We start from the raw sequence: 285,195 nt of genomic DNA, 5'->3' as shown, positions 1-285,195 counted from the left end.
CAAGACACATATTAATCAAATTAACAAAGAACAGATATTAAAAGCAGCAAGGGAAAAACAACAAATAACACACAAGGGGATTCCCATAAGGATAACAGCTGATCTTTCAATAGAAATTCTTCAGGCCAGGAGGGAATGGCAAGACATACTTAAAGTGATGACAGAAAATAACCTACAGCCCAGATTACTGTACCCAGCAAGGATCTCATTCAAATATGAAGGAGAAATCAAAAGCTTTACAGACAAGCAAAAGCTGAGAAAATTCAGCACCACCAAACCAGCTCTCCAACAAATGCTAAAGGATCTTCTCTAGACAGGAAACACAAGAAGGGTGCATAAACTCGAACCCAAAACAGTGAAGTGAATGGCAACAGGATCATACTTATCAATAATTACCTTAAATGTAAATGGGTTGAATGCCCCAACCAAAAGACAAAGAAGACTAGCTGAATGGATACAAAAACAAGACCCCTATATATGTTGTCTACAAGAGACCCATCTCAAAACAGGGGACACATACAGACTGAAAGTAAAGAGCTGGAAAAAGATATTCCACACAAATAGAGACCAAAAGAAAGCAGGAGTAGCAATACTCATATCAGATAAAATAGACTTTAAAACAAAGGCTGTGAAAAGAGACAAAGAAGGACACTACATAATGATCAAAGGATCAATCCAAGAAGAAGAAAAACAATTATAAATATACATGCACCCAACATAGGAGCACCACAATATGTAAGACAAATGCTAACAAGTATGAAAGGGGAAATTAACAATAACACAATAATAGTGGGAGACTTTAATACCCCACTCACACCTATGAATAGATCAACGAAACAGAAAATTAACAAGGAAACACAAACTTTAAATGATACAATAGACCAGTTAGACCTAGTTGACATCTATAGGACATTTCACCCCAAAACAATAAATTTCATCTTTTTCTCAAGCGCACATGGAACCTTCTCCAGGATAGATCACATCCTGGGCCATAAATCTAGCCTTGGTAAATTAAAAAAAAAAAAAAAAGCTGAAATCATTCCAAGCATCTTTTCTGACCACAATTCAGTAAGATTAGATCTCAATTACAGGAGGAAAACTATTAAAAATTCCAACATATGGAGGCTGAACAATAAGCTGCTGAATAACCAACAAATCACCAAAGAAATCTAAAAAGAAATCAAAATATGCATAGAAATGAATGAAAATGAAAACACAATGAACCAAAACCTGTGGGACACTGTAAAAGCAGTGCTAAGAGGAAGGGTCATAGCAATACAGGCATAGCTCAAGAAACAAGAAAACAGTCAAATAAATAGCCTAACTCTACACCTAAAGCAACTAGAAAAGAAAGAAATTAAGAACCCCAGGGTTAGTCGAAGGAAAGAAATCTTAAAAATTAGGGCAGAAATAAATGCAAAAGACACCATAGCAAAAATCGACAAAGCCAAAAGCTGGTTCTTTGAGAGGATAAATAAAATTGACAAACCATTAGCCAGACTCATCAAGAAACAAAGGGAGAAAAATCAAATCAATAAAATTAGAAATGAAAATGGAGAGATCACAACAGACAACACAGAAATACAAAGGATCATAAGAGACTACTATCAACAATTATATACCAATAAAATGGACAACTTGGAAGAAATGAACAAATTCTTAGAAAAGTACAACTTTCCAATACTGAACCAGGAAGAAATAGAAAATCTTAGCAGACCCATTACAAGCAAGGAAATTGAAAATGTAATCAGAAATCTTCCAGCAAACAAAAGCCCAGGTCTAGACGACTTCACAGCTGAATTCTACCAAAAATTTAGAAGAGAGCTAACACCTATCCTACTCAAAGTCTTTCAGAAAATTTCAGAGGAAGGTAAACTTCCAAACTCATTCTATGAGGCCACCATCACCCTAATACCAAAACCTGGCAAAGATGCCATAAAAAAAGCAAACTACAGGCCAGTATCACTGATGAACATAAATGCAAAAATCCTTAACAAAATTCTAGCAAACAGAATCCAACAATACATTAAAAAGATTATATATCATGACCAAGTTGGCTTTATCCCATGGGTGCAAGGATTCTTCAATATCTGCAAATCAGTCAATGTCATACACCACATTAATAAATTGAAAAATAAAAGCCATATGATTATCTCAATAGATACAGAGAAAGCCTTTGACAAAATTCAACATCCAATTATGATAAAAACCCTCCAGAAAGGAGGTATAGAAGGAACATACCTCAACATAATAAAAACTATATATAACAAACCCACAGCAAACATTATCCTCAATGGTGAAAAATTGAAAGCGTTTCCCCTAAAGTCAGGAACAAGACAAGGGTGCCCACTCTCACCACTACTATTCAACATAGTTTTGGAAGTTTGGGCCACAGCAATCAGAGCAGAAAAAGAAATAAAAGGAATCCAAATTGGAAAAGAAGAAGTAAAACTCTCACTATTTGCAGATGACATGATCCTCTACATAGAAAACCCTAAAGACTCCACCAGAAAATTACTAGAGTTAATCAATGATTATAGTAAAGTTGCAGGATATAAAATCAACACACAGAAATCCCTTGCATTCCTACACACTAACAATGAGAAAACAGAAAAAGAAATTAAGGAAACAATTCCATTCACCATTGCAATGAAAGAATGAAATACTTAGGAATATATCTACCTAAAGAAACTAAAGACCTATATATAGAAAACTATAAAACACTGGTGAAAGAAATCAAAGAGGACACTAATAGACGGAGAAATATCCGTGTTCATGGATCGGAAGAATCAATATAGTGAAAATGAGTATACTTCCCAAAGCAATTTATAGATTCAATGCAATCCCTATCAAGCTACCAATGGTATTTTTCACAGAGCTAGAACAAATAATTTCACAGTTTGTATGGAAATACAAAAAAATCTCGAATAGCCAAAGCAATCTTGAGAAAGAAGAATGGAACTGGAGGAATCAACCTGCCTGACTTCAGGCTCTACTACAAAGCCACAGTCATCAAGACAGTATGGTACTGGCACAAAGACAGAAATATAGATCAATGGAACAAAATAGAAACTCCAGAGATAAATCCACACACCTATGGATACATTATCTCTGACAAAGGAGGCAAGAATATACAATGGAAAAAAGACAATCTTTTTAACAAGTGGTGCTGGGAAAACTGGTCAACCACCTGTAAAAGAATGAAACTAGAACACTTTCTAACACCATGCTGCTGCTACGGCTGCTAAGTCGCTTCAATCGTGTCCGACTCTGTGCGACCCCATGATGGCAGCCCATCAGGCTCCCCGGTCCCTGGGATTCTCCAGGCAAGAACATTGGAGTGTGTTGCCATTTCCTTCTCCAGTGCATGAAAGTGAAAAGTGAAAGTGAAGTCACTCTGTCATGTCTGACTCTTAGCGACCCCATGGACTGCAGCCTACCAGGCTCCTCCATCCATGGGATTTTCCAAGCAAGAGCACTGGAGTAAGATGCCATTGCCTTCTAACACCATACACAAAAATAAACTCAAAATGGATTAAAGATCTAAACATAAGACCAGAAACTATAAAACTCCTAGAGGAGAACATAGGCAAAACACTCTCTGACATAAATCGCAGCAGGATCCTCTATGACCCACCTTCCAGAATATTGGAAATAAAAGCAAAAATAAACAAATTCAGACTTAATTAAACTTAAAAGCTTTTGCACAACAAAGGAAACTATAAGCAAGGTGAAAAGACAGCCTTCAGAACGGGAGAAATAATAACAAATGAAGCAACGGACAAAGAATTAATCTAAAAAACATACAAGCAACTCCTGCAGCTCAATTCCAGAAAAATAAACGACCCAATCAAAAAATGGGCCAAAGAACTAAACAGACATTTCTCCAAAGAAGACATACAGATGGCTAACAAACACATGAAAAGATCACTCATTATCAGAGAAATGCAAATCAAAACCACAATGAGGTACCACTTCACACCAGTCAGAATGGCAGCTATCCAAAAGTCTACAAGCAATAAATACTGGAGAGGGTGTGGAGAAAAGGGAACCCTTTTACACTGTTGGTGGGAACGCAAACTAGTACAGCCACTATGGAGAACAGTGTAGAGATTCCTTAAAAAAATGGAAATAGAACTGCCATACGAACCAGCAATCCCACTGCTGGGCATACACACCGAGGAAACCAGAATTGAAAGAGACATGTGTACCCCAATGTTCATCGCAGCACTGTTTACAACAGTCAGGACATGGAAGCAACCTATCCATCAGCACATGAATGGATAAGAAAGCTGTGGTACAAATACACAATGGAGTATTACTCAGCCATTAAAAAGAATACATTTGAATCAGTTCTAATGAGGTGGATAAAACTAGAGCCTATTATACAGAGTGAAGTAAGACAGAAAGAAAAACACCAATACAGTATACTAATGCATATATATGGAATTTAGAAAGATAGTAACGATAACCCTGTGTGCGAGACAGCAAAAGTGACACAGATGTATAAAACAGTCTTTTGGACTCTATGGGAGAGGGCAAGGTTGGGATGATTTGGGAGAATGGCATTGAAACATGTATATTATCATATGTGAAACGAATCGCCAGTCCAAGTTCAATGCATGATACAGGGTGCTCAGGGCTGGTACACTGGGATGACCCAGAAGGATGGTATGGGGAGGGAGGTGGGAGGGAGGTTCAGGATGGCGAACACATGTACCCCCGTGGCAGATTCATGTCAATGTATGGCAAAACCAATACAATATTGTAAAGTAAAAAAAAAAAAAAGAAAGAAAGAAAGAAAAGAAATAGGCTTATTGATTGAATTATTGGCCATAGGTGATTGATGTCAATCTCAGTGCCATTCTCTCTCCTCAGAGGTGCAATAACCACAAACCTTTATTCTCCTTTTTGAGTATTTGTGTTGGGAATTCCTGTACTGTGTGTTTTTCATGTTGTCTTATGAAAATCATCTTCTCATCTGTGAAAGGGAGTAAATTACAAAAGTTTCAGGAGGCCTGGTCTATGAAACCGGGAAAGGATCAAACATGGATAAGAAAATAACAGTCAAAAAAAGACAAGGGAAAGGGCTTGGAGACTCTCGTAATGTTGTCTCAGTCTTCGTCCCACAGCCTACCACAAGAGGGCTGTGTTTCTTGCTCTCCCTGCAATTGCTCTTCTCCACGGTTCCACATCTTTCAGTTAGTTTTAATAACAGATGAATAATCACTATTTGATAAATATTTTCACTTGGTAAAGCAAGCTAGTAGAGAAAATTTTTTTTCAGATTCATATATTGTGGTGGAAAATGGACAAATCTGGCTGTGACATGTGAATAAGTTGTTTATATTTCTGGCTCATCGTCTGTTCAAAGAACTCATGGAACATGTTTCCCTTAATCTGAAGAGGAAATTGCAGATGACTTGCCCCAGCACATAAGCATGTGGATGGCCTGGTCAGGACAAGATACTGTCAGGTCACAACCCATTTGATATACTATTGATTTGCTAGGAACTTGAAAATACAGGGTTTCTGGGTCCAGGGTCCTACTATCCAATTCACCTCTCCCCAAGCCTCACCTGAGCCTCCAAATTACAGGGGAGGGGGAGTCTCAGTTTTTTCCTAATATGAAACACATGGCTTCTCCACCAACACCATCCACTTCCATGACATTGACATTGACAGTGAAGTCCCTCAGTCGTGTCTGACTCTTTGCGACCCCATGGACTGTAGCCTACCAGGCTCCTCCATCCATGGAATTTTCCAGGCAAGAGTACTGGAGTGGGTTGCCATTTCCTTCTCCAGGAGATCTTCCCAACCCAGGGATCGAACCCGGGTCTCCCGCATTGTAGGCAGACACTTTACCGTCTGAGCCACCAGGGAAGTCCTACACATGTAATATATTTACTCATGACATTCATAATATCAGTGGAGCTCAATACTTGCAACTTCAGACTTCCTTGGGGTGCAGTAGTTAAGTAGTTAAGTCTGCCATTGCAGCGTTGAAGAGTTTGAACCCTGATTTGGGAAGACTCCACGTGCCGTGGCACAACTAGGCAGGTGAACTGCAACTGGTGAGCCCAGATGCCTAGAGCCCCTGCTTTGCAACATGAGAAGCCACCCCAACCAGAAGCTCACATACCACAACCAGAGAGTAGACCCCAGAGCCAGAGAATGCCCTCATCTATCGAGGAAGACCAATGCAGCCAACACCAAAATAACACAAATCCTGCCCCACATGACAGGAGAAATCCAGAGAGGGTTGGCAGCACGACCTCTCACCTTCCCCCCACCCCTCATCACTTTGATGGCCTCCCATCATTCCCTGAAACCTGTAGAGGAGAGGTGAGTCCAGACATACCTTGGTCCTGATTATTGTTTCTAAACGCTGGGGTGCTGTCCACCAGACTTACCAGGAAGACCAGAAGGGCTGCAGAGAGGCAGAGCCAGCTCATCTTCGTGGCCTTGCAGGAGGGCTCCTGAGGATGCTGGGGACGGACCGAGTTTTTAACACCCTGGCTAGGGGGTGACCTCAGGTGATGAGGAGGAGAGTGGGGAAGGGGAGGAGTTGTGTAAGTCCTTTTTATTGCCCAATCTCCTTACCTAAGCATGTCTCCCGCTTTTCTCTGCAGGAGCCTAAGTTCCATTAACAGCAGTTTTTAGACTTGACTATGCCTGTGGGTGTCTGTAAACACAGATTGTGATTCCAATATGTCACTCAGGGAAAGTCCCAGCACCTAGAACAGTGATGGCATGTGATGAATGGTCATGAGTGGATGCAAGCCGATCAACGGGCAGATAAGTGATCAGCAGTGTGTTAGCATACGTCCTCCTTTAAGCCTCCTGCACGTGTCATCTCACCTGGACCTCAATGCCTTGACCCCCCTCACCTAGCTCAGATGACAGGTGTGACACAGGCCACCTTCCTGCAACAACTGTCACAGCTTTTACACTAGATGGATGCGTGCTCTTTACCAGACACTGGTCCAGGCAGGAATTTGGTTGGAGAATCTGATGTCCTCCTGGGCTGTGACCCTCCAGCATGTTCACTCTGGTCACAGCATGAGCACTGGAATCATGGAATGTCGAGGTTATATTGATACTGTGACTATAAAGAACTATTAATTTGGTCTTCTTCCTATTCCTGACACAGAGCTCCTAACACTGCTAAAGTTTCCTGAGAGATGACAGCAACAAGGAGTCTTTTATCATGTGAGGGAGGTGACTAGTAAACACTCAGCCTGAAAAACCACTACAATATTGTAAAATAATTAGCCTCCAGTTAAAATAAATTAATTATTTTTTTTAATTAAAGAGAACACACTCAGCCTAAACCAAGGATGGAGTGTGTTGTCAGGGTAGCCAACACTTGATTAGGGGAGTGGGAATTTTCATTTCCATCTCTCCTCTTTCCCTGCCCCCGCACCTCAAGGAGGGAAGAGGGGTGGAGAGTGAACCCATCACAAATGCCTTAAGATTGAATGATTCGTGATATGTGAGGAAGCCTCCAGAGAAACCTCAACAGAGCAAGTCATTCATGTTCTTCTAAAGCACTGTGATCTACCCAAGGAGCAAAACAGGTACACACTGCACCATGGCTCACTGGACCACAGCAGCAGCCTGCCCAGGGGCCTCAGTCTCTGCCCTTGTTTCCTAGAGGCCACTCTCCACTTTGCAGCCTCAGGGTTCCTGTTTCAACTTGAGTCCTATCACATGGTTTCCATGACCAGTTCCTCAGTGACTCCCCAGCTCTCTCAGAGTCAAATTCAGATTCTTACAAAGTCCTACAAGGCTCCTCATGACCTGCCCCTGTGGCCTCTCTGCCTCATCCCCTTCGACTCCCCTCCCCTCACCCACTCAGTTCCAGCCACCCTGGTTCTGGCTGCTGCTCAGATACACCAGGCTCATTTTTGGCAGCCTCTGCTCAAGGTCTCCTTATTCCAGGGTGTTTCCCTGACCCTCTTCAGCCTCTTGAATCCCCATCACTCTTTCCTGACAACACTCATCATGACCTTGCATAGGATTTCCCCCATCTTCATTGTCTGTCGTCCTCTTAGATAGCATATTATTTTACTATATTTTGTTTAGAACTGTTTTTCTACACCAAGAAATATACCTTCTTGGACAAAAAGGATAAATATTTGATAAATATTTGTCAAGTAAATGAATCTCCATGTCACACTCATGCCAAGTGTACAGTTATTGGAGAGTCTGGATATATTAAAATTCATGCTAGTCTATTTGATAATGAGGGCTGTGTATGTTTATAGATAGATAGATATGGCTTCCCTCGTGTCTCAATGGTAAAGAATTCCTTCAATGCAGGAGATCTGGGTTTGATCACTGGGATAAGATGATCCCCGGAGAAGGGAAGGGCTACCCACTCCAGTGTTTTCGTCTGGCAAATTCCATGCATAGAAGAGCCTGGAGGGGCTACAGTTCATGGGGTCACAGAGTCAGATCCGACTGAGCAATTAATGCTTTCACTTTCTTTCACTTGTCTATATAATAATGTGTCTCTCTAACATCATATATGCTGATATGAAAACAAAATAATAGTCTGACAGGACAACAAACTGAGGTGCATTGAGATTTAACTTACATTGTATCAGCCTGGAAATAACAGTCTTTGTACCTTGAGCAAACTCTCAGAAGTACTGCATTTCCAGCTCTTCCTGCAGTTGTCTCCGAAGGTAAGAAATCCAGTTGTCACTCAACATTCTGATTAATTTCATAACAGAGAAATGATCATGATTTGACAGATGAAATATTTTTAGAGGGATAGTGAAGAAATGTAGGTAGACAAGTCTTTTGGAGTAAAATATTTTGGTGGAAAGTGAACCATCACGGACCACGAATGTTCAAATTCTTTATATCCATGACTGGTAATCCTTTCAAAAAAACTCATGTAACATGGTCCCTCTGTTCAGGAGAGGAAACTGCAGGTGGCTTGCCACAGAACAGAAAGCCTGTGAGTATTAAGATCAGGATAAGTCACATCCATTTAGTCAAGTACATGATTCTGCCAGGAATTCTGAAAATTCAGAGAACTGGGAAGGGGCTCTGAGTGCTCTCCCCAGATAACGTAGTTCCAGGGACCTGAACCTCTTACCAGACACAAATGATAGGAAAGAGTGAGTCTGGGTGTTGTCCCAGTCTCTGAACATGGGGTTCCCTACCAACAGCAATCAGTTCCCCAACACCCATGGGCATCCAGGAGTCAATGCACTTCTGACACTAAGTCTGCAGAGGTGACAAAGACCCCACAGGGTGAGGGCTTGGTCCCTGAAGACTGTCCATACTTCAAGTGTTGATCACGAGTCCTATGGTCACTTAACACGTGTGACCCGCTGGCTACAAAATTAGAGGTTCCATGACCCACCTCCAAGTTCAATAACTTATTTGAACCACTCACAGAACTGAGGAAAGCCCTTTACTTACTGTCTTCAGTTATTATAAAGCATGAAACTCAGGGACAGTGAATTGGAGAAGCGTAGGGGAAATGGGGAAGTAAGGCTGCCAAGCCTCCAGACCCTCTCAGGACTCTCCCCTTTACAAACCCTTGATGTTATCACCTCCTCTGAAGCTCTCTGAACCCAATCTGCATTTGTTTTAATTGAGGGTTGGAGGTAGGTGATTTGATTGAATCTTCAGCTATTGGTGACTGAACTCAGTATCAGTACCCTCTTGTCCCCAGAGGGACTAGGGTTGATAGTTCTAACCTTCTAATCACCTGATGGAATGTTCTGAAGTCCAGTCCCATCCAGATACTATCTCAGGTCCCATCCTTCACGCATCCCATGACTTACAGAAAGACGCTAAATTCCACAAGTTTCAGGAAGCTTGGGCATGAATGGGAACAAGGAATAAACAAACAAAATAAGGATTTTGTTATTTTACTACATTGACTTTTAGGGACAAGATAGTGACCAGGAATGGAGAAGGAAACGGCAACTCACTCCAGTATTCTTGCCTGGTGAATCCCAGGGACAGAGGAGCCTGGCGGGCTGCAGTCTATGAGGTCACAAAGAGTCAGACACGACTGAGGGACTGAGCACAAAAATACATAGTGTTACCTTTTGAGAGTCAAGGAAGCAACCTAGATGTCCATCAGCAGACGAATGGATAAAAAAGCTTTGGTACATACACACAACGGAATATTACTCAGCTATTAAGAAGAATGCATTTGAATCAGTTCTAATGAGGTGGATGAAACGGGAGCCTATTACACAGAGCGAAGTAAGTCAGAAAGAAAAACACCAATACAGTATAATATGGAATTTAGAAAGATGGTAACAATGGCTCTATATGCAAGACAGCAAAAAAGACACAGATATAAAGAACAGACTTTTGGAGTCTGTGGGAGAAGGTGAGAGTGGGATGATTTGAGAGAATAGCATTGAAATATGTATATTATCATATGTGAAACAGATCACCAGCTCAGATTCGATGCATGAGACAGGGTGCTCAGGGCTGGTGCACTGGGATGACCCTTGAGGGATGGGATGGGGAGGCAGGTAGGAGGAAGGGTCAGGATGGGGAACACGTGTACACCCATGGCTGATTTATGTGAATGTATGGCAAAAACCACCACAATATTGTAAAGTAATTAGCCTCCAACTAAAATAAATTTTAAAAAAAATAAAAGAAAGAAATGTCCCTGAGGTGAAAACTGCCCAATATCCCAGAAGAAATCAAGAGAAACTGGGCAGCCTCCATCCCACCCCTGCTCCCTAGCACCTTCCATGGACTCTCTTCATCCTACCTTATCCTGTAGAGGAGAGGTGAGCTGAAACTTACCCTGGGCCTGGTTGCTGGTTTCACCCACTAGGGTGCCAGCCACCACAGTGCCCAGGAGGACAAGAAGGGCTACAGAGAGACAGAAGGCCTTCCAGGAGGGCTCCTGAGGTAAGCTGAGAGTGACTGAGCTTCTCACACCCCAGCTGCACGGTGGGACAGGCCACAAAGAGGGGAGTAAGGAATGGGAGGAGTGGGGGTCAGGCTTGTCCAGTGCGAAATCTCCCACAGAGCCAGACTTCCTGCTTCTGCCTGCTGGGGCCAGATGCCTGGTAACACTGCTTCTCCAGCTTTACTTTGCCTGTGGATCCTGTGAAAACACAGTCTGTGATTCCACAGATGCAATTTTTGTTTGATGCTCACGGAGCATCCCAGCACCTAGAGCAGTGCATGGCAAGCGATGGACACTGAGTGAGTGGACGAGAACAAATCAATGGGCAGAAAAGTGCATAGCCGAGTTTAGCTCAGGTTCTCCTTTTCAGCCTTCCATGGTATCATCGCATCCTGATAGCAATGTCCTTCCTCCTCACCTAGCTCAGAAGACAGGTGTGACACAGGGTGCTTTCCTGCAACTATTGTCATCAGTTCTCCACTGGATGGACGCCTGCTGGCTACTGCCACTGGTTCAGGCAAGAACTATGGTGATGAGGAAAGTGATGTCCTGCTGGAGCAGCAACACTGTTTTCTGGGTAGAAAAGCCGGTAAGGGGAGTGGGCAGAGGAGAAGCGGGGAGTTGATACACATCTCTACAACCTGGCCACCTGCTGTCCCTCACCTGGCTTCACCAACAGGAGTGTGCCTTGCTTGAGTGGACCTCAGGGGGCCTTGAAGACTGGCTGCAGCTGCCCCTTCCTCCTCCTCTCCCTCAGTGGTGATGGGGCCACAGGACCTTGGTTTGGGTACCAGCTCTACCTTTTCCTGACTTTGTTCCTGAGGATGTAAATCTCCCAGAGCTCCGTGCCTTCAGGTGTCAGATGAGATCCATGCTGCCCACATCACGGGGTTGCTGTGGAAGCAACGGCTGCAACAGAAATATATTCCTTCTCCCTGAGAAGTCAAAGTCCTTTGTAGTATCAATAATAATACTACTTTGTAGTATCAATAATAATACTACTTTGAATATTTATAGATGATAATATATAGACTCTTCTACGTGTTATATGTGTTATGGTCTTGACATATATTAACTCATTTTATTCACAAAAATCCTAAAAGAGGGTGTGAGGGACTATTGATATTTCCTCACACTACAAAGAAGGAAATTGAGGTAAAAAGCAATAAAGTAATCTTCCTAAAGTCACAGAGTGGAGAGAGAGGATTTGACCCTAGGAATCTGGTCTGAGTCTGTGCACACACTCTCTTTGCATTGTTGGCTGTAAACTATGGTACACACATGAGGGTGATACACCCATAATCCCCTCCCTCACACACATTTATTCACCCCCAGTTACAACCATGTAGCACAAGACCCCCACCCATTCACTCGTCCACACATTGACAAGCATTTCCCAACCACACACACACACACACACTTTGCCCCACTCCAGGGTCAAGGAGGAGGGAGCTGGGCTCAATGCCCAGAAGCCCCAGGAGCAAGTCCAGCCAAACATCAAGCAGGCAGAGAGCTGGGTGATGAGCTGCAGAGGACATGGGGCGGGGGGCGGGGTGGGGGGGGGGCGCTGCCTTCCTGCACAGACACCCTTTCCCTGGAGAAGGGCAGGAGCTGTCAATACTGAGCTGCCCCAGGACAGAAGGGCATCAGGAGCCCGTGACTCACCAAACAAGCCATGGTGAGAGGAAGGTCTGCTCTCTTCTGAGACATTCCACATGCATTTCATTTAGCCTCACATCCATCCTGCAGCATCTGGGTTCTCATCCCATTGTGTCAAGGAGAAAGTACGGGCTCATAGAGGTAAAACCACTTGTTCAGGACCCACAAACAACAGATGACACAACGAGGATTTCAGTTGAGGAGCCTTCTGGCCCTGCGCCTCTTCCTGCCTCGGTTTGTCCATCTGAGACCAGGAGCAGCAGAGCCTCCTCCTAACAACAGAGACCACTGTTCTCCCCCATCCTCTCTCATCTGTCTGTCTTTCTCCCTCATGTCCTCCTTTCCTGGTTCTCCTCACTCTGATCCAGACTAGGGGCCCCCAGAGGAGAAGCCCCCTGATGAAACAGTCCTCCCCCACCTCTCCCCTGCCTACTCTTGACTGTGTCTTGTCTCTAATTAGGAATCTTGTAGGCCGTCCCAGGCCTTTTCAGAGAAATTACAGGTCAGGAGCCTCATATTGTTCATATTCTGGATAAGGACCAGTTACAATGACAACCTGGGACCACAGTTCATATCTCTGCTTCTATTCTGCATTTTTTCCCTCTGGAAAATGAGATCTTGGATTCCATGCTATCTAAGGCTGTATCCTGATATGGACGGAATGCACCCAGGGCAGACAGACGTTTAGATATTTGAGATGCTATGCCTTCTGAGTTGTTGTCGTTCAGTCATTCAGTCATGTCCGATTCTTTGTGACCCCAGGAACTGCAGCACACCAGGCTTCCCTGTCCTTCACCATGTCCCAGAGTTTGCTCAAACTCATGTCCATTGAATGAGCAATGTCATCCAACCATCTCATCCTCTATCGCCCATTTCTCCTCTTGCCCTCAGCCTTTCCCAGCATCAGGGTCTTTTCCAATGAGTCAGCTCCATGCATCAGGTAGCCCAAGTGTTGAAGCTTCTGAGAAGTACATTCATATCCGAGTAAAGGAGACCACTTTCTTGCTACATGATAAAACAGCACCTCAATTTTTGGACCACATAGTACGATTTTAAAGATTATTTTCAGGATTAAAAGGAAGAGAATAAACCAGAGGCTGCAAACCTGTCTAGAATGTATGTATTGTTAGCCCACAGAGTTCTTTTACTATTTTAAAGCATTTACAAGATTTCACAGTGGGAGATTTCATATAAAAATTTCTATCAACGCTGGAAAAGGAAAACAAACTAGCATCATAGTCCTACAATTTAATAAGGGCAGTGAGACTCACACTTGAGTGAGCATCAGAATCCCTTAGCCATTTGGTCATACACAGGTTTGAGAACTTCAGCCCAGAGTTTTTGATTCAGTAGCAAAGGTGGGATCTGAGTATCTGCATCAACAAGTTTCCCGAAGCACTGAGGGTGCAGTTCAAGGGACCACATTTTGAAAACCATGAACTAAGCTATGGAGTGCAGCTCTCTCCTCAGGAGGAGAGCATTCTCTCCGGTTTGGAGCATTCATTCCTTATTGTTCCCATGCCTCCATCCCTAACCCCACATACTTCCAACCTTAGGGATTACTCACCTGGTAAGATGGCATTTAAAACTGTGACCTGTGGGATGGGCTCACAGTAAGTTCAAAAAATGTAGCTTGCTCTTCTATAACAATTTATCAGCTAAGTATTATTATTCCTTTTTTAGCAATGAAGATAGTGAACTTCAGCTATGGAAAAGTGACTTCCTGGAAGAGAAACAGCGGAAATCAGAAGGAAGACACTTGCCTGTTAGTTGAGTGTCCTCAGTTATTCAATGTCACTAATACACAATCATACAAACACCATCCAGGCAAATTTATTTGATATTAATGTACATGATGCATCGAAGATTTTGGACATGACTTCATGAGTGTAAAATCATGTTTACAAGAATCAGAGTTGCATCCCAGCAATTCTCACAGCATCCACACAGTTCAGGTTCCAAAAGCTCTAGAAAAGATGGTGGGGTGGCAGATGAAAATGTAGTGAAGAAGAAGATTAGGACAAAATTCTGGATTCAATCCCAGGCTCTACAGTCACTCCAATCATGAGGAGCTTTTCTCCAGCATTCTTTCCTCCCTTCCTCCAATGTTCATGGACTGTATCCTTTGTGCCAGGAGCTGTGCAAAGTTCTAAGGATAAAGAGAATACTTGCTCTCAGGGTGCTAGAGCTGACTGGATGAGACAGAAGTAAAGCAAGTAGACCCATGGGGGGAAGGAAAGAAGCAGATTTCTGCTGAGGAAGGTAGGGTTGAGAAGTAAGAGGGAAAGGACTGCTGCTCCTTGGACTTCAGCTTCTCAGAGCCCAGTGTTCATGGCCTCTGCAAAAGAAGAGGAACTTGTTGATTGACATCTCTGAAGCCCCAGACCTGGACAAAGTATACCTGGACAGGTCCTAGACCATCCTAGAAATGAGCAGCCACAGTCCTCTCAGGACCATGACGACCACCAGAATACTCAAAGGAAGTGAATTTTCCAAGCCAAGGTGGAGCACTGAGTACTATGGGCCTGCTCTCTAGGGTGGCTGACTTAGTGATCCCCTCTGACAAAGGAGAACGTGGCAGTGAGCTCTGGTTATCAAGCTGGTGCCTGTATAGCTGGCCTTTTGCCTAGCTGGCCCATGGAGGACATGCTCAGTCCATCGTTTCAAGGACTCTGCAGCCACTTCTCCTGGGAGGCAGTGAGGGGAAAAACGTCACTGTGGGCTGTTTTGAGGAGTATGTGCCCTCCTGAACTCCAACTCTTTCCCCAGCCCTTCCCCACCATGCCCTGCTCCCTGTCTTACCCAGGATAGGATAGCACCACCAAGAGTCTTAACACAGCCCCAACCACCCACAAAGACCCACCCATCTTTGTTCTTAACATTTTAGCCATCATATAGAAAGGTCTCCCAGAACCTGGACTTGGCATTATAGAAATGTCTGATTATTTTCACCTTGCAGGGACCCATGTATGGAGGCTCCAGGCAGATGTCAGGCTGCAGGGCTATAGGGATGGGAGGATCTCTGTGAAATAGGAGGATGGTCGTCACAGCTAGGTCTAAAAGGTAAAAAACAGAAATTGCCAGTATGTTTGCAATAGAGAGTGGAAGGAGTGCAGAGGTGTGAATGTGAAAAGGCCTTAGATATCTTGCCTTTTAGGGCATTATTATTCATATTTTTAGGTTTCACAATGACAGGGTAATATTGTAAATAATTACATGTTGTTACTGAATATTTCTAGATGAATTGGCATGACACATTGATTAACTGCAAATAGAACAAGAATAAAGGATATATACTAAGAATATTCTCCATATGTTGATCAAGATTGGAGCTGGACAATGGTTCATGACTTTATACTATTTTCTGTACATGTGTGCGGTTGAAAGCCTCTACAAAAAAAACAGACAGAAAGTGTGAAGGCATCATGATTTAATGGAAAAAGGCATGAAGAAAGCCCACTAATGTGTTTACTCTGGTTATATCATGAGCACCGTGTTGGGGTCCTTTAATGGACTGGAACCAACTGGAGTTGACGATAAGAAAGTGAAAGAGAGAGCCGGAGGGAAGGAGAGAGAGAGAGAGAAAGAAAGACACGGGGACCCAAGCTCTGATGGAGCAAAGGTATTTTATTACCAGAAATGCAGGCTTATATATCTTTAGTAAGATGATTACTCAGCTATTACACAGGATGAAATTTTATCAATAGCCACAATATGGATAGTCTAATACATACAAGGTCGCTGATGCCAAAAAGAGTCACTGAAGGGAGTTACTGAAAGGAATCCAAGCAGATACCATTTCTCATGATCTCAGTCCTGAGAGCTGCGTGCAGCTCTACTCGTACTTGGAATAAGAGCTGATAAGGAACAGAATTTATGAGAAACAGCATGTAGGAATCCTTCTGTTAAACATTCCCTGACAATTCCCCCTTATTTATTTATAATATTTGTAAAAATGAATTTGTTTAGTTTTAACAATTTTTGCATGAAGGTAATGGTAAACGATAAATATAATTGTCAAGACAATCACCAAAATTACAGTTCTAGACCCGATGCTGTGAGTAATGCTTTGAAACCATCCGCGTGGGTCTAGCCCAGATAATTGATCAGCTAGTTGTTCAGCTAAAGTTTTCAAATTAGTAGAAGAGGACATATTTTTAGAAAAGGCTTTAAAGATTTCTTTTTGTAATAATTGTACACTCAGAGAAGCATTATCATGTATGTTTTATAAATTAAATTTGATTTGTTCCCAGTTGTAGGCACTATTATTGAATTGAACAGGAGCTCAAACTACTGCACAATTGCACTCATCTCACACGCTAGTAAAGTAATGCTCAAAATTCTCCAAGCTAGGCTTCAGCAATATGTGAACCGTGAACTTCCAGACGTTCAAGCTGGTTTTAGAAAAGGCAGAGGAACCAGAGATCAAATTGCCAACATCCACTGGATCATTGAAAAAGAAAAAGAGTTCCAGAAAAACATCTATTTCTGCTTTATTGACTATGCCAAAGCCTTTGACTGTGTGGATCACAATAAACTGTGGAAAATTCTTCAAGAGATGGGAATACCAGACCACCTGACCTGCCTCTTGAGAAACCTATATGCAGGTCAGGAAGCAACAGTTGGAACTGTATATGGAACAACAGACTGGTTACAAATAGGAAAAAGAGTACGTCAAGGCTGTATATTGTCACCCTGCTTATTTAACTTACATGCAGAGTACATCATGAGAAATGCTGGGCTGGAGGAAGCACAAGCTGGAATCAAGATTGCAGGGAGAAATATCAATAACCTCAGATATGCAGATGACACCACCCTTATAGCAGAAAGTGAAGAGGAACTAAAAAGCCTCTTGATGAAAGTGAAAGAGGAGAGTGAAAAGTTGGCTTAAAGCGCAACATTCAGAAAACAAAGATCATGGCATCTGGTCCCATCACTTCATGGCAAATAGATGGGGAAACAGTGGAAACAGTGTCAGACTTTATTTTGGGGGGCTCCAAAATCACTGCAGATGGTGACTGCAGCCATGAAATTAAAAGACGCTTACTCCTTGGAAGGAAAGTTATGGCCAACCTAGATAGCATATTGAAAAGCAGAGACATTACTTTGCCAACAAAGGTCTGTCTAGTCAAGGCTATGGTTTTTCCTGTGGTCATGTATGGATGTGAGAGTTGGACTGTGAAGAAAGCTGAGTGCTAAAGAATTGATGCTTTTGAACTGTGGTGTTGGAGAAGACTCTTGAGAGTCCCTTGGACTGCAAGGAGATCCAACCAGTCCATTCTGAAGAAGATCAGCCCTGGGATTTCTTTGGAAGGAATGATGCTAAAGCTGAAACTCCAGTACTTTGGCCACCTCATGTGAAGAGTTGACTCATTGGAAAAGACTCTGATGCTGGGAGGGATTGGGGTCAGGAGGAGAAGGGGACGACAGAGGATGAGATGGCTGGATGGCATCACTGACTCAATGGACGTGAGTCTGAGTGAACTCCGGGAGTTGGTGATGGACAGGGATGCCTGGCGTGCTGTGATTCATGGGGTCGCAGTGAGTCAGACACGACTGAGCGACTGAACTGAACTGAACACAAAATTGAGTAGAATTTCAATCACATTTTAGCATCACCTGTTTTTGTACATCTGTTAATTGATCTCTAACCCATTTGATGCTGTTTTTAGTTCCTGTATTTCATCTTGAATATCTTCATCTATCTGAGCCTGAGTGGCCCACATAGTATAAGCATCTTTAGTCCAATTTTGGATAAAATTATGTGTTTAAATTGAGGTTTGTAAAGCAATGCCAGTGATGGCAGCAGTGGTGCAAATAGCTATTAATGCCAAAATGCCAAAAATCAGCCCTCCAATGAATCGTTTAGATCACCAGAGCAACTTAGTAAGTAACTGGGAAGCACGTCTAGCGATGGGACCTTCTTCCCAGGCCTGCTGGAGATTTATTGGTAACCACAGACTACGTCGAGATCGAAGAATCAAAAGGGATTCATTTCTTAAGGAAACAGAAGAGTTAAGACAAGCATATAATCTGCAGTTTATACAAGTTACAGAACGTAAAGTCTTATTTAATTGTAAACTTTCTATAGCTAGAACAAAAGGAAGGGGAACACAAGCTTGTATGAAATATGATTGATTATAATGAAAGAAATAGTTTCTATGACTATGATTGGTCCCTGTGAAATGTCCAGTCCAAATCCCAAGTTCTTTGGTGCTCGCAGCAAGTTTCCAGATGTCCCATTGTTCAGGCCCAATCTGTTTATCAAGGACAATTCGAGGACGAGGAGGTGTCATTCCGCAGTCAAGCCAGCCAAGGAGTCCTTTTCGTGGAAGTGTTTCACTGAATTATTGGTAATCTTCTATGCTACTTGAGTAGCATAATCACACTTAGTGCTGTTAATATCATCTGAGCAGTTAGATACCCACATATCATGGGGTCCCCAATCAACAATGGTGTAATTGGCCATAAACATTAATTTCCCTGATTTAGCTTGACATTTATCTCAGTAAACAGGAGTATATTTAAAGTCTTTATAAGTAAACCCCTTACATTTTAACTTTTGTCTTTTTCCTGGAGTTTTGGTAGTATCAACATGGTTTTTATAAAAGGACAGGGCAGTAAACAGTCCAAGCAATGTGTGGAAGTTCCTTTTTGGAGGCAGGACAAAAGCCCACGTTTGTCGACGAACATTAATACATAATTTTGTTGGGCCCATGCATAAAGGAAGGATTTCATAGCCTAGAGAAATGTTACTTAGTCTTCCTTCTTCCTCAGGATGAGAGGGCCCCTCCAAGCTCCAAGGAGGGGGCATATGTGTTGAATCATTAGTGGATACGATTGGTCCTATATTTGTCCATTCTATAACCTACAATAAAAGGGGTGAGGGGTTAGGTATATAAGCCCAATAAGTGTGATCAATAAAGTCAGCCTGAAGAGGGGAAGCAAAAGCAAGCAAAGCAAGCATAGCGACAAAATTATTTTCAGGATTCCGAGGCATTCCCTGTTGAGAAATCAGATTTTCAGCTTGATTAGTAAGGATTTTTATCTGTCCCCAGGTAGGGAGATCATAGGGTCGATGATGTCGAGTGTGGTGTTTTTTGGAAATTTTTAAAGCCTCCATGGCTTGTACTGGAATTTCTTCCTCCTGGGGTTTTTGTTATTTCGTCACTAGTTTGAATGTTGGGGGCCCCCTTAGGTCGAATCTTCTGAAGAGGAAGCCATGTGAGTTCGTTGGATCCATCTGGAGAAACAGAAGCATGCTCCTTTCCTTATAAGATTGGTTTCCTAGATTTCCATTGATTAGTTAACCGATCTTGATACCAAATGGGCAAAGGGAGGGAGGTGTCCTTCAATGTCTCGAAACGTTTTTCTGCTTTTGTCAAAATATCTCCTCACAGTAAGTTTAAAAAATTTAAAACAAAGCTGTATTAACAATAGTTATAGGCTTAAAGAATATATTGTGTTAGAATATAGTAAAGTCTGCTCTAGATAAGGAAGATAAAAATGCTCCTGTGTATTCCCCCTTATTTAATTTTTTATTTGTAAATTCAGTGTGTGATGTGTTTGTTTAATTATGTTTTGTGTTTGTGAATTATAAGGAATGTCTGTAATCTATTTAATAGAGAATGAATGTAAAAACTGTTTGAATTGCTTCGAAATATAGGCAGGACCATTGTCTGTTTTTATAGAATTAGGTGTTCTCATTATTGCAAAGTAAGTTAACAGGTGGGTTATAATATGTCGTGTAGTTTCACCTCAGAGAGGTGTGGCCCATATAAAAGAAAAAGAATTTGTATTGATTGAGACATGTAAGAAGGAAGAGGAAGAAAGTTCAGGGCAATGAGTTATATCCATTTGTCATAAAATTCTCTTCTATTTGTCATAAACCTTTTTTACATTTTTGTATTCATTTTATTTGTTATTTCTTATACCTTTTTATTAAAAATATACATCTTATTTTTCTTTAGTAACCATGAAGTGTCTTGTATATTAGCATTTTATAGATTGGTGAATATATTTATTATATTATATATTATAATATATTATATATATTTATATATTTATTAATAGTCTAAAATCTCTTTAGTTTTTCTGTAAGAAAAAATTTTTGTAAGAGAAAGTTAGTGTCAGTAATTAATGTTTTAAAATCTTATTTTATTTGGAAATGACCTAGCTATTTAATAAACTTTTATTATTTAGTTTAGTACAACTTTAGAAATTTAAGTTACCCCAATCCTAAGAGGGGTATAATTATTTTATTAAAAATATAATTATTTTTAATAGAGTTTATCTAAAAGTTTTCATCTCATTTATATACTTATATATATATATATTTATATATATATATAAAGTTACCTTTTTGTTGACAAATTTAGTTACTTCAAACCTAAGCATAATAAAAGTATTATACAATGTTGATGACTTAAGACATGTCTTAATTAGATTAGCAAACAATTATATTTAAATTATATTTATATTTAAACAAACATTATATTTAATATTGAATATTTTTCAGTTCACGTGAACTTGAATTTAAATAGAGCTCATTAACTTCATATTATCCAAAAACAAAGACATACATTGAGACATAGATAATTTTAGATAGACAGATATAGTTTTCCAATTTAAAATATCTTTTTTTTTTTTTAGTTCCACCAATTTGTTTATGGCTAGAGTCCCAGATAGAGTGGGCTGTGTATCCCACGTACATGATAAGAGTTAACTTTAGGTTTTTTCTTAGGTCTGTTTTTGTTTCCCAGACAGAATTGGAGCTCTAAAAAAAAGTATTTTAACAGGTTAACCTTTTCCTAACTGCACGTGTAAGAAGAACCGGTTTTGCAATTTTAAAAAAGATTTTATTTTAATCAGTTTTTTCTGGAGTCTAAAGAATATCATGGCCATTCAGTGTCAAAATATCATTTCTCCTTTTTATAGTTACAGTATATTATTAATGATATATGCATGAGGAAATTGCTGTCACATTGGATTAAAGTCCTGGCTACAAAATTTTGACAAATAGTAGGACTGTTAAGCATATCTTGAGGTAACACAGCCTATTGAAATCTTTTATGAGGCCCGATATGATTAGGATAAGGGAGAGAGAAAGTGAATCTCTCCTGGTCTAAAGGATGTAAAGATATATTAAAAAGCAATCTTGTAAATCAGTAATAATAATGTGTCAATTTTGAGGAATAGTAGTAGGTGATGGGGAAAAGGCAATGGCACCCCACTGCAGTACTCTTGCTTGGAAAATCCCATGGGCAGAGGAGCCTGGTGGGCTGCAGTCTATGGGGTCGCTAAGAGCTGGACACGACTGAGCGACTTCACTTTCACTTTTCACTTTCATGCATTGGAGAAGGAAATGGCAACCCACTCCAGTGTTCTTGCCTGGAGAATCCCAGGGACGGGGGAGCCTGGTGGGCTGCCGTCTGTGGGGTCGCACAGAGTCAGACACAACTGAAGCGACTTAGCAGCAGCAGCAGCAGCAGTAGGTGATGGGATCCCTGGTTGTAATGCACCCATAGGTTTCATAGTTGCATTAACTTTTCTAAGGTCTGTTAAGAGATGCCATTTGTTAGATTTTATATATATATATAACAAAAATAGGAGAGTTCCAAGGAGAACAAGATTCCTCAACATGTTTTAATTCTAATTGTGTAGTATGTTCTTTAGTAGCCTGTAATTTTTCTTTTGTTAGGGGCCATTGCTCTGTCCAAATAGGCTCATCATTCTTCCAAGTTATTTTAATAATTGCTTTGTTTGTTAAATGAGCAATGGCCCTTAGGAAAAATGTGGAATGTATATCTGAGTTTGCCATTGCATAAGTCCCTTCCTATTAGATTAAAGGGTGCATATATCATATAAGGTCTTAATGTTGTAGGCTGGCTTAATGTTTGGTCCTTCACATGGGTAGATTTGAACATTTTGATAAATTTCTTGTACTTTGGTTTGAGAAATTCCTGCAATTTGGCAAGAGATTTTTTGTACAGGCCAGGATTTGGGCTATAAGTGTTTGGAAATAATAGTAATATTAATATTAGATCCAGTGTCAAGGAGACTAGAAAATCTTTTACCATTATTTTTGATATTTATATTTGGTTGGGCATATTCAGATACCAATGATGTCCATAGGGATTGTTTTTGATCTGTACGGTTGAATATTCCTGTCCATACATCATTAGAGGAGTTAATAGAAATGTAAGGCAAAAGAAGTAATTGAGCAATGTTGTCCCCTTTTCTGAATTGCCATAGAATCTGAGATGACATCATGATTTGAATTTTTCCTTTATAATCTGAATTAATTACTTCAGGGTGAACAGCGATTTCTTTAAAAGTCAAATTAGATCGGCCAAGTAAAAGACTGAAGTTTTGTGGGGGCAGGGGTCCAAAAAGTCCAGTAGGTACTCTAGAAGGGACTGCTTGAGGGTAGAGGAAAAAATTATTTAGGGCTGGTATATCGACAGCAGCACTGCCAGATGTTGAGGGTTTGAGGGAAAAGATAGAATTTTCCCCTGGTTTTTGTTGAAGGGGACCTGGCGGGGGGCGGGGGGGTCCCCTGCTTAGAGTTTCTTGGAATAGGTTTTCCTTCAATATTAAATTTAGATTTACAGTCTTTGGCCCAATGCATTCCTCTACAGCAGCGAGGGCAGATTTTTGTAGTTTTTTTATTAGCCTTCTTAGGGCAGTCCCTTTTTAAATGGTTTTTATCTCCGCATGTAAAGTATCCTTCATTTCCCTTTCTAAAGGCAGTAGCCATTGTCTTAGCTAGCATTTGCATCTTTTGAGTTTCTGATCCTAGATTGCAACGAGCCTTCAAATAATCAATAATAGTCCCAGTCTTACGAATTGGAGCGATGGCTTTTTTACATTCCTGATTTGCATTTTCATAAGCAAGTAATTTCTCTAGCTGTTTTTTTGGTTTCTTCTCCGATTACAGTATGGGAAATAGCAGTTTCTAATCTAGCTAAAAAATCAGCATAACTTTCATTAGGTCCTTGTAATATTTTAGTGTAGCTACCTGTAGGCTCTTCTTGAGGAGTAATTCGATCCCAAGCTTCAAGGGCCACTGTTTTTAATTGTTCATGCAATAAGGGAGGGCATTGTATTTGAGCTTCTATGGTATCAAATTGTCTGGCGCCAGTTAACATTTCAAAAGTAATTTGGTTTGGGGGAGTGCCAGCTCGAGCATTCCTGTTAGCATGAACTCTGGCTATATCATGAAACCACATTGTCCATTGAAGATATTCTCCTGGTTTAAGGAGAGCTTTTATTAAAACTCGCCAATTATAGAGAATAAAGTTTCCAGTAGAAGATGCCACAGCATTTAGAAGCTCTTTAGTAAAAGACGATGTGGGCCATACATAGTCATAGCTTTTTTCATTTGTAGCATATAAAAAAGATTAATACCTTCATATTGAGGTATTATGTGCCCTTGAGCATCAGGATTTCTTAAAACTGGAAAGATAGAGAAAGCATTGGCGTCAGAAACTTGTGATTGCAAAGCCAGTAATTCAGAGAGTCTCTGTCATGGAGGAGAGCAAGTAAGTGCCCATTTTTTGCAAATATGAGTCTGTGCTAAGGACTTATCATTATTATCTAAAAAAGTATTGCCAGTTTTGGTGTCAAAAGGCGTCTTAGGAGAGTTGTTATCAGAATTATTAGGTTCTAGCAAAGGAGAGACCTTTGGAGTTGCGCTTGTTGGCAGAGGAGGAACATTTGGCATGGCCGGGATAGGATTAGTAGGAAAATTTTGAAATATTTTATGTTGTTTAAATTGGGCCTTTTGTAAAGTTTTATCATTTAATTTATATTCATGTAATAAGTGTTCTGTTGTCGAATATTGGGAGGGCTAGAATTTACCTTGAAATGGCAGAATTACAGCTTTAATGAGAGCCCCATAGGGGCTAGAAATCAACTGGAATATTTTCTCCCTGCCTGGCGGCTCATTCAACATTGTCTTTGATCCGATGCCAAATTTCGAAATCAAAACTGCCTTTATCAGGGAACCAAGGATTACATTTAACTACTGTTTGAAAGCAAGCCTCTATTCATTGGTGTGAAACCAAAAGTCCCTGAGCTTTAAACAAATGGTGAAGTAAAGTAGAGAAATAACAGGGCTTTCCACCCGCTTGACCTGTGTCTTAGTACTTACCGACCTCAATAGGTCCCGAACTCAATAGGCCTCTTGAGTCACTCTATCCAAAATGCCACGCATACCAGAGTTCCTGTTCTGGGCACCACTTGTTGAGGTCCTTTAATGGACCAGAACCTGGTGGTCCAGAGTTGACGATAAGAAAGTGAAAGAGAGAGCCGGAGGGAGGCAGAGAGAGAGAGAGAAGGAAAGAAAGAAAGACACGGGGACCAAGCTCTGATGGAGCAAAGGTATTTTATTAGCAGAAATGCAGGCTTATATATCTTTAGTAAGATGATTACTCAGCTATTACGCAGGATGAAATTTTATCAACAGCCACAGTATGGATAGTCTAATACATACAAGGTCGCTGACACTGAAAAGAGTCACTGAAGGGAATTAATGAAAGGAATCCAAGCAGATACCGTTTCTCATGATCTCAGTCCTGAGAGCTGCATGCAGCTCTACTCGTACTCAGAATAAGAACTGATAAGGAACAGAGAATTTATGAGAAACAGCATGTAGGAATCCTCCTGTTAAACATTCCCTCACAGCACTGGAATAATGAAATACTGAGGGAATATTGATACTATGACTTACATGAGAATAATTAATTTGGTCTTCTTCCAACTCCTGAAACAGAGCTCCTAAAACCACTGTATTTCCTAAGAGATATGAGCACTACAAGAGTCTTTTATCATGTGAGGGAGGTGACTAATAAAGGCTAAATTTAACCTTAGAATGGATGTTGCTTGCCTGGGTAACCAACTCCTGATTAAGGGGTGGAGTTTTAATTTCCACTTTCTGCTTTTCCCTGCCACCACACCTCAAGGAAAGGAGAAAGTTTGAAGAGTGAATCCATCACAAATGGCTAAAGATTTAATGAATCATGATTTTTTATGAAGCCTCTACAGAAACCTCAACAGAGCAAGTTATTCATGTAATTCTAATGAACTGTGATCCATCCAGGCAACAATATGTGTACACATTCCAGGGTCACCAGGACTAATGCAGCCGCCTCCCCAGGGGCCTCAGTCTCTGCCCTTCACCCCCTAGAGGTCACTCTCCACACTGCAGCCACAAAAACCCTATTTCACAGTGAATTCTATCCCATGGCTCCCTTGTCCAGTGCCTCTCTGACTCCCCAGCTTTCTGAGAGTCAGATTCTGATTCTTACAGTTCTACAAACCTCACATGAGCTTTTACAAGGCTCTTTAAGACCTGCCCCCATGGCCTCTCTGCCTCATCCCCTTCCACTCCAGTCCCCTCAACTCACTCAGGTCCAGCCATCCTGCTCCTGTCTGCTGCTCAAACACAATAGGCATGATTCTGGCAGGCTCTGCTCAACACCTCATTATCACAGAGGGTTTGCCTGACCCTGGACAGTCTCCTTTATCCCCATCACTCTCTTTCTTCACGACACTAATCACCACCTGGCATAGGATTTTCCCCTCTTTATTCTGTGTCTTTCTCCTATAAGGGTGTTATTTTACTATATTTTGTTTACAGCTGTTTACCAACTCCAAGAACCATGTTTGTTTTCTGAAACCAAAAGGATAAATTTTGATAAATATTTCTCCAGTAAATGACTCTTCTATTTCATACTCATGCCAAGTACACCATCATTGAAGAGAGTGGCTAGAGTAAAATTCCTGTTAGTCTCTATGATGATGAGGCCTGTCTATATAATTATGATTGTAACTTTCATCTATATAATTATAGGAAATTAAAATATAGTCTGATAGGGGAGCAAGAGGAAGGACATTGAGTCTTGACTGATATCATACCAGCCTGGAAAAAGCAGTCTTGGGCCCACAAGCAAACCCAAGAAAGTACTGCATTTCTTGCTCTGCCTGCAGCTGCCTCTGGAGGGAAGATGCTCAGCTGCCACTCAACTCTCTCATTAATTTCATCACAGAGAAATGGTCATTATTTGACACATATGGGTTTTTGTTTTGTTTTGTTTTGTTTTTGATTCATCATGAAGAAATGGAGGTAGGTCATCAAGTCTTTCAGACTAAAAGCTTTTGGTGGAAAATGGACAATATTGACCACAAACGTGTAAATTCTTTGTACTCGTGACTGGTAATCCTTTCAAAAACCTCAAGTAATATGGTTCCCCTGCTCTCACTGAAAAAACCTCACATGGAACTTGCCAAAGGACACACAGCATGTAGGTAGTAGCATGAGGACAAGACATGATCTGTGACAATCCGTTTAATCAAGTACCTGATTCTGCCAGGAATTCTGAAAATGTTGAGAAGTGGAGAGGGGTTCTGAGTGCTCTGCTCAACATAATATGGTCCCCTGTCTCTGAGCCTCACACCAGACACAAATGTTAGAAAAAAGTGTGTCTGAGATTTGTCCCTGATTCCATACATGTGGGGTCTCTGCCAACAGCAGCAAATTCCCCCACACCCACTGGACATCCAGGAGTACATTCACTTGTGACACTAAACCCACAGAGGTGACTCAGACCCCACAAGATGAGGACTGCGTCCCTGAGGATGGCTCACACTTCAAGTGTTGATCATGAGCCCTGGGGTCACTTACACTTGTGAACAACTGGCTATAAATTCAGAGATCCCATGACCCATCTCCCATGTTGAATAGGTTATCAGAACCACTCACTGAACTCAGGAAAGCCCTTTACTTACTATCCCCAGTTATTATAAAGAATAAAACTCAGGGATAGCAAAACTCAGGGGCAGGGAGGAGAACCATAAGACAAAGAGGGAGTAGGAAATACTGAGCCTCTAAGCCCTCTCAGGACCCTACCCCCTTCACAATCCCTTGATGTTATCACCTCAGCTGAAGCTCTCTGAACCAGTATTCATGTGTTTTAATTGAGGGTTGGATGGAGGCAATTTGATGGAATCTTTGGCCATTGCTAATGGAACTAAGTATCAATACAATCTCCTCTCCCCAGAGGGACTGGGAACTGATCGTTTTAACCCTCTAATCATCTGATGGCATGTTCTGGAGTCCAGGTCCACATAGACATTATCTAAGATCTCATTCTTCACTTATCTCATGATTTATTGAAAGGTATTAAATTCCAAGAGTTTCAGAAGGCTTGGGGCAGGAACCAGCACATGGATCAACTATGGATATTTCTATTATACTAAAGTGGGGTTTAGGGACAAGATAGAGACCAGGATTAGAGAGTCTAGAGATGAAGTCCCTAATTCTATAAAGTGAGGTAGGGTCGTTTTTAAAAAAAATCTGAACACATAGTTTTTTTGAGAGTCAAGAAATGTCCCTAGAGTTCTATTGCTCACTTCCAGAAGAAATCCAGAGAGGTCTGGCAGAACCCAACACACCCTTTGTTCCCAACCTATTCCATGGACTCACCTCCTTCCCCTCAAGTCTGTAGAGGAGACGTGAGTTGTGACTTATCCTGGGCCTGGTTACTGGTTTCACCCTGTGTGATATGGGCCACTAGGTGCCCAAGAGTTCGAGAAAGGATACAGAAAGGCAGACTCTGAGAGAGCTGGAGAGTCACTGAGGGATTCATCATGCGAGCATTTTGATAAAACTCAAGTTTTAAGAGGATCCCTGAGTTGAGCTATTTAAAATCCTGAAAGATGATGCTGTGAAAGTGCTGCACTCAATATGCCAGCAAATTTGGAAAACTCAGCAGTGGCCACAGGACTGGAAAAGGTCAGTTTTCATTCCAATCCCAAAGAAAGGCAATGCCAAAGAATGCTCAAACTACCACATAATTGCACTCATCTCACACGCTAGTAAAGTAATGTTCAAAATTCTCCAAGCTAGGCTTCAGCAATACATGAACCATGAACTTCCTGATGTTCAAGCTGGTTTTAGAAGAGCAGAGGAACCAGAGATCAAATTACCAACATCCACTGGATCATGGAAAAAGCGAGAGAGTTCCAGGAAAAAACATCTATTTCTGCTTTATTGACTATGCCAAAGCCTTTGACTGTGTGGATCACAATAAACTGTGGAAAATTCTTCAAGAGATGGGAATACCAGACCACCTGATCTGCCTCTTGAGAAACCTATACGCAGGTCAGGAAGCAACAGTTAGAACTGGACATGGAACAACAGACTGGCTCCAAATAGGAAAAGGAGTACGTCAAGGTTGTATATTGTCACCCTGCTTATTTAACTTATATGCATAGTACATCATGAGAAATGCTGGGCTGGAAGAAGCACAAGCTGGAATCAAGATTGCTGGGAGAAATATCAATAACCTCAGATATGCAGATGACACCATTCTTATGGCAGAAAGTGAAGAGGAACTAAAAAGCCTCTTGATGAAAGTGAAAGAGAAAAGTGAAAAAGTTGACTTAAAGCTAAACATTCAGAAAACTAAGATCATGGCATCTGGTCCCATCACTTCATGGGAAATAGATGGGGAAACAGTGGAAATAGTGTCAGACTTTATTTTGGGGGGCTCCAAAATCACAGCAGATGGTGACTGCAGCCATGAAATTAAAAGACTCTTACTCCTTGGAAGGAAAGTTATGACCAACCTAGATAGCATATTCAAAAGCAGAGATATTACTTTGCCAACAAAGGTCCGCCTAGTCAAGGCTATGGTTTTTCCAGTGGTCATGTATGGATGTGAGAGTTGGACTGTGAAGAAAGCTGAGCGCCAAAGAATTGATGCTTTTGAACTGTGGTGTTGGAGAAGACTCTTGAGAGTCCCTTGGACTGCAAGGAGATCCAACCAGTCCATTCTGAAGAAGATGGGTCCTGGGTGTTCTTTGGAAGGAATGATGCTAAAGCTGAAACTCCAGTACTTTGGCCACCTCATGCGAAGAGTTGACTCATCGGAAAAGACTCTGATGCTGGGAGGGATTGGGGGCAGGAGGAGAAGGGGACGACAGAGGATGAGATGGCTGGATGGCATCACTGACTCGATGGACGTGAGTCTGAGTGAACTCGGGGAGTTGGTCATGGACAGGGAGGCCTGGCGTGCTGCAATTCATGGGGTCGCAAAGAGTCGGACTGAGTGACTGGACTGAACTGAACTGAGGCTGCAGAGTGGAGAGTGGCCTCTAGGGGGCGAAGGGCAGAGACAGAGGCCCCAGGCTGCTGAGTGGTCCAGGGGGCCATGATGGAGTGAGTCTCTGTGCTGTTCCTTGGGTAGATGACACTTCTTTAGAATAACCTGAATGACTTGTTCTGTTGAGGTTTCTGTGGCGCCTTCATCACAAATCATAATTCATTAAATCTTTAGCCATCTATGATGGATTCACCCTCCACCCCTCAGTAAGGGGTAGAAATTGCCTTGGAAAATAATATGATGTCTCATTAAGAGAATGTTAGAAAGAACTTCTAGGATGTGGCTGTGTTAAATGATTTGGGGGAGGGTTTCAGGATGATTGGTATTATGAAGTGGGGTAGTTCTCTGAATTGGTATCTGAATCTTAACTCTAAGAAGGGAAGACTAGATAGAGGTTAGAGCTGTACTTGATCAGGAAGTAGCAGTCTCTCAAGATAGGGGGATGTGTGGTCATTTTGGTAGTTTGTATAATGTAACTTCTTGTGTCTGTTCAGACATAATTACCAAATGACCTATTTTTGTTTTAACCTTTCACAGACACCGTAGGAACTTGTCTGATCTTTAAGTTCTGTGTAATGTTTATGTTGAACAAGAGAACAGAAGCCCCACTGTGGTGCCAGGTCAGACCTTGCAACTCAGAGGTTGCTTTTTGCTTCATCTATCAATCTCATAATATTGTGATCAGAAGAAAAAAGATATGATATATGTTAAATCCTTTGTATAAGTATTGACAGCAGTAACATTTTGATAAATGTCAGATCTGATGGCACTTCCCTGGTGGCTCAGATGGTAAAGTGTCTGTCTACAGTGCAGGAGACCCGGGTTCGATCCCTGGGTCAGGAAGATTACCTGGAGAAGGAAATGGCAACCCACTCCAGTACTCTTGCCTGGAAAATCCCATGGATGGAGGAGCTTGGTAGGCTGCAGTTCATGGGGTTGCTACGAGTCAGACATGACTGAGCAACTTCACTTCACTTCAGATCTGATGGCAATGATAGTGATACTACTAATATGTAAAGAATTTGATTTTTACTAAAATTATTAATTTATAACAGTGTAATGGGAAATGACTTGGTGTTAAAGGAAAGAAACTGACTTCCATAACTCACTATACTGCTGTGTGGTCTTGAACAAGTCGTTTCATCTCCCTGAGACACAGATTCCTTTTTAGAAAAAGAGGATGATGTTGTCTGCATTAAGAAAACCCCAGACTTGAGTCCTTTTGAGAACCATTGCTGATTATGCTGTTAACATGCTTTGAACACCACAGAACAAGGCAAATTATAAAGAAGCACAGAGTGTTAGTTTCCTCAGCTCCTGACTCCTCTTTAAATGTACTGTTGATTGTAGTAAAGAAAAAAAGTAGCATTGATTGTTGTAGTGTCCTCTTCTAGAAGTTCACTGTGAGGAAGTTCCCCCAGTGCCAGAGTCGAGTCAAAATCTGTCCTCCAAATAGGTCCCCTTCTTCCTCAGAGGTAACTGAAAACCCTCTTGCTTCAGTGATTGACCTCACCCAGGTCCAGCCCTTTTCCCACCTCACTTTGCCATTATTTGACCCTCTGGCCAAAGGAGTTAACATAATTATTCATCATTACTATTATTTTAAAAGAATTAGACTTGGCAGGGAGTAGGATATATGTCCATGGCCTTCATTGCTTTCAGAACAACTCGACAATGTCAGCAGCTTGAGCTGCTATGTAACTGGGTATGTATGTCACTACGCTATGTAACATGTAAAGAGGAGGGAAATTTCTGGCCCCAGGGCACAAAGTCAGGAAAAGGCAGAACCAGGATGCAAACTGAGGCCTCTATTCCCCAAACCACAGGTTGAAAGATCAGAGTTGTGTGGTGTTACAGGCGATCTGCCAAGGTGCCCTAAGGCAGGCAGATTTCCTGTTGGTGAAACCAGGTGAGGGGCAGTGGGGGATCAACCTGTGGAGATATGTTTGTCTCTCTGCTCCCCTTTGGCCCACTGCCCTTACTCTTTTTTTTTTTCTATCCAAAATATCAAGTCTGTGTGCCAGATGGACACGCTCTTCCTCCCCGCTCACCATCTGCCTGGACCACTGCCAGGTAAAGAGCTGGTGTCTGTCCAGTAGAGATGCTGCCACAATAATTGCGGGAAGCCTGACATGTCACACCTACCTTGAGAAAAAGGTGGGGCTAAAGTCGGGGGGGTGGGGGGGAAGTGCTGTAAAGACACCTACAGGAAGCTGCAAAGGAGGACCTGAGCTAACACACTGCTGATCACCTACAGCTCTAGGTGCTGGGATGCTCCTTGAGGGACCATATTGGACAAAATTCCACCTGCAGAATCACAATCTATGTTTCCACCAGGCCCACAGGCATAGTCAAGTCTAAGAAATGTTACTGGGCACTTGGCCCCAGCAGGCAGAGACAGGAAGTCTGGTTAGATGGGGAGGTCAAGCATGAATAGGAATAGCCCAGTCCTCCCCTTCTTCTTTGCTCTCCTCATCCTCCATACAGTTGGGAGGTGAGAAGTTCAGTTAGCCGCCAGCTTTCCTCAGAAGTCCTCCAGCAAGGCCACGAAGATGAGCCAGAATCTGCCTCTCTGTAGACTTTCTCATCCTCCAGAGCACCCCCAGGGGGTAAAACCTGCATCTGGGCCCAGGTTAAGTCCCCAATCACCTCCTCTTTACAGGCTGGGGGAGGGGGGTTGAGGGGAGTCCATGGAAGGGACTGGGGAGCAGGGGTGGAGGAGGTACACCAAACCCTCTCTGGATTTCTCCTGATAAACTGGGCAGTTTTCACTCCAGGAACTTCTCTTGACTCTCAAAAGGTATCATTATATGTTCAGCTTTGGGAAAAAAAAAAAAAAGCATTCCACCTGACTCTACCAGATCGTGGACCTTATCTCTGAGACTCTATTCCTGGTCACTATCTAGTCCCTGACTGCACTGTAGTGTCATAACAAGATCTGTAATTGATCCTTTTCTCCATTTATGCCCCCAGGCCTCCTAAAACTCTTAGAACTTACTGTATCTCTATAAGTCACAAGATGAGTGGACTTGAGATAGTGTCTGGATGGGACTAGACTCCAGAACATGGCAGGAGGTGATTAGAGGGTTAGAACTATCAACCCCAGTCCCTCTGGGGAGAGGAGAGGGTACTGACATGGAGTTCAGGAATCAGTGGTCAAAGATTCAATCAAATTGCCTGCACCCAACTCTCAATTAAAACCCAAATAAACATTGGGTTCAAAGAGCTTCAGGGGAGATGAACACACAAAGGGCTAGAGGAGGGGAGAGTCCTGAGAGGGTCTGGAGTCTCGGCATCCTCTACTCCCCATTTACCTAAGCTTTTCCACTTCCCTGTCCCCGAGTTTTATGCTTTACACCCCTAACTCCCCATTTACCCTATGCTTCTCCTCCATTGGGCTTCCTTGGTGGCACAGATGGTAAAGTATCTGCCTGCAATGCAGGAGACCCAAGTTCCATCCTTGAGTTGGGGAGATTCCCTGGAGAAGGGAATGGCTACCCACTCCAGTATTCTTGCCTGGAGAATTACATGGACGGAGGAGCACGGAGGGCTACAGTCCATGGGGTTGCAAAGAATCAGACATGACTGAGCAACTAACACCTTTTCTCCTCCATTTTGCTGTCCCTGATTTTATGCTTTATAATAACTGGGGACCATAAATAAAGGGCTTTTCTGAGTTCTGGGAGTAGTTCTAATATGTTATTGAACATGTGAGGTGCATCATGGAACCTCTGAATTTATAGCCAGTTGGTCACATATGTAAGTAACCACAGGACTTGTGATCAATACTTAAAAGTATGGGCAGTCCTCAAGGACCAAGCTCTCCCTTGTGAGATCTGGGTCACCTCTGTGGATTTAGTGTCCGAAGTAAGTTGATTCCTGAATGCCCAGTGGGCTTGGGGGAACTCGGTGCTATTGGCAGAGATCCCGCATGTTTGGAATCAGGGACAAATCTCAAACTGACTCTTCTCTACCATTTGTGTCTGCCATGAGGATCAGGACACTGGGACTAAGCACTCAGAACCCCTTCCCAGTTCTCTGCTTTTCAGAATTACTGGGAGAATCACATACTTGATTAAATGGATTGTGACTTATCCTGACCCTAACACTCAAATGTTTCGTGTCCTGGAGCAAGTCACCTGAAGTTTCCTCACCTGAACATGGGAACCAGGTTACAAGTGTTTTTTGAAAGGATTGCCAGTCATGAGTATCAAGAGTTTACATATTTGTGGTCAATGATGTCCACTTTCCACCAAAATTTTTTACTCCAAAAGACTTGTATACCTACATTTCCTCACCTCTCTAAAAAAATTTAATCTGTCAAATCATGATCTGTTATGCAATTCATCACAACGTTGAGTGACAGCTGAGCTTTTGCCCTCCAGATGAAAGTAGATGGAGAACAGGAAATTTCTCATATAATTCACAATGTCAATATTCCATTATTCCAGCACCCATGATGTAACCAAAGTGAACACACTGGTGGCTCTTCTTTCATGCATTTCTCTAGTACAGCATAATGCCTCCCCACTCTCTTTTAACTCTTTATTTTGTATTGAAGTATAGACTTTCAGTTCAGTCCAGTCACTCAGTCACATCCAACTCTTTGCAACCCCATGGACTGCAGCACGCCAGGCCTCCCTGTCTATCACCAACTCCCAGAGTTTACTCAAACTCATGTCCATTGAGTCGGTGATGCCATCCAACCATCTCATCCTCTGTTGGCCCCTTCTCCTCCTGCCTTCAATCTTTCCCAGCATCAGAGTCTTTTCAAATAAGTCAGTTCTTCGCATTAGGTAGCCAAAGTATTGGAGTTTCAGCTTCAACATCAGTCCTTTCAATGAACACCCAGGACTGATTTCCTTTAGGATTGACTGGTTGGATCTCCTTGCAGTCCAAGGGACTCTCAAGAGTCTTCTCCAACACCACAGTTCAAAAGCATCAATTCTTCAGTGCTCAGCTTTCTTCACAGTCCAACTCTCACATCCATACATGACTACTGGGAAAACCAAAGCCTTGACTAGATAGACCTTTGTTGGCAAAGTAATGTCTCTGCTTTTTAATATGCTGTCTAGGTTGGTCATAACTTTCCTTCCAAGGAGTGAGTGTCTTTTAATTTCATGGTTGTAGTCACCATCTGCCATGATTTTGGAGCCCAAAAAAATTAAGTCAGCCACTGTTTCCACTGTTTCCCCATCTATTTGCCATGAAGTGATGGGACCAGATGTCATGATCTTAGTTTTGTGAATGTTGAAGTGAACTGATAGTCAATTAACAATATTGTGATGGTTTCAGGTGGACAGCAAAGGGACTCAGCCTTGCATATACATGAATTCATCTCTCCCAAATTCTCCTCTCATCTAGGCTTCCACTTAACACTGAGCAGCATTACATGTGCTATACAGTAGGTCCTTGTTGGTTATCCAGCTTCACGCTTTCTTTATTAATGGTGAGAAGTTTCAATCACACACATATCCAGAAAATAGTATTATAAACCCACAGACCATTGTACAGCTCCAATCATTATCAGCATAAGGAGACTATTCTTAATACGTGTCCTCCTTTTTTGTTCTTTTGGAGCTAGTCAGTGGCATTATGCCAATTAAAGATATTCAGGGGCGGTCCTAAGATGGCAGAGGAATAGGACGGGGAGACCACTTTCTCCCCCACAAATTCGTCAAAAGAACATTTAAGCGCTGAGTAAATTCCACAAAACAACTTCTGAATGCCAGCAGAGGACATCAGGCACCCAGAAAAGCAGCCCATTGTCTTCGAAAGGAGGTAGGAAAAAATATAAAAGACAAAAAAAAGAGACAAAAGAGGTAGGGATGGAGCTCCATCCTGGGAAGGGAGTCTTAAAAAGAGAGAAGTTTCCAAAGTTTCCAAACACCAGGAAACACTCTCACTGCCGAGTCTGTGGAGAGCCTTGGAAGCACAGAGGGCAACATAACAGGGAGGAAAAATAAATAAATAATTAAAACCCACAGACTACGAGCCCAACGGTAACTCCCCCAGCGGAGAAGCAGCGCAGATGCCTGCACATGCCACTAGCAAGCAGGGGCTGGGCACGGAGGCGGCGGCTGCATTGCTTAGAGTAAGGACCAGGCCTGAATGTCCTGAGGGCAATCTGAGTGAACTAACTTGGGCTAGCAAACCAGACTGTGGGATAGCTACCACGCAAAAAGCCCTAACCTAAGACACCGCCAGGCCTGGGCACAGAACAAAGGACTGAACAGAACTAGCCGGCTGCAGACCATCCCCCTCTGGTGACAGGCAGCTAGAGCCAGAATGGGGCAATCGCAGCCCCAGAGAGACATTATCTACCAAACTGCAAGCAGGCTTCTTTGCTAACTAAGATTTCTTGGGGTTCTGGACAGTCAACATCCACCTGAGAAGGTGCGCGGGTTGTACACCCAGAAAACTGAGCAGCAGGGACGGGGGAAGCGATAAGTCACAGCGACCGCGCTCACCAAACACCTGGTCACCTGAGCTGCTCGGATCTGGGAAGGGCACAAAACGCAGGCCCAACTGAGAGTCTGCACCTCTGAGGACTACCTGAGTGCCTGAACCTGAGCAGCTTAGACCTGGGAGGGACATGCAGCCCAGGTCCGGCCTCGGACGGTACCCAGCAGAGCAACCTAGAGACTGAGCAATGTGGGCAGGGAGGGCACACACGCCGTGAGTGGGGGCAGGCCCAGTGTGGCCGAGACACTGCGAGCACATGCCAGTGTTATTTGTTTGCAGCCTCCCTCCCTCCCCACAGCGGGAATGAACAAGTGAGCCTAAAAAACTGGCCACCACCGCCCCCTTGTGTCAGGGTGGAAATCAGACACTGAAGAGACCAGCAAACAGAAGAAGCTAAAACAGAGGGAACGGCCTTGGAAGTGACAGGTGCAATAGATTAAAACCCTGTAGTTAGTACTGACTACATAGGAAGGGTCCTATAGATCTTGAGAAATATGAGCCTGACCAAGGAACTATCCGAAAATGAACTGACCGCACACTGCCCACACAACACCAGAGAAAGTCCTAGATATATTTTTACTATTTTTATGATCATTTTTTAAATTTTTTTTAATTTTTAAGTCCTCTATTACTCCTTTAATTTTCATTTTTATAACCTACTATTACTCTGGGGAAAAAAAGACCCTATTTTTTAAAGCAAACTTCATATATATATTTTTGTTTTTATAATTTTTGTGACTTTGTTTTTTTTTCTTCTTTTCTTTAATACTGTATTTTTGAAAATCAAACCTCTACTCTAGATTTTTAATCTTTGCTTTTTGGTATTTGTTATCAATTTTGTACCTTTAAGAACCCAATCTTCAGTACCCATTTTTACTTGGGAGCAAGATTACTGGCTTGACTGCTCTCTCCCACTTTGGACTCTCCTTTTTCTCCACCAGGTCACCTCTGTCTCCTCCCTCCCCCTTATCTTCTCTACCCAACTCTGTACATCTCTTTGTGTGTTCCAGATGGTGGAGAACGCTTAGGGAACTGATAACTGGCTGGATCTGTCTCTCTCCTATTGATTCCCCCCTTTATCCTCCTGGCCACCTCTGTCTCCTTCCTCCCTCTTCTCTTCTCTGTATAACTCCGTGAACATCTCTGAGTGGTCCAGACTGTGGAGTGCACATAAGGAAGTGATTACTGGCTAGGTTGCTCTCTCCTCTTTTGATTCCACCTCATCTCATTCGGGTCACCTCTAACTCTCTCCTCCCTCCTCTCTTCTCCATGTAACTCTGTGAACCTCTCTGGGTGTCCCTCACTGTGGAGAAACTTTTCATCTTTAACCTAGATGCTTTATCAACAGTGCTGTATAGAAGGAGAAGCCTTGAGACTACTGTAAAAATAAGACTGAAAACCAAAAGCAGGAGGCTTAAGTCCAAATCCTGAGAACACCAGAGAACTCCTGACTTCAGGGAACATTAATCGACAGGAGCTCATCAAACACCTCCATACCTACACTGAAACCAAGTACCACCCAAGGGCCAACAAGTTCCAGAGCAAGACATACCATGCAAATTCTCCAGCAACACAGGAATACAGCCCTGAGCTTCAATATACAGGCTGCCCAAAGTTACTCCAAACCCATTGACATCTCATAACTCATTACTGGACACTTTACTGCACTCCAGACAGAAGAAATCCAGCTCCACCCACCAGAACACCGACACAAGCTTCCCTAACCAAGAAACCTTGACAAGCCACCCATACAACCCCACCCACAGCGAGGAAACTCCACAATAAAGAGAACTCCACAAACTGCCAGAATACAGAAAGGCCATCCCAAACTCAGCAATATAAACAAGATGAAGACACAGAGGAATACCCAGGAAGTAAAGAAACAGGATAAATGCCCACCAAACCAAAGAGGAAGAGATAGGGAATCTACCTGATAAAGAATTCTGAATAATGCTAGTGAAAATGACCCAAAATCTTGAAATCAAAATGGAATCACAGATAAATAGGCTGGATACAAGGGTTGAGAAGATGCAAGAAAGGTTTAACAAGGACCTGGAGGAGCCTGGTAGGCTGCAGTCCATGGGGTCACCAAGAGTCAGACACGACTGAGCGACTTCCTTTTCACTTTTCAATTTCATGCATTGGAGAAGGAAATGGCAACCCACTCCAGTGTTCTTGCCTGGAGAATCCCAGGGACGCGGGAGCCTGGTGGGCTGCCATTTCTGGGGTTGCACAGAGTCGGACACGACTGAAGTGACTTAGCAGCAGCAGAAGAAGAAATAAAAAAGAGTCAATATATAATGAATAATGCAATAAATGAGATGAAAAACACTCTGGAGGCAACAAATAGTAGAATAATGGAGTCAGAAGATAGGATTAGTGAAGTAGAAGATAGAATGGTAGAAATAAATGAATCAGAGAGGAAAAAAGAAAAACGAATTAAAAGAAATGAGGACAATCTCAGAGACCTCTGGGACAATGTTAAACGCTCCAACATTCGAATCATGAGAAAATACTTGAGGAGATAATAGTTGAAAACTTCCCTAAAATGGGGAAGGAAATAATCACCCAAGTCCAAGAAACCCAGAGAGTCCCAAACAGGATAAACCCAAGGCAAAACACCCCAAGACACATATTAATCAAATTAACAAAGATCAAACACAAAGAACAAATATTAAAAGCAGCAAGAGAAAAACAACAAATAACACACAAGGGGATTCCCATAAGGATAACAGCTGATCTTTCAATAGAAACTCTTCAGGCCAGGAGGGAATGGCAAGACATACTTAAAGTGATGAAAGAAAATAACCTACAGCCCAGATTACTGTACCCAGCAAGGATCTCATTCAAATATGAAGGAGAAATCAAAAGCTTTACAGACAAGCAAAAGCTGAAAGAATTCAGCACCACCAAACCAGCTCTCCAACAAATGCTAAACGATCTTCTCTAGACAGGAAACACAAAAAGGGTGTATAAACTCGAACCCAAAACAATAAAGTAAATGGCAACAGGATCATACTTATCAATAACTACCTTAAACGTAAATGGGTTGAATGCCCCAACCAAAAGACAAAGACTGGCTGAATAGATACAAAAACAAGACCCCTATATATATTGTCTACAAGAGACCCACCTCAAAACAGGGGACACATACAGACTGAAAGTGAAGGGCTGGAAAAAGATATTCTATGCAAATAGAGACCAAAAGAAAGCAGGAATAGCAATACTCATATCAGATAAAATAGACTTTAAAACAAAGGCTGTGAAAAGAGACAAAGAAGGACACTACATAATGATCAAAGGATCAATCCAAGAAGAAGATATAACAATTATAAATATATATGCACCCAACACGGGAGCGCCGCAATATGTAAGACAAATGCTAACAAGTATGAAAGGGGAAATTAACAATAACACAATAATAGTGTTAATACCCCACTCATACCTATGGATAGATCAACTAAACAGAAAACTTATAAGGAAACACAAACTTTAAATGATACAATAGACCAGTTAGACCTAATTGATATCTATAGGACATTTCACCCCAAAACAATGAATTTCACCTTTTTCTCAAGCACACATGGAACCTTCTCCAGGATAGATCACATCCTGAGCCATAAATCTAGCTTTGGTAAATTCAAAAAAACTGAAATCATTCCAAGCATCTTTTCTGACCACAATTCAGTAAGATTAGATCTCAATTACAGGAGAAAAATTATTAAAAACTCCAACATATGGAGGCTGAACAACACGCTCTGAATAACCAACAAATCACAGAAGAAATCAAAAAAAAATCAAATATGCATAGAAATGAATGAAAATGAAAACACAACAACCCAAAACCTGTGGGACACTATAAAAACAGTGCTAAGGGGAAAGTTCATTGCAATACAGAATACCTCAAGAAACAAGGAAAAAGTCAAATAAATAACCTAACTCTACACCTAAAGCAACTAGAAAAGAAAGAAATTAAGAACCCCAGGGTTAGTAGAAGGAAAGAAATCTTAAAAATTAGGGCAGAAATAAATGCAAAAGACACCATAGCAAAAATCAACAAAGCCAAAAGCTGGTTCTTTGAGAGGATAAATAAAATTGACAAACCATTAGCCAGACTCATCAAGAAACAAAGGGAGAAAAATCAAATCAATAAAATTAGAAATGAAAATGGAGAGATCACAACAGACAACACAGAAATACAAAGGATCATAAGAGACTACTATCAACAATTATATGCCAATAAAATGGACAACATGGAAGAAATGGACAAATTCTTAGAAAAGTATAACTTTCCAAAACTGAACCAGGAAGAAATAGAAAATCTTAACAGACCCATCACAAGCATAGAAATTGAAACTGTAATCCAAAATATTCCAGCAAACAAAAGCCCAGGTCCAGACGGCTTCACAGCTGAATTTGAACAAAAATTTAGAGAAGAGCTAACACCTGTCTTACTCAAACTCTCTTCCAGAAAATTGCAGAGGAAGGTAAACGTCCAAACTCATTCTATGAAGCCACCATTACCCTAATACCAAAACCTGACAAAGATGCCACAAAAAAAAAGAAAACTACAGGCCAATATCACTGATGAACATAGATGCAAAAATCCTTAACAAAATTCTAGCAATCAGAATCCAACAGCACATTAAAAAGATCATACACCATGACCAAGTGGCCTTTATCCCAGGGATGCAAGGATTCTTCAATATCCGCAAATCAATCAATGTAATATACCACATTAACAAATTGAAAATAAAAGCCATATGATTATCTCAATAGATGCAGAGAAAGCCTTTGACAAAATTGAACATTCATTTATGATAAAAAAAAAACCTCTCCAGAAAGCAGGAATAGAAGGAACATCAGTTCAGTTCAGTTCAGTCACTCAGTCATGTTCGACTCTTTGCGACCCCATGAATAGCAGCACGCCAGGCCTCTCTGTCCATCACCAACTCCCGGAGTTCACTCAGACTCACGTCCATCGAGTCAGTGATGCCATCTAGCCATCTCATCCTCTGTTGTCCCTTTCTCCTCCTGACCCCAATCCCTCCCAGCATCAGAGTCTTTTCCGATGAGTCAACTCTTCGCATGAGGTGGCCAAAGTACTGGAGTTTCAGCTTTAGCATCATTCCTTCCAAATAACACCCAGGGCCGATCTCCTTTAGAATGGACTGGTTGGATCTCCTTGCAGTCCAAGGGACTCTCAGGAGTCTTCTCCAACACCACAGTTCAAAAGCATCAATTCTTCAGTGCTCAGCTTTCTTCACAGTCCAAATCTCACATCCATATGTGACCACAGGAAAAACCATAGCCTTGACTAGACAGACCTTGTTGGCAAAGTAATATCTCTGCTTTTGAATATGCTATCTAGGTTGGTCATAACTTTCCTTCCAAGGAGTAAGAGTCTTTTAATTTCATGGCTGCAGTCACCATCTGCTGTGATTTTGGAGTCCCCAAAAATAAAGTCTGACACTGTTTCCACTGTTTCCCCATCTATTTCCCATGAAGTGATGGGACCGGATGCCATGATCTTTGTTTTCTGAATGTTGAGCTTTAAGCCAACTTTTTCACTCTCCACTTTCAATAAAAGCTATATATGACAAACCCACAGCAAACATCATCCTCAATGGTGAAAAGTTGAAAGCATTTCCCCTAAAGTCAGGACAAGACAAGGGTGCCCACTCTCACCACTACTATTCAACATAGTTTTGGAAGTTTTGGCCACAGCAATCAGAGCAGAAAAGGAAATAAAAGGAATCCAAATTGGAAAAGAAGAAGTAAAACTCTCACTGTTTGCAGATGACATGATCCTCTACATAGAAAACCCTAAAGACTCCACCAGAAAATTACTTGAGCTAATCAATGAACATAGTAAAGTTTCAGGATATAAAATCAACACACGGAAATCCCTTGCATTCCTATACACTAATAATGAGAAAATAGAGAAATTAAGGAAACAATTCCATTCACCATTGCAACGGAAAGAATAAAATACTTAGGAATATATCTACCCTAAAGAAACTAAAGACCTATATACAGAAAACTATAAAACCCTGGTGAAAGAAATCAAAGAGGACACTAATAGATGGAGAAATATACTGTGTTCATGGATTGGAAGAATCAATATAGTGAAAATGAGTATACTTCCCAAAGCAATTTATAGATTCAATGCAATCCCTATCAAGCTACCAACGGTATTTTTCACAGAGCTAGAACAAATAATTTCACACTTTGTATGGAAATACAAAAAACCTCGAATAGCCAAAGCAATCTTGAGAAAGACGAATGGAACTGGAGGAATCAACCTGCCTGACTCAGGCTCCACTACAAAGCCACAGTCATCAAGACAGTATGGTACTGGCACAAAGACAGAAATATAGATCAATGGAACAAAATAGAAACCCCAGAGATAAATCCATGCACCTTGTGGACACCTTATCTTTGACAAAGGAGGCAAGAATATACAATGGATTAAAGACAATCTCTTTAACAAGTGGTGCTGGGAAAACTGGTCAACCACTTGTAAAAGAATGAAACTAGAACACTTTCTAACACCATACACAATAATAAACTCAAAATGGATTAAAGATCTCAATGTAAGACCAGAAGCTATAAAACTCCTAGAGGAGAACATAGGCAAAACACTCTGACATAAATCGCAGCAGGATCCTCTATGACCCACCTCCCAGAATATTGGAAATAAAAGTAAACAAATGGGACCTAATTAAAATTAAAAGCTTCTGCACAACATAAGAAACTATAAGCAAGGTGAAAAGGCAGCCTTCAGAATGGGAGAAAATAATAGCAAATGAAGCAACTGACAAAGAACTAATCTCAAAAATATACAAGCAACTCCTGCAGCTCAATTCCAGAAAAATAAACGACCAATCAAAAAATGGGCCAAAGAACTAAACAGATATTTCTCCAAAGAAGACATACAGATGGCTAACAAACACATGAAAAGATGCTCAACATCACTCATTATCAGAGAAATGCAAATCAAAACCACAATGAAGTACTATTTCATGCCAGTCAGAATGGCTGCTATCCAAAAGTCTACAAGCAATAAATGCTGGAGAGGGTGTGGAGAAAAGGGAACCCTCTTACACTGTTGGTGGGAATGCAAACTAGTACAGCCACTATGGAGAACAGTGTGGAGATTCCTTTAAAAAATGGAAATAGAACTGCCTATGACCCAGCAATGCCACTGTTGGGCATACACACCGAGGAAACCAGAATTGAAAGAGACACGTGTACCCCAATGTTCATCACAGCACTGTTTATAATAGCCAGGACATGGAATCAACCTAGATGTCCATCAGCAGATGAATGGATAAGAAAGCTGTGGTACATATACACAATGGAGTATTACTCAGCCATTAAGAAGAATACATTTGAATCAGTTCTAATGAGGTGGATGAAACTGGAGCCTCTTCTACAGAGTGAAGTAAGACAGAAAGAAAAACACCAATACAGTATACTAATGCATATATATGAAATTTAGAAAGATTGTAACAATAACCCTGTATGCGAGACAGCAAAAGAGACACAGATGTATAGAACAGTCTTTTGGACTCTGTGGGAGAGGGCAAGGGTGGGATGATTTGGGAGAATGGCATTGAAACATGTATAATATCATATAAGAAATGAATCGCCAGTCTAGGTTCGATGCAGGATACAGGAAGCTTGGGGCTGGTGCACTGGGATGACCCAGAGGGATGGTGCGGGGAGGGAGGTGGAGGGGGTTTCAGGATGGGGAACATGTGTACACCCATGGCAGATTCATGTTGATGTGTGGCAAAACCAATACAATATTGTAAAGTAAAAACAGTAAAAAATAAAAATAAAGATATTCAGTAACAATATGTAATTATTTACAGTATTACCCTGTCACTGTGATGCCTAACAACACTGGTAATAATGCCCTGGACAGAAGGATATCAAAGGGCCTTTTCACATTCGCACCCCTAGACCCCGACCATCTCTATTGCAAACAAACTGGTGGGTTTCAGTTGCTCACCTTGTAGACCAAACAGTGATGACCATCCTCTATTTGACTGAGATCCTCCCATCTCTGCAGCCCTGGGGCCTGATTTCTGCCTGCAGTCTGCACACACGGGTCCCTGTAAGGCCAAAGTAATCAGATACATCTACAACACCAAGTCTGGGATCTTCAAGTCCTTTGCTGCAAAGCAAAGAAGAACAATGTCAAGATGGGGAAGGACTGTTGCAGACCCACAGTGGTGCTATCAGGCCCTGGGCTAAGACAGGTAGAGGATGGGCTGAGATGCGGAGCTCAAGAGAGCACACAATCCTCACCAACCCACAGTGTATTTTTCCTCAGGGCATCCCAGGGGAAGTGGCTGCAGTGTCCTTTGAAACCATGGACTGAGCATGTCCTCCACGGGCCAACGTAGCATAGGTCACACCTAGAAGCCACATCATGACAATCTGAGACTACTCCCATGTTCTCCTTTCTCAGATGGGAGCATTAAGTCAGTCACCCTACACAAAGTCACCTCTCACCCTACAGAGCCATCTATATTGCTCCTGAGTGCCCCACCTTGGCTTAGAGAATTCGCTGCCTTCTTGGTGGCCATCCTGGTCTTGGGAGGACAGTGGTTTGCTCTTTCCTGGGATGGTCTAGGACCTGTCCAGTTATGCAGTATCCAGGTCTGGGTCTTCAGAAGTATTAATTAGCAAGTTCCTTTCCTTTTGCTTCCCTGGTGGCTCAGACGGTAGAAGCATCTGCTTGCAATGCGGGAGGCCCAGGTTCGATCCCTGGGTTGGGAAGATCCCCTGGAGAAAGAAATGGCAACCCACTCCAGTATTCTTGCCTGGAAAATTCCATGGATGGAGGAACCTCGTAGGCTACAGTCCATGGGGTCGCAAAGAGTCGGATATGACTGAGCGACTTCACTTTCACTTTTCCTTTCACAGAGGACCTGTGAACTGTGCCCCCTTGAGATGCTGAAGGACAAGGAGGATCCACCCATGGCTGGACTCTGTCTGCTTCTGAAAATGTTCCACATTCTCTTGCTTCTCAACTCTGTCCTCATCAGCAGAAATCTGCCTCTTTCATTTCCCCCGTGGGGCTACTTGGTTTAGTTCTGTCTCATCCAGTTGGCCCTAAACACCATGAGAGCAAGTCTTCTCTTTATCCCTAGACCTTCTCACAGCTCCTGGCATAAAGGCTACAGTCAGTCCATAAATATTGGGGGAAGGAAGGAAGGAGAAAAGTTCCACATGACTGGAATGACTGTGGACCCCGGAATTAAATCCAGGATCTTGTCCTAATCTTCTTCCTCACTGCATCCTCACCTTCATCCTCCACCCCACCGTCACCTCCAGAACCTTCCGGAACCTGAGTGCCTGGACCCTGCCCCTCCTCCCACAGCCTCGACTGCTGGGACCCACCTCCTTTTCTTGATAAATATGATTTGACACTCATAAAGTCATGTTCAATATCTTCAATGCATCATTATGCTAATAACAGACTAGTTCACCTGAGTGTTGTTTGTGTATTAGTAACATTAAAAGAAATGGGACACACAACTAACCCTTTTCATACATGTCTTCCTTCTGATTTTCAGCTTTCTTTCTTTCAACAAGAAACTCTTCCTTAGGTGAACTTTGTTTCTTCGTGTCTAAAATAAGAATGTGTGTGCATGCTCAGTCGCTAGGTTGTGTCTGACTGTACCTAATCCACAGACTTTAGCCTGCCAGGCTCCTCCGCCCACGGGATTCTCCAGGCAAGAATACTGGAGTGGGTTGCCATTTCCTTCTCCCAGTGATCTTCCAAACCCAGGGATCAAACCTGTGTCTCTTGCATTGCAGGTAGATTATTTACCACTGAGCTACCAGGAAAGAGGGCTTCCCTGGTGGCTCAGAGGGTAAAGCACCTGCCTGCAATGCAGGAGACCCCGATTCGATCCCTGGGTCGGGAAGATCCCCTGGAGAAGGAAATGGGAACCCACTCCAGTATTCTTGCCTGGAGAATTCCATGGATGGAGGAGCCTGGTAGGTTACAGTCCACAGAGTCGCAAAGAGTCGGACAAGACTAAGCAACTTCACTTTCTTTCTTTCTTACCAGGAAAGCCCCAAAATCAGAATGATAATATTTAACTCATAAGACTGTGAAATAACAAGTTACCTTTTGGTGAGGGCTTCCCTGGTGGCTCAGTGGTAAGGAACCTGCCTTCCAGTGCAGGAGATGTGGGCTTGATCCCTGGGAGGGGAGGCTCCCTGGGAGAAGGAAATGCAACCCACTCGAGTATTCTTGCCTGGAGAATCCTGTGGACAGAGGAGCCTGACGAGTTACAGTCAGGAGTCAGACATGACATAGCAGCTAAAAAGAAACTAACACGTTTTCCTGAACACTTACTGTGAGCCCATCCCATAGGTCACAATGTTAAATGCCCCTGGACCAGCCAAATATGACTGGACATATTTGGAGCGGGGGTGGAGGCTGGAGGGACAAAAAGGAATGGCGGGGATTATGGAAACTGGAGAGAACACTCCCCTCCTGAGAAGAAAGCATCTCTCCTTAGCTTAGTTCATGACTTTCAGAACGTGGTCCCTTGAGCAACATCCTCAGTCCCAGAAACCTGGTAGATGCAGATACTCAGGTCCCAACCATGTCTTACCAAATCAAACCTCAGAAAGTGGAGGTCTCAGATCTGTGTTTCAACAAATGTTTAATGAATTCTAAAGCTCACTCATAGTTGAGACCCACTGCTCCCTGGTGGCTCAGATGGTAAAGGTGGCTTCTCAATGCAGGAAATGTGGGTTTGATCCCTGGATTGGGAAGATCACCTGGAGAAGGAAATGTTTACCCACTCCAGTATTCTTGCCTGGAGAATCCCATGTAACAGAAGAGGGCTCTTGTTAAATGTCAAGACTGTGTTGCCAGATCGCTTATTTTTCCAACAATGTGAGTTCATTTTCGATAAAATCTCCCACTGTTAAATCCCAGAAATGTTTCATAATTGCAGAAAGTACTATGTGGGTTAATAATACTTGTATGCTAGCCGGATTTGCAATCTCTGGTTTCTGCTTTTCCTTTCAATCCTGAAAATTATCCTAACAAAAACAGTATTCACAACATCATTCTAAGAATGCAAACTACTTATTTCCAAAAATCCAGATGCTGTTTTATCATGTAGCCTGAAATTGACCACCCATGACTCAGATGTGAATGATGGTCACAGGACAAAGCCTCAGAAAAATCTAAACATCTTCTGCATACCCAGTGTACATTCCATCCTTTCAGGATGTGGCCTTAAGTATCATGGAATTCAAATTTCTCCCTTTTTTTTTGAGGGAAAAACTGAGGATTAAGGGGCAGAGATATGACCTGATATCAGAGTTTTGGGTTCTGTGGTCTTTATCCAGATACAAACCCTGTGATTTTCCCGTCTTGTGATTTCTCTGAAGATGCCCTCAGGAACTGGCGAGGTTTCTAATCAGAGATCTCAATCACTCATGAGTAGGGAGGAGGGAGGAGGAGGGGGGACCAGCTCATCAGGGGACCTCTGATCCAGGGGTGGGGGTTGGGGCTCTAACCTGGGTCAAACTGAGGAGGACCAGGACAGGAGGACACTGGGAGAGAAAGACAGACAGATGAGAGAGGAGGGGGGAGAAGAGAGGAGTTTGTGCTCTTAGGGGGAGTCTCTGCTGCTCCCTGGTCTCAGGTAGACAAATTGAGGCAGGAGGAAGGAAAGGCCAGAGGGCCTCCTAAACTGAAGTCCTATTTGTGCTATTTGCAAATTGTGAGTAATGAGGAAGTCTCTTTACCTCTCTGAGCCTCTGCTTTCTCCTTGACACAATGGGATGAGAATCCAGATGCCATAAGATTGACATGAAGCTAAATGAAATGGTACATATGAGATGCCGCAGGAGAGAGGAGACCCTCCACTCACAGTGGCTGGTTTTGTGAGTCACTGGCTATTAAGGCCATTCTATCTTAGGTTAACTCAGGACTGAGCTCCTTTCCTTCTCAATGGTGTTACATGGTTGTGTGCTGTGCTAAGTCGTTTGAGTCACATCTGACTCTTTGCGACCCTATGGACTGTAGCCCACCACCCTCCTCTCCCCATGGGGGATTCTCTGGGCAAGAGTACTGGAGTGGGTTGCCATGCCCTTCTCCAGAGGATCTTCCCAACCCAGGGAGTAAACCTCCATCTCCTGTGTCTCCTGCATCAGCAGGCGGGTTCTTTACCTCTAGCACCACCTGGGAAGTTACATGGCTGTAACTGCAAGTACATATACAAGAAGGGATGGTGGGTGTGTCGAACAGTAGCATATTTTATTCTCTTGGGTTCCAAAACCACTGCAGGCGGTGACTGCAGCCATGAAATTAAAAGATGCTTGCTCCTTGGAAGAAAAGGTATGGCAAACCTAGACAGCATATTAAGAAGAGACCTAACATTGCTGACAGAAGTCCATATAGTCAAAGCTATGGTTTTTCCAGTAGTCATGTATGGATATGAGAGTTGGACCAAAAAGAAGGCTGAGCACCAAAGAATTTATGCTTTTGAACTGTAGTCACGGAGAAGACTCTTGAGAGTCTCTTAGACAGCAAGGACATCAAACCAATCAATCCTAAAGAAATCAACTCTGAATATTCACTGGAAGGACTGATGCTGAAGCTGAAGCTCCAATACTTTGGCCACCTGATGCGAAGAGACATCAGGTGGAAAAAAAGACCCTGATGTTGTGAAAGATTGAGGAGAGGAGGAGAAGCAGGTGATGGAGGATGAGATGGTTGGATGGCATCACCGATTCAATGAACACGAGTTTGAACAAACTCTGAGAGATAGTGAAGGACAGGGAAGCCTGGTGTGCTGCAGTCCATGGGGTGACAAAGAGTCAGACACAACTGAGTGACCGAACAACAACACACCTGATGTGTGCACTCTAGTTTACAGCTTGCAATGCAGCAGAGCACATGTGCACAGACTCTGAAGTCAGATCCCTGGGTCCCAATCCCCTCTCTACAAGCTATGACCTAAGCAAATTACTTTATTTCCTGTTATCTCAGGTACCTCTTCAGTCACATGAGGAAATAGCAACAGTTTCTCCATCTTTCTTTAAAGATTTTTGAGGATTAGATGAATTATATGTGTCAGGTGCTTAGGATAATGCCTGCCACAATGAAGAATTTAAGTTTTACCTGGTGTAACTACTCATTACTGTTATTATTAATACTACAAAGGCCTTAGACTTCTCAGGGAGAAGGAATACATGCCTGTTGCCTCCATTGCTTCCACGGCAACCACATGATGTGGGCAGCACGGATCTCATCTGATACCTGAGGACACAGGACTCTGGGAGATTTAAATCCTCAGGAACAAAGTTTGGAAAACACAGAGCTGGTGCCCAAACCAAGGTCCTATGGCCCCATCGCCACTGAGGGAGAGCAGGAAGAAGGAGGTGGTTACCAGTGTTCTTCCGAGGTCCCCTGGAGTCCATTCAGGCAGACAGCTCTCCTGTTGGTGAAACCAGATGAGGGGTGAGGGGTGATCATGTTCTGGAGACATGTCTGTCTCTGCTTCCCTTCTGACCACTCCCTTACTCTTTTTTCTACCCAAAATATCAGAGTTTGTGCCCCTGATACAGACGCTGTTTCCCTGACTCACCGTCTGTCTAGACCAATGCCAGGTGAAGAGCTTGTGTGGGTCCAGTAAAGATGCTGCCAGAATGGTTGCAGGAAGCTTCCCTGGGTCACACCTGTCTTCTTAAGTAGGTACAGTTGAGGCAGGTGGGCATAGAAGCCCAGATGTGAAGACACCTGCAGGAGGCTGCAAAGGGGACATGAGCTAACACAGTATTGCTCCATTATCCACCTTTGATATGCTTCCATCCACAGAATGACCATCCATCACTTGCTATGCACTTCTCTAAGAGCTGTGATGTTCCCTGAATGACCATATTGAACAAAATCCCACGTTTAGTATCACATCCTGTGTTTCTACGAAACTGACAGGCATAGTCAAGTTTGAGAATCAAAGTTACTGAGCATTTGGCCCCAGTAGGCAGAAGCAGGACCATGAGAGGTGGGGAGATTACACATTGTACAAGACTGACCCCTGATCATTCCTTTCCTCCTTCCTCTCCTTGTTGGCTGTTCTGACCCCTCAGCTGGAGTGCAAAAAGCTCAGTCTTCCACCAGCTTTCCTTAGAAACCCTTCTACAAGGCCACAAAGATGAGCCAGCTCTGCCTCTCTACAGCCCTTCTTGTGTTTCTGGGCACCTGGTGGGTGAAACCAGGAACCAGTGCCAGGGTAAGTCCTGGCTCACCTCTCCTCTACAGCCTGGGGACAGGTGATAAGCGGGGTCCATGGAAGGCGCTGAGGTGGGTGCAGCAAAACTTCTCTGCATTTCTTCCAGTAAATTGAGCAGTTTTCACTTCAGGGAAATTCCTTGCCTCTCAAGAGGTATCATTATGTGTTCTGCTTTGTAAAAAGGCATATCCCACCTGATTCTGCCAGATCAGGGACTTCATAACTGAGACCCTATTTCTGGTCCCTGCCTTGACCCTGATCCTACTGCAGTGTCATAACAAAATCCAAATTTGACCCCTGTCTCCGTCCATGCCCCAGGCCCCCTGAAACACTTGGAATTTTCTGTATATTCTCAATCATGAGATGAGTGAAGGATGGGACCTGAGATAGTGTCAGGATAGGACTGGACTGCAGAACATGCCATCAGGTGATTAGAGAGTTAGAACTATCAAGCCCAGTCCATCTGGGGACAGGAGAAGATACTGATACTGATTTCAGTCACCAATGGCCAAAGATTCAATAAAATTGTCTGTGTCCAGCCCTCAATTAACATTGGGTTCAAAGAGCTTCAGAGAAGGTGATACCATCAAGGGAATGTGAGGGGGGGAAGTCCTGAGAGGGCTTGGAGTCTCGGCATCCTCTATTCCCTATTTATCATAAGCTTTTCCACTTCCCTGTCCCTGAGTTTTATGCTTTACATCAACTGGGCACAGCAAGTAAAGGGCATTCCTGAGTTGTGTGAGTGGTTCTAATAAGTTATTGAACCTTAGAGATGAGTCTTCAAAGCTCTCAGTTTATTGCCAGTTGGTCACACGTGTAAGTGACCCCAGGACTTGTGATCGACACTTGAAGTGTGGACTGTCCTCAGGGAGGGAGTCCTCACCCTGTGGGGTCTGGGTCCCCTCTGCAGATTTAGTGTCAGAAGTGGATTGACTCCTGGGTGCCCAGTGGGTGTTGGGGAACCAGTTGCTGTTGATAGAGACCCAGCATGTTTGGGGTCAGGGGCAACACCCAGACTCACACTTCCCTATCATTTGTGTCTGGTATGAGGGTCAGGACCCTGAGACTATATTATGTGGGGCAGAGCACTCAGAACCCCCTCCCAGTTCTCTGCATTTTCAAAATTCCTGGCAGAATCATGTACTTGATTAAATGTACTGTGACTTGTCCTGATCCCACCACTGACATGTTTTCTGTCCTAGGGAAGTCATCTGCACTTTCCTCTCCTGAACAGGGGGACCAGGTTACTTGAGTTTTTTGAAAAGATAACCAGTCAATGAGTATTCAGAGCTTGACATTCATGGTCAATGATGTCTAGTTTCCCCCACAATGTTTTAGTCCAAAAGAATTATCTGCATATATTTCCTCACCAGCCCTTCAAAAAAAATTTGTCTGTCAAATAATGAGCACTTCTTTGTGATGAAATTAATCAGAACATTGAGTGACAACCGGGCTTCTTACCTTTGGAGACCATTGTGGGAAGAGAAGGCAATGCAGTACTTTCGGATGTTTGCTCAAGGCGCAAAAACTGTTCTTTCCCAACTGGTAAAATATAAGTCAAAACTCAAGGCAACTCATTTTGCTGGTCCTGTCAGATGATTATTTCATTTTCCTATTGGGATATATGATGTTAGAGGAGACTCATAATTATATGGACAGGTGAAAGAAAGTGTTAATGGCTCAGTCGTGTCTGACTCTTTGTGACCCCATGGGCTATAGGTTGCCAAGGTCTTCTGTCCAGGAAATTCTCCAGGCAAAAATACTGGAGTAGGTAGCCATTCCCTTCTCCAGGGGATCTTCCTGACCCAGGGATCTAATCCAGGTCTCCTACATTTCAGACAATTTTTACTGTTGAGCGATGAGTGTAGCTATATATATATATGTGTGTGTGTGTGTGTGTGTGTGTGTGTGTATGTATATACATATATACATATACACACACATAGGTATGCATAGAGAGACAGGTTTCATCATATTTGTATATACATAAATACAGGTATATATATATAGAGACAGGTTTCATTATCTAATAGAATATAAGGAATATTACTATATCCAGAGTTTTCAACGATTGTGCACTTGAAATAAGGATGACATGGGAGATTCATATACGTGACAAATATTTATCAAATACATAGGATTTTTGTCCCAGAAGGCACATTTCTTGGTGTAGGAAAACAGCTGTAAACAAAATATAGTAAAATAATATGCCTTCTGAGAGGCCGACAGACAATGAAGACAGGGAAAATCCTATGGCAGATAGTGATGAGTGTTGTGAAGAAAGAGAGTGATGGGAATTCAGGAGACTGTAGAGAGTCAGAGAAACACTCTGGAATAAGGAGACCTTGAGCAGAGGCTGCCAAAAATGAGACTGATGTGTTTGAGCAGCAGCCAGGACCAGGGTGGCTGCAGCTGAGCGGGTAAAGGGAGGGGAGTGGAAGGGGATGAGGCAGAGAGGCCACGGGGGTAGGTCATGAGGAGCTTTGTAGGACTTTATAAGAATCCAAATTTGACTCTGAGAGAGCTGAGGAGTCACTGAGAGATTGGTCATGGGAGCCATGCAATAGGATTCAAGTTTTAAGAGGATCCCTGAGTCTGCAGAGTGGAGAGTGGCTCCTCGGAAATAAGAACAGAGACAGAGGCCCCTGGGCAGGCTGCTGCAGTGGTCCAGTGAGCCATGGTGGAGTGTGTACCTGTGTTGTTCCTTGAGTAGATCTCAGTTTTTTAGATCATAAATGACTTGCTTTGTTGAGGTTTCTGTGGAGACTTCATCACAAATCATTCAATCTTTAGGCATTTGTGATGGATTCGCCCTCCACCTCTCACCCCTCCCTGAGGTGTGGGGGCAGGGAAAGAGGAAAGGTGGAAATGAGAATTCCCACTCCCCCAATCAAGTGTTGATTACCCTGATAACACACTCCATCCTTGGTTTAGACTGAGTGTTTACTAGCCCCTTCCCTCACATGACAAAAGTCTCCTTGTTTCTCTCATCTCTCAGGAAACTCCAGCAGTGTTAGGAGCTCTGTGCCAAGAATAGGAATTGATATTTCTTTATAGTGACAGCATCAGTATTCCCTCAATATTCCATGATTCCAGTGCTCATGCTGTAACCAGAGTGAACACACTGGAGGGTCACAGCCCAGGAGGACATCAGCTTCCCCAGCTAAGTTCCTGCCTGGATCAGTGTCTGATAGACAGCAAGTGTCCATCCAGTGCAGAAGCTGTGACAGTGGTTGCAGGAAGGTGGCCTGTGTCACACCTGTCATCTGTGCTAGGTGAGGGGGTCAGGGCATTGAGGTCCAGGTGAGATGACACCTGCAGGAGGCTGAAAGAAGGACCTGAGCTCACACACTGCTGTTCACTTATAGGTCCTGTGATTTGTCTCATCCACTCACTATCTATCACATGCCATGCACTGCTCTAGGTCCTGGGATGCTCCCTGAGTCAACATATTAGAATCACTATCTGTGTTTACAGGAGACCCACAGGTAGAGTCAAATCTGAGAAGTACTTTTACTGGACTTTAGGCCCCTGTAGAGAGAAGCCAGAGGCATAGTTTTGTAGGGAGATTACGCAATAAACAGGACTGACCCAGCTCCTCCCCTTGCCCACTCCCTTCCTCATCACCTGATCCCACCCCTCGCCAGGATATTAAAGCTCAGTGCATCCCCAGCATCCTCAGGAGCCCTCCTGCAAGGCCACGAAGATGAACCGGCTCTGCCTCTCCGCAGCCCTTCTCTTCCTCCTGGTTATCCTGGTGGACAGCACCCTGGTGAACATACACCATATCCAGGATGAAGGTAGGTCCAGCCTCACCTGTCTTCTACAGACTGGAGGGAAATGATGGAAGTCTATGGAAGGGGGCAGGGCAGGTGTGGGGTGAGTACTGCCAACCCTTTCTGGATTTCTCCTGTCATGTTGGGCAGGATTTTTGTTTGGGTTTGCTGTGTTGGACTTACTGGCTATGCGATGACATTGTCTAGTAACCAGGGCTACTCTGGTTGCAGTGTATGGGCTTCTCATTGTGGCTTCTCTCATTGCAAAGCAGGGGCTTGAGGTATCTGGGCTCAGTAATTGTGGTTCACCTGCTTAGTTCCAATGAGGCACGTGGAATCTTCCCAAACCAGGGATCAATCCTTGTTCCCTGCATTGGCAGGTGGATTCTTAACTACTGGACCACCAGAGAAGGCTGAAGTTGTAAGCTTTCAACTCCACTGACATTATGACTCTCATGAGGAAATATATTAAATATATATATATATATATATATGTATATATGTGTGTATATATGCATATATGGGATATATATATCCCACCTAAATCTACCAGATTAGGAACCCCGTTTGTGAGACTCTCTATTCCTGGTCCCTGCCTTGTCCCTGAACCTCACTATAGTTTAGTAATAAAAAGATCCATATTTGATCCTTCTCATGACATGGCCAAGGCCTCCTAAAACTCTTGGAATTTGCTGACTTTACAGGTTATGAGATGAGTCACTAAAGGTGACTCAAGGCACCTTCAAGATTGGGCTGGTCTCCAAGAAACCTCAAACACCCATTTAAAGGGTATAGTTTTCACCACCTCTCACTCCAGCACCTCTTGAGGACAGGGGAGGGAACTGAGAGCGAGATCAATTACCAAAGGCAGATGATCCAACCAATATGCCTGTTTAGTGAGCCCTGGAAAGAAGTACTTAACTACTGGGCTCAGAGAGCTTGCAGGATGGTGGACACAGGGAGGTGCTGTGAGAGTGCTGTGCTCACTAGAGCATGGGGGCTGGGCACACGCCCACCCCCCTTCGCCCTGCACATCGCCTCCCTTGTGCTGCCTTGAGTTTTATTTCGTATATTAATCCGGGTATAGCAAGCAAGGGTTTTCCTAGGGTCAGCTGCCAGCTCTATTCAGTAGTTGAATTTGAAGGTGGTGTCATAGGGGCCCTGATTTTAGCCATTTGGTCACAAGCATGAGTGAGTGACTCAGGACCTCATGGCTGGCATCTGAACTGAGGAGAGTCTTGAGCACTCAACCTGAAGAATCTGCAGTAATTCCATGGATTTGAAACAGAAGTGAATTTCTTGGTGGGCACCCAGTGGCTGTTTGGGAATTGGTTGCTGTTGGTAGAGGCACCACATATTTGGTGTCAGGGAAACCTAGACTCACTCTCCTCTATGATTTCGGGGCTCAAGCGATGCTCCAAAAGTGGGGAGTAACGAAAGTACACGTGGCACCCAGAAACTGTTCTCAGTTATCTTTATTTTCAGAGTTCCTGGCAGAATCAGGCAGTGTATCCAATGCGTTGTACATGATAGTATCTAGTCCTGGCCCTGCCGCCCACGTGCCATGTTTCCTGGGCAACTCATCTGCAATTTTCTCATCTGAACAGGGAACACAGGTTACATGGGTTTTTGAACAGATTTGTTGTTTTCCTTCAGTTGCTCAGTCATGTCCAACTCTTTGCAACCCCATGGACACCAGGTTTCCCTGTGCTTCACCATCTCCCGGAGCTTGCTCAAACTCATGTCCACTGAGTCAGTGATGCCATCCAACCATCTCATCTTCTGTCATCCCCTTCTCCTCCTGCCTTCAATCAATCTTTCCCAGCATCAGGGTCTTTTCCTGTGAATCAGTTCTTTGTATCAGGTGGCCACAGTATTGGAGCTTCAGCTTCAGCATTAGCCTTTCCTATGAATATTTAGGGTTGATTTCCTTTAGGATTGACTAGTTTGAACAGATTACCAGTCATGAATATAAAGAGGTGAAACACATTTCAACTCTTTGCAAGTAGTGAACTTTGTGCATTTTTAACCAAGATATGTTAATTAATCTGAAAATAACTTGTCTACCTACTGGTCCTGGGCAAGAAAGAATATTTGGGTGTCAAATAATGAGTATTCCTTTATTTATGAAAAATAACCAGAAAGACCTGGGATGAATGAGCAGAGCCACTGCAGAGAAAACAAGAAACACAGCCCTGTGTGGTTGCCTTCTGGGACCAAGGCTGATACAGTATTAGTAAAGTCTCCAGGCCCTTTCCCTTGTCCCCTTTTGACTATTATTTTATTTTACATATTTGCTTCCTGCCTTGTCCACTGTTGACTATTCTTTTATTCTCCATATTTGATCCTTGCCTTGGTTCATGGCCCAGGTCTCCTGAAACTCTCTGAATTTACTGTCTTTCATAGGTCTGGAGACAAGTCATAGACGGGGACCTAAGAAGCATTCAACAAAAGATATGATTAAAAATATCATCCGTGGTGTGGCTACAGGTGTGAACTTTCTGCAACTCCGGGGAGAGGAGAGGGCACTGAGATTGAGAACAGATGCCACTGGCCAATGATTCAATCAATACGCCTGTTTAGTGAAACCTCAATAAGAGTCCATGAATGTGGGCATTCAGAGAGTGTTTGGGGTGGTAACACACGGCGGTGATGTGAGGGTCCCCACACCTCCACTTCCACTTTTCCCTGCACCTCTCACTCACATTGCTGTGCCAAGATTTATCCTTTATGATAACATGAGATCTCTATGAGAGTGGTCTTCCTGAGTCTGGTCGTCAGATCTATTGCATTATTGAACACCAAGGTGGGGTAAGGGAACTTCCCAGTTTTAGACCCTTTGTCAAATCATGAGTGAATCGGGACAACACGCCTATCATCTGAGCTGAGAACAGTTTGAGCCCTCAACATGCAGAATCTGTACTAACTCCCCTCATTTCTTATCAGAATTAAATTGCCCTGTTGGACACCCAGTGGGTGTTTGGAGGAATTGCATGTTGTTTCTAGAGATCACAGATGTGGTCTCAGGGAAACCCAGACTCAGTCTCCCTGTGCTTTGGGAGCTCGGGTGAGTCCTGGGGACAGGGGAGTAATGAAAGTAGGGCACTGCACCCAGAAGCTGTTACCAGTTATCGGTACTCTCAGAGCTTCTGGGAGAATAGGATAGTACGTCAGATGGATTGTGACAGGGCAGTATCTTGTCCTGACCCTGCCACCCACATGCCATGTGTCCTGGGGGAAATCATCTGAACAGCAGACACCTGTCACATGGGTTCTTTGAACATATTACCAGTCATAAATACAAAGAGTTTATTCACACTTCGTGGCCAATTTTGCTCATTTTCCACCAGGATATGTTCATTTGAAAAGATATTTCTACCTACTGCTTTGGGGTGAGAAAGAATATTTATGTGTCAAATAATGATTATCCCTCTACTATAATAATAAATCACAAAGACCTGGGACCACTGAGCAGAGCAATTGCAGGGAAAGCATGAAACACAGCCCTTGTGTGGCTGGCTCCTGGGACAAGGCTGATATAACATTAGCAAAGTCTCCAGGCCTTTTCCCTTGTCCACTTTGGACTATCATTTTATTATCTATATTTGAACCTTGTCCCGGCTCATGGTCTCAGACTCCTGAAAACTGTGGAATTTTTGTCTTTCCTAGGTGCCAAGATTGCCAACGCGGGATCCGGTTTCATACGTGAAGTGGTTAAAGCAATACGTAAAGGGAATAAAGGTTTGAACTTTCTGCTCCTGTGGGGAAAGGGGAGGGCACTGAGATTGAGGTCAGTCACCACTGGCCAATGATTCGATCAGTGTGCCTATTTAGTGAAACCTCATTAAAAATCCAGAATACTGGCATTCAGAGAGCGTTTGGGACGGTGACAAAAGGAGGTTATATGAGGGTGCTCATCTAACCAGGGCATGGAGGCTTTGCACATCTCCACTCCCCTTCGCCCTACAGATCTCCTGCATTTCATTCTTTCTGAGTTTTACCCTGTACATTGATTGAGAACAGTAAGAGTGTTCCCGGGATCAGTACAGATCTCCTGCATTTCGTTCTTTCTGAGTTTTGTCCTGTACATCGATTGAGAACAGTAAGAGTGTTCCCGAGATCAGTACAGATCTCCTGCATTTCATTCTTTCTGAGTTTTACCCTGTACATCGATTGAGAACAGTAAGAGTGTTCCCGGGATCAGTACAGATCTCCTGCATTTCATTCTTTCTGAGTTTTACCCTGTACATCGATTGAGAACAGTAAGAGTGTTCCCGGGATCAGTACAGATCTCCTGCATTTCATTCTTTCTGAGTTTTACCCTGTACATCGATTGAGAACAGTAAGAGTGTTCCCGGGATCAGTACAGATCTCCTGCATTTCATTCTTTCTGAGTTTTACCCTGTACATTGATTGAGAACAGTAAGAGTGTTCCCGAGATCAGTCACCAGTTCCCCTGATTATTGTGCGTGGAGGTGGGGTCACGGAAACTCTCATTTTTAGTCATTTGGTCAGAAGCATGAGTGACTTGAGACCACATGACTGGCTTCTGAAGAGAGGACAATCTAGATCCCTCAACCTGTGGCATCAGCCCAAACGCCACAGATTTTGTGTCAGAAGTCAATTAACTGGTTCTCCCATTAGGTGTTGGGAACCGGATGGTGTTAGTGCAGAAACCACGTATTTCGCTTCAGGAAAAAACACGGACTCACCTTCCCTTGTGATTTGAGGGCTCACATGAGGCTTGGGGAGAGGTGAGTAGGGAAAGTAGGACCCTGCTCCCAGAAACACTCACCAGTTATCGGTATTTTCAAGCTCCTAGCAGGATCAGGTAGTGTATCAGATGGGTTGCGACCTCACGGTATCTTTTCCTGACCCTACTACCCACATGATTGTGTCCTGGGGCAAGCCATCTGCAGTTTCCTCATCTGAACAGGGGAAACACGTTACATGAGTTCTTTGAACAGATGACAAATCATGTAAATAAATAGTTTATTCACATTTCATGGCCAGATTTGTCCATTTTCCACTATGGTGTATTAAATCTGAAAAAAAAATTCTCTGCCTACTTGCTTTGGACAAGTAAAAATATTTCTTTATCAAATAATGGTTATTCCTCTATTATTAAAACTAATCAAAAGATGTGGAACCACAGAGGAGAGCAAAGGCAGGGAGAGCAAGTAACCGCCCTTTTGTGGTAGGCTGTGGGACCAACGCTGATATGGTTGTTAAAGTCTCCAGGCCCTTTCCCTTGTCTTTTTTTTTTGACTGTTATTATCTTATCCATGTTTGATCCTTATCCTGTTTCATGGACCAGGCCTCCTGAAACTCTTGAAATTTACTTTCCTTCATAGGTCATGTGAAGACTTCCGGAGCACAACTCAAGAACCACACAGTAGAGGAGTCCCCAACATTCAATACTCAGCAATTAATACTCAGTGAGAAGAATAAAGGTTTGTACTTTCTGTGCCTCTGGGGAAAGGAAAGGGCACTGAGACTGAGATCAGTCACCACCGGCCAATGGCCAGTGGCCAATGATTCAATCAATAAGCCTACTTCTTGAAACCTCAAAAAAATGTAAAAATATTAAAGTTCAGAGAGTTTCCTGGGTGGTGAACACAAGTACGTGATGTGAGGGTGCTGTGTTCACTGAGACATGGAGGCTCCACACATCTCCACTCCCCCTTTGCTCTACACGTCCCCTCCATTTCACTATTTGTGAACTTTTCATGTATATTCATCTGAGAACAGTAAGGGTTTTCCTAAGTTTTATCATCAGCTCCATTCAGTTGTTAAACTTGGAAGTGATGTCATGGAACCTCCACATTTTAACCGTTTGGTCACAAGTGTAAGTAACAAGGGAACACGTGACTGGCTCTATAAAGTGAGGACAGTCTTGAGCCCTCGTCCCGTGAGATCTGCATTAACTGCACAGATTTCACATCAGGCGTCAGTTGACTGGGGGATGCCCAGCAGGTATCTGGGGAATTGGTTGATGTTGGTAGAGACGCCACATATTCACTGTCAGGGTTTAACCCAAGCTCACTCTGCCCTGTGAGGTGGGGGCTTAGATGAAGCTTGGGATGGGGAAGTAATAAAAGTAGGACACTGCATCCAGAAACTCTTACAAGTAAGCTGTATTTTCCGAACTCCTGGTGGAATCAGGTATTGTAATCGATGGGTTGTGACATCATAAGTTACCTGTCCTGACCCTACCACCCACATGCTTGTGTCCTGGGGCAAGTCATCTGCAGTTTCCTCATCTGAACAGGGGAAAATGTTACATGAGTTCTCTGAACAGTTTACCAGTCGTGAATATAAAGAATCTGTTCACATTTCATGACCAATTTTGCCCATTTTCCACCAACGCGTTAATCTGAAGAAGTTTATCCTTGCAAGAAAACATATTGAGGGCTCAAATAATGATTATACCTCTATTATTAAAAATAAGCAGAAAGACGTGGGACCACTGAGCAGATCAACTTCAAGAGCGCAAAAACACAGCCCTTGTGTAGTTTGTCTCGTGGGACCTAGGCTGAGAAAATATGAGTAAAGTCTCCAGGCCCTTTGATTTGTCCTCTTTTGACTATTATTTTATTGTTCATATATTTGATCTATATTTGATCCTTGTCCTGGTTCATGGTCCAGGCATCCTGAAACTCTTGGAACTTACTTTCTTTGATAGACCATGAGACCACTCAGGGAAAGCAACCCAGGAAACTTCAGGTTCTGGGTTGTCTGCCAAAAAACTCAAACACCCATTCAGAGGTTGGAAATTTCACCAATTTCTTGCCAGCCCCTCTGGGGAGAGGGGCAGGCTCTGAGATCGAGATCAATGAGCAATGGCCACTAATTTAATCAAAGAGGCTCTCTATTGAAAACCTCCTTAAAAATCCATAAATATCTGGGTTCAGAGGCTTCAGGGTTAACGATTACCAGGACAGACTCTTTTATTATCCTCTCAGGAGACTGAATGTTAGAGGGAGATTGACCTTTGTGTTGATGTGCCCCATTATCAAGGTGATTTTGTACTAAAAGGAAATCAATTATACCCATTCTATTTGATGACCTTGCACTTGTGGAGAGAATGAAAATGGGAGTTAGTAAGTCCCTTTAAAGCACTGTTCTTGGGGATGGGGACACAGCTATCAAAAAAACATGGCAAAGTAATTTGCCTTCTTGGAGGATGACATAAAAATAGCAAAGGGGAGAAATCCTATGGTAGGTTATCAGTTTCTTGAAGATAGAGAGCAAGGCAGAGAAACAATGCTGTCCTTTTTCTCTACAGGGTCAAGGAAACCCTCTGTGATAAGGAGGCACTGAGCAGAGCTGCAGAAATAACGTGCCTGGTTGTGTCTGAGCAACAGAAGGGACCAGGGTAGCTGGATATGAGAGGGTTTATATGAGGGGAAATGAGTGGAAGGGGATGAGGCATCGAGGCCATGGGAGCAGGTAGAGAGAACGCTTGTAGGACGTTTTAAGAATCAGAATTTGACTCTCAGAGAAAAAGGGACTCACTGAGGGATTGGTCGTGATGGAGCCATGCGGAAGGACAGAATAATAACAGAATCCTTCAGGCTGCAGTTCAGAGAGTGGCCTCGAGGGGGTAAAGAGCAGAGACAAAGCCCCAGTGAGCAGTGTTATTCCCTGGGTGGATCCCAGGTCTCTTGAATAACATGAATGTCTTGCTCTGTTGAAGTTTCTATGGAGGCGTCATTACCTAGTCATGATGCATTAAATCATTAGCCATTGGAGGTCGTTCAACAGACAGCTCCATTACCCTCCCTGAGGTTGAGCGAAGGAGAGGAGCAGTGGATAGAAGACCAGGGGAAGGGTGGAATGAAAGTGCCCACCCCCCGGTAGGCAGACCTTTCCTGTGCAATCAGAGCCCATTCTGGGCTCATTAGAGTCTTTCCAAACTCAACCACTTCACATATCAAAGGACACTGTTATTGCTCTCATCACAAAAGAAATACCAAGATTTTTAGGATCAGCATCAGGAAAACAATGAAAAAACAAATATGTATATTTCTCCTTATATACACAATATATAGTATCAATATTCATTCATAGAATCCCCATGAAATAACTGAAGCAAACACAGTGTTATGTTTTCTTCATGCCTTTTTCCATTATAGCACGATTCCTTCACAATTTTTATTAATGATGGAAAGCTTTTACCACACACATAACACAGAGGATATTAATAGTATTATAAAACTCAGGTATCCAGACCCAGTAATTATTGACATATAGGGAATATTTTTTACTTTTGTCCTGTTGTTGTTGTACACTTGTGGAGGTTTTTGTTTTTTTGTTTTTCTTTTTTGAGCATTTATGTATTTATTTGGGTGGGCTGGTTATTAGTTGCGGGTCCCAGGCTCAGTAGTTATAGTCTGTCGACTTAGTGTCTACAGCATTTGGGACTTTAGTTCCCTGACAAGGGATTGAACCTTGGCCTCAGGCATTGCACGGTAGAGTCTTAACCACGGGATCACCAGGGAAGTCCTACAGAAGTTTTAAGGCTTTTCAAAGGCATTATGCCAGATTTTCTTAAAAGGCTTCATGAAGAGACATATGTTTGCACATGATTACTACATCATGTCACCCCCAGCAACATTCATAATTCATCCAAAAAAGGAGGTTTTCAAATAGGCTTTTCAATTTGACCTCCACAACCCTAATATTCTCTATTCCAAACAAACTGGTGGTTCTAGTTGTTGGCCTTGTACGGAGCAGTGATGACCGTCCACGTAACTGACAACTGCCCTCTCATTCCAGCAGATTCTAGGCCTGCCTTCTGCCTGGAGCCCAAAGTGGTAGGTCACGGCACTACTAAGATGCCCAGGTACTTCTACGATGCCAAGACCGGTCACTGTGAGCCGTTCACATATGGCAGCCTCGGAGGGAACAAAAACAACTTCCTAACATTAGAGGACTGCATGGAGACCTGCGGTCAAGGGGCTGGTTCCCTGTGGTAAGACAGGGGCCAGGGCACAGGGGGAGGGAAGGGCTGGGGAAAGGGGCGGAGCTCAGGGGGCCACACACCATTCACCCTGCACAGTGTCTTCCTCCTCGCTGCTGCCAGGAGGAGAGGCTGCAGTGTCCTGTGAAACCACACTGAGCGAGTTCTCCAGGGAGAGGATGGCAGGAGGTCAACCCCGGAGGCCTCTTTGTGGTCATCTCAGCCTGATCACATGCTCTTCTTTCTTAGATGGGAACACTGCTTCAGCCACCCTCCAGGGCAGGTCTGCAGTGCTCCTGAGTGCCCCACCTAGGCTTGGAAAGTTCACTTCTTTCTTGTAGGCCATTTGGGTCATGAGGACTCTGCTTCTGTATTTTTGGAAAATCTAGGATCTGTCAAGATGACCAGTGTCCAGGTCTGGGGCTGCAAATGATGGCACTTAGCAAGTTCCTTTCTTTTTGCAGAGGACACGCGAAGAGTGTCTCCCAGAAAATGTGAAGTCCGAGGAGGACCCCTGCAGAGCTAGGCCATGGCTGCTTCTAAACCATTAGGTCTCCTCGCAGTTCTTCTCTCCCCTACCCTCCACAGCAGAGCCAGCCTATTTCCTCTCTTCCACGGTCTACATGCCTTTTCTGTCTCATCCAGTTAGCTCTCAGCACCATGAGAACATGTCCTCCCTTTATCCCAAACACTTAGCACAGTTCCTGACACCAAAGAGACAGTTCTACTTGAGGAAGGAAGGAAGGGATGTAGGAGCACACTCCCCATGACCAGAGTGACTGCAGAGCCTGCGCTTTATCACAGGATTTTCATTTTCACCCCCATCCTCACGGCATCCTCACCTTCATCCCCCTGCCCACCATCACTGCTCTCCTCGTGGGTGGCCAAGGTGGTATTTCCAGCATCCAGTTCTCAGCATCCATACTGAGAGAAGAGTTTGGGATAAAGAAGCCCCTAAACCCCAGAATGATGCTGCATTTTCCTTTCTGTAACTTCAAACACTGTGGGTTATATTTAAATAAATGCATATTAAAATTAAACTGACTGGAGTGGAGCCTGTTGTTTGCAACTATAAACCTTAACCAGTAAGGTCCATGGAAATAGTGGTCCTCCTCACTGTTCTGCAGAGCAGTGGACACCTCCAAATTCCCTGTCCAGAGACTGTGCCCTACCAGGTACAAGAAGCAAACCTGTTATAGCCTTCCTGACCTCTTAGTAGCCACACCAAGCTACACAGAAGCGTGCTAGACACACACCTCAACATGACAGCTTTTATTTCATGCTTCTAAGTTCAGTCAAGTTTGGGAGCAGGTTGTCCTCCTGAACTCGCAGAAGGAGAATGGGCATGAGACTCAGTTGTCCACTTTTCTAAGAAATCCGATTCCCTGATGTCACATGTGGGGAGGGGGCTTCTTAGTTCAGTTACAGAAAGACAACTACCTTTTAGTGCCTCAGGCTCTGTGTTAGCATTTTCCCTGCATTTTTCTATAATCTTCCTAAGAATCCTTCAAGGGAGGAAATGGAGGCATGGAGATGACACTTGGCTGCTGCATTCATTTCCTAACACAGCAACTTCCCAGCCTCCCAAGTAGATCCACTTTGACGATGTTTTCCAGCTCTGCCTCTAAGATGTAGAATGGAGGCACCTTGGGAAAACAGAGTATCTGTTTCACGATGGATCAGTAAAGTGAGGCATGGGGACCACAGCAAGCACCGTAATGAAATAAATGAGAACACAGATGGTGCTGGTGCTGTTACTCACTTCCTCAGAGTCTTGGACAAATTTCTCAGCATCTCTGAGTTTTCCTTTATTCAGTTATAAAATAAGGATAACAATCTTACTTGTTAATACTTCTAGCCAGAGACCAGTAGAAACACCCCTGTTCCTAGATGAACTTCCATTCCTAGTTGAACTCATTGGGTTTATTGCTCACTAGAGCAAGGAATGGGAATCATCTTGGAAAACAATATGCTGTCTTATTAAGAAAATGTTAGAAAGAATTTATAGGATGTGGGTGGTATTAGGTGATTTGGTGGAGGGTTTCAGGAAGCTGTCTTTGCTCTGGATGAAGGCTGTGAAGAAGTGGGGTAGTTCTCTGACTGAGTATCATAATCTTAAATCTAAGAAGGGAAGGCTTGATCGAGGCTCTGAGAGCAGTACTTGGTCAAGAAGTAGCAGTCATTCAAGATAGGAAGGTGCTTTGATCATATTGGTGCTTTCTGTAATTTAGCTCCTTTTGTCAATGCTCAAATATGATTATCCAGTGTACTATTTTTTTCTAGATCTTTCACAAACACAGAATGGCCTCATTTGATGTTGAAGTTCTGTAAAATGTTTATGTTGAGCAGAAAAACAGAAGGACCATTGTGTACCAGCTCAGGTCTTGGAACTCAGAAGTTGCTTTTCTTTTTCTCTATCAATCTCATAGAGTCATGATGAGAATAAAAGAGTTGTATTTGTTAAATGCTTGGTCTGTCCAAGTACTGACAGAGTAACCTTTTAATGAATGTTAGATAGATAAGAGTAATAGTAATACTGCAAATATAAAAGTTCTTTAACTTTTATCAATAATTATTAATTTATGGCAGTATTAAGTTAGAGATACCAAGGAAATATTTCATGCAACGATGGGTACAATAAAGGACAGAAATGGTATGGACCTAACACAAGCAGAAGATATTAAGAAGAGGTGGCAAGAATACACAGAAGAACTATACAAAAAAAGATATTAATGACCAGATAATCATGATAGTGTGATCACTCACCTAGAGCCAGACATCCTGGAGCGTGAAGTCAGTACTGGCCCTTAGGAAGCATCACTACGAACAAAGCTAGTGGAGGTAATGGAATTCCAGGTGAGCTTTTTCAAATCCTAAAAGATGATGCTGTTAAAGTGTTGCACTCAATATGTTCCACAAATTTGGAAAATTCCAAATTTCAGCAGTGGCCATAGGACTGGAAAAGGTCAGTTTTCATTCCAGTCCCAAAGAAGGGCAATACCAAAGAACATTCAAACTTTGCGGCCAACTTCATTCATTTCACATACTAGCAAGCTGATGCTCAAAATCCTTCAAGCCAGGCTTCAACAGTACATGAACCGAGAACTTCCAGATGTTCAAGCTGGATTTAGAAAGGCAGAGAAACCAGGGATCACTGGATCATAGAAAAAGTAAGAGAATTCCAGAGAAACATTTACTTCTGCTCCATTGACTACGCTAAACCCTTTGACTATGTGGATGACAACAAACTGTGGAAAATTCTTAAAGAGATGGGAATGCCAGACCACCTGACCTGCCTCCTGCGAAACCTATATGGAGGTCAGGAAGCAACAGTTAGAACCAGACATGGAACAACAGACTGGTTCTGAATTGGGAAAGGAATACGTCAAGGCTGTATATTGTCACCCTGCTTATTTAACTTATATGCAGAGTTCATCATGAGAAATGCTGGGCTGGATGGAGCTCAAGCTGGAATCAAGATTGTTGGAAGAAATATCAATACCTCAGATATGCAGATGACACCACACTTATGGCAGAAAGTGAAGAGGAACTAAGGAGCCTCTTGATAAAAGTGAAAGAGGAGAGTGAAAAAGTTGGTTTAAAACTCAACATTCAGAAAACGAAGATCATCGCATCCAGTCCCATCACTTCATGGCAAATAGATGGGGAAACAATGGAAACAGTGACAGACTTTATTTTCTTGGGCTTCAAAATCACTGCAGATGATGACTGCAGCCATGAAATTAAAAAACACTTGCTCCTTGGAAGAAAAACTACAACAAACCTAGACAGCACATTAAAAAGCAGAGACATTACTTTGCCAACAAAGGTCCGGCTAGTGAAAGCTATGGTTTTTCCAGTAGTCATGTATGGATGTGAGAGTTGGACCGTAAAGAAGGCTGGGTGCCAACAAATTGACGCTTTCATACTGTGGTGTTGGAGAGGATTCTTGAGAGGCCCTTGGACAGCAAGGAGATCAAACCAGTCAATCCTAAAGGAAATCAACCCTGAATATTCATTGAAGGACTGATGCTAAAGCTGAAGTTCCAATACTTTGGCCATCTGATGCAAAGAGCCAACTCACTGGAAAAGACCCTGATGCTGGGAAAGACTGAAGGCAGGAGGAAAAGAGGACGACAGAGGAAGAGATGGTTGGATGACATCACCGACTCTATGGATATGAGTTTGAGCAAGCTCCGGGAGCTGGTGATGGACAGGGAAACCTGGCGAGCTGCACTCCATGGGGTCGCAAAGAGTCCGACACGACTGAGCGACTCAACAACAGCAACCCAGCTGCCAACTGAACCTTCAGCCTCGTGCACTGCAGTTCACAGCTTTCTTCTGGCACACAGACAGCCCCCAAGCCAGAAGCTAGCAACAACAACTACAAACTTTAAAGACAGCTACCAAAAGACTTCAATGCTCCGGCCGAACACAACAACAACTACAAACTTTAAAGACAGCTACCAAAAGACTTCAATGCTCCGGCCGAACAGGGAGGAAGTGTGCGCAGCTTCAGGCGGAGATCGCACTTCCTCAGGCGGCCACCAGAGGGCCGTATAGAGCGGTTTCTGACGGCTGAGGAACAGGTTGGGGTGTTCGTGTTCAGTCGTGTCGGACTCTGCCACCCCTATAGACTATAGCCCTCCAGGCTCCTCTGTCCATGGGATTCTCTAGGCAAGAATACTGGAGTGGGTTGTCATTTTCTTCTCCAGGGGATCTTCCCGACCCAGGAATTGACCCTAATCTCCTGCATCTCGTGCATTGGCACACGGATTCATTACAACTGAGCCACCTTGAAAGCCCCAAGGAACAGGCGACTTGATCCCAAAGAGAACCAAGAGAAATCCCCAAACCCACCTACATTTTTGAGACACCAGCAGATCAAATAAAGAGCAGCGTGGAGTGGGCAAGGGACTCAAACTGAGTGAGGCCTGTCACGGAAGGAAAGGTGCTTTAGGTTACCTCTGAGGAAGAAAGGGACCATTTCAGGAAATAGTGACACTTTGGATCGCGGGGAACTTTCTGAAGGGGATATGAAACATGACATCCCCCCAAAAATGCTTATTTGTCCCTTTTTAAAATGCATTGGACCACACATTTAAAAAACTGGGAACGAAGGAAACTAATACTCCATGTTCTTTTAAAAGTGTGTTGGTCTGAGGAGTTCGAAGAACTTTACACCAAAATCAATGTAACTCTCAAAAGAGCAGAGTCCTTGTTTTTCTTAAAACAGATACCAGCACCTTATTTTGCAAAAAAAGAAACTTTGGCTCAGAGAGGTGAAAGGACTTGCCCAAGATCACACAGCAACATCCAAACCTACTGAAAGCCAAACTCTTCTAATTAGTAATGAATCTGTAACATTGAACTGTTATAAATAATAGTTAATATTTTAATTATTACATATTATTATTAATTAAACAAATTATTAGTAATAATTTGTACTTTATTTGCTCCGATTAATGTTATCCGTGGAGAAGGCAATGGCACCCCACTCCAGTACTCTTGCCTGAGAAATCCCATGGACGGAGGAGCCTGGTAGGCTACAGTCCATGGGGTCGCTAAGAGTTGGACACGTCTGAGCGACTTCACTTTCACTTTCATGCACTGGAGAAGAAAATGGCAACCCACTCCAGTATTGTTGCCTGGAGAATCCCAGGGACAGGAGCCTGGTGGGCTGCCGTCTATGGGATCACACAGAGTCGGACACGACTGAAGTGACTTAGCAGCAATGTTATCAGACCAGTCATTCATTGAGGGCTTAGTTTCAACACTTGTGCAAAGCATTTTACAAATATCATCATATCCTCTTACTTCTCATCATAATGCTCTGAGTTTTGCAGAGAAAGAGAAACGCAACCTCTGATTCCAGGAGCAGCCCTGGCACCACCGCTGGCCTTTAGTTCTCCTGCTGAGTGTAAATATTTCACAAAACATCAACATCAAATAAGGGTATTCTGTGATCATGATATGTCGTGACAAAAATAGGGTACTCTACACTCATGTTTAAACACAAATGGCTAAATTATAAAAGCCACCAAAAATGACCAAAAGTCCCCCTCTCCTGCTCCATGTGAATGACAGATGCTGACTTACCAAGTACAACTCTAAACTCCATCTAGTCTTCCCTTCTTAAGATACCCAATTAGAGAACTGCCCTGTTCCTAACACCATCCATCCAGAGCAGAGCTAGCTTCCGGGAACTCTCCCCAAAATCACCTAACACAAGCCCACATCCTGTAAGTTCTAACATTCTCTTAATGAGAGATCATATTGCTTTCCAAGATGACTTCCAAGATGACTTCCTGTTCCTTCCTGCTGTGAATAATAAACCCAACTAATTCAACTAGGAATAGAAGTGGTTCTAGTGGTCTCTGGCTAGAAACATTAACAAGCAGAAGCATTGTCCTTACTTCATAACTAAAGAAATTAATGCTCTGAGATGTTGAGAAATTTGCCCAAGTCTACAAGGAAGTGAGTACCAGTACTGGCATCATCAGTGCTCTTGTTTATTGAAATATGTGCTTGCTGTGGTCCCCATGCCTCACTTTACTCATCTGTCATGAAACAGATACTCTCTGACCTCCAAAGTTGTCTCCATCCTACATCTTCCCAGAGGCAGGAGCAGAAAAGCATCATCAAAGTCCCTCTGCTTGGGGCAGTGGAGACTTCCAATGTTAGGAAGCAAATACAGCAGCTAAGAGCCATCTCCCTGCCTCCATTTCCTCCTTTGAAGGATTCCTAGGATGATGAAAACAATGATGCAGGCAAAATGCTAGGGCAGAGCCTGGGACACAAAAAAGGTACTTACCTTTCTTTACCTGAAGTAAGAATCCCCATCCCCAGGCATGCCCTAAGGAGAGGGAGTCCTCAGAAAAGTGGACAACTGAGCCTCATGTCTTTACTCCTTCTGAGAGTCCAGGAGAACACCTTGCACCCAAATGTGACCTAGCCCAAGAAGTGAAGAATGAAAGCCTTCATGTAGATTTGTCTATCTCCCCAGTTTTTGTGTAGTGTGCATGGTGCTATGATGGATTGCCTTTCTGTACCTGGTAGGGTCTCGCCTGAGGACAAGAAAACGGGGGAGGTGCGCGCTGCTCTGCAGAACAGTGAGAAGGACCACCATTTCCATGGAACCTGTTGGTTACGGTTTGTGGTTGCAAACAACCAGACTCCACTCCAGTTAGTTTAATTTGCATATGAATTTATTAAAATATGTTAGTTTGAAAATACAGAAAAGAAAATGCAACATCATTGTGGGGGATGGTGGCTTCTTTTCTGAAAAGGTCTATCCCAACACTTACGCCAAGAACCAGATACCAGAGATTCTACCCTGGCCATCCACAGGGAGAGAAGTGACGGTGGGAGGGGGATGAGGTGAGGATGGAGTGAGAATGGGAGTAAAGACAAAAATCCTGGCAAAAACCGTAGGCTCTACAGTTCTCAGGTTTGAATGATGTGTTCCTGCATTCATCCCTTCCTTCCTCAAATAATTATGAACAGTCTTCTTTGTGCCAGGAACTGTGCTAAGGGCTAGGATAAAGTGAAGACTTGCTCTCATGGAGCTTGGAGCAAAGTGAATGAGAAAGAACCAAGGTATATAGTCCCACAGGTGGAAGGAAAGAGGCAAAGTTCTGCTGAGGAGTGTAGCCTTGAGTTCGTTCGACTTGGAGGAGACTGACTGTTTCAGAAGCAGCCACAGTCCAGCTCTGCATGGATCCTTGTCGGAGAGAGCACAGATCACACGTCCTCTGCCAAAAGAATGGAACTTGTTGATGGACACCACTGAAGCCCCAGACCTGGACACCCGTCATCGTGACCGATCCTAAACTTTCCCGGAAATGTGCATATGCAGTCTTCCTGGGGCCGGGATGACCAACAAGAAGGAAGTGAGTTTTCCAAGCCTAGGTTGGGTGCACAGAAGCACTACAGACAGGCTTCCTAGAGTAGCTGACTCAGTGTTCCCATCTTAGAAAGGGGGAGCATGTGAGAAGGCTCCAGTTATCATGATGGACAGTCCAGCGGATAACCTTCTGCCAGGCTGGCCCCTGAAGGACACGCTCAGTGTGTGGTTTCACAGGACAATTCAGCCACTTCTCCTGGGACACAGCAAGGAGGAAAGACACCATGTAGGTGTGAATGGTGTGTGGTGCCCTGAGCTCCACCTGCTTCCCCAGCCCTTCCCCTCAAACTGCCCTATCGTTTCCCTCACCTCTGGGACCCGGACACATGTCAGCGGGACTTCACACAGTCCTGTGATGTGTGGAAGTTGTTCTGATTCCCCAAACATCCACCATATATAAAGGTCTCCAGTGTCCGGTCTTGGCATTGCAGAAATACCCAATCTTCCAGTCCTTGCAGGGACTCGTGACAGAAGACCACCCGAGAAGCCTCTGGAATGGCAGAGGCAGTGGGTCAGATACGAGGATGGTCATCACAGCTCGGTCTACAAGGTCATCTGAAACCACCAGTTGGTTTGCAGTAGAGAATGTTAGGGTGGTGGGGCTGGTCAAATTAAAAAGCCACTTGACAATCTGCCTCCTGGGACCTTATTTTCATATTGCTAGTTGTGACCATGATATGGCAATCGTGTACAAATTTACATCTCCTTCACGAAGTATTTTAAGATTAATTGGTATGATTCCTTTGATTAGTTTCAAAACACTCTGCCTAAAAACACACAATACGACACAGGTAAAAAACATTCACCACGTGTCAGTAGTTATTCAGCTGGGTACACTATATTGATACTGTGATTTATAATAAGAAATACTGTATTTGTTTTTCATCCTTTTCCTGGAAGAGTTCCTAAACCTTGGTACTTCTTTCATATACATATTTTTTTTCTGGTAAAATCCCAATAGTGAGATATTTAAAAAATAAAAGTACACAGCACAATAAAATTTTCATCTTGCTAATGAAACCTTTTGACTCTGTAGATTGAACAATCACCAATAGCTAATGATTGAATGCATCGTTAGTGGGTAAAGACACTTCCATAAAAACCTCAAAGAGAAGACATTCATGTCTCCAAAGAACTGACATCGATCCAGAAAACAACATAGGGTCAGGCTCCATCACGACTCAGCTGGACCACAGCAGCCTGCTCACTGGACGTCTGTCTCTCTCCTTCGCCCTCTAGAGGGCAGTCTCTGAACTCCAGTCTCGAAGATCCCAGTTGTATCCCATGGCTCCCTTTACCAAATCCTCATGAATCCCCATCGTTCTGAGTCAAATTCTGACTCATAAAGTCTCACAAGCATAACTTATTACCATGGCCTCTCTGCCTCATTCCCTTCCACTCCCCTCCATTCCACTCACTCAGCTTCAACAGCCATGATCCTGGCTGCTATTCAAACACACCAGGCACTTGGACCAAAGCCTCTACTCAAACCTCTCCTTATCACAAAGAGTTTCTTTGACCCTTACAGAAAGAGCACAACATCCTTTCTCCCCATCACTCTCTACCTTAAAAAAACTCATAACTTACCATAGGGTTTCCGCCCTTCTTTACTATTATCTGTCTCCCTCAAAGAAGGCGAGATTTTTGCCATATTTTGGCTACTGAGAACACTGTTTTGCAGGGATTTAATAAATGCAAATAGATTAAGGGATTAAATAAACACAATAAATGCAAATAGCTTCAAGGGATTAGATCTGATAGAGTACCTGAAGAAATATGGACAGAGGTTTGTGATATTATACAGGAGGCAGTGATCAAGACCATCCCCAAGAAAAAGAAATGCAAAAAGGCAAAATGTTTGTCTGAGGAGACCTTACAAATAGCTGAGAAAAGAAGAGAAGCTAAAGGCAAAGGAGAAAAGGAAAGCTATAATCATTTGAATGCAGGGTTTCAAAGAATAGCAAGGAGAGATAAGAAAGCCTTCCTCAGTGATCAATGCAAAGAAATAGAGGAAAACAATAGAATGGGAAAGACTAGAGGTCTCTTCAAGAAAATTAGAGATACCAAGGGAACATTTCATGCAAAGATGGGCACAATAAAGGACAGAAATGGTATTGACCCGACAGAAGCAGAAGATATTAAGAAGAGGTGGCAAGAATATACAGAAGAACTGTACAAAAAAGATCTTCATGACCCAGATTACAATAATGGGGTGATCACTCACCTAGAGCCAGACATTCTGGAGTGTGAAGTCAAGTGGGCCTTAGGAAGCATCACTATGGACAAAGCTAGTGGAGGTGATGGAATTCTAGTTGAGCTCTTTCAAATCCTAAATGGTGATGCTGTTAAAGTGCTGCACTCAATATGCCAGCAAATTTGGAAAACTCAGCAGTGGCCGCAGGACTGGAAAAGGTCAGTTTTCATTCCAATACAAAAGAAAGGTAATACAAAAGAATGTTCAAACTACCACACAATTGCACTCATCTCACATGCTAGCAAAGTAATGCTCAAAATCATAGACTTCAACAGTACATGAACTGTGAACTTCCAGATGTTCAAGTTGGATTTTAAAAAGGCAGAGAAACCAGAGATCAAATTGCTAACATCTGTTGGATCATCAAAAAATCAAGAGAGCTCCAGAAAAACATCTATTTCTGCTTTATTGACTATGCCAAATCCTTTGACTGTGTGGATCACAACAGACTGGAAAATTCTGAAAGAGATGGGAATACCAGAGCACCTCACCTGCCTCTTTAGAAATCTGTATGCAGGTCAAGAAGCAACAGTTAGAACTGGACATGGAACAACAGACTGGTTCCAAATTGGGAAAGGAATAAGTCAAGGCTATATATTGTCACCCTGCTTATTTAACTTATATGCAGAGTACATCATGTGAAATGCTGGGCTGGATGAAGTACAAACTGGAATCAAGATTGCCGGGAAAAATATCAATAACCTCAGATACGCAGATCACACCACCCTTATGGCAGAAAGTGAAGAACTAAAGAACCTCTTGATGAAAGTGAAAGAGGAGAGTGAAAAACTGGCTTAAAGCTCAACATTCAGAAAATGAAGATCATGGCATCTGGTCCCATCACTTCATGGCAAATAGATATGGAAACAATGACAGACTTTATTTTGGGGGCCTCCAAAATCACTGCAGATGATGACTGCAGCCATGAAGTTAAGAGACATTTGCTCCTTGAAAGAAAAGCTATGACCAACCTAGACAGCATATTAAAATAGTAAAAAATAGTCAAAGTAATAGAGACATTACTTTGCCAACAAAGGTCCATTTAGTGAAAGCTATGATTTTTCAAGTAGTCACATATGAATGTGAGAGTTGGACTATAAAGAAAGCTGAGCGCCAAAGAAGTGATGCTTTTGAACTGTGGTGTTGGAGAAGACTCTTGAGAATCCCTTGGACAGCAAGGAGATCTAACCAGTTCATCCTAAAGGAAATCAGTCCTGGATATTCATTGGAAGGACTGATGCTGAAGCTGAAACTCCAATACTTTGGCCACCTAATGTGAAGAACTGACTCATTGGAAAAGACCTTGATGCTGGGAGGGATTGGGGGCAGGAGAAGAAGGGGATGACAGAGGAAGAGATGGTTGGATGGCATCACCAACTCAATGGACATGAGTTTGAGTAAATTCCAGGAGTTGGTGATGTACAGGGAAGCCTGGCATGCTGCAGTCTTATGGATAGCAGAGTCAGACACAACTGAGCAACTGAACTGAAAATTCCCAAAAGTATCCCAACACCCACAAGAAGGAAAGTTATGGTGGGGAGGAGGGTGAAGGTAACGATGCAGTGAGGATGAGGGGTAGGAGTAGACACTTGCTTCTATCTCATCAGCATTTCTCTTTCGTGCCTCAGATATTGATGGACTGCCTGCTTCGTGCCAGGAACTATGCTAAGTGCTAGGCACACAATGAAGACTAGCTCTCCTGGTCCTTAGAGCTGCTGGAGGAGACAGAACCAAAGCAAGTAGAGCTATGGGAGGAAGCAAAGAGATGGATTTCTGCTGAGGAGGGCAGGGTTGAGAAGGAAGAGGAGAAGGCCGAATTGCTTCAGAAGCAGCCAGAACCCAGCCCTGTGTGGGTCCTCCTTGGACGTCAGCATCTCAGCAGAGCACAGTTCACAGGTTCTCTGCAAAAAAGAAAGGAACTTGCTGATTGACAATTCTGAAGCCCCAGACCTGGACACCGTTCATCCCGACATGTCCTCGACCACCACAGAGATGAGCAATCCCTAGGACCGGGGTGACCAACAAGAAGAAAGTGAGTTTTCCAAGCCTAGCTGGAAAAGCCTAGCACTGCAGACCTGCTCCATGAGGTGCTGACTCAGTGTTCCTATCTGAGAAAGGGGAGCATGTGAGTAGGCTCAGATTATCATGATGGGGTTTGTAGCAGTGACCCTCTGCCAAGCTGGCCCCTGGAAGTCGTGCTCAGTATACGGTTTCACCAGACACTGCAGCCACTTCTCCTGGGTGGCGGCGAGGGAAAAAGTCACTGTGAGGTTCTGTGTGCGCCACCGAGCCCTTACCCCAGCCCTTCCCTCCCCCTGCCTGCCCCTGTCTTACCTCAGTGGCCAAGAGAGCCACCGCAGGTCCTCCTGAGGTCCGCTGCCCTCAGGAGGTTGTTCTCTTTGGCGTCACACCCACCATATACAAAGGGCTCCCAGAACGTGGAGCTGGCGTTGAAGAAGTACCTGACATTCACACCCTTGCAGGGACCCCTGTATGGAGGCTCCAGGCCGAAGTGAGGCTGCAGGACTGCAAGGATGGCACGGGCCCCGGGTCCATTATGCAGATACTCATTATAGCTTGAATACAAGGTCAACTGCAACAATCAGCTTGTCTGCAGTACAGTGGTGGGGCGTGGGTGGTAAAGAATTAAAAGGTCATTCACGTTACTGTTAATGTTGTGTCGTGACCGTGATATGGTAATCTGTAAAAAATTATATCTCCTTCATGAAGTATATATGGATCGATGGGCATGATGCCTCAGATTAGCTTCAAAACAATTCATGAAAAATAAGAGGACCTACATCAATAATATTCTCCTCATGTCAGTAACTGTTTAAGCTGAATGATGAATAAATGGATTTTATAATACTATTCTCTGTACTTAAGTGAAAGGTTGAAAGTTGCCACTGTTAAAAAAAAAAATGTGTGAAGGGGCTTCCCTGATGGCCCCCTGGTTAGGGGGGCACAGGTTCAATCCCTGATTGGGGAACTAAAATCACACACATACACACACACACTCACAAAAGCATGTATGTGTCATGTATTTGTACTTGTACATCTCTGTGTGTGCAGCCAAAAAAGAAGGTGTGAAGGCACCAGTCAGAATGGCCATCATCAAAAAGTCTACAAACAATAAATGCTGGAGGAGATGTGGAGAAAAGGGAATGCTCTTGCACTATTGGTGAGGATGTAAATTGATATAGCCACTACAGAAGACAATATCCAGATTCCTTAAAAAACTAAGAATAAAACCACCATACGACCCAGCAATCCCACTCCTAGGCATATACTCTGAGAAAACCAAAACTGGAAAAGATGCATGTATCCCATTGCTCATTGCAGCACTATTTACAGTAGCTAGAACATGGAAGCAACCTAGACGTCCATTGACAGACGCGTGGATGAAGAAGTTGTGGTACATATACACAATGGAATATTACTCAGCCATAAAAAGGAATGCATTTGAGTCTGTTCTAATGAGGGAGATGAACCTAGAGCCTATTATACAGAGTGAAGTAAGTCAAAAAGAGAAAGATAAATATCATGTACTGACACATATATATGGAATCTATAAAAATGGTACTGAAGAATTTATTTGCAGGGCAGCAGTGGAGAGACATAGAGACTAGACTTATGGACACGGGGAGAGGGGAGGAGAGGGTGAGATGTACGGAAAGAGTAACATGGAAACTTACATTACCATATGTAAAATAGATAGCCAACGGGAATTTGCTCTATGGCTCAGGAAACTCAAACAGGGGCTCTGATTCAACCCAGAGGGGTGGGATGGGGAGGAAAATGGGATGGAGGTTCAAGAGGGAGGGGATATTTGTATCCCTATGGCTGATTCATGTTGAGGTTTGACAGAAAACAACAAAATTATGCACAGCAATTATCCTTCAACTAAAAAATAAATAATTTAAAAAGAAAAAATAAATGGAAAGAAACAATGCAGAAGTAACCAAAAAAAGAAGAAGGTGTGAAGGAATCATGCTGCGAAATCATGGAAGAAAATAAACCAGTGTATTAACAGGGATCACCTCCTAGAGACTGGAATAATGGAATATTGACATTGCAGTTTATGATAAAGAAATATTTGTTCTTTGTGCCATTCCTGGCAAAGAGCTCCTAAAACCCTGAAATTCTAAAGCTGTCTTTTGTTATGGGAAGGGGAGTAACTACTGGAGAACCCCTAGGTGACCCAGGATTGGGTACTGCCTGACCAAAGAGAGGGTTGAACTTTCATTGCTCCCCTCCTCCTTGACCTCCCCCGGCCCAGCTTAGGGAGGGGAGAGGAGCTGTCTGTTGAACAATCTCCAATGGCTAATGATTCAATGCATCATGACTAGGTAATGAAGCCTCCATCAAACCCTCAACAGAGCAAGTCATTCATGTCCTTCGAGAGAACTGAGATGGACCCAGCAAACAATACAGGTACCTGCTCCATCACTGCTCACCTGGGCCACTACAGCATCTTGCTCCCCAGACCTCTGTCTCTGCCCTTCATCTCCTAGAGGCACTCTCTGCTCTGCAGCCTCAGGGATCCTCTTAAAACTTGAGTCCTATTGCATGGCTCCCATGACCAATCCCTCAGTGACTCCTCAGCTCTCTCAGAGTCAAATTTGGATTCTTATAAAGTCCTACAAGGCTCCTCACGACCTGCCCCTGTGGCCTCTCTGCCTCATCCCCTTCCACTCCCCTCCCCTCACCCCCCAGCTCCAGTCACCCTGGTCCTGGCTGCTGCGCAAACACACCAAGCTCATTTTTGGCAGCCTCTGCCTCCTTATAACAGAGGGTTTCCCTGACCCTCTATAGAATTAGTACAGCCTCCTTTATCCCCTTCACTCTTTTTCTTCACATCACTCATTGCCACCTGGCAGAGGACTTTTCCCTTTCTCTATGATCTGTCTCCCTCCAAGGAGGCAAGTTGGGCTTCCCTTGTGGCTTAGCTGGTAAAGAATCTGCCTGCAATGCAGGAGACCTGGGTTGGGAAGATGCCCTGGAGAAGGGAAAAGGTACCCACTCCAGTATTCTGGCCTGGAGAATTCCATGGACTGTATAGTCCATGGGGTTACAAATAGTCTGACGTGACTGAGCAACTTTCACTTTCAAGAAGGGAAGTTATTTTGCTATTTTGTGTACAGCTGTTTCCCTACATCAAGAACAATGCTTTTAGGGACTTAAGAGGTATTTGTTAAAGGAATCAACTTCCCACTCCATGTTCAAGCCAAGAACACAGCTGTTGAATAGAATGGATATCATTCAATCGCTGTTTGATGATGAGGCAAGTCAACATAACTATGAATCCAGCACTACCATTCTATATCTTGAGAAGATAATAAAATAATAGACATAGGGGACAAAAGGAAGGGCCTTGAGTTTTGACTAACATTGCTCCAGTCTGGAAAAAATAGCCTTGGCCCCACGAGAGAACCTGGCTCTCCCTGCAGTTGTCTCAGGCAGAGCAGAAACTCAGCTGCCTGCCTCTACCCCTGCCTTTCTAATTAATTTTAATGATATAGAAATAATCATTATTTGATACCAAGATATTTGGAGCAGGGAAGGGAAAGGTAGGCAGAGTAAGTCTTCCAGATCTTCCAGATGAAGACATGTTGATGGAAAATGTACCTCACTGGTTATGAAATGTAATTGTGCGTGCTAAGTCGCTTCAGTCATGTCTGACTCTTGACAAACCCATGGACTGTAGCCTGGCAGGCTCCTCTGTCCATAGGTCTCTCCAGACAAGAATACTGGAGTGGGTTGCTGTACCCTCCTCCAAGGGATCTTCCTAACCCAGGGATCAAACCCACATCTCTAATGTTTCCTGGATTGGCAGGTGGGTTCTTTACCACTCACACTACTTGGAAAGCCCATGAAATGTGATTAAACTCTCAATATTCATGACTGGTCATCCCTTAAAAGAACCTGTGTAACAGGTAATCCCACCCCTCATTCAAGTGAGGAAACCGGAGATGACTTGCCCCGGGACACACAGCATGTAACTACTAAAGTCACTACAATATAATCATGTCACATCCCATTTGATAGAGGACCTGATTCTGCTGAGGAATTCTTATAAAGTAGATAATTGATAATCACTGCTGGGAGCACAGACCCACACTAATTACACCCCTGGCTCCTGAGCCACAATCATCCAATCACAGGGAAGAGCAAGTCTGGCTTATGTCCCTGACAGCAAATACTTGCTGTCCCTACCTATACCAACCAGTTCTGAAATGCCCACCGGGCATCCCACAAGTCAGTTCACTTGAATTGCGGTGTTAGGCAATTGTACTGAGGCTTCAATAGGTAGGCAAATTGATTGAATCATTGATCATTGGTGATTGAACTCAGTCTCAGTACCTCCCTTCCCCTCTCCCCAGAAGTACTAGGGGCTTAGAGTTCTAATTCTCTGGTCACCTGATGAGATTTTTTTGGAGACAAGCCCCATCCTGAAACTACTCTGGGTCCCTTTCTTTGACTCATCACATTACCTTATAAAAGACGGTCAATCCCAAACAGGATGTCTGCACCAGGAACCAGAACAAGGATCAAGTACTGATCTTTTCATTACACTACAGTGAGATTCGAGGACAAGGCAGAGACTAGGAACAGAGAGTCTCAGAGATCAGGTCCCTGATGTCATATAGTTGGGCAGGAAACTTTTTTTATGCTGGAAACATGATTTCTTTCTTTCTAAGAGTCAGCAAACATCCCTGGAGTTAAAACTGCCCAATTTCTCAGGAGAAATCCGGAGAGGGTTGGCAGTGTCCACCCCACCCCTGTTCCCCAGCCCCTTTCATGGACTCCCCTCATCATCCCACTCCCAATCTGTAGAGGAGAGGTGAGCCAGGACTTACCATTGTCCTTGCAGCTGGTGTCACCACTGGGATGCTGGTCATCAGGGTGCCCAGGAGAAGGAGAAGGGCTGCAGAGAGGCAGAGCCGGCTCATCTTCGTGGCCTTCAGGAGGGCTCCTGAGGATGCTGGGGATGGACTGGGCTTTCTATATCCTGGCTGAGGGGTGGGATCAGGTGATGAGGAAGGGAAGTGGGCAAGGGGAGGAGTTGGGTCAGTCCTGTTTATTGCTTAATCTCCCCACCTAACCAGGGTTCCCATTTCTGCGTGCAGGGGCCAAATGCCCAACAACAGCACTTCTCAGACATGATGATACCTGTGGGTCTCATGGAAACAAGGATTGTGATCAGACAGGTGGAACTGTGTCCAATATGGTCACTCAAGAAGCACCCCAGCACCTAGAGCAGTGCCTGGCATTGATGGATGTCTGTGAGTGGATGAGAGCCAATCAAAGGACAGATAAGCGATCAGCAGTGTGTGAGCTCCAGTCCTCCATTTCAGCCTGCTGCAGGTGTTATCTCATCTGGGCATCAATGCCCTTCCCCCGCCCTCCCACCTCACCTACCTCAGGAGGCAGCTGTGACAAAGGCACCTTCCTGCAACCATTGTGGTAACATCTCAAGCAGATGGAAATTGCAGTTTACCTGCAGAGGCCCAGGCAGTAGCTGAGCTGGGGGAAGGCAATGTTCTCCTAGGGGGCCTGGCGCGGGGGCAAAGATCCTCATTTTCTGGGGACAGAAAGGAGTAAGGGGAGGGGGCAGAGGGGAAGCAGGGAGCCGAACATGTCTCTGCAGCATGATCACCTGCCATCCCTCACCTGGTTTTAGCCACAGGAAATCTGTCTGTCTGAGTGGACCTCAGGACAGGCTGGAGTGGATTTGTTGGGGGCTTGGAAGACTGCCTGCAGCCATCTCTTCTCTCTACTCTCTCCTCAGTGGTTTTGCAATCAGAGCACCTCAGTCTGAATCCTGGCTCTGCCTCCTTCTTACTTTGTGACCTGGGGCCAGAAATCTCCCAGAGCCCCGTGTCTTCAGGTGTCAGAAGAGTCATGCCCTCATCATGAGGTTGCTGTGGAAGCAATGGAGGCAACAGACAGACATTCCTTCTCCCAGAAAAGTCAAAGTCCTTTGTAATAATAACTATAATGAGTAATGACAGCAGTTAACATTTAGCTCCTTCTGTGTGCAGTCATTATTCTAAGCATTTGATGTACATTATCTCATCTAATCCTCAGGATAATCCTAAGAGAGAGGGTGAGGAAATCTTCATATTTTCTAACAATACAGATGAGAAATTTGAGGCAATAAGAAATTCGTCATTTGACTAAGGTCATACTGGGTAGACAGGATTTGAACCCAAGAAACTGGCTGCATCCAGTCTGTGTGCCATGCACTCTGCTGCTTTGTAAGGAATGAAGTGTGGTACACAGGTGAGGGTTTACACACCCTCCCCCTTCACTCCTCCCATCTATTCATTCCCCATTATAGCTGTGTGCAACAAGGCTCTCCCATACACGCTTACTCATCCACACACAGACAAGCATCTTCCCACTGACACACACATACACACTAACAGCAACCAGTGCCAAGATGTTACACAATTCCCTTTGTGGAAAACTTTATCCCCTTTAATGCTCACATCAAATCTCTCCTCTCTAGGGGATATTTCCACCTTGCCACCTATCACGGAGGCAGAAAAAATGAAGCACAGAGAGGTGAAGGCATCACCCAACACCAAACTGCTGATCAGCAGTAAAAACAAGACCACAGTAAAAATAAAACAAAGATAGAGCCCAATCTTCTAGGCAATTACACACACACACACACACTCACACACCATGCTCCACTTTCAGGGTCAAGGAGAAGGAAGCCAGGCTCACTGTCTAGAAGCTCCAAGAACATGCCCAGACAAATGTCAGGCGGGCTCAGAGCAGGGAGATGAGCTGAGAGGACAGGGAGGGTTGGTGGCCGGCCTTTGAAGTGGGGCAGTCTTGTGGGACCTCATCTTCCACCTGTGAGGTCTGCTCTAACTCTGGAGATTTTGTCAGAATGGAACTGACTGGGAGATGGCCAGTTGGTGTCGGAGAATTGGCTGGTGTTGGTAGGAACACCAAGAATTTGGTGTCTGGGAAAAACCCAGGGCCACTCACCTCTGGGCTTCAGTGGCTGAGATGAGGCTTAGGAACAGGAGAGTGATGAGTGTGGGGCCGTGCGTCCAGAAACTATTACCCAATATCTGCATTTAAACGGTTCTTGCAGATGTCAGGCACTCTATCCAGTGGATTTTGACAGAATAATATCTTGACTTGAACTTACCACTCACTACTAAGTGACTGAGGGCCACTCACTAATCTGCAATTTTCCCGTGTGGAAACAGGTGATGTCTACCATGCAGGTTCCGGGAAGGGATTACCTATCATCATAGAAAGAGTTTATTTACACATTTTATGGCCAAGATATCCATTTCTACCAAGATATTGTTACCAAGTCTGCTGCTGCTGCTGCTGTCACTTCAGTCTTGTTCGACTCTATGCGACCCCATAGATGGCAGCCCACCAGGCTCCCATGTCCCCGGGATTCTCCAGGCAAGAACACTGGAGTGGGTTGCCATTTCCTTCTCCAATGCATGAAAGTGAAAAGTGAAAGTGAAGTCGCTCAGTTGTGTCCGAACTCTTCATGACCCCATAGACTGCAGCCTACCAGGCTCCTCCGCCCATGGGATTTTCCAGGCAAGAGTACTGCAGTGGGCTGCCATTGCCATCGTTGTTACCAAGTCTAAGCTCGCTCTATTCGCTGCACAACAGGTCAATAAATCAGAAGATGAGGTGTGGAGAAATCGGGCAGACCAAGAAGAAGACGGCAGGCTATTGTCTCAAATTAACCATCTTATGGCATCTGGATGCCAGGATCTTTATTACAAAAGAGAATGGGAGGTGGTAAGGAAGTAAAGTAAAAAGACCGTAAGTCTTACAAGTATCTCCTGGAATGACCAGCCTCAGGGAGGGAATGTGTTCATTACTTTTTTCTTGAGGCTATTCATAGGTGGACAGGGTCAGGTGTTCAGTGCCCCAGACAAAGGCACTTTGGTTTAACGTTCAGACAGAGGGGCAGGGTTCCCCAAGGCAGGCCATTATGTACAGACAGTATCCTTTTAGTGAACAGAAGCAATGAGAAACAAGGGTGAAAGTAAAAGAAACAGACCCAGCATGTAGTCAGGGGTTCTATTCTACCCTGTAACAATCATTCTCCTAGTAAAAATATTTGTCTGTCAAAGACTGATGTTATTTCTACATCATTAATCAGAAAGTCCTGGAACAGCTGAGCAGAGCTTCTGCTCTGCCTAACGGAGCTACAGCCAGAGACCAAGACATGCACAGACAGCTTCATGGGAGAAGGGCGGAAAAGCAAGTCCCAGGGAAGGGAGGATGAGTTCAGTTTGGTCAAAGTTGAGTCCAAGGTGCCTGGAGAGCATTTATGGGAAGATGTTGAGGAGACATTGATTCATCCATTCACACGTTTAGGAAACGCTGATCACAGATAGAATGAGGGCTTCCCTAGTAGCTCAGACTGTAAAGAATCCCCCTGCCAATGCAAGAGACCTGGATTCAAAGCCTGGATTGGGAAGATCCCCTGGAGAAGGAAATGGCAATCTACTCCAGTATTCTTGCCTAGAGAACTCCATGGACAGACCAAGGGGTCTCAAAGAGTGAGACACAGCTGAGCGACTAACAATGGAGGAGATGTGTAGAGTGAGGGGCTTTTCGGGGTACAGAGTACCATCCCCTCTCAGGAAATGCCACCCTTACAGCACCTCAATGTGTTCACTTCCCCGGAAGCTCTCCAAAACCCCAGTATTTAGGGGCTTTTATTGGCGATGGCACCCCACTCCAGTACTCTTGCCTGGAAAATCCCATGGACGGAGGAGCCTGGAGGGCTGCAGTCCATGGGGTCGCTAAGAGTCAGACACTACTGAGCGACTTCACTTTCACTTTCATTCATTGGAGAAGGAAATGGCAACCCACTCCAGTGTTCTTGCCTGGAGAATCCCAGGGATGGGGGAGCCTGGTGGGCTGCCGTCTATGAGGTCGCATAGAGTTGGACACGACTGAAGCGACTTAGCAGCAGCAGCAGCAGCATTGAGGTTTCACTGGGTCCTGAAATTGAATTATCAGTCATTGGTGACTGAATTCCATCTCAGCACCTTTCCCTCTCCCCAGAGGTCGGCAGAGTTGAATATTCTAAACTTATAATCAACTGATTTCAGTGTGATCCTGAAGCTATGTACAGACTTCTCTTATAGTCATCTCATTGCCATGTAAAAGTAAATTTCAAGAGCTTCCAGAAGCTGTTCCATGAATCAGGACAACAGTCAAAAACTGATCTTTTGATTCCACTATAGTGCAGTTCAGGAATAAGGCAGTGACCAAGAACAGTCTCAAAAACGGGATCCCTGGTCTGGTAGAATGAGATGGGATTTTTTTTTAATATAAATTTATTTATTTTAATTGGAGACTAATTACAATATTGTATTGGCTAAACACATAATGACCCACTCCAGTGTTCTTGCCTGGAGAATCCCATGGACAGAGAAGCCTGGTAGGCTGCAGTCCATGGGGTCGCACAGAGTCGGACATGACTGAAGCGACTTGGCAGGCAGGCAGCAAACATATAATGATTCCTTTTGAAAGTTAAGAAACATCCCTGAGTTAAAACTGCCCAACTATCCAAAAAATCCAGAGATGGTTAGCAGCACCCAACCCATCCCTACTCCCCAGTCCCTTCCATGATGAGAAATGGAATCAATTCAGTCTCTCAGTTGTGTCTGACTCTTTGTGACCCCATGGGCTGCAGCATGCCAGGATTCCCTGTCTATCACCAATTCCCAGAGTTTACTCAAACGCATGTCCATCAAGTCAGTGATGCCATCCAACCATCTCATCCTCTGTCTCCCCTGTCTCCTCCTGCCTTCACTCTTTCCCAGTATCATGGACTATTTCCAGCCAGATCAGTAAACAAAGGGTATCGCAGTCATCAGCAATTGGAGCCATCAGGTAATGTGAGCTGGTGAGCCCTGAGCAAACTCAGAACGTGAAAATGGCCCAGACAGCTGAGGTGCATACCACAGGAATGATTTCAATGAGCCCAGACTCTTCCATCTCCCCATAAATAGAAAAGTGCTAAATTCTTTAATTTGGGATATCTGGTTTTCTTCAATTTTCAATAATCTTTTGACATTCAGATTACCTGCCATTTGTTGCCAAACTTCTGTATAACCTGGCTCCCTCTCCCCAACCCACTTGCCTCCTGAGAGCAGTTCTCTCAGGGTTAACTGAGATGGTGTCTCCCAGGCTTGAAGTCCTAAAAATTTCCGCCAAATGAAACAATTCTCAACTTCGAGGTTGCATCTTTTTTTCCCCAGCAGACAACTGATCCCTTCATTTCCCCCACCCACCAACCCCCCCCCCCCGCCCCCGCCTGTAGAGGAGAGGTGAACTGGGACTTATCCTGGGCCTGGTTGCTGGTTGCACTCCCTTGGGTGTGGGCCACTGGGGTACCCATGATGACAACGAGAAGGGCTGCAGAAAGGCAGAGCTGGTTCATCCCTGTGGTCGCGGGAGGCCTTCTGCAGATGCGGGGGGCTGACAGAGCTTCTCACACCCCTACTGAGAGGTGGGTACAGGTGACAGGGATGGGAGTAAGGAAGGGGAGGATCTGGGGTCAGGCTTGTCCAGTGGGAAATCTTCCCACACAACCAGAATTCCTGCTTATGTCCGCTGGGGAAAATGCCCAGTAACAGCGCTTCTCAAATTTGACTCCGCCTGTCGGTCTTGTGGAAATAAAAACACATTCTGACTCCCCAGGTCTGGGTGAGGCCTGAGAAGCAACATTCCTAACAGACTCCCTGTTACAGGTGTGTCCCAGTCCATTTCCTCTCCTATTAAATGATCCATAAAACCATGCTTTGAAAGCAAGCCTGGAGGAGCCCTCACTGGGCTGGAGGAGAAACCGTCATCTGTAATCACTTTTAATGTGGGTATTGCCTCTTCACCTCTGGGGTCTAAGGCAGAGAAAAGCTGCCTCCCCCACACACCTTGGGAAAGTGAAAGAGGAGCCAAGATCAGGAAGAGCTGACTCAGGAAACCCCACATTCTCTCCCACTAACTTGCACCTCTTCCTAATTCTCCACCTTTACCTTACTTCTTTGGAATGGTCACATGCTATATGATAAGTGCATATCACAAGTACAAGTCACTGAACTTCCTTTGCAAAAATAAAGGGTCTTCTTCCATCCCTCAAGGATGAAATGACTGATGAGACCCCCATTCTCTTCTCCTTCACTCAGGATGGCATATAAGCCTCAGTTGCCAGACAGTTTCCAGGTCTCATGTCTTTGGTGACGCTGTACAGATGAAACTTGTTTTTCTCCTGTTTATCTGTCTTATGTTGATTTTATTACCAAATCAGCCAAGGAATCTAGAAGGGAAATAGGGAAATATTTCCTCCCCTACAACAGTAGGAGGACCTGGGTTTGCAAATTACTTAGTGTTCCGGGGCCTCAGTGCCTTCATCTGTAAAGTGAGACTGTTTATAAAAATCAACCTCATTTATTCAGGATGCTGTGAACACATGTGACCAATGAAGAGAGAATGCTCAGCTCTGTGCCCCTGGGTGGTAAATGCTCCAAGATTTCAGGGCTCCTCTTAAAATCATCAGTGTGACACCCAACTCCCAGTAAGAATGTCTGGATCAGATCCCAGGCCTGTGTTGAAATACATATCCAGACCCAAGATGTCTGGGGGGCTGTGTTAGCAACCTTAAACTTTATTCTGTGTTCTTATAAATGGTCCACAGTCCTTTGGAGCCTTGGGGGTGGACACTGCCCACTTCATGGAGTGTTAAGTAAAGTTTGTGTCCCCTAAATTGTCATCTTTAGTCATTTTTAATGTGGGTATTGCCTCTTTACCTCTGGGGTCTAAGGCATCTCTAACTGAGGTCAGCAGTGCAGAAAGTATATGCCCACGTGCCTGACCACAGTAAAAACCCAAGACTCCCAGACAGGGGTGAGCTTCCCTAGTTGGCAACACCCTGGACATGTTGGGTTGAGGGAACCAAGCAGAGGCTTGTGCCTGTGTTTCTCCAGCTTGACCACATGCATTTTCTCCCTCTGTTGGTTCTACTCTGCATGTATTTGCTATAAACTTAAGTATAACTTTGTGTCCCATGAGTCCTTTTATGAATTAAACCTGAATGTTGAGTAATGGAATATTTTCTGCCATATCAGTTAAAAACAGATAGGACAGTCACAATTGCAGCCACCATGGAATGTAAGCTGGTGAGCCCTGAGGGAACTCAGATAGGAAAGAACACCTGTTATCTAGCAGCCATCAGACTGCAGCCACTCCCCACGATGAGCCCCGAGGGAACTCAGGTGTGAAAATACAGGACACTGGTCCCAGACAGCTGAGGTGCGTATCGTAGGAATGATTTCAGCAAGCTGCTGACTTAAAAACAACACACAATGTGAGCGCTGCCAGTTAAGTTTTACTGGGGGCAAAATGAGGATCACAGCCCAGAAGATGCATCTCACATAACTCTGAGGAACTCCTCCAAAGACATAGGGCAGGACAGTATATATGTGATTTTGGTAAAGGGAGAGCACATGCAATCAAGCACATATTTTTTGTAGAAAGTTTCTTCTAGTCTCATGAAGCTTCTGCTAGTCTTGAGAAACAGTTGTCACCATGAAGGTTTTAATGCTTTTCTAGATATGAGGAGATACAGAATTGGACTCATAAAATCAGCTCCTGAAATATTTAACCTGGATACCTGCTCTGCCACCTTTTTCCTGAGCACAGAGTGCCTCATTTCTGCTCTCCATTCACTGAACATTCAATGAACTCCTTCAGGGAATGTTGAACGTCAGCAGCTACCACAGCACATGATTTAATCCTTATAGAGGTAGTTCGCAAGCCCCCATGGCAACTGCCAATTTGTAGCTGACAACGCCCCCTCACGGTCATACTGTTCAGTGGTTAAGTGACATCTGACTCTGTGACCCTGTGGACTGCAGCACACCAGGCTTCCCTGTCCTTCCCCGTCTCCTGGAGTTGGCTCAAACTCATGTCCATTGAGTCAGTGATGCCATCCAACCATCTCATCCTCTGTTGCCCCCTTCTCTTCCTGCCCTCAATCTTTCCCAGCGTCAGGGTCTTTCCCAATGAGTCAGCTCTTCGCATCAGGTGGCCAAAATGTTGGAGCTTCAGCTTCAGCATCAGTCCTTCCAATGGACATTCAGGACTGATTTTCTTTGGGATTGACTGGTTTGAACTCCTTGCAGTCCAAGGGACTCTCGAGAGTCTTCTCAAGCACCACAATCCAAAATCATCAGTTCTTCAGCATTCAGCTTTTTTTATGGTCCAACTCTCACATCCAAACCAGACTACTGGAAAAACCATAGCTTTGACTATATCGACCTTTGTCGGCAAAGTGATATCTCTGCTTTTTAATATTTTGTTGGGGCTTCCCCTATAGCTCAGTCTGTAAAGAATCTGCCTGCAGTGCAGGAAACCAGGGTTTGATCCCTGGATCAGGAAGATCCCCTGGAAAAGGAAATGGCAACCCACTCCAGTATCCTTGCCTGGAAAATCTCATGGACAGAGGAGCCTGGTGGGCTGCAGTCCATGGGGTTGCAAAGAGCTGGGCAAGACTGTGCAACTAACACTTACACTAGGTTTGTCATAGCTTTTCTTCCAAGGAGCAAGCATCTTTTAATTTCATCTCATGATGATCATAAGTTCAGCCATAATTTGGGAGCCATTTCATGACCATTTTGTCCCACATTGCTAGAAAGGCTCATTCCTAGTTCTCGTGAAGATTTCTGATAGGCCACTCAGTGTGCTATTACTGGACTAGGTCTTATCAACATTGAAAGGGCTCTGGACTAACCTGTCTTACTTAAATTATTATAGTCCAGGAAAAATTCCCTCTTGTTGTATCTTCCCATATCTAGAGTTGTACTATTATAATCATTGACCACAAAGAGAATTATATATTTGCTCAACTGATTCAAGTCCCCTAATCATCATTTTCATTGGAGATTCAGTCACACATTTGGTAATGCAATAAACAGCAATCTTGTAAAACAAAGTACCAATAACATAACTAGTAGCATTATTAAAGTCATAAGTAAGAATTAAGCCAAGAACTTCTGTTAGGTATAGCCCTGTATATTCTTAGGCTGTCTGACTTAGTCTATTCTATACCAATCTTTATTGTTGGGGTGGGAGAAAAATTATATATTGGCACTGCCGTAAAGGCTCCCAGCCCAATTTCCTAGTGTTACTAGGCTGGTTATCCTTAGTATAACTTAATTGTTCCCAAGATAAAGGGGGGCCTTAAATCTTAAATGACCATAGTCTGGTGTTAACCATATAACCCATAATCCATGTGAGAGGTCTTATTGCTTGGTTGAATTTTTGCTTGTTGCTCTGATTGAGCTTGAGTAGTTTAGAGGAAAATTCATATTATGGCCACGGTCGGAGGTATTATTAATTGGTCAGGTGAGAAGATTCCACCTAGTAATGTCAAGTGTAACCTGGACAGGACTGAACTTTCTTTCTTCTAAAATAAAACTATTTAAAGATCACCCAATTAGAGCCTTGAAGTAGAGAAATCCACCAAGGCAATCTAGAAGTACTTGACACAGATAATTACCACAACCCAACTGGATTGATTTTTTAAACTAGCATAGGTTCGTGTCCATGATAGAAAAACAATTGATTTAATTGCAAAGGTCTAATAAGCCAAGAAAACATTGTAAGTGGTCATATGAATCAGGTCCAGCATCTTGGATACGCTGTCTACTTATATCATCTTCTTCTCATCCTGGTGGGGTGTAGTTTCCTCTGTTTGATCATCATTTCAAGGTGAGTTTGAGGTCAGCAGTCTTCTCTATAGACCAGTCCAGCAGAGGGGCCTTTAGAAGTGGGAATTAATCCAAGAGCTAATTTTCCTTCACTGTGCATGAGCTAATTAAGAGTACCTGATAAAAAGTCCTTCCATCCAGACTGGAGATAGCCCTTTAAACTATGTCTTTTCCAATACACATAATACCATTTGCAGGTCATGGGGCATCTGATCTTCATCCAAAGATTACTGAGATAAGCTTCAGAAACAAAACTTAGAATGTTCTTTTAATAATTCAATTAACTTTAATATAGCGTAACAGCAAGGAACTATCTGGGAAGTGAGTCATGGAGAATTCCATGGAGAGAGGAGCCTGGCGGGCTACAGTCCATGGGTTCACAAAGAGTCGGACACAACTGAGCGACTAACACGGTAAATATAGACCTCCATTAACATAACTGTGAATCAACATAATCTTTTTCTCTCCAAAATTTCCCTCATTTCTACCAAATGTATCCAAATTAAGACTAATTTGTTGAAAAATATGTCTGGTCTCAAAAAAACCCTGGTCTGGTAATTTATATAACAATAATTGATCATATAGGCTTTTGCTTTTCTGAAATTTTTTATAAGAAGTCTCAGACTGAACGTTAAAAAAAAGAAAAGAAAAACTCTCAGGATTAGAAAGGTCATGCCAAGGGCTTATCACATGTTTCACTTACAGATCTAGGTGAATTTCTCCCTTTACAAAGTCCCCAAAATACCTTGAAATTTCTGTATCTGCTGGTGAGGTTGCTTTCCTAATGTATCTGATAAAGCTTCTGAAAACCTAAGAGTTCACAATCTCTCAAGGAAGATTTATACAAAAGTATCATTTACCAAATTACTGTAAATCATAATTAGATTGAGAATCTGTGTTTTACACCTGTAAAACATAGATCCAACCCAGTAACTTTTCAGACAGAATCCATAAAAATTATAACCATTTTCACCAGTTTACTCAGTCTTTTTGTTAATTAACTCCTTTGTTAACAGTTTATGAAGCCATCAGTTTTCTCACTGTGTGCTTGCTCAGTTGCTTCAGTCGTGTCCAACTCTTTGTGACCCCATGGACTGGAGCCTATTAGGCTCCTCTGTCCATGGATTCTCCAGGCAAGAATATTGCAGTGGGTTGCCATGCCCTCCTCCAGGGGATCTTCCTGACCCAGGGATCGAATCCACAAGTCCTGCATCCCCTCCCTGCATTACAGGTGGATTCTTTGCCACTGATCCACCGGGAAAGCCCCTAGGTTTCTCATTAGGATTCTTTCATTTCTTACCCAGCTTAGCATTAATGACCTGAAAGTCAGAAACATATTTATACAAAAGTTCTTTCTGTTAATCTTTTTGAAGAGGAAGCATTTTTGCAAAGTCATCAGAAGAAAACCATAACTGTTTATAATGACAAAAGAAGTCACATTTAAAATCTGATAATCCAATTGATAAAGTAACTTGGCTATGCTGTGACATACAATACTTGCAGATAATAACTATAATTACGACTGACAACATTTGACTGGGACATGTCAGAATTTTAGGAACTCCATATAAATTTTAGAATGTCTATATTAGTAATAATTATCATATAGTATAACCTAAAAGATTAATTACTCATTTGACAATACTTCCCATGTACTTTAACATACAAAATGAACCTAATTAGTTTAATATTAATGATGTTTCAGGGGCCCTTTGAAGCATCCCAAATAGATAAAGGTCAAAAGGACTTCCTTAGAATTTCATTTAGGAAGTTTTGTCAAAGAACATCAAAAGGGTTTAGAACACTCAGACAGGACCATAGATCACTGTGAAACAATAGTTATTCACTTAACCAAAATAACCATAAAAGAATTCAAAAGGGAGGGGATATATGCATATCTATGGCTGACTCATGTTAAGGTTTGACAGAAAACAACAAAAGTCTGTAAAGCAATTATCCTTCAATTGAAAAATAAATAATTTGGGGGAAAATAAAAGATTTCAAAGGCAAATACAGAGCAGATCACTTAAAAGTAAAGAACTCAAAATCTGTTATCAAAGGCAGTTCAACATTTTAAAAAAACTTGTACAATGCACAGAATTCTTTCCTCAAGGCCTGTTTCCCACAAAGCTTTCTGTAGCCATCACTTCATTTGCCCATCCAAAAAGAGTTACCTGTAAGTCAAGACCTACTTTTTCTTTTTTTTTATTATTTATATTTGTTTATTTATTTTTTGTTCTGCTGGGTCTTCACTGCTGCGCCAGCTTTTCTCTAGTTGTGGCGGCGGCGGCGGCGGCTCTCCAGCTGCGGTGCACAGGGTTCTCACTGTGGCGGCTTCTCTTGTGGAGCACGGCCGTAGGGCACGCAAGCCTCAGTAGGTGCGGTTTCTGGGCTCTAGAGCACAGGCTGAATGGTTGTGGCCCGTGAGCTTAGCCGCTCCTCAGCAAGTGGGATCTTCCCAGATCAGGGATAGAACCCATGTCTCCTGCACTGGAAGGTGGATTCTTTACCACTGAGCCACCAAAGAAGCCCCGCTTTTTGTTAATAAGTTCAATTCCATTCCTCATGCTTTCTTTACTGAATACACACACCCTACTTTCCTTAAGCAACCATGAATCGACTTTTATATTAGCAATCCGTAGATTGGTGAGCATAAATACCAGGGATAATTTCTAAAAACATTTCCTTTCTCACAGAGAACATCTCAGGATGGCACCAAACATACTCATTAGTAGTCCAAAATATCGTGAGTTTCTCTTTAAGAGGAAGCCAGTGTTCCATAATTAATGTTTCAGTGTTTGATTTTATTTGAGAGTGACCTAGCTAGCTGTTCAATAAACTTAAATCATTTAATTTAGCACCACCCTAGAAATTCAATTCACCAAAATCTAGAGAGACTAAATTAGACATTTCTAAAGCACAATCATTCTTAAAAGAGTTTATCTAAAGTTCTTATTTAAATTTTCTCTCCTTAAAAGTTTCTTCACATTCTTTCCTTGCTGAAAAATCCGCAACAGATATAATAAGGTCTTAAAATTCTGAAAGAGACGGGAATACCAGACCACCTGACCTGCCTCTTGAGAAACATGCAGGTCAGGAAGCAACAGTTAGAACTGGACATGGAACAAGAGACTGGTTCCAAATAGGAAAAGGAGTATGTCAAGGCTGTATATTGTCACCCTGCTTATTTAACTTACATGCAGAGTACATCATGAGAAACGCTGGGCTAGAAGAAGCATAAGCTGGAATCAAGATTGCTGGAAGAAATGTCAATAACCTCAGATATGCAGATGACACCACCCTTATGGCAGAAAGTGAAGAGGAACTAAAAAGCCTCTTAATGAAAGTGAAAGAGGAGAGTGAAAAAGTTGGCTTAAAGCTCAACATTCAGAAAACAAAGATCATGGCATCTGGTCCCATCACTTCATGGCAAATAGATGGGGAAACAGTGGAAAGAGTGTCAGATTTTATTTTTTGGGGCTCCTAAATTACTGCAGATAGTGATTGCAGCCATGAAATTAAAAGACTCTTACTCCTTGGAAGGAAAGTTATGACCAACCTAGATAGCATATTAAAAAGCAGAGATATTACCTTGCCAACAAAGGTCCGTCTAGTCAAGGCTATGGTTTTTCCTGTGGTCATGTATGGATGTGAGAGTTGGACTGTGAAGAAAGCTGAGCGCTGAAGAATTGATGCTTTTGAACTGTGGTGTTGGAGAAAACTCTTGAGAGTCCCTTGGACTGCAAGGAGATCCAACCAATCCATCCTAAAGGAGATGGGTCCTGGGTGTTCTTTGGAAGGACTGATGCTAAAGCTGAAGCTCCAATACTTTGGCCACCTCATGTGAAGAGTTGACTTATTGGACAAGACCCTGATGCTGGGAGGGATTGGGAGCAGGAGGAGAAGGGGACAACAGAGGATAAGATGGCTGGATGGCATCACCAACTCGATGGACATGAGTTTGAGTGAACTCTGGGAGTTGGTGATGGACAGGGAGGCCTGGCATGATGCACAATTCATGGGGTTGCAAAGAGTCGGACACGACTGAGCGACTAAACTGAACTGAAACCTAGGCACAAAGAAAGCATTATACTGATTGTTCTACTGATGACTCTAAGACATATCTATATTAATTAGATCGACAAATTTAAACATTAATACCAGGTACTAATTTAATATTGAATATTTCCCAATTCATATGAACTTGAAATCCATCTAGTTTAGTGTCTCATATTTGGAGTTGTTTGGTTTGTAAGTGCTTGCTTTTGTTTGCTGCTAAGTCACTTCAGTCGTGTCCGACTCTGTGTGACCCCATAGACGGCAGCCCACCAGGCTCCCCCATCCCTGGGATTCTCCAGGCAAGAACACTGGAGTGGGTTGCCATTTCCTTCTCCAATGCATGAAAGTGAAAAGTGAAAGTGAAGTCGCTCAGTCGTGTCGACTCTTAGCGACCCCATGGACTGAAGCCCACCAGGCTCCTCCGTCCATGGGATTTTCCAGGCAAGAGTACTGGAGTGGGGTGCCACTGCCTTCTCCATTGCTTTTGTTTAGGCCAATTAAATTAGAGCTCATTTATAAGCTAACCTCAGCAATACTATCCAAAGACAGAGAAAGACACAAACTGAGACGTACATATACTCAGACATGACAAGAGATCTAGCTTCATTTTCTAAACGTAGTCATGAATTAGATATCTCAATATAAAACTCACTATTTGATATGAAAGATGTCAAAAGGTTTCAGAACCCAAACTTTGCATCTTCTCATACATAGAAAAGTACTCAAGTCTTTAACTTGGAATATCTGGCTTTCTTTTTTTTTTAATTCATAAAACCTTTATATTTTAAGAAATATCTTTTTTTTCTATGTACTGCTTGAAACAATAATTGAATAACTCCTCACCATGATCCTGAGATGCTCATAAAAAATTAGGGGTGGTATAACCATTTTATAATACATACCTATGTCAAATCATTATGTACACCTTAAACTAATACAATGTTGACAGCAACTGTATCTCAATAAAAGTGGATAAAAATGAGGGTAGAGTGATTAGTTGCTTGACCCTCTTTCTCTGTCAACTTCAGAGAATGACAGGCCCACCACTAAACCAGAATTTTTGAACATGCTCCTCTAAGGGATCATTCGGAGAAGGCAATGGCACCCCACTCCAGCACTCTTGCCTGGAAAATCCCATGGACGGAGGAGCCTGGTAGGCTGCAGTCCATGGGGTCGCTAGGAGTCGGACACAACTGAGAGACTTCACTTTCACTTTTCACTTTCATGCATTGGAGAAGGAAATGGCAACCCACTCCAGTGTTCTTGCCTGGAGAATCCCAGGGATGGGGGAGCCTGGTGTGCTGCTGTCTCTGGGGTCGCACAGAGTCAGACATGACTGAAGCGACTTAGCAGCAGCAGCAGCAGCAAGAGATCATTGTCATGGGCCTCTTGAATGTTTCTATTTTTTTAATTTTTAATTGGAGGATGATTGCTTTACAATATTGTGTTGATTTTTATCATATATTAACATGAATCCACCATATCTGACTTTCTTTAATTAACAATAATCTTTTGACATTCAGACTGCATGCATGTATGCACGCATGCTCAGTTGCTTCAGTCGTGTCCATCTCTTTGCAACCCTATGGACTATATAGCCCACCAGGCTCTTCTGTTCAAGGGATTCTCCAGGCAAAAATCCTGGAGTGGGTTGCCATGCCCTACTCCAGGGGATCTTCTCAACCCAAGGATCAAACCCAGGTCTCCTGCACTGCAGGCAGATTCTTTACCACTGAGCCACCAGGGAAGCCCAACGTTCATACTACCTGCCCTTTGTTGCAGGAAAATTATACTTCTATATAACCTGGCTGCGCCCTCGCCTCCTCGCAGCAGTTATCTCAGGGTTACTTGAGAGGCTGCCTTGGGGTTGAGTCCTTAAAATTCCCACTGAAGAACTTAACTCTCAACTCTTAGACTGTGAACATTTTTTAAGCCTACAGTGTGGCCTTCAGGACTCCAAACACAAGTAGCTGTGCTGCAGCAGAAACTAATCGACGTCCCCGCATTGTGTTAGCCCCTATTCAGTCGTTACTCCTTCCACTCATTCAACAGGGCTCCTACAGATGGCTTTTACCTCCCGCCCTCTCTTTCTTGCTTAATTGCATGCTGAAAATGATTGCCTTCTAGCTAAGGTTATACTAGGCACCTGATGTTTACTTCTCCAGGACAACACCCCCTAGCACTCCTCCCCTTTGTGAGCATTCTCCATCCAGAAAGAAGGTCTCAGAGTGATAACCTTGAGCACAACCAGAACCTGTTTCAGAACCACCTGACGCCAGCCTTAACAATCTCCACGTCTCCAGGAGGGAGGAAGAATGCAAGACTACCTCAGCTCCATCCTTATCTACAGCCCCATTTTCTAGCCTGAAACTGTATGACCCCTTCCTAACTTCCAGGAAGTGAGGCACAATCTTGCAAGCGTTAACCTACTGTGGTACCCTTTGCCTGGCAAGGTAATAAAGCCACTCCTTTCTACTCTTGCAAAGCTCTGCATTTTCTGTTTGGTACAGGTGAACAGAAGCCGGGTTTTCAGCAACAGTATCTATATTATTATCCCCAAGTAGAAAGTACATCCACAGAAGGTAGATAACTTGTCTGAGGTCACACAGATAGGGAATAGCAAAAGGAAAGTGAAGTCACTCAGTCGTGTCCAACTCTGCAACCCCATGGACTGTAGCATACAAGGCTCCTCCATCCATGGGATTTTCCAGGCAAGCGTACAGGAGTGGGTTGCCATTTCCTTCTCCAGTAAGCTGGAATTTAAATTCCTCTATCTCCAGTGATGAGGCTTTTAACAACTACTGAAGCACAAGTAAAGATAATCTAACACCACTGATGTCTCCCACAGAAAACTCAACAAATGGAAAAGAAAATTTATTTCATCATAATATTGGATTGGCCAGAAAGTTCATTCGGGTTTTTCCACATTATGTTATGGAGAAAGCCGAACAAACTTTCAGGCCAATCCACTTCAAGAAAATTTCCCTTTAAAAATATGTAAATTAAAAAGCATTCCATGTTCCATCTAAAGGATAAACAAAGAGGTCTTGAGGCCTTCAGGTAGGAAGTAAAGTCATCTCTAAGGCAGGAAAACATTCAGGACACTTAACGGGGACACTCCATGGCAGAATTCCGTGGAACCAGCTCTACAGTTGTTCTTGGGAGAGAAAGTCTGATCCAGAGTTTTTTATCCCATGAAATTGTCCTTGAAGTTAAAGGCAAGAACTCCAGGCAAATAAAACGTGTAAGCCCCTTATTTTTGTAGAATTATCTATCCAACAAAATGTTTATGAGGATACCTTGTAAAGACATTTACTGCACATGGTGGAATTTCAGTGTCCACTACGCTAGCCATCAGCCACGTCCGACTACCGAGCACAGGAAGTACGACTCTGCCTTAAGTGAGATCCCAAAGACAGTAAGAAGAAAAGTAAACTATCATATTACTCTTTACTACCTGTTGATTATATGTTGAAATTATACTAGTTTGGATCTATTGAGTTAAATAAACTATTAATAAAACTAGTTTTACTTCTTTCTTTTTCCTCTTTAAAAAATGCTGCTACTAAAAAAAAAAATCCTGGGAATTTCCTGGCAGTCCAATGATTAAGACTCTTGGTGCTTTCACTGCTAGGAGGGACCCAGTTTACATCACTGGATGAGGAACTAAGATTTCATGTGCCCCATAGCAAAAAAAAAAAAAAATGCAATTACTAGAAAATTTTTAAAGTCTCTTTGTGGTTTGCATTATATTTCTACTTCATAACACTAGGGTAGAATTTGGGGGAAGTGATTTTGCCTTTTGTTTATGCTATTAACTATAGCTTGATCTTTAAAAAGAAATATGATTTATATGAAACAATAAACTCATTATCCCAAAATTCAATAAAAGAGCTAATGAACAAAGAGCTGTGTTCTCTCTCCTGGAATGCTGAGACACTAGCTGGGAGGCTCTGGATGGGAACCAATAATAATAGAATGGAGAAGAGCTGTGCTGGGCTTTCAGGGACCACATGGTCCAGCCCACCTGTTTTACAGATAGGGAAATGGAGGTCCCCAGAGGTTCCTTCTCAGTCCAAGGTCACAGGAACTCAAGTCTGCAGTAGTTGGGGCTGAGACTACAATCCAGACGCTAGAGAAGCACCATCTTAGGGGACTTGCCCGAAGGCCTTGAAGAACTCATCCAAGGCCAACTGGCAGGGCCTCCAGTTCTTGCAGCCCACACCCCTGGCCCAAGGTGCTTCCTATTCCAAGTAACGAGAATCAAGATACTTCCTTCAGCCCTGGGGAATAGGACCCCTTCTCCCTCAGGTGCAGCTGTAAGTTCCAGCCTCCCGACCTCAGCTCAGAACTCACAGCTCCTCACACCATGAAGCTCAGCTGCCTACTTGCCCTCTGCCTCACCCCCTGCCTGGTGGGCTTAGCGAGCTCAGGAGAGACCTCAGGTGAGCTGAGGGGCTGGGAACAGGGGCCCTGAGATCATCACCTATGGGGAGGGGGGATGATGGATCCAACACGCCATCTGGTCACTTCCACCTCAGGAGGAAACAAGGACCTAGGCACAGGAAGAGGTTCCCTGTGGTCAGCATCCAGGCTCAGGAAAATCTGGGGCCAGAACTCCCAAGTGTCTCTTTGATATCGTCATCAAATTTTAATTTTTCTTAAAAAGCAATACATATATTTGTTTTAAAAAGACAAACTATATGTAAACATGTGAAGTTTAAAAAACTGGCCCCCTATTTCACACAGCCCCAATAATCCTGCTCTCCAGATTCCTACTGCCTAGAATTCTTAAGCAAGAAAAGAAACGTTGACAGTACTTTGAACAGGAAGCCAGATTTTCAGACTTGGCTGCACACGGAATTCCCGAGGTCACTCTGGTTCTCACACTCAGAAATTCTGATTTAATGGATCTGGGACGAAGCCTGGGCATCGGGACTTTTTTTTTTCCTTTCTAAGTTCCCCAAGAGGTTCTAATATTCTAACCAAGATTGAGAATTTGCTGCCCAAATAGAAGGTCTCAAATTTCTTCCTAGAATGGCCTCTTTCCTATTCTCGGTTTAAGCTTCTCCCAGTAAATCCAACAGTCAAGGTCACACACATTGAGGATTTACATAAGGGTTCCATGGAGCTGAGTTGACTCATGTGCTTATTTGTTTGAGGGATGCTGTCCTTATTAGGGAAAGTGTCATTCTCAAAGTGCTGCTGCTGCTGCTAAGTCGCTTCAGTCGTGTCCGGCTCTGTGCGACCCCTGAGACGGCAGGCCACCAGGCTCCCCCGTCCCTGGGATTCTCCAGGCAAGAACAATGGAGTAGGTCTCAAAGTGCTACATCCCATAAAAACAGACACTGAGGTCCTGAATGTCCGAGGCAAACGGCTGAGGGAGGGTGTGTGTGTGTGAGTGTGTGCGTGTGTGCATGTTTGATAAATTATTTTGTGTGATATTCAGAGCCAGATGCGAAAGGAGGTAAAATAACAAGTGTTTCAGTAGAAGAGGCCAGTTTCTTTATTTGCTGATTACCCATGGATATTAAACATTACTCAATGTAAATATCTAAATATCTTTTTCCTAGATATAAAAAAATATGATACTTGTTCATTGGCACTCAAATACTAAAAAGGATTTTCAGGAAAAAAAATCACCTGAAATCCCACCACCCAGACATACCTGCTCAAACATATGGAAGAATAACCTTCATGCCATCATTCTATGGGCTTATATGTACATATAATATCCACAGAATCACACCAGACCTATTTTGTAATTTCATTTTATATTCAGCACAAGTTATGAGCCTCTCTTCATGTTGATATATATCATCAACACTCTGCTGTGGTGTTGGCCCACTGACCCCCTGCTGATGAACGTTTACATTTTTTCCAAATTATACTTTTTTGCCTTCATAAACAAAGCTCCAGCCAACATCTTCATGTCAAGTTATGAGAGGTTGTAAGATTCAGCATTTGGGATTTGAAATTGGATTTGGGTTTAAATCCCAAGCCTCTCTCAACTTACAGGCTTTATGATTTTGAGAAAATTAGCACTCTTCTCCAAGCCTCAGTTTCTCCATCTGTGAAGTGGGCACAGTTACACTCTTCCCATTTGATTGATTTAAGCAACGGCAAGAACAGTGAACACCTAGGAGGGCGCTTGGTGTAGAGTAGGTGCTGGGAAAAAATCAGTTCATTAAGAGGACACATCAGTGACCATTCTGTTCTTTCTCCCTTTGCAGACAATCTCAAACAAGAGGCTTCCCAGGACTTGTTCCAAACGCCCCCTGACCTGTGCCAGCTCCCCCAAGCAAGGGGCCCCTGCAAAGCTGCTTTGCTCCGATACTTCTATAACTCTACATCCAATGCTTGTGAGCCCTTTACCTATGGTGGTTGTCAGGGCAATGACAACAATTTTGAAACCACAGAGATGTGTTTGAGGATCTGCCAACCCCCTGGTGAGTCCTCTGATAGACCCAGGAAGAGGAACGGAGGTGATAGGATGCTGGGTGTGAAGGGACAGGGTGTTGGTGAGGATGCTGGCGGTGATGCAGGTGACGATGTTAATATGGAAGTTAGTGATGATGAGAATAAGGGGAATGAGATACCTGGTCACTGATGCCTGGGAGGGGCGGCAATGAGGGCACTGGCAGTGTAGACAGCAAGGCAGCGGTGGATGGTGGCACTGATAATAAAGATGAAAGGTGGGCTGATCACTGTAGCAAGCCCTTTTAAAATACCTGATGGCTGCAGGGGGCGAGGTGTCTTCCCTGGTGGTCCAGTGGCTAAGATTCCACCCTCCCAATTCAGGGGCCTGGAGTGTGATCCCTGGTCAGGGAACTAGATCCCACATGCCACAAGTGAAAGCTCTCCTGGGGCACACCTAAGATCCAGTGCCATCAAATAAATAAATAAAGCACACGGTAGCGCTGGCAGAGGTGAAGACAGCACTGTGACCTTGCAGGGTGATCCTGCTGACAGAGCTGAGGAACGCAGTTGTGGCAGTGATCTTGGTGGGAGGTGGTAGATATGAGGAGGTCCCCGGGCTGGTGGATGCTGAAGGGGTTGGGTAAGGAGTCCAGTTTGATGGCTCTGGCTCTAGGGTGCCAAAGGGCCAGCCAAGGAGGGAGCTGACCGTCATCTCCATCACAGAGACCGAGGACAAGAGCTGACGGCGACACCTGCACGTTCCCAGGCTCTGACCAAAAGCTGCCTTGGCTGCCCTTCCCGCTTGGAGGCCCTGTTCTGAGCCCATCCTGCATCCCTCCAGGACTGGGTCAATAAAGTGTTCAAAGTTGACGTGGCCTGAAGCCTTCCTACAAGGGCCCTGGGCTTGTCCTCAAAAATTGCTCACAGTCACAGGAGTGATCAAACCTGCATCGCCCCACGCCCAGCCCTCCTGGCCCTCACTGTCCTGTGTTCCCAGAATGAAGACAGGACAAAGGACAAAAGTTCCCCTTTCACCAGGGAGTCCTCAAGGAAGCCAGACTGAATGGAAATTTGGGGACCTTGGATGTCCGTCCCTGGATCCTGGCCTGCTGCTCTTTCTTACCCAGGGCTGCATGATGAGCCAGAATGTTCTTCCTGTCCAGCAGGAACCATGGCCTGGAGGAGTATGAAGGGGGTAGAAATTCGGGGAATCTTGGCCAGCTAGGGTGACTGCCCTCTCTGTCCACCAGGAGGAATACTGGAAAAAGATTTTTACAAATTTTTTTAATTGTGGTAAAACATATACAACATGCAATTTACCATTTTAACCATTTCTAAATGTGCTATTTAGTGGTATTACATATACATACGTTGTTGTATGTATATATACAGCATGATCACCTCCCACCTCCTGAACTTTTCCATCTTCCCAAACTGAAACTTTGTACCATTAAAAATTAACTCCTTTTTCTCCCTGCCCTGGGCACCACTACTCTAACTTCTGTCTCTAAGAATTTAACTACTTCAGGAACCTCGTAAGAGTAGAATCATACACTATTTTTCCTTTCATAACTGGTTTGTTTCACTTAGTGCCACGTCCTCAAGGTTTATCCATGTTGTAGCCTGTATCAAAATTTCCGTCCGTTTTGTTTGTTTGTTTTGGCTGCTCTGGGATCTTAGTTCCCTGACCAGGGATCAAACCTGTGCCCCCTTGCAAAGGAAGCTCGGGGTCCTAGCCACTGGACCACCAGGGAAGTCCCAAAATCTCCTTCCTTTTAAAGACTAAATAATACACCTGCCTGCCACTCCCAATAACTCTCTCCTCATGTCCTGCATCTGATCTAACCACTTCCTCTTGCTGGAAGGGAAACTGCTGGCCCAAAGTCAAGCAGCAATACTAGAAGCCAGAACCTGGGGTTCCCAGACCAGGTCCCTGTCCTGGCGATGTCATGGGGACAATGGTGTGCCCTTCCCACCCCACCCCTTTCACATGTCCTATTGCCTGGGAGCCAACCTAGGCCATGTGATATCACATCAGCAAGGACACACTGGGAAGCCAGCCTGGCCTGAGGCTCCAGGTGGGGACCCAAAGCCGAATGGACCCTTGGGCTTTATCCAAGGCCAAAAATGCTTATCATACATGAATAAGTATGTGTTTGAGAGAAAGAGCATTTTTTTCTTTTTTTTTTTTGGCCCACCGCATGGCATGGAATGGAACCTGCGCCCCCTGCAGGGGAATCACAGAGTCTTAACCACACAGCGGGGAAGTCTCTACTCCCTTTCGTGTTCTGAACAGCTACTCGGAGACTGAGCTCTGGAAGACAGTGAGGGTCGCCTTAACCGGGCACTGTTCCAGACACTGCAGCTACAAAATTCTGGTCCATATGGATCTTAATTATTAATGAGCAGGATATGGAAGCTACACAGTACATTACATGGTGGTGAGGGCTACCGAGAAAAACAAGGCAGGCAAGTGGTGAGCTGGAAGCTGGAGAAGCAATTTATAACCAGGGTAGCCAGGGAGACCTCTTGATAACTTGATGGTGAAGGTGGTGAAGAAGAGTTGGATTCTTCAGTTAGGTTGAAGGTAGAACAAACAGCTTTTCTGACAGGACATACTGGAGAATAAGGAGAAGGATCAAAAATGAGTCCAAGGTTTTGGGCCTGGGCAGCTGGGGAGATGAGAGCCGTCATTTGCAGAGATGAGCTGACGATGGGTGAGTATGTTTAGGGTCAGGGTGGAGATGATCAGAAGTCTGGGAGATAACTGAATTTGAGATGCCTTTAACATCCAAGTGGAGATGGCAAGTATGCAGCTGGGTAAATGACTATGGAATTCAGGGAGGAGGAAACCTAAGATATGGGGTGTCATCTTTATATAAATTATACAAGACATGGCCGTAGACGGCATTCTAGGTGCTGACTTGGCTGCAGGTATAAACTCTACTGTTCTGACTTGGCAAACACCCCACTACATGCAGGCTGCCAGGACCACTTAGCTTCAGATAAGCTACCCACCTTTTTTTAATATTTATTTTTATTTATTTGACTGCACAAGGCCTTAGGTGCAGTACATGGGATCGTCATTCTTCACTGCAGCCTGCAGGACCGCTGGTTCCAGCATGCGGGGTCTAGTTGCCTAACCAGGGATCGTATCTGAGCCCCCTGCATTGAGAGCCTGGAGTCTTAGCCACTGGACCACCAGGGAAATCCCATACTCAGCTGCACTCTTATGTCACACCCGGTGTGTTTACTGCTTGAAGTAAACTTGAGTAAAAGCATCTTGACCCAGTTGCTTTTGCCCATGGTCTGGACTAGCTCATTCACGCCACCTCTTGTCCTACACACGCAGACACATTGCTTATACATTCTAGAAGCTCTGGGAAAACCTTCAGAGGGAACCTAAACAGCCCCGTCTCTGTTAGCTGTACACCTGTCACATGTACTATATTAAAGACCCTGCACTCACACTGGTGGGGTTTCTAGAGAGCCCCTCACCTTACCCATCCCTACCTCTAGCCTCCAGACCCCAAGCCACAGTAGCCCACACCCATTCATACAATCACGTTTGTCGACTGAGCACTGACAACTTGTCCTGAGTGCAGACGCATTCAAGTGGAGGACAGCCCTGTGCCTCTAAGCTCCTAGTCTACTGGAAGTTAAAGGACAGTAACAACCAGGGAGATAAGGAATATGAAAGCTGTCCAGGGAGGGCACCCACAGCAGCTCAGTGTGTCAGGGAAGACTTCCTGGAGGAAACAACATCTCACCTGGTTTTGTCAGAGTGAACCTGGCAATTGAGGGGGACACAGTGGTTAGCAGAGCAGGGTATTCTGTTTGACGGGCAATCGACCAAAAGACGGATGGGAGAACTGGGAGAGGGAGGGGCAGACCAGTAATGTATACACTTGACAAATGCGTCAGAGGAAGAGAATGAAGGTGGGGGCAGGGCAAACACTTGCCAGAGGACTTGTTTCACAGGAATCTGGGGTTACACAGCCAGGATGTGGGCAGGGGCAGGCTTCAACCCAAGGGCTTCAAAGCCTGTGGGTGGTCTGAGGACCACCCAGAACACAAACTCCTGAGGAGCCAGATAAAAACTGAAAGGCTGGGCTCCACCCAAACTGACTGAATTCATGGGTCTGGATCCCAGGAACCTGCATTATTTCACAAGAGCCCCAAGTGGCTGCAACGCACAGTCTGGTTGGAAAATGGGCACCCAAAGCTCTTCTGTGTCTCCAGCGGCTCTCCAGCGCGGGCTCCTAAAAGGCACAGGATGATTCACTTTCATGGCTGTGGAGATGCTGACATAAACACTCCCCGTCAAACCCAGGGAGTTCTGGGAACCAGTAAGAAGAGGATGCCAGGGGCGGAGGGAAGCAGGAGATGAGAAGGAATTTCTGGCAGGGGTGGGAGGAGGCAGGGGCCTTTGGTTGGTTGGTTGGTTGGTTGTTTTTTTGGCTGGGGAGGGGATCGGACAGGAGATCCAGTTCCGGTACCTGCCAAACACTCTCTGGCCCCAGCTCTCCCCAGGCCTCAAGGACAGGAGATAACCAACCAAGGAACCAGACACTTTTTATTCCACAACCAGTAATCTCCACCTACCACACAGTGGTACGAATATTTGAGCACATCCTATTATCCAGGCGGGCACCGTCCAACAGAACTTTCTGCAGTGGCGGGAACATTTGTCCCCATGATGTCCAGTACAGCAGCCACTAATCACCTCTGGTTACTGAGCACTTGAAATGCACTCAGTATGGATAAGGAAATGCATTTTCAATTTAAATTAAATTCAAAAGCCACATTTGACTCATGGCTACTGTCCTAAACATTGAAGCTCTAGGCCCTGGCCCAATCCAAGAGACAGTTTGGTTCAAAAGCCTCCTCGGGGGAGGGCAAGTGGCAGGAAGAGCCTTGGGGGCGTGTGGGGGACGGGGGTCAGCCACCACACCCCTCTCAAGAGAAATTGCAGCCCAACTGTGAGCACGACTCGCCTCAGAGTGGGGGGACACCTCGGGCACGCCGGATGAGGTTGGCCAGCCGCTTCACCAGGCCGCCCTTCCTGGGCTCCTCGATCTGGAAGGTGCGGGTGAGGAGGTTGTAGAAGGAGCCGTAGCACACAGCCACCACGGTGCACGTGAGGCAGACGACGTTGTAGGGCATACTGAAGTCCGGCGTGGGGAGGCTCACCAGCAGTGGCTCCGTGTAGAGCCGCACAAAGTAGCTAGAGCTGTCAGAGACTGGGAAGCTGGGGGTTGGGAGCGAACAGTGAGGCAGGACTGGCTGCTTCCCCACATCTCACCTCACCCAACCCATCCCCTCTCTCTGGCCACTTGGGCCAACGTCAGTGGGAAGCATTTTCAAAGCTTTCTTAGCCTCATAGCCTTTTAAAGCTCAATACAGATTATCTGATCAAAGGAGAGCTACGATGAGGGAGAGGAAAGGGACCCTGCCTTCACTGGGCTGCCTCTTCCTGAGCCATCTGGTCTCGGCCTACAGGTCATCTCCCCCAGGCAGCCTTCCTGGATTACCCAACACATTACTCCCCAGCAGTTCCTCTCTAGACTGTGCCCATGAGCAGGGAGGGGCAAGTCCATTTTGTCCAGTGCTGTCCACGTGGAGCTCTCTGAAGTACCCAGCATCTGATAAGTGCTCAGTTCCATATTTGTAAGAGAACCGATGAGTAAACGTCCTGCACTTCTCACCTTCTGATCTCCTAGCAGCTCTCTAGGATCATTTCATAAAGACTATACTAACAGTACAGACCACTGGGGTTTGAATTAGGACAGGGCCAATCTACTTATTACTTTGCAAACACAACCTCTAGCCCCAGGCCAGCCCGCAGGAGCCTGAACCCTGTGCAGGTGCCACCTGGACGCCAGCGGCCGGGCTCACACTTACAGGCTGTTGAAGAGGGGGCTCTCTTCCCAGTCCCCGGGTTTGGCTGCCACCACACTGGGCACGAGGGCGCTGAGGACAGATGGGCTGCAGAGAAGCAGACAGATACTCCGTGAGCTGTGTTCCTCACACTCCTCCACCAGGGAGAGTGGTGGAAAGGGTGGGCCAGGAGGGCGGGGGCGGCAGGTGAGGGGAGCCCACCTGACATAGAAGCCATGGTTGGGGTCCGGGGTGTACTCGGTCCACTTAAGCAGTGCCCGCTCAAACTGGATGGAGACCTTGGTGATGGAGCTGGCCGGCAGCTGAATCAGCATCTCCAGGAGGTGGGGCTGCATCCGGTCCTGGGCAGGCTGGTAGTGGATGTAACCTGGGGACCGACAGGGCACCCAGAGCTCTCTCCAGGGCTCAGCCCGCCTGCACCACTTGTCCCTACCTGTCCAGGCCTTGGGGCTGGGACTGGGGAGCCGAGGAGGGGGAATCTGGATCACGAAGTCAGCCAGGCCCCCGGAAGGGAGGAGGAGGGCAGGGAAGGGAAAAGGTGTTTCCAGGGCAGCTGTTCCAGGATATGCTCAACCTCTTCCATCTTCACATCATGAAAACTGGGCCACCAGACATCCAGTGCCTCCCATGATGCAACAGGGAGTCCACAGAACCACCTGGGAAGGTTTCTTGCCAAAAATATGAGACCTGAATCTAATCAAGTTTCTAAAACTAACCACTGATACTCAAGAATACACAGAGGATCGAGGAACATGTTAAACATGGGCCAACCAGAATGTAGAACATCCTATCCAACAAATGACCCACTTTTGCCAACAAGTCAATTTTTAAAAAACCACTGGGAACTGTTTTACAGATTAAAAGAGATGTAAGAGGACCACACCAATCAAGGCGGGAATAACGGGAAATGGGGGTGAAGGGAAGTGTATATGGGAACCCCGTACTTTCTGCTCAACTTTTCTGTAAACTTAAAACTGCTCTTTAAAAAGTAAGTCTATTAATCTAAAAAGAGAGAGAGAGAAACTTAGGAGCTTATCAAGCAAATATAATGTGAGCACCTTATTTTTACCCAATTCAAATCAATTATAAAGTTATTTTCAAGACCACTGGGGGAAATAGGAGTGATAACAATAGGTTACACATATTTTTAAGCCCCTTACCTGTTAGAGATGTTTAAAGGTGAATCGATATGATATGTAGGATTTGTTTTAAGATACTCCAGCAAAAAAAGTAACCAAACCAAATAAATAAAGGGAAAGATGAAACAAAAATGATGGGAAGCTGTGGAATAGAACAGAGCCTAGAAATGAACCCACACTTATATGGGCAATTAATCTATATCAAAGGAGACAAGAATACACAATGAGGAAAAGAGAGCCCTTTCAATAAATGGTGTTACAAGACAGCTATATGCAAAAGAATCAAATTGGATTATTTTCTTATACCAAATACAAAAATAAACTCAAAACGGATTAAAGACTTAAATGTAAAACCTGAAATGATGAAACTTCCAGGAGAAAATACAGGCAGTGTGCCTTTTGACCTAGCAATGTTTTGTTGCATATGTCTCCTCAGGCAAGAAAAACAAAAGTAAAAATAAACAAATGGGGTTACATCAAACTAAAAAGCTTTTGCACAGTGAAAGAAACGACCAGAAAAATGAAAAGACAGACTACTGAAAGGGAGAAGGTACTTGCAAATGATATCAATAAGGGGTTAATACGCAAAATATACAAAATATTTATACAATTCAATGTCAAAAAAGAAAGAATTGTTTAAAAAAATGGGCAGAGGATCTGAATAGACATTTTTCTAGAGAAGACATACAGATTGGCCAACAGGCAGATGAAAAAATAGTTCAACATCACTAATCGTCACAAAGGCAAATCAAAACCACAATAAGGTATCACCTCACACGTCTCAGGATCATCAAAAAGACAACAAATAACAAGTGTTGGTGAGTACGCGGAGAGAAGGGAGCCCTTGTGCACTGCGTTGGAAATGTAAATTGGCGCAGCCACTATCAACACCTGCAGGGAGATTCCTCAGAATTTAAAAGCAGAACTACCATTCAATCCAGCAATTCCACTCCTGGGTATTTATTCAAAGAAAACAAAAACATTAATTTGAAAAGATACTGGCACCCCAATGTTCACTGAAGCATTGTTTACAACAGCTAAGAAAACGACCTAAGCGCCCATTGATGGATGAGCAGATAAAGAAGACGTGGAATATCACTCAGCTACAAAAAAGAAGGAAATTTTGACATCTGCAACAACATGGATGAGCTAGAAAATATTAGGCTAACTGAGATAAGTCAAAGACAAATACTGTATGATATCACTTATACTGGGAATCAAAAAAAAAAAAAAAAAGAATAAACATAACCAAACAGAAGTAGTCATAGACATAAAGAATAAGCAGGTGACTGCCCGAGGAGAGAGGGGTGGAAGGAGGAGAGAAATAGATGAGGGAGGGCAAAAGGAACAAACTTTCAGTTGCAAAATAAATGAGTCACAGGTACGAAATGTACAGTGTGGGGAATACAGTCAACAGCTATGCCTTATATTTGCACGGTGACAGATGGTAACTAGACTTATCATGATGATCATTTTGGAAAGTACAGAAACACTGAATCACTTTGCTATTACCAGGAACTAGCATAGTGTTACAGGTCAATTATACTTCAAAAATAAACAAACCCTTAGAAAAAGAGATCACATTTGTTGTTACTAGAGGTAAGGGGTAGGGGAAAGGGAATTGGATGAAGGCAGTCAAAAGGTACAATCTTCCAGTTCTAAGACAAGATTCGGAAATGTAATGTAGAACATGATAAATATGTTAATGTTGTACATTACACATGAAAGCTGTTGAGAGTAAATCCTTAAGAGTTCTCATCACAAGGGAAAAAACTTTTTACTATTTCTTTAACTTTGTATCTGTATGAGATGATGGATGTTCATTAAACTTACTGCAGTCATTTCATGATAGATATAAGTCAAATGAGCATGCTGAACACCTTGAACTTATCTTGTGCTGTATGTCAATTGTATCTCAACGAAACTAGAAAAAAAATCAACAACAAAAAACGGAACATGAAGCTGGAGACTGCTGAGGCTGGGTAATGCATACACGGGAGTTCATTACTCTGTTCCATTTGGGTATGTATTTCAAATCTGCCAAAGCAAAGATAAAACAAAACAGGAACTTCCCTGGTGGTCCAGTGGTTAAGAATCCACCTGGCAATATAGGGGACACAGGTTCAATCTGGCCTGGGAAGATCCCACATGCTACAGAACAACTAAGCCTGTGTGCCAGAACTACTTAGCCTGAGCGCTCGAGAGCCCATGCCCCACAGCTGCTGAAGCCCACACGCTGGAACCACTGAGCCCTCGCGCCTAGGGCTTGTGCTCTGCGCCAGGGAAGCCACAACACAGAGCCCGAGCACCTCAAGATGAGCCCCCGTTCACCACACTAAAGAAAGCCTGTGCTCAGCAACGATGACTCAGTGCAGCCAAAAATAAAAATAAATAAAAAACAAAACAAAAACACCATGAAATATACAGGTGGGAGGTATGAAATAGAGATTTTCAAGGGGGTACAGATAGTGGGCTGAAAATAAGTAAAACTAGTAACCATGGGCTAGAAAATATGGGAAACCACAAAGAGGTTTAGAGAAGATTGTAAGTCTACCTGTTGGGGTTGTGCTGTAACGTCTTCCTAAGGAGTCTCCTGTGTTCCTTAGTCTCCCTCCACTCCGAAGGAAAACAAGTGCTTTTGTGCTATGCCTGGCATCTCATAGAAAGCACTCAGAAAATATTAACTCCTCCTCAGAAAAATAACAGAAAAAACAAACAAATTTTTAAAACTGCACCTCTTTACCCCACCTAAGGAAGCAAAAACACCTACTCCAGCACCTTCTTTGTATCCAATACTCTGTTTTTCTGGCTAGCCCTTTCTCCACCTGAGTCTATGAATCATCCGAAACAAAATAGAGCTCCAGGAAAGAGGAGGAAGCAAGTGAGAAAGATAAGGAAACTCCTGCCTTGATCACGTCCTAGGAAGAGTCACCAGGATTATGTGGTTTAACTGCTTTGACTTTATAAACACTTGCAGATCTGGCATTGTTGAGGTCACTCTATGTCTCAAACTACTCCTGATGCCTGTGCAGACTGCAAGGTATTTCTGGAATTATCCTGAGAACTGAGGGGTTAGAGGACGTGGAGGGAGAGGGGGAGGGGTGGGGGGAGGGGCTGGCTGGGGACTCGGCGCTCACTTGGTTTGTTCTCCTTGCCCTTGGACGTGATGGTGAGCGTGTGCACGTACAGCCGCAGGTACCAGGGCACGGTGTCCAGCAGCAGCACAGGGAAGGCCCGGTATGGGTGGGTGTTGTACAGCAGCGTGCTCAGCTGCCCGCTCTGAAGCCCGTAGCCGCTCACATACCGCTGGGCATACAGGAAGGGCACCGGGGGGGCCTCTGCTGAGAAAAGCCAACAGTTAACCACTCCTTTAAAGAAAAACAAAAAGGGGGGAGGGGTCACTCCCCAAATCCACTCCCTGGGCCAGGTTCAGAGTCTCAAAGCCAGAAGGGGATGTGGAGATGCTTTGCCAGAACTGGGAAACCTGCATTCTGGAACCATCCCTGTCTTCCCCAACTCACAGCAATGACAACAGAACTACTGTTATTTAGTGAGTACTAACAAGGCCTGAGCTTTCTGCCAGTTCCAACCCAAACCAAGTGCTCTCACAATATTTCACACTTTTCCTTGGTAACACTGAACATGATTGTAACTAATTGTTTGAGGCCTGCTTCAACTACTGTATGTTAATGTTTCTCGAAATCGGGGTATTTGTGTCTTCAAAAAAAAATTTTTGTTAATTAAATGAACAAATGCACGAATGACTTCCATGTTTTCTGTTAATTATCTCATCTAACCTGTTAGGTGTACTATCCCTGTTTTCAGCATGAGACAGTGAAGTTAGGAACGTTCAAGGTCATAGAGCTTAGAAGAGATGGTGTTAGAACCAGGACGTCTGACTCCAGTTATCTGGATCTAAACACAAGCCTGTTGTCTCCTGAAGAGATGGGGCTGTGAGTCTTCCCTACAAGATGAACCTGCTGTAGCCCGTGGTGGCCGTCACAGCCCACCCTCCACCCACCATTCTCTGGGGGCCTCTTCCACTTCAGCTGGATGTTGAGGCTGCGTGAGTTGCTGACCACAGCTGCATCCAGCAGGTCGTAGACCGCATAGGTCTTCCGGGTGCCCAGGATGACGTCTTGGTATGTGGTAAGGGGGGGCGGGTACACCTCCAATGTCTCGTTGTCCTGGGGACACAAGGACAGGGCTGAGAAGCGAGCAGAGGGGCAGGCTGGCCTTGGAGGGAAGGGGCTGACATGTGTGGCTGGAGACCTCAGTACCTGGCCGTAGCTGGTAACGTCCACATAGACTCGGCTCTCCGAAGCCAAGGGGCAGGGCTCGGTGAGAGTTCGGGAGAACATCCGGAAGAGGGACCAGTCTGGGGAGGAGAGGGTGGGGATGAGCTGGGGCAGGACTAGGCCTGCTCCACACAGATGGGGCGGGGCTGGCGATGGGTGGGTGGAGATGCCAGAGCAAGGGAGCTTACCCTTCTTCCCCTGTCCAGTGACGAAGGCATCAAATACAACAGAAAGGGTCTGCCTCAGCTCCCAGGAGACGCTGGTACAGCGTGCATTCTACAAGGGCCAGACAGCAGCAGTGACGACCTACCTCCCCGCCAACCTCACAGCTCCAGGGACTGCAACCTGGACGCAATCCCTCCTCTATTCCGTATCTCCCCGTCCATCAATTTGCTACCACTCCATACTGAGCACTTGACCCTGTGCCAGCAGCATCCTGCGCATCAGTGGGATGAACCGTTGCCAACAACTGGATGAACTGATACTACAATTATTCTCATTTAACGGATGAGAAAACCAGGGAGATAAAGTGACCCACTCAAGGTCAAATCAGCTAGAAAGTGGCTGAGCTAGCAAATGTACCCACACAGCTATGGCTCATAACCACCAGGCTCCACGACAAAGATTAAGTGACGGCTTGACAGGCAACCACTAGGTTTCCTTGGTGTGTGACCAAATCCCTGGACTGTCATCATCACATCTCCCACTGACCACTGGCTCAGCCCTCGACAGACACTGGGCGATGTGCTTTACCTGCACCTTCTCTCACAGCCCCGGGATGGCCCCTGTCTCCCGTTCCCCAAGACTTACTCTGCAAACAGGGCGGATATGCACTGCCTGGGAGTGGTAGCTTGTGTGGAACAGGCGATCAGCCTTCAGCAGCACCGAGAGGCCTGCCTGGAAGAGGTGGCGTGAGAGGAAAGGTCAGTGCCCTGCACAGTGATGCGCCTGGGTGTGGGGCCGAGGTTATCTGTCGAGCAGGGAGGGGGCATCAGCCCACGCCATTCACTCTCTGGGGCTCCCACCCACATTCAGGTCCCTTGGGCCTCACCTTGGAGCTGCAGGGCAAGAGCTTCTTCCATGGGGTGAGGTTCTCGGTGCAGACGACCTCTCGTGGCAGCACCGCGTAGCGCAGGAAGGAGTGGTCCGTGCCTGAGGGAGACAGGAGCCTGGCTGGGGGGAGCCTTGGGGCCCTGCTCCTCAGGACCCGCACACACTCGCCAGCACCACCGCTCTCACAGTCTATGCTGGGGGAGGAGTGTGGAACAGCCTCGTCCCTTCGTCCCTTATCCCTTCGGGAGAAAGCAACGCAGAGACGTCTTCCTGGGGGGTGGGGGGAGGGCCTGCCCACCCTGGAGATTTATGACCTGGCCCCGCAGAGGGAGGAGCAAGCAGAGAGGAAAGGAGGCAAAGGAGTGAGAGGGCACAGGAAGAAGGAGGGGGCCGTGGGGCAGTCTCACCATTGGCCAGCCCCAGGGGTTTGAAGGAGGCGGTGGGCGTGACCGTGTTGGTGGAGTCGATGAAGTTGAGAGAGGCGCAGAAGATCCCCGAGAGGACGTTACTGAGCTCCTTCCAGGACTCATCCACACTGGATGGAGACACAAACCCGCTCACTGTCCCGGGGCTGCGCCTGCCCCCTCGCTCAGAGCCTGCAGCTGGCTGCCAAGCCGTGAGGCCGGCCAGCTGCTGGAGCCGCAACCACCCCCGCTGGGCCTGCAGCCCAGGTCTCCCCTATCAGCCCCTTCCTCCTCCCTCTCTTCTGAACATCCCTGCATCCCCGCCGGCCCCTGCTTAGGTGGCTCCTCTTCGCACCTCGTAGTGCCTTATGCTCCCCTTCCAGGGTGTTCCCTCCTCCAGGCAGCGTTCCCGCCCTCCTCAACCACAGCTTCCTGCCGCACTGTTGCCATTCTGACCGTCCCTGCCTTTCACGGGCCCTTCTGGGAAATGGCTGGGTGGCAACAGAACCTTGTCGTAAGCATCTTTTCTCCTCGACTAGGCTGAGAGCAACCTGAGGGCAGGGAGCAAGGCTGGGTCACCCACGTACACCCCACGCTATACAAAGTGCCCCACACCCCGGGGGCCGAGATGAGCTCACTGATCCACACTGAGTTGTGCTCCACTGGGCAAAACAACCTACTTCCCTGTGAACACCCTGGTGAGTCCTGGTTCTACCCTCAGGATGGGAAGTCTTACATCTACAAAGGCTCATGGAACAAGAGAAAATAAGCATCCTAGGACCCCAGAGAAACATCGAATTAAATTAGGTGTTTTTTTTCCTTTAAAGAAACAGCAAAACAGATTTGCTCTTTATAGAAATAATAGAATAAAAGTAGATTTGTGAACATCACCTCCACACTACAGGCAATTATGAGGGGAGACAGTGACAGCAGAGCAGTTGGGATAAAAGGCAAGGAAGCCTGAGTTCAGGCAAGAGAGGAAGCCCTGGCCAGTGTAGGGGTTTGCTCTTCATTTGATACCACTGTAGAGCTAGCTGGGGTTTTTCAACAGTCCTGGATTCAGAGCTTTCCAACTGCTCCAATACTTATGCCTCAAATAAAGACTGCAAACTGGAAGCCTGAAAATGCTATGCAAACCATAGCCATGTTCCATTTGCTGTGCACAACATTAACCCATAGGCATTTCTTAAATTTTTAAGTCACTTGCTGATACTTAAGCTTACCAATTTTCACATTAAAATCCAGATTTCTGGAAAAAATGAGAGTATTTGACAACAGTAAGTCTCTGTTCCCACATGACAACAATCCATCGAGGCTGAGTGGCAGCTGTCCTCCCAAGCTCTCCAGCCTGCCACAGTCCCCACCACTCTCAGGTAAGGCCCTAAATTTTTTTTTAAAGTTTTTTTTTTTTTTTAATATGGACCACTTTTAAAGTCTTTATTGAATTTGTTACAGTATTGCTTCTCTTTTATGTTTTGGTTTTTTTTAGCCATGAGGCATGTGGGTTCTTAGCTCCCCGACTAGGGATGGAACCCATACCCCTTGCATTGGAAGATGAAGTCTTACCCACTGGACCACCAGGGAAGTCCCCCCAAAATTTTTTAAATTATACATACGTGCTGATTTCCCATAGTGAGATTAAGAGAATTTGGGCTTCCCAGGTGGGGCAATGGTAAAGAATCCACCTGCCAATTCAGGAGATGCAAGAGATGCAGGTTCCATCCCTGGGTCAGGAAGATCTCCTGCAGTAGGAAACGACAACCCATTCCAGTATTCTTGCCTGGAAAATCCCTTGGGCAGAGGAGCCTGGCAGGCTACAGTCCATGGGGTTGCAAAGAGTCCGATACAACTGAGTGACTGAGCACACAGGCACCTGGTCCAGTCACAGTACCTAACCCGTCCATCCCCTGCTGCTGCTGCTGCTGCTGCTAAGTCACTTCAGTCGTGTCCGACTCTGTGTGACCCCATAGACGGCAGCCCACCAGGCTCCCTGTCCCTGGGATTCTCCAGGCAAGAACACTGGAGTGGGTTGCCATTTCCTTCTCCAATGCATGAAAGTGAAAAGTGAAAGTGAAGTCGCTCAGTCATGTCCAACTCTTCGAGACCCCATGGACTGCAGCCTACCAGGCTCCTCCGTCCATGGGATTTTTCAGGCAAGAGTACTGGAGTGGGGTGCCATTGCCTTCTCCTAAAAAACAGTAATTTCTCGAATACAGAGATATGATGTCTTACAGGCCAATTCTAGCCCACATATATTTTATTTGGCTCTTGTGGCATTTTATCATTATGTGAATGAATGTCTTTAAAAGGTTGTCTGGTTTGCCACAGCTTTCTAGTGCCTTACATCCAAGTAGGCTGCAGATAACTGTTATCTATCTCGGCAGATACATGCAACCACAGGTCTGGATGTATCAGGGGAAGGAAACATATTAAGCAAAGTCAAGAATGCCACTAGGCCATAATACTTCTTACTTCCAGTGCAGCTTTACCCCCATGGAACTGCTTCCCCCAAAGGGCAGTGGTAAGATGACAACACTTGCCATGCCACGTTCCCGCCACAGCCTGCCACAGGCCTCAAGGTGGGCACTCACTCGGTGACAGTGTCTTGGAACCAAGCCCACAGCTCTGCCCCTGATGGGGCCTGCAAGAAGGGTGTCCCCCAGTATCGAGTCCTCCAGAAGCCTTGGGTTAAGGACAGGTGTAGTTCCCGGAGAGAATACTTGGAGATCAACTGCCCCAAGGCTTTGGGGAAGAGCCTATAGTGAGACACTGGAGAAGAGACAGCAGGTGAGTGATGATCCTGGAGGGAGGGCTCTCAGCCACCCCAAAGAAACAATAAATACACCCCAGCTCTGGGGTCAGAGGAATCTAAATTCCTGACCAGTCAGTCACTGACTAAGCAATGTGATCTTGGACCGGTGCCTTTATCTCTCTATATCTCCAATTTCTTCCCTGTAACCGTTCACTCAACTCAGCACCATGCCCAGCACGCAGGATAAACGGTAATTGTCAACAGCATCCTTATCAATGCTATCCACGGAAGGTGCTAACTAAAGGTTTAGAGCGGTAGCATGGCGCTGCGGAGAGACCACCGCAAAGTCAGCCCTCCCGGGGCCCCAGTTTCATCACTGGTACAATGTGATTCCTCAAAAACTGCCCCACCCTTCCACCAAGGACCCACGCCCCGGGATCAGAACTTCACCGTGGGGTCAGTGCCTGGCCCCAAGGCTGGCCTCCACCCCACTCCCAGCAGGTGCCACAGGGTTCTACCGTCAGTATCCTCTCCTCACCTCCTTCCCGCTGCAGCTCCGAATCCCAGCGCGTGCGGAACTGGAATGTGGCGGCTACGTCCCCTGAAGGCAGCGGGGTGATGACTAGCTCCTCTCGCAGGCTGTCGCGTGGGGGCTCCGCCCGGCCCCAGCCGCCCGGTCCCAGAAGCAGCAGCACCAGCAGGAAAATCCTCACGGGCGCCGCCATGCCTGCGGCTGCTTCCACCTCCCAGTGGCCCCACCCCTGCGAAAGGGCGGCCTCCAATAGGAAGAGCGGAAGATAAGTGACTTCCGGTGCTATCCCGGAAGTCGGGGTGCAGCTATCACAACGACAACCTGGATACGCCCTTCAAGACAGTGTGTGTGTAAAGCGGAGCTGACGGGGCACAACCGATTGGGGTCTGGATTGTGGACCCCTTTCCCTACGATAAAGTGCTTAGCCACGGCTGCTATTGTGCCTCCGTGAGAGTTGAAGAAGCAGACTGAAAATGGTTATTTCTTCTGCGAGGTCCCACAGCCGGGCCCCTGCCTCCAGTAGCTTCTTGTGTCTATTTGCTCGGTCCTAAGCCTAGCCAGCCCTTATGGTGCAAAACTTCCCCGCAAAACCCTCAAATAACCCTCCCGTTTATTATGAAAAATTTCAAACACACAACAAAGATGAAAGGATGAATACCTGTTAACAATGAACACCTGTTTCCCCATCACCTAGAAGCCACCATTATCATTTTACTATACTTCTCTTATTATCAGTCTAACTCCCACAATTCATCCTATGTTTTGATGCATTTCAAAGAGATTTCAGACATAAGGACACTTCTCTTTAAATAGTTTAGCGTGCACATGATTAACTAGAGTTCAATACCTGTTAACATTTTTCTTTTGATGTAAAATTTACAAACACGAATGTTCAACTCCGAAGTGCACATCCATTGAATCCAATGGATACACATATCCTATCCAGATATGCTCGTAAAACCCCTGAAAGTTGGCTAATGCCCCTTGCTAGTCGACCCCTGTGCCCCTGACTTCCAGGTGCAACCACTGTTTTGATTTTTCTCCACAAAATGGATTAATCTGTTCTAGAGCTCTGTATAAATGAAATCATCATATACTATGTACAGTTTTTTGTAAAAGACTTCTTTCATGGGAATAATGTTCTGTCGAATCATTCATAGTCTTGCATGTATCAGCAGTTTGTTTCTTTCATTGCTGTATATCATTCATACATTGACTGAATATACCATAGTTTATCTGTTCTGTCCATGTACACCTGAGCTCTTTCAAGTTTTTAGTTCTTATGAGCTAGGCTGCTATACACGTTACTTTGTAGGAATAAGCTTAACATTTCTTTTGGATAAATATTTACGAATGGTGAAAGAGAACATATGTTTAATTTTATAAGAAACTGCTAGATCTTTCTCCAGAAGGTATCATTTCATACTTGTATCAACAATGTATGAGAATTCCTATTGCTCCACATCCCAGTGAACATTTAACTTGGGGGTCTTTTTAGTTTTTACCACGAAGGTGTGTATGTAGTGGTATCTCACTGTGGTTTTAATTTGCATTTCCTTAGTGCCTAGTAATGTTGAACATCTTTTCATGTATTTGTTGGTCATTCGTATATTTTCTTTTGCAAAGGATCTGTTAAAATCTTTTTCTACCTCTCCCCTTCTGTACTGGCTTGAGTTGGAGGAGTTCCAAACAATTCTTGCTTTGGTTTTTCCACCTGCCTAATCAGGTGCACATTCATGATGGGCTTTGTAGTCTCTTGGTAAAACTCACAACCATTTTGGCTCTGAAGAGCCAAATTTGGTGTCCACCAGGTCTAGATATACCCTTGAGCAACCAGAGAGGAAGAGTCAAAAAGATGTCTTCATCTCAGTATACCCTCATTCTACCTACATCCAGTGCTCCTGACCCACTAGACATGGAACAGAAGGAAGACTTGAGCTTAGATGTGGTACAGACATGGGTTCAAATCCCCACCCCCAGCCTTTAGTCCATATGAGCATGAGCAATCTGAGTGCCACACTTCCTGCTCTGTAAATGGATGAACCTACTTTCAGGGTTATTGTAAGGATCAGAAATTAGGTGCATGTAGAATCTGGAATGGAGTAAGTGCTTAGTAACTTCTGCAAACCTTTACTCAAAGAAACTCTATGAGGTGCATACCTCTGAGTGCGTGCTAAGTCACTTCAGTCATGTCTGACTCTTTGCAACCCTATGGACTATAACCTGCCAGGCTCCTCTGTCCATGGGATTCTCCAGGCAAAAACACTGGAGTGGGTTGCCATGCCCTCCTCCAGGGGATCTTCCTGACGCAGGGACTGAACCTGCATCTCCTGCAGTTCCTGCATTGTAGGCAGATTCTCTACCCCTGAGCTACCGAGGAAGCCCACTCTATGAAGAAGGTACTATTATCTCCATGTTACAGATGAGTAAACTGAGGTACATAAACCAAGATAACTGCCTAAGATTACAATGAATCAGAACTTGAGTCCACACCACCAACTTCAAAGAAAATGTTAAGGTAATTGCAATTATGATAATGATTACTTTGTACTTCTATGCTTTGTTTTCTTTTGAAATTGCCTGTCCCAATCACTCAAGATCCAGCCACCCCCAGAGAAGACTTACCTTCTCCCTCTGGTGCTACAGCCCACTTTATATTTCCATTATCTGTGACATTGTCCCTTCCTGGAAGAACTCTTGGCCACTTTAGTATTTCTGTTGCCTAAGCAAGGAAGCTAGCACAGAGTGGGGGCTCAGTAATGTCCAGATTAACAAACAAACTTGACAACATCATAACATCATTCCACGTTGTCCCCATATTGCTGTGCTGTTCACAGTATCAAGTCTTGTGCACTCCTGGGGACTGCTGCAGTGTGAGCCGTCCAGGGAATCTTCCACTGAGATGTGGCCCCTCCACAGCACAGGATTCTATAGGGGGAGGCTGTCTTCTTCCCTCTGCTTCAGGGTCTATGACAAGCCTGTGCCACAGACAGAAGATGCCACACTGTGGTTTAGAGGCTGAAAGCTGGGCTGCTTGCCTCGGAGTTGGCACCAAGTCATCACCCCCATCTCTAAGGGCCTTCTGTGGCCACAAAAAAACAGTCGGCTGGAGATGCTGGCTCTGAGGGCCAGCCAAGGCCCTGTGGTTTGGCAGAAGAAGAGATCATTGTCCAAACAGGAAGTGGTCCTGGGGTCTCAGCTGACCCTAGATTTTCCCAGGCAGGGCTGGGGCTCATAGCAGCTGAACCGAAGGCTCCCCGTAGGCTCACTAACAATTCCACCTCTCCAGAATGCTGTAGCTCTCTCTCCCCAGCCAGGCTCCCTGCCCCCATTAGCACCGTATGCCCAGGGTTGTTGACATGTTGACAGCAAACAGGCCAGGCTAGCTTCCCACCATTCACCCTGGATGGGGAGTTGGGGGATCCCAGGAACTGAAAACCCTGCAGAGCTGAGCTGCAGATATCATGCAGTACAGCCCAGGAGAAGGCTCAGCCGCTGAAGTCAGGAGGTTGAGAAGACCGTGTCTTCTGTGTACAGTGAAGTCATTGGCAACACAGAAAAACCACAAAATTTAACATGAGGCTCGGCCCTGGCCCAGCTTAGTGGATGATCTCAACTTGGACACAGACTTTTAGACAAAAGAGGCACAGAACTCCCACCAGTTTTTCAGCACTGCTAGGAAAAGCACTTAAGAACTGTCACTTACAACGGCCCCCTGCAGGGATGGAAGCAAAATGGAGCTATTGGGAAGCCTGCAGCCCTGTCACTCAGCCTGAACTGCACAGACAGCTTTGAGATTTAGGCTGAAGGTCACTGATCCCATGGGTGGTTTGATGTATGAAGGGAGGTGGGATGATTTATTTTTCCTAATATGAAAAATGACTTAATGTTCCTTAAGGCTAGGTCCTATAACCCTCCTTTCATCCATCTTTCCCTGGGTAAGTTCCCTGGCGCCCATAGCATGCTCATCACCTATACACTGATAACTCATGTACTGATCTTCCAATCTAATCGTTTCTTCTAAATCCCACACTCACAGGTCCAAATGCTTACTCAAAATGTCCTCTTGGTCTCCAAAGCACCTCAAACTCAACATGTCCAAAACCCAATTTATGACCAACTTCCCAAATCTGGCCCTCTCCTAAATTCTCCATGTGGATGAAGAACCCTCCGAAGCATCCTGCTGCACAAGGCAGAAGCAATGGTGACGCCTTTCAGCCAGTCTTCTCTCACACCCGCCTATCTATAAATATTTTGAATTTTGCCTCCCCAACATCTCTTCATTCCTTCCACTTTTCTACATCCCCCACCTCCACCCTATCCCATTTTTATCTGGATAGTTGCAACCATCTCCTGGTTTCCAGACATCCACTCCAGTCCCCTCCAATCAGTGCATCTCTACAAGGAGTCCTTCCAGCCATTCTTCCCCTAAACTACTCCTACTCCGCCTTCAGATCTCAGCTCAGAACCACTTCCTCCAGGCAAATACCTTGTGACCTTTCTTAACAGGATATTAACTCCTTCCTCAAGTGCTAGTTACAGTCTTACCTTTGGGCCCCAGGAGAGCCCGAACTCCCTAAGAGCAAGACTGGGTCTTTTGTGTGTGTGTCTGTGTGTGCTACTACCGCACCCCCAAGACCAAACTCTGTGTCTTACACATGTTAAACGCTGACATTTAATACTTATTGAATGAATGTCATTTGTTTATACTCAGCCTCAACCCAGTGAAACTAATCATTACCACTATCTTTTGGGCCACTGTTATCGCTTGCATGGATTATTGTGTTATGTCTGTCTGTCTGTCTGGAGCACACCCTCTTCCAGTGTGTTTTCTACACTGCAGCCAGAATTATCTTTTTAACAGGAAATTTCAATCATTTGTAATCCTTCATTACTCCCAGTAAAGTTCAAATTTGTAACGTGTAAACTACTAGTTATCCCCAATGACTGTAGTCCTCTTGTTTCTTAGTAACATAACCCTGATTTTATGAAGACAGCAGAGGGCCCTACTAAAGGGGGCTTCTGAGAGGTTTGACAGGAAGGACAGAAATCAGACACATTGGTAATTAAAACTTGAAGGGTTATTATCTTTCCAAAGGCCAGGATTTCCTTTCTTCTAATGCTGTGTCCCTATAAAATACCTGTAAATGAAATATTACTCATGTTACCAAGTTCTGCCAATGAGATGAAAATGGACACTACTGGTTAGAACTTCCAAAAAAGGTTCTCAAAGTGGGAACAGACAGCGACCCATGCCTCTTTTGCCCATTCCTAATTCCTTCTCCTGCTCTCCACCAGTTTCAAGGACCAGAGACTCAACAGCCATTCTAGACAGGAGGTATCAGTGAGAATTCCAGCCGTGCGCCTTAGATGGCTGAGTAAAAAGAGCCAAAAAGGATCTTGGTGTCCAATAACTGTAGAACTTTGGACTTCTTTTATGTGAGGAAACAAAATTTATATCTTAAGTCACTGATATTTTACTAGCAATTAAACTGAAGCTTGATACAGGCTTTAAAGTATTTCCTCATCGGACCTTTGTCGATCTTAATCCTCCCTAATCTCCTGCTCAAATTCAACAATTCAGCTATGCTGAATGGTTTTCAGTTCCTCAAGACTATTTCTCTCCATTTAAAGTTCTTCCAAGCTGCTCTTTCTGCCTGGAGTACAACGCCGCCCCCGCCCCGCCCCGCACCACACACCCCCCCCTCCAGCTAACTCCTTCTTATCCTTTGGATCCCAGCCTGAAAACCAGCTCTCCAGTGACCACATGAGCTAGACTAAGATGCTCCTCTTTTCTGGTAACAGAAGAGCTCCTCATCATGCTACTCATTACGCTCAGAACTGTGGTATTTTCTTGATTTTCTCCTCCCTGAAGGCAGGAAGCCTATCGTGTTCGAAACTGTATTCCAAATGTCCAGCTAATTCCAAATAACTCCTGGAATAAACAAAGCAAGTGAATGATGGGAATATGGGCTTCCCTGGTGGCTCAGTCGGTAAAGAATCTGCCTGCCAGTGCAGGGGACCCAGTTCAATCCCTGGGTGGGGAAGGTCCTCTGGAGAAGGGAATGGCAACCCACTCCTGTATTCTGGCCTGGAAAGTCCCATGGACAGGGGAGCCTGGTGGGCTACAGTCCATGGGGTCACAAAGAGTCAGACAAGACTTAGCGACTACACCACTACCAGAGAGCTAAAGAAATATATTGGTTTGGTATCTGTCCGATGTGAAAGATGAATGGGAATGATTGGTATGTCGTTATCTGTTTATTATTCACGCCGTGCCCTGTTCCAGAAAGGACGGAAGGAAGCAGGATGGCTGCAGGGCCATCTCCCTGGGAGGGTTAAGGAGTTTAGGAGACTCAGGAAGTCTGGAGGAGGGAAGCGCGCTAAGAAAAGCAGTGGCGTCTCGTCCTAGCTCATCTTCCATCTCCTCACTCGTGGGCCCCACTTCAGCAGTAAGCCAAAACCATGGTATTTTCTTGATTTTTTCTCCCCCTTGAAAGCAGGGCACCTATCTTGTTCAAAACTATATTCCAAATGCCCAGCTAATTCCAAATATTCTAACGAATAGCAGAAGGATGCAGCAGGGGAAGGTTAGCAGTAAAGCAGGAGCAGGTTAATTCCCAGGAAGGCACACCATCCCACCCTCCTTTCCTCCCCTTGGTGCCTACTGCACTAAAGAGTCTGGTCTTCTCCAAAGGGCTCTGGCCAGGCCTGGGGTCTCCAGTGGAGACGAGGCAGCTCACACAGTCTGTAGGTGGGGGCCCGCTGCTAGCTGCAGGCTCCGGGCTCTGCCCCGCCATCATGGCCTCCATCCTCCTCCTCGTCAGACTGTGCCAGGGGCGTGTCTGCTCCGCCGTCACTGGCATCGGCGCTGTGTGGGTTGGTGGAGGAGTTGGAGGACAAGGAGGAAGTACGAGACGTCGTCCTGTCTGGCGTGGGCACTGGCAGGCTCTGCTCCTCGGGACGCTCGTCCACCCCTGCCCAGAGAGAAGAGCCGGTCATGGCCACACACAGGGGTTCAGAGGACTCTTGGAGAGGATGTGGCTGGGAGACACTGAGGCCCAGGGACTTGGCCAGTCACCCTGCCAGTCTCCTGGCTCCCAGTACCCCTCACTTCACTAAGCTCTAGAGTCGAATCAATCAAGTTGCAAGTTCAAGTTCTAGCTACGTCACTTCACTTCCTTGCTACTGAGGAGCTTTGGGCAAGTCACCTCCCCTCTCAAGGACTCTGCTCCTCTTCTGTAAAAAGGGGGTACTGACATTCCAGAGGGGTTCTCAAGACAAAATCTGAGAATGTTTATAAAATGTCTGGCACATAATATGCCATCAATAATAGCAGCACTTTTAAAGTAAGATAGTATCCATTAATCGGAGAAGGCAATGGCACCCCACTCCAGTACTCTTGCCTGGAAAATCCCATGGACCGAGGAGCCTGGTGGGCTGCAGTCCATGGGGTCACCAGGAGTCGGACATGACTGAGCGACTTCACTTTCACTTCTCACTTTCATGCATTGGAGAAGGAAATGGCAACCCACTCCAGTGTTCTTGCCTGGAGAATCCCAGGGACGGGGGAGCCTGATGGGCTGCCGTCTATGGGGTCGCACACAGTCAGACACAACTGAAGCGACTTAGCAGCAGCAGTATCCATTAATATCTTATAGGTTAAGCATGTGGACTTTGGAGTCAAGACAGCCATGGTTTGAATTCAGCTTTTCCACTTTTCGTCTCTGTGACTATATATATATATATGTATATATATAGTATGACATGTGAGATCTTAGTTCCCCAACCAGGGTTCAAACCCATTCCCCCTGCAGTGGAACACACAGAATCTTAACCACTGGATCACCAGGGAAGTCCCTCTAATGTCTTTCCTTATAAGGTGGGAATAACCCCACCTGCCCTAATAGGACATAGTAAGGATTGAGATAATTCATGTAGAATTCTTAAGCATGGTATTAGAAACCTAATAAAGTGCTAAATAAATATTAAATGACTAAAACTGCTTCAGTTGTCTAATCTAAAGATCATATTTTTACATTATTTATTATGTTAACTAATTACATTGATTTCAAAAATAAAAAATTGAAGAAGACTAAGGCAGTTGGGCCTTCTGAGAGGTTTGGATTAGGAATCCGTAACCCAGCTTCCCCCAAGGTCAACTTCCCTAAAATCAGGACAAGCAGGTGCTTCGTGGGTGGAAAAGCTCATGCCCAGCCCCTCCGTGCAGACTTCCCCAGCCCAGCTTTGACATCCAGCTCTGACCGACCAGTGCCCATGGGCCCAAAGCAGAGGGACATACCAGACGTCTGGGGAGTTGGTGGAGGGTCTTCACAAGGCAAGAACACATCCGCTCCATCTTGATCCCCCAGGTCGATAAGCTCCACTTGCTCAAGTGTGTCCACATTCACCTCCATGGATGAGATACTACCTATGGGGGCTGCATATCAAGAAGGGGGCAAGTCGGGAGGAGCCAGGCCAGCACTGATTGGATGGTCAGAGACATCTGTCAGGTAAGGAGATAGATGTTTAAAGGGCCAAGAAAACCAGCGGGGAGGGACCAAGGTCCAGGACTATGGGACTCCCTCCCTGCCCTGCCCCAGTGCCTCTTCCCAGGACTCAGAACTCACGTCTGTGCGACTCAGGATGCAGGTGGGACAGGGGGAAGACAAACTCCGTCTCAGGCTGTAAAATGTCCTCGAAGAATTTCTGCCGCTCCCGAAGCCGGAGCTGCTGGCGCTCCAAGGCTGCCCGAGGATTTGGGTCCATGTCAGCTCCTGGAAGAGCAAGGAGAGCTGTGAATTGGAGAGGGGACTCTGTTGGGGGCCTGGTCTTGGGGAGCCCCCCTGCAGCCAGGATCCCAGCAGTGGGGCCTCTGGCTGCAGCCTGGACACTCCTGGACTCGACTCCCTCTTTCCCTTCCCTGAAACAAAGTCCCACTACCACAAAGTTCAAGTCTCACGCAGAGGCAGGGCTGACCCTAGCTCCACAAAGGGGATGTTAGTTCCAGGCACAGCAAGAGAGGCTCCTCTGTATTCAGGGAACACAGCCAATGGCCACATCTCAGGATCATGCCCTTCAGAGAGGGGCTGGAGGGGCTGGCTCAGCTCAAATGGGGGAGGTATTTTTTCCACTTAATGAACCCAGCCTCTCCTCCAAAGGCGGGGGAAGAGGACAGAATAGAGATCTCAGAAAGGAAGGTCCCTTCCTCCACTGCTGCAACTCCGGTCCCCGCCCCGGCCACCCTTTAAAACCCAGACAAAAGCTAAAGCACCCGCCTCCTACTCTCTCTCTATACACACACACACTATCACCGGCATCCCCTCCAAACCCTGCTCTTAAGTCACAGACTTGACTTCTAGACTTGGCTCTGTCCCTAAGGAAGACATCTTTCTAGCCTCAGTCTCCGCATCTGAAAATGGCATCGTCTTCCTACCTGCCTCTAAACACAAGGCACAGCTCCTGAGGGTGTTCTGTAAAAAAGGAAGGCTGCGGTCCCCGAGCTATTTAGAGGACATCATCTCTTCTCTGCCTCCCACAGCTCTTTATTTGAGCTCCTCTCCTTTGACACATCTCACTGGCCGATCTCCCCACTAGTCAGCAAGTAGCAACTGGAAGCGTGCGATTCAGCCCAGGCCCTCTGGCCCCCCGTGCTGAGAGCTTTCCAGAACCCCCTTCACTCCGATTCGCTCCGCATCCCTTCCTGAGCCCATCACCGGAGGCAAGGCAGTATCTAGCTGGAGGACCAGTTCGTCATCCTCCGCAGATTGCCTTCCCCGCCTCATCTGGACTCGGCATATCCGAGACCCTGGCCAGTCCACCGGGCGCTGAGGGTGGGCCACGAGCGATCCTAATCCCCAGAGGAGCCAGGCAGGGCCAAGGAAGTGTGGGGAGACCATGTGGCCAGAGGGGGCAGCGGAGGAGGGAGACGCTGACGTTGATTCCTGGGAAAGGCTCTTAGTGCTGCCGCCCAGGTCACAGCGCTAAAAATACCCAGGGCCCCTGGGGCTGTCTGCTCCCGCGAGGTGGGGGGTGGGGGGCGGCGGGGGCGGGGAAGGGCCAGCAAGAGGGTTGGGGAGCTGGAGGGGACCACAGGCTCCGGGGCGCCCCCTCTGTTTCCCCCTAGCCCCCTCAATGTCCGGAGACTGGCGGGGGCTGCCCTCCCGGGGCGCAGCGGAGCTAAGCGCCGGAGTAGGGAAGGGGGTTGTTTACGTAACTGAAGGTGCAGGGAAGAGGGGTGGAGGGAGCTGAAAAGGTTTGGGCTGGGGGGGGGGGGGGGTCGGAGGCGGCCAGGGGCCCGGCCCGTGGTGCAGAGAGCTCCCTCTCGGTCCTGCCCCACCCGCAGTGGAGTCAGTGCGAGCGAAAGAATTCCCTAAAAGGGGACACGCCGCGACCCTGGAGCAAGCGGGGAAGACGGAGGGGGGCTCCGGGGGCTGCACTCGCGCTCGCCTCCCTCTACCCGGACCCCCGGCCTCTCGCGGCACCTGCGCCCGCCCCGCGGAGCCCCTACCTGCCGCGCCCGGCGCCCCCGCTGACTCAGGCTGTCCGCTCCGGCGCGGCGGCGGGGGCGTGGGAGCGGGCCGCGCCGACCGGGGTGGGGCTGCGCCGCCGGGTCTCCCCCGGGACGGACGGGCCCCGGGAGCCGGGAACGAGGAAGCGCCGGCGGGCGGAAGTGGGGGAAGGGCGGCGGCGGGCACACGCGCTCCTTGCTGGGCGCCGGGCGGCCGCCGGGAACCCCCGCGGGCGCGGGCGCTTGTAGTTCCAGCGCGGACAAAAAGTTCCCGGCACGCGTCCCGCCGCCCCGCCACCCGCCGGACCCCCTGGATGCTCCGCCCGACTCCGCGCGATCCAGGACACTTGCTGCGCCCCGCCGGTCCGCGGGGACACGGCCCCCCACAACCCCTGCTCCCCGACTCCCCCGGGAGTCCCCGACGCAACCTCCGCGCGCGGCACCCGGACTGACTCCCCGGCACCCTCGGCCACGCTCCGCACTTTGAGGCGCGCACCCCTCGAGAAGGCGCTCGCGCGGGAAAAGGGTCTGGCGACCCGCGGCCGCGCATCAAGGCAGGTGCACAGCGGCGGGGGCTCCCTGCCCCTGGGACTCACCCCTGCAGCCCACGGTTCCTGGCTCCGGGACGATCAGAGCCGCCGCCCAGCTTTCCAGAGCACTGGGCGGGGTGGGCGCCGGGACAGGGCGGGTCGGGGGTGGAGGGGTGGGCCGCTGCGCCGCGCCCCCAGACGCCGGCGGGGAGCCAAGTCCTCCAGAGTGCCGAGAGGGGCGCTGCGCGTCCCGCCCGGCGCGGGTGGAGGAGTGAGGCGGAAACCGTGGGCCCAGAAGGGAAAGGCTTGCCCCTCTCGCGGTGCCTCCTGGCTCACACCAGGGCCAGAAGCTCCTCCTGGACCGAGGCTCTGTGCTCATTCTCATTCTCCTCCTCCCTTCCACCCGGCGCCGGCATGTAGATCCAGAAACCTCCCGGTTCGGGGCGGGGTGGGGGGCGTCGGTCAGAGATGCTTCTGCCGTGGGGTTACTCGATCCTTCATTCAACAAACATCCACGAGCAGACCAGAAACTAGGAGTCATCCCTGCCTTCTCCCTGTCCTTCGCTGCCCACATTAAAATACATCTCCATTAACTGTTGATTCTCTCTCCCAAATAATCTTTGCAATCCACCGTTCGTCTCCGTTTCCACCACCGACCCTCGCTCGGCTCCATTCTCTCTGGTTTTCTGGTCCTCTGGTCCTGCTACGCTCCATCCCCCACACCAGTCAGTCATCACTGTAGAGTCCAGAGCGCTAATCAATGACCCACATGGTCATTTCAACATGCAGGTCTGAGAGAGGTGGAATGGGGAGGGAAGAGGGAGGGGGGAGTCAAGCGGGAGGGGATACATGTATACCTATGGCTGATCATGTTAAAGTGTTTGACGGAAACCAACACAATATTGTAAAGCAATTATCCTTCAATTTAAAATAAATAAATGTTTAAGAAACACACAGGTCTGCTGTGCCACCCTTTGTTAGAATGAAATCCCGGTGCTGATATCTAAGCTTAAATCCCTCCTTTGTTAGAACGAAATGCAGGTGCTGGTATCTGAGCTGAGTCTTAAATGAGTTCAACAGGCGGAGAAGAGGGGGAAGGGCATACAGGAGGCAGAAGCGGGGCGGTGGGGGTGGTGGGGGTTGTGAAGAGTTGTGACCCATTCAGGCTTCTCTGTCAGGGGACCAGCACTCTGTACAAATACCTAAAGTTCTGCCTCTCCTATTGTACTGAGATATCCAAACCATCCTGAGAAATAAGTACAGCAAGCAACTTTCCCATTATTTTACAAGCAAGGAAACTAGTTTCTGGCCAGCAACAAGTGCAGTAGCTAGGAGCACAGGCCTGGGAACCAGGCCCTCTTGGGTTGTAAACCTAGCTCTGGTGTCTAGCCAGCTGTGTAAACAATTTCTCTGATCCTTGCTTTCTTTGCCTATTAGGTAGGAATAATTAATCCCTACCTCCTGTGAGATAATACATAAAAAATGCTAAGTGCAGGGCTCGGGCACTCTGGAGATGCTCAGCAAACATTAGCTGTTTAGATTGCAATTGCTCCTGAGAAACAGAGGCAACTGCTTTCTTCCACAAATTTCTAAAATTATAGAAGTACGCTCTAATCTTCCATAGAGCTTATTATGTGCCTGTCACTGTTCTAAGTGCTTTGCATGTATTAACTCTTTTAATCCTCGAAATAATCCTGTGAAGAAATGCTGTTTTCACATCCATTTTACAGGTACAGAAACTGAGACATAGAAAGGTGAAGGGACTTGTCCAACTAAGTGATGGAGCAAGAATTTAAAGCCAGGGTGGCTCAGCAGTAAAGAATCCGTCTGCAGTGAAGGAGACCCAAGAGACATGAGTTCTAAATCCCTGGGGGAAGATCCCATGGAGCAGGAAATGGTCACCTGCTCCAGTATCCTTGCCTGGGAAATCCCATGGACAGAGGAGCCTGGTGGGCTACAGTACAAGGGGTCGCAACGAGTCAGACACGACTGAGCACAGCACAGGGCTCCATAGCCTGTGCTTAAAACCACAACTCCCAGTCTGTTCCCCTTTTATCCTGTTGCAGTTTTCATCTTCCTAGAAATATTTTGGTCAGTTTCATTCTTATTCCTCATTAATGGATGGAGTAGATACTTGGTCCCAGTTTCGAGCACAGAGGAATGAGGCCAATCTGAAGTACAGTGGCTAAGAGATCAGCTCCCCCTTTTCAGGCCTATCCTTGGGAACAGGAATGCACGGATTATTTTGAGCTGTCCGAAGCATGGTAACAGATCAGGAACCTCTCTTGTCACTTCTCTTTGTCAGGTATCTGCCACATAAAAGGGTGGGGGGGAGGGTGGGAACATCCAGGTTAGAAATAATTCAGGAGCTAAGCTGGAACGGCCTTTGCCAACAAAGGTCCGTCAGGTCCGACTAGTCAAAGCTATGGTTTTACCAGTAGTCATGTATGGATGTGAGAGTTGGACTATAAAGAAAGCTGAGCACCGAAGAATTGATGCTTTTGAACTGTGGTGTTAGAGAAGACTCTTGAGAGTCCCTTGGACTGCAAGGAGATCCAACCAGTCCATCCCAAAGGAAATCAGTCCTGAATATTCATTGGAAGGACTGATGCTGAAGCTGAAACTCCAATACTTTGGCCACCTGATGTGAAGAATTGACTCATTTGAAAAGACCCTGATGCTGGGAAAGATTGAAGGCGGGAGGAGAAGGGGACAACAGAGGATGAGATGGTTGGATGGCATCACCAGCTCAATGGACATGAGTTTGAGTAAACTCTGGGAGTTGGTGATGGACAAAGAGGCCTGGCATGCTGCAGTTCATGGGGTTGCAAAGAGTCAGACACGACTGAGCAACTGAACTGAAGCTGGAAGGGTTTCAGCCGAGAGGAAGGCCCAGGCAGCAGACCTAAGGGTGGACAGCAGGAGTTGAAAGGAGCAGTGAGAGAGTAGATGGCTTAGACTTCTGGCTTCCATCTAGGATGCTGAAAGCTGGGAAGAGCATCCTACCACACTAAAAACAAATTTTTTAACTGTTAAGTAATTTGTAAAATTGTTGATTTTGTTGACCCCATCAGTGAGCTGAGGTTGCCCAGCAACTGATTAACCTGCATTCCAAAGAAGGGCAGTCGCCTCCAAGAAGCAGGATATAGGCACTGGCACACGCATGAAGGTGGAGAAAGGCAATGTCTCCATGCAAACAGGTAAGAGGAGTTCAGCTACAAGTTTTATTGCTAAAGGCCCGGTGCGGCTATGAGAGGATATGAGAGGATAGAATCCGTGGGAGTCACAAACACTAAAAGTAATCAGAAACAAAACAAACCAAAACCAAAGTTTGTTCAACTCCTGACAAGATTGACTCAATTCTCTACACTAACAGCCTAAGAAGAAGAGAGATAGATTTCCAAGCAAAAATATTACTGAGCTCAGTCTTTACTGTTCTACACATTATGTCCAGAAATTTAAAAAGTTACAACACACACATAAAAAGGAACATAATAAAAACAAAAAAAAACCTATTTGTCAAGAGACAAAGCAATCAACAGAACCAGACTCCAGACTTGATAACTCTCTGGAGTTATCTGCCAGAACATTTAAAACAACCATAACAGTATGTGAAAGACTGTGTTGAAAAATATGGACAGCGTACAAAAAACAGAAAGGGACTGTTAGCAGAGAGAAGAGGACTATAAAAAGGAGTCATATGGAAAAGTCTAGAAATTTTTAAAACATGTAACAGAGACGAAGAATGCCTTGGCAGCCTTATCAGTAAAATCAACACAGCTGAGGAAAGAATCAGTACACTTTACGATCGGTCAAGGGAGACTACCCAAACGGAAACAGAAAAAAGTGAAACCAAACAAAGAAACCCAAGAGGGACGTCCCATGTGGCCCAGTGGCTAAGGCCCTGCACTCCCAATGTAGGGGGCCTGGATTCAGTGCCTGGTCTGGGAACTAGACCCCACTTGCTGCAACTAAGAGTTTGAATGCTGCAACTAAAGATCTCGAGTGCCACAGTGAAGATCAAAGATCCTGAGTGCCACAAGTAAGACTGGTGCAGGCAAATAAACATTTTTAAAAGCCTAAAAGATCCAAAGCTAACATCTGCATAATTTGACTCCGAGATAGAGATACACACACACACACACACACACACACTATTAGTAGAAATAATGGTCAATAATTTTCCAAAAATAATGAAAGGACCACAGAGCCAAGAAATGTACAGAATCCAAAAAAATATTAAATACCAGTGGCTAGGACTTCCCTGGTGGTGCAGTGGGTAGGAATCCACCTGCTAATGCAGGGGACACTAAAAGTGTCGATCCCTGGTCTGGGAAGATTGCGCATGCTGCAGAGCACCTAAGTCCATGTGCCAGAACTGCTGAGCCACGTGTTGCAACTACTGAAGCCCACGTGCCTAGAGCCTGTGCTCCGAAGCAAGAGAAACCGCTGCAATGAGAAGCCTGCACACTGCAACTAGAAAAAGCCCGCTTGCAGCAACTAAAACCCAGCACAGCCCAAAATAGTACATAAATAAATAACAATTCTTAAAAGTAGACTTCAAAAGAAGGATTGTCACCAGGGATGAAGAGGAACATTTCCTAATGATAAAAGGTTGTTCATTTCAGCAAGAAGACTTGGCAATCATAAATGTGTATGTGTACATCTAGTAACAGAGCTTCAAAAACATGAGCTAAAAATAGACCTAAAATAAAAAAGGCAAATCCATAATACTGTTAGAGGATTCAAAGCTTCTCTCTCAGTAATCAATGAAACAAGTAGACAGAAAGAAAAAGTAAGAATACAGAAATCCAGAACCCTATTAACTAGCTGTTCTGATTGACATTTTTATAGCACTTTACCAGCAGAGTAAACATTCTTTTCAACTGCGCAAAAACATTCACCAAGATACATCATCTTCTGGGCCATAAAACAAACCTCAATTTAAAAGAATTTAAATCATAAAAAACATATTTTGTGACTATAAAAGAATGAAAATATAAATAACAACAGAAAGAGATCTGGGAAACACCCCAATACTTGAAATAAAACACAAGACTTCCAAATAACCCACGAGTCAAAGATAAAGTCCAAAAGGAAATTAGAAAAATATCTTGACTGAATAAAATTGAAATGTTGCAACCAGCCACCAAAAAAGCTCCCACTGTTCCTTGCCTTCTGTTATTCATACTTTCGTATAGTTTTCTTCTGCACTCTATCAAAGTTATTCTGTGTGACCAATAAAACATGGCAGATGGTACATCATGTCCATAAAAATTTTAAAAGACCACAACTTCCATCACGGGTGTGTATTCTCCCTGTTGTTTGGATCACTCACTCTGGGGGAAGCCAACTATTATGTTTTCAACAGCCCTATAGAGAGGCCCACATGGCAAGGAACTGAAGTTCCAGCCAACAGCCAATGAACAACAGAGGCCAGCCAGCAATCCCATGAGTGATCATGGAAACTGACTTACTGGCCCCAGTAGAGCCTTAAGATGACTGGAACCTTGGCCAGTAGCTTGGCTGCAGCTTCAGCAGTGACTGAGGCAGAACCACCCAGCTGGAACAGTCCTGGATTCCTGATGCCAGAACCTTTGAGATGGTAAACATTTCTCGTTTTAAACTGCTAAATTAGCACGTGTAGGGGTTTGAGTGTTGGGTAGGCTGCAGTGTAACAGCACTCTGAAGTGTGGGAGTGGCAGTGGACTGACCTAGACTGGGAAGTGTACCAGAAGCTCAAAATGCTTTGAAAAAGCTGTGAATAGAAGCCTCGAACCTGGGCCTCCTGCACTGGGAGGGCGAAGTCTTACCCACTGGACCATCAGGGAAGTCCCTGCCCAGCATTTTTTTTAATTAATTTATTTTAATTGGAGGCTAATTACTTTACAATATTGTCGTGGTTTTTGCCATATGTTGACGTGAGTCAGCCATGGGTGTACATGTGTCCCCCATCCTGAACCCCCCTCCCACCTCCCTCCCCACCCCATCCCTCAGGGTCATCCCAGTGCACCAGCCTTGATCACCCTGTCTCATGCATCAAACCTGGACTGGCGATCTGTTTCAGATATGATAATACACGTTTCAATGCTATTCTGTCAAATCATCCCACCCTCGCCTTCTCCCACAGAGTCCAAAAGACTGTTGTTTACATCTGTGTCTCTTTTGCTGTCTCACATATAGCCTGCCCAGCATTTTAAACTGCATTTAGTAAGAGAGGTGGGGCTTCCCTAGTGGCTCAGTAGTAAAGAATCCACCTGCCAATGCAGGAGACCTGGGTTCCATCCCTGGGTCAGGAAGATCCCCTGGAGTAGGAAATGGCAACCCCCTCCTGGATGCTTGCCTGGAGAATCCAAGGACACAGGAGCCTGGCAGGCTACAGTCCATGGGGTTTCACGACAGCATGCGCACACTCAATGAGGGGGTGGGGTAGAGAGGAATGCATCTACTCCATCTTGTTCAGAACCAGAAATCCTTATTTTATGTTCTCTTTAACCCTGTGAGTCCAAGTGGGAATACTTCTGGATATAGAATCCTTTTAAGATCTTGTGGGTCACTCTGTGTCTTATTCAGGTCCACGCTATTAGACAAAAGCTATTGCTGGGAGAAATATCAATAACCTCGGATATGCAGATGACACCACCCTTATGGCAGAAAGTGAAGAGGAACTAAAGAGCCTCTTGATGAAAGTGAAAGAGAAGAGTGAAAAAGTTGGCTTAAAGCTCAACATTCAGAAAACGAAGATCATGGCATCTGGTCCCATCACTTCATGAGAAATAGATGGGGAAACAGTGGAAACAGTGTCAGACTTTATTTTGGGGGGCTCCAAAATCACTGCAGATGGTGACTGCAGCCATGAAATTAAAAGATGCTTACTCCTCGGAAGGAAAGTTATGACCAACCTAGATAGCATATTCAAAAGCAGAGACATTACTTTGCCAACAAAGGTCCGTCTAGTCAAGGCTATGGTTTTTCCAGTAGTCATGTATGGATGTGAGAGTTGGACTGTGAAGAAAGCTGAGCACCAAAGAATTGATGCTTTTGAACTGTGGTGTTGGAGAAGACTCTTGAGAGTCCCTTGGACTGCAAGGAGATCCAACCAGTCCATTCTAAAGGAGATGGGTCCTGGGTGTTCTTTGGAAGGACTGATGCTAAAGCTGAAACTCCAATACTTTGGCCACCTCATGTGAAGAGTTGACTCACTGACCCTGATTCTGGGAGGGATTGGGGGCAGGAGGAGAAGGGGACAACAGAGGATGAGATGGCATCACCGACTGGATGGACATGAGTTTGAGTGAACTCCCGGGAGTTGGTGATGGACAGGGAGGCCTGGCGTGCAATTCATGGGGTCGCAAAGAGTCAGACACGACTGAGCGACTGAACTGAACTGAACTGAAGCCTTTCTCTTAGGCTTCTGCTGAATTGGCTAACAGTCAACACCCTTGAGCTTTCTGGGATTCCTCTTGCTTGATTCAGAGGATCTGTGAGGCACACCCATCATTTCTTTTGAGGTCTTTTATCTGACTGAAGACTACTCTGCTGCATTGTCTGAAATCTTCCTGAGATGCACACAAAAGATTTGATAGTTACATTCTCACTTTCCTTTGGACCATGTTTTTCTGGTGCTGCTCTAGATTTGAGCTTTGCTGGGAAACCACTCTTTAACTTTACTATCATTTGCCAGGTAGAGGGGCTGAGAATTTTCAACCACAAAGTCCTGGCTCCTTCATATTTAACAGTTCTCCCTTTTAGCTCAGGATTTCTCAACCTCAGCACTATTGACATCTCAAGCAGGATAATTCTTTTTATTTATTTATTGGTTGCATGGGGTCTTCATTGCTTCATGCAGGCTTTCTCTAATTGCAGTGAGTAGGGGATACTCTCTAGTTACAGAGCACGAGCTTCTCCTTGCCATGGCTTCTCTTGTTTTGGAGCAGGAACTCTAGACGTGTGGGCTTCGGTAGCTGCAGCACACTGGCTCAGTAGCTGCGGCTCCCTGGCTCTAGAACTCGGGCTCAGGAGTTGTGGTCCATGGGCTTGGTTGCTTCATGCAGAATCTTCCCAGACCAGGGATGGAACTCATGTCCCCTGCATTGGTGGTGCAGTCTTGTCCCTTGTACCACCAGGGAAGTCCCAGGAGGGAGGAGGTGGTGTTGAGAGGGGTTTTTCCATTACAGAACATTCAGCAGCCTCCCCAGCCCCTACTAACTAGATCCCAGTGGCAACCTCTCCAGGTCTGACAACCAGAAATGTCTCCAGACATTGGCAAAGGTCTCTCCAGGAGGCAACATCATGTGCTCACTTGAGAACTGCTGCCATTTCCCTACCACCTCGTGTGTTTAAACAGCAAGAAGACACCGAGTTGCACCTTTAACACATGATTTGGAAATATCCTTAGCCAGATCCCAGCTCATTAAGCACATTTTCTGCCTTCCACTTTACCCTGCATGCGGCCAATAAAAGACCCCCTGTGCCTCAATGGAGAGCCAGCACAGTCAAATAAATACAAGAAAGCAGATCAATCTTAAGAGTTCTCATCACAAGGGGAAAAAAGGTTTTTGTTTTTTTTTTTAAGGTAAACAGATGTGGGAAGAAAATATCTGCAAATCACACATCTTACAAAGGGACTCATCTAGTCTGTATAAGAATGCTCAAAACTCAACAGTGAAAAAACAAACAATCCAGTTGAAAATGAGCAGATGTGAACATACATTTCACCACAGAGCATACAGAGATGGCAAATAAACACATTAAAGTATGCTCCTCATCAATAGCCAGTAGGGAAATGTAAGTTAAAAGCACCGTGCATCCATTTTATGCCAGCTAATTAAAAGTTAGTGACCATACTAGAAGCAGGTCAGGATGCAGAGAAGCTAGACCCTTCAAACCTTGCTGATGGGAATGTAAAATGATACAGTCCCTCTGGAAAATAGATTGGCGGTTCCTTAGAAAAACTAAACATGTACTTACCATATGATCTAGCAATCATCCTCCTTGACATTTATTACAGAGACATTAAACTATGTCCCTGTAAAACCTGTACATGAGTGCTCCTGCCAGCCTTATTTGTAACAGCCCTACATGAGAAACAACCCAAATGTTCTTCAGTGGGTGAATGGTTAAACAAATCACGGCACATCCATACCATGGAATAATACTCAGCCAAAAAGGAACAAATTATTGATACCCACAACAACTGGATGGGTATCAAAGCATTCTTTTGAGTGAGTGGGGGGAAGCACCAGGTTTGAAATGGTACATATTGTATGATTCCATTTATACAGTATAACACTGTTGAAATAACAAAAATATATAAATGGAGATGGGTTGCCAGGGGTTAGGGGTCAGAGGAAAGAGGGTGTGGGCATGGCTATAAACAGCATTCGCGAGCCTGGGATGATGGAACACTTCTGTATCTTGATCGTGGTTACATGGATCTACAAGTGGTTCTGACATTGGAATATAGTTATGCAAGATGTTACCCTTCGGGGGCGGGGACTGAGAGAACGAGATACAGGACCTCTATTACATTTTTTTGGAATTTTCTGTGAATCTGTAATGATTTTTAATTTATAAAAGGAACTGTTACCCCTGCAACAACTTGGATGGATCTCCACAGCATTATCCTGAATGAAAAAAAGTCCATCTCAAAAGGTTACATACTGTGGGGTCCTTACTCACATAACATTCTTGAAACAATAAAATTGCAGAAGTGGAGAATGATCTGTGATTTTCTAGGGATTAGGGATGGGACTGTGGGGAGAGGGGCAGATAACATAAGAGAGATGATCACGGTAATGGAACACACAAACACAAATGAGTGCAGGAAGAGCTGAGCAAGCCTGGGTTAGGTCTGTCTACTGCATTTACATCAATTTCCTGGCTGTGATAGTGCACTGATATACCCAACATGTGTCAATCGCAAATGCATTGTGTTAAGTGAATGAATTCTATTCAAAAGTCTATAAGCTATAGGACTCCATTTATATAACGTTCTGGAAAAGGTAAAGCTATAGGGACTGAAAATACATCCGCTGCTTCCAGGGTTGTGGGTGGGACAAGGAGTTAACTACAAATAGATTACACGAGAGAACTTAGGGAGGTTATGAAACCATTCTACACGTTGACTGTGGTGTTTGTACAATAACATGCACTTACCATAGAACTGCACACTAAAAAGGGTGCATTTCACCATATATAGGTACTTCCCTGGTGTCTCAGACAGTAAAGAATCTGCCTGCAATGCAGGAGATCTGGGTGGGGAAGATTCCCTGGAGAAGGGAATGGCTACCCACTCCAGTATTCTTGCCTGGAGGATTCCATGGACAGAGGAGCCTGGCAGGTTACAGTCCGTGAGGTCGCAAAGAGTGGGATACAACTGAGTGACTCACACACATTGTGAAACAAAACCACCACAAAAGAGAGGAGACCCACAACCACTGGTACGGCTATTGTAGAAAGAAAGGAGGAGAGAAGGAAAGAGAGGGAGGGAGGGAGGGAGGAAGAAAAGGAAGGAAGAATGAAAAATAACAACTGTGGGTGAGGATGTGGTGAGACTGAAATGTCGGTGGGAATGTAAAATAGCGCAGCCACGATAGAAAACGGTATGGTGGGGCCTCAAGAAATTAAAATTAGAATTACCATATGGTCCATCTATTCTACTTGTGAGTTTATACTCGTTCATAGCAGCATTATTCACGGAAGCCGAAAAGGTGGACGCAACCCAAGTGCCCACCAATGGATGAGCAGATAAAATACGGTCGATACTTACAAGAGGACAGTATCCAGCCCTAAAGGAAGGGAATTCTGGCACAAGCTGAACCTTGAGGACATTGTGCTGAATGCAATAAACCATCACAGCAAGACACAGAGTGTGTGATTCCATTCACATGAGGTACCTGGAGCAGTCAAATTCACAGAGACAGAAAGTAGAATGGTGGTTGCTGGGGTTGAGGGGGCTGGGGAATGGGGAGCTGTCGTTTAACGGGTATTGAGTTTCCATTTGGGAGGATGAAAAGAGTTTGGGAGACGGATGGTGGTGATGTTGCATAATAATGTGAAAATACGGGACACTACTGAACTGCCCACTTAAAATGATCAATGGTCAATGTTATGTGTATTTTACCACAACTAAGAGAAAAAAGAGAGTGGTGGTTTCTCACTCAAGTGCCTTGGATGTGATCCAGAAGGCTGACCAGCTGCGTGTCCTTGGGTATCGCTCTGCCCATAAATGGTTTTTACTGTGCTAATGGAAGAGATGAACAAGACTGAATAGGGGGTTGCTGCTTTAGGAGCCATTGTTGGGGTACGACGTCTGGTCACAGAGAAAAACTCCTGCCCCCCTGGGGATGCATCCAAGCTTCTGAAGGGAGGAAAGGGAGTGACGGTGTGAAAAGAACCGGCTGGAACAGAATGCGGAGGCGGCCGGGCCAGCCGCCAGGGCCCACTCAAGCCCCGTCGCCTGGGAACACTCCCAAGGCCCTGACCCTCAGGACCAGCTCCAAGCCTCTCAGCCTGTGATGGAGCCTGTCTGGCTCACTCCCCCGGGTTTGGCCACCGTCACTCTGGGTTCCTACCTTCTATTCCAGCACATACCCCACTTCATAGTTCTCTCCCACACCTGTAATTTGAAAATCCAGGAGCCCCACAGCCTTTTGCCTGGCAACCCTATTCTTCCTTTGTTATCTGTCACCATCTCTACGAAGACTTCCCTGCCCTCCCCACGCTGCTCCTTAGGGTTCCAGCAGTCTGCTCACCATCACCCTTATCATAGAGAACGCTGTTTATTTTCATTTTTTCACAAAATACTTAGTGGGTACCTCTTGTCAGCCAGGCACTCTTCTAAGGCTCTGGGGGGTTAGCAATAGAGAACAGCCCCAAATCCCTACCCTTGAGGAGCCCATGTTCTGGAGGGACCACACCCCGGGCTCAGAGGACAGTGCACAGCAGGGCCCCAGCTGTTGTGCCGAGGTGGCAGGTGCAGATGATCCTGATGCAGCCCAGCAGAGCCCAGCAGAGTCCAGGAAGAGCTGAGATCATGCTGACAGGGAGAGGGAAGCCCGAGCAGGCGGAGGAGCCGGGAGAGGACTGAGGCAGACAGAGGGAGAGGTGGGGTGTTCGCCTTGCCTTCTCTCCAAAGTCACCTCCTTGTGTCTTTTCTGGCCCACAGCATCCTTTTTTGTTTTTACCACCCACTCATCTCCACCCTAATGAGAAAGGGCATGGACATATAAGAAGCTGTGCAGCTTTCAGCTCAGAGGAGGCAAAGGCGCAACTTTCTTCAATCGTCCCAAATCCGGGTTCACCAGCTGCCTTCACCATGCCGCCAACGTTTGACCTCAACGAGATCAAAGTCGTGTACCTTTTGCACTGGTGCACCAGTGGGAAAGTCAGTGCCGTGTCTGCCCTGGCCCCCAAGATTGGCTCCCTGGGTCTGTCTCCAAAAACGGTGATGTCATCACCAAGGCAACTGGTGATTGGAAGGGTCCGAGTATTACAGTGAAACTGACCGTTCAGAACAGACAGGCCCAGATTAAGGTGGTACCTTCTGCTTCTGTCCTGATCATCAAAGCCCTCAAGGAACCACCAAGAGACAGAAAGAAGCAGCAAAACATTAAGCACAGTGGAACCATCACTTTTGATGAGATCGTCAACACTGCCCAGCAGATGCAGCATCAGTCTCTAGCTAGAGAACTCTCTGGAACCATTAAAGAGATCACCCAGCCTGTGGGCTGCAATGTTGATGGCCGCCACCCTCATGACATCATAGATGGCATCAACAGTGGTGCTGTGGAGTGCCCAGCTAGTTAAGAACTGCAAAGAAAAAGAAAAAGAAAAGATTATTTGACAACCAAAAAAAAAAAACAAGAAGCTGTGCAGTAGTCTGGTCTTGATCCACCTCCCCTAAAAGGCAGAGGTGAGCACCCCACATGAATGCACACCCCTCCATCTGGGTGTGGTGTGGATTTGGTTCCCACACTTGCTGGATATCAAACTGGCCGACTAAGTGGGTGGTGAGGGAGAAGCTGTACGTCACAAGCTTTTCCGATTATTCAGACACAGCCAGGTGGGCAGATTACTCAGAGCAGCCTGAGTTGTTCCAATCTCCCACGATCTGGCCCAGCCGCTCACCAGGACTTTCTCTGTCCTCACCTTCTGCCACTACCTCTCCCCACTTCCCTCACCTCCTCCGGGTCTCTCCTCACATCTCATCTTGTCAGTGAAAGGGTCCTATTCCATTCTTCTTTAAAAGGCTTTTTATTTTATATTGCAGTATAGACGATTAACAATGCTGTGATAGTTTCAGGTGGACAGCGAAGGGACTCAGCCATACATACACATGTACCCATTCTCCTCCGAACTTCCTCCCATCCAGGCTGCCACGGAACACTGAGCAGAGTTCCCTGGGCTGTGCAGCACTGTTGGTCATCCATTTCAAATACAGCAGTGTTCATCCTTTCCGTTGCGTTGGGTCTTCGTTGCTGCACCGGCATTTCTCTAGTGGCGGTGAGTTTTCTACTTGCGGTGCGCAAGCTTCTCATTGCAGTGGCTTCTCTTGGGAAGCATGGGCTCCAGGGCACGCAGGCTTCAGTAGTTGTGGCTCACAGGCTCTAGAGCACAAGCAAAGTAGTTGCACTGCATGGGCTTAAATACTCTGAGGCACGTGGGATCTTCCCAGGTCAGGGATCGAACCCGTGTCGCCTGCATTGGCTGGCAGATGCTTCACCACTGAGCCACCAGCGAAGCCCCATCCCTTTTAATACAGCAAACTTTCCACCTTTGTTCTCCATTTCCCGTCCACCTTGTTTACTTCTCTCCACACACTTCTTTCCATCTAACGTTAACAGGAGCAGGCTGTTAACAGAGGCATATGACATTTTTAGGAACTCAACTGGCTGGTCGTTATGCAACATGATCATTAAAACTTAAACCATACCAACTTCATTGAGTTAATGATATTAAAAACAAAGGTGGAAAGTGCTCAAACTCAACACTTCCTAATTTCTTACTACCTTTTGCTACTATCTATGATCTTGGGAATCTTTACAACTGTAGAAATACGGTAGAAATATGTAATATATAACAGAGGTGACTGCCTTTCTGTTCAAATCTGCATTCAGTGACATCATGCTGGCAGGCTGAAGTATTTACACCACAGAAATAAGGAAATGTGACAAGTCAGGCTTTGGTTTATTGTCCTGCTGATTGTCTAGGCCAGGAGATGGTCCTGGACCAAATCCGGCCCACTATTGTTGTAAATAAATTTTACTGCAACACAGTCAGGCCCACTCTTTTCCTTATCTGTGGCTGCTTTCACATTCCAAGAGCAGTTGAGCACTTGCAACTACATGGCCTGCACAATTTAACGTATTCACTATCTTGCTTCTTAAAGAAGAAATTGCCAACCTCTGGTCTAGCCTTAACAACACCATCAAGGAAATGTTCATTGGTGGCATTCAGTCACTAAGTCATGTCCGACTCTTTGCGACCCCATGGACTGCAGCACGCCAGGCTTCCCTGTCCTTCGCTATCTCCCTGAGTTTGCTCAAACTCATGTCCACTGAGTTGGTGATGCCACCCAACCATCTCTTCCTCTGTCACCTCCTTCTCCTCCTGCCTTCAATGTTTTCCCAGCATCAGGGTCATTTCCAATGAGTTGACTTTGTACATCAGGTGGCCAAAGCACATGGAGGAAATGTTAATAATGTAAATGTGTCCTGTCTATAGCTGTTACAGACAGATCTCATGTTATTTCACTTTACTGCACTTCACAGAGAGTGAGGTTTTTACAAACTGAAGGTTTGTGGAAACCCTGTGTTCAGCAAGTCTGTCAGCGCCATTTTTCCAACGGCATTTGCTCACTTCATGTCTCTGTGTCTCATTTTGGTAATTTTTGCAATATTCCAAACCTTTTCACTACCCTACTTGTTATGATGACTTGCGATCTTTGATGTTACTCTTACAACTCACTGAAGGCTCAGATGATGATAAGGGTTTTTTATGAATTAAGTATTTTTAAATTAAGGTATGTACATTTTTTAGACATAATGCTATTATTGCACATTTAATAGACTACAGTATAGTGTAACTTTTATATACACTGGGAAACCAAAAGACTCTGGTAATTCACTTTATTGCAGTGGTCTGGAATTGAACCCTCCATATCTCTGAGGTACGCCTATACATTGTAAATAGCCACACACACCCAAAAAATGCTGAACAAATATACTCCCAGTATTTAAAAACAGTGACAGTAAGTAAGTCGATCAGATCACTGAGAAATGAATTCCAACATCTTTGTTCCTCCACTTTTTCACTTTCTTCTTACTCTTTAATATGAATGAAAACATCAACATTCATGTTGGAATGACACCTGTTCATCAATTACAACCATAGGTTGACTATGGATGCAAGAGTTAGGCAAAATTTGAGAAAAGTATACTGCAAGAGCAAACCGGCCCTACGGGATTCACAACAGAGTATTTGTAGAATTTTATTATTTTAGATTTCTTTCAGTAAAATTCATGATAAACACACATTCACACACACATATACATACTTTGTTTCAGACAGCCCATTACTGAATCTTTACAAGAACACATACTGTCTCTTCTCCACTAGAATGTAAGTTCCTTGATGTCAGAATTTTTTTTTTTTATTCCAGCACTTAGAACACACCAGACACACAGCAGACGCACATGAACAAACATGTATGATGTGAATGAACAGATGAGCACAGTTGGGAACCAGGTTTCATGGGCTGATTGTCAGACCTTATGTTTCCAGCTCTACCATTCTCCAGCTATGTTGGCCTTGAGTAAATTATTTATTTGAACCCTGGTTTTTTCATTAAAAAATGTGTGTGGGGGACTCTTCCTACCTTGCAGGGAAATAGTGACAGTGTAGTCTCTGCCTGGCGCCTCCTAGGCACCTGCACAGCAGGAGTCACCTTCTCACCCTCCACCCCTGCCACACGCACACTCCTTGGAGACCTGCCACTGTCACACATTTCAGTGATGTCACAGCCCCCCTCCCTGGGAGCACCAGCACAAGCATCCTGATGCCCAGCCTGAGTGTGGGGGCGGACAGGGCGCAGGCAGGGCCAGGTACCAGTCTTGCGCCATCTGTCCAATATGTGCCACAGCTCCAGCGTGCGTCCACCGACAAAGAAGAGGCCCAAGAATAAGGTGGTTTCCAAGGTTGGATTTAGGACTGGATCTAGTGGAGGTCTCAACAAAGCATCCAACCAGGCCCAGGGTGGGGGTCTTTCCATCTAGGGGGAGGGAGAGAGGTAAAGGGGGGTCAAGAGAGTTAGAACAGACTCCCCATTTCCACCCCCAAACCAAGGTGACAAAAATCACAGTCTGGGGTTTATCAACCCAAGCCCAGTGGAGAGGCATTACCGGGTGTTCAGGGGGCTCATCCTGTGTTAGCATTTCCCCCCACCCTGCTCCTTCCCTCTCTCTGTCAGATGCAAGCTAAGGAACCAGAGGACAAGATACATCAGCCTGTCAGCAAAGTAATCGCGCGGAACCGACTTAAAATGGTGAGATGCCACATTTGGGTGCCCACTAAAGAGAGCCTGAGCCCCCACACTGTGCTGCTCGGGGCTGTCACGGGTGACCCGGAAGGAGTCAACCAGCCTCACCATGAGCTGAGCTGAGCCAAACTCCAGGTGGGGGTTGGGAGGCTATCCCAAGAAAGCTGAAGCTTCCTTTTTTTTTTTTTTCCTGTCTCTTCATCCCTGGCAGGTATTAAAACACTTGTCACTCTTGAAGCTGCTCAAAAGCTCAAACCCTCGGATCCAAGAACTGTATAACCTGGCTAGAAGGTGTTGGAATTCACTGCTCAGGGTTCCAAAGATCCTGGGGATCTCCTCTGGGTGAGCTTGGCCCACCCATGGCCCCCATCATGGGCCCAATAGCTGTCTTTACTAGGAACAGGCGCTGTGCTAAAGAGTTCAGAAACCCGCATTTTGACAAGGCTCTGGGAGAAAGGGAGCCATTTAGTAGCCCTATTTTAGTGATGGAGAGTTGGGGCTCAAGATATGCTGTAACTTGTTCCATTAACTGAACTGCTAAGTGGCGGAGCTAGGATTTGAAGCTGTTCCCAGCTGAAATCAGAGCTGTTGTCATAAGCATGGTCATAATCATCCAGTCATGGGACTAACTACCATCTGGGGCTCTGAGCAAGCGGGCCCCCTTCCCGCCCCTCCCAATTCATCACCACCCACAGATTCACCCACAGACTAGTCATCCTGCTGAGGCCAAGCTCTCTCCCACTTGACAGCGATGCTAAGAAAGCTGACATTTTTAAGGCACCTGCTAAGGGCTCCCCTGATAGCTCAGTTGGTAAAGAATCTGCCTGCAAGCAGGAGACCTGGGTTCAATCCCTGGGTTGGGAAGATCCCCTGGAGAAGGGAAAGGCTACTCACTCCAGTATTCTGGCCTGGAGAATTCCATGGACTGAATAGACCATGGGGTCACAAAGAGTTGGACACGACTGAGCGACTTTCACTTTCACTCTTCAAGGGCCAGGTACCCTGCCGAGCATTTTCCCACCTAATCTTCCCCATAAAAACCCTATTAGGTAGACAGAATTATCTCAGTTTTCAGATGAGGGAACTAAGGCTCTGACAGGACACCTTTCTTGCCCCAAATGACACAGACAGTAAGAGGCAGAAGCAAGCCTGAACTGCAGTGTCTCCCCAAAGCCTGTGTTCTCCAAGCCGCCTTCGGCCTTGCAGGACTGTGCTGAGGGTCCTGGGCCTGACACCTGGTGGCCCCCGGCCAGCGGGAGCCGTGACTATCTTCAGTGTTGTCTAACCCTGAGCGTGAGGCCTCTCCCTCCCCACACGTGCTCAGCTAGGACGGGGTGGCCACGTTGCAGGGGACTTCAGTCTGTGACAGATACCCTTTTGGAAAATCTAACACCTCTGGCAAACTCCACCCCTCTGGTTCCCTCCCTCTAAGTTGACCTCCTCGATACAGGAGATCAGGAAACACTGAGCCCAAAGGGTCAGGACCATCTAGTCCCAGAGTTTTCCAACCCTTTTTAAAGCAGCCAGCCCTAACTGGCCCCAAGCCCCAACTGTGTTGTTGAGAGGAAGCCATGCTGCCCCTTCAGAAGTGAGGTGGGATCGGGGCGGAGGGGGGTCATTGGAGCTACTTTCTAAGATGTCTTGGAACAAGAAAACAATTAAAAAGAAAAAAAAAAAACTGGACCAGTCCACTCTGTCAACTGAAATCCAGAGAGACAGAGCCCTAACCTAGTGGCCGATGCAGGTAATACACGTTTCTAGTGTCCTAACTACTAGCCATTGCCATAACTTTTCTAGCCTCTCACATCCCTTTTGCCAGTGCTTGTCACCGCATCCCCTGCCCCCAGGCGCAAGGTCTCTGAGTGGTGGAGAAGCTTCTTTCCGGGCTCTCTGTGGCTTTCCTGACTGGCCCCCTGGGCCAGTGGCAGCGCAGCTGTCTCGGGACTAGTGGAGGATCAGAGCCTCGGTCCTATGCTGCTGACCACTGTTCGTCTCCCTGCCAGGCACGATAACGTCTGGGATGAAGTGGAACAAAATAACAAAGAGCTCCAGGAGGAGGCTGGGTGTTCCTACCAGAAACTGGACTCCGAGAAATTAAAGCCCACAGGGGAGCCTGAGGAGTGTGAGGAGTCGAGGCCCAGGGCACAGGAGGCTATGCCACAGAAAGAGGAGCAGATGGAGCCTGAGGCCCCGACGACATCGAGGGGTCACGGTCTGACCACCAGTCCCAGAGCCCAAGCACAGGAGCCACCCACTGGGGACCCCCGAGTCGTCTTCCGGAAGACCCACCAGGACAGAACTCCCATGAAGGATGTGAAGCAGCCGGAAAGAGCGAACCAGCGGGTCTGGTTTGAAGGGCTGCCCACACGAGTCCACCTCCCAGGGCCCCGGGTGATGTGCAGATCCTCCGCCTTGCGCTGGGTCAAGCGCTGCTGCACCCGCTTCTGCTCGGCGTCCCTGGAGACGCCGATGGTCCATCTGTACAAGGTGTGACACCACCGCCACCAGGCCAGGGTGAGACGCGGGCCCCGAGCTGGGCCCAGAGCCAGGGGGCGTAGGGTCCAGAGTCTTGGGGGCTATGGCTGGCGGTGCTGGGAGGCCCGACCTTCCGCCCAGAGAGGGAAGCCCAGAGAGGCAGAAGCCATTGACCAAGGCCATGCAGCAGGTCAGTGGACCTCTCAGGACCCAAGTAGGGGCTCTGGGGAATGAGGACACTGGGAAACGTGGTCCTGAGGCAGGGCATCCATTGCCTAGAGGCCTAGGAGGGACCAAACTGCTGCGGTTCAGAATCTCATTGGGAAATGAGTCCTGGGATTTCCAAATGTCGGGGGAAGAGGGGAGAGGTCAAGTAGGGCTCTGCTGAATCCCATCCCCTCTTCGATCTACACTCTATTTTATTTACTCATGCCTTGAGTAAGACTTGGACTTCCCTGGTGGCTCGACAGTAAAGAATCCCCTGCCAATGCAGGAGACCTGGGTTCGATCCCTGGGTCGGAAGGATCCCCTGGAGGAGGAAATGGCAACCCACTCCAGTATTCTTGCCTGGGAAACACACATAGACAGAGGAGCCTGGTGGGCCAAGGTCCATGAGGTCGTAAAGAGTCAGACACCACGTAGGGACTAAACTACCACCAGCACCACCACCAGCCACAAAGAGGATTTACTCTGAACAAAAAGTTCCTTAACAAAAGAAATACTTCAGCCCCTTTGCTGAGTTTCCAAGAAAGGAAGAGGGTGAGGGGCCTGGGGGTCCAGCTGAAACGAGGCTGCCCCATCAGCAAAGCCGGCATCTCCAATGGGCCGGGCGGCACAGCGCCCCGGGTCCCCGAGCCCTCTCCCTGGCCTGCAGCGCCCCCTGGGGGTGGTCTTAACTGCCGACTGATGCTGAGGTCTCCGTTCGCAGGTGTGACCTTGGATGGGAGCCCGAGGTGTGCAGAGAGCGCGAGCGGGAGATGGCATGATCATGGACCGGGAGGGAAGGGTGGGAGAATTCCTAAGTCTACAAATAAAATCTCCCATATGCCACTGGCTCTGCCTGTCTTCCTGGGGCTGGACAGGATGGAGGAAAGAGTCTCTCCGACAAGGTAAGGACTGGGGGTGGGGGCGTGAATCACTACTTCAGGGTCATTTCAGTCTGTCCCCAGGTCCCTGACGTCAGTGTAGAACCCGGAACAAAGAAGCCAGTGGGCTGTTCCCCTCCCCCACTCTGCAAGCTGGCCTCCTGAGAGGGGCACTTCATGAAGTCACAGAAGGGGAACGTTTGTTGTGTGCTTCCTGGCTGCCGGGTGCCTCACAATGGCCCTGTGAGGCTAGGAGAGGAGGAAACCACTGCGGCTCCGAGATGGGATGGTCCTGGGAAGTGGCACAGTAAGAGCTCTAAACCAGGTCTCCTGGCTGTTCCTCATTCCACCTCCCGAAGGGGAAAAGGTGCAATACCGCCTCCAGCCCATCAAACACGTGCACGGCGCCTGATGTCAGTCGATGTCAGCTGGAAATGTGAACCGTGACCCAGGAGGCCGGGAATTGGTTTTTTGTCTCACTGCTCACATGTGACAGACACAGAACGTCCATCCTCCAACCCCACATCCGGTCGGGTCACCCCCGCTGTTGGTAGGAGCCACAGGGCCGTTAGGGAGAGGAAAACCAAGGGGGCCCAGGCTTTCTCTGAACGAAGACTGTCATCCTCTATCTTCCCCTGGATGCAAGCAGGCGCCCTCTGGGAAGCAGCAGGGCCACGGAGGGGCACAGAGCCTCCAACCCCACCCCCAGGGAGTCAGGGCAGTGATGGAGACCCTCAGATTGGGAGGGAGGAGGAAGGACAGGAGAGGCTCCCGCTGAATCCACAGGTTCACATCCCTCCTCCCCACTGGGGCCCAGCACTGTGACTGAGTATCCCTGGGGTGGGCATCAGCGGAAACCAGGCTGCCACAGACAGCCTGGCATGGGACCACTCTGTACCTCACTGTTCCCCACCTGTGGTCACAGGTGCAGAGTTCCCGTCCCGGGCATCCCGCCCCTATCCCTCCACACAACTTCCATTCCTGCAACCCCCACCTCAAGCTATATGCCTGCTCCAGCCTGACTCCTGGGTACTCCCCATTTTGACTCCCTTGCCCAGCATCATCAATCCCATCAACCTCCTACTCAACCTTTCCTCCCAAGTGCCTTCATTCTGTCAAACTTCAAGTAACCTTCTGTCCAGTGAGCTATCAGCGAGCAATCAGTGCAACTCGCTCCCAAATCATACAGCCAACCCCAGGGGCAAGGGGGGATGCACTAATCTTCATTTGAACCCTCCTCTGGGGAGCCCCAAATAGGGGATGAAAAGCCCTGAGCCTAGGGGAGATTGGCAACTTCTGCTTTGCCCAACTGGGAACCAGAGCTGGGCCTGAGCAGCCCATGGGGAGGCCATCGAGTGAGCAGACAGGAGCCTATGTGCCTAGGCTGGTTCGGACCCAGCGTGGCCAGTGTGCTACAGGGGGAGGCAGGATGCAGGGCTCGTGCATGTGAATAACTCCTAGCAGTTCACTCCTTGGAGCCTTATCCCTTCTACCTGCTGGTATTTAGGCTCAGGCAATCCGCCTCCCATGATCCCAGAACCAGGGTCTCTCCACTACCACTCTCCCTTTGTTTAACGACCTCAACCTGAGACTCCTCTTCAGGGTTCAGTTAGATCCTGATTTGGGCAGGATGCTGCAGATGATCTCCAAGATAAAGAAACTGACTATAGGAGAAATGGCCAACCAACAGTTAACTAGGGGAAAATGTTAAGTGTTTGAATTTTTAACAAGTCACATGATCTCTCAGAGCCTATTTCATCTGTTTATAAAAAGAGGGATACTAAGAGCCATTCCAGAGGGCTCTGAGCAAATCAGGCTTGATGTAGCTGAAATTAGCTTGCGGGATGTTGAACGTTTGGCCTTTTTTTCCATGCCTCCTTCCATAATAAAGCCCCAAGGCCAGTACTGGCCCTGTTTCTCACTTATGGGCAGTTGGCTAACTGCCCACCTTTAGGGAACCAGCTGCTTGTTTAAAAAGCCAACCTTATGTTCAAGTTCACAACCTTTTGCTAAAATAGCATCTGGATCCTGGAGGCTGCCCCTCTCCCAGTGTGGGCCATGAACTATTTAAACATAATTGGAATATGAAATGCAGACGAGGTTGCTGAGGCAGACAGGCCTGGCTTCCTATCAGCTGTTTGATGCTGAGGAAAGCTGTTTATTCCTAAACCTCAGTTTCATTGTCTGCATAATGGGGAAAACAATGGTGCCGACGTCACTGGATTAAGTTAGAAACGTGTCACTTTATAGCACGTGGCACATAGGAGCTCAATACTTTGTTGCTGTACTTACGTTATGGGCACAGGCCTGTCCCCCGTCTACAGCCAAGGCTCCAAATAAAGGGGTCTCCTCTGTAAAATGGGGATGGGGTTGTGGTGTCTTAATCCTAACTGCTTAGATTCATGAATCACTTCTTACATATCAGACACAGTGCTTTACATATGACATCTCACTGAACCCTCACAAAAAGCCAGGGAAGTTCAACCCAGGGAAGGTTAAGTAGCTTGTCCAAGGTCTCACAGCTAGCAATGGGACTCCAGGACTTAACCGGGCATCCCATGGCCGCTCTCTAGAGCCTTCTAACATCGGGCCCCCTAGAATTCTCCCTGGCTTGGCCAGGTAGGCAGGATGAGGATTAAAGCTCTCAGCTCTCTATACCCCCTTGTCTCAGTACTGTTTCATCACCCTTTGCTACTTTCCTACAGAAAACCTCAAACAAGACAGCAGCTTTTTTAAAAAACTACATATGTGCTTTTAATTTGGCTGAGCCAGGGCTGTTACAGCATGTGGGATCTAGTTCCTCCACCGAGGACCAAACCTGTGCCCCCTGCCTTTGCAGCATGGAGTCTTAGCCACTGAACCACCAGGGAAGTCCTCCAAGGCAGCAGCGTTTAATTCCCCCTCCACAAGGCCGCTCTCTTTCGGGCCCAAAATTGGCCCCTAAGGCTCTGTGGTCCCTGGTCTAAGTGCTAACTGCCCTCTGGGAATGCCAGGAGGAAGCTACCCTGATCTGGGGAGTCACTGAAGAGAGTGTTAAGACTCACCTTCCAGGGGAAGTTAACCTGCTTTAATTGTCCCTCCCATAAGACTCAAGGGGACCTGGAGCTTCCCACCACCCCCACCCCCGGTGCCATTCTGGCCCCCGTTTGGCTCTGATTTGGACAGGCCCGCCTAGAACTAGGGGTTAGAGGCATTCTCTGAGTTAGACATCCCTTTCTCCCTTACCATCCTCCCTTCAGGTCATAAATTAGTCTGAGTACCAGCTATGTCCTAGTTCCCACTTCTCTCTCCAAATAGCTGGAGTTGAGTAGTGAACGGGAAGAATAGGGTGTCTAGCCATCACACTCCTACAAAGTCAAGAGCTACACCAACTCAGTGCGGGGGTGGAGGTAACTTTCTGATCTCGGTATTCTTCTTTATCCTTTGGAAATAAAATCATTGCAGACATCCTCATGTTCACTTGAAAATCTGTGGCCATGTTTAATGTACTGCCTATTAGTTTTTCTTGGAAAACAAGTAATATTTACAATGCTTTTTACATCCTTAGTATTTACAACAATACAGTAGGATGAGAAAGTACGATTACAAAGTACAGATGGTTTAACCAATAAGAATGTAACCATTCTTGACTATTAATGTCTTCAAAATGAGTTTACTAATTTCATTACTGAAACCCAAATCCTGGCCTGCCAGCTCCTAATGTAACCTTGGGCAAGTTCCTTACAGTTTCCTCACCTGTAAGACACAGATGGTTTTCCTACTTCTTTTTTTCGGTTGCACCAAGCAGCATATGGGACCCTAGTTCCCCAACCAGGGATCAAACCCGTGCCCTCTGCACTGAGACTGTGGAGTCTTAACCACTGGACCACCAGGGAAAGTCCCAATACTTCCTGCTTGTGAAGACTGTCGGGAAGATTAAGTGAGCAAGGAGACGTACAGCACTTAGTCTACTGTTGGACATCTCTTGTACTCAGTGGATGCTATTTCTTCCTCTCTGGAATTTGCCTCTAGACACTGCTTTGTCACTTTAGAATTCACCAACATCTCAGTAAAGTGGCAGCTTAGTCATTATATTATTAAAAAAAAAAAAAAAAAAAACACGTTGGCTCCCCTGACTTTTGGCAGTTTCCAAAAAAGATCCAACTGACACTCTGGGGGCAGAGGCCCGTCATCAGAGAAGACATGCAGCAGGGTGTCACGAGCCCTTGTGGGAAAGTCCCAAAGAGGTGCGCCACCACAGCTGGAGCAACCACCACAGCTGGCCACGTGACGGGAGGGCTCTGAGGCTTTCCTCAAAATAAAGGGAGTCACCTGCCTGTGGTGTCTCTGGTGTCTGGAGGAAACCCACTGACACAGGGGAAGCCATCTCAGCCCGGTCTCACCTCCTGGACTCTGCAGCCAGGATTAGCGGCCCATTAACAACCCGCTCCCTCCCTGCTTGGCCAGGGTGCCCTGTTTCTGAGGCGCCTCACCCGAGCCTTTTCCCAGCTTCTGCCCGGGCACGTTCACTCTTCAGCTTTCATCCTGTCAGCCTCCACTACCTATCCCGCGAGGCTGGGAGCCAGGAGGCTGGAAAGGCTTCCGGGGGAGACGGCACAAGTTCCCATCTGCGTAGCCCTAACTCTGAAAGAGGAACTCCGTCAACTCGCTCAGGGAGGCTGCGGAGGGCCCGAGGGGAGCAGCAGTGGTTTCTATGAGGAAGTGGGTCTAGACCGGTGTGTTTCACTGGGCACAGTCAGAAATCACTGGCAAGTGGGAAAGGCATCCTGAGTCATGGTAGTTTGCCCAAGGCAAAGCGGAGAAGGCTGCAGGTCGGGGTGGGACACAGGAGTTCCCTGCACTCCATGTTTTAACCAACTGGAGGAACACCTGGGCTCAAAAAGGGGAAAAAAAAAAAAAAAGGTGGCCTAATAATTCTTTATAGCCCCTGGCTCTAATGAATGTCTGACTGTGCTGACCCCTCCCAGTCCCAAGCATGGCATTATAAAATAAAGCGCAGGCAGAACCGTGGAAAATACTGTATTTATGTACACAGGAAGGGCAACTGCAAGCCCCCCCACAGAGGACACTCCACCTCAAAGAAAAACCTTGGTAGCAAATTCCTATCTCCTTCGGTACAATCAAGTACACCTCAAGCTGGAAGGCTGGGCTCCTTGGGTCTGGGGCGCTCACAGTTCCCTCCCACTGTGGGATTCCAAATAAGGCAGGAAAAGGGAACTACCACCAGAACGGAGGTCCTGTGGGAGCTGGAGTGCCTGGTCATTCCTAGAGAACAGGTCGTGACTCCAGGTCAAACACGAGATGGGCAGCAATGCTGGGATTCTTCTCTGGGTCCTCTGGCCCGCTATGTGGAAAGCTGGCAGCAGGGTGGGGACCCAGTAGAGAGAACCGGAAGACAGTCACGGGGTTCACGGGGGGTGTGTGCGCATGCGTGCAGCAGAACACAGGTTGTGCGTTTTTTGGGTTTTCTTTTTTTTGCTTGATGCCTCCACCTGCCATTCTCTGCCTGACAGCAGCCTGCTACTTACTGGGCACCTAGATCTCTTTCTGTGGCTTTGGATCCAGACACCAAGGGTTGTTCCAACTGAACAGCCGCAGTCAGGGCAACGTGGAAACGGTATGTAACTGCTGTCCCAGGAGGTAAGACAGATGGCTAGAAGAGTGGTTCACTCCGATCAGGTATCTTTGATTTTTTTTTTTTTTTTCCTTTTTAAAATAACAGGCTGGTGACAGGTATGGTGGCTCAAGAGTGACATGGTTCCGATTCTGCTATGACCCTGAAAGAGGTGCCCACGCCGACCTCCCAGACACCAAGGCTTCCGCGGACAGAGGTGGTTCTTGCAGCTCTGATCCTGCCCCGCTACCCACCTTCTTGACGGGGACCTCACTCTCTCCCCGACACCAACCAAGACTTCACATTTCCCGGGTTCCTCTCAGGCCTGGGCTGGACCTCATCTGGCGGTCCGAGCAGCCCAAGGGGTTGGAGGGGTGGTCAAGTGCCCAGCAGGGTATCCAAAGGACCCAACACTACACACTGGACTTCGGGGCTGAGTTGAGGGGGATCTCCTTGAGCTCCGACCGCATGCATAGGTACTCCCCGATGACAGCCATGAGTGCAATGCACACGGCCTGGACCAGCCACCAGGTCAGCGCCGAGGGGAAACGGGAGCTGTAGAGCCAGCAGCCCAGGAGGTGAAAGAAATGGACAGTGACCGTGAAATCCAGACACTGCTTCCCTCGCCGGATGAAGTACAGCAAGCCCAGGGCACTGTGGGGAGAGGACGGCAGTGAGCTGTCACTGGGTTGTCCTGGCCTTCGATTAGCATATCTGGGGGAGTGTGGGGACACAGGATGACAGCACAGGGGTCAGAAGCAAGCGAGAGAAGTGGGAGGCAGGGGTTACATGTCAGATGCCCAGAGGAGCCCGGCGGGTAGTGCTGAGAGTAAGTCAGGCGGGTAAGGAGGAAAATGTATGAGCATGACGATCAGGGCAGCTGCCACTCAAGGCGCTCCGAGAGACTGGGGAGGACTGTGGCACCACGAAGCAGACATGTTCCATTTAAAGTGGGGCCTAAAGCGAGACAAACCACCAGGCTAGAAGGCTGGCCTGGAATCGGATGATCATCCCATTTTCTTAAGAGACGCCTGAAATCTAGATTTTTAATATAAAATATCCTGATTTTCAATTAAGTGGGAAAAAAAAATCTTAAACCCCCTGCATGGGTTGACAACTGGGTAAGTCAAACAGAACCTATCTGGGAGCCAAATCCAGGTTACAGTCACCCCACCAATGTTCAACCTCCAGTGAAAGGTCAAGAATAGCAACGTGCAAGGCACTGTTCAAAGTACCTCCTGTGAATGAACTCGTGAAACCCTTACCATTATGAGGTGGGTAATATTATTAGCCTCATTTTACTGGTGAAGAAACTGGGGCTTAGACAGATTAACTTGTCCACAGTCACTAGACTAGTGGTAGAGCTGAGAGTCAAAGCCAAGTGAGTCAGCCTCTAGAGCCTAAGCTCTTAATCACTTCACTTAAACTGCCTCTCAGTCCAAGTCCTCAGCGTACAAGTGAGGACCTGACGCCCAGAGAGAAGGGAAGGAACTTGGCTGATGGCACATGGGCCAAGAATAGAATCCAGTTCTCCTGACTCCCAGTCCAATCCTTCCCTCACCTCATTCCACATCAGTGAAGTGATCTGAGAGGGAAGCAGTCCCCGGGCAGCATGCTCAGAGTGACATAAGAGCTTTCCAGCCAAGTCAAAACAGTGGTGGAAGAAATCCTAAGACGGAGCCAGTCCCAGAACTGGTCTCCGCCACCCACATTAGTCCACCTCTACCCAGGAACAAGTGCCAGCCTGTGTCAGGTCCAAATCAGAAAGTTAGTTCCAGCGCTAAGACCCCAAAAGCTGGACAGGAAAACTGGTGATACTCACCAGGTGAGGGCATTGAGGACGAAGGACATCGTGGAGAGCCGGCCTGGAGGGGTGGAAAAGCCCAGGATCTGAGGGGGAAATCACAAATGGAAATACGTTGGAGGAGAAAATTGGCAGAGCCCCTAGGCTCCAGGATCCCCCTCCAAGGAACAAACATCCTGCTGGGACCACAAGAAGCCAATACGCCCCTTCATCTGTATGGCGGCCTATTTCTTAGCCTATTTCTAAGCTGCTTTTACAGACATCCAACACTGTATCTCACCCGACCCCTCAGAGTAGCCAGGAAAGGATCACTATCCTCATTTTACAAAGAAGGAATAAAAACCCAAAGAAGTTAAGTAACTTGCCCAAAGTGATACAGTAAGTAAGCAGCATAAAAATTGGAACGGTATTCAGCAAACTATGGCCCCAGGGGCCAGGCACTTGTTTTTGTAAATAAAGTTTTATTGAAACACAGTCACACCTATTCACTTAGTATTGTCCATGGCTGCTTTTGTGCTATGATGGCAGAATTGAGTAGCTGTGACCTAAAATCTTGCCCTTTACAAAAAGGTCTGTCAACTACTGGTCTAGAATTCAGGTGGTGTGCATGAGATAGCTCTTCAACAAACCCTCAGATTTCCACATGTCCTTCTCAGGAGGACAGAGCCTCCTAAGAGGATACTACTAGGCACCTGGTAGGTATGCAGCTTCCATCACTATTGTTACAGTACTATCAATACTGAACACCTACACTCTTTCAGCATGCAACACTAACATTCATTACTCCATAGTATCCTCACAATAACCTCATAATATTATTTTTAGTGTTGTCGTTACCTTTTTTGGATAATAACTTGCTTACTATTATCTCTTTTGGGATAGTAACTTGCCCAATGGCTACACAGAAGATAAGCAGGAGAAAAGATTCCATCCCAAATCTCCTGGCTCCAAGAACTGTTATTATTATTACATACCACATCTGCCTCTGTGAAGCTAACACTTCTCTGCCCTCCGTTACACTTTTACAAAGCACTTTCTTATTCCCAGGCCCCTCTGGGTCTCATAACATTTGCTGACGATTATTTTATTCCGGAAGAGGAAACAGGCTCAGAAAGATGAAGCAACTTGCCCAAAGTCCCACAGCTGGTATGTTTCAGCCTGGGCTGGACACTAAGCATTCTGAATCCAAAGCCAGGCTCTGTGTACTGCAGTCCACGGCCTCCGTGCTAGCGGTCTCAAGATTTTGCAGACAGGAAAAATGATGGTTCAGAGAGAGGACAACACTTGCCCCAGGTTACACAGCTAGTACGTGTAACTTAAACAGAGGCCTGACTCCAAAGTCTAGGCAGTTCCCACTATACCTCCAAGAACGCTCTTTTACCCATTCCCCCCGCCGCAATTTGGCACCCGACATCCTTGGGCTTAAAGAAGTGAAGTCACTTCCTCAGTGTCAGGTGGTCCAGCCAGGTCTGGAGCCTGGTAGTGTCAGACCACCAGGTGAGGCCGAAACGCCGCCCGCGCCAGCCCGGGATCCTACCTCGGCGTCGAACACCTGGTCCAGCGAGGGGCTGCTGTGCACCAGCCCGTCCACCAGCGCCAGCCACAGGCCCAGCGAGCCGTAATAGACGGTCTGCATCAGGACGATCTGAGACAGGATCAGCAACGGGTCCCACACGTAGCTGCGGAACTGGCCCGCCATGCCGGCGCCTGGGGCCCGGCCGCCGCCCGGGCCCGGGTCAGCGCCGCCGCCGCGCCATGGGCCCGGGGCCGCCCCTGCACCTGCGAGGACACACGCCTGCCCTCAGACAGCCCGCCGTCACCATGACAACGTCGCCCCGCCCGGGAGGAGGGACTGGGATGGAGGCGGCGAGCCCATTCCTGGAGAGGGAGGGAGGACGAGGCGGACAGACCCATTCCCAGCGTGAGGGGAAACCCTGCCCGTTCCAGCTTGCTCGGGCCCCGCTCGTCCTCGAGCTCCTGTGGGGTTCACTCACCGGTTACGGTCTCGAGGATCCGAAGCGTCAGAGCGCGGCCCAGCCGCACCGACTAGCTACCGAAACGGTGCTGACAGTCAGGACCATGGAGGAGAGGCCCTACTGGCCTAGAGAGGCAAAGGTCCACCGGCTGCAGCGGGTGTAGCGGCTGCGTAGGAAGGAAGCGTTTCCGGGGTGGAGGGGGCGGGGCTGAGATTGCGCAGGCGTGGTGCCAAACAAAGTAGGGCAGCCCGGAAATGAGATGTGCACATGCGCACAAGAAAAAATGAAGGCGAACGGAAGTATGGCAACAGAACGTAGAGCTTGCTTGCCCTCTAGAGGAGAATGTTGAGGAAAAAAAAAAAGGGGGGCGGCGAGAGCAGACGGTTGAGGAGTGGCAAAGGGCGAGGGAAAGATGTTTGGGAGTTAACGAAATGATAACGTCCATTCTGTTTTCAGCCTAAACTCCCAACATCTTTCTCCTAGTTATAGGCTAGGATAGCTTGAAATGAACCAGCCAGCAAGTCCACACCTGATTTTGCCACTGTTTCTGGTTTATAGATAATTAAAACTAAGGGCCAGAGAAGGAAAGCAACATCACTGTCTCAAAGATATAGGGTTAGTGACAGAATTCAGGTGGGGATTTCCCTGGTCATCCAGTGGTTAAAACTCCCGGCCTCCAGTGCAGGGGGCAGGAGTTCTATCACTGGTGCAGAAGCTAAGATCCCGTATGCAACATGAAACGGCCAAAATAACAAACAAACAAAAAGCCTGTTTTAAAATTCAGGTGCTTCCAATACCGCAGCACTGATTTTATGCCCTACTGAGTGTCAGGAAGATTTGTACATGTTAAAATGAGACCGTCCTTGTCCTCAGTCACAACTTAGCTATGTTAGAAGACACGGTAGTGGGTCTTTTATAATGTAGATATTCAGTTATAGCTGTATATCCATTTATATTTATAATGGGTGAGGGTAGCGGGGAGGCCCAGGCTCTGAAGTCATACCTGGAAGCAGATCCTGACGCTGTTGGCCGCCATAACTCTTTCCTCTCTAACCTCTTCTGAGTCCAAACAGTGTGGACATTCAGTAAATATTTGCTGAATAAGTCAAGAATAGAGAAAGGGCAACAGCAAGTTGATGAGTCATTTTACTCCTGCCTCAGCCAACCAAACCCCCTTGATTTTCTTGATCGTAAGTTCTCCTCTGGAATGGAAAGAAGGGAAGTAACTGGTTCCAGGAAAAGAATTCAAGTTTTTGACAGCTTGCCATACTAGCTGGGTGACTAGCAAGTCACTTCCTTCTTTAAACCTCAGCTTCCCTGTTTATGAAATGAGGAGTTGGACAAGATTAATGTTTTCCATCATTTAATCTACCCTCTGCTAATTATTTTCACATTAAAAAAAAAACTTTTCAAAGACCCATATAACTTGCCAACCAGAACTTCTGAACAGCATGTGATAACCATGTTATCACCTTGAGTTGATCCAATTCCAGACAAAGGTAAAGAAACTTGAGATTCTATCAAAAGTAGATGTGTGACTTCCCTTATCATTTGGAAATATTGTAAACAGTTCCCTTGGACTCCGGTTTGGAAGTCATTAAGGCTCAAAGATTTCTGAGGTGCTTACCAGCTCAACAGTTCTTTTAAGCACCTTGTTTCAGCTCAACAAATCTCTCTGGTCTATTAATGACTCACATGATCTAGTGCTTCTGAGAAAATATCTTCTGTTTATTAAGTATCTATGTGATCTTGTTTCATCCTCATAATTAGAGAAGATATGGGAATTCCCTGGCAGTCCAATGGTTACGACTCTGCACTTTGACTGCCAAGGGCCTGAGTTCAATCCCAGTTGGGGAACTCAGATCCCACAATGGCTAGAATAATAATAACAATACTAATATAATCAGAGAAGGTAATATTATCCCCCACTTTAAAGGTGAGGAAACTGAGGTTCCAAGATGGGGCATGACTCTACTCAGGTCAGAGCTCATAAGAGGTTGAGCTGGGATTCAAATCCAGGACATCAGACTCTGAATACCAAGATACCATTCCAGACTTTTAAAAAAGAGAAAGAAAAGGGACTTCCTTTTTATTGGCACAGTGGATAAGAACTGCCTGCCAATGCAGGGGACCCGGGTTTGATACCTGGTCAGGGAAGATTCCCCGTCTCTCAGAGCAACTAAGCCTGTGAACCACAAATACTGGCCACGACTAGTGAGCCTGTGAGCCGCAAGACTGAAGCCCGCTAGCCCTAGAGCCTTCACAAGAGAAGCCACCATAAAAAGAAGCTTGCGTGCCTCAACAAAGAGTAACCCACACTCACTGCAAGGAGAGAAAGCCCATGCACAGCACCAAAGACCCAGTGCAAACAAAAATAAAATCAAACAAATGAATAGATAAAAAGAGAGGAAGGAAAGAGACAGTGAAATATGTGATGGGATGGTGGGAAGGAGGAAAAGGAGAAGTGAATCCCTAGGCTTAAGTGGTTCTGGGGGTGTGGGGTTAAGAAGAGATTGAGGCAGAGTTTCCAGAAAAATGCTTGAGAGATTCAACTTGGTTTTGGTAGGCAGCTTCCTCTTTCTTCCGAGTGCTGGATGGTGTGGCTCTTCCTGAGTCTGGCCCCCTCAACTGACAACTGGCCCTTCTCCACTCTGTCTCCTCCCTTGGAGGGAAGGCGTTCCCTCCCCTTTCTCCTGAAATGGAAAATGAAGTTGGTGTCTGAGTCATCTGGATCCTGGAGCTCGCCACTGGGAAACCCCCGTGGACCTGCTGAACAGCCTCTTGCAGTTTTCTTTTCCCTGTAGAATCTCAGCTCTTGAATCCCTCCCTCTCCAAGGCCCCGGAAACGGGCACCATTCCAAGTCATAATTAGGGTATGAGAAGGAAACCAAGTGCTGGGGAAAACCACAGTCATACTCTTGGCCAGGCTTCCTGGCCCATTTTGAGAATTTGACTATAGGTGGCTTGGAAAAGGAGAATGAGCTTTGGGTTCAGACCACAAAGCCGGTGCAAAGGCCCCACTCACTTGCCACGTGACGTTGGGCAAGTCCCATGTTGAGTCTTAGTATCACAAACTGTCCAATCAAAGTGGGGCATTGGACTCCAACTTCCAAACACAGCCAATGGCCCTGTGCCATTTGAGTCACCTGAGGGACACATACAGTCAGATCCCCAAGCCTTGTTGCCAACTGAAGTCTGAATCTCCAGGAGTGTAGAAACTTCTAAGAGCTCCCCAGATGATTCAGAGGTACACCCACATTCGATCATTACACAATGAGATGATCTGTCATTGACCTCAAACTAATTCTCCTGCTAGTAGAAAATTACGCTGTGACCTTGCCTTATCCACGGCTCCCTTTGGGCCTCAGTGGGGGAGGTTTTGTACCCACCTCCCTCCCCTGAGTCTGTAATATGGACTAAAATAGCTCATCTCCAAGGACCTTTCCCACAGTGCCAAGTTTGTAGTTTCCAAACTTATGAATGAAATGTTAAACTTTTAGGTCAGAGGCAGAATGACAAATAGCCATGCTGGAACAAACTGTCCTCTGCGCCCAGAGGAAGAGAGAGCCTCTGGTCACTTGGTCATTGATGTCACTCCCACACTGGGCTCCCACTGTGGGCACCCAAGCACAACTCCTGCTGGGATCCACTTTCCAGCTCCACCTCTGTCAATCCTTTGGGAAATGCCCTCCTAGAGGTCTGTGGACCTTGGAACTCTGGTAGTCTTTGAATACTAGGTCTCCTGCTGTCTAGCTGGGTGGCCTTGGGGAAGTTACTTTATCTCTCTGAGTCTCAGCGTCCTCCTCTGTGAAATGGGAGTCCGAATAGCGCTCACGTGCTGGGCTGTCCTGAGAATCAGATGTGTGCCAGGCAGTGTCCCACTGCCGGATACGTAGTCAGTGTTATGTAAACATCAGCGGTATTAATTATTGTTATTATTTCTTCCCTTGGAATGTGGGAGTGGTAAAAGCTGTTCTCCCAGATTTATGGCAAAGATCTAAGTAGATAACAGACAGAGTGAGCCCTGAGGGAGCCCCAGTGCCTGGTATACAACAGGAGCTCAGTAAATGTGATACCTTCTCTTTCTAATCCCATCCCACCCCAGAGGTCTCCAAGCCCCTCCCTTTCTCCCTTCTTCCTCCCCAAGGTTGCCCTACAGCCCCCCGAGCACGTGATCTTTTTCAGGGAAGATTTGCGGGAAAACACTTCAGGGAGACAAGTGTCTCAGGTTTTGCAACTCTGCGCTTGCATATTTTGGAAACTCCATGTGGGAGGCTAGTGTTTGGCTGTCTGTCCTCTGCCTCGGTGATCAACCTGGACTCTGGCCAGTGAGTCACTCTCTTAGGAGAGAAACCGGAGAGGGCTCGTTCACCACCTGCTTGTTTTTTCTTCTGGATTGAGAACCCCTTGTTACCTCCAGGGTTTTAAGGGCTGTGTGTTCCTCTGTTGCTGGGGAAGGATGTTTGCTGAGCACCTACTGTGTGCCAGACACTTATATTATCTCATTTAATCTTTATTTGATTTCCAAAACTGGCCTGTGAACTGTAGAGACAATGAATAGTCCCGCTTAACAGACGAAGAGCCTGAGGCTGAGAAAAAGGACCCTGTTTACCCAAGACCACACTGCCAGTGACAGTAGAGCACGAACCCCAACCCAGCCAGCCTGACTCCACGCACACCTGTTCCCAGTGTACGATAGAAAGTGCACTGAATGTTGCAGTTTACACCGAGCTTTCATTTTTATTTATGTATTTATGGCCGCACCACACGGCACGTGGGATCTTAGTTCCCTGACCAGGGATCGAACCTGGGCCCCCTGCACTGGAAGTGCGTAGTCTTTACCACTAAAGACCATGAGTCTTAACTACTGGACCAATAGAGCTTTCACTTACTTGATCTCATTATCCCAACAGCCATGGGGAGGTAGGTATACACATTTTCTCCATTTTACAGATGAGGAAACCAAGGCTCGGAGAAGGAAGTGACACAACTGTATACACAGCTGGGAGGTGGTCGGTCTTGTCAGTTGGAATGATCAGAGTAAAGAACCCTCTGGAGTGCTCATCTTTCCTCTCCAGCCTCCCACTTCTGTACTTCAGAGGCAGTCAAGGAGCTGGTTTTCTGTGTTTTGTGCTCCGCGATCAGTGCTTTGTACAGATCACATCTCGGTGAAGGATGGACCATGTCAAGCATTCCAGCTGGGCCTCCAAGCAGAGAAGGTGTTGTTTCTCTTGAATCAAGAACTCTTCTCCAGGGCTTTCCCTGGTGGCTCACTGTTAAAGAATCAGCCTGCCGATGCGGGAGACGTGGTTTCCATCCCTGGTGCAGGAAGATCCCACGCGCCACAGAGCAACTAAGTCCATATGCTGCCATTACTGTGGCCTGGAGCCGTAACAGGAGAAGCTACCACAGTGAGAAGCTAGTGCGTACAGAGAAACTAGAGAGTAGCCCACGCTCACCACAACTAGAGAAAAGCCTGTGCAACAATGAAGACCCAGTACAGCCAAAAATCAATCCATCAATAATTTTTTTTGAAAGAACTCTTTTCCAGGGATTGATTACCCAGGTCAAAGACACCCTGCAGAGAATTGAAATTTTCTGAAACAGTCGCCCCAGCCCTTCAGGTTTTCTGACCCCACCCTGTACTATGCTCCCTGCCCCTCCCTAGAAATTGCTCCTTGCTCTGACCTTGAAGGATTCAGGGCTTTAGGGAGGAAAGATGTTTTTATTCATTAAAATTTCATTCAGCATTTACTATGTGCAAAAAAAAAAAAAAAACCTCTGAGTATACAGATAGAAATGATCAAAATGAGTAAGGAGAAGATCTGGGGGCTTCTGGGTGGCCCAGTGGTAAAGAATTCTCCTCCCAATGCAGGAGACACGGGTTCGATCCCTGATCCGGGAAGATCCCACGTGCTGCGGAGAGACTAAACCCGAGCAGCACCACAGCTACTGAGCCTGTGCTCTAGAGCATGGGAGCCACAGCCATTGAGCCCACATGCTGCAACTCCCGCAGCCCGTGTGCCCTAGAGTCCGTGCTCTACAAAAGAAGCCACCGCAGTGAGAAGCCCTTGCACTGCAATTGAAGAGTAGCTCCCAAGCACCGCAAAAAGCCCACCCAGCAACAAAGTCCCAGCACAGGTGAAAAGAAATAATTAAATTACTCGTTTAAAAAAAGAGAGATCTGTGACCTCCCAGAATTTATTTTCTCATGGAGGAGACAGACAATAAGCAAATCAACCAGCAATATAAAATTTAACATCAAGCGGTGAGAAGCACTTTGTAGAAAAACGGGGGTCAGGGGACAGATAGTCGAGGATGGAGGGTGAGAACAATCACTTCAGAAATGGCCGTCAGCAAAGCCCTCCTGGAAGAGGTGGCATTTATTTTTAAAATAAAAGAAAATTGAATAAGACATCACAATGAGTCAAGAATGGCAGTGAGATGGGGAGGGGAGGAAGAAGGGGGAGGCAGGTCCAGGCGGGTCCTCAAGGCAGACTGGAAACGTCTCTCTCTGGAGGTGCCAGCGGGCTTGGGGCTTCTCTCATTGGCTTTTCCTTCAAACATCATGACAGTCTCATGTTCATAAAGTCTCGGCAAGAGATGGTGTGGCCGACCCTGCCTGTCACCTCTGAGATCATAGTCTTCATTTCCAGGTGGGTCTTGGGGACCCCAAGCTTCCATCCTCTTTAAAGACATCAGATGGTCAGTCTCGCCCTCATTGTTGAGGTCAGGCTCCATGTACTTCTCTTTAAAGGCTGCAAGTTTTTCTGGCAGGTTGTCTTGATCACTGTACTTCTGGTCACAGAGGAACTCCTTTGAACCTGTTGCTGAACTCGACTGGCGTGGTGCGCACCAGGCTCCTGCCAGCTCCAAAGAGGTGCCGTTTAAGCAGAGATCTGATGGAAGCGAAGGAGGAAGCCAACTGGGGAGAATATTCCAGATAGAGGGAACTCAAGCGCAAAGCAGTGAAGCAGGAATGAGACTGGCATATTCACAGGAGAGCAGAGAAACCAGTGTAGCAGGACTGGAGTGGACAAAGGGAAGGACAGAGGTGACACTATCAGCCTCACCCAAGGATTGCCGGCTTACAGTTTATTTTCACTTTACAACCCTCCAGGAGGCAAACAGGTTTGCTTGGTGGAGGTAGGTGGGAAGAAGGGGGACAGGGGGCAGATTCACAAATATTGAGTGCTTGCTATGTTTCAGGCACTGTGCTAGCCTCTGGGTTTTTGTTTTGTTTTTTTTTTTGGCTGTGGCATGTGGGATCTTAGTTCCCCAACCGGGGATTAAACTTGCATCCTTCTGCTGTGGAAGTGCAAATTCTTGACCACTGGACCACCAAGGAAGTCCCAGTATCTAGGTATTTAAAACAGACATAGCTGGGTCTTCCCTGGTGGCCAAGTGGTTAAAATAGACAGTCCCTTTCTTCAGGGAGCTTCTAGCAGGAGAGATACACAATGAAGCAGGAAAATCAAGAAATAATTGAACAGGGCTTTCCTGGTGGCTCGTTGGTAAAGAATCTGCCTGCCAGTGCAGGAGAACAGAGTTCCATCCCTGATCAAGGAAGATCCCACATGCCCGCCGCAGAGCAAACCAAGCCTGTGTGCCACAACTATTGAGTTCTAGAGCCTGGGAGCCACAGCTACTGAAGTCCAAGTGCTCTAGAGCCCATTCTCCGCAACAAGAGAAGCTGCGGCAATAAGAAGCACACGCAGCACAACTAGAGAGTTGGCATCACCGACTCGGTGGACATGAGTCTGAGTAGGCTCCGGGAGTTGGTGATGGACAGGGAGGCCTGGCGTGCTGCAGTCCGTGGGGTCGCAGAGAGTCGGACACGACTGAGCGTCTGAACTGAACTGAACAATCAGAGAGTAGGCCCCCTGCTCTCTGAAACTAGAGAGAAGCCCACACAGCAACCAAGACCCAGCACAGCCATAAATAAAATTATTTTTAAAAAGATATAATTGAATAAATATAAACTGCAGTGAGTGCAATGAAGGAAGCCACTTAAAGAATTTGGACAGGAACATAATTTGGCCTCGGGGGGAATGTCTGTTTGAGGAAGTAGCATGGAAGGAGTGGCCCTGAAAGATGAGTGGTGCCAGCCAGGACAAGGATGCATCAGCACATTTATTACAACCCCGTGTCATCACACGCTCGTTCTCATTCACTGAAGGAGAAAGCAGACCTGAGACATGGGATGTAAAAATCGCCCACGTAATAAATCAAATGGCCAAGCCAGGTTTCAACCGGAGGTTCTTTACCTCACTGCCCTGTTACCTTCTGTCGCACCAACAGCTTTGGCTGTTTGCAAAGAGCAGATTCTGACTGCTGTGGCATCTAGGAAATAATTGTGCTATCTCTGCCTTGACCAGATGTGGCTAGAGGCTGGGGAAAAGGATTGCATGGGAACAAGGAAAGCTGAACAAGCTGAGCTGAATGATAGGTGAAGGGAAGTGATGGGCTAAAGTTTGGAAGTGCCCTGCTCCATTGCACTCCAGCCCTCGGCGCTGTGGGGTGTGAATCACATGGCACTGTGCCGACTACATCTAAGTGCCCAGAGGATGCTCTCTACCAAGGACTCAGAAGCAATAGGGTGTGATGGAAAAGAGCCCAGGGCTAGAAACCAAAGGATCTGGGTTTAGATGAAGCTCTGCAACCTGGGCAACTCATCATCTCTTTGAGTTTTTGTTCTTATTTTAAATGATTGTAATAACACCAGCCATGGGTACCCTCTAGGACTGTTTGGGGTGTACAGATGCTGTCAGTTGTGTGCAACTCTTTGAGACTCCATGGACTGTAGCCCACCAGGCTCCTCTGTCCATGGAGTTTTTCAGGCAAGAATACTAGAGTGTGTTGCCATTTCCTTCTCCAGTAGATCTTCCCCACCCAGGGATTGAACCCGTGTCTCCTGCAACGCAGGCAGATTCTCTACTGTCCAAGCCACCAGGGAAAGCCTATAGATGCATTGTGCTGTCCTGTGCTGTGCTTGCCTGCTCAGCCGTGTCTGACTCTTTTCGACCCCATGGACTATAGCCCACCAGGGTCCTCTGTCCGTGGAATTCTCCAGGCAAGAATACTGGAATGGGTTGCCAGACCCTCCTCTGGGGGATCTTTCCAACCCAGGAATCGAGCGCAGGTCTCCTGCATTGCAGGTGGATTCTTTATCATCTGAGCCACCAAGGAAGCCCAAGAATGCTGAATGGGTAGCCTATCCCTTCTCCAGGAGAAATTCCCAACCAGGGTCTCCTGCATTGTAGGTGAATTCTTTACCAGCTGAGCTACCAGGGAAGCCCATAGATCTCATTGAAGAACTACACAGCTTTCTGTGAATGTTGGAATTGTTAATATTTGTCCTTTTCTTCAGCCGTCAGAGTGGGAAACTGCAAGGAAAGCACAAATTGATTATGCAGGAAGTTCTCAGGGACCAATCTCTCTCCCAGCGTCTTCCCCTCTGCTCCTTTGAGGACAAGATACTTCAAAGATGATTTTATGGGGAGAACAGAAATGAGTGCTGAAAACTCAATGGGACAACACAGTGAGACGGAATCAAAGAAACCTGACCTCAATCCTGTATTAGTTAGCTGTTACTGCATAACAAACAACCACCAAATCTCAGGGGCTATCCACGATACCATGTATTTCTCAATGCTGGATTTGCAGGTCAGCCAGGGCAGCTTTGCTACAGCTTTGTTGTCATTTCTCCTCTCTAGGCCTGTTTTCTGTAAAATAGAAGTAATATTACTTTACAGAGTCAGAGTGAGGATGATGTTCCACCCTCCCTTTTAACTAAACATACCCTTTGCTTAGGATATGATAGACGCTAGATGGTGTTCACCCTCTAGGCCAGTTAGTAATCCAAGAAGTGGTCTGACCTGAAGGAGACAATGAAAGCTACTGGCCAAGCCAATCAGACTGGCTGTCCCCCAAATGCAGCGCAGAAGACAGAGCCAGTAAGTCTGTAAAAGAGACAGCGGCATACCTCCAGGAAGAAGAGATACCCTCAAATAAATACTGGGCAGGTTTCAAGAGCTGGAGATAAGTCTGCCAGCTCTTGGAGTCATCTCAGCTATTGATATCTTCCTTTCGGTTTTAGTCTTTAGCCCACCTATATCCTTCAGACAACCCCCAAGCCCTTTTTTTTCTTAAGGAGTCATAAGTAAAGCATTGCGCTTTGCACTTAGAAGCATTGTGCTAACGTGAAGAAGGTGCATATAAAGTTGCCAGCCTTGAACTTGGCATACAATAGGTTCTTAGCACCTGGTGGCTACTGTCCATTAATCAGGGAGCTGCTTAAGAGCAGGGATGGGATCTCTTGATTTTTCAAAAGGCCTTTCACATAGAAGATGTTTATTGGATAAATGACCAAATGAGTGAATTTCTATGCCTGAGCCCCTACGGAGAAACAGCCAAATGGCATTCATCATTTTATCCACACAGGGGCTCAGGATCTCTCTGTGGACAAGACAACTTCCCTGCTCTCGTGAAGGTTATGTCTGGTGTTGAAGTGGATGACAAACAAGAAAAAGGATCAATGTATGATGTCCGGTAAGGGAAGTGTTATGACAAAAAATAAAGGAAGGCAAGGAGAAAGAGGGACTGAAAGAGGGGAGGGCTGTTTTGAGAAGTCTTTAAAATACCTGTGGAAGCCGACTCACTGTTCCGGCCTTGGTTCACCTGTCTCACAATGGGGATGCTGTTGGATAGAACGGACTGGGAGGGTCCTTCTGAACCCAGTGTTCCCAGTTTCTGTGGTTATGCAAGGCAGTGGCTGGACATTCCATACAGCCTCTGGAAACCCCAGGCCGTCATTATCTGGAGCTAAAGAGAGATTTGCATGGAGCAAAGAGGACCAGGGAAGGTTGGTGCCATTCTGGGTGAGAGAAGGCCCCAGGGCTCACTCTCTCAGATGGTCTGAAAATAGTGACATGACTCCCTGTTATTTACTGTGTGTGAAGAGCTGTTGGGGAGGGAACTTTCCAACTCGAGATTCTCAGAGGGAGACCTCTGTGATCATAACAACAGGTAACATCTCTGTGTAGGGTATGTGCTAAGAACTATACTCTCAACACTCATGATATAAGAACCATAAGGACTCCCAGGTTACAAATGAGGAAACTGGGACACAGAGAGGTAAAAGGCCCCACCCCACACAGCCAGGATTATAGCCCAGATCTTTCTGAGCCTGAAGCCTGGACTCTTAATTTCTAACAATAACATGAGCAAGAAAATGATGACTGCTCAAGGAGAGAGACAGACGTGGTACAAGATGTCTTAGGGGAAAGAGAGATGAGAGCTATAAGGAAAAGAGTGAGGGATCTGAGAAGGCTTCCTGGAGGAGAAGGCATTTGAGGTGGGCCATTAAGGATCAGATTGGTTGTAGTTTCTTGGGCTTGATGTCTCAGTCTAGAGGAGGGAATTGGGAACTTTGGTTCTACAAACTTTAAACTACTGCATTTGGTTTTATAGGAGCCAAGGAAAAAAAAAAAACCTGTTAGAGCTTTTTAAAGGGGCTTAGAGCAAGTTGCTTTTAACTCTTTGAGGGTCAGGACTTCTTTGTGGATCTGAAGAGAAACTCTGAAATTACATGCCCCAGAAAACTTTACACGGAGACACATACTCAACAGAAGTAGGGACCATCCATGAACTTTTAGCCCCAATCCAAGAAACACAAGTTAAAATCCTGTTTTAAAATTCACAAATTACTACATTCACACATGTTGGATGCCTTCAGAGAGATTCTCAGAACTTCGGCAAGCAGAGATTAATTTCTTAATTTCAGAAGGTTAGGATAGATTTATAGAAGAGCTTCTATTAATTGTCTCAACTTAGCATGCCTCAGTCTCTTCTGCTAGTTACTTTCTAATGGAAAAGCTATGTACTTCCTGGCATATTTTTCAGTTGACAGCTAACCTTGTTCATCAAAAGTTTGCATAGTTAAAAGGTTGTAATTTCCAACATGTTGTAAATTCATACCTTAAAAAGAAATGGTTATATCATTCTTAAATGTATGTATCCAGTTAAGTACCCTAGCAATTTGATAGCCACAACTGTCTATTAAAAAATATATATATTTATATATTTTTAATATTATATTTTTTAAAATATATTTTAAAAATATTATATTTTTTTAAAATATACATATGTTTTTATATATATATGTGGGGACTTCCCAGGTGGTCCAGTGGCCAAGACTCCATGCTCCCAATGCAGGGGGTCTTGGTTTGATCCCTGTCAAGGAACTAGATCCCACGTGATGCAACTAAAACTCCTGCATGCCACGACAAAGATCTAAGATCCGGAGTGCCACAACTAAGACACAGCACAGGCAAATTAAAAACAAAATTGAACAAGCTGTTTTAACAGTGCAATTTTACATCATTCCTTTTTCTACTTGAACTCAAATTTCTATTCCATGTTCCCCCACAATATTTTACAACAGTGTATTTTTAATGTTTAAATGACATATGGATAATTTTATCATAACTCTCTGCACATATTTATTTACTTATATGTAAATTGGATCATTATTTACTTTCTGTGACTTTAACACTAGGCACTAATTTTTCTATTATTACAGTTATCATATAAATGTAATTGATCAAAACAATATAATGACTTCACTGGTAGTCCAGTGGTTAACACTTGGTGCTGGGGACATGGGTTTGATCTCTGGATAGGGAACTAAGGGCTTCCCAGGTGGCCCAGAGGGTAAAGAAATCCACCTGCAATGCAGGAGATGCAGCCAGATGTGGGTTTGATCCCTGGGTTGGGAAGATCCCCTGGAGGTGGCATGGCAACCTGCTCCAGTATTCTTGCCTGGAGAATCCCATGGGCAGAGGAGCCTGGTGGGCTCCAATCCATAGGGTCAGATACAACTGAAGTGACTGAGTATACACACACGGGGAACTAAGATCCCACATGCCGCTTGGCACGGCCAAAAAAAAGAAAGAAAAAAGTACACATATTTCCATTTTTAAAACTCAGAGGAGAAAATTTAACCCTTAATTGTGCTATAATTGACATAAAATAAATGACATATTTAAAACATACATTTGGACACATGTATACACTCATGAAACCACTCCTACAAACGTAGACAAATAATTATTTAACAGAAAAAATAAAAAAGGAAGCTTCCCCCACCCCCACCAATGAGTCACATTTTCCTGGATGAATGTTGCTTGCGCTAGAATGAGGTAGATTTTTTGCAATAATTTTATTCCCATGTTTGGTTGTTGTTTTTTTTTTTTTTTGGTCAAAGTGGTGTACTGAAGCCAGCTTGTACTAATTCAGTTTGCGGGAATTTGTGAATAGTTGTTTCACAAAATGACTCCTGAAAACTAAATTATATGAACTTGCAATTAAATTATCTGTGTTAAAGACAAAGGAAATAAGTACTCAGCACACTCATCACTTACTAATTATTTCCCTACATTTTACTGTTATCTACACTCTTGATATTATCTGCCTCTATTGTATTTGTGTGGTGGAAATACTGCTTATCTGTCACCAACTCAGTGATATCACCTTGGTTGCTTGAAATCAGCCCAGGAGTAGTAGTATTTACACCATAGAAATTGGCAAATGGTGCAAGTTAGCACTTCCCACCTTCCCGGACGTATTGTTACACGTTTACCAGCACGGGGCTGGCAGTCAGTGCTGAGAAGCCTTCAACTTAATGAAGATGGTGGGAACAAAAGGAGTCTTGTTAGAGCGATGTGATGACAGGTAACTGAAATTGCATAGTGAAAAAATTATTTTTAATGATCTAGCTACTGACAACTAGATTAGACCTTATCCTTCCATTCTGTGGAAATCAAGAATTGCAAAACCCATCTGACTTGCAAAAGGATTTCTTATTCTGACATAAAAGTCATTTATTTTCCTGGTTTATTTCCAAATCCTAAGGAGGAATATTGAGAAGAGCTGAAAATAATTGCTGGCCTTTAAATATGTAGAGAAAAACATGGTCTCCGTTGGAAGCTTACTTTACTGTCAAGACTCTGCTTCAAAAAGATTTTTCATCCTTTGATAATAATTAAGGGATGGAGAAGGCAATGGCACCCCACTCCAGTACTCTTGCCTGGAAAATCCCATGGATGGAGGAGCCTGGTAGGCTGCAGTCCATGGGGTCGCGAAGACTCGGACACCACTGAGCGACTTCACTTTCATTTTTCACTTTCATGCATTGGAGAAGGAAATGGCAACCCACTCCAGTGTTCTTGCCTGGAGAATCCCAGGGACGGGGGAGCCTGGTGGGTTGCCGTCTATGGGGTCACACAGAGTCAGACACCACTGAAGCAACTTAGCAGCAGCAGCAGCAAGGGATGGAAAAGAGGAAGTTATTCCCAACTCTCCACAAAGTATATCAATTCATTATATGCCAACAGGGGCCAAATACTCTGCTTCTGAAGCCATGCTTCAGTCTTGGAAAGATAGATTTATATGTACGTATATCTTTATGGGATATATATATATATATATATATGTATATATGCCGTAAAGATATAAATATGTGCCATTGGTGTGCGTGCCAAGCTGCTTTAGTCGTGTCCTACTCTTTGCGACCCTGTGGGATTCTCCAGGCAAGAATAATGGAATGGGTTGCCGTGCCCTCCTCCAGGGGCTCTTCCCCACCCAGGGATCCAATCCATGTCTCTTTTGTCTCCTGCACTGGCAGGTAGGTTCTTTACCACTAGCGTCACCTGGGAAGTCCCATATGCCATATATATATATATGTATATATATATATATATGTGTGTGTGTGTGTGTGTGTGTGTGTGTACGTATACAAATATGTATGTATGTATACATCCCCTGGCACTTTGATTGTCATATGATACTTCCCCCTAATAATTCCAATAGTACTTGTACTTGGGACTTCAGAGGATTTTACCAAACCCTTCCTCACACACACACACACACACACACACACACACACACACACACAGAAAGTAAGGAGGACATGCAGAGGGTAATGTGAGCATGAAACTGTCTTATACAAAAGGTGGGATCTGGGAATTAGGATAAACTTGCCAGAGACTTTCCTGGTGGTCCAGTGGCTAAGACTCCAAGCTCCCAATGCAGGGATGCTGGATTTGATCCCTTGTCAGGAACCAGATCCCATACACCTCAATGAAGGCCATAGCAGCCCAAAGAGTCGGACACAACTGAGCAGGTAACACACAAGAGCTCACATGCCACAACTAACGATTCTGCATGCTACAACCAAGACCTTGCACAGCCAAGTGAATAAATATTTTTTTAAAAAGATGAACTTGCCAAACAGCTCTCAAAGAGATCAAACTTTTTAGGAAGTTCAATATCAAGAAAACAAATCCCTTAAAACAGAGGTCAGCCACCCTAAGACCAACAAGCCCACCCCTAGCTTGTTTATGCTCAGCCACTAAGAATGCTTTTACAGGGACCTGCCTGATGGTCCAGCCACTAAGACTCTGAACTCCCAATGCAGGGGGCCTGGGTTCCATCCCTGGTCAGAGAACTAGATCCCACATGGTGCAGGCAAGAGTTTGCTTGCCAGAACTAAAGATCCTGTGAGCTGCAACCAAAACCCAGCGTGTGCAAATAAGTAAATAAAAATGAACCTTTATTTTTTTTTTTTAAGAATGCTTTTACATATTTAAAGGAAAGGAAAAAAAATCGAAAGAATCCTATCTCATGACACGTGAAAATTATATGAAATTCAAATTTCAGAGTCCAGTTTAATCAGGACACAGCCACTCTCTTTCCTTGAAGTATTTAAGGTTGTCTTTGTGCTGCAAAGCTAGAGTTTGAGTAATTGTGACAGAGACCATCCAGGCCTAAAACATTTAGCTCTTTACAGAAAAGTGCCTGCTGACTCCAGTCTGAAAACAGCCTGCGACTGTTGCCCATTTTCGGAGGGGAATGTACCCATCTGGAAGGGCGCTGATCTAAATTCACGGCTCTGGGCAAGTCCTTCCGGTCTATGGGCCTCAGTTTCCCCAACTATAAAATGGGTTTATGCACAGCTTTCTCGGGTCACCTGCTTAGCAGGGGATCGGGGATCGGGGCTGCTGGAGGCCAGAGACTGGATGGACTGAGCGGCCCGCGCCCACGGGACGGGTCCCTCGGGTTTCCAACGGGGCGGGTAGGAGCAGCACCCCGGAGGCTCAGCTTTCGCGGGGGAATTCCGGGCGGGGTGCGGGCAGCGGGGGAGGGCCGGGGCGGGGCCGGGGGCGGGGCCGATCACCGCCTATAAGAAGGGACGCGCGCCAGCCCTGGCCACCCGCCTGCGCGCCCTCTGCGGACCGTGGTACGATGGCCCCCGCCCGCCTGCTCGCGCTGCTGCTGCTCCTCGTGGGCGTCCCCGCCGCCGCCGCCGAGTCGGTAGGTGCTTGAAGATCCCCGAGTGGGGGTCGGGGGGCGGGGTGGCGGACCGGTATCGTCTTTGTTCTGGGATCCTACGGAGGGGTCCAGGGGCGGGCAATCGGGGGAGTGTGCCGTCCCCAACTAGACCAGGGAAACTTTGTTGGAAACTTTGCCCTGGGGTCCCAGGGAGGCTCCGGGGCGAGGAGTGGGGTGACCCCTCCGCGCACGGTGCGCCCCCAGCCTGTTGCGCTTCTCGCCTCCCCCCTGGCCTCAGCCCCGCCGCGGGCTCCAGGCTCGGACGTGACTAAGCTGGTGTCACCTCGCCTCCCCTCACCGTCTCGCCCCTTCCCCGGTGATCCCAGGGCAGGCTCGCGCCCTGATCCCCTCCGCGCCCTCCAGAAGCCGAGATGGCCTCGACATGAAGGGGGGCTGCGTGTACTCGGAAGGGGGAGGGGTGCAGGATTCTGAGGGGCCTTGTTTCACGCACAGGGAGAGAGGACTGAGCCCTGACCTCAGGTTTGGCCTCAGCCCTGCCAGTGGCCTATGACTTAGGGCAAGGCCCTGCCCTCTTCTGAGTCCCAAAGCGTCTGGGGGACTGGGATGGGAGGTGAGCAGTGCTTCCATAGGGTCAGTACAAAGTTGGGACTCTGATCTTTCCGGGGCAGACTGGAGGGACTGTGTAGGCTCAGAACTTCGCCAGAGTTGAGCCTCTGCTTTCTGCCAGAAGAGCGTTTATTTCCACTGATCTGACTGCTGGGAAAACCCAAAGCACTCACCTTTGGGTGGGGTGAAGGGGGACTGGGGGAAGAGAAGGTCTCTGTTAGCCTTGAATAACCTCCTTACTGGTTCTTTACTGGTCTCCCCACTTAACAGGTCCCTGTCATAGTGTCCAAAGCCCTGGGCCCACCAGAAGCTCCATTCATCCCAACGGTCAGTTGGGAAGGAGGGAGGCCATCTCCTCTGGGAAACTGGGCCACAGAAATTTCTGAGAGAGGCTGTCTGACCCTGCCCCCCAACAAGCCTGGTCTCTTTGGTACCCTTAAACCTCTGTTTTGGGAAGAGCAAGTGGCATTTAATCTTAATATCAGTTCTCAGTGGGGCTCCCATTTCTCTGGGATGACTTAGAATAAGTCCTTTCTGCCTGGCAGGCTTCATTTGAGACCCTGAGCTATACTCCCCCTCCCCTCCCCAGGACCCCCTTCCTCGCCAGCCCCCAGGTAACAGTTGCAGCCCTGAGTGATGACAGCAAGCCTTCAGTGCTTATGGAACTGTTCTAATAGCTTTCTGATAGCTGTTGTAATGGCTCTATCAACTAGTTTAGTTCAGCCCTTGTGTTTACTGTTTTAAACTCGTCCTGAGGCTAGAGAGGTTAACCAACCTGCCCAAGGTCACACAGCTGATAAGGGGCTGAGTCAGATGCAAATGAGGCAGCCAGGCCTCCACATCCCTTTTTTAATCTTTTGCTCCTATCCTGATGTGTAGTCTGATGCCACTCTGAGTGGCTGCAGTTGTGTGCCATCCTCAAAACTAGTTTAGAGTAGATAAAGAGTAGATAAAGATTTGGGGCCGGCCAGCCACCGAGAATTCGAGGGAGAAGGAAACCGAGGCCCCAAGTAAGGTGATGACCTCACCAAACTAAGAGGCACAAGCTTGTCAAAAGATGAATGGCTGAATCAGGACTCGAACCCAAGCCTGCTGCTCCCCAATGCAGCGCTCTAAACTAGGCCCTGAAGGATGTGTTGGTGTCACAGTGATGGAGGTTTCCAAAGAAACAGCGTGGCGCGTCCCACCGGCCTGTGTGGACTGGGGAAAAGGGAAAAGACCCTGGAGGTTGAAAGGTCACTGCATGGGCAGTCACATGTCAGTCTTGGCTCAGGGGTTGCCGAGCCTGCAGGTGGGGGGCGGGGGTGGCGTGTGGCGAGAGAGGCAGGCAGCTGTGCCCTGGGGGCCGTCAGAAGGATGTGGTTTGGGGGAGGGCAGGTGGTGACCCCTGAGCTGCAGGAGAAGTGAGCCCTGGGCAGCTGCTTCCTGAGAGAGGTGTCCGTCTCTCCCACCCTGACCTCAGCACTCCCTTCTTGGCTAATGTTACAAGGTCTTCCACCTCGAACTGGGTCACAGGGCTTCCCCTTTTATCTCCCCTCTCAGTGCCTTTCCTCCTAGGGCTGTAGATGGAAAAATCAGACCTAGTCACGGTTGGATTAGACCACAGAGATGATCTGGTGGTCAGCCCTTTCCTTTTTTTGCAGAGAAAACTGAGGGCCAGGGAGAAGGGTGGGGCTGCTAACAGCTGTCATTTATGGAGTGCTCTCCGTAGACCAAGTCCTGGTGTGTTTTAGTCTCATGAAAGGCCTAGCATGTGGGGATTATATCATGCCCACTTTACAAGTGGTAACGTGGTACCATCTTTGGGTAGCAGAGAGCTCCCAGGCCGTCAGAATCTCTGTCCTGTCGTCCCCCTCCAATAGTGCTGTTGGGACCACTTTGCAAATTTTCGGTCTGCCCCCTGCCACCCACCATGTCCCCCTCGGTGCCACAGGTTTTGGGAAGGGAACCCAGCCTGAGCCACAGCCTCTTCTGTGTTTGGCGGGGCTTGCGGGCCTAAACCAGTTCTTCCTGTCCAGCTGGAAGCATTCCCCTGATCTACCTTCCTACCACTCCCTCCTTGGCCAATTAAAGACAGCCTTGTTTTGGGAGCTGCCACGGGACCCCCACCACCCGCCCCCTCCAGCGGTGTTGCTGCCCAGGGGCATAGACATGGCACCTGGCCCAGTCACTTCTGGAAGTGTCCCCCACCACCCCGTGTACTTCAGCTAAGAGACCTTTCTGGTCTTCTTGAAAGGTTTCTCCTTGATTGCACAGAAGTAGGGTTAGGAACGGAAGCCCAGGGGGGTCTAGGACCCTTAAGTGGCCAAAGAGAGCCCTTTGGAATTCTTAGAAGCTCAGAGAGCTGTGATAGGAAAATATTTGAGCTTTACTTTGGAGGGTGTGAGATTGGGTCTCTTTCTCTCTCTGGGTTGACATCCCCCATCTGTAAAATGGAATTTGAACTGAATAGACAGCCCTTTCCAGCTTGGATAGTCTATTAATAATTAAGTACCTATTCTTTGAAAGGGCAGTGGGAACCATAAAGACATCTAAGGCATTCACTCCCTTGAAGAGGCTTATGATTCACAAGGAGCATTAACATCTTCCATCAAATTCTGAGCCCTCATCCCCTACCCTCCTTCCACCCATGCACACAGGAACTCTGCTCTGTGGATTTTCAGTGAAATACCTGGCCCGGAAATGTCTGTATGAATGAACAAATAAATGTGTTCTTGTAACTTCACGCTAAAAGGCGCACTGAGGTTGTTTATTACTGATACAGATGCTTCCCGTGATACTGTGAGGTAGGTATCGTAGGTATTACTAGCTTCACTTTTACAGGAAAGTGATGCTCAGAGGAATGGAGGGGCCTGCCAAGGTCTGAACCAGGTCTGACAGGTCACACAGGCTGTCTGATTTGCAGGTCCTCAGAGAACATTGCACATGAGGAAGTTGGCTGGCTTTGAAGGCAGATGCCTTGGGTCCCTCCTTCTGAATCGCTAGTTGACCTTAAGCACCCATGCCCTCTGGGTCTCAGTGTCCCCAAGTCTAGAAGCCTCCAAAACCCTCTTGTAGGTCCTTTCTAGTGGGGAACAGGGAGCGCTTTCTCAGCCTCCTTGGTAAAGAGCCTACAGGAGAAGCGACATTGGGGAGGTGGGTGGTGGAGACATTCAGCTCCTGCCATCGCCAGCTCCTGGAAACAGAAGGCTTTTCCAAGGACTAGGAGTGCTGACCCGGCCTGAATGAGGGACTGGGGGAGCCAGGCTGGGCTTCGCGCCCCAGTTCCTTCTAGGGAGGAGTTGGCTCCTAGCTCTCCGAGGCCTCCCAGACTGGTGGGTGTGATTTTCAAGTGACTACTTAAAATTGGGGGAAGGGGCTGGACAGGGCTCTGTGAGTCACTGGAGGAGAGCCGTAGCTGGCCTGCCTGAGTCACCCCCATTTCCTTTCAGCCTCCTGGGGATGTTGGAATTGGCACCCCCTTTAGGGGCTGTTAAGGATAGTCAAGCCAGTGTCCAGGGCCTTGAAGAGACACACAGAAAATACGAGCCCTAGGCCCCTGACCCTCACAGGCCCTTGCCCAGCTGTGGACTCTGACAGGGTAGAGTTCAGCCAGTTCTCCAAATTGTCCTCTGCAAGACTTGTGGTTGCCAAGGTGGGAAGAGGGAGTGGGGGAAGGGATGGATTGGGAATTTGGGGTTAGCAGGTGCAAACTATGATACATAGAATGGATAACCAATAAAAGCCTCCTGTATAGCACAGGGAACTATATTCAACATCCTGTGATAAATCATAATGGAAAAGAATATTAAAATATATATATATGTTTAACTGAATCACTTTTCTGTACAGCAGAAATTAATACATTGTAAATCAACTATACTTCAATTTTTTAAAAGTTACTTAAAACAGTATATATAGAGAGAGAGACCTCTGCAGAGAGTGTAGTGCTCTGCCCCTAGCCTTAAAGCAAAACTGAGGTTGCAATTGGTCTGAGTTTATGGAGCATAGTATAGTCCAGACTTGACCTGACCCCAGAATTCTCTGACGCCCTCTTCTTGGGATTGGCTGTTGGCCGGAGGGCTTTGGAACACTGATTTGGAGTTAAGTAGACCTGACTCCAGAGCTGTGAAGGCCCCCTCTTACTAGCTCCATGGCTTGGGACCTCAGCTCTCTGGTCTGTAAGAACGGGATTGTAGAGAGCCTTGTTGGAGATAACAAGGCTGCAACTGAAGCTCTTAGAATCTGGCCTGGTAAACGGGAGGCGTTCTTAGCCACGGTTCCCAGCTTTGCCCAGGCCGCCCTGATGCCAGATGGTCCTTTCCTTTTGAGGATCCCACCCCCAGAGGCCCCTTGGAAAGCTCTCTCCCCTCCTCCCAACAGCTGCAAGGTGGGTGGGGAGGAGTCTAGGGTGGGGCTGGCTGATGGAACCCAAATCTCCTATTTGTTTGTCTTAGAAGTGGGCCCTTTGCTAATTACTGGATGGGTTGATATTTAAACAAGAACCAGTTCCTGACTGCCCCACCCCTCCTGGAGGGATCAGTGGGAACCCCCCTGTTGAGCAATTTTCAGCCAGGAGGGAGAAGGGACAGGGGGCTGGGAACCTCTTGGGACGTGCTCGGTCCTGGCTGAGCGTTGTCCTGTAAGAGGAGGGCTGGAGTTGTTTCCAGTCCGGAGGCCAAGGGAATTGCAAAAAAAAAAAAAACCCAGTGTTTGGGGGGGGAGGGGGTGCGATGGTGGATAGAAAAGATACAGTGTTCTGGAAAGCCAGTTTTCAGATGTTTTCACCTCCTGATGCCTAGGGAGTTTGGGGAAGGCATGTGTCAACAGTTGGAGCCTAATTTAACCCTGAGTTCAATAAACCTGACTTCTTGGTCAGGTTTGTTATTAACTCATGGGTGACCTTTGGGCACATCCCCTCCGGGCCCTGTCCCTGGGAGGCGAGATGACTGGAAAATGGGTACGTTTCACAGTCAGAGAAACCCAGCTCTGCGGCTCAGTCCGGGACACACAAGTTAGTTAATAAGTCACTGGGCCGGTGTGAGCCCCAGCGTCCTTTAGCAAACACGTGTGTCACTCCCGGGCCATCACGGGCGTTTGGCAAACTTCTGAGTAAAGGTCTGGCTTAAGTTTAGTTTATTATTAGCGGCTAGACAAGAGTTCTTAACCTGGGTGGCTTGAGGAGGCAGTGTCTGGGTGCGGGTTGAAAAATAAGAACCAGTGGTTGTGGTTCTTAGGGTTCAGAACTTTTCCGGCCTCTCATAGGGCTCCAGGCGTCCCCAGAAGATCACTCTGCGATCTGATCAGCTCTTTCCAGCTTCAGCCTTCCGTGGGCCCGCCCCGGGTCAGGCCCTGGGAGTCAGCGCCCCCTCCCCGCTGCCTTACTCTGCGCCTCCCCTCCCCCTCCTTCGGGCCCAAGCTCGGCTGCCCCAGTTTTGTCTGGCACAGTGGCAGGGGCTGCTAGTCAGGTGACACCTGGGGTAATGGAAAGGGGAGGCAGGGATCGGCTGGTATGTGTGGAAAGAGTGACTCGGTGGAGCCCGGCCTGTGGGGACTGGCTGTACTAGTCCACCTCGGGGCGTGGGGGCAGGGGTGACCAACGGCTGGGACACTCCTGGCCCTGGGGAAGCCTGGCCAGGAGATGTCTGTGGGACAGGCTGACCCGATCAGGAGCAGTGGCTTCCCTGAGAGGCGGTGGGGAGGCTGGGAAGGGGCAGGAAGCCAGCACCCAGGGTGGACCTAATTGGCCGAGACAGGAGATATCGGCTTGGCTCTAGAGAACACGGGAGGCTTGTTTACGGGCCGCCTCAGATCCAGCGGGGACCTGGGATCCGCTGCTAGATTACAAGCCCGGCTTCAATGCACCTCTGTCTCTTCGGCCCCTGAGGGAGCCAGCCCCCTCCCCGGCCGTCTCCACCGGTAATCGGAACAGTGCCCAGCTTGGTTACCAGGCCTGCAGACAGAGGAAGGCTTGTCTGTTTGAGAACCGTCTTGTATAGGTGGGGAAACCGAGGCCCCGAGAAGGAATCTCCCAAGATCATCAGGCTGTTAGTGACAAGGATGCCACGGCATCAGCCTCTGGCAGGGAGATGTCCAAAGGCTCTAGAAGGTTCCCTGACCCTAACCCTTCCCACCAGCAGCTGGTGTCCCTCCGTCCTGGAGCCCTGGCTCTGGGAATGGGCTGCCCTGGGTTGGGGGAGGGGGGATTGGTGAAAAAGCCACTGGCAGTGCCAGGCCTGGCTTCTCTCCTGAGCGATTGTGTTTGGAGTAACCCAACCTTGGAGTGGGCAGGGCGGACATTTGAACCCCGCCCCACCCCGACTCCCATCCCCAGACCTGGCTTTAACCCTTCCTGGACCAGTACACCAGATCCTGTATTGGTGGTGGGTGGTATCTTCTGGTCTCCCAGATACTTTGTTAATCCTCAAGGCAGGTCAGGAAATACTCTGGGGACTCAGGGGCTCAGTTGAGTTTCAAGTGTCTCTGGTCACTGCCATTTTCTCTTTTGGAAAAGTACAGTGGTTTCTCCTCTGCCTCTCTGCTTAGAACAGGTGCTCCAAGCTGTGGGAGCTTGCACAGATCTCTGCTCATCTCTGGACCTTTCTCTCTTCCAAATTCTCAAGGGGCCTGATTGGCTGTTGATTAAGTCTCTGGTCTCAGAAGCACAAGAAATACGTTTTATAGGGCATGACCCTTCACAGTTTGCAAAGCACCTCCCCGTCCACGCAGCACCCTCTTTCCAGCAATGCAACTACTTGTATGACTTTTCTCAAGTCTCTGACCCTTTGAGCACTAATCCCCTGAGCTGGAAGGAACGCAGATGGGGGTTAATAATAGCTGCTACTCCTTGAGCACCTGCTGTGTACCAGGCCATGTGCCGTGTCCCTTGCATACCCCTAATGCATTTCACTTCATCTCATCCTCCTGCAAGGTGGTACTTACTAGCCTTGGTGACAAAAAGAGGAAACTGAGGCTTCAAGATGTGAAATAAACGCCCAGGCTCGTATCGTGAGGGAGCAGCAGGGCTGTGGTTTGCTATTGGAGCTGCTTTTACAGGTCCCCAGGCTGGTGGTAGATCTTTCCATTTCTGCCAGGATGCTGAGTCCAGATTGAGGCAGCCAGGTTTTGCTCATTCCGGGGGACATCAAACCTTTCTGAAGGACGGTGGGGGAGGACCATCGTGCCTTATCAGTGGCCCCTTCTGGAGATCTCCTGCCAGGACCCCTCTGCTGCGTTCAGCAGTTAGGGCCCAGGGTCCTCAGCATTCCTACTTCTTCCAGAATTTAACTTGCCCAGTTGTCCTTCTCATCTCACCCCCCGCCCCAGAAGAAGCGTGTCCCTGACCCCTGGGGGTCACTTCCTCCTCTGGGGAAGAGACAGGCAGGGGAGACTCCCCTCTCTGCCTCCCACCAGTTCACAGTTAAGCAAGCTCTGACCCTGAACTTCTCCCCAATGCCCCAGCCAAAGTTCCTCTTCTTTCGTTTGAGCAATATCACTTTTACCTCTGTTGACTCCCTGGCCAAGGGAAGGGGTGCCCTGGAGCCCTGGCCTGGCAGCGGGTGCTGTGGATGGTGGCGATGAGGTGGAGAGGGGTAGCGTGGGTGGCAGTGAGAAGTCTGGCTCTGGCGAAGACTCAGTCTCGAGAAAGATCTCAGTTTGAATCCCAGGTCTGTTGCTTTCTAGCTGAGTGACTTCACACAAGTGACTCAAGGGAAAGTCACTTTCCGGCCACACGGGTAGAGCACCTCACCAGGCTGTTGTGCCAATCAAATGAGCTCTGATGGAAGAAACCAAGCATGGTGCCCAGCGTGTCGAGGACCCCAGCCCCTGTTCTTCTTCTGGGTGACTGAAGCTGTAAGACTTTGCAATAGGGTTGGTGACTTTCCTAGCTTCATGCCCATCACCTCAGGACTGGATGGGGGTTACAACTGGAGTGGCCGCAGCTGCCCGTGGATTTGTTGAGACCTCTGCACGCGTGATCAGTCACTTCAGTTGTGTCAGACTCTGCAACCCCATGGACTACAGCCCACCAGGCTCCTCTGTCCATGGGATTCTCCAGGCAAGAATACTGGAGTGGTTTGTCATGCCCTGAAACCTCTACAGGAAAGCATCCAGCCCCAACCCCAGTTGCCCACCAGGGCCTGCTTGTTCAGATGTTGATTTCTGTTGTGTGTCTATGAGTAGGACTTCTAGAGAAGACCTAGAAGTGGGAAAGGAAGACAAGTCTAGCCTAGGAGCCCAGAGACCTAGGTTCTTTTAATGTTGTTGTTTTTAAGAGACCTAGGTTCTAAGTCCAGTTCTGCTTCGGTGACCTTGGCAAGGGTGCTTATCTTTTCATCTGTTTGCTGGGTAATAAAATGAGATGGTTGGGCTAGGGCCTCAGCTACCTTCTGTTGGTAGGCGTTAGTCTCAATAGCACAAAATACACCTACCCTTTTTTTGTTTATTTGGCTGCATCCGCTCTTAGTTGTGGCATGTGGGATCTTCAATCTTTGCTGTGTCCTGCAGGATCTTTAGTTGTGGCATGCCAGCTCTGAGTTGTGACATAAAGTTCCCTGACCAGGGGTTGAACCTGAGCCCCCTGCATTGGGAGCGCGGAGTCTTAGCCACTGGACCACCGGGGAAATCCTACCCTTCCTCTTTTCTATGGAGAGTCTAAGGAAGCGTCCAGGTGCCCGCCAGGGTCTGCTTATTCAGTTCTTGATTTCTGTTGTGTGTGCACGAGTAAGACAAAGATACAGAGAGACCTGAGGGCCCAGAGAGGGTGCCTGTGCGTGCACACATGTGTGGATACCCGCTCCCCAGGTAATGATGGGGTGAGCCAAGAGCAGGGTGGGGTCCCTCTCTGGTCAGGGTGGGGCCTGGCTGCTGGGTGGCCTGGTTCTTCAAAGTCACCCCAGACTGAATGGGCCTAGTCTGAAAAGAGGGTGGAGGAAGGGAGGGCTGTTGGTACATAGCCTCCACCCACACACATGTAAAGGGACGCTTGCCCACAGTCCCAGGGAGCATGGTTTCACCTTGCTGGCGTGGTCTTAGGGCTCCTGCACTCTAGGGAATTTCTCTCTTGTCAGGGGTCTTGGGCAGAGTAGGACCACTTCTGGAGTTGGAGAAGGATTGATTTTATTTATTCGCGAGCCGCGAGGCATGCAGGATCTTTCTTCCTGACCAAGGATCAAACCGCTGCCCCCTGCAATGGAAGCACTGGACCACCAGGGAGGTCCCAAGCCCTGTGCTTTCAGAGCCAGGATGGGTACCCGATGGGATCTAATCCTTGTGTGATGAGATCTGACGGGATCTGAACCATTCTTGGCATGACCTTAAGTAAAGTCATTTATGCTCTCCAGGAACCTGGTATAAAAATGAAGCGTTGTAATTGGGGAGGGGAGGGAGACTCAGAGGGAGGAGATATATGTATAATTATGGCTGATTCGCATTGTTGGATGGCAGAAACCAGCACAACATTGTGAAGTAATTTTCCCCCGATTAAAAAATAGATTTAAAATAATGAAGAGTTAGGGATGACCCGGTGACCGTTAAGGTGGCTGAACTGGGAATCGATCTAGGTTTCAGTCCAAGTTTTGTTCTGACTTGGTCTTTATTTCCTGATGTAAAACAGAGATAGCCACTACCAATCACAGCCAATCAACGTGCTAATCCCAGGGGTGGTTTTCACCCTCAGTACTCAGTACCTCAGTACTTTCACCCACTAAGAGAAAGGCAGGATCCATAAATAAACAGCCGTGGCTCTTGGGGATGCGGAGGTAGGGGAAGGGCCCAGCCTAAAACAGCCCAGTGTCAGGACCCCAGCCCCCGTCTTGAGTACTTGGAGCTCTGACTGGTCTCTAGGCTCCATATGCAAGTGGCCAAACTACCTTCTTTCCCTCCTGGGCTGAGTTTGACCTCCACCTGACAAGGCTCCGTCCTGGCAGAGGTAGGCGGACACTCCGTGTGCCCGTATGTTTATGGGTGTGTTGATATATATGTGGCTAAAAGCTCGGGTGACCTATGCCTGGGTTCTGGTCCAGAGTGGCCACTTTCTGCCTGGGTGATCTTGAGCGAGCGACTTCAATTTTCTGAGCATCCCCTCAACCCTCTCCCTGCCCAGTGTTTCAGCAAATAAGAGCTATGAGGAGGACCTGCTTCAAGCTAAGTGCTTAGTTTGGTAAGCTGCCTAGATCCTGATGTTTCCGATTCTGCCCCCCACCCCTCCCGCCTCCCCTGGGGGAATTTGCAGCAGGAGGTGCGGATGGGAGCCCAGGGACCCCGCCCTAGGTGCAGGCAGCTTGCGCAACCACAGAGGAGCCATTTTCTGGAGCTGCCAAACTAAAGCCACAGGCACGGGGCTGTGTGGGGGCTGGAATTCCAGCGCCAGCAGCTCCCCAGCTCCTGATTCCCGAGTCATGAAGTCATCCCTCACCAGGGCTTAACCCTTTCTCGCTCCCCACCCCCATGTGTACCAGGCGTTCAGCGGAGATTCTCCCTTCCGTGGTGGGAGGGGAGAAATCTCCCTCCCAGCCTGACCTCCCTCCCGGGAATCCAGCTGCCCCACACAGACAGACAGACAAGAGTGGAAGGAGACCCAAAAGTCTGCTTCCACCCACCTCTCCCCGGAAGCCTGGGCCTCTCCCACAGAGGGTAACCTTGTCTTAGGGACGGATGTTCCTTTCCAGGCTGGCTCTGTGTCACTGGTAGGTCTCCGCTGGGTGGAGGACAGCGTGGGGCAGTCAGAAACAGAGCCTGGCCTCTTTTCTCTGAGTGTGTAGCTGACTCACCGTGTGACCTTAGGCAAGTCGCTGTAGGAGGGCTTAGATTCTTTCCCTTTCTGTGAAATGGGAGGGCAGGACCTCCCTGGCCTCCAGCTGGTGTTCCGTGGTTCTGAGCAGACCCCGCCCCCCTCCACACCTCCTGCAATTAGGGGGTTGGGGGGAAGAAGAATGTTTGGGGCAGAGGGTTTGTATTGACCTAATTTGCCACCCTGACTTTTCTGGGAAATGGTAGGCACTTGAATGTTTGAGTTCATTAGTGAAAGAATGAACTTTGCCCTGGGGCTGCTGTTCTTGTGGGCAGACAGAGCCTCAGCCCAGAAGCTAGCTGGGAGGGTGGTGTGAATCCCAAGTATTTTTGACTCTCTAGGAGCTTGGTGGCTGATGTTCTGCAGGTCCTGGGGCCAGCTCTGCCTTCCTGGATCTTTCATACTTTCCTTGTGAAAGCTTCTCAGCGGCGGTGGACCTGAGATTCTAGCTGGGGATGGCTGGGGCCCCCATACGTGGCAGCAGAGGGGTACTTAGGAGTGCTGGAGTGGATAGTTCATGAGAGCAGGGACGGGGCTCCACACCACACGGCTGCAGCATGGCTCCGTGGGAGATGTCTGGAAGGCTGAAGACACGAGTGTGCTCACGTACACGTGACTCACCGGGTTCCGGGCAGCGCCCTGACCCGAGGCTGTCCTGGGACGTGAGTGAGCCAGCCCTGCCTGTCCCAGCCTGGTCTGACTCAGCTGGGAAAGATGTCCGGGTCAGGGCAAAACCAGAGCCAGCAGCCCTCTCCCTGCCGTGGGTGAATCATCAGTGACAGTATCAGAGCACCCCGGAGCGTGGACTGGGAACGCTGGCTCTGAAGTCAGTCTTCACTCCGTCTGCTCCCACGAGTCACCCAAAGAAAATGACTTAATGTCTTCAGGGCCCAGTTTCCTCGGTTGTAAAACAGAGGTGAAGACTGGTCTTTAGAGTTATTAAGAGCAGGTCCTCTTTAGAGTTATTAAGAGCAGGTCCTGGCCTATAGCAAGTGCTCAGTATAGGGTACCTAGCATATTTATATTCTGATGATGCTACCTTCATTATTTTTATTAGCCCAGAATGGGAAAGGGTTTTGTCTAAGGTCACACAGCAAGTTTGGCACTAGCCTGACCCCTTCCAGCACCCCAGCTCCCTTTCTAAACACTCGCTTCACTGCCTTGCAGAGTTCGGGGGCTGCTAAAGAGCATTGGCGGGGGAGCTACCGGTTGATGTGTCTCCTGTTTTCACCCTAGATCCGAGAAACTGAGGTCATCGACCCTCAAGACCTCCTAGAAAGCCGATACTTTTCCGGAGACTTACCAGATGACGAGGACGTCGGGGGGCCCGGGCAGGAATCCGATGACTTTGAGCTGTCTGGCTCTGGAGATCTAGGTACAGAGGAAGTAGGGGGCCGGCCTGGGGCTCAAGGCTGCAGAGAACTTGTCTTTTACAAGGGTGACCCCACTTTGGGGTTTGAATTTTCCTATTGTGTCCCTCCCCGTGAAAAAAAGATGGGGGAAACAAAAGTCACCGGATCAACCCACCCCTGAGACCCTTTCCAGGCAAGCTGATTGTTGCTCCGAGTCCATTTGTAGTGGAAAACCAGCCCAAACCTGTCCGCCTTTGGACAGGATTGGGTGGGAGTGGGCGTTGGGAAGAGAACTGAACTGTGGCCTGTTTTCCTTCCTTTGAAAAGCAAAGGGAGCTCTCAGGAGCCTGGGGGCGGGGTGGGGAGAGCTGTGGGTGGGAACCGAGAACCAACCCCTGCTTCTGCAAGGTTGGGATTGGGAATCGTGAAGGGGCCTTCTGGGGCAGGGCCAGGGGCCCGCGTCTTTCTTGGTCACTTCCTGGCCCTGGCTGCCAGGCTAGACAGAGCTACTGAAAAGCCTCCCTCCTCTGTGTGGGGTGGTGTAACTATCTGAAGTTTGAATTCTGGAGCCACATAATCCTGAGTTCAGACTGCCGCTCTGGGACCTCTGAGCCTCCGTGTCCTAATCTGTAATGTGGGAATAGAAGCGACTGTACGTGTGGTGGTGATTAGACTGAGTTAAAAGCCCTGGGCACTTACGCGTTCTCAGTAAATACATTCATATTGGAATTTCTAACATTTACTGTTGCAATCTAGAGTCTTCTCAAATCAATCTCCTGGGAATCTTGTTAAAATCCAGATTTTGATTTAGTGGCCCCTGAAATTCTACATTTCTAACCCCTCCTGGGTGATGTTCTTGGTTCTGGGATCTATAATGAGCAGGGGTTTAGAGCTGACAGAGCACCTGCCCAGTGACCGGCTCAACATTCACATGAAAGAACCAGGGAGGCAGGTCTCAGGAGCTCCATTTTACAGAGGAGATGACTGAGGCTGGGGTGGGAATGATCACCTGCCGGACATATGCTTGTTACCTGTTGAGCACTTGAGGGCCAATTGTGGATTAGAACTCCCACCAGCCATGGCTGTAGGGGTCATCAACCTGGGGGTGACTGACTTTACATTCACACAGCCTTTCTGACCTTACAGATGACTCAGAGGACATCCGGATCTTCCCAGAAGTGATGCACCCCTTGGTAAGTAGCTCCTCACTTTGGCCTCTCCTTTTCTCAGCACGTGTTGAGACAAGCAGAATAAATTCGAGTCTGACCTCATTCTGTAAAAAGGCTTTTATCTGTGGCCCTGAACTCTTGGGACAGGCACAGCTAAGGGTCACAGGTAGACCTTTTTCTCTGTAGGGATAATCACTAAGTGATAAACACTTGCATGTGTTTCCACTCTCTTTTGCTTTTTTAATTGTTATTTCATTTATTTATCTGACTGTGCTGGATCCCGGTTGTGGCACTTGGGATCACGCGGGATCTTTAGTTGGAGTAGGTAGGATCTAGCTCCCTGACCAGGGATCACACTCGGGGCCCCCTGCCTTGGGAGCTCGGAATCTTAACCACTGGACCCCCAAGGAAGCCCTTCCAGCCTCATTTTTGTGTGCATTTCTAGGTATTTCCCAACATTAATATCAAGTTACACATACCGTTCTATGTACTGCATTTTTCACTTACAGTGATCGTGAGTATTTCCCCATGTAACTCACTGTTTTTCCTATTCATTTTTATAACCTTCATAATCAGAGTTCACCCAGTTGCCCTTACCTATGGGAAAGTGGTTTATGATTTTTTTGACATCCTATAACAACAGTCTAACAAGCATCTTTTACACAAATCTCTGATTAGCTCCTTAGGACAGAGTCCCAGAGGCAAACTGCTGCGTTGAAGGGCAAACTGTTTCTACAGTCTTGCCAAACCACCCTCCGGGATATTACTCTAGAACACCTGCTTCCCTGTGCCCTTGGTCACATTATTCATTCCCCACTGGGGATAGATTTACTGGAAACGTTGGGCTTCCCTGGTGATTCAGATTGTAAAGCATCTGCCTGCAATGCAGGAAACCTAGGTTCAATCCCTGGGTTGGGAAGATCCCCTGGAAAAGGGAATGGCAACCCACTTCAGTGTTCTTGCCTGGAGAATTCCATGGACAGAAGAGCCTGGTGGGCTGCAGTCCATGGAGTCGCAAACAGTCGGACACAACTGAGCAACTAACACACATAAGAAAAGTTGAGGGTAAGGATTTGACAGCGTGATTGTTGAGGGATGGTTGCTCACGTCTGCTCTGGGACCACGTGGTTTGGCCGGCAAGAGGCAGAACCATTCCCTGCCTGGCTGAATGTCCCTACCCCCTGCCTTGGATCCTCCTCCCCACAAACCACACTGAGTGTTGGTCTCTTCTCCTTTCCACCATCCAGGTCCCGATAGATAACCACATCCCTGAGAAGACAGGGAGCGGAGTTCCCACCGAACCCAAGGAACTGGAAGAGAATGAAGTTATCCCCAAGAGGTCGTCCCCTTTTGATGGGGACGAAGATGTGTCCAACAAGGTGTCCATGTCTAGCACAGCCCAGGGCAGCAACATCTTTGAGAGGACAGAGGTGCTGGCAGGTAAGGTCCCGGGCTTCCCGCAAGATACCTCGGAAGGGGAGAGGGCTTGGGCAGGGATAGTGCTGCAGGCAAGGATGCCTCTGGCCCAGTGGTCCCCGACCTTTTTGGCACCAGGGACCAGTTTCATGGAAGACGGTTTCTCCACAGACGGAATGGGGTAGGGGTGAGATGGTTCAGATGGTAATGTGAGTGATGGGAGCAGATGAAACTTCGCTTGCTCATCTGCTGCTCGCCTCCTGCTCTGCAGCTGGGTTCCTAGTAGGCCACTGACCAGTAACAGCCCAGGGGTTGGGAACCTCTGCTCTAGCCTGTTAGGCGATTTGGTACCCCTTCCTTGCAGCCACTAGGTGTCCTGGGGCCTTGAAGGATGACCCTTCCTCTTAGAGGTGGCTCTGACTATGTGTGTAGCCTGGCAGACCGAGAGCAAGAACTGCATATCAGAGGCTAAAAAAATAATAGATGTTGCGTCGTTCACTTGCTGTAAATCCTTTTCTATTTACAAAGCACTTTCCCAGCCTGGGTTTGGCACCTGGGATGTTAATTATTAAAAGTTAAACTTCCCGTGAAAACTTCCCCTTGAAGCCCAGAGGCTCCTTTGAGTTGGGCTGGCTTCCCCTCCCCCTCCCCCTACTGTCACCTGGCAGCCTGGTGACCTTGGCTGAGACGCTTTCCAGCCTCAGTTTTCATGTCAGCAAACGGCCACCATGCTACCTCCTTGGGTTGGTGTAATAACTTTGTGAAAAATAGAATCTAAAATAACTTGGCGTACTGTAACATGTTTGTTTGCACTGTTCCCAGTGGTAGATGGTGTGTGTGTTAGCCCTTCAGTCGCATCCAACCCTTTGCAACCCCATGGACTGTAACCAGCCAGTCTCCTCTGTTCATGGGATTTCTCAGGCCAGAATACTGGAGTGGGTAGCCATTCCTTTCTCCAGGGGACCTTCCTCACCCAGGGATCGAATCCGGGTCTTCTGCATTGCAAGCGGATTCTTTACCAGTTGAGCCACAAAGGAAGCCCAAGAATACTGGAGTGGGTAGCCTATGCCTTCTCCAGTGGATCTGCTCGACCCAGAATCAAACTGGGGTCTCCTGAATTGCAGGCGGATTCTTTAACAACTGAGCTATCAGGGAAGCCCCATAGTATATCGTATAGTATAGTATATGGCATTGCATAGCATAGCAAGTAGTAGGTGGCCCGCAGGGAAACTTCCTGTGCCAGATTAAGAAACTAACACTTAGAGAGAGTACGTTTGGCCTCAAGTGGGAGCCACAGGCTTCCTGACTAATGTTCTATGTGGAGAAAGACGTGTCCCAGGGTGAGACTTCAAGGATGGCTCTGTCTAGCCTGACTATGGGGCCTTTGGCTGGGGTGGTAACTGGCTCTTTCTCTTCTTCCCCAGCAGCTTTGGGGGTCTCCAAAACTGGGTTGGGGACTTTCTCAGAGGGGACTCCCTCTCTAGCCAGGTTTTTACAGGCCAAGGGCCAGTCTGGATGAACCAGCCTAGTGAGGAGGGCACCATGGGTCCAGGCTGGCTTACTCCTGTCTCCTGGCAACCAGCTGGGCCAGCAGCTCTGAGGAGGCTGGAAGTGCAAGGAAAGAGCCCTGTGTCCTGCCTCCCTCCGGGACAGATAAAGGATCTTGCCTGCATCTTGCAGGGTATAACCCCCAGTAGGCCCAGCTCAGCCCTGACTCTGGCTTCCAGGTCCCTGAGTCAGTGTTCTTTGAACTTTCTGTGTGATGTGAGTGGGGTGGGGAAACTAGAGGGCCCTTGGAGATTTTTTAGTCTTATAAATTTCAAACTATTTGGTAGCAGTCTTTTCGAGGTAAAACCCGGCCCATCTTTCTTCACCCACAGAGTTTCACTTTTAGTTGGTGGATGTGGGATTAGCATAAGGTTTTGCTTTCACCAAACAGTGGTTCTACTGCTTTTAAAGAAAAATGTAAAAACCACTGATCTAGTCCAAGTAACTGTTTCTTAAAACATGGGAGACTCAGGCCTAGAGAAAGCAAGCCACTTGCTTTAGGTCACATAACAAGTGAGAACCAGTCATCTCTTAATACTTCCAATGGAGAATGACACATGTGCAAGATCTCCATGTAAAAAGTTATATTGTTGAGATAGCTGGGGTGAGATCCTCAATTCCGGTAGCTTTTAAACAGTACCTGGGGGCGCCAGGAATGTGGAATTCCCTGGTGGTCCAGCGGTTAAGACTCAGCATTTCCCCTGTAGGGGGCATGGGTGCTATCCTTGGTGGGAGATCTAAGATCCTATAAGCTGCACAGCACAGCCAAAAAAAAAACCACCCTGGACCCTGGGAGTTTATCAAGTGCTTGCCATGTGCCATATGACTCACACGCCCCCTCATTGAGTCTCCACAACACCCCAATCTGACACGTATGGTTATCTATACTCTTACAAATAAGGAAAATGAGGCTCCAAGAAGTCTTATCTCTTATCCAAAGGCACAAGACCAGACAAGTGGTGAACCTGGCTTTGGAACCCAGGACCACAGTCACTTCCGAGACTGTCCTTGGGCCTTGATCTTCTGGGGACTCCCAGCACAGACCAACGGTCTAACAGAACAGATATCAGAGGGAGAGGCGATAAGAAATGGGAAGGGGGTTGATACCTGATGGTCCGTGTCTTTTCTCTGGTATTTCTTGGGGGCACTGTGTTGCTGCTTTTTCGTCGTTTTAGCCAAGAGAGAACCTTCCTTGGCTCCCCTGCCACTGCGTCCCCATTCTGTGCGTAGATTTGGAGTGTGTGCAGGGGCGGAAAATTAATCTTCTTAGACTAAGACCGAATTAGGGAACTCAATCTGTCACAGGAAGGATTCTAGGAGACATCCCTGCCCCCTCAACAAACAGGAGTGAGCCCTCCAGGGTGCCTGGGGTCATACAGAGAATATACGTTTACCCGATGTGAGAAACTCGCGTCTGCTCTTGGCCATTGCTCCTCTCTGAGCCCAATGGAATAATTTATTAAACACCCACTGTTGTGCCAGAACAATTCAGGGTGGCAGGGACACAGATACAAACCACAAAAAGTCACAATTAATGAATATTGAGTATATGCTATGCATTATTCTGAGCTCTCTTAAGGGGATTGATTTATTTCAACCTAGGGACAAACCTATAAGAAAGGTACTATTGTTTCCATTTTACAATGAGAGAAATGAAGAAACTTGATTATTTAGATTCCATTGCCAGTAAGTGGCAGAGACAGGAATAGAATGTAAGCCTTAAGCACTGAGCTTCATATGTGCGGACATATATCACGTATATAATTTGGGGTTTTTTTTGCCACACCAGCTGGCATGTGGGATCTTAGTTCTCTGACCAGGGATCAAACCTGTACCCCTTGCATTGGAAGCACGGAGTCTTAACCACAGGACCACCAGAAAGTCCCAAACCACATATGTAATTCTTCATAACATAGGAGTGTGGACACACGCACATGTTGTAACTGTGTATAGTAGCATATACCTGCGTGTGTACAGAGTGTGTACACCCGATCGGGTATAAGTGTAGGTCTGCATAGGGATGTGTGCACGCAAGGTCAACTAGAGAGCTCCCTGTGCTAAGGACTGTGGGGTAAGTAGGTCTAAGGGGGATTTCCACAGCCTGCGATTTTTCTGCTTCCTGGCTCAGGGCTGAGCTGTTGCTGGGGAGTTGGCCTCGTGTTGGGAAAGAACCTGGCTTTGGACTCCAGCAATGTGGGTTGGAAGGATGCCTTTGTCACTCTGGTTCTGTGGTTTTTTCAGTCCTTTAGAGTGACTCCCTTCTCATGAATGAGGTGGTGAGGATCAAATTCAGTAAGGCATCAGCAGAGTATGCCCCTGGGCGTGATGGTGAGGGTGTCCGGGGGCCAGAGAACCAACCGAGCAGAAGCGGCCCGTGCGCCCCGAGGTCCTGACGGGCCGCCAGCCCTCACCTCGCTGCCCCCTCTCTCCTCTCCAGCTCTGGTCGTGGGCGGTGTCGTGGGCATCCTGTTCGCCGTCTTCCTCGTGCTGCTGCTGGTGTACCGCATGAAGAAGAAGGATGAGGGCAGCTACGACCTGGGCAAGAAACCCATCTACAAAAAAGCCCCCACCAATGAGTTCTACGCCTGAAGCTTCCCCCGGAGCACCTACTTGGACTTTAGGGGGAAGGGACGCTGAAGGATTTTGAAGGGTGGATGTTCGGGGAGGGGGAGGGCAACCCAGTCCTGATCTATCAGCATCTCCCGCTCCGATTACAGTTTCAGTGTCAGAAGAGACATCACCTTCTACTGTTCCTGCTTGCCTCTTGATTCTCTGGGCCTCCACTGTCCCAGCAGAAAAACAGGGTTAAACTTGGCCTTTCTCAAGGCAAGTCTGGGGTTGGATCTGTTTCTTCATCTTCCCATTTAGAATCTAGGCCCAGCTTAGAGCCTGTATGAACAGGTCTGATCCAGAGTCTTTCTAAGCCATTGTACGAGTCCTGCTGGAGGTCAGCCCCCCACCTGCCAGCCTTCCCCCCTGCCCCGCTTCCACAGCCTGGCCCCTGGCCAGGAGCTGGGAGAAGGAACCAGAACCATCTGTCTGCACCTTGAGATGTGTCCATCAGAGGCATCTGCAGCCACACTACGGGAGTCTGTGGTACACCTTGGGCCATTCTAGGCTCTTCCAAGTGACTTTTGGAAGTCAACCTTTTTTATTTGGGGAGAGGAGCTGAAAGTTCATCCTGAATCAGACTTGTAGAATATTCTTAAGTCTATTTTTAGTGGGGTATTTTTTTTTTAATGGTTCATTCCTTTGTACAGAGCCTCTCTCTTTGGGCAAGAGTACACAGAAACCAAGGCTTTCTCTGCCCTCCTGCACCTTTCCACAGTACCTGCTAAGTTTGTATTTAATGGTGTTTTTGTTTTGTTACTCGAAAATGAGACAAGAGTTGGAGATATAATTTTTATTAATTTTTTTTACTACTATTTATAGCTTCAGACAGGGCCTTTCTTTCCCTCTTTTGCCTTTTTTCTTTTTTTTTTCCCCCATGCTTTTGTTTTTTTAATTCTTCCTACTTCCCCGCTCATGACCTTGGCCCTTTCTGAAGCTGCTTCCTCTAAGAAGCTTTTGCTGAAATATAGGGTGTTTTTTTTTTTTTTTTTTTTTTTTAGCAGATCCCAAACTATAACGTAGGGGATGGTGGGATATTTGTGTCTCTTTCATGTAATATATTATTATTCTTCCTTGGTTCTAGAAAAATAGATAAATATATTTTTTCAGCAAATAGTGTGATGTATTCCTGTGTGAAGTTGGCTGGGTGGTTGAGTGAGTGAATGTTTGTGGGGCTGAGTGGATTTCTGCCTCTTTTTCTGGTCCTGTTTCTTGGTGCCTTCTCCCGACTGGGCTAGAAACCTTCTCTCTAGCTTCTGCTTTGAGCCCAGCTGGGGTACCTTCATTTGCGATCTCCAAATTTAAGAGAAGATCGGAGAGCTGTGCTATCTAACATGGCAAGTGCCGGCCACTCTGAAATCAATTAAAATGACAGGAAGTTAAAGTTCATTCCTCAGTTATACTAATCCACATTTCAAGTGCTCAGCGGCCACGTGGGGCCGGTGGCTGGTGTACTAGACAGACCAGTAGAGCCCACTGGCATCTGTTGCCTGCACAGCTTGAGAACTAAACTGGTTTAATAAGTCACAGGCTCAGCCTGGTTAGGATGACCTTTGTCCCTCTAGACAAAGGGGGACTGGGAGGGCTGATCAGGGCCTGGCTCTGGGGCTTATCCTATGCAGAGAGGAGAGGCCTAGTGGCTCAGGCTGGCCAGACCGCATCTCCTGACCCCATGGGGGTACTGGAGGGAGTTACCCTTGCTTCCCTCCCCTTCTGTGACCCCAGGGTCCCAGCTGGCTGGGTCCTCTTCCTCCCCCCATGTCCCTTTTCCTCTGGCCATGTTGGGAGTGAGCACCTCACATTGTTGTCTGTTACTGATTTTTTTGATAAAAAGATAATAAAACCTGGTACTTTCTAGATTGCCTGCCTTCATCATTTCAAAGCTCATCAGACGTCATCCTTTCCCTTGATCTCAGCGGATCCTGAGATAATTACTGCCAGACACCGGAAGGCAGAGAAACATAAGAAGCCAAGAAAGGGCCCGGAAAGGAGGGAAGAAAGTCAGAACGTGCACACCGTGGCCTGCGGCCATAGCCTGCCTACCTCGGAGATTTGTTTAGGCGGCCCCGTGTTTAAAAAACAAACACAGAAATCCTTGGATTCCTTGCCAACTATGGAAGTGAGGATGTTTCACATAAAAATCCAGATTCCCTGTTTTTCTTTTGCGGGGAGAGGGGAAGAAATCAAGAATTGGCAACTCAGGTAACCATAGGGAGTTGCATATAGGCGCGTCCCCACTTTAATGCAGGCTCTCTCCTTTGCCAGTCTGTCCATCTGCTTTACTCACGTCACCTCTTTGGCCTCTGGGCATCATAGCTGGTGGTCTCTGGACAGATAGCATTGACACCTCTCTTGAGCCTCATAACAACCCCCTGAGGTGGGTGACAGTTACACTGTTAGTCACTAAGTTGTGTCCTACTCTTTGTGACCCCATGGACTGTAGCCTGCCAGGCTCCTCTGCCCATGGAACCCCAGTCAAGAATACTGGAGTGGGTTACCATCCCCTTCTCCAGGGGATCTTCCCAACCCAGGGGTCGAACGCAGGTCTCCTGCATTGCAGGCAGATTCTTTACCATCTGAGTCACCAGGGAAGCCCCTTCTGAGGTGGGTAAGATCCTTTTTACCGAGAGGGCAACCCAAACTTTGCTTGCCTGTGCAGAGCTAAACCTTCATGCCGGGACTTGACTTCGAGTCCAAGTCCATGTCATGCTTGAACTTCGGTGGTGTTCCTTTGGTGCTTCATGGCCCACTGGTTCGTTGGGGTCAAGGAAAGGATGCAAAGAAAAATTGGTAGTAGAAGCAAACCCTCACATCACAAACGTGCATGCCAGGAACCCATTCTGTCCTTTACCCCTGTACCCACTGAATCGTCAAAATAATTCAACAAAGTAGGTACTATTAGTAGTCCCATCTTATAGATGGGGAAACTGTAGCTAAGAAGTTAAATAACATGCCCAAAGAGACACTGCTTACCAACAGTAGAGGTGGGATTTGAACTCTTGCGGTCAAGATCTGGAGTTTCTCATCACTGCCCATCTGAGAGTTTATGCTACCCAGGGCCCCTTCAAGCCACACTCCCTTTGAAGTAGGGAGCCTGGTTTCAGATCCCTCCTGAGGCCCATGAAGCTTGAGCGTGTCTCTGCACTTGCAACTGGAATCTGTTATTTGTTTTTTGACTGCACTGCATGGTATGCTGACCTTCCCTGACCAGGGATCAAATCCATGCCTCCTGCAGTGGAAGCTCAGAGTCGTAACCACTGGAATCTTGCAGAAGGCTCTCCCATCTGTTTTATCTGCATTATCCAATCCAGTGGTCGTTTGTCACATGCGACTATTTAAGTTAAAATTAATTAAAATTCAGTTCCTCAGTGGCACCAGCCACATTTCAAGTGCTCAAGAGCCACATGTGGCGGTAGCTACTCTATCAGATAGAGTAGATATGGAACATGTCGAGTGTGGCAGTGCTAGGCTGGACAGTGTGAGATTGGGTCAGAACCCCGGGATTTGGATTTCAGCTTCATTAGCAATTGCCTTGGAGAAGGCAATGGCAACCCACTCCAGTACTCTTGCCTGGAAAATCCCATGGACGGAGGAGCCTGGTAGGCTGCAGTCCATGGACATGACTGAGCAACTTCAGTTTCACTTTTCACTTTCATGCATTGGAGAAGGAAATGGCAACCCACTCCAGTGTTCTTGCCTGGAGAATTCCAGGGACCGGGGAGCCTGGTGGGCTGCCATCTCTGGAGTCGCACAGAGTCGGACACGACTGAAGCGACTTAGCAGCAGCAGCAGCAGCCATTGCCTTGGTCTCCAGCATCCTCCAGGGTGGTAAGTCAGAACCTGGTCCCTAGGAAGTGCTCTATAAGTGGTACTGTATTCTCATCACGAGCACTTCTTTTGGGTTAGATATGGGTTCCAGAGACCCTGTATCTTTTATCACTGTGTTAAATTACCCCAAACTTAGGAGTTTATGGCAACATAAATATCCCACAAAGTTCCCACATTGGGCTTCCTTGGTGGCTCAGTGCTAAAGAATCCGCCTGCCAATGTAGGAGATGTGGATCCCAGCCCTGGGTGGGAAAGAGCCCCTGGAGAAGGAAATGGAAGCCCACTCCAGTATGCTTGCCTGAAAAATCCCATGGACAGAGGAGCCTGGCAGGCTACAGTCCATGGGGTCACAAAGAGTTGGACACAACTGAGTGAGTAAACAACAAAAAGTAGTTCCCGTGGATCAGGAGTAAGCTAAGTGGCTCTGGGGTCTCCTGGGATTGTAGTCAAATTGTTGGCCAGAGTGGCAGTCTTCTGAAAGCTTGACTGGGCTGGAGGGTCCATTTCCAAGATGGGGGTGCACGTGCACGTCTGGCAAGTTGGCATTGGCTGTTGATAAGAGTCCCTTGCCATGATGACCCCCAGAGGGCTGATTTGAGCATCCCCATGTCAAAGCAGGTGGCTTTTTCCAGAGAGTCATCTAAGAGAGCCAGGCGGAAGCTCACTGTCATTTCTACTAAATCTCATTGGCCACAGGAGTCCGCCCTGTTCACTGTGAGGGGACTGCAGGAGGGTAGGAATGCCAGGAGGCAAGACCACTCAGACACCATCTGAAAGGCTGGTTCTTACAGTCCCACTGCTGGTCAGCTCCACAGCGGGTAATTTACCTGGAATGCTAACCCCGAGTGGACACTGGTATATTATTTCTGAGAATTGGGCTGGAGATTCAAAGCCTTGTTGGACAACATTGGGCCAGTTTTGTTCATGATCCAGTCTTCCGAGGCACATTGTGGCTTGGGGAAATACTTCTTGATGGAAACGGAGAAGTTCCTTTCTGGGGTGTGGGGAGGCCTTCAGGCCAAACAGATTTCTCCTCGCCAATAATCTGTTATATGGTTTGGGAGAGTGAGATGGTCAGGATCCCAAGATGGCCCCCAATATTTCTACCTCCCTAGTGAATATGACCTGTCTGTTCCCTCCCCTTGAGTGTGGGCATGATCTCCAAAAATGATGGATGGGAAGGTCACATTGGGCAGCACAGGTGAAGGGGTTCTGCAGATGTAATAAAGGTTCGAAATTAGTTTTTGAGTTGGTAAAAAGGGAGATTACCCTGGGAAAGGAAATGGCAACCCATTCCGGTATTCTTGCCTGGGAAATCTCATGGACAGAGGAGCCTGGCAGGCTACAGTTCACGGCATCACAAAGAGCCGGACACAACGTAGCACCTGAACAACCACAATCAGGCAGATTGTGATTTGGGGAAAAACTTCTTGATGGAAATGTGGCATAAAATGCAGAGCAAAGTGACCTACCAATGTGCAATACAGAGCTTTGTAAGAAATTAAATTTTTGTATAGAATAATCGTTGCAAATATTCAGACAATAAAGCCCATGGCTAAAGGAAAACAGTTGAAGTTATGTAAAAGAGGGTCTGGAACCTTCCTGAAGAGAGTGGTGCTTTCTTGTTGACCCTGAACAAGCAAGCTGCCGTGAGTTCTACAGCGTCAAGGACATGAATTTTTCCAGCAACCATGTGCCTCCGAGAGACTGCAGCCCTGACTGACACCTTGATGACAGCCTTGGGAGCCCTTCAGTAGACGACCCAGCCAAGCTGTGCCTGGACTCCTGACCCATGGAAACCGTGGGACAATAAAGAGTGTGGTTACAGCCTGCTATGTTTGTGGTAATCAGTTATGTAACAGAGAAAACAAATACAGGAAGTTCGCTTACTTCCTCTGTTATCCAGGCTAGAACACTGGAGTGGGTAGCCATTCTCTTCTCCAGGAATCTTCCCAACCCGAGGATCGAACCTGGGTCTCCTGCACTGCAGGAAGATTCTTTACTCTCTGAGCCACCAGGGAAGCCCCTCTCACTTACCTCCTCTGGACCATCAAATTCCTCATCTGTACATTGGAAGAGGCCTGCAGTGTTTGGATCGTCTCTAAAAGTGCTTCTGGGGAATTCCCTGGAGGTCCAGTGGCTAAAACTCCATGTTCCCAAGGCAGGGAGCCCAGTTTCGATTCCTGGTCTGGGAACTAGATCCCACATGCCGCAACAAAAGCTCCGGCATGCTGCAAATAAGAACCTATACCGACAAAAATAAATATTAAAAAATTTTTAAATGTGCTTCTGAAATAACAATAGCAACGACTAGTCCATATAAACTGGTTCACTTTGGGCCACTGCTGAAAGTGTGTTCCATGTTATCTTATTTCTCATGACATCTTTGGAGAAGGCAATGGCACCCCACTCCAGTACTCTTGCCTGGAAAATCCCATGGATGGAGGAGCCTGGTGGGCTGCAGTCCATGGGGTCACGAAGAGTCGGACACGACTGGGCGACTTCACTTTCATGCATTGGAGAAGGAAATGGCAACCCACTCCAGTGTTCTTGCCTGGAGAATCCCAGCGACGGGGGAGCCTCGTGGGCTGCCGTCTATGGGGTCACACAGAGTCGGACACGACTGACGCAACTTAGCAGCAGCAGCAGCATGACATCTTATGAAACTGATCCAATTTTCCCCATTTACAGAAGAGGAAGCTGAGGCACAAAGAGGTTAAGTGTCTTGAACTAGACAAAGTCACACAAGACACACAACTAGTGTTCATACTGCTTGGCCATTGTCTGAAAAGTGGTTGTCAGCTCTGCATTCCTTCATTTTAAGGTGACCCTTCTGAAAATACATGCACATGATTAGTGTGAGGAGAAGGGAGGGTGTGCACATACACATAGTGATTGTACATACACATCTTTCTTGACCTACAATCGGGCTATGTCCCAATAAATCCATCATAAGTTGAAAATAATTAACGTTGAAAATGTATTTAATTCACCTAACCTACCAAGTGAAAGTCACTCGGTCTTGTCCGACTCTTTGCAACCCCGTGGACGTTATAGTCCATGGAATTCTCCAGGCAAAAATACTGGAGTAGGTAGCCTTTTCCTTCTCCAGGGGATTTTTCCAACCCAGGGATGGAATCCAGGTCTCCCGCATTGCAGGTGGATTCTTTATCAGCTGAGCCACAAGGGAAACATCGTAGCTTAGCCTTTGTTGTTCAGTTACTAAGTCACATCCGACTCTTTGCGACCTCATGGACTAAAGCATGCCAGGCTCCTCTGTCCTCCATTGTCCCCTGGAGTTTGCTCAAATTCCTGTCCACTGAGTTGGTGATGCTATCCTGTGTGCGTGCATGCTAAGTTGCTTCAGTCGTGTCCGACTCTGCGACCCTATAGACTGTAGACCACCAGTCTCCTCTGTCCGTGGGATTCTCCAGGCAAGAACACTGGAGTGGGTTGCCACTTCCTTCTCCGGGGCTCAAACCTGCATCTCTTATGTCTCCTGCATTGGTAGGTGGGTTCTTTACTAGTGCCAGTTCAGAAGCCCTGATGCTATTCTAGCCCACCTTAAATGTACTCAGAACACTTACATTGGCCTAGAGTTGGGCAAAATCATCTAACACAAGGCCTATTTAATAATAAAGTGTTGAATCTCTCATGTAATTTATTAATACTGTATTGAAAGTGAAAAACAGATGGTTTTCAGTTTATCAGCTGCTTACCCTCACAGTCACCTGGTGAACGGAAAACCGAGGCTCATTGCCATGGCCCTAGCATCAGGAGAGAAGACCAGACTACCTATCGCCAGCCCAGAAAAAGATCAGAGTTTAACGTATGGTTTCTACTGAATGTGTATTGCTTTCTCACCAGGTAAAGTGAAAACAATCATAATTGGAACCGTGGTAAGTCAGGGACCACAAAACCAGCTGAGTCCAGGATACTCCCACCCAGGATGAGGTGCTGCTACTGCTGCTAGGTCACTTCAGTCGTGTCCGACTCTGTGCGACCCCATAGACGGCAGCCCACCAGGCTCCTCTGTCCCTGGGATTCTCCAGGCAAGAACACTGGAGTGGGTTGCCATTTCCTTCTCCAATGCATGAAAGTGAAGTCGCCCAGTCGTGTCCGACTCTTCGTGACCCCATGGACTGCAGCCTACCAGGCTCCTCTGTCCATGGGATTTTCCAGGCAAGAGTACTGGAGTGGGTTGCCCTTGCCTCCTCCGGGATGAGGTGCTAGGGGTGTGTATTTACAGACACCAGCCAGGGTGGGGAGGGGATGCTTAGAACCTGACAGGGGCTTAGGATGAACTTGGCAGAGTGGGTCCCACTTTAAGATTCTAGCACCAGTGAGTCCATAAAGAACTTGGTCCCAAGGCTCTGCCTTAGCCCCCACCCTCACCCCTGAACTTTACTTGCTCCTTCCCCACCCCAGGGAGCTAGCAACCAGTTGTAACAGGTGTTCACCAATTTACCACTGAAATCATTGTTGTGGCACGGCTGTCCAACCTGCCTTTGTCCCTTGGGGTCTGGAACAGAGCCAGGTCTGAACCTTTTTGGGTGAATATGGTCAGGGCTGCTGTTGCAAAACTCAGGAGATGTCACCCTGCTGGTTTCATTCCCCTTAAAACCACTTCCTCTCTCCTCTGCCATCTTCATGGTCTGTGCCCACAGCCATCAGCATCCTCCCCAGGGAGGAAGGTGTCTGAGAATATTACCCATACTGTGGTCATGATGAATTTCTATTTAAAGAAACTCAACTTCAAAGAAACAGAAGAGAGAGAGAAGCTCAAAGTTCAATGTTCCCAGAAGACTTAAACCAAAAGACTTGTGTTTTTTTTACCCCCCAGTGGGCTCTCAGGCAGCGTGAGTGCTGGTAAACTGGGAGATTTGGGGAATGCAGATTTTTACCTTATTCACAGCAAGAATACACTATGTACCCCATCCACTCCCTACCCCCAATCCCGCCCTTTGTAACATACACATATGCTACCTACACATAGCAGGGAATTAAGAGTGTTAAAGACTATGAAGTAGAAAATTAAAAGAATCTCAGAGCCCCAGACTTTGCATCAAAAGTATAGGATTCAAATCAGATGCTGCCATCAACCTGCTCTGTTTCCTGGGTCTTCTCTCTCAGAGCCTCGGTTTCCCCATCTGTAAAATGAGGATGAAATATGGAGGACAGCAATGACTCTCAACTTTATTCTGATCCTGAGAACATGAAAAAGTGAAGATTATCTTTAAGGACACGAACTGTTTAACTATGAATAAAGACTCAATGCTTGGGAGGACAGCAGTGCCACCTGCTGGTTTCACACTGCACTTGCAAAATCCAAATTTAATAGCTGCCAATACAATCCCAATCGGAGAAGGCGATGGCATCCCACTCCAGTACTCTTGCCTGGAAAATCCCACGGACGGAGGAGCCTGGTAGGCTGCAGTCCATGGGGTCGTGAAGAGTAGGACACGACTGAGCGACTTCCCTTTCCCTTTCAATACAATCCCATGCTCTTATTCATTGAGCACTTATTCAGTGTTCAAGCGTTGCAATGTACCTCCTAGGCCACACCAGGATAAGCTCTTTCCCACATGAAGCTCACAGTCTAGAGCGGACAATTGACGTGTACATAAAGCCCTTTAATCCAAGGTGGGCAGTACATGGCTCTAGTGGGATTCCATGGGAAAACAAGATGGAAAGCCTGGGGCCGGAGCCAGCTTCGTGGGCTTGTGACCTTGACAGGCACACAAGACCCTGTGCTTGGCAGGGCCCTGCCTTGATTTCATGCTCCGCTATCTCTGTCTTGAAAGTCTGTATAATTTTTGAACAAGGGGATATATATTTTCATTTTGCCCTGGGCCTGCCAATTATGTAGTCTTGCCTTGGGGACATTTTTTTTTTTTTTTTACATATAACATTATATTAGTTTCTGTGTACAACATAATGATGCAATATTTGAATACAGTGTCAAACGATCACCATATTAAGTCTAATTAGGGATTTTTTTTTTTTTTTGGCTGTGCTGGGTCTTCATTGCTGCTGCACGCTGGCTTTCGCTAGTTGCGGTGTGCGGGCTTCTCACTGAGGTGGCTTCTCTTGTTGCGGAGCAATGGCTCTAGAACCCAGGCTCAGTAGTTGTGGCATACAGGTTTAGTTGCCCTGTGGCATGTGGGATCTTCCTGGACCACGGATCAAACCCCTGTTCTCTGCATTGGCAGATGGATTCTTACCCACTGGACCACCAGGGAAGTCCCGAATTAGGGAAATCTTGAAGGCGCTGTCTGAGATGAGTTTGGAGAACAGAGCAGTAGTGGAGTGGAGGAGGAAGCCTCTTCTAGCAAGGAAAAGGGAGAGGGAGGGTAGTTTGATGTTAGACAGATTCAGGCTTGGGGGAGAGAAGACCTCCCAGGACAGTCCAGCAGCTGAAACTCAGAAGACAGGCCAGGGTTGGAGCTCTGAGGGCACAGACTTTCGTAGGTGGGACCAAGGGTCTGGGAGTGTCCTGCAGAAAGTGCAAAAAATAGAGCTGCATGACTGGGCTTTCAGGCCAAGCTAGGTCCTTGGCTTCCGGGACTCCTGCCTGGTGGAGTGGTGGAGGAAGTTCTTGAGGGCAGAACTGGAAAGGCCCTTGAGCCCCAACTCCCCGAGAGACCTTTTAGCATTTTTACAAGTGGCTTCCTGCTTCAATCTCACAGGGCAGTGAGCTCAAACTCTCCTGGGACGGGCACTCACGTGGAGGACATTTTCCATCCATTTATTCCCTGGGTTCCTCAGCCAGGATCCACTCCCAGGGGCCATGGCAGACTGAACAAGCTTCTCTTTCCCATCATTGTGGGTTTCAGTCTGCTGATGGCAGAGAACGGAACTTAGCCAAGAGTTTGAGGACTCTAAAAGCAAAGCCCATTTTGCCCCCTTGGGAAATATCAGCTTCTTCTTTTTCACGGAGGTTTCCATGTTCTGGGGAAAGCATCTCAGGAAATGAACTTAGAGCATAAAGAAAGGCTCAGAAGGGTGAGAGCCCTTGACCCAAATTTCAGACCAGTTCTCCCCTTTCGGCACCCCCAGGGGCTGGTACAAGTAGTTGGCACCTACAATATCTGTGTCATGGTTTCCACAGCCCAAGTCAGGACCCTCCATGACACAGGTTCCTCCCTGTGGGGCACACATTTGGCAGAGGGTGGAGAGTCTGGGCAGTGATAAATTGCAATTTTATCCCTAGGCTCCATCCAAAGAAGCTATTCTTTCTTGATTATTGCCCAGCAGATCCCATGAGTTCTGCCTAGAGTTGTCCTGGGAAAGTTTTGTTTTGGGTCTTGTGGTTGCCCCTGGGCCTGCCCAGAGGCAGCAGGTGGTCCCCAGAGCAGGGACAGGGGCTCAGGGATGCTGGCTACCTCTGAACCCCATTGCTCCTCCAGGAAGTATCACAAGTGAGCTATCTGCTCCACCACACATGTTGTCCTCTACTCTGTGTGTATGTGGGGGGAAGCACACTGGGCCACCTCCCTCTGGGAGGAGGTGGGTCATACAGATACAGGGAGTACCACACTCCCTGCCCTGGCTGGGAGTTGATGCTAACACAGCAGAGCAATCTCCGACCCTTAGGACTGATTGCATCTTACCAGGCCTGCGAAAGAAATGCCTGGGTAGACAATTAAGATGGCAAGACCTGACCACTACACCAGGGACCTACCCAGCCACCAAAGTTGTGGACCAGAGGGCAAACATCTGAATGGGTACTGTGCCTGGCTCCAGCCAGAAAAAGACTAAGGAAAGGACTGAGCTTTGTACTGCAGGGTGGAAGCCAGCACTCCAGGACAGGTTCCCCATGCTCCAGAAGGGACTTGGTGCTTGGAGTGGGACCCAATGTTCCAGGCAGGACCTGGTGCTTTGGGGCCATCAGGGCAAGCGTGAGCCCATGCCCCATGTGTGTGAAATATCACCCGTTTCTTCCTTCAGGAAATACAGCTGCCTGGAGGGTCACTGCTCTAGGCTTTTTACAATGTGTGAAACTGTATGCCAGACCCAGAGAGATGGAGAGAAACAAAGATGCAGGGACAGGGATGCACAAAGAAGAGAGATCTACAGGAAACTCCCTGGTGGTCCAGGGACTAAGACTGCACTTCACCGCATGTGGGACGGGTTCCACTCCTGGTCTGGGAATTAAGATCCCACAGGCCACGTGACATGGCCAAAAACAAAAAACAAAAAAACTATAGTTACTTCGGGAGAGAGAATGTCAGAGTGAAAAAGACAATGATAGAGAAAACCACACTCCTGACCGGATACAAAGGGAGCATCACTCAGGCGGGGTCTTCCTAGAAGGAAAAGACGAGGGAGTAACCGGTGAAAGACCCGCAGGGCCAGGTTTCTAGGGCGAGAGCTTTCTGCAAGTCGGTCTTCAGCTTTCACTTGCGCAGCACCGAGGCGGAAGGCAGGGCTCAGGACCCAGAAAACCCTCCCCCGGCCAGGTCTCAGCGTCCAGGCCGCTCCTCCTACGTCTGGATGAAGAGGTGGAAGTTGGTGCGCGTGAACTCGTGATGGATGCTCTCCAGGAGCGCGTCGGCGTCAGCGGCGGGCGCCGCCAGGGCGCCCGGGGCCCCCGGCCGCGCGCTGTACTCGGGCGTGTAGGTGAAGGAGAAGGCGCTGGGGTAGAAAAGGCCGTCGGTGCGCACGAGGCTCACGGGCACTGTGATGGGTGTGCGCAGCCAGCGCCAGTCGCTGCCGAAGACGGCTACGTCGGGTACCACACACACCAGGGACCGCGGGCTCCTGGGGGTGGGGCATCGAGATCGGGGCAGCAGCGATGCTGATGGCGTGCACCCAACTCCCCACCAGCTCCGTTCTCTGGGAGACAGGGAAACCCCCCACCCCCATACCTGTACATGGTTTCCGCTTCCACGTCCCCGAACCACACCTTGAGCCCCGCGTGGAAGTTCTCACCGTGGAGCTCCAGGGTGGCCACGTCGCCCCCGCCACTCAGCTGGGGGAGGGTGAGACCAAGGGGTGTGGGAGAAGCGGGGGGCGGGGGGGGTGAAGCTGAGAGCTCGCAACCCTCCCTCACCTGCACTCCCGCCCCGCCCAGAGCAGTCAGGATCCACGCCCGCCAGCGCCCCGCAGCGCCCGGATTCACCTCGAGGGTGCTGATGAGCGGCACGGGAGTGACCGGCTCCCGGGTGCACGCCAGGCTGGTGCTGAAGGAGAATTCCACCGACTCGGTGCCGATGATGGTCCAGCAAGAGTTGTCGTTGAGCAGCGCTCTGTTGGCCTCGTTGGGGCAGGGGGAGGCCTGAGGGGAGACCCCAGGGGATGGAGAAGAAGCTGCGGCCAGGGGCGGCCTTCAGCGCAGCCAGCCGGCGCAATGCCGGGGCTTCCGCATTCCTAACGTTCCAGTCCTGGGCTCTACGGTTTACCTGCCCTGCGAGCTCGGACCAAACCTTTAATTTCTCTATTTAGAGTTTCCTCAGCTCGCTGGACTAGCTGGTTGCTAAAGATCTATGTTCTTAGAATTCTAGAATTCCATTAAAAAAAGAAAAAAGAAAAGAAAAACATTGTGCAATCCTGTGCCCTAAACATTCCAACACTTTAAAATGCTTTTGGAAGGATTATTGCTCAGTAATGGAGAAGGCAATGGCAACCCACTCCAGTACTCTTGCCTGGAAAATCCCATGGATGGAGGAGCCTGGTAGGCTAGGCTGCAGTCCATGGGGTGCTGAGCGACTTCACTTTCACTTTCATGCATTGGAGGAGGAAGTGGCTACCCACTCCAATATTCTTGCCTGGAGAATCCCAGGGACAGGGAGCCTGATGGGCTGCCATCTATGGGGTCGCACAGAGTCGGACACGACTGAAGCGACTTAGCAGCAGCAGCAGCAACACTGCTCAATAATAATGTGATTTTCTACGTATTATGATTTTATCTCAACATTCCATGATAATGTTCTTTGTATTGCTTAATAATAATAGCAGTTTTTCATATTTGACAATCTTATGTCTTAACAGTCCATAATTCATCTTTGCTCAGTAATACTCAAAAGTTAGTTAAGTCGCTCAGTCGTGTCCGACTCTTTGCGACCCCGTGTGGACTGTAGCCCATCAGGCTCCTCCGTCCATGGGATTCTCCAGGCAAGAATACTGGAGTGGGTTGCCATTTCCTTCTCCAGGGGATCTTACCGATCCAGGCATCGAACCCAGGTCTCCCGCATTGCAGGCAGATGCTTTAACCTCTGAGCCACCAGCCAAAAGTACTATTTATTACTGATTTTTATTTGCATTCTACAATTTTTTTTTTTCTTGGCCCTGTGCCTCTGGGCTTGTGGGATCTTAGTTCTCAGACCAGGGATGGAACCCCAGCCCCCTGCGGTGGACGTGCAGAGTCATAACCACTGGACCACCAGGGAATCCCCCTACAATTTTATATCACAACATTCTGACATTAATGGCCTTTGGGAAGGAGCATTGCTCAATGCTACTATTACTATTTTTTACTACATTCTCTGATTCTATCCTGATAGTCTTCATGTCTAACATTCCATAGGAGGCAGTGTTGCTCAGTGAGTAGCAACCACGATGGTGCTGATAATGGTGATCTTACATCCTACTGTTCTTTGCGGTTCTGATTTTCTGGGATGCTTGGTGCTGAGAGTCTCTGCTTCTCACCTGAAACTGCACCACCTTCTCTGTAGCGAGACATAAGTAGGTGCCGCCTCCTCCTGGAGGACCACCGGGAAACTGGAATGCACACTTGTGGAGTTGCGAGATGGGCTCATCCACGTCGAGGAGGGCACACTGTTTGGCTACTTTGCGGATGATCTATGGCAGAAGTGTGGGGGAGGTGTGGCAGCAGGGTGCCTGGGTGCCCACAGGCTGCCCTCCCAGCCAGCTCTCTGCTACCCCAATAGCCATGCAGAATGCTGGAATATTGCTGGCATATCCGCCCCCTCACCATGACAGCTCCCACAAACGCTGAGTGTCTCCAATGAGGATAGGGGTCATCATGCTTTGGGTGCTCACCCTCAGCCCTTCCCTTGTGGACGGATCTGGGGTGACCCGTCCAGCCATGCCCTCCCTTCCCATACCATTGGAGGTAGGGTGATGCCCGTGACCGTGCAGACGAGCTGCACCAGGGAGCCGTAGCGGACGTAGCCCTCTCGAGGCGGGAAGTCCCCCTGGGAACACTGTTCATCAGCTGAGAAATAAACAGAAGGCAGGAGGGCTTCAGGGGTTCTAAGCTTCTGTCCCAAATCCTTCTGCCTCTGGCTCCGCCTCGTGTCACATAAGGGTCTTATGGGCAGGGTTAGCACACAGAGAGGTGGCTCAGGCTGAAATTTCTCAGCCTGGAGAAACCCTCTGTGGCCCATCCTTAGAATGCCTGTGCTCTGGGGGCAGGGGCTGAGCTGGGGAAAGGGGTTGGATGCCGGAGTCAGAGTAGCTGGGTTCAGTTACTGACTCACTAGGACTTTTGACAAGTCTTTTGGTGTCTGTAAGCCTTGGTTCCATGGGGCAACATTTACTTCCCTGGATGAGTTGTGGTGAAGATGAAATAAGTGAATGCATGTGAAGTGCCCAGCCCCGGGCCTGCTTGTGGGATTACCCAGGTGGAGAGTGAAGGCAGCCCACTGGCGTGCACTGGCCACAAAGTCCCCGTCCTCCACGGAGAGGTAGCGCGTGGAGACCGTCTGGGAGCGCAGGCGGTTGAAGAGGGAGACCTTCGAGCCCGAGGATATGCACACTGTGAGGGGAGGTGGAGTCAGTGCCCGGGCCTGGCTTGGCCCCTTGGAATTGCCAGTGAAGTTCCCACCCTCTGTCCCCTGAGCCAATCTGGCTCAAATTCCCAGACACACTAGCCTGGGAATTCATTGTCTCATGGCTATTTATCCAGCACCTGCTATAATCCTGCTTCTGTACCTCTGTCTGGTCCTTTTCGCTGTCTGGGCAGGAAAAACAAGTAGTTACTAAATGCCCTATGCTGTGTGCCAGGCACCAAAGGGTGAATTAGATCTAGTTTTGCTCTGGAGGAGTTCACAGTCTCAGAGTGGGGACTGGGAATAAATAGAAACTTTCAGTAGGATGTAGTAAGGGCTGGCTGGGTTCCAGAAGGCTGCCTGGAGGAGGTTATACTCTTAGCTGGGGAGGACGAGGTAGGTAGGAGTTGCTCAGGAGACTGTATAAGCAAAAGGCATGTGGTGTGAAATAGCAGTATATTTCTATGGTTTAATATTGATCTCTTTCATCCTTTAGCACAAATTCAGAGCCACTATTCTGCTTTCTGATTGGATTTTGAGCACCCGGGGAGAAAGCACTGGGCCATCATCCACTCTTCCCCCACAGTGCCAGGCATACTGTGGGTGCTCAATGTATATTTCACCCAAGTTCCCATCCATTATCATAATGATGATAGCTAACTTTCATTGTTTTTCAGATACTGTTTTAAATGCTGAACTTGAGTTAGCTCTTTTGCTTCTCAACAGCCTTCTGCAGTAGATAATATTATCTTTACTCAAGAGAACAACTCCCTCAAGACCACACAGCTAGCCAGCGGCAGAGCCAGGATTCAAACCCAGGCCACCTCGCTCCAGAATCTGCACTTAAAACCATCTCACTATACCCACTAAGCATTCCCTGGCCCTGTCCTCACACCAGCGGCCAGCCAGCGCACTGCCTGAATCTGAGACATCCTTCAACGTTTTTAACAGAAAGCAAACAAGGTGCGGGGTGGGAGTGGGCTTGAGTCACATCAACTCAAGTTCAAATGCTGGCTGGACCACTTTTCTAGGTGGGCAAACCTAAGCAAGTCATTTGGAAGGTGATGGGCCCCAATATTTCTTTTTTTCTTTTCCTTTTTTCTGGTCCCACTGAGTGGCATACAGGATCTTAGGGTTCACCAACCAGGGATCAAGCCTGAGTCCCCTACAGTGGAACCACAGAGTCTTAACCACTGGACTGCCAGGGAAGTCCAAGGCCGGAACATTTCTTAAACGAATGGATGGATGTTCCGCGTCTCATTTTTCCTCACCTACCACTCACCTTACAAGGATGAGCATCAAACAGGGTGATGAATGTACATGCCTGCCAAGAAAGGCCCCCTTTCCCCAGCTTCTCCCTTCCATTTTCCAGGGAGGGTGATGGTGTTATTGTCATTCAGGCTTTTCCCCCCTGTATTTTTAAACCCATTAGCCCCGGGGTTTATCACTTGGCATCCAGGGCTTATCTCCAACTGTCTCTTTGATCAGCTATGTGTGTCTCTCCCCTGTTAGGCTAGGCTGTTCCTCCAGAACAGACACTTGCAATGCACATCAGGCACTGAATAAATATTTTTAACTGAATTTCCTCTGCCTTTTTATTATATTTTGTCTTCGGTTCAGCACATGCCAGCTATTTTGGGGACCCCCAACCTCAAATTGGGTACCTAAGCCACACCCATTCATCCAGACCCGGCCCCGCTTTCGGCTCAGACTCCCAGGCCTCTCCCCCTCCCCCTTCCCAAATCAAGCAGCTTGCAGACCCGGGGCACCTCCCCAAGGCCGCCCCGCGGCCAGGCCCCGCCCCCGCTCACGGTCGGTGTTTTTCAGCGACTGTTTCTTCTGCGAGGGCTTGGAGATGACCTTGATGAGGCGGCTGTGGAAGGTGCCCAGCTCCCGGCCGCCTCGGAGCATGAGCCGCAACACCAGTCGGAAGTGCTTCCTCTTGTCTGCGTCCGAGATGTACAGAGTCTTGGCGCAACTGAATTCCTACCGGGTTCGCGAGGACAGGGTCGTCTCATCGCAGCCCTAAGTCCCGGGATGAGCCCACCTCCCCCAGTTATCTGACGCCCGCCCCGTCGGACGTAACATGACAGGTCCAAGCTCTTGGACTCAGCCTCAAGGCAGAAACCTGGTCTCTCCGCATCCCCACCTATCTTTTGGCTCCTGCAGGGGGAGTGAAGGAGCCCCCTCCCCTCTCCGGTCCCCTCCAAGGGAGAGGTGAGGATGGGAGAAGGAATCGCAGCCCACCCACCCCCACCGCCCCCCTCCTGCCATGCGCTCTCACCCTGGAGTCGGGCTGCTCTTCGAAATTCAACTTCTGCGTCTCGGCGGCGCTGCCGGACGCGCCGTCTAGTCCCATGTAACCGCAGACCAGGGGCCCAGTCTGCCCTGCTTGGTGGGCTGCAAAGGGATGGGAGCCGGCTCTGGAAGCACTCAGGTGTCAGCCAGGCAACCTTAGTTCTCACCGCCAGAGGGCGCGGCGAGACTGCGCCTGAGAACCGCCCCGCTCCCGGGCCCTGCAGAGTGGCTGGTCCACTTATAAACTGAGCCGCCCGGCTGCCCTGGAGTCCGCCCTCACCTTGGCCCGGTACTGGCTTCACCCTCCAGCCCGGACCTGCGAGGTAGACACAGGGCGGCGGGCAGAAGAACCTGCGGAGACATGTAAGCGCCAGACTCGTATATCCATCTCCACTTTAGTGTCCTGCCTTTGAGGCGTCTCAAAGATAGCAGAAAGCCAACGGAATCCTTGATTCCTCCTCCATCTCTCCAAGTTTCTCCGCGACTGTGAACCCCATTAATACCCGAATCTTTCTTTTCTTTTTTTCACATTCTTCACTCAATCCATCAGAAAGTCCTATCCACCACCTTAAAACATATTCAGAATCCATTGACTTCTGACCACCTCCATCTTTGTCCCAGCTGCCATCAGTTTGCCTGGACCACTGTATCAGCCTCCCATTGGTCTCTCTGCTTCCACTCCTACCCTCCTTCGACCTGTTTTTCACACAACAGCCAAATGGGGGGTTGCTTTTTTTAATTTTTTTTTTCCTGTTTTTAGGGTATGTTGCTTATCTTAAAATCCTCCAGTGGTTTAAATTCAAAGTACTTACATGATCTGGCCCCTGCTTACTTCTCCAACTTCACTTCCTATGATGACCCCTCTCCTTCTCTAATTCCAGCCACTCTGACTTCTTTTGGCCTCGAACAGGCCAAGTTAGTACCAAGTGAGTCAAGGTCTTTGCCTTTTTCATTGCTTCTAATTAAAATATGCCCCCCCCAGATTTCCTCATGTCTGGCTCCATTTTCACATTCAAGTCTTAGTTCAGATGTCATCTCCTCAAAAGGCCTTCCTACCACCTTGACCTTGCTAGCTAAATACACCCCTGCCCCTCAGTTTCTATCACCTTGCCTATTCTGTTTCCCTTCTAGCTCTCATCCTCATCTGGGAGCATCTTCTTCACTGATTTGTGAGGTGTTTATTGTCTGTCTCTCTCACACTAGAGCAAAGATGCCACAAGGGCAGTCATCGTATCTGTCTTGTCCAACTGTGTGCTGGGTGCCCAGCAGTGCCAGAGAGCCTGACACATGATAAGCACTCAGTAGGCAGTTGTGGAATGAATGAATGGGTGAATGAGTGAATGGGGACTGTAGATTCACAGGGTGGTTCTGCTACAGGTCAAAGTCGGGGATCATGGTGACTGAGGGAAAAAGGCCGCTGATTGGCTGCGAGCAGAGCCCTGCGTCCTCTCCGGGTTCTGTGTGTGGTGAGCGTGCATATGCGTGCTCAGTCATGTCTGACTCTTTGCGATCCCATAGACTGTAGGCTCCTTTGTCCATGGAACTTTCCAGGCAAAAAAAAAAATACTGGAGTGAGCTGCCATTTCCTTCTCCAGGGGATCTTCCCGACCCAGGGGTCGAACCCATGTCTCTTGTGTCTCCTGCCTTAACAGGTGGACTCTTTACCACCTGCACCGCCTGGGAAGCGAAACAGGGAGGGGACCACAGGGCTAAAGGCGGGCCCTGGGACCTTGGAGGGCCACCGAAGGACCTACCTCTTCTCATTTCCGTATGATTTCTGGGCCACCTTGGCGTGCAGGATCCAAACCGTCTGCTCGCACTGCTGCTGCAGGCAGCGGCGCACGCCTTCCCTCAGGACCGCACTGGGCTCCGAAGACGACCTGGGACTGGGTGGGGGCGGGCCGGGCACCCGCAGCAGGGAGCTTAGAGACCCAAGTGGGCAGATTGAGTAAATGAATGGGAGGAAGGAACCCTCCTAGTTCTGCCCCCTCGGCAGAGAAGAAGCCTTAGACAAGAGAGGCGACTTGAGTGTAAGCTGTGGGCTAAATATTTGGGTGGTATGGTGCTCAGTGAGGTCTTCGTGGCGACCACCGGGACCACCCAGGCGCCACTCCGCAGGTCTGGCTCCACGCCCACTGCAGCCTGGAGCCCTGGGGTGAGGCCCCAGCGGCATAAAGCCCTCACTTGTGCCGGCCTTGAGGCGGAGGCTGAGTTTGTAAGGGCGCATGGCTTCCCAGCACCCTTAGGGGACCCACCCCGGGGCAGTCCTGATGCGGTTTGGGGGTGGGGGCGAGGAGAGAGAGGAGGGGAGAGTGGTTGCTGGACCCCGGACCAGAAGAGTGCTCTCTGGCCGGTCAGCAGATGCCTGAAAAAAATGGACGGGCATCCCAAACTGTGTGCCCAGGATCTTGGAATATTTTCGTATTTTTCGGGTTAAAGCAACACTCCCAACCCCCTATGTCCCAAGAATAGGCGTCTATTGCTGTCTCAGCTTTCCTTCCCCCTGAACACAAGGCCTTCATCGGCTGTGGAGGGGGCCAGTCAGGGCCTAGGGGCCTGGGGTCTTCTCCGCCAGGGTGTTTTGATGGGCGAGGATGGCTGGGCCCAGGACCTCAGTAATTGCAGAGAACGTGGAAAGGCGTCCGTGAGGGCAGGATCCGAGGCACCACCAGGTGGGGCCTGGGGAGAGCCATGAAGCCTCAGGCTGCCCTTCTGAACCCCTTATCCCTCCTTGCAGGACCAGAACCAGAGTCCGGGGCCTCTCTCCACCCCTGAAAGGGGCGGCGGGGTCAAGAGCCCGGCCGCGCCCTCGGAAGCGGGGCCAAGCAGCCGGCGGCCGAGCCAGGCCCCGCTCCGCCCCTTGGGGCTCTCCCCGGGGAAGGGCCTCGGAGGCTTCCAACGCATTCCGGCTGCGGAGAGCGTAGCCGCCCAGCCTCCCGCGGGAGCTCGATTCCCGCCCCGCAGCTCGCGTCTGTGGCTTCAGGGGTGGCGGGAGCAGGGGGCGTCGCGCTGGCCCCGCCCCAGCCCTCAGAGGGAGGGGGGGTCGCTCCCTGCAAGTGGGAGGGGTCGCGGCCCGAGTTCCCCCTCCCCACCCTCCGGCCCCCGGGTTAAATGCGGCCGCCGCCTCCACCCGCTCCAGCTGCCTGGCTGTCCCCACCTCGGGCACACTGCCCGCGCCGGTACCTGGTCCAACTGCCAGGGAGGCTCCGCCCGTCGGCTCCGCTCTGCGGCCGCGCCTCTGAGCTGTCCGGCAGGCTCAGGTGAGTCAAAGGGCCCGGGGGTGCCGAGGGGTCTGCGGGGAGCAGGCAGCCAGCCAGACCAGGCGCCCGTATTTAGCCGCGGCTGCACCGCCTACGGTGCCCCGTCTGACCTGCAGTGCCCTTCCCCACCTCTGCAGGGCCCTCTCCAAATAGAGTCCCCAAGAGCACGGCCGCCAAAACGGAGAAGGGGGACCTTATCCCCAATCTCCTCCCTCTAGGAACCCCCGGCACCCCACCCCCCAACCCCCGCCCCGCCTCAACCCGTTCCCCGGAACGTCCTCGAAGTGTTTGTTCTTCAGCCAACTCTTGAATTATTCACAAACCTCTCCTCCCTCGAGAATCCACTTTCTCCATCCTAAGGGCATTTCTTAAAGCAAGGATTAACCCCCTCAAGGAGCTCCGGGTTCTGGAGTCAGTCCTGTCACCTTGCCACGCTGCTGTGTGACCTGGGCAAGACATTACCCTCTCTGGTCCTGGCTCCTTCCTCTCTAGAATGAGGACTTGGAAGGGTGATGAACTTGGACGCAAGCCCTATTTTGACTTTCTAGGATTGGGTGGAGGTGGGGTGCCAAGCGAGATGTTGGATCAGGCCAAGAGCAGGAGGAGGGGAAACTTAAGATTTAGGGGCCCAGGAGCTTCTGCAGACAGGAACAGATGGGAGGGGGCCAAGGTGCCTTGTGCCTGTACCCTCGTGCTCCCCAGGGGTGCTCCCCGGCTGGGCTATGGCCCACGCTGGAGGAGGCATTCCACACCCGCCCACCTCCAGGAGCGGCTGGCACGTCTGGCTTAGTCACCCTCCCACGACAGGTTCTGCCAGAGGGGTATTTGTTCCTCTACCGACGCTGAAAGGCAAAGGAGGTGAGGATCCGCAACGGGGAGGGAGCCTAGAGGGAGCGACAGGCACCCGGCCTTTCTCAGAATAGAATCATTCACGGAATTGGGGAGGGGGCGGGGCTGCGGTTGGATTAGGGGCAGCTGGCCCCCTCTGCCAAGAAACAGAAACATAAAAATGGCTAGCACAGCTTCAGCAAGGGGCGAGGGGATTGGGGTGGAGTAGGGACCCCAGGGAGGGACTGGAAGAAAAAGAGGTGACGCCTAAGGACCAGCTTGCCAGGTCGCTCTGAAGGAAGAACGGGAGCCAGGAGTCCTAGGTTCCTTTGCAGCTCGGCGGGCCACCTTCTTGGGCCTCACTTTTCGCATCTATACAATGGGAGTCCTTCGTGATTCTCAACGGGCGTCGCCAAGGGCCAAGAGAGAGTGAGCGCTCACCTGCCCCCACGGGGTCCATGGCCGAGTCCGGGGGCGTCCAATGCCACTGTCCCCGGAGCCCACCGTGCGCACTTCTGCTCCTCTGCTCTAGGCTGGATATATTCTACCCCACCCTTATCTCCAAGGCCCTGGGGCTCCTGGCTCCCTGTTTGCTTTGGGCAGGAGCACCTGCTGGGCAGATGTGGGCTTCCCACGGCCACCTAGCCAACACAGCTAGACTCAAGAGGGCGCCCCCTGGAGACCTTTCCTGAGAGCAGGCGGGAAGGGGCGGTACCAAGTCACAAGTTTATCCGCGTGGTGGGTTTCGGCCAAGGCGACAGCAGGCCTGCATTGGGGCCCTGCCTGTTTGAGTCGAGGGGTGGGGTGGTGGTGGGTGGGAGCACAGCCACACAGAGCTGCCTTGTGTGCAGAGGGGAGGGGGCGAGCTGGGGAATGGCTTCCCTCTGCAAAGAGTCACGCGGCTGCTCCTTGGAACCCCATAGGCGTAGGATTATATCCTGGAGGAGTCACTTTCTTGCCACGCGACTTTGGGTACACGCAGTGAAGTTTCTGAGCCTCTTTCCTGATCTATACTCTGGGGACAGCAACAGCCTTGGACTCAGAATTGTTGAGAGGACTCAATAAATGCCACAGTGCATGAAAAGCATTTATCATCGTGCCTGGCACTGAGGAAAGGCCTTTCCTTTTAAATTTTTGTATATTTTTAAATCTACTTTCTATTTATTTACTATTCTACAGTTCTGAAAAGCAGAATTCCCTGTGTTTGCAGCAAACTCACTGTGATGAATTTTTTTTATAATGAAAATTTTCACCATGCACGAAACTAGAGAGATTAGTAAAATAAACCCATGACCCTCCTCCCCCTCCAAATGCCCATCACCTAGAATAACAGCTCTGTAAACACTATTGCTCTGATAATTTTCTTTCCTCTTCAGGCTCCGACACCTCCGTTCTCTGTTGGCTGAGTGCCATGAGGGGGCTTCTATATTCGCTGCTGCCCCTGTTGCTGCTCCTTCTCCAGCCTTGGGAAACCCAACTGCAGTTGGCAGGTGAGCCAGGGCCCATCCTCACCAGCAGGCGGGGAAGGGAACAAAAGCGGGTTCTCGATCTGCAGCCAACTGCACACCAGGGAGAGAAAAGGAAGAGCTTTGGAACTCTAAGGGGTTGGGTTCAAGATCACAGCTTCGCTTCTGTGGGCCTCAATTTCCCCAGTCTGTATGATGTGGCTTGGAGGCAGATAAGTTGGGCTCATGCAGAACTGCCCAGTTGGCATTTCATTTTTAAAAGTTAATTGAAAAAAAAAAAAGTAGGCGATTTCCCATTAAAAAAAAAAAAAACGATTTGGGGCTTCTCATGAAAAGACTAAAGATCTGCTAACATGGGATCCTCAGGGCTGGAAGGCAACATTTGGTTGGGCTGCCCACTTCAGGAACCATATGGGCTCTCTGGATGTCCACCGTCTTAACCCCAATACATTCCCTCCTTTATTTACGTGGCCTGCCTGGCTCCTAGAGGCATTTGAGTTTGCTACATCCCTTTGTCCACCCTCCGAATGGATAATACCTCCTCAGAGTAGCTCTCAGAGCTGTAGGATAGAGATTCTGTGCAGTCTCCTTCCCCAGGCCCTCAGCAAATGCTGGGCGAGTGGATGGATCTAACCTGCATTTGCAAGGTTAATTCTGAGCTGGGCGCAGTTACGCCGGGAGAGCATGTTCCGCTCTGGGTTTCCCTGAGGGTTCTCCCGGGACTCGAGGCTTTGCTAACCTAAGAGAGCCTTTCCTGATCTCTTCGCAGGTCCCAGGTGCAGTTCTGGGCCCCTGGATTTGGTGTTTGTGATTGACAGCTCGCGCAGCGTGCGCCCCTTCGAGTTCGAGACTATGCGGCAGTTCCTGGTGGGCCTTCTCCGCAGCTTGGACGTGGGGCCCAACGCCACTCGCGTCGGCGTGATCCAGTATTCGAGTCAAGTGCAGAGCGTCTTCCCGCTCCGAGCCTTCTCGCGCCGCGAGGATATGGAACGCGCCATCCGCGCTGTAGTGCCGCTGGCGCAGGGCACCATGACCGGGCTGGCGATCCAGTACGCCATGAATGTGGCCTTCAGTGTGGCCGAGGGCGCGCGCCCGCCGGAGGCGCACGTGCCTCGCGTGGCCGTCATTGTGACCGACGGGCGGCCCCAGGATCGCGTGGCAGAAGTGGCCGCTCAGGCGCGCGCCCGCGGCATCGAGATCTACGCCGTGGGGGTGCAGCGCGCCGACGTGGGCTCCCTGCGCGCCATGGCGTCCCCCCCGCTGAACGAGCACGTCTTCCTCGTCGAGTCCTTCGACCTTATCCAGGAGTTCGGCCGGCAGTTCCAGGGCCGGCTGTGTAGTGAGTGAGGGGAGCGCTGGACAGAGTCCCCAACTCTCCGCCGCTCGGATTCCTGTTCCCACCGCAGTGAAATCCTGACCCCTCTCGGTGGCTCCGCCCATCACGTTTAGCCCCGCCTATCAGGCCCCGGCGTTGCCCTGGCAACTGCGGTTCTGTTCAGTCACTCAGTTGTGTCTGATTCTTTGCGACCCCATGGACTGCAACACGCCAGGTCTCCCCGTTCATCACCAACTCCCGGAGTTTACTCAAACCCATGTCCATCGAGTCGGTGATGCCATCCAACCATCTCATCCTTTGTCGTCCCCTTCTCCTCCGGCCTTTCAATCTTTCCCATCATCAGGGTCTTTTCCAACGAGTCAGTGGCCCACTGCGGGCTGTGTCAAATTCCAGCTCTGCCCAGTTTTGCTTACGGCTTCCCAGCAACAAGGAGCGACGTTTATCGTGCCCACCCACCTTGAAGAACCATGGTGGTTTCCACGGGTTTGTCTAACTCCAAAACCGCCCCTTTACGCAAGAAGCACCACCCCTAACGACTGAGCCCCATCGCCTTCCTAGAGGAGCCAAGCCCCGTCCACCTGGACAGGACCCAACAACTCTTGTTCTGGCTCCTCCCACAATGCTGCCAGATGTGTTCTTGTCATTGTCGTTTGCTGCTTTCCTTGTAGCTCAGGTGGTAAAGAATCCGCCTGCAATGCGGGAGACCTGGGTTTGATCCCTGAGTTGGGAAGATCCCCTGGAGAAGGGAAAGGCTACCCACTCCGGTATTCTGGCCTGGAGAATTCCATGGACCCAGTCCATGCGGTCGCAAAGAGTTGGACGCGACTTTCAATTTCACTTGATTTCTCGACTTCCTCTACTTAACTCCCCGGAGTCCTTCCTTATCCCCCTGACCCATCTGGCTAGGTGCCCAGGTTTTCAGAGCCTACTCACAGGGGCTACTCAGGCCATATATTTTCCCTAAGCCCTCCCCTGGATGGGCCCCTCTCAAACGAGTCATATTTCATCTAAAGACATCCTGGAGCACGGGGCCTGCCTCTGACCCCATCCAGCTCTCTCTTGCTGGAGTGTTCTCCCCCTCTGTTCCCTGATGATTCTACTCTTGTGTGTCCTCAGGAAAGGACCTGTGTGCTCAGGGGGGACACGGCTGCCAGCACCAGTGTGTCAGCACCCGGGGCACCTTCCACTGTGCCTGCAACCCTGGCTACCAGCTAGCAGCAGATAACAAGAGCTGTATGGGTGAGAACTACCCCCATCCTGCACTTTCCCTGCTCCTGAACCTTCTGCAGCTTCCTGTTGACCCAATATCAGTCGAGTGAATCTGGCAGGGCCTTTGGAAGTCAAAGTCCAGCTCCCTTACTTTTCAGGTCTAGGAAAGAAAAAGTATCGCTTGGGGTCACACAAGTCCTTGGTGGGACAAGGGCTAGAAGTCTTGACCCCACGGTTAAGTGGACTTTCTGCAATCTTCTCTCCTCCCTCTTGCAGGCACATCTCTTGGTTGGCTCCAAAACACCTCCCAAGCCTTTTCAGAGGCATATCTTTACTGTTTTTGTTATTTAGACACTGTTGGAATTTCCATACATACATCCCCTATATTCCCCACCCACGCTGCTCGTTTCTGCTTCTGCATCTCAATTCTTTCCCAGCTGCTCACCTGGGCTGCTCTTGCCTCATCTCTCTGCACCTGCAATCTCTCAAAGCCTGGTTCTTCATTTTTGCCTTCTGAAAAGTGATGACACACAGTACCTGGCTTATGCAATTGGAATTCCCCCCCTCCATGTACGGAATATATGTGTGTTCAGTCCTGTGATCATAATGGCAGCTACCATTTACTGGAATGGATTAGTGATATACTTTATTTTCCCTGGGCTCCAAAATCACTGCAGATGGTGACTACAGCCATGAAATTAAAAGATGTTTGCTCCTTGGAAGAAAACCTATGACAAACCTAGACAGCATATTAAAAAGCAGAGACATTACTTTGCCAACAAAGGTCCACTTAGTCAAAGCTATGGTTATCCCAGTAGTCATGTATGGATGTGAGAGTTGAACCATAAAGAAAGCTGAGTGCCGAAGAATTAATGCTTTTGAACTGGGGTGCTGGAGAAGACTCTCGAGAGTCCCTTGGACAGCAAGGAAATCCAACCAGTCACTCCTAAAGGAAATCAGTCCTGAATATTTGTTGGAAGGACTGATGCTGAAACTCCAATACTTTGGCTACTTGATTTGAAGAACTGACTCATTTGAAAAGACCCTGATGCTGGGAAAGATTGAAGGCAGGAGGAGAAGGGGATGACAGAGGATGAGATGGTTGGATGGCATCACCAACTCAATGGACATGAGTTTGAGCAAGCTCTGGGAGTTGGTAATGACAGGGAAGCCTGGTGTGCTGCTGTTCAAGGGGTCGCAAAGAGTCGGACATGACTGAGCAACTGAACTGAATTGAACCATTTACTGAATGCCAAGTGAGCATCAGATATTGAACTAAGACTGTTACATATATCATCTCTCAAACTCACAACATTTTGGAAAAAAGAAGTTCTGTGTTTACAGTAATCGAGATGTCAGCTGGGATCTTCTTGTTTTGGGGGCTTAGAAAAGGCTGGCTTGAAACACTATTTGAAGACCTGTGAACATTCAAAATCTTCCTCAAGATCTCTGGGAATTCTAAGTGCTTACATTCTGTGGTCCCCTCTCGCTCTGAGCTTCTACTGAATTCATTTGATTTATAGGTCCTCTCTCAATTTCTCAGTCCATGCCTGCTATGCATGTAAGTCAGCCTCTTCACTGGTTTACACACTTGTGCACACAAGGGCATGTGTGTATGTGTAAGTTGTGCATATGTCTATTTTACTAAATAATGGGGGTGGACAGAGATGTGATTTACATCTAAGTGAAGTCAAACATACACACAGAAAATGAAACATCCTTTATTTATAAATGAATATTAGGCATCCTCGATTCTGAAAGTGCTTAGTCACCACACTATAGGGAATTTATATAGGGATCAATCCATGTTACTCATCTCCACACCATCTCTCTTGCTCTTTTTTCCCCTCTCTCCACTCACCATCTCTTTTCTAGGAACCCCACATTCTCACACTTTTATACAGAGCAGCCCATCTTTCTCTAGTCCTTATTCCTCAGTTCAGCTCTAGGCCATATCTATACGTTGAAATCATCAAGATGCTCAGCAGTGCAGTAGTTCACCCTCCTTAGAAGGTGGGTGTAAATAGCAATTGTTCTCTTCTGTTAGGGCTTCCCGGGTGGTGCTAGTGGTAAAGAATCTGCCTGCCAGTGCAGGAGATGTAAGAGATGTGGGTTCGATCCCTGGGTTGTGAAGATCCCCTGGAGGAGGGCATGACAACCCACTCCAGTATTCTGGCCTGGAGAATCCCATGAACAGAGGAATCTGACGGGTTAAAGTCCATAGAGTTGCAAAGAGTTGGAAACAGAGTGACTTAGCATGCACATGCCCTCTTCCATTGACTGTATTCCCATTTTGCAGAGGGGGAAATGGAGGCTCAGACAGGTTAAATGGCAAAGCCTGGTCCTCCCCTGTGAATTAATGAGCATCTTGAGGGCAGAAGCCCTGTTTCTTACAGCTGTGGAGTCCCATTCTTATTCCTGGCTTAGTAGTGGGCATGCTGGGGCTTGAGCTGGGAGGGCTGCTTGGCTCAGTAGGAAGGAGGCCTCTACTTGGAGAATCACAGATGCCTGGGTACTACCCCAGACTAACTGAGTCAGGATCTTTGGGGGTTGGGGTCCAGGCCTAAGTATTTTTATTTATTTGTGTTTTTTGGCCATGCCCCACGTCGTGTGGGATCTTAAATCCTCAACCAGGGATTGAACCCATGCCCCCTGCATTGGGAGTGTGGAGTCCTAACCACTGGGAAACCAGGTAAGTCCCAGGCATAGGTGTTTGTAAAAAGCTCCCAGGCAGTTGTGCTGTCAGGGCTGAGAAGTGCAGCACCCGGGCCCAGGCTGACCTCACCATTTCCTCAGCCCTCGACCTCTGCACTGAAGGGGACCATGGCTGTGAGCATCAGTGCGTCAGCATGCCTGGCTCCTATTTCTGTTGGTGCCAAGCTGGCTTTGTACTCCAGCAGGAACAGAGGAGCTGCAGGGATGAGCCAGCCCCCCAGCTGGTATCCTATGCTGAGGTCTCTGATGACTCCAATCAGAACCGATGTATGTCTTTCTTTGCCTCTTCCTTCCCACCAGCCATTGACCACTGCAGCTTCGGGAACCACAGCTGCCAGCACGACTGTGTTAGCATTTATGGTGGGCCACAGTGCCGCTGCAGAGAGGGCTATGACTTGCTGCCCGACGGGAGGAGCTGTCAGGGTGAGGCGGGGTCTTCTCCATTTGTGCAGAGCGGCGAGGGATCTCAGCTGGTGGAGTCCACCCTGACTCATCCTGACTTGTCTCTCCTTTCAGCCCGGGATCTTTGCAATGGTGTGGACCATGGATGTGAGTTCCAGTGTGTGAGTGAGGGCTTCTCCTACCGCTGCGTGTGTCCTGAGGGGCGGCAGCTCCAGGCAGACGGCAAGAGCTGCAGCCGTGAGTTATGGGTGGAAGGGGGCTAATTCTGCCTGCGTCTGCCCCCCTGCCCCATTCTGAGCATCCTTAACTCTTTCCTTGTTGTGACCCCTGAGTGTGGTGTAAATGCGTGTGTGTTGGTGGTGGTGGAGTTGGAGGCTCTGCCATGCCCTGCCTCTACCTCTTTGCCTTCTTCTACCCTGCTGCCAAAGTTAATTTCAAAAACACTATTTGATCACATTTCTCCCTTACTCGAAAGCCTTCTGTGGCTCACCAGTGCTTACAAAATAAAGATCAAATGCCTTACCCCTGAGTTTTTCAAATGGTGGGTGTAACCATAGTAGATTACACAAGTGGTGGGTGTAACCATAGTGGATAACAAAATCAAGTTAATGGGTTATAAGTCAGAATTCTTTTTAAAAAAGAGAGAAAATAGAGTTTACTACATGTATGTAGAAAGAATAAGTATTGTTTCATGAAACTCAGTTTTAATTGTACGTGAGTATAAGGGCGTCATGGGCTTATCAGGTGTCGCTAGTGATAACGCGCCTGCCAGTGCAGAGGATGTAAGAAACACAGGTTCAATCCCTGGGTCGAGAAGATCCCCTGGGGAAGGGAATGGCAACCCACTCCAGTATTCTTGCCTGGAGAATCCCCGTGGACAGAGAAGCCTGGCGGGCTACAGTCGATAGGGTCTAAAAGAGTCAGACACAACTGAAGCATGGCATGGTATGGCACATAACTGCATCATAATGCGTTATTATTATTTTACTGTGAGTTGTGGTCAAATTTTTGAAACCACTGCCTTAGGTCATTAAAATATTGCTTCAGCCAACCCCATCATCCTGTCTCCTGCCAGACTTAAATATTTGATCCGTACTGGCCCGCCCATTCCCAAACGTGTTGAGGGCTCCTGGATTCCATGCCTCTACACACATTGCCTCCACCATCTAGAATGTCCCTTCCTGCCTTGGAGAACTCCTACTCATCCCTGAAGACTAAATCACTTGTCACCACCTCCATGCAGCCTTCCTCACCAACTCCAGGAAGAATCCTACCTTGCTCCCTGCATGCCCCTCTATTCAAACACTTCCCTTGATGGTCACTAATGGCATATGTGACCCCTGTGCTTCATCCCTGTTTCTTTATGGATCAGGATTATGTTTCATTTATTGTCGAACCTCCCTTGGGGCCTAGCAAGGTCACTGGCTGAGAAAAGGGGAGGCAAAGTGCTCAGAATTCTGTTGGTTAACATAGTAGATGATCGTAAACAGTAGCTACTGTGATGATGATGATGAAAAAGATGCCTTTAGCAGGTTGCCTGGCCTGTGCTAAGCACTTGCTTGCTAAGTCGCTTCAGTCGTGGCCCACTCTTTGTGACCCCGTGGACTGTAGCCCACCAGCCTCCTCTGTCCATGGGATTTCCCAGCAAGAATATTGGAGTGGGATTTCCAGACAAGAATACTGGAGTGGGTTGCCATGCCCTCCTCCAGGGAATCTTCTCCACCCAGGGATCAAATCCGAGTCTTGCGGCTCCTGCATTGGAGGCAGATTCTTTACCACTGAGCCACTAGGGAAGCCCCGTGCTAAGCACTTAGTAAATGGCAAAGATGATGAGGATGCCAATGATGATGATGTGATGATTAGTTTTTCTTATTTTAGCACAGTGCCTGGCATAGGAAGGAGTTCACACATAGCATCTGTTATATAATAAACGTTTGCGAATGAATGAATGAATGAGCAAATGGCTGCTGCCCGCCCTCACTCCCAGCTCTTCTCCTCCGGTGAGGTATAGGGTGCCGGGAAGGCCACGTGGACCTAGTTCTGCTCGTTGATGGCTCCAAGAGCGTCCGCCCGCAGAACTTCGAGCTGGTGAAACGCTTCGTGAACCAGATCGTGGACTTCCTGGACGTGTCCCCCGAGGGCACGCGCGTGGGGCTGGTGCAGTTCTCCAGCCGCGTGCGCACCGAGTTCCCGCTGGGCCGCTACGGCACCGCGGCCGAGGTGAAGCAGGCGGTCCTGGCCGTGGAGTACATGGAGCGCGGCACCATGACCGGGCTGGCCCTGCGCCACATGGTGGAGCACAGCTTCTCCGAGGCGCAGGGAGCGCGGCCCCGGGCGCTCAACGTGCCCCGCGTGGGCTTGGTCTTCACCGACGGCCGCTCCCAGGATAACATCTCCGTGTGGGCGGCGCGCGCCAAGGAGGAAGGTGGGCTTGGCGAGGGCCGGGCTGACTGAGGCTGAGTTGGACGCGGGGAGGCAGATTTCCTTAAGCCCAGGGCGCCCCCTCTGTTCCCCCCACCCCGCAGGCATCGTCATGTACGCCGTGGGCGTGGGCAAGGCCGTGGAGGAAGAACTGCGAGAGATCGCCTCGGAGCCAGCCGAGCTGCACGTGTCCTACTCCCCGGACTTCAGCACCATGACGCACCTGCTGGAGAACCTCAAAGGCAGCATCTGCCCTGGTGAGCGCAGCCGTCTCGGGACCCCGCCCCTTCTCTCGCCGCGCATCCTCCGAGACCTCCCGGTCCTATTCGCTCGCGCCCCCTTCGCTGAGTGACAACAGTGGGATGGGCTCGCTGGTCAGAGCCTCCTTACTCAAAGTGTGGTCCCTGGACCGTCGGCAGGGCTGTCACCTGGCTATTTGTTAAAACTGCAGCGTTTTCGGCGCTCTCAAGACCTACTGAATACAATGCTGCACTTTGACAAGACCCTCAGGGAATTAGTACTAAGTTTAAGAAGCACAATTCTAAGTGATCTGTTGCCCAAATTGGCGGGAATTCAGAATAATTTGGGGAGTGGATTTTTTTCAAAGGCACGCCCAATTCAGCATTGGTAAGGGGAGCCACATCATAAGTCCGTTTATCTTGCTGGAATTCAGCTTCACCTGGGAAGGGGCAGGGAAAGACCTGGGAAAGGGGCAGGACTGGGCGTGTTTCAAGTACACAAAGATGTGTATTAAATATACGTGTGCTTAGTCGCTCAATCTTGTCCGACTCTTTGTGACCCTATGGACTATAACCTGCCAGGCTCTTATGTCCATGCGATTCTCCAGGCAAGAATACTCGAGTAGGTTGCCATTTCCTCCTCCAGGGGATCTTCCCGGCCCAGGGATGGAACCCACATCTCTTGCTGTCTCTTGCATCGGCAGGCGGATTCTTTACCACTAGCACCATCTGGGAGGCATATTAAATGTATATATCCCATAAATTCAATCCATCTGCTTCATATGGTGCTCAGCTAAGGAAAAGGGGACCAACTCTATTTGTGGAGGGAAGATGGGCTTGAATTTTGTGTACAAGTACCTTTATAGGTAATATAGGGAATTTCTCAGGGGGTGACTTTTTTTTTACCATAGAGTCTTTAGACTGTAACCCAGGCCTACAATGTGACTTTTCTTTCAGATAATCAGGCCCCACTCTAGAGCCAGGTTCAGTAGGGCTATGCTGGGCCTGGACAATCTATGTTTAAAATATCTCTGTATATATGTATATATACATATATATGTATGTATATGCATATACGTATATATATACACACACACCTACACACACACCTTTCTTCCTCTCCCTCTCTCCAGGCTAATTCTAATAATTAGCGAGGATATTATGGAGACACTGGATTAACTTCTCCTTCAGGGCCCTTCCTGTCCTTTTACTAATTTATTTATTTGGCTGTGCTGGGTCTTAGTGGCGGCACGCAGGATCTTTAACTGCAGCATGGGAACTCTTAGTTGTGGCATGTGGGATCTATTCACTGACCAGGGATCAAACCCAGGTCCCCTGCACTGGGAGCACGGAGCCTTAGCCACTGGACCACCAGGGAAGTCCCTAACTCTTATGTCCCATGAAGTGTGACTTTGGACAAGTCACTTAACCCCCACCTCTCCCTTACCTTTCCTCTTCTGTGATAGGGCAGGGTGTTGGCTGCCCCAGGTTGCCTCTAGTTCTAGAATTCTAACCGAAATCTGGCCTCTGTGATTGAGTATCTTCACCAACCGATGAAGGATGACCTTGGGTAGATCCTCCTCTCTCTCCGGACCTTGGTTTCCCCGCCTGCAAAGTTAGGAGCCATTCTGGGACTGTTATCAATACCACTGATGACGCAACATACAGCAGTTTGCTGAGGGTACATACAAGACTAAGATATAATTTTTAAATCATAGCAACTCTGTATTGAAAGCCAAGTGCCAGGCATTGTGCTGTGGTATTCAAAATGGCACACATTTACAGAATTTAGTGAATCTAAGATACCATCCATTGTAAGAATCACTATTATTTTCTATACTGCTAAAAAAAAAATAAAGATGCCGGATTTAACTGTAAGGCGCGTATTTTGATTTCAGAGTTATTGAAATGTGTGAGGAAATAGACTGGAATCAGTGGTTCTTAAACATTGGTGTGCATCAGATACACCTGGAGGGTTTGTTAAAAGACAAATTGTTGTCTCCAACCCCAGAGTTTCTGATGCAGTAGGTCTGGAGTAGAATCAGATCATTTGCATTTCTAATAACTCCCTAGGTGATGCTGCTGCTGCTGGTCCAGGGACCACACTTGAGAACAAATGATCCCTAAGATGTTGATGTTCACTCTTGCCATCTCCTGTTTGGCCACTTCCAATTTACCTTGATTCATGGACCTAGGGAACCATTGAAATCCAGTGTTTACTTGTATCAGTTCTAACGTTTCACCCTCCAATAAACTAGCCACTAGCAACATATGCCCATCACCACATTCAGTTTCATTTGGACCGTATTTCTGTCGACTCTTGCAACTCAAAGTGTGGTCCATGGACCAACAGCATCAGTACCGCTTGGGAGCTTACTAGAAATACAGCATCTCTGTTCCTTCCCCGTTAAGAATAAGAATCTATCTATCTATCATCTATCTATCTATATCTCTTTATCTATCTATATTTTGTTTTTCGGCTGTGCTGTGGTTTTGTTTTGTTTTTTCCTGCATCCAGTCTTTCTCTAGTTGTGGAAAGCAGAGGCTACTCTCCAGTTGCCCAGACTTCTCATTGCAGTGGTTTCTCTTGCAGAGCACAGGCTCTAAGGCGCTCAGGTTTCAGTAGTTCTTGCAGCACGTGGTCTCAATAGTTGGAATTTGCTGGTCTAGGTGCACGGGCTTCAGTAGTTGTTGCAGAGACTCGAGTTAGTGGTGGTTCACAGGCTTAGTTGCTCTGAGGCATGTGGAATCTTCCTGGACCAGGGATTGGACCCGTGTCCCCTGCATCGGGCACTGTACCACCAGGGTAGTCCAAGAATCTATATTTTAACAAGATCTCCTAGTGAGTCCAATGAGCACCAGGGTTTGAGAAACCTTCTGAGATGGGTACCCACATAAGACATACATGAAAATCATAGAGTCTTCAGCACCGCCCAACGAATAGGTTTTCTCATTGTATCCGTTTTTATAGACAATGAATCCACGGCTTAGAAAGTTTGAATGGGTTTTCCAGTATCTCACAGCTATCGAGCTGGGACTCATCCCAGGTCTGTCTGAATCTCAAACCGGCGCACTCAGCCGCAGGCGGGGTGGAGGAATATCGGGGGGCCTCGGCCAGGGCCGGCTGGTCCTCCTACAGCTTCTCACTCCCCCGACTGTCTGTGCCCCTCTGGCAGAGGAGGGCATCGGCGCGGGGACAGAGCTTCGGAGCCCCTGCGAATGCGAAAGCCTCGTGGAGTTCCAGGGCCGCACGCTGGGGGCGCTAGAGAGTCTGTCGCAGAAGCATATCCTTTGGGTCCGCGGGTGCGGGCTGGAGGGGAGACGAAGGGACCCCTGAGAGCCCCGGAGGCTTCCTTAACCTCCTACTGGCCCAGCTGACCGCACGCCTGGAGGATCTGGAGAACCAGCTGGCCACCCAGAAGTGAGGGCCGCGGGTGGCCCGGACCCGGGCAAGGAAAGCGGCCCCGCGGACGGCCCCAGCCCTCTACCCCCGCTCCAGGGGCGCCGTCTGGGCGCCGGGCCCGGACAGAACCTGGGTCCCCCTGGGCTTAGGCTGTCGCGGGGGAGGCGCTGGCGGGCTCCCAGCGTTGCGCTAGAGCTGGGCTCGCCTGGACCAGAAGTCGGACTGCGGGGAGGGATCGGGGGAGGGGATGTGGAAGACGCGTGCTGCGGTCAGTTCTTTGTAGGATTTCTTTTTTTGTTTTCTTTTTCTTAAAAAAAAAAAAAAAAAAAGTTTGGTTTCCACGGGGTCGGTGTGTGTGTCTTGCTGTGCCGCCACGGGGAGGGGAGGCCAGACGGAGCGCTCTCCGGCGGCGCCCAGGCGGCGTCTCCTCGGAGAAAGGCGCATTGTGCGGGGGTCGGGCCGGGGGGCAGGGGACTGCGAGCTGCTTCCCCCCGCTGGTTTATTCAGCCGAGAACAGATGGCTCCTTATGCAGGCGGTGGGAAGGGGGCTCCACGGGTACCCTTGGGGTCTGGGCAAGTCTGCCCTCCATCTCTCAGCGGTCAGGCACCTGGCTCTCTGGCTCTGCCCGTCTCCTGGTGTCCCCCCCACCCCCAACCCCGAGTCTTGCATAAGGGCTGTTAGAACTGGGCGGAGTTGGGGGGTGAGTGATGAAGAAGCGGGAGGCAGTAATCGGACCTCCTGAAGGGACGGGTTGTGGGGGGTGGGGCCCGCATTGGTGAGTTTCACTCGGATTTTATCTCCCTGCACCAGGTAGGAAGAGGTGTGTGGGTTTTTTTTGGGAGGGGGCTGCCAGGACGTCTGGCCCAAAGTGGCCTGCACAGCCTCTGCTTCACCCTCTGCTCTCCTCCAAAAAAACAAAAACAAAATAAAAACTAATCCTCCGTAGGTAAAGAGCGCAAACCGGTACAGTCTCCTAAGTGCATGTGAGAAACTGCGAGGATGAAAATGCTTCCAGTCCTAGAGTGATGACAGGCAAATTACTCTGGGTTTGTTTCCTTATGTGTAAAATGGGGATTGAAATAGTCACTCCCAAGGGTGGTGGTGAGAATGGAGGAAATTATTCCAAGGCATCTGACCTTGTGCCTGGTACCTATTAGGCTCTCACTTAATGGAAGCTATGAATAGCTAACATGCTGAGTCTCTGGCATTATTCAAAGCGACTTGCAGGTATTTTCATTTTATCATAACAACAACAACCTTGTGAGGTAGGAGTTTTTGCCTTTATCATTATCACGAGAAAACTGAGTCAAAGAGAGGTTAAGTCTCCCAGAGTCACATAACTGAGTAAGAAGCTGAGCCAGTGTATTTTCATTTCCTGTGGCTGCTGTAGCATCATCACAAGTTCATTGGCTTAATCATCACAAACGTTCTTGGGGTCAGAAGTCTCAAATGGCCTGGCAGGGCTGGAGACTTGGTTCCTTGCCCTTTCCAGCTTCTAGAAGCTACCTGAATTCCTTCATCACCTCAATCTCTGCTTCTGGCATCATACCTCCTTCTCTAACTTTGACCTTCCTGCCTCCACTGTATAAGGACACTTGTGATGACCCAGATAATCTGTGATAACCTCCCATCTGAAGTTCTTTATCATCTGCAAACTCTCTTCCTAAAAATTTTTTAAAAAATTATTCATTTGGCTGCTTCCAGTTTTAGTTGCAGCATGTGGGATCTAGTTCCCTGGCCAGAGATCGAACCCGGGTCCCCTGCATTGGAAGCATGGAGTCTTAGCCACTGGACCCCCAGGGAAGTCCTGCAAACTCTCTTTGCCATGTAAGGTAACATATTCTCAGGTTCCAGAGATTAGGACGTGGACATCTTTGGGTGGGGGGGGGGGCATTATTCTGTCTACCACACAAGGCTTGAAGTCAGGAGGACCAAATTCAGAGCAGGCATTGTGAATCACACCTATGCCTGGCCCCTCACTAGGCCTGGTGAGGAGGAGAAAGATGATTGAGAAAAGCCCCTGGGTTGGGGGAGCCTCAGGCTGGAGTGGGTGAGGTCCACCTGACTATACCTGTGGCAGAAAGAGGACCCTTCAGGTGAAGGGATGGAGCAAAGGGCAGGTAAGCAGGGAGAAATCCTGGAGGAGGTGTCTTTCAGCTAAGCCCTGACCTACAGCTGCAATTTCTACAGGTGTCCATGGGGATCTCACAGGTGAATGAAGCCACAGATAGGGGTGGTCAGCAGTAACTGAGGGGCGACAAGATGATTGAGATCTTACCTGGTCATGAGGGTCAAATGAGCAAAAGTCTAAATACAGTGCCTAGCCTGTGCCCTGCCCAACCTCTTTGTTTTATGGCAGGAGAAGTGGTCAAACAGGAGATGGCAAGAGTGAACATTGACATTTTAGGAATCAGTGAACTAAAATGGACTGGAATGGGTGAATTTAACTCAGATGGCCATTATATCTACTACTATGGACAAGAATCCCTTAGAAGAAATGGAGTAGCCATCATAGACAACAAAAGAGTCCGAAATGCAGTACTTGGATGCAATCTCAAAAAATGACAGAATGATCTCTGTTCGTTTCCAAGGCAAACCATTCAGTATCACAGTAATCCAAGTCTATGCCCCAACCAGTAATGCTGAAGAAGCTGAAGTTGAACGGTTCTATGAAGACCTACAATACCTTCTAGAACTAACATCCAAAAAAGATGTCTTCTTCATTATAGGGGACTGGAATGCAAAAGTAGGAAGTCAAGAGCTACCTGGAGTAACAAGCAAATTTGGCCTTGGAGTACAAAACAAAGCAGGTCAAAGGCTAACAGAGTTTTGCCAAGAGAAAGCACTGGTCATAGCAAACACCCTCTTCCAACAACACAAGAGAAGACTCTACACATAGACATCACCAGATGGTCGATACTGAATCAGACTGATTATATTCTTTGCAGCAAAAGATGGAGAAGCTCTATACAGTCAGCAAAAACAAGACTGGGAGCTGACTGTGGCTCAGACCATGAACTCCTTATTGCCAAATTCAGACTTAAAGAAAGTAGGGGAAACCACTAGACCATTCAGGTATGACCTAAATCAAATCCCTTATGATTATACAGTGGAAGTGACAAATAGATTCAAGGGATTAGATCTGATAGACAGAGTGCCTAAAGAACTATGGACGGAGGTTCATGACATTGTACAGGAGGCAGTGATCAAGACCATCCCCAAGAAAAAGAAATGTAAAAAGGCAAAATGGTTGTCTGAGGAGGCCTTACAAATAGCTGAGAAAAGAAGAGAAAAGAAGAAAAGGAGAAAAGGAAAGATATACCCATTTGAATGCAGAGTTCCAAAGAATAGCAAGGGGAGATAAGAAAGCCTTCGTCAGCAATCAGTGCAAAGAACTAGAGGGAAACAATAGAATGGAAAAGACTAGAGATCTCTTCAAGAAAATTAGAGATACCAAGGGAACATTTCATGCAAAGATTAGCACAATAAGGGACAGAAATGGTAGGGACCTAACAGAAGCAGAAGATATTAAGAAGACTTGGCAAGAATACACAGAACTATACAAAAAAGATCTTCATGACCCAGATAACCACAATGGTATGATCGATCACTCACCTAGAGCCAGACATCCTGGAGTGCAAAGTCAAGTGGGCCTTAGGAAGCATTACTACAAACAAAGCTAGTGGAGGTGATGGAATTCTAGTTGAGCTATTTCAAATCCTAAAAGATGATGCTGTGAAAGTCCTGCACTCAATATGCCAGCACATTTGGAAGACTCAGCAGTGGCTACAGGACTGGAAAAGGTCAGCTTTCATTCCAATCCCAAAGAAAGGCAATGCCAAAGAATGCTCAAACTACCGCACAATTGTACTCATCTCACATGCTAGTAAAGTAATGCTCAAAATTCTCCAAGCCAGGCTTCAACAGAACATGAACTGTGAATTTCCAGATGTTCAAGCTGGATTTAGAAAAGGCAGAGGAACCAGAGATCAAGTCACCAACATCCACTGGATCATCGAAAAAGCAAGAGTTCCAGAAAAACATCTATTTCTGCTTTATTGACTATCCCAAAGGCTTTAGCTGTGTGGATCACAACAAACTGTGGAAAATTCTTCAAGAGATGGGAATACTAGACCACCTGACCTGCCTCCTGAGAAATCTGTATGCAGGTCAAGAAGCAACAGTTAGAACTGGACATGGAACAACAGACTGGTTCCAAATCAGGAAAGGAGTATGTCAAGGTTGTATATTGTCACCCTGCTTATTTAAGTTACATGCAGAATACATCATGTGAAATGCCAGGCTGGATGAAGCACAAGCTGCAATCAAGATTGCCGGGAGAAATATCAATAACCTCAGATACACAAATGACACCACCCTTATGGCAGAAAGCAAAAAGGAACTAAAGAGCCTCTTGAGGAAAGTGAAAGAGGAGAGTGAAAAAGTTGGCTTAAAGCTCAACATGCAGAAAACTAAGTCATGGCATCTGGTCCCATCACTTCTCAACAAATAGGTGGGGAAACAGTGGAAAAAGTGAGACTTTATTTTTTTGGACTCCAAAATCACTGCAGATGGTGACTGCAGCCATGAAATTAAAAGACGCTTGCTCCTTGGAAGAAAAGCTATGACCAACCTAGAAGCATATTAAAAAGCAGAGACATTACCAATAAAGGTAAGTTAGTCAAAGCTGTGGTTTTTCCAGTAGTCATGTATGCATGTGAGAGCTGGACTATAAAGAAAGCTAAGCACCAAAGAATTGATGCTTTTGAACTGTGGTGTTGGAGAAGACTCTTGAGAGTCCCTTGGACTGCAAGGAGATCCAACCAGTCCATCCTAAAGGAAATCAGTCCCGAGTGTTCATTGGAAGGACTGATGCTGAAGCTGAAATTCCAGTACTTGGGCCACCTGATGAGAAGAAATGACTCACTGGAAAAGACCCTGATGCTGGGAAAGATTGAAGGTGGGAGGAGAAGGGGACAACAGAGGATGAGATGGTTGGATGGCATCACCGACGCGATAGACATGAGTTTGAGTAAACTCCGGGAGTTGGTGATGGACAGGGAAGCCTGGCCTACTATACAGCCCATGGGGTCGCATAGAGTCGGACACGACTGAGCGATGAACTGAACTGAATCCGGGCCTAGAGGGCAGAGTTGTCTGTCTGCCCGAGATCACAGTGAGAGAACCGCAGCTGAGCCAGGGAGTAACCTGGGCGGCGGGGCTGTGTGTCCTGATTGGAACGGAGACGTCAAGGATGGAGGTGGCAATGAGGCAAAGCCTCAGCCCCCTCCTTGACGCTGGCGAGGACAGCCTTCTGTGGGTTGTTTTTTCCTTCTCGCCTGTATTTCTCATGCAATCTCTGCAGTGGCCACTAGATGGTGCCTGGAGCTCTGATTCTGAATTGGGTCCCAGAGCCCTTGGACTTCCCAGGTGGCTCAGTGGAAAAGAACCTGCCTGCCAATGCAGGAGACGAGGGTTGGATACCCGGGTCAGGAAGATCCCCTGGAGAAAGAAATGGCAACCCTCTCCGGTATCCTTGCCTGGAGAATTCCAGGGACAGAGGAGCCTGATTTCTGATTTTCATTTCAGTGAACTACCTGATATCCTGGCAAGGCCTCCAACTTGTACAATTTCAAAAGTCTTGGTGGGAGGGAGGCATATACAGGGAACACAGTGCAAATAGTGCCCCCACTAGCGTTGTGAAAAGGTCTTCCCCAAATCCTTCCAATAAAGCCCTCCCTGCTTAGTGATCCAGACTTGGTGTGTCTGTTGCTTGCATCCAAGACCTTTGTCCATGCCTTGGTCCATTCTTTGTAAGGGCTGCATAGTGTTCCACTCTATGTATGTCTCATGTTTCATTTCAGCACCCTTTAGTGGATGTTATCTGGGCAATTTACAGCTATTTTACATTCCATAGACAGACACAATAGCATGCTTCTTAGAACCTATTTTCCAGTCCTTATAACCTCATCTCCGACTGTCCCCACACCTATAGGCACATAGTTTGGGTAGAGAGTGGCCTTATCCACAGTCCCACACTGTGGCAGGTGTGATCCTCCACCTGCTTGATCAAGGACGTGCATGCATGCGCGCTCAGTCGCTCAGCTGTGTTTGACTCTTTGTGACTCCATGGACTGTAACCCACCAGGCTCCTCTGTCCATGGGGTTCTCTAGGCAAGAATAGTGGAGTGGGTTGCCATTTCTTTCTCCAGAAGTGCTTCCCAGCCCAGGGATTGAACCCCTATCTCTTAAGTGTCTTGCATTGGCTGGCGGATTCTTTACCACGGAGCCACCTTGATCCAGGGAGGACTGGCCAAACATCGAGGATAACAGAGAAACAGCTCAGTGGGCTAGGGAGGAAATGGCAGATGATTTTGGGAAGGTGGGTGTGTTTGGGCAGCCAGCCAGGACCCCTCATGCCCAGTGTTGGACTGTGTCACCTCAGTTCTGTGAGGGAGGAAATACCTGCACAGCCTCTGATGCTTTGAGGGACCAGTGCGTTGTATGTCCCCCTCCCAGAGCCACCTGCACTTCAAAAGGAGTCGGAAGGAAGGGAGCAAGGTTGACCCAAAGGGAATGCCATTCATGGTGGGATTTCAGACAGCCAAGGTCACACATCTGTACAGAGACCGTCATGTGTTCCAGGGATGATGATGGGTTCTTTATCCTATACAACCCCATGTAATTCCTGTGGCAACACTCTGAGGCTGGTATCACCAGTTCCATTTCACAAATAAGGCAACTGAGGCCAGAGATGAGAAGAGATATTCCCAAAACCATTCCAGGAGCGTGTCTATGTTGGGTGCTCTTTCCACTCTATCAGTAACGGGGAGAAAGTTTGGGGTGAAAGTGGGAGGCTATCCCTTGACCTAGTACCAGCTGCCCAAAGGCAGAGGTCTTGGAGGAAAGAGGGATTGGTGAAGGGTTGGGAAGAGAGCTGGGGAGCCCTTTCACTGGCAATTCAGCTGCCTTCCAGAAGGTTACAAGTGCACCGCATTTACTGGAAATGTTAGAAAAGACCCTAAGATGCTGGGAAAGATTGAAGGCAGGAGGAGAAGGGGATGACAGAGGACGAGACGACTGGATGGCATCCCGACTCAATGGACGTGACTTTGAGCAGGCTCTGGGAGATGATGGACAGGAAAGCCTGGCGTGCTGCAGTCCATGGGGTCGCAAAGAGTCAGACACAACTGAGCGACTGAACAACAGCAACAGACCAGAAGCTAAGTTACAGGCTGTATTGACAGGGGAAGTCCAATACTGGCCAACAGCTGGATTGCTCATGCCTGAAGGCAATCCTCGGGCTCAACTGCACCTTCAGGAGTAGCTGGGGAGAAGCATAATGATGAAGATGACCTATGGCCTGTGCTTCCCTGTTCTGATGAAAGCTTAGATGTATCCGGAAGCCAGTATGAGATGCTCAGACTCCCACACAATTGCAATGGTGTGCATTTCCCATATAACCCCGTTGCAGACGATCAGAGGAGGCTGAACTCATGCAAAACCCACTGTGAACACAACCTCTGGCACCCTGGGCCATGGATAAGAGATCACCTGCCCATTCACCCCTTAGGGGGAACATCTACCTGGCATTTCCAACTTCAACACTTTCTTCCATCACTTTAACAATTTTGCACAAGGAAACTGTGCTGCAACATTTCAAATTAAGCCAATATGGTGCCTTGATATATGGTAAGATAGGAGGAGACCAGGAATGTCCTAACCTCAGGGTCCCCTCTCCACTCTGCTCCCACTGATAAGTGTTAAAGAATAGTTAAAGATAGTTAAAGAAAAGTGAAGATGTAAATGTTAGTCACTCAGTCACGCCCAGCTCTTTGCAACCCCGTGGACTGTAGCCCACCAGGGTCCTCTGTTTATGGAATTCACCAGGCAAGAATACTGGAATGGGTACCCATTTCCTTCTCCAGGGGATCTTCCTCACCCAGGGATCGAACCCACATCTCCCGCATTGCGAGCAGACTCTTAGCCATCTGAGCCGCCGGGGAAGCCCTTGACAGTCTGGAGAAGGAGGCTATAAACTGAGTTTCTGGATGAATTTTCTCCCTCAAGTCACGTTGCCTTGGCTGCAGTTCTGCCATGATCTGTGCCCTGTGTCTTGCTTCCCTCCGAAGGTCTGGTTGGAAACTTTAGAGAGTGCATCGGATTGTGAAACTCAAATCACACCCAGAACCCCAGCTTTGGGGGTGGAGGGTTGGGCTCAGAAATGTAACTTTTGGGACTTCCTTGGTGGTCCAGTGGTTGACTTCACCTTCTAATTCAGGGGCTGTGGGTTTGATCCCTTGTTGGGGAATTAAGATCCCACATGCCAAGTGGACAAAAAACCAAAAACAGGGAAAAGCAGAAGCAACATTGTAACAGATTCAATAAAAAGTTTTAAAATGGTCCACATCAAAAAAATCTTAAAAAAAAAAAAGAAATATACCTTTTAACCTTCTGGCCTCGAGGCAATAGAGAGATACAGGAATGAGGGTGAAACGGATGTTGAGGGAGTCGATCCGTAGATTCCACTCTGGCCTCTGCTCGCCATCTCTGAAACGGTCTCTGGGATTCTCCAGTTTGCTGGATCTCAGGTGGGCTGGAAATGGATGTACTGTTGCCTAAAGTCAAGTCCAAACTTGCATTACCGTCAGAGGCCCTGTGGAGATTATATGGGTAAGTGGTTTTCAATCCTATAGATTCTGGTGTCTGGTTTGGTTTTTTTTTTGGTAACAAATCTTTTGTTATAACCCCTTTACTAATCTGAAATGAAATTAATATCTAATATAATTTTGCTACACATATGAAATCAAAAACATCACATCTAACTATAATTATAGAAATGAAGTAACAGCAAAGTAAAATTTATAGCAGAAGAGTATGTACCCCAATATTTAAATGTTCCATTAAGGCTGCTCTAAAAATGTAATCAAGCTATTTATAGGAGATATAAATGAAGTACTCGTGTATAAAGGAGCGTGATGTGTACAACGTACTCTCAATGGTCAGAATAAAGTATTATCTCTCTCACACATGGAAGAAAGAGAATGATAAATGTGGCAAAAGGTGAACATTTAGTGGATCTGGGTGAAAGGAAAATGACAGCTCTTTGTATTATTCTTCCAATTTTTTTCTATACACCTGACATTATTTCAAAGTGACAAGTATAATACATGCTAGGGTATAGAATTTCTCAGTATGCTAAAACTGTAAATAATTAGGGTACATCCCAGGAGTTTAAGGTCAGTTCAAGAGCAGGAAATTATCAATGTGATTGAATAAATTAAAAGTTTACAGAAAAAAGTCCAAATGAATCTTTAAATTGATTCATAAAAATTATTCCATATTTTTCTATGATCATTAATGATAAAAAAAAAACACACAGTATACTAGCAACCAAAGTGAACATTCTTCACCTGATAAAGATTATTTACAAATACTTCCAGCAAGTATTTTACTCAATGATGAAACTCTAAAAGCAGCACCCTTAAAGACGGTAAAAGGCCGGGATTCCCTCTATCACTGTGTGTGTTAGTCCCTCAGTTGTGTCCGACTCTTTGCAACCTCACGAACTGTAGACCACCAGGCTTCTCTGTCCATGGAATTCTCCAGGCAAGAATACTGGAGTGGATTGCCATTCCCTTCTCAGAGAACCTTCCCAACCCAGGGATCGAACCCCGGTTCCCTCTATCTATCTGGACCTGGGTTCAATCCCTGGGTTGGGAAGATCTTCTGGAGAAAGGAAAGGCTGCCCACTCCAGTATTCTGGCCTGGAGTTGCCAGAGTAAAACACGACTAAGCCACTTTCACTCACTTTCCGTCAACCACTACTCTGATTCAATATCAAACTACTGACTGTAGGCCAATGCAGTAGAATTGAACATAAAAATAAAACGGTACAGGAGTGGGAAAGGAAAAGATAGAATGATCAGTGCTTACAGATGATATGAATGTCTTCAGATGAAATCCTAGAGAGTCATGGGTAAACTATTAAAATTCATGAGAAAACATACTGAGTTTGCAATGACGAAAGTCAATATACAAAAGACTAATTGCATGCTTACATACCAAAAACTATCAAATAAATTAAAAAGAAGGAAAATCCTATTCACAGTAGTCATGAAATTTATTACTAAAAATAAATCAAGGAAAAATTTGCAAGAGTTTTATGAAAAACAATCTTTATTGATTTGAAGAGGACTTGAATAGAGTGATGCTCATTATATATATGAAGACATAACATGGTAAATATTTTGGCTCCTCTCAGTAATATATAGCTGTGATGCAATTTTTTAAAGATCTTGAGAAATTGACCCTAAAATGTATGTGGTAGAGTAAAAAGGCAATAATAGCCAAAACAATTCTGAGTAAGTAAAACAGAAAACGCTTGTGTTTCTGTGGGAAACAAAGCACCAAGATTTTTTTTTTCTGTTAAACAATGATGTTATTGCTTTAGTACAATACACAAATTTATGCAACCAGGGCAGAGGCTGTGGATGACTCGTATTTCCAATTAGGGGGTAGGACTCGTTTGGTCTTGTAGTATCGAGCCAACCGGTGAATACGGCTCTCAATCAGAATCAGACTGAATTTAGCATCTTTATCCTTTCTGTTCCTCTCAAGATGCTTCTGAACAGCGACAGCTTTCTTAATTAAATGATAGAGATCCTCAGGGAGATCAGGAGCAAGTCCTTTGGACTTAAGAATTCTCAAGATTTTGTTGCCTGTCACAAAACGTACTTGTGCAACACCATGAGAGTCTCTCAGGATCACACCGATCTGTGAGGGAGTCAGGCCCTTCTTGGCCAGTTTGTAGATCTGCTCCTTCACGTTGTCAGAAGTGAGCTTCAGCCAGGTGGGAACGGCAGAACCGACTGGGACAGGCCCTTCCCCGGAGTGTGCATGCGACCCATGATGGCGGCGGTGTGGTAGCAAAAGGCAAAGCACCAAGATTTTTAAAACACAGATGTTCATTAACAGAGCACCAGGGACTTTCCTGGTGGCCCAGTGGCTAAAACTCGGCACTCCCAATGCAGGGGCCTGGGTTGGGTCTCTGGTCTGGGAACTAGATCACATGTGCTACAACTAAAAAGAACCTACATCCCTCAAGGAAGATCAAAGATGCTGCATGCCGCAAGTAAGACCTGGCACAGCCAAAAAATATATATATATATATTTTTAAAAGAGCATTAAGGAAGACAGATTTGATAATAGACAAATTGAGTAAAACTAGAGCCCAGAAATACATCTATATATGAAAACTTGGGACAAAATAGATGTAGTTTATAAATTAATAGGGGATCAATGATATGCATTCCATATTAGGAAAAAACGGAAACAAGATCCCTACTTCAAACTTTCCATGAAAAATAAATTCCAAATGAATTAATAACTTAAATGTGGAAGATAAAATTCATAAAAAGATTTAAAGAAAATGGAAGGGATTGTGTAAGGAGAATATGACATAAACAGTACAATCCATAGAGGGAGAGATGGGTAAAACTGACTCCATCAAAATTAAAATATATATATTATTTCCTTTTTTTTTTTTTTTGGCCACATTCATGGATTGCAGGGTCTTAGCACTTTAGTTCTGAATTGAACCTGGGCCACAGCTTTAAAAAGCACTGAGTACTAACCACTGGACTGCCAGGGATTTCCCTATGCTTTTTAAAAGATGGCATCAAACAAAGCTCCTGCTAATTGATATTTCTCTCTGGGGCTCATTTACCGTCTGTACATTGGGCACACGAATTGCACAAGCTATAGAGGTGATCCTCACAGGGGTTCTCGCCTCTGACCCCAGCTTTGGACTCAGGGTGCCACTTGGGTGCTTTCAGATCTGGGCAAGCAGCATCGGGTCAGGCATTGCCCGATCAGCTGCGCCCAGAGTACTCCCTCTTTCTGTACCTTGTATTCAAGGCGGACTCTGAGCCTATTTAGAAAATTGGATGATTGTTACACCTACTTCACATATTGTCATGATGTTTAAAAGTGATAAATCATGCAATGGGCTCAGCACTGAGCCTGGAACATAGCAAATGCTCAGTCCTGATTAACTATAATTATGCAAAGGGACATTTATTAAGTGGGAGAGTCAGGATTTGAAACCAGGTCCATGTAATTCCAAAGTCTGTGATCTTTTAATGACACGTTTTTCTCTCTCAAAGAAACCATAGTGTAGTGTGTGTTAGTCGCTCAGTCATGTCCGATTCTTTGTGACCCCAAGGACTATAGCCTGCCAGGCTCTATCCATGGAATTCTCCAGGCAAGAATACTGGAGTGAGTAGCCATTCCCTTCTTCAGGGGATCTTCCCAACCCAGGGATTGAACCCAGGACTCCCAAATTGCAGGGAGATTCTTTACCAGCTGAGCCACCAGGGAAGACATAGTGTAGTGTGGAGACAAACAAATCAATTGGCAAAGAGGTAGGTAAACTGAGGGACAGAGAAGAGCATCTAACATAAAGGATGTCAGAGACCCGCTGCTCTCCTCTCCCCCAACACCAGTGAATGGCAGGGCAGATGGTGTTTGAGAGAGAAAGGGAGAGACAGTCAGACAGGCATGGCCGTGAGTCTCACAGTCTTAAGAAGGAATAGCCACTGGTCCCTCCTGGCCCCTCTTCCTACCCTAGGTCTTAAGAGGCCAGCCTGTGAGCATGGCCAAGGGTGCCTCCGAGAACAGGAGAGCCCACCACCTGTGTCCTCAGTCTGTGCCTGGATGTAGGGTCATGGCAACATTAATTCTAGACAAGTCCTTCACCTCCTAGTTCAACCTTCTCATTATACAGCTGGGGAGGCTGAGGCTCACAGAGCTGCAGTGTCCTGACCAAGGACACGCAGTGTTAGAGGGCTCCAGGCAAAGTGGAAGTGTGGGGGCCTCTCTTCAAAACCAGGAAAAAAGTAAGACTTCCCTGGTGGTTCAGGAGTTAAGACTCTGAGCTTCCAGTACTGAGGGGTGATATTCGATCCCTGGTCAAGGAACTAAGATCCCACGTGCCATGTGGCAAAAAAAAAAAAAAGTCAGGAAAAAAGTGCTGTTAAAGATACTAAAAAACAAAAACCCAAGCAAACTTCTTCCCCTTCTTTTGCAATCTGTCAAGGTTTGGGTTTTTTTTTTTTTTTTGGCCACACTATGCGCTCCACAAGATAGTAGTTCTCCGATCAGGGTTTGAACCCTGGGTCCCAGCAGGGAAAGCACGGAATCCTAACCACTGGACCACCAGGGAATTACCTTGATATTTTTAACTTGTCATTTGACTTTGCTTCCCATAGGCATGGGGATACTCAACAGGGAGAGTGCAGAGTCCCATGAGTGCTCTGGGTCCCATCCCACTATTCAGCATGGACAGTAGCCACCAGCTGCCAGACCACCTTCCTGCTAGCTGCATTTGTGATCAAAAAGGAACAACCTTTGAGACAGTCACTGGACACTCGTATTGAGGGCTGGCGTAGTGGATGATACAGCCTCATGGGCAATAAGTAAATAAATAGTATTGGGAACTGCAGAGGATGGAAAGGTATATTGATTAAGGTTCTCGAGAGAAAGAGAACCTTTCTATATGATACCTATATATCTATATATCTGTATCTATGCCTATGCGCTGAGATGTGCTTAGTCGCTCAGTCGTGCCCGACTCTTTGGGACCCCTTGGACTGTAGCGTGCCAGGCTCCTCTGTCCATGGGGATTCTCCAGGCAAGAATACTGGGGTGGGTTGTCATGCCCTCCTGCGGGCGATCTTCCAAACTCAGGGATCAAACCCAGGTCTCCCACATAGCAGGTAGATTCTTTACCATCTGAGCCACCGGGTATCTATATTTATATGGTGGCTCAGGCAGTAAAGAGTTCGCCTGCAATACAGGAGACCTGAGTTCTATCCCTGGATCAGGAAGATCCCCTGGAAAAGGAAATGGCTACCCATTTCCGTATTCTTGCCTGGAGAATTTCATGGACAGAGGAGCCTGGGGGGCTACAGTCCATGGGGTCGCAGGGTCTGACACAACTGAGCGACTGACACTCACTTTCATACACATATACATACATGATACCTAGATGATAGATACATAGATAGATGGATAAACAGCAAGAGGATTAAAGAGTGAGAGAAAACAAAAGACAGTATCTTTGTTTTTAATATTGGCTCTTGCATTCCTAGCTTTTGGTAAGTATGAAATTCATAGGACAGGCTGAAAATTTGGGTAAGAATGTTGCATTCTTGCACCCGAATTCTGCAGGACAGCAGGTTGGAACGTCAGGCAGAGTTTCTAAATTTCAGGCTTATGTTTCTAAATTTCATCCTTCTCCTTCAAGAAACCTCTGTTTTGTTTTGTTAAGTATTTTTATTTATTTATTTAAGCCATACTGTATGGCTTGTGGGATCTTAGTTCCCTGACCAGGGATCAAGCCTACACCTCTTGCATTGGAAGCATGGAGTCTTAACCACTGGGCCACCAAGGAATTCCCTCTCTACAATTATTTCAAACCTTCGTGGATAAACCATGATACCTCACACGGGCCTGTGAATTTTGTAATATATTTAAAAAGCAAATTGTTTACATAGATAGAGGGCACCCCCCACCTGCACACATGCCCAAGAACAACTGTGTTTCAAAGGCTCAGTCAGGCATTTAATGGGGCTGAGCAAGAAGGACCCAAGACCGAAGGACCCAAGGACCTCACATCCAGTGTACCTGAACGTCATAGGAAAAATGTCCACCACGCTGAGTGGACTGGACTCTGTGCTGAGTGCTTGTCAAATATTCCTTACCACAATCACACGACAGGAGAAACCAACACTCCCATCTTAGAGCTGAGGAAACAGCCTCAGAGAGGGTCAATGATTTTCTTCCAAACTAGATATCTCAGACCTTAAGCTTAGGTTCTTTTTTTTTAACTTAATTTTTTTTGATCTGTGGCATGTCAGATCTTAGTTCCCCAACCAGGGCTTGAACCTGTGCCCCCTGCAGTGGAAGAGTGGCGTCTTTACCACTAGGCTACCAAGGAAGTCCCAAGGTTCTTTTTTAAAAAATTTATATTTTATTGAAGTATAGTTGATCTATAATTTTTTAATTTATTTATTCTATTGAAGTATAGTTGATTTATACTTTTAAATATTTATTTTATTGAAGTATAATTGATTTATAATGTGAAGTTTAAGTTCTTAGCAACCACATGGTATCGACTGTGTGTATCTTCTTGATTGCAGCTGAGAGCCTGGCACGCAGTAAGAATTCATTAAATGATTTTTGTGTGAATGAACTGAATGAATGAATGAGTCTATAGTATTTATAGAAGACTATAGAGGGTGTGAGAGGTAGGCTCAGTGAATCAATCTTGGGTTGAGGTCAGGCTTGGAAGGATGAGTGTCCACCCATTCTCATTACCAAATAGGTTCTGGGGATCAGTATGGGAGTAACCAGTTTTAGAAACGCTCAATCTGGTGTCGTGTAATTCACTCATTATGCAACTCCAGGTTTGTACCTTCTCTTGAGGGCCTCAGTCTCCTGCTCCCAGTGGGAGGTTGGGTCTGGATCAGGAGGCAGCAAACATATTCTGTGAAGGACTGAGAGTAAATATTAGCTTTGTCTAAAGACGAATTTGAGTCTCTGCCACAACTATACAACCCTCCCACTGTAGTGAGAAAGTATCCTCAGACAATACATAGATGAATGTGTGTCTGTGTTCCAACAAAAAGTCATTTAGAAAAATAAACAGTTGTCTGGATTTAGTCTCTAGGCTACAGCTTGCTGACCTGACCTTTGAATCCCTTTTAATCTTAACAGTCCATGATATATATATATACACACATATGCCATTCTGTATGGTTTCCAGAATCTTATTTCCGCAAGCTGTAATCAAACCCTCAGTCCCTGCAGCAAGAGCACGGAGTCCTAACCACCAAACCACCAGGGAATTCCCAACAGTGTATAATTTAAAAACTTAGAACCACACATATAAAGGACAGAAATAATCAGACAATGCCGTAATCCTTATATAATGTCCATGCAGGCGTTGCTAATCGATCACAGAACTCTTCTGACGAGAACGGAGTTGGCTTTTTATAATCAATCACAGATAGAGAACTCTAGCTGGAGCATTTCCTCTTTCACTCTTTCTTTTTGGCCATGCTGTGCAGCTTATGAGTCGTAATTCATAAGGAATCGAACCCTCGCCCATCGCAGTAGCAGCTCATTTTCTTAACCCCTGGACCACCAGGGAAGTTCCTCTCTTTCACACTTTATGAGGCAAATATTTAGAAAACGGCAGATACTCTCTTGAGTGTGACATTGAGGAAAATAGGAAGAAACAGAGAGTGGGAAGTCTGGCCAATTCTGTCATTCTTACCCCGGAGTAAGAAGAATCAAATCGTCCCCAGGGTGGTATAAGTGAGAACCAGAGTCCTGAACCTAAGCCAGGCTGTTTGACCCGACTGTGGTATTACCCACTGATGGAAGTCAGACATTCTGTCTCTCACTTGCCCTCCTGAGTGTGCCAGCTAGGAGTGAAAGCCCCCACATAGTAGCTCTCTGGGGCATTTTTATTTTCTTTTTTTCTTTTCCCACCATTTTTCTTTAAACTGCACTGGGTCTTCATCCCCTGCATTGGAAGATGGATTCTTAACCACTGGACCACCAGGGAAGTCCCCCCAAATTTAAATCATTGAGTGACTTCTGCATACAGGAATCAACTGCCTGTCTAGTTGGAGGATATTTTACAAATTAGTTCATGTGGAGCTTGGCAATGCAAGACTCTTGTGTCTATTTGAATTTCCATAAACCTCTACTTTGAAGAGTGAATTGGAACTTCCAAGCATCAAGAAGTTGCATGATAATGGGGCGAGAGTTTGGATTTTGCAGTGAGACAAATTTGGCTTGGGTTCTAGAGAGAATGATCACTCCTTTGATAATTAGAAGTCATCTATTCAGGACTTCCCTGATGGCTCAGTGCTAAAGAATCTACCTACCAATGCAGGAGACATGGGTTCAATGATATCTGATGTCTGATGGGTTCGATGATGTCAATGATCAGGGATTTTCCCTGATCTGGGAAAATCCCACATGCAATGGAGCAATTAAGCCCATGCACCAGAGCTACTGAGCCTGTGCTCTAGAGCCCAGCAGCCGAAACTCCTGAGCCCACGTACCTCAGCCACTGAAGGCCGTGCACCCCAGAGCTGGTGCTCCACAACAAGAAAAGTCACTGCAAGAGAAGCCCATCCACCACAGACAGTAGCACGCGCTTGCTGCAACTAGAGAAAAGCCCATTTTTTGTTATGGCATGAAATTTGTAGGGGTAGGAAGCATTCCTCTAACATCTCAAATTACACACTATAACTAAATGTTGATTATAGTGACTGGTGAGCTGCTCTGCCCCTTTAGCTCAGATTCACTTCTGTTCAATCATAAGGGAAACAATTCATTTATTCTTTTCAGAGTCCTTCTGCACCCATAACCTCACAACTCTGTGAGAAGCCTGATTTGTTAGAATTGTCCCATTTCAGTCAGGAAAACTGAGCTCCAAAGAGCTTTGTTGAAGGCAGAGCTCTTCTGTATCTTTTACGTGACAACTATTTATGAGCACCTTCCATGTCCAGACATGGAATAGGCACTGGAGACATAAGGGTATAAATACTGGGGCGGGGGGAGGGGCGCAGAGATCAATATCTGTTCGCTGAAGAATTTGTTGTGACCCACCTGGCTTCTTGGAATCTTTTAATCGATGGAAATCCAGAAGAGGTCTGATAAGATTTCTTAATTCAGGCAAGTCTTTATTGGGACACCAGAGAGCGAAAACAAGTAACAGTTTTTCTTGCTCACTTGCTTGGGGGGCTGGTGAGCCGGTCCTTTGTGTGGAGTGAGGTTGGGGATGAGTCCAGGGGGCTGGAGGGGTGGCTTGAGTGGTCTGCCCACCTCCTTGGCGGTGCTGTGTGCAGAGTGCATGTGTAGTACCCTGTTATTGCTCCATTTCACATCTCAGAAGTGGCAGTTGGGTTTTTGGGCTTTTTGTATCTTATTGTTCATAATTTGCCCCAACTGCGCATGTGGGTAGTTATTTTTAGTCCCTTATAGATACGTTGTATTCTGTTGCTCTAGGAGCCGTTAGTCCAGGTGCAAGCACTTAGAAACGGGTCCCAGTTCCCAGATCCCAGCTTGACTCAATGTTATCTGAAATTTGAGAAAGAAATTGCACTGAGCAATCAGTAGAGAGTTTCACAATTCCCTGGGAGTCCAAGAGTGGGAGAACTAGCAGTGCATTTCCCAACATCTTACCTAAGAATCCAGGACTAAATAGCATCTTTGCAGTTGACCTTTTATTTTAACCCCATCTCCACTAACAAGGCTAAGGGACGTGGGGCCCCCACAATGTTCAGGGTTCAGATGGACACCTGAGATAGTTTCCTCATAAGCCTGCCGACATCTCCCAGGCCCGCCTCTCCTCTATTTTTTCCCTGGCAGTTATTTCAGTGGCCTTGCCATCTTGCCCGGGACAGGAATGAGCCACTGTCTCTCTAGTATCAAGCTTCCTGGTCTCTGCCTTCCTGTTTATGCCATGGAAGCTGGGAGGGGCCAAAGAAATGCTGGTGAGGCCACACCCACTAGTGAAGGTATAAATTGGGAGGTCTGGCCATCAGCATCACCCCTGCCCTCACCATGAAGCTCAGTGGCCTCTTCCCCTTCATGCTTCTTGCCCTGGGAAGCCTGGCACTTTGGGCTGTGGAAGGTGCTGAAAATGGTGAGTTGGAGATACCTTGGTACCATCTTGGCTGCAATGTCAGAGGTGGTGTGGGAATGTACCCTTCTCTAGACTGTGAACTCTGAGCTTAGCTTCAGGAGATGTCCCTGGGAGTGTGTTCATGTCCACCTGGGCTCCAGGGTCTCTGTGAGGGCTTCTGAGCATCTGAAAACTCTTCTTTTACTCTGCCATCTGTCAGCCCAGGTCTCAGTCCATTGCTGTTCTTGTTCCTCTCTCTCCCTGCCTTGTTTCCTAGTCTCTGGTTCTCCAGGCATCAGTCTGACTCTTGCTGATTCTTTCCATTAATCTGTTTTCCTGCCTCAGGCTCTAGCTCTCCTCCTGCCCTGTCAGTTCCATTTATCTCTGTTTAGTTCCTTCCATCTCCATTACCCTCAGCCTTGCTTACTCCCTGTGTGTAGCCTTTGCTTTTGTCTGAGGCCAGAAACCTTGGCTGGGAGCCCTATGCCTCTCTCCTGACCATGTGTGTGATTTCATCAAGCTTGTCCAGACGGGGACTTCCCTTCGGACTTTGTGGACAGTCAGCTGGGCGAGGGTCACTGCTGGAGAGCGGTGCTTTGTCCAGGAGCTGTGATGGCCTACTCAACACCCAGCCCCCTCCAAATTCTTGAACTTCTCTTCAAAAGCTTTGAAAGCTGGGGCCTGCCCTCCTAGAAAAACTACCCAGTGCCTTGGAGATGAGAAACCCAAGTGCAGAAGTGACTGGCAGTGTCCACACAAGAAGAAATGTTGCCTCGACACTTGCGGAACTGAATGTCTGGACCCTGTCAACGTCACAAACCCAGGTGAGAAGGTGGAAGAGCTGGTGGGGAGGAGTGGAACGAAGGACACAGCCTTGGGGAGACGGGGGTGGGTCCTGCCTGGCCACCTCTTCGCCAAGAAGTGTTGAGCCAAGTTTGTCAGGAAATCATCCAGCCCCAGACAGGAAGTTACCCACTTGGCTGGTAAAGCAGCCAGTCTGCTAAAAGGTCAGTTTTGCAGGTAATAGTCATCTGGTCATTCAGATAGCCAGGCAGTGGGCAGCCACCCCACCACTCAGCACTGGACAACTGGCCTCCTGTGTTGACTGAGGGTTTGATGTCAGAGGAGAAACAGATCCTATGTTCAGGGGGTACTTCCTGGCCTCGGGAAGGAGGTGGAGGTCATGGACACGGGATTTTCTCTGCTCAGGCTAGGGCAGGGGCTGGGGCCCAGAAGTAGGGGGCGGTGATGTGGAAGGCCTAAGCCTTCTAACCCATGACTCTACTCTCTCCAGTTAAGAAGAAGCCTGGGACGTGTCCATTGGTCCATGGCCGATGTCTGATGCTTAAACCCCTCAATCACTGTGAGACAGACGACCAGTGCGTAGGTACATTAAAGTGCTGCAATGCTGTGTGTGGGAAAGTCTGCCTTTCCCCTGTGAAAGGTAAGGAGGGGCTGGGGCAGGCTGACCTCCCTCCCTCCAACTCTCTCTGTCTCAGCCCTCTGAAGTTCCCAGCATATGAACAGGGGACTCCTGATCCCAACCCCAAGCAGAGTTTCTGCCAGACTCTGTGGTCTTCAAGAGCCCTCTCTCCCAGGCTTCAGGGCAAGAATTTCCATAGGATGGCTCATGGCTTTGATTCTATCCCAGCCCTTCTGAGTAAGGGTCCTGGGCAAGTAACTCTCAGTCTCAGCTTCCTTATATGTAAAATGGATATAATTAACTTGAAAGTGCATTGTCAAAAGTACTGTTCAGTATGTGTTATTAAGGTTATTTCCAGGATGTTGTTTAGGGTCAAAGCCCAAGGGACCAGTGGATTTTGAGGATAATCCAGCTCAAGGCTCTGATTTATAGAGTTTTCTAGTAAAATAGAGGCTTGTACTCAGCCTCCTGATACCAAGACTCCTTCAACTCTATCAGCACCTTGCTATTTTCTCTATCTCAAGGGATTTCTTGGGCGGGGGGAGAGAATGTGAAGATGACTCGGGTGCTTCCAATATTGAAGCCCTGATCTCATTTTCTCTCCCAGCCTGATTCCTGCCATTTGGGAGAGTCTCTGGATTCCTACTCTGTGTGGTGTGGGAGTTCCATTTCTACGCCCAGTCTTGGATCACTCCTTGGCGAAGACTTGGTTCTAACACCAATATCTTCTTTGCAGAAGAAGCCAACAAATGTCTGTTGACTTATCAATAAATAAATGAGCATGTTTCTCTCTGTACATACTGCTTCTGTGATACATTGGGGAGGATGAGGTGGGTGGGTAGTGATGAGGAAATATCTGGATAAGAGGCTTCCCTCACATCATAGTTCACATCATAGTTCACATCATAGTTCTGAAAAGACTCAGCTCTGTGATTTGGGACAAACAACTTTATCTCTAACATCTTAATCTCTTAACTTACAAAGTGGTGATAAAAATCAGTGTATGGAGCATTGATATGTGCAATGCAAAATGAATAGCAATGTTACGGGGCCACTGCAGGCTCTCAAAAAATGGTGGATACTTGCCTTCTGCGGTGATCTTGAGCCCCTTTCATTTCTTCTCTCTCCCAAGACACGGCTTCTTCTGTCTTAAAGTAAGTGTTGAGCAGAACGACATGAAGTGATTATCAGTCCTGTGGGAGGACTCCAAACACTTCTGTCTGTCCATTGTATTGGGTTGACCAAAACATTTTGTTCGTGTCTTTCCATAACATCCTGCAAGACAAAACCCAAATTTTTTTGCCAACCCAATATATTGGTATCAGAATCTCCAAGGAAAGCAAAAACATAATCAAGCATTGGGTGAAACAGTGCTTCAACCCCATAAGACACATCCACAGTGGGCTTTGATCTCTCATGGCCAGGGAGTCTTTCCTGGCAGCTGACGCTGGGCAATTTACCTACATGCACTCCTCTCATGTAATGGTAAAGGGACTCCACTCCGTTCTTTCCTTGCTGAGGACAGATACAGCTGTGGGGTTGACCAGGTGCCCAAGGGCACACACACTCACATAAAATGAAGGAGCATGTGTTGAGGTTGAAACGGGAAGATATTTCTACACATGGAGTAAGTCTGGCACAGGCTGTGTTGGACTCTCTATCTCTTGGTAAGCAAGTATCATATTTCAGGCCGAAGACCCCTTCTGCAGTGGGGGATGTATGCTTGAGACTGCCTTTCCCAATATTAGGAATATTGTCACGGTAGGTCACGTGGAGGATATGTTCTTGGCCAGAAACACAGGAGGGTGATACTGTTTTCAACTCAGTGGAGCGGAAAGTAATAAGAGCTGGAATTCCTAGAGCTAGGGCCAAGTAGGGAAATTTGCTCCATATTTTTCTGTGCTCTATGGATTCTAAAGTAAACAGAGAACTTAATTAGATAATGATTTTTTTAAAAAGACGAAATTGTAATTCAATCCTCTCCTGAAAAATGTCACAGGTCGAAGAAAATAGTCCATACTATTTGAACCAATATGCTAAGAGCAACAATTGCATGTATTAAATTCACCATTTCAGAGATGAGGGGAAAGGAGAAGAGCCACTGAGTTCATATTCTATGAGTCATTCATTTCATGTTAATTTCATATATTTCATTTTATTCATTTTAGCCACCCTCCAAGTTGACTTCCAATGATCCTCACCTCTTAGTATTCACACCCTAATGTGGTCCCCTCCCACATTTTTGCACAGTTGGTCTGTGTGACCAATAAACCATTGCAGAGTGATAGATCATTTTGTCCTTATGAGATTAGATCATTAAAAGAGATTAGTTTCCATTTTGGGAGGCTGTGCTCTCCTCAGTCATCTACTCAGGCAAAAACTCAGCTGGCACGCCATGAGGACATTCAGCCATCTGTGGAGTGGCCCCAGTAGAACTAATGTCTCTGGTCAACAGCCTCTGCGGAACCAAGGTCCACCACCACGTGGGCGACTTGGAAGTGGATTTTTCAGTCTCCGTCTAGTCTTGTCCCAGCAAACATCTTGATTATAACCTGTGAGAGACCCCAGATCAGAACCATCCGGCCAAGCTGTTCCTGGATGTTTTTTTTCTGTTACCAAATGCTTTATTGTTATCATCAGTTATCCGCAACATTAAACAAGGTGGGAGATGACAATGCTGGTTTATGTTAATGTTGGTGGTGGGATAACACTTCATCACTTACACATAACCAGTCAGTTTTATTACTTAACATATAATAAGTTCACACAAAGTCTAAATAAAGCCTTCCAAAAATCCACTGTATAATCCTTGATCAAAATACGAATGAAAAGAATTCAGACTTTCTTGTTCTTTTGATAATATGATCTGAGAAATGTGATTTTTATAGTTTAAAAAACAGACTAATTATTTATGGTTTACAAAATGGATGGATGTACCTTAATTATATGACCTTTTAGGCAAGGGTTACACATACTTTCCTTGGCTATCTATGAAGATTTCTTTATTTCAACCATGTCAGCATATATTCATGACTTCTATCAATTGCTTTCAAGAAGACACATGAGGATTTCAATAAACCTTAATTCTCAGACTGTGAGATGATGTTAATGGTTTTAAGATGCTGTTTTGGGACAATTTGTTATGTAGTTATAAATGACAAATTTGCTGAGGTTAGTAAAAATTTGATACTACAACCAAATACTCTGACCTGTAGAAGAAAAAATAATTATGTGCCAATTTTGTCTGCTCTGAACAAAGATGGAAACAGCTTAAACAAAACGCTCAACAAAATTCAGTAAGTTTTAAACAGCTCTCCTAAAACTGAAATGTGAATTCTTCAATAAAATTAGGAATGGAAATGGGGATTCCCCTTGGCGGTCCAGTGGTTAAGACTCTGAGCTTCCAGTGCAAGGGGCATAGGCTCAATCCCTGGTCGAGTAACTAAGATCCCACATGCTGCATGGCACAGTCAAAATATTAAAAAAAAAGAAAAAAAAGGAAATGAAAGGATAGAAATTAATTCAAAAAAAGGAAAAAAACAAAACTTTGTAGCAAAACCTACATTAAGTTGAATTTTCAGAGGTATTGTCATTAAAGTCGTAAATAGAATGAGTCACCACTATTTTTCAACAGTGTATGAGATATACAAAAATATGCAATGAGATAAAGGAATAAAATGTGTAAGGATGAGAGAAGCTTATTGTTATTATTGGCAGACAGTATCATTTCCTACATAACAATTTAAGACTTTCAATATAATGGATGAAGTTTAATTTCATTGGAATTGTGGGGTATAAAGTTTATACAAAATTCTATGGCATTTCTCCACATTACCCAAAAGCAGTCAGAAATAATAAAAGTAGACATAAATAATCCCAAGAAGCAAACTCTACAATAATCCTAGGAACAAATCTACAAATTATGTCAGAACATCATGGATTAAAAGAAAAAAAAAAAGAATTTTATTTGAAGATCTAAAATAAGAACTGAATAAATGGAGAATTAATGTTTGTGTTTGGAAAGACTCAATCAGGTAAAGATTGCAACTCTTTAAAAATGCATTTACAAATTCAATAAAACTGCAATAAAAACCCCAATACGATCTTTAAAAACAACTTGGCAAAGTTATCCTACAGTTCATATATTAGTATAAAGGTTGCAGAAGAGCCAAGAACATTTTTAAAAAGTACAAGAATGGAGGATAGTCATACCACATACCAAAATATTATTACCCCTCCCTTGTGAACTTCCCTCCCACCTCCCACCACATCCCACCCCTCTAGGTTGTCACAGACCACCATGTTTGAGTTCCCTGCCTCATACAGCAAATTCCCACTGGCTATCTATTTTACACACAGTAATGTACAGGTTAGTTATGTATAGGCATAGCTAGTAATATGTACATATTAGTTATGTATAGGCATAGTTCGTAATGTATAGGCATTCCGTCCCATCACTTCATGGCAAATAGATGGGGAAACAGTGGAAACAGTGACTGACTTTATTTTGGGGGGCTCCAAAATCACTGCAGGTGGTGAAATTAAAAGACACTGCAGCCATGAAAGTAAAAGACACTTACTCCTTGGAAGGAAAGTTTTGAACAACCTAGACAGCATATTAAAAAGCAGAGACATTACTTTGTCAACAAAGGCTTGTCTAGTCAAGACTATGGTTTTTCCAGTAGTCATGTATGGATTCGAGAGTTGGACTGTGAAGAAAGCTGAGGGCTGAAGAACTGATGCTTTTGAACTGTGGTGTTGGAGAAGACTCTTGAGAGTCCCTTGGACTGCAAGGAGATCCAACCGGTCCATTCTAAACGAGATCAGTCCTGGGTGTTCACTGGAAGGACTGATGTTGAAGCTGAAACTCCAATACTTTGGCCACCTGATGCAAAGAACCAACTCACTGGAAAAGACCCTGATGCTGGGAAAGATTGAGGGCAGGAGGAGAAGGGGACAACAGAGGATGAGATGGTTGGATGGCATCACCGACTCAATGGACATGGGTTTGGGTGGACTCCGGGAGTTGGTGATGGACAGGGAGGCCTGGCATGCTGCAGTTCATGGGGTCGCAAAGAGTTGGACACGACTGAGCGACTGAATTGAACTGAATGTATAGATTTCAACGTTACTTTCTCAAATCCTCCCTCCTTCTCTTTCCCTCGATGTGTCCACAAGTCTGTTGTTTTATGCCTGTGTCTCCATTGCTGTCCTGCAAGTAGATTCATCAGTACCAATTTTTGTTTTTAAGTTCACACTGACAACTTTCACGGAGTTTAATAGTAATTTTTAACATAGAGTATTAGGCTTCTAGCTTCCCAGGTGGCTCAGTGGTAAAGAATCCACCTGGAGAAAAGAACCTGGAAGGTTACAGTTCACGGGGTCACAAAAGAGTTGGACATGACTGCACAGCTAAACAACATTAGGGTTCTACCCTAAGAGAAATAGAACAGGTAGGACCAGTAGGAGATATATATATATTTTTTTTTTCATAGCAATATGTGTGTGTGTATTTATTTATTGTTATGACAAGTTAGCTCATGCAGTTTTGGAGGCTAAGTCCCATAATCTGCCATCTGTAAAATGAAGACCCAAGAAAATCAGTGGTATAATGCAGTTTAGGTCTGAAGACCTAAGAGCTGATGGTGTAAATTTTACTCCAAGGGCAGGAGACAAAGAAGTGAGATGTCCCATCTCATGCAGCTGCTGCTGCTGCTAAGTCACCTCAGTCGTGTCCGACTCTGTGCGACCCCATAGACGGCAGCCCACCAGGCTCCCCTGTCCATGCTCCCCATGCATTTCCTTCTCCAGCGCATGAAAGTGAAAAGTGGAAGTGAAGTCACTCAGTCGTGTCCGACTCCTAGGGACCCCATGGACTGCAGCCCACCAGGCTCCTCCATCCATGGGATTTTCCAGGCACGAGTACTGGAGTGGGGTGCCATTGCCTTCTCCCATCTCATGCAGAGAGGCAGGAAAAAGGTATAAATTCCTCCTCCCTTCACCTTTTGTCCTACTGGGCCCTCAAAAGTTTGGATGAGGCCCCACACACACTGAGGAGAGCAATTCACTTTACTGAGTGCACAGATGCAAATGCCAGTCTCATCTGGATACAACCCCACAGACACACCTAGAAATAATACTTAACCTGTGCATTCATGGCCAGTCAAGTCGACACATAAAATTAACCATTACAAGTCGACTGAGCATCCATACAGATCTCCTTAAACCATACTTAATCTTCAAGTAAAATAATGACAGGGTCATAATCCTGCCAGACAGGGTACAATTATCCTGTATAGAACCCAAAACACATTAACTCCATTCGCAGAAGAGGAAGTAAAGCCCTTGAGTGATATTTACTTTCCTCCTTCATATCCAGTAACTTAAACACTCTGATGTTAAAATTAACAATACATAAATACTACCATCAAGTCATCTTATGTTACATGATAAGGTAAAAAGAGACAAAAAAAAAAAAGAAAATATAGAAAATACGCACACATGGGTTCATAGCAAAATGAGGAAATGTCAAGACTATTACAGGCCTCACATCTGTAACTGTTCACATCGTTGGAGCTGGTATTTACAGTTACTTTCTTCCACTGTCCTTCTGTAGCCCTTTGTTTTCATAAATCAATGACTTAATTGCAGAGTGAAATATATAATATTACCAAGTCTCTATGGGATCTCCTGTATTCCAGACATATGCTTCCACACCTTCAATATGGAGCAGTAGTCCAATTTTCCCTGATAGTCATGATTAACCACTCCAGCCAACACCATAACCCTCTTCTTTACCTGTTGTTTTAGAGACATGAGGAACCCAAAGTAGTCAGATGGTAGTTTTATTTTATTTATTATTATTTTAAAAATTTTTGGTTGCACTGGGTCTTCATTGCTGTCAGGCCTTTCCCTGGTTGCAGCGAGCTGGGGCTACTCTTCATTGTGGTACATGGGCTTCTCATTGCGCTGGCTTCTCTTAATGCGGAGCACAGGCACTGGGCCAGGGGCTCCGGTAGCTGCATCTCACACGCTCTGGAGCGTGGACTCAGTAGTTGCAGTACATGGGCTCAGTTGCTCTGCAGCACGTGGAATCCTCCCAGACCAGGAATCAAATCTGTATCCTCTACACCGGCAGGAGGATTCTTAACAACTGCACCACCAGGGAAGTCCTATTTTATTTATTTATTTTGGCTGCACCTGGATGGTAGTTTTATTTTATTTTTTTCCAGTATAAAATGAAACTTTATTTTTTTAATGTAAATTTATTTATTTTAATTGGAGGCTAATTACTTTACAATATTGTATTGGTTTTGCCATACATCAACATGAATCCGCCACGGTGTACACGTGTTCCCCATCTTGAACCCCCCTCCCACCTCCCTCCCCATACCATCCCTCTGGGTCATCCCAGTGCACCAGCCCCAAGGTTCCTGTATCATGCATTGAACCTGGACTGGCGATTCGTTTCACATATGATATTATACATGTTTCAATCCCATTCTCCCAAATCATCCCATCCTCTCCCTCTCCTACAGAGTCCAAAAGACTGTTCTATACATCTGTGTCTCTTTTGCTGTCTCGCATACAGGGTTATCGTTACCATCTTTCTAAATTCCATATATATGCATTAGTGTACTGTATTGGTGTTTTTCTTTCTGGCTTACTTCACTCTGTATAATAGGCTCCAGTTTCATCCACCTCATTAGAACTGATTCAAATGTATTCTTTTTAATGGCTGAGGAGATCCAACCAGTCCATTCTGAAGGAGATCAGCCCTGGGATTTCTTTGGAGGAAATGATGCTAAAGCTGAAACTCCAGTACTTTGGCCACCTCATGCGGAGAGTTGACTCATTGGAAAAGACTCTGATGCTGGGAGGGATTGGGGGCAGGAGGAGAAGGGGACGAGAGAGGATGAGATGGCTGGATGGCATCACTGACTCGATGGACGTGGGTCTGAGTGAACTCTGGGAGTTGGTGATGGACAGGGAGGCCTGGTGTGCTGCAATTCATGGGGTCGCAAAGAGTCGGACACGACTGAGTGACTGAACTGAACTGAACTGAATACCCCATTGTGTATATGTACCACAGCTTTCTTATCCATTCATCTGCTGATGGACATCTAGGTTGCTTCCATGTCCTGGCTATTATAAACAGTGCTGTGATGAATACAGGTACACGTGTCTCTCTCAATTCTGGTTTCCTCGGTGTGTATGCCCAGTAGTGGGATTGCTGGGTCATAAGGCAGTTCTATTTTCAGTTTTTTAAGGAATCTCCACACTGTTCTCCATAGTGGCTGTACTAGTTTGCATTCCCACCAACAGTGTAAGAGGGTTCCCTTTTCGCCACACCCTCTCCAGCATTTATTGCTTGTAGACTTTTGGATAGCAGCCATTCTGACTGGCGTGAAATGGTACCTCATTGTGGTTTTGATTTGCATTTCTCTGATAATGAGTGATGTTGAGCATCTTTTCATGTGTTTGTTAGCCATCTGTATGTCTTCTTTGGAGAAATGTCTGTTTAGTTCTTTGGCCCATTTTTTGATTGGGTTGTTTATTTTTCTGGAATTGAGCTGTAGGAGTTGCTTGTATATTTTTGAGATTAGTTCTTTGTCAGTTGCTTCATTTGCTATTATTTTCTCCCATTCTGAAGGCTGTCTTTTCACCTTGCTTACAGTTTCCTTTGTTGTGCAGAAGCTTTTAATTTTAATTAGGTCCCATGTTTATTTTTGCTTTTTTCAGTTCGATGGGATCACTGCTGTGTCACCTAGTGGAAACATTCCTCCCTCCAGAACCAACACCTCCAGCCAAGAGTACACAAAGTCAAGGGGTCGAAAAGGTAAGGTTTGCTAGTGGCCCCCTAGTGGTCATAGTGGGAGGTGCCCCTCCATCTCTACCTCTTGATTTCTGAACCCATGAATCCTAATTATGGAAGAAACAGCAAGATATATCAGACACTGATTGAGAGCATGGACAGCCTTCGAGAGAACCTTGCCCCGGGCCTGCAAGGTATTGTCATCTGGCTGGCACTCCAGCTGAGTCTTCAAAAGGCGGTTTCAGTGTTCTAAAAAGTCAGTTGTTTTAGAATGATGCTGAATTCCATGAGCACGGGCCCATTGCCATAGTCCTTTTGCTGTGAAGTGAGTTCTTTGATCAGAGCATTATTGTGAGGCAAGGTGGATTAGGCATTCTGTAAGTACATGTCTGGTAGTTTTGCATACAGGGGAACATTGCATACAGGGCATGCAAATTCATATCCAGAGTGCTATTCCCTGATGTCCCTTCCATGATGCAAGTGACCTGATGTAATCAACCTTCCACCAGGTAGCTGGCCCATCACCCCAGGGAATGGTTCTGTACTGGGCATGGATGTTGGTCTCTGATTCTGGCAGATCAGCACTCAGCAGTAAACAACTAATTATATTTCTATATCCCAGAAACAATTAAAGATGAACTTTTTACAGTCACATCAAAAATCAACTAAGATTAAGAAAAGATGTACAAAATCTTTATGGAGAAAACTATTACATTTTTCAAGAGAAATTAAAGAATACCTAAAGAGAAAGAAAGAGATACCATATTCATAAATTGTAAACCTTAAGGATTATGCCAAAGCCTTTAACTGTGTGGATCACAATAAACTGGAAAATTCTGAAAGAGATGAGACTACCAGACCACCTGACCTGCCTCTTGAGAAACCTATATGCAGGTCAGGAAGCAACAGTTAGAACTGGACATGGAACAACAGACTGGTCCCAAATAGGAAAAGGAGTACGTCAAGGCTGTATATTGTCACCCTGGTTATTTAACTTATATGCAGAGTACATCATGAGAAACTCTGGGCTGGAGGAAGCACAAGCTGGAATCAAGATTGCTGGGAGAAATATCAATAACCTCAGATATGCAGATGACACCACCCTTATGGTAGAAAGTGAAGAGGAACTAAAGAGCCTCTTGACAAAAGTGAAAGAGGAGAGTGAAAAAGTTGGCCTAAAGCTCAACATTCAGAAAACTAAGATTATGGCATCCGGTCCCATCACTTCATGGGAAACAGATGGGGAAACAGTGTCAGACTTTATTTTGGGGGGGCTCCAAAATCACTGCAGATGGTGATTGCAGCCATGAAATTAAAAGACGCTTACTCCTTGGAAGGAAAGTTATGACCAACCTAGATAGCATATTGAAAAGCAGAGACATTACTTTGCCAACAAAGGTCTGTCTAGTCAAGGCTATGGTTTTTCCACTGGTCATGTATGGATGTGAGAGTTGCACTGTGAAGAAAGCTGAGCACCAAAGAATTGATGCTTTTGAACTGTGGTGTTGGAGAAGACTCTTGAGAGTCCCTTGGACTGCAAGGAGATCCAACCAGTCCATTCTAAAGGAGATCAGCCCTGGGTGTTTTTTGGAAGGAATGATGCTGAAGCTGAAACTCCAATACTTTGGCCACCTCATGCAAAGAGTTGACTCATTGGAAAAGACCCTGATGCTGGGAGGGATTGGGGGCAGGAGGAGAAGGGGACGAGAGAGGATGAGATGGCTGGATGGTATCACTGACTCGATGGACATGAGTTTGAGTAAACTCTGGGAGTTGGTGATGGACAGGGAGGCCTGGCGTGCTGCGATTCATGGGGTCGCAAAGAGTCGGATACGACTGAGCGACTGAACTGAACTGAACTGAATATCATAAAGATGTACTTTCCCCTGATATATTTATAGATTCAGTACCATCATGGATAAAAATTCCCATAGGTTATTGTTGCTTTGTTTGTTTACATGTGTGTGTATCTTGCAGAAGCTATTGAAGAAATGTATTTGGAAAAGCAAAGAGACAAGAATAGCAAAAACCTAAATGAAGAATATAAGAACAGGACAGGGACATCTCTGGTGGTCCAGTGGTTAAGAATTTGCCTTCCAAAGCAGAGGACCCCAGTTTGATCCCTGTTCGGGGAACAAAGATCCCACATGCCATGCAGTGTGGCCATAAAAAAAGGAAGAAAGCAGTAAAACTTATTCTACAAATTATTACAATTTAGCATAAATTGAAGTAAATAAAATATTGTGATATTGGCAAAGGATAGACTCACAGACCAATAGTATACAACAGAAAAAAAAACTCAGCAATGTGAGCCAGGCAGGTTTAATATGAAACTTATAACTAAAAAGGTAAAAAAGAAAGCTCTAGGACTGAGGGAGAGTAAGTAGTCAAGGAAAGAACAAACTTGCTGGAGAGTGAATCCTCTCCAAGGTTAAGATTCAGACTTATCAGAGAGGATGTGGTGGCAGTCCGTTGGTTGGCAGAGAAGTTGGTCGGCTGAGTTTTCCCAAACCAGAGCTGGTCCACAGTCCGAGGGCAGAGGCCGGCTGGGGGAGCGGGAGGGATGCTCCGGGCAGCTGCCTGCTGGGGGTGCTATTGAACTAACCGGGAAACCTCAACCAGGAAGCAGCAGCCTGCTGGATTGTCCTGGGAACTCTTCTGGGAGCTGGCTAGGCGGGGCTCCACTGAACATACCTGCTGGGTGAGCTCCACTGGTGGGCATCACACACCAGGGTAGTGGTGTCAGAGCAAGAAAAAGGAATGCACATGAGAATCAAGAAAAGGAGCCCCTTTCTCCTCCCTCCTGTGTCTGTCCTGCGCCCACTACTGATAAAGATTAACATCACGTCAGCTGTGCTGTGCTTAGCTGCTCAGTCGTGTCCAACTCTCTGCAACCCCATAGACTGTAGCCCACCAGGCTCCTCTGTCCATGGGGATTTTCCAGGCCAGAATACTGGAGTTGGTTGCCATGCCCTCCTCCAGGGGATCTTCCCAACCCAGGGATTGAATTGCAGGCAGTTTCTTTACTGCTGAGCCACCAGGGAAGCCCAAGAATACTGGAGTGGGTAGCCTATCCCTTCTCCAGGGGATCTTCCTGGCCCAGGAATCAAACCAGGGTCTCCTGCATTGCAGGTGGATTCTGGTAACCAGCTGAGTTACCAGGGAAGCCCTCATGTTGGCTAACAAGGGAGAATGTTCCCGTATTACAAGCCAGCAATCAAGGATAGATTTGGAGCTGAGAAGCAATAAATTCGAAGCTCACACAAACCAATTAGAATAAAGAGCCCCCAAACAGTCCCCTTCACATGCAGGAATTTGATTTATGTCACAGGTTGACTGGCAAACCAGTAGGGAAAAGAGACTGCTTTCAATAAATGGCATTGGGGCAAATGGCCACCTCTCTATGCATATTTTCAGAAAAGAAGGAAAAAGAAGAGAAACTTGATCACAACCTTTCATAGCATGCAAACAGTTCCAAGTAGACAATATAACAGGCAAAACTGTAAAACTTTTAGAATGTGACACAGGATAATATTTTCATGACCTCAGTATAGAGAAAGATTCTTTAAAGAAGACACAAAAATAGTAATCATAAAGAGATTGGTAAGTTTGACTACAATAACATTTAAAATTCTGTTTAACAAAAGATACTGTTAGGAAAAGGAAAAGGTGAACCACAGGTTCGCCAATTGCTCCCTGCTTTTCTGACCCTGGGGCCTCTAGGAAGCTGGGGGCAGATGAGGGAGGTTGCTGCTATTTAGAGGCATGGTCCTGGGGAAGTGAAGGCTTCCGGGTACCCAAAAGGTCTAGATTGGACAGTTGAGGACCCCAAGCCCCATTTCATGGGAGCAGCACTCATTTCAGAGAGAGAATGTCCAGGCTGCCCTGTCCTGTCCTCTTCTGTTCCACCCCATAAGCACTACCCTCACACTCCCAGATCATAGCTTTTCTTAGGTTCTGGGCAGATGCTAACAGATCAAATTTTCCCATGAAGCATGGGTCCATGCCCCTAGAGATCCATCTCCTATTACCTAGTGATCTTTGAGAAATCACAAATTCATGTGCCCATGAAATTCATGAAGGTTTTCAGATGTGCCTGCGTGTGTTTCTACAAGCCTGTGTGTCTTTGTGACGTGCCTGCTTGTGACTCAAAGTGTGGTCCACAGACCAGCAGTGTGCTTATTTGGGAGCTGGAGAAGTATAGCATCTCTGGCCCCATCCTAGATTTATTAAATCAAAATATGTGTTTTATGGTTCTTACACACATTCAAGTTTGAGAAGCCTGGCATACCTGTTTGCAGCTGCCCAGGAGAGCTTATATTTTATTTAGGAGAAAGCGTCAGTACTCAGAGGCTGGATGCATTGGATTACATCTGCATGTTTATGGGCACACTTGTGTGTCTGTCTATATGTGTGCTGTGATTCTTTTTCAAAAGAGAAGAGCACTTCCTGCGGGCTGATTATAGGCCAGGCACCCTGTAAATTCTTTTTTTTTTTAACTGGAGAGTACCCGTATATAGGTTCACAGGTCTTTACATTATTATTTATTTCGGCCACACTGCAAGGCATGTGGAATCTTAGTTCTCTGACCAAGTATCAAACCAGCACTCCCTGCAGGGGAAACACGGAGTCTCAATCACTGGACCACCAGGGAAGTGCCCACATGGTAAAATTCTTAACACCCTCACTTGTATCCTCTGCCTCATTTGAGTTTCTTGAGGGCCTTAGGGAAAACAGAGAGTAGGGATGATTGGTGTTGAAAGCCTTAAAAAATATCCAAACACTTTGACTTGGTATGTTCCACCTCTAGGTATCTGACCTCAGAGAAATCGGAATTAAAGAAAACATGACTCATGCAGAAGGATTTACACATACACATAATCTTTAATAGAAACCAAGAACTGGACACAACTGGTTTTTCCAGTGGAGTTACAGAAATCATCACAAAGCCCTGAAGAGGACAACAATGTGGTCATTAACTGAGGTCAGCTCTATAATTATTTCCTGAGTGGACTTTCCAAGCCAAGTGCATGGTGTACCCAAGAGCTGACAGATGTGGCTCCACTCTGATGAAGGTCAAGATATTGATGAAATTGTATGACATTGGGAAATTGTTTTGTAACATAGACCAGAAAAGAGGACATGAAATACACAGTGTAATCACAGTCAAGGGAAAAAATGCGCTGGAAACAAAGCAAGTCACACCTTCCTTCCAGATGAAGGGTGGGGAGGAGGCAAGAGACCTGCCTGAGACCTCAGACAAGAAGCCTGGGCATGTGGTCCTGTGAAAGCCTTGGCTTGTCTTCTCTATAAACTGTTTCTTATTCCCCATAGATTGCGAAGAGTCTCAGTTCCAAAAGAACAGAAGGGCTGCTTTGTAAAATAAGGTCAATGCTTGGTGGGGAGGATGGCTTTGCAAATTACAGGCAGGTTTAGGAAAATATTTCTCTTTGTGTAGATTTAGACTACACAATATGACAAATGTTTATCCTTCAGCCTGTCATCTCATCCACCCAGTATTCACTGGACATGTGCACAAATAAAGATTATCTGTAATTGACAGCAGGTAAACTGTGTTGGGTCAGTGCCCATTCTGGATAGTTTTGGGAAACATGGAATGCTAAAGACCTCACCAGATCATCCTGCTGTATCCTTCCCTTAACTCCAGCGAGGGTTATTCCAGACTGAGGACGTCAGGCTCAGGAAAATACAGTCCAGCCCATGTATCATCTTGCAGCAGAGGGAAGAGGCCAAGCCTTGAAAGGAAATAAACTCCTGGGTTACACACATGCTGAAGAAGCAGTGGTACTTCTCCAGTTTTTTGACAATGATCACTTTTTAAAAATGAAACTCTCATCAATGAATTTAAAAATATTTGTGTCTGGAAATTCCTTTTGCTTCCCTAATTATTTTTTTTTTAAGACTTAACATTTTTATAGTACTTTCAGGTTCATAGCAAAATTAAGAAGGTACCAGGTTTACCTGGTGATCCGGTGTCTAGGAATCGGCCTTGTAATTCAGGGGACACTGGTTTGATCCCTGATCTGGAAGATCTCACATGCTGTGCGGCGACTAAGGCCATGCACCACAGCTCCTGCAGTCTGAGTGCCTAGAGCTCCTGATCCACGACAAGAGAAGCCATAGTTGGAGGTAGCACCCGCTCGCTGCAACTAGAGAAAGGCTTCGGGCAGCAACAAAGACCCAGTGCAGTGAAAAATAAACAAGTAAATATTAAAAAGAAGATACAGAGATTTCCCATATACTCCATGCCCCTATACACATATATAGCCTCCCTTATTATCAACATCCCTCATCAGAGCGGTTACGATCAGTGAACCTACATCAACACGTCACAATCACCCAAAGTCCATCATTTACAGTAAGCCTCTCTCTTGGTGTTACACAGTCTATGGGTTTGCACAAATGAGAAGGCGATGGCACCCCACTCCAGTACTCTTGCCTGGAAAATCCCATGGACAGAGGAGCTTGGTAGGCTGTAGTCCATGGGGTCGCTAGAAGTCGGACACAACTGAGCGACTTCACTTTCACTTTTCACTTTCATGCATTGGAGAAGGAAATGGCAACCCACTCCAGTGTTCTTGCCTGGAGAATCCCAGGGATGGGGGAGCCTGGTGGGCTGCCGTCTATGGGGTTGCACAGGGTCAGACACAACTGAAGTGACTTAGCAGCAGCAGCAGCATAAGGACATATATCAGTCATTATAATATCATACAGAGGATTCTCCGTGCCCTAAAAATCCTCTGTGGTCACCTATTTATCTCCCCTTTCCCAATCTCTGGCAACCACTGATCTTTTTACTGTCTCCATAGTTTTGCCTTTTCCAGAATGTCACAATGATCATTTTGCCTAATCTTCCTTAGGTCAGGTTTCCTGGAAAACGGTCTCAGGGGCAGATGCTTATGTGCGAGAGGTTTCCTGGGAGTATACCGAGAAGCAGAATCTGTGAGAAGTAAGAGAGAAGCAGGGCCGGGGAGAAGAGGAATTGTGATGCATGGCAGCAAAGGCTCGGCCAATCTCCTGGAGAGCTCTCAGTGGGTTTGGGGGGAGGGTCCTTCAGAGGTGCCCCGAATCAAACTGTGGAGCTAGGCCTTTGTACCCCAACATCAACCAGTCAGTGGATACAGATTATCCCTGGGAATGGGGTGTAACTTGGGATGAAACAGCTCATTATGGCCCAGGGAAATTCCCAGGGAGGGACTCATCTGTGAGCGTCAGCAACACCCCAGCAACAGAGAGAATGAGTGTCTTCATCCCAAGGGGATCTGACAGCCCACTATAGTATCCACTAAATAATCTGGGGAAAAAAAAAACAAAAACCTTGAAATAAAGAAAAAGAATAGGAGGCTTGGAGATAAAGATACTGAGATCCACCAGTGACTTACTCTATAATCTTAGGCATATCTTTTCTTGGGGTCTAGGTTTCCCCAAGGCAGGTTTCACCGAGGCAGGGTTATTGGACTCACTGGGACACTCCTAAGTCACAAGCACCAGGGGAGCAGGTGCCCTGGAAGCTGACCACAGGAGCCAGAGAAGATGGGCCTGAGATGAGGCTGAGAGGTGAAGAAGGGAGCCTGTCGTCACAGGGAGCTCATCAAACTTGATGAGGGGGCCCATCCCACTGGGACTTTCCCTCCAAGATGCATCTATAAATCATTAGATCGTAAAATAGCAGAACAAAGAGGAGCCTTAAAGTTCAAGGGGCTCATCCCTTTTTTATACAAGGAGTCAAGGAACATGACCAGTGTCACAGACTGAGTCAGCAGCAAGCTGGGAATCAACCTCTGTTCCCGAAACCTAATACATTTATTGGTACATTTATTGGTACATTTATTCATTCACTGTTTTTTCAACATCCACATTGCCTTTTCCTTGAGAAACTGAGTCAAAACTTGTTTTGGTTCAAAGAAAGAGATACCCCTCGAGCTAACTTCCCTGAAAGGAGAGCTATGTGAAAAGAGTTGGAATGAAAGAAAATCTGCCCACCCTCCAGCCTTCTTAAAATAGGAAGAAACCAAGGGACTAGTGATTTGAGCACAAAATTCTGTCAGTCAGTGAAGGGCAGAATGAAAACTGACCAGGAGGATTGGAAGGGCAGACATTCTTTTAAAACAGTAAGGCAGAAAAAATTAGCCCTGTGGTCCAAATATTTGATTTTAGATAAGCTTGTTGACAGTAAGTTCTAGCCAGAGTGGAAGACCGCTGGGAGACCTCACTATTCACAGAAGTTTTTTGCTTCCTCCCTTTTTCAGAGCCGTGTCTCACGTCCTTCCCCATGCCAGGAATGGCTGAGCGCAGGGCTCCTACCTTTCAATTTCTGCAGAAACCAAAGCCTCCAACTTCTTTAGGAGATGCCTGAGTTCCAGGCATACATAGACCTAGACCTGGGAATCTAATTGTTCTTTTTACAGATTTTTTTTTCTTGTAAGTTTTTTTAAATTATTAAGTTATAAGAATTATTATCAGATACATAATTTGTACACCTTTTCTCCCATTCTGTGTGGAGTATATTTCACTTTATTGATGCTATCTTTTGAAGCACCAAAGTTTTAAATTTTAATGAAGTTAAATTTATCTCTTTTTTCTTTCAGTGTTTATGCTTTGGATGTCTTATCTAAGAATTATTGCCAAAATTTACCTCTATGTTTTATCCTAAGAATTTTATAGTTTCATTTTAAAATTTATTTAACTCAAGGATAATTACTTTACAATTTGTACAGGTATTAAAATAGCACCCTCTCCACTATTGAAAAAATCTCCCTCTCTTTCCTACGCTTAATTTTAGAGCCTTTGAAGCATTCTACAGGGCTTCTCATAAATATCTCCTGCTGCAAACCCTTAGCTTTCACCTTTCTCCAATTTGAAAGTTTTATTTCAAGTTCCATTTTGTAGCCACTGGATACAAATGATTTCTAGTTTCACACAAGATGGGTTTTGAGTTTCTGTCTCTTACTCTCCGTGTTAGGTGTTAGGTGTGACTTTTGGAAGGCAAAAAAAAAAAGCAATTTTTTTTTTTTTTTTTGAGAAAGATTTGTTTTGTCCTAACATTGGATACTTGAAGTGCCTAGAGTGGTGGCAACATATATTCATTTTATTCTCAAGTAGTAAATCTTTTTAATTAATTTTTTAATTGGGGAGTGGGTGATCTACAATGTTGTGTGAGTTTCTGATGCACAGCAAAGTGAGTCAGTTACACATACACAGAAACCCACTCCTTTTAGCTTCTACTTCCATATAGGTGATTGGAGGATTGAACAGAGTACTTTGTGCTATACAGCAGTTTCTTATTTCTACCTATTTTATATATAGTAGTGTGTATATGTCAATCTCAGTCTCCCAGTTTCTCCCTCCCCCGCTTTCTCCCTTGGTAACCACAAGCTTGTTTTCTACATCTGTGATCCAATTTCTGTTTTGTACATGGGTTCACTTGCACTATTTTTTTTTTAGATTCCAAATATAAGTGATATCATATGTATTTGTATTTCTCTATCTGACATACGTCACTCAGTATGAAAGTCTCTAGGTCCATTCAGTTCAGTTCAGTTCAGTCGCTCAGTCGTGTATGACTATTTGCCACCCCATGAATCACAGCACGCCAGGCCTTCCTGTCCAATACCAACTCCCGGAGCCTACCCAAACTCATGTCCATTGAGTCGGTGATGCGATCCAACCATCTCATCCTCTGTCGTCCCCTTCTCCTCCTGCCCCCAATCTTTCCCAGCATCAGGGGCTTTTGCAGTGAGTCAGCTCTTCACATCAGGTGGCCAAAGTATTAGAGTTTCAGCTTCAACATCAGACCTTCCAATGAACACCCAGGGCTGATCTCCTTCAGAATGGACTGGTTGGATCTCCTTGCAGTCCAAGGGACTCTCAAGAGTCTTCTCCAACACCACAGTTCAAAAGCATCAATTTTTCCAAGCTGAGATTTCGTTACAGTAAAACTCTCACATCCATACATGACGACTGGAAAAACCACAGCCTTGACTAGACGGACCTTTGGTTGGCGAAGGTCCATCCATGTTGCTAAAAATGGCATCATTTTGGGGAAGTATTAAATCTTGAAGATAAATAACCAGTTTCCATAGTCAGCACTATCTGTCTCATTTTTAATTCCTCTTCTATGAAATAAGGCATCATCCTGCATTTGGTGTACATTCTTTGGTATATAATCATAACCAGCTTGATATTTTATGTGCAACTTTTAAAAAACATATTTATTTGTTTATTTGGTTATGGCAGGTCTTAGTTGCAGTGCTGAGATCTTTAATTGAAACATGCAAACTCTTAGCTGTGGCGTGTGGGATCTAGTTCCCTGACCGGGGATCAAACCCAGCCCCATGCATTGGGAGCACGGAGGCAACCACTGGACCACCAGGGAAGTCCCTTTATGTGTAATTTTAAAATATATATGAATATTTCATTCTATACATTGTATCACCAATCTTATTTTCCTAATAAGTTTTCTGTGCTACGTCTCCATACTGATTCATATAAATTTATTTTTATTTTTCTATAGCATAGCAAGCATATCAAAGTATGAAATTTAACTATTTCACAAATGCAGGCCATCTTGACTGGTATCAGTTTCTGACTCTTTGGAACAGTCTTATACTAAACATCCTAATACATGTATTAGATTCCCATTGGCAAATATTTTGTCTTTCCTGTGTTTTCTGAAAGGAAAATTGCTAAATGATATACGTAACTTTTTAGTCTTATTAGGCATAACCAGATCACTCTTCCAAGTGGTTGTACCAATTCACATTTCCATCCACAAACTATTAAGAGTCTCTGAGTGTTTATATTGTAGCCTTTTCTTAAAGATTATTTATTTGTTTATCTTACTTTTTTGGCTGTACTGGGTCTTCATTGCTGTGTGTGGACTTTCTCCAGCTGCAGCGAGTGCAGTTTACTCTCTGTGGTGCGCGCGTTCTCATGCAGCGGCTTCTCTTGCTGCAGAGCACAGGCGCTAAGTGCACAGGCTTCAGAGTACTTAAGCTCCACAGCACGTGGGATATTCCTGCACCAAAGATCAAACCCTGCGTTGGCAGGTGGACGCGTAACCAGTGGATCACCAGGGAAGACCTATAATGTAGACTTTTCATTCTTGCCATTCTGATCAATAAAAAATGGTGTCTGGTTGTTTTAATTGGTTTTTTCTTGTAACTGGTGACATTGAAGCTCCTGTATATCTGTATACAATCTGCTATAATAATCTCTTATTTGATTGTCCATGCTATTCATAGTTCATTTTTTTCTAAGAGGTTGGCTGTTTTTCTTACTGATCTGTAGAAATTCTTCACATATTTTTCTATTTCTTTGTTTGTGATAATCATTCCAAGTATTTACTTCTAAGCTCTCATTTATCTTTCAACGTTTTGTGTTTGTCAATTTTGCTCCTGATGTCATCAAACGTAATCATTTTTTTAAACTCTTTGCACCTTGCTTACCCTGAGGTAAGTCTAACGTTTGTTGATCATCTACTATGTGATGGTCAGTGAGCTATTCCTTCCACATGTTATCACTTCAAATCCTGATCACTTTATGAAATTGTCATTGCTGTTATCATTTCCACGTTACAGATGACAAGACTAAGGGTCAGTGGGACAAAGTCATTGCCCAAATCTACAGAAGCTGTCCTCTATGCATGTGAGATTTAAACCTGTATCTGCTTGGAACCAAAACACTCTCTTCTTCCGATTGCCATTTTATGGGTTTTTGGAGAAACCCCACACATTCAGACATTTTATTCTTCATCTCACTCCTCATACCCTAGTCCACACTCAAAAGAGTCAAGGAAGATGGAAATGCAGAGAAAACCTAGTACATTTATTTATTCACTGATCAATAGGCATTTCCTGTCGTGTGCCAAGCTACACATTGGGTGCTGGGGATACAGAGATAAAACAGGCCAGATCTTGTCCCCAAAGGAGTATTGGTCTCAAAACCACATCTTGACCGAGGTGCTTCCATTGTTTTCCAGGCTTGCAGGGTGGGGAGTAGGGGGAATCCCCAGAGCACACAGACCAGGAAGTCCTAATGTATTTGACCTGGAAAGGTTGAATCTGTAGAAAGAAAACAAAGTGGAGCCTCAGCACAGGAATTATTTAAGTGACCCTATATCCTTCCCACCCAGATGGTCCTTCCACCACCAAGTCCTAGATCCCCTGGGATAAGTAGAGAGCATTGTGCTTGAATAGTTGAAACAGTGCTGGCCTTTGATGTAGGAATCAAGACAAAATCCAGGCTTTTCACAGGCTCTTCTCTGCTGCCCTCTGATAAAATCAGAATATTGGGCTAGACTGACATCTATGCATCTTACTAGAGTTCCCTGTGGTTCCAGATAACTCAGCCAATCGGGGCCATAACCACAGCAACATTCTCTGAATGCAAACAGTACTTCAAGTCTTAAAAATCACTTTTACATTTAGTTAGGCCATGGATATAATTGCTTCCATTTTACAGATAGGGAAACTGAGGTCGACGATGAAATAGTTGCTCGCAGTCACAAAGTCAGTCAGAGGCAGAGATGATATTCAAAGATAGAACTCTTGCCTCTTGTATCATGCTCCTTCGTCCTGCCTTATTCCAAGATGCTTTCCTTCCTAGGACCCAGCACGGCCTGTCATAGGTGCCTCCTGGGACTTGTCTAGAAAACTCTAAGGGGTGAAGGTCATTGAAGGGCAGAGGATCTGCTTGGGGAATGGGGAAGTACTGGAAGATGTCAAGAAACCTCTTTCACATACACAGGTACCATTAGGTTGAGAGCACATTAAGGTCCAGGGGGATGTGGAGCTTGCTAGATCTTCTCACCTTTCACCGGCAGGACACATGAATTCCCACATGGACCGCTGCAGCACTTGAAACCATTCAGGCAGTGGCTGTCGTTCTGGCAGTCGTCTACATGTTTGTGACTCTCACAGTGGCCGGTGACCACTGGACACTTTCCAGGAGTGACTTTAACTGATGAAAACAAAGTGACAATTCAGAGGCTTCACCCCGTGGGACATCACCCAAATTCCCAACTCCATCTTCACCCCATACATGGAAATTGGTTCTTCCCCAACTTCAGGATCCAATCTGAGGCTGGTGCATGTCCTAAAGAAGACTCTCTCCCGCCAACGGGACCCCGACCAGTGTCTGACATACGTGTGTCTAATGGACAGACTAATTCATGAGCTGACTGACCTGCTGGCTGACGGGCTCACCAACTGGCCTACTGTCTACCTGAGCAAACAGAGCTGGTAGAGGGGGTGGAGAAATCCTGACTCTATCCCATCCTCCACCTCAGTTCAGACGAGCCCCCTCCACTTGCCCAAGAAGCATGTCCTCAAGCTCAGACCTCCCTGATCCCCCTTTCCAGGACTGGACTTCCTCACCTGGCTTTGACGTGTCTACAGGATCCATGCATTTGATGCCACAAACATCCTGGCAGCATTTCTGCTTCTTCGGACACTGCCAGTCACTGTGGCATTCAGGGGGTTCATATACTAAGCACATCGCAGGCCGTATGAAAGGACAGACTCCACGTTTACCTATTTCTGAAGGGTAAGAACAAAGGAGGAAGAAGAAGCTGGCACTGAGTCGTGATCACAATCCTGCAGAAGGAACCAGGGGAGGAGAGAAACCTAAGCCAAGTAGCTGACCCCAGAGGAATGAAGGGAGCCATTAGGATTCCAGTTTCAAGGCCGGTGTAGGACAGTGCCAAGCTCAGCCAAACCCTCAACCGAGAGGGAGTCAATGGGAAAGAAGGTGTAGATGGTGGTGTGCCACTAGATCTTTCAAGAGGGAGACTGTGTGGAGTTTGCCAGTTTCCCTGGTATAAATATTCCCACTAGTCCTTATTTCAAGCTACCAATGTGACATCAACCACCTCACAGAAGTCTTGAAGATTTCTCAATCAGCTATTACATGTCTGTATAAGTCAGCTCCGGGGAGTGCTGAACAGAGTTCATGGTCACGTGTTCCTGGCCCAGGGCTGGCTGGGAGGGAGGCAGAAAGAGCCAGTGACAGCAAGAGAGGCCACTCATTCGAGATTAAACAAAGGAGAACAGATCAACTGAGAAGCAAATAGAAAATGCTATTTGCGTCTCAGCAAACAGAAAAAAATAGAGTGACCATTAACAACAGCAACAAAAACACATGAAGAGAAACAGAGTACAATTTGGAAAACTAAAACAGATAGTGACCAAAATAATGTGACAGAGGGAAAAAAAAACAGGAAAGAAGGAGCAATGGAGAAATAAAAATAAGAAGTACAGGGGCTTATTTCTGGATGCACAGAAACCCTCCTGGTTGAAGTCCTCAGAGACATGCTTGAAATTACGGGCCATAGGCCTTTGGAAAGAGGGCTTCAAGGCCTGCCCCCGGGGCTAAAAGAAGAGGTTATTCCCACGCTGAGCCGTCACTGACTTTGGTACCTGCGTATGGCCCGAGAGAGTTCAACTCACCTTTGGGAGCACCTTCCACAGCCCAGGGCATCAGGAATCCAGAGGCAAATATCACCAGGAAGACGATAAGGCTGCTGGACTTCATCTTGAGGGCAGGTGGGGCGGTGGTGACCAGTGTCAGCCTCACCCTTTATACCCGCTCCGATGGGTGTGCTCCCTCAGGAACTGCCCTGAGTTCTCTCAGCTGCTACTTCCTCAGCAGGAAATTCAGGTGAGGACAGTGACCACGCCATCCAGAGTGTTGCTGGCTCTTTCCTGCCCTTAGGCAAGAGCGTGAGGACTAGGAAGGGGATTGAAGGACTTGGAGGGGGTGGTGTCAGAAAGCCACTGGGAACATGTTAGGAGACCCTGAATACCCTCCTTTGGGGAGGAGAGGGGAGGGGCAAAGAGGGCCAAACAGGACATTACAAAGTAACTTGTTAGAAATCCGGAACCATGGCCTCTCAAAGTGCCATGACTTTCCCACATCCAGGACACTGGAGGATTGCCACATTTGTTACCACATTACCCAGGGTCATTCCCTTCCATAAAGGGCAGGTGACATTTTCTCTCGTTCTCTCCTGACTTATTACCATGTGAAACTTGCAGGGCCAGTCACACAGAGAATCTTTGCTGAATGACAGGTGGACAGGGGACAGCAAGGAAAACCTCTCTGGGCTTCAGCTTTCCCAGTTGTGAAGTGGGGATAATAGTAACAGACTAGATCACAGAGGGGGAACTTGAGTTGAAAAGAGTGGAAGGAAGTTGAAGGATGAACACACTACCTGTTAGCAGAATGGAAGTGAGACTGATGCAAAGTCAGTCACGGTGGAGCCCTGTTTCCTGAGATAAACCAATGGGGCTCTTCTTAGCAGTCAGTTGAAGAGCCAGTTGAAACAGGTGTGTCATTTCATAGGCTCAAAAAATCCTCTCACACCCCAGAGTCATCCTCACTGCTCTTGCATGATCATAATAGACATTTATTGTACACTGGCTACATGATGAGAAGTTTAAATAATTCTAAATAGCAAAATTGCCGGCAGAAATATCAGTAACCTCAGATATGCAGATGGCAGAAAGTGAAGAGGAACGAAAAAGCCTCTTGATGAAAGTAAAAGTGGAGAGTGAAAAAGTTGGCTTAAAGCTCAACATTCAGAAAACGAAGATCATGGCATCTGGTCCCATCACTTCATGGGAAATAGATGGGGAAAGAGTGAAAACAGTGTCAGACTTTATTTTGGGGGGCCCCAAAATCACTGCAGATGGTGTCTGTAGCCATGAACTTAAAAGACACTTACTCCTTGGAAGAAAAGTTATGACCAAACTAGAGAGCATATTGAAAAGCAGAGACATTCCTTGGCCAAGAAAGATCTGTCTAGTCAAGGCTATGGTTTTTCCAGTAGTCATGTATGGAGGTGAGAGTTGGACTGTGAAGAAAGCTGAGCACCAAAGAATTGATGCTTCTGAACTGTGGTGTTGGAGAAGTCTCTTGAGAGTCCCTTGGACTGCAAGGAGATCCAACTAGTCCATTCTGAAGGAGATCAGTCTGGGATTTCTTTGGAGGGAATGATGCTGAAGCTGAAACTCCAGTACTTTGGCCACCTCATGAGAAGAGTTGACTCATTGGAAAAGACTCTGATGCTGGGAGGGATTGGGGACAGGAGGAGAAGGGGACGACAGAGGATGAGATGGCTGGATGGCATCACCAACTCGATGGATGTGAGTCTGAGTGAACTCCAGGAGTTGGTGATGGACAAGGAGGCCTGGTGTGCTGTGATTCATGGGGTCGCAAAGAGTCGGACACGACTGAACTAAACTGAACTGAACTGATATAGCAAAAGAAAGCCTCTTAAGATGAAACCAAGAAAAAAAAAATGCATGAAATACAGAAAGTAGAATGTAGGAGAGGAAAAGAAGAGAGTCCTCATGATGATGGTGACAGAAGATCCCAGAGTGAGAGCTGAGTGCCAGAAATACAGATAGGACAAACTAGAGGTTATGTGGGGAGAAGGAAGCTGGGAGGGACAATACAGGGGTAGGGGACTAAGTGTGCGTGTAAGTCATTTCAGTCGTGTCTGACTCTTTGCAACCCTATAGACTGTAGCCCGCTAGGCTCCATCTGTCTATAGGATTCTCCAGGCAAGAATATGGGAGTGGGTTGCCATGCCCTTGTTCAAAGGATCTTCCTGACCCAGGAATCAAATCTGTGTCTCTTTCGTCTCCTGCAAGGACAGGCAGATTCTTGCCATTAGCACCACTCGGAAACTCAGGGGAACTAAAAGGTTCAACCTATTATGTATAAAATAAGCTACAAAGATATATTGCCCAACCTGGGGGATAGAGCCAATATTGTCCTATAACTATAAATGGAGTATAACCCTTAAAATGTCAGTCACTATGTAATATGCCTGTAACATATAATATTGTATATCAACTCTACTTCAACACAAAAATTTTAAGAAATATAAGGAGAAAAAATAAAACCATTGCACATTTGCTACTTCAAAACAAAACAAAACAAAACAAAACAAAACAAAACTACCAGACCAGATTGAAGAGGGTCAGAGGGCTCCAGGAAATTCATCTTCTGAAAGGTGAAATTAATAGAGAACATCTGGCACTGATGAATACATGGAGAGGAGATTGCGTGACTGGTGAAGAGGATGTGGTTGAATAGATGATCTCTCAACTCACACGCGGAGAAGGCAATGGCACCCCACTCAGTACTCTTGCCTGGAAAATCCCATGGACGGAGGAGCCTGGTGGGCTGCAGTCCCTAGAGTCGCTGAGAGTCAGACACGACTGAACAACTTCACTTTCACTTTTCACTTTCATGCACTGGAGAAGGAAATGGCAAGCCACTCCAGTGTTCATGCCTGGAGAATCCCAGGGACGGGGGAGCCTGATGGGCTGCCGTCTATGAGGTCGCACAGAGTCGGACATGACTGAAGCGACTTAGCAGCAGCAGCAGCAACTCACACGTGCTCAGTTGTGTTCAACTCTTGCAGCCTCATGGACTGTAGCCCACCAGGCTCCTCTGTCCATGGAATTTTCCAGGCAAGATTACTGAAGTGGGTTGCCATTTCCTCCTGCAGAGGATTTTCCCGATCCCAGAATCGAACCCTCTTCTCCTGTGTCTCCTGCTTGGTAGGCAGATTCTTTACCACTGAGCCACCTGGAAAGCCCAATGGACATAGGAAATGTAGCAAACACAAAATCAGGCCATTTTTTTCACCTCAGAGAAAATAAAAAAGCCATGTCAGAAGGGAAAAGGCATTTGGTTTACAACAGAGTTCACCTATAACATGTTTATGTAATCATGATAATGTAAACAATAGCCCGGATCAAATCACAGGGAGCATATAGTGTTGATGGGAGGGAGGGGGGTGGGAGGGTGAGCCTGGGTGCCAGAGGTGTAGGGAGCAAGGAGGTGGATGAAAATCTCCTTTTCAGTCATGGGAATTCAATGGACTAGATCTAAAACTGAATAGTCCAGATGCAGCATTATTTTGTGAAGGTGTAATATAATGAATATTACTTAGAAATGAAGATACAAAGGCCAAGATGATGAACTAGAAATGGTTTCCTCTAGGGGGACGCTGATGGTAAGCAACCGATACTCTTCACAACATGCTTTGTAAAAGCATGTGACTTCTTAGTCTGTCTTCATGTATGAGTGAGTGATAGTCACTCAGTCCTGTCTGACTCTTTGCGACCTGTAGCCTCCAGGCTCCTCCGTCCACGGGATTTTCCAGGCAAGAATGCTGGAGTGGATTGCCATTCCCTTCTCCAGGGGATCTTCCCAACACAGGGATCAAACCTGGGTCTCCAACATTTCAGGCAGATTCCTTACCATCTGAGCCATTAGGGAAGCTCTTACCTAAATGTATAACTTCAACAAAAATAAAGAAAATTATTTTAAAAAGAAAGCCTATTTTCTCACACAGATCCCCATGTACAATCATCCAGCATTATTCTTCTCAAGATAGGGCTCTTTATTTTTTTTAATATTGACTTAGCTGTGTTGGGTCTTAGTGTGGCACACAGTCCTCTCCCTGGGCATGGTGTGGGAGCTTAGTTGCCCCCGAGGTATGTGGGATCTTAGTTCTCCAACCAGGGACTGAACCCATGTCCCCTCCACTGGAAGGCAGATTCTTATCACTCCATCACCAGAGAAGTCCCACGATGTGGGCTATGTGCCAAGTCGCTCGCTGGGGCCGACGCTTGGCGACCCCGTGGAGTATAGCCTGCAAGGCTCCTCTGTCCACAGGGATTCTCCAGGCAAGCATACTGGAGAGGGTTGCGGTTTCCTTTTCCAAGAAGGGTTCTTTAACACCTAAGACTTTCTTTCTGAATTGGGAGTCCTTGGCGGCCTGTCTCTTCATTTTCCTAAGAGTGATTTTTCAAGGAGCAGAAGTTTTAACTTTGATGACGTCGCATCCGTTAGTGTTGCTTCATTATGCTTTTGGTTCTGTACCTGAGAAATCCCTGCATAACCTAAAGTCACAGAGGTTTTTCCTTATGTTTTCTGACAGGTTCCATAGTTTTAATTTTTGTATTTATGTCTATGATCGGTTTTGAGTGAGTTCTTGCAAATGATTTGAAGTATGGCTCAAGGTTCGTATTTTTGATTACGGATGTCCAACTGTTCCGGCATCATTTGTTGAAAGGGCTATTCTTTCTCTGATGAATTCCCTTTGCACTTTTGTCAGCCGTCAATTGACTACTTGAACGTGAACTCACTTCTGCACTGTCCATTGACCTGGGTGTGTATCCTTTTGTCAATACCACGGTGCCTTTATTACTGTAGTGCTGTGGTCTGAATGTTTGTGTTCCCTCAGAATTCCTATGTTGAAGCCCCGGCACCCAATGTGGTGATATTAGGAACAAGGGCCTTTGGGAGGTGATTAGGTCATGAGGGTGGAGCCTTTGATAATGGGGATTAGTGTCTTTATAAGAAGAGGAATGAGAGAAATGATCTTTCTCTCTCTGGCGGGATTCAGCAAGAACATGGTGGCCATTTACAAACCAGGAAGGGGAACCTCACCAAACACAAAATCTTCCAGAGCCTTGAATTTGGACTTCACAGACTTCAGAACAGTGAGAGATAAATTTCTGTAGTTTAATTCGCCCAGTTCATGTTGCTATAGCAGTCTGAGTAGATTAAGACTTGTGGCTTTAGGGGACTCCCTGGCGGTCCACTTGTTAAGACCCAGCGCAGGTGGCATGTGTTCGATACCTGGTTAGGGAACTGAGATCCCACATGCTGTGGGCATGGCCAAATAGATAAAATAAAATTAAAAAGACATGTAGTTTTATAATAAGTGTTCATTTCAGCCAAAATTTTCAGTGCCCCTTCTGTGCCCTGTCCATATTCCCAAGGCACTCCCCACTCCATTGCATGCCAGTGGCATCTACTATAAGCCTGTGATTCTCTGCCTGAGGGGTTTCAGGGAGCAGCCCTTAGCCAATGACAGATACGAGTTGGAGGATAAATACCTCCTCTTTCTCATCCAGAGTGGGAAATTTCAAGGCAGGCTCTATGAAATCTCCCAGAGTTTTCCAACAGGACGTGCCCCCGGTACCCACAACAGTAAACTCCTCAGCCCTGCCCCCTTTATGGCTTCCTTCCACTCCCCGCCTCACAAGCCCATTCTCTAAAAAATGCTTCCTGGATCACTTCCCACGTAAATTATTTGTCCTCACATTATTGTCTTAGTGTCTGCTTCCAGGAGAACTCAACTAAAGTACATCCCAGCATAGAGCTCAGCGACTGACACGTGTAAACTCCGATTGTCGTCAGAAGGAGGATGGCATCTGTGTGGTTTGGCACAGTGACACATGGTATGTGTTGAATGAATGATTCCTTGAGGGAATCAGTGAAGGAAGCCAGGAAGAGCTCTCAGCCACACTCCAATCTCTCCCTCCCTAGTCCTGGGAGACACTCATCCATGTCCTGGTATCTACAGGATTATTGTCACATTTGGAAAACTTTCTCTGAAAAATTCCAATATTCTCTAAGCGGATCGCAAGGGCCCTTCACCATGAGGCTGGCTGCCTGAGATCGTGGTCTTGTGCCAACAAGTTGGTGGTGGGCGGCAGGGTAGAAACCTGCTGAATTTGACCGAAAAATAGATATTGGGAAATCTGGTAAAAACAAGGGAAGGTCACTCCAAGCATACTCCCTCTCTTTCCAGTCATTTAAGGGATGACAACTGTGGCCATCAGATCTCCTCCCATCATGAACGCGCTTCACAGTTGAATCCTTTCTGCAGGGGTTTTCCCGCTCCAGCTCTTTCCACATGGAGCTTTTGAAATTTATGTGAGGTTCGATTGTTCTCGCAAACATCCCCACAATGAGCCCAGGGCCTTTGGAGGCATCTGGGAGAAAGCAGTCCCAGGTAACTGGTTGGGAATCCTTGCCTGGGGCAAGAGTGGTGTTACTGTCAGGGAGGCCTTGCACAAGCTCTGCCAGAAATCACTAAGGAGGCAGCCCCTCCCCGTGGGTCTGGGGTACTGAGGCCAACTGGATCGAAGAAGTTTGATCTGAGTTTGGACTTCCTCTTTCCCTTCCGCGAGGTAAATGCATTGCTTTCCTACACAGGACCTCGCGATGTTTAGACACTGGCTGTTGTTGACATTTATCACTGTAGGAGGACCTTCTGCTGTGGCTTTGTACCACCAGACGCCTTCCAACCTTCCCAACTGGACAGAGCAGGGCACTGGGCACTCCCTCCTGACCCATCAAAGCTACTCTGTCTTCCAGGGCTCATAGCAAAGATGTCTGTGATGGGAGCACTGCTGTGGGTACTGGTTACAGTGAACACGGTTGCTTCATGCCCAGGCGCCTTCAATACCTTTGATTGTCTCTGTATGGCTAGGACCCCAATTAGTGTTTCATGCTAACATCTTACTCGGAGGCACATCTTTGAGCTATTGCAGTCCCTTTGTCCAGAGGAAGAACCAGAAATGCCTGGGACTTCCTCTGATCTCCCTTCAGCTCCTAGGCAATGTTTGACCACTATGGGAGTACAAAACCCCTCTTTTGGTGCTTTTTTTAAATTAAAAAAAAAATGTTTTTTGGCTGTGCCACGCAGCATGTGGAATCTTAGTTCCCCAATCAAGGATCAAACTCACGACCCCTGCTTTGGAAGGGTGGAGTCTTAACCACTGGACCTTCAGGGAAGTCCCCCAAATCCCTCTTTTTAAAGCTTCAAAGATCCCTCTGGTTTCAGGCTGTGTCTGGGACATCCTCTGAATGGTACCACTGCTAAGCTTCTTTCCCTCATCTCCTTACCAGTTTCTCCTGGGTGCCCTTGAGCCCTTGGCACCGGAGAAATGGGTAAGGGGGAGAACCCCCTGAGATGGTGACTCCGTGGGACTCTTGTTGAAGGACTGGGAGTGGGGATGATACTGAAGGCCAGGAAGCCTGGCAGAGGGAACAAGGCAGAGAGCCCCTTTCTGTGGGTCTGGACCAAGTGGAAGATGGGTTGGGATGTTGAAATAAGCCTGGACCTCCTCTTTAGCTTTCATGAAGGGGCACATATGTGCCCACACCTGCCCTGGTGGCCCTTGAGGTTATTACCCTAGCCATCCTGCTCACATTGGTGCAGCAGGTAGAGTCTCCCATCCTTGCCAGAATCTCCTTGGCATCTCCCAAGCTTTGCCTTAACTGGACAAGACAGAGGTGCAGGTTATAGGATGCCTCTGGATGCCCCCTGCACTCTGCAAAATCCCAGCCCGGGTCTGAGTGTTAGTAAAGAAATCAACCTCTCCCATATCTCCCATATCTCAGGACCATATCTCCCATATCTGAGGTCCAAGCACCTCCTGAAAGAGCGAGTGATTCCCCAGGGAGCCCTCTAGCAGTGCCCGAAGCTCGTGGCATGTAGCACTGACACAGAGGCTAACTGACTGGGCTACCGACTGACTAACCCCCAGTGGAAATGGACACCTACATACAGTGGGAACTACTCTTTCTGGGCAGGACCTTCGCTTTGGAGTCTGAGATGCCTGTGGAATTCCAAGATGTGATGCAACAGAGGCTAGGGTGTGTCTTTTCTGCCTGGGCACTGCCATCGTTGGCATTATGGGGGCTGAGCCCCGTAGCATGAAAGAGTGGTTTTGAGGGGAAGAACCCAGCTTTCTCTTCCTTCCCACATGCCATGAGAATGGGACGGGTTCCCCAGTGCGATAAGGAGGTGAAAGAATCCAACCTGTGGGGGAGCAGTTGTGATGGGAGGGCGAGTTGAGAGGGTAGTAGTTGGGTTATCCCATCAAGAAAAGGTCACTGGCTCAGGAGGAAAGTTGTAGAGCTCATGATCATGTACCCCTGTTTCAGGGAAAGACAAAGACATCCAGAGACAAAGAATGCCAGACATGGGGGTGGGGTGGAGATTAAAGACAGACAGATGGAGGCATCTTGATGGAGACTTGAGAGATAGAGGCAGAGACAGGCAGACAGAGGAGAGAGTAAGGAACACACACAAAGAGTAAGAGACAAAGAAGGTAAATCAGATTAAAAGGAATCCAGACAGAGACAGAAATAGAGGCATAAAGAGAAAGGCAGTGAGGAGGTATAGAGAATAAGAATCAAAATAAGAGAAAGAGACAGAGATGTTTAGGCAAAGGAGATCATGTTGACCTTAAAAAAAAACAACAACAAAAAAGCCAGATAGCCAGTTATTTCTCCAGCAAAAACATTAAGGATCAGCAAAGAATTGCAATTTGTTGTTTGCAACCATGGTGGGCCAAGTGAAAGTCCCTGCCCAGCAAGGGAAAGAGAATGCTTTTACAGAGAGGAAAGGGAAGTAAGTGGTGGTGGGGCTTCCCAAGTGGCGCTAGTGGTAAAGAACTCCCCTGCCAATGCAGGAGATGTAAGAGACACAGGTTTCATCCCTGGGTGGGGAAGATCTCCTAGAGAAGGAAACAGCAACCCACTCCAGTATTCTTGCCTGGAGAATCCCACGGACAGAGGATAGACTCACAGAGTTGGACACAATTGAACAACTTAGCATGCACTCACACAAGCAAGGAGGTGGGGAGGACTCCAGGAAACAAAAGATCTGTGGCTTTTCATTGCCTGAGTCTTTGCTAGGGAGGAAAAGTCTTCCTGCTGGAACTCTTCTATAGTCAGAGGGTGTGAGAGCGCCCCCTTCTGGCCTCCCAACTCTTAATTGCGGTTTCTGTTACAACCTCTATACTCTTCCAACATTAAGTATATCACAATTTTGGGAGAATCTGTATTCCAGGATGACGTTTGGCAACTCAGTAAAAATGGCACTACTGAGTCGAGCTGTGTAGCTGATCGCAGTTCATTCTTCATACGACCGTATCTCGTTTTGTTGTACTTTGTTTTATTGTGCTTCACAGATGTTGCAATTTTAACAGACTGAAGGTTTGTGGCAATCCTGTGTGGTACAAGCTGTGGGTGCCATTTTTCCAACAGCGTATGCTTACTTTCTGTCTCTGTGTCATGTTTTGGTAATTCTTGCAATATCTGAAACTTTTTCACTGTGATCACATTTGTTATTAGGAACTTATGATCTGTGGCTTTTGATGCTATCATTACAATTCACTGAAGGTTCAGATGATGATCAGAATTTTTTAGCAATAAAGTATTTTCAAATTAAGGTATGTACATTTTTTAGACCTAACTCTCTTGCCCACAGTAGACTACGGTACAGTGTAGACATATATATTCAGTAAATGCATACAGTACACACATATACATTGTAGTACAAACATAACTTTGAGATGCACTCACTTCGGTTCAGTTCAGTCACTGAGTTGTGTCCGACTCTTTGCGACCCTATGGACTGTAGCACGCCAGGCTTCCCTGTCCATCACCAACTCCCAGAGTTTGCTCAAACTCATACCCATCGAGTCAGTGATGCCATCCAACCATCTCATCCTCTGTCGTCCCCTTCTCCTCCTGCCCCCAGTCTTAGGAACATAACATTGGTGATACAATGTATAGAATGAAATATTCATATATATTTTAAAATTACACATAAACAGACTTCCCTGGTAGTCCAGTGGTTGCCACCATGCTCCCAATGCATGGGGCTGGGTTTGATCCCTGGTCGGGGAACTAGATCCCACACGCCACACCCCAGCATCAGGGTCTTTTGCGGTGAGTCAGCTCTTCGCATCAGGTGGCCAAAGTATTGGAGTTTCAGCTTCAATATCAGACCTTCCAATGAACACCCAGGGCTGATCTCCTTTAGGATGGACTGGTTGGATGTCCTTGCAGTCCATGGGACTCTCAAGAGTCTTCTGCAACACCACACTTCAAAAGCATCAATTTTTCGGTGCTCAGCTTTGTTTACGGTCCAACGCTCACATCCATACATGACCACTGGGAAAACCATAGCCTTGACTAGACGGACCTTTGGTTGGCAAAGGTCCATCCATGTTGCTAAAAATGGCATTATTTTGTTGAAGTATTGCGGGTAGCGAGCTCCGCCCCTGGCAAAGGTCATGAGGAAGGAGGCTTGGCATACGCAAATGCTGTAAAAAAAAAAAAAAGGGTGAGGGAGAGTTTAAAACCTTGAAGAGTAGTGAGTTCCCCATTGCTGGAAGTATTCAAGCAAAGATTAGATGGTTGCTTGTCATCTAAAAAGCTGTAGACCAGATTTAGGTTACAAAACGATAACTGGAGAAGCTTATAAACATGTTGTGCAACACCTCTTTACTTGCTTCTCATATTTAGGTCTGCCAAAAGTTTTAAAACTGATAATGCCCCTTTGAAGCTGCGGAGAGATTGTTTACTAACTTTAAATGATTTCCAAAAATTATTAGGGGACATTAATTGGATACACCCACATTTAAAACTGACTGCTGCAGATTTAAAGCCTTTTTTTGATTGCTTAAAAAAGCGACCCTAATTCCAGTTCTAAGACAAAGTTGACTAATAAGACAGACGGCTCTTGTTAAAGTAGATGAGACTTTAAATGGTCAGTTAATTAGGATTAATATTACCAAAAGATGAGATTAAATTATTCTTGCCATAAAACACACCTACAGGGTGATTGTGACAAAAAGGCCTATTGGTTCCATCTACCAGTGACCCCAAGAAAAATAGTTTTATCTTATCCCAGCTCAGTGGCACAATTAATTATATAAGGAGGAAAAAAGAAGTGTGGAACTTTTTAGAAAAGAAGTGGCAAATATAAAAATTCCGTTCAATACGATCAACTACAAGTCTTTTACAAAATAGTGATGATTGGCAAGTTGCCCTGATAGATTTCAGGGGTCAAATTTTGTTTCATTTGCCCTCAAGCCCCCACAGTAGTTAAAAGTTCAAAAATGTTAGATTGGCAGTTTGAGGATACATGTGGAACTTTCCAAGCCTATGTAGTTCCTACGCTCCCCTTTACCCTATGGGGGAGGGACGTGCTGTCTCAAATAGGAGATACTCAGAGAAAGGTTTTCTCAATTTCTTAGTTATCAACAGGTGGTACAATTAACAATACTTTGTATATTGTTATAAATACATAATATATTTGCCTAATTACAGTTTGCCTAATTAGGTATGGGTATAAATAAAACATAATAAAGGTATACCTAATTCTATTTATAGATCTATACTTACTTAATTGGTATATAAATCAATATATATATTATATATATACTGTATAATTAAATATATATTGCAGTAATATAATGTGTGTGTGGCTGATATTAATTGGTATGGATTGATGTGCTGTGATGATATATGTTCTATATACTATATATTATATATGTGTGACATGTATTATTACAGTACATTGGTTTGTGTTGGTTGGTATTAGCTGTGTACGTGTTGTATTGCTGTAATATATATGAATTAATATATTAATTATAAGATTAATTCAAGTATATTGATTTATATATATTGTAGGTCAATAAGTTTATACTTGTTGCCATATATAAATACATTTTGCATTTAGGTATATCTGTATACCAAAATGAGATAAGGAGGTTATACATTTATTATTTAAATTTATACAGAGACCTAAACTAAACATTAGACCTAAATTAACATATCTCTAAATTTATGTTGTTAAAATGTAAATTTTAAAAATTTTAAAAATTAAATTGACAACTGCTTGACAATTCCTTTGCCATAAAACCCCCATAGGTGTAATTGGGGTAACTAGACAAAAACTTGGTTTTATAGCAAAACGGCCCCCTAGAGTGGGTCCGTCTTCCCGCTCAAACTAAAAAAGTAGTGGCTTCTTATCCAAGATTGACAGCTACTTTGATATTAAATGAAAAAAGCGGAACATTAAATTATTTGGTAAAGAGCCATCAGAAATTGTAATTCCATATAATAAGGAACAACTCGATGCTTTTCTAATGTTTGATGAGGATTGGCAGATTGCTATAGGAAACTATTTTGGTCAAATTTTTGCATCATTTACCTTCACATGTTTTGCTGAATTTTATATCCAGACACCCAGTTATTTCTCCTGTGAGATGTAAACAATCTCCTGTTCCAAATGTTCAAATAGTTTTTACTGATGGGTCAACAAATGGTAAAGCCTCCATAGTTACTAAAAATCACCAAAAAGTTTTAAAAACACAAAAAACTTCAGCTCAAAGAGCTGAAATAACAACAGTCATAAAGGCTTTTGCTATGTTTGCAGTTGAGGAATTTAACCTTTATTCTGATTCTCAGTATATTGTCAGGTTGTTTCCACACATTGAAACTGCGGTTTTTGTCTGAAAATAAAACTACCATATTTCATTTGTTAACTAAATTACAGCAACAAATTTGGAAAAGAAATAAAGTATTTTTCATTGGACACATTTGGGCTCATTCCGGATTGCCTGGCCCTTTAAATGCCTTTAATGATTTGGCTGACTTGTTAACCAGAAATACAGTGGCTACTGTGATTGAGGAGGCCAGAGCCTCTCACTCATTTCATCATCAATATGCTACTGCTTTAAGATATCAATTCCAAATTCCCAGAGAGACTGCTCGAGAGATTGTGCGCTCTTGCTTACACTGCCCCACTGTTTATAATAGTCTACCTATGGGAGTTAATCCTCGCGGTCTCAAACCTAACGTACTCTGGCAAATGGATCTAACTCATGTTTCTTCATTTGGAAAACTGTCCTTTGTTCTTTAATTGTAGACACCTTTTCTCATGTTATTATTGCAACTGCTCGTACAGGGGAAGCAATTAAAGATGTAATACAACATCTCTTTACTTGTTTTTCATATTTGAGCCTGCCAAAAGCTCTGAAAACTGACAATGCTCCTGCTTACACTTCTAAGTCTTTTCAGGAATTTTGTATATAATTTCAAATTAAACATAATACTGTCATCCCTTATAATCTCCCCAGGGACAGGCCATTGTTGAAAGAGCGCATCAAACATTAAAAATCCAAATTCAAAAACTAAAAGAAGGGGAGTTTAAGTATAGCTGTCTCCATCAAATCTTGCAACATGCTCTTCTCATAATAAATATTTGCTCTTTTCGTAATAAACATTCTAAATACTGATCTGGCTGGAACTACTGCAATGCTTCGTCATTGGTGCCTGGAGCAATTAAATGCAAAACCATTAGTTAAATGGAAGGACCT

The 285,195-nt window shown here is 46.5% G+C and overlaps 10 protein-coding genes and 1 pseudogene across 21 annotated transcripts; 5 read left to right on the top strand and 6 right to left on the bottom strand.

Annotated features, from left to right (window-relative positions):
• The first annotated feature begins 54,192 nt into the window (after positions 1–54,192).
• On the top strand, positions 54,193–101,467 carry LOC109567706 (trophoblast Kunitz domain protein 1-like). The gene is made up of 10 exons (XM_070800672.1): positions 54,193–54,286; positions 56,669–56,752; positions 57,932–58,003; positions 59,617–59,715; positions 63,044–63,239; positions 92,444–92,542; positions 98,539–98,672; positions 100,461–100,676; positions 101,200–101,287; positions 101,371–101,467. Exons 1-10 carry the CDS (start codon positions 54,193–54,195, stop codon positions 101,465–101,467), a joined length of 1,179 nt encoding a protein of 392 aa, XP_070656773.1.
• On the bottom strand, positions 99,710–116,962 carry PIGT (phosphatidylinositol glycan anchor biosynthesis class T). Of its 4 annotated transcripts, none has more exons than XM_019972469.2 (13): positions 116,733–116,962; positions 116,034–116,211; positions 113,446–113,573; positions 113,037–113,137; positions 112,796–112,882; positions 112,174–112,261; positions 111,968–112,065; positions 111,709–111,874; positions 110,825–111,028; positions 106,750–106,915; positions 106,552–106,635; positions 105,645–105,898; positions 99,710–103,265 (listed from the first exon to the last, which is right to left on the bottom strand). In XM_019972469.2, the coding sequence occupies exons 1-12, from the start codon at positions 116,917–116,919 to the stop codon at positions 105,646–105,648; spliced, it is 1,740 nt and encodes a 579-aa protein (XP_019828028.1). In that variant the 5' UTR covers positions 116,920–116,962; the 3' UTR covers positions 99,710–103,265; position 105,645. The 4 variants fall into 4 exon arrangements, with proteins under 4 accessions (XP_019828028.1, XP_070657854.1, XP_019828027.1 ...); XM_070801753.1 differs by lacking the exon at positions 99,710–103,265 and adding an exon at positions 104,463–104,909; XM_019972468.2 differs by lacking the exon at positions 99,710–103,265 and having other exon boundaries at positions 105,206–105,898.
• Positions 116,963–122,968: 6,006 nt separating this feature from the next.
• Positions 122,969–125,495, bottom strand: DBNDD2 (dysbindin domain containing 2). The gene is made up of 3 exons (XM_019972465.2): positions 125,357–125,495; positions 125,029–125,166; positions 122,969–123,703 (listed from the first exon to the last, which is right to left on the bottom strand). The coding sequence occupies exons 1-3, from the start codon at positions 125,493–125,495 to the stop codon at positions 123,495–123,497; spliced, it is 486 nt and encodes a 161-aa protein (XP_019828024.1). The 3' UTR covers positions 122,969–123,494.
• On the bottom strand, positions 125,372–157,415 carry SYS1 (SYS1 golgi trafficking protein). 7 transcript variants are annotated; one of them, XR_011570237.1, is made up of 6 exons: positions 157,279–157,415; positions 156,822–157,063; positions 155,303–155,370; positions 143,877–144,039; positions 141,104–141,376; positions 139,531–140,579 (listed from the first exon to the last, which is right to left on the bottom strand). XR_011570237.1 is itself a non-coding variant. In XM_070801751.1 (4 exons), exons 2-4 carry the CDS (start codon positions 156,981–156,983, stop codon positions 125,497–125,499), a joined length of 237 nt encoding a protein of 78 aa, XP_070657852.1. In that variant the 5' UTR covers positions 156,984–157,063; positions 157,279–157,415; the 3' UTR covers positions 125,372–125,496. The 7 variants fall into 7 exon arrangements, 5 of the variants coding, with proteins under 5 accessions (XP_070657852.1, XP_019828020.1, XP_070657851.1 ...); XR_011570238.1 differs by lacking the exon at positions 143,877–144,039; XM_070801751.1 differs by lacking the exons at positions 139,531–140,579; positions 141,104–141,376; positions 143,877–144,039 and adding an exon at positions 125,372–125,503.
• On the top strand, positions 143,854–147,823 carry TP53TG5 (TP53 target 5). 2 transcript variants are annotated; one of them, XM_070801749.1, is made up of 5 exons: positions 143,854–143,965; positions 144,238–144,312; positions 144,518–144,648; positions 146,310–146,793; positions 147,710–147,823. In XM_070801749.1, the coding sequence occupies exons 1-5, from the start codon at positions 143,900–143,902 to the stop codon at positions 147,713–147,715; spliced, it is 762 nt and encodes a 253-aa protein (XP_070657850.1). In that variant the 5' UTR covers positions 143,854–143,899; the 3' UTR covers positions 147,716–147,823. The 2 variants fall into 2 exon arrangements, with proteins under 2 accessions (XP_070657850.1, XP_019828022.2); XM_019972463.2 differs by having other exon boundaries at positions 146,310–146,820; positions 147,710–147,822.
• A 16,099-nt stretch (positions 157,416–173,514) lies between the features above and the next one.
• SDC4 (syndecan 4) lies at positions 173,515–194,942 on the top strand. The gene is made up of 5 exons (XM_019972458.2): positions 173,515–173,634; positions 186,227–186,365; positions 187,489–187,535; positions 188,759–188,951; positions 192,913–194,942. The coding sequence occupies exons 1-5, from the start codon at positions 173,566–173,568 to the stop codon at positions 193,062–193,064; spliced, it is 600 nt and encodes a 199-aa protein (XP_019828017.1). The 5' UTR covers positions 173,515–173,565; the 3' UTR covers positions 193,065–194,942.
• A 6,898-nt stretch (positions 194,943–201,840) lies between these two features.
• RBPJL (recombination signal binding protein for immunoglobulin kappa J region like) lies at positions 201,841–215,494 on the bottom strand. The gene is made up of 12 exons (XM_070800671.1): positions 215,476–215,494; positions 214,130–214,280; positions 212,701–212,826; positions 211,227–211,297; positions 210,933–211,048; positions 210,460–210,634; positions 208,498–208,635; positions 207,983–208,092; positions 207,564–207,716; positions 206,038–206,193; positions 205,784–205,887; positions 201,841–205,676 (listed from the first exon to the last, which is right to left on the bottom strand). The coding sequence occupies exons 1-12, from the start codon at positions 215,492–215,494 to the stop codon at positions 205,400–205,402; spliced, it is 1,596 nt and encodes a 531-aa protein (XP_070656772.1). The 3' UTR covers positions 201,841–205,399.
• MATN4 (matrilin 4) lies at positions 213,842–228,522 on the top strand. 2 transcript variants are annotated; one of them, XM_019972456.2, is made up of 11 exons: positions 213,842–214,206; positions 215,014–215,064; positions 216,411–216,524; positions 217,270–217,839; positions 218,953–219,075; positions 222,061–222,183; positions 222,277–222,399; positions 224,174–224,587; positions 224,688–224,840; positions 227,999–228,106; positions 228,189–228,522. In XM_019972456.2, exons 3-11 carry the CDS (start codon positions 216,446–216,448, stop codon positions 228,245–228,247), a joined length of 1,752 nt encoding a protein of 583 aa, XP_019828015.2. In that variant the 5' UTR covers positions 213,842–214,206; positions 215,014–215,064; positions 216,411–216,445; the 3' UTR covers positions 228,248–228,522. The 2 variants fall into 2 exon arrangements, with proteins under 2 accessions (XP_019828015.2, XP_019828014.2); XM_019972455.2 differs by lacking the exon at positions 215,014–215,064.
• A 10,119-nt stretch (positions 228,523–238,641) lies between these two features.
• On the bottom strand, positions 238,642–239,136 carry LOC109567764 (small ribosomal subunit protein uS15-like; annotated as a pseudogene).
• Positions 239,137–246,822: 7,686 nt separating this feature from the next.
• Positions 246,823–249,154, top strand: SLPI (secretory leukocyte peptidase inhibitor). Its single transcript, XM_019972804.2, has 4 exons — positions 246,823–246,956; positions 247,601–247,759; positions 248,230–248,379; positions 248,966–249,154. Exons 1-4 carry the CDS (start codon positions 246,875–246,877, stop codon positions 248,968–248,970), a joined length of 396 nt encoding a protein of 131 aa, XP_019828363.2. The 5' UTR covers positions 246,823–246,874; the 3' UTR covers positions 248,971–249,154.
• Positions 249,155–268,999: 19,845 nt separating this feature from the next.
• Positions 269,000–272,021, bottom strand: LOC139186598 (antileukoproteinase-like). Its single transcript, XM_070801747.1, has 4 exons — positions 271,642–272,021; positions 270,571–270,732; positions 270,005–270,154; positions 269,000–269,256 (listed from the first exon to the last, which is right to left on the bottom strand). Exons 1-4 carry the CDS (start codon positions 271,724–271,726, stop codon positions 269,228–269,230), a joined length of 426 nt encoding a protein of 141 aa, XP_070657848.1. The 5' UTR covers positions 271,727–272,021; the 3' UTR covers positions 269,000–269,227.
• Between the last annotated feature and the right edge of the window lie 13,174 nt (positions 272,022–285,195).

This window comes from Bos indicus, chromosome 13, assembly GCF_029378745.1.
Source record: "Bos indicus isolate NIAB-ARS_2022 breed Sahiwal x Tharparkar chromosome 13, NIAB-ARS_B.indTharparkar_mat_pri_1.0, whole genome shotgun sequence".
Lineage (NCBI taxonomy): Eukaryota > Metazoa > Chordata > Mammalia > Artiodactyla > Bovidae > Bos > Bos indicus.
Note: the sequence above shows the minus strand (reverse complement) of the source record. Positions and strands in the feature narration are given on the sequence as shown.

What these genes read in the sequence shown, in the direction of transcription:
- LOC109567706 (XM_070800672.1), top strand. Translation starts at nt 54,193, where the DNA reads ATGAACCGGCTCTGCCTCTCCGCAGCCCTTCTCTTCCTCCTGGTTATC. An exon ending in ACACCATATCCAGGATGAAG is followed by an intron (nt 54,287 to 56,668) that starts GTAGGTCCAGCC and finishes TGTCTTTCATAG; the next exon opens with GTCTGGAGACAAGTCATAGA. An exon ending in CGTAGGGCACGCAAGCCTCA is followed by an intron (nt 92,543 to 98,538) that starts GTAGGTGCGGTT and finishes CTTCTCCCTCAG; the next exon opens with GTGCAGCTGTAAGTTCCAGC.
- PIGT (XM_019972469.2), bottom strand. Translation starts at nt 116,919, where the DNA reads ATGGCGGCGCCCGTGAGGATTTTCCTGCTGGTGCTGCTGCTTCTGGGA. An exon ending in GGAGCTGCAGCGGGAAGGAG is followed by an intron (nt 116,212 to 116,732) that starts GTGAGGAGAGGA and finishes TCTCTTCTCCAG; the next exon opens with TGTCTCACTATAGGCTCTTC. An exon ending in GGGCAAGGAGAACAAACCAA is followed by an intron (nt 106,916 to 110,824) that starts GTGAGCGCCGAG and finishes GTCGGTCCCCAG; the next exon opens with GTTACATCCACTACCAGCCT.
- DBNDD2 (XM_019972465.2), bottom strand. Translation starts at nt 125,495, where the DNA reads ATGGACCCAAATCCTCGGGCAGCCTTGGAGCGCCAGCAGCTCCGGCTT. An exon ending in GCATCCTGAGTCGCACAGAC is followed by an intron (nt 125,167 to 125,356) that starts GTGAGTTCTGAG and finishes CTTGATATGCAG; the next exon opens with CCCCCATAGGTAGTATCTCA. An exon ending in ACCAACTCCCCAGACGTCTG is followed by an intron (nt 123,704 to 125,028) that starts GTATGTCCCTCT and finishes CTCTCTGGGCAG; the next exon opens with GGGTGGACGAGCGTCCCGAG.
- TP53TG5 (XM_070801749.1), top strand. Translation starts at nt 143,900, where the DNA reads ATGTGCCACAGCTCCAGCGTGCGTCCACCGACAAAGAAGAGGCCCAAG. An exon ending in AGAATAAGGTGGTTTCCAAG is followed by an intron (nt 143,966 to 144,237) that starts GTTGGATTTAGG and finishes TCTCTCTGTCAG; the next exon opens with ATGCAAGCTAAGGAACCAGA. An exon ending in ATCCTGGGGATCTCCTCTGG is followed by an intron (nt 144,649 to 146,309) that starts GTGAGCTTGGCC and finishes TCTCCCTGCCAG; the next exon opens with GCACGATAACGTCTGGGATG.
- SYS1 (XM_019972460.2), bottom strand. Translation starts at nt 156,983, where the DNA reads ATGGCGGGCCAGTTCCGCAGCTACGTGTGGGACCCGTTGCTGATCCTG. An exon ending in ACCAGGTGTTCGACGCCGAG is followed by an intron (nt 155,371 to 156,821) that starts GTAGGATCCCGG and finishes TTTCCCCCTCAG; the next exon opens with ATCCTGGGCTTTTCCACCCC. An exon ending in GTCCTCAATGCCCTCACCTG is followed by an intron (nt 154,135 to 155,302) that starts GTGAGTATCACC and finishes CTCTCCCCACAG; the next exon opens with TGCCCTGGGCTTGCTGTACT.
- SDC4 (XM_019972458.2), top strand. Translation starts at nt 173,566, where the DNA reads ATGGCCCCCGCCCGCCTGCTCGCGCTGCTGCTGCTCCTCGTGGGCGTC. An exon ending in GTCTGGCTCTGGAGATCTAG is followed by an intron (nt 186,366 to 187,488) that starts GTACAGAGGAAG and finishes CTGACCTTACAG; the next exon opens with ATGACTCAGAGGACATCCGG. An exon ending in GAGGACAGAGGTGCTGGCAG is followed by an intron (nt 188,952 to 192,912) that starts GTAAGGTCCCGG and finishes TCTCCTCTCCAG; the next exon opens with CTCTGGTCGTGGGCGGTGTC.
- RBPJL (XM_070800671.1), bottom strand. An exon ending in CTCCCTGGCAGTTGGACCAG is followed by an intron (nt 212,827 to 214,129) that starts GTACCGGCGCGG and finishes ACCCAGTCCCAG; the next exon opens with GTCGTCTTCGGAGCCCAGTG. An exon ending in CGCTCATCAGCACCCTCGAG is followed by an intron (nt 205,888 to 206,037) that starts GTGAATCCGGGC and finishes ACCCTCCCCCAG; the next exon opens with CTGAGTGGCGGGGGCGACGT.
- MATN4 (XM_019972455.2), top strand. Translation starts at nt 216,446, where the DNA reads ATGAGGGGGCTTCTATATTCGCTGCTGCCCCTGTTGCTGCTCCTTCTC. An exon ending in GTTCCAGGGCCGGCTGTGTA is followed by an intron (nt 217,840 to 218,952) that starts GTGAGTGAGGGG and finishes GTGTGTCCTCAG; the next exon opens with GAAAGGACCTGTGTGCTCAG. An exon ending in CGACGGGAGGAGCTGTCAGG is followed by an intron (nt 222,184 to 222,276) that starts GTGAGGCGGGGT and finishes CTCTCCTTTCAG; the next exon opens with CCCGGGATCTTTGCAATGGT.
- SLPI (XM_019972804.2), top strand. Translation starts at nt 246,875, where the DNA reads ATGAAGCTCAGTGGCCTCTTCCCCTTCATGCTTCTTGCCCTGGGAAGC. An exon ending in TGTGGAAGGTGCTGAAAATG is followed by an intron (nt 246,957 to 247,600) that starts GTGAGTTGGAGA and finishes TCTCTTCAAAAG; the next exon opens with CTTTGAAAGCTGGGGCCTGC. An exon ending in TGTCAACGTCACAAACCCAG is followed by an intron (nt 247,760 to 248,229) that starts GTGAGAAGGTGG and finishes TACTCTCTCCAG; the next exon opens with TTAAGAAGAAGCCTGGGACG.
- LOC139186598 (XM_070801747.1), bottom strand. Translation starts at nt 271,726, where the DNA reads ATGAAGTCCAGCAGCCTTATCGTCTTCCTGGTGATATTTGCCTCTGGA. An exon ending in TGTGGAAGGTGCTCCCAAAG is followed by an intron (nt 270,733 to 271,641) that starts GTGAGTTGAACT and finishes CTTACCCTTCAG; the next exon opens with AAATAGGTAAACGTGGAGTC. An exon ending in ATGTGTCCTGCCGGTGAAAG is followed by an intron (nt 269,257 to 270,004) that starts GTGAGAAGATCT and finishes TTCTTTCTACAG; the next exon opens with ATTCAACCTTTCCAGGTCAA.